At 44.9% G+C, this 260,125-nt stretch overlaps 3 protein-coding genes and 1 long non-coding RNA gene across 7 annotated transcripts; all 4 read right to left on the bottom strand.

The window, feature by feature from the left end:
- Positions 1 to 47,786: 47,786 nt before the first annotated feature.
- Positions 47,787 to 139,555, bottom strand: LOC138665351 (zinc finger protein 585A-like). 3 transcript variants are annotated; one of them, XM_069752750.1, is made up of 4 exons: positions 139,511 to 139,555; positions 139,380 to 139,419; positions 139,256 to 139,299; positions 47,787 to 51,975 (listed from the first exon to the last, which is right to left on the bottom strand). In XM_069752750.1, the coding sequence occupies exon 4, from the start codon at positions 51,825 to 51,827 to the stop codon at positions 48,306 to 48,308; it is 3,522 nt and encodes a 1,173-aa protein (XP_069608851.1). In that variant the 5' UTR covers positions 51,828 to 51,975; positions 139,256 to 139,299; positions 139,380 to 139,419; positions 139,511 to 139,555; the 3' UTR covers positions 47,787 to 48,305. The 3 variants fall into 3 exon arrangements, 2 of the variants coding, with proteins under 2 accessions (XP_069608851.1, XP_069608850.1); XM_069752749.1 differs by lacking the exons at positions 139,256 to 139,299; positions 139,380 to 139,419; positions 139,511 to 139,555 and adding an exon at positions 104,194 to 104,326; XR_011318452.1 differs by lacking the exons at positions 47,787 to 51,975; positions 139,256 to 139,299; positions 139,380 to 139,419; positions 139,511 to 139,555 and adding exons at positions 74,589 to 76,669; positions 104,194 to 104,327.
- A 9,375-nt stretch (positions 139,556 to 148,930) lies between these two features.
- Positions 148,931 to 170,525, bottom strand: LOC138665381 (uncharacterized). Its single transcript, XR_011318454.1, has 4 exons — positions 170,361 to 170,525; positions 163,422 to 163,478; positions 155,018 to 155,098; positions 148,931 to 151,318 (listed from the first exon to the last, which is right to left on the bottom strand). It is a non-coding gene; the product is annotated as an uncharacterized lncRNA (long non-coding RNA).
- Positions 170,526 to 188,752: 18,227 nt separating this feature from the next.
- Positions 188,753 to 224,732, bottom strand: LOC138665357 (zinc finger protein 773-like). 2 transcript variants are annotated; one of them, XM_069752761.1, is made up of 5 exons: positions 224,668 to 224,732; positions 195,328 to 195,421; positions 195,039 to 195,227; positions 192,024 to 192,147; positions 188,753 to 191,945 (listed from the first exon to the last, which is right to left on the bottom strand). In XM_069752761.1, the coding sequence occupies exons 2-5, from the start codon at positions 195,397 to 195,399 to the stop codon at positions 189,997 to 189,999; spliced, it is 2,334 nt and encodes a 777-aa protein (XP_069608862.1). In that variant the 5' UTR covers positions 195,400 to 195,421; positions 224,668 to 224,732; the 3' UTR covers positions 188,753 to 189,996. The 2 variants fall into 2 exon arrangements, with proteins under 2 accessions (XP_069608862.1, XP_069608863.1); XM_069752762.1 differs by having other exon boundaries at positions 195,039 to 195,246; positions 224,668 to 224,719.
- A 17,556-nt stretch (positions 224,733 to 242,288) lies between these two features.
- On the bottom strand, positions 242,289 to 249,468 carry LOC138665375 (uncharacterized). The gene is made up of 2 exons (XM_069752804.1): positions 248,889 to 249,468; positions 242,289 to 242,940 (listed from the first exon to the last, which is right to left on the bottom strand). Exons 1-2 carry the CDS (start codon positions 249,327 to 249,329, stop codon positions 242,359 to 242,361), a joined length of 1,023 nt encoding a protein of 340 aa, XP_069608905.1. The 5' UTR covers positions 249,330 to 249,468; the 3' UTR covers positions 242,289 to 242,358.
- Positions 249,469 to 260,125: the final 10,657 nt, after the last annotated feature.

The following is a 260,125-nucleotide window of genomic DNA, read 5'->3' as shown; positions in this document are numbered from 1 at the left end:
GATTCTGGCCAGCAAGCTGACAGGCCGGGCAGCGGACGCCTATCGCACGGTACCTGATGAGGACTGTATGGACTATGAGCGGATCAAAGAAGTGATCTTGGCCCGGTATGCGCTTACACCAGAGGCATACCGCCAAAAGTTCCGCGGACTTATAAAACGAGTAACCAATACCCACGCTGAATGGGCCTGTAAATTACGACGGTCACTGCTACAGTGGGTACAAGGGAGCCAAGCAACCACTAAGGAGGATGTCCTCCAGCTCTTCTTGTTAGAACGATTCTTTAATGGACTAAACCCCTAGACACAGGAATGGCTTCGGGACAGGCGGCCAATGACTCTTGAGGAAGACGCTCGTCTGGCCGATGAACATCGTGACACCAGGAGCCTCAGTTGTCAGGATCAAAGATGGTCACTAGGGGTCCGCCCATGGACCTGGAGGGCCCCAAACCACCGAAGATTGTAGGGGGACCAGCTAGAAACCCGGCCTACCACAGTTCCCCTGGGGCGCGATGCCACACCTGCCGTCAGCTGGGCCACCTGCAAAGACAATGTCCCAACCGGACTCAGCATACCCAGTGGAAAAGGCGGGAACAGCTACCTTCCGCCGGGCCGCTGTACACTGCTACCAAGGTGAAGCTGACCCGGCATTGGGGGCTACAACTAACCAAGGGGTGGAAGACATGGAGGAAGTGCTGCATGAAGTAGACCCCGTGCAGGCAGCCCGGGCAGATAATCGACAACAGCATCGACAGGTCGTGTGGATTAATGGAAAACGCATGCAGGGACTAAGAGATTCCGGAGCAACGTTGACCCTTGTGAAGCCTCATATCGTCCGGGACCAAGAGAAGACGGACCGGACAGTGGCAGTCCGTGTAGCAGGGGGAGCCATACATCGACTGCCCACTGCCAGGATTCACCTGAACTGGGGAGTTGGGGATGGCCTTGTTGAGGTCGGCTTGATGGAGGATTTGCCTGCAGACGTTTTGCTGGGAAATGACTTGGGGCCCATGTTGTCTGCCTTCTTGGTTGCCCCTCTGGCTGAGACATATCCTGTGACCACCCGGAGACAAGGTCGAGCTGCGGAGGCGGAATCACACTCAGACGAGGCCCAGGTAAGACATCCCAGCCCTACACGTATTCCCATAGCCAGACACATTTCTTGGGCCACCCCAGATGAATTTAAGAGGAAGTTACTTGAGGATCCTTCATTGGAGGGATATCGTGGGAAGGCACAGGAGGGGAGAGGGGTACTGCAAGGGGAACAGTTTATATGGAAGCAGGGACTCCTCTACCGGATCACAGAGCAGCACCACACAGGGACGAGCCCCACTATAAAACGACAGCTGGCAGTTCCCAAGAAGTATAGGCAGGAGTTACTGCGAGTCTCTCATGACATACCCTTGGCCGGGCACTTCGGCGTCAGTCACACCAGGCATCATCTGACACAAAACTTCTTTTGGCCGGGGGTAACCTATGATGTTCGTCAATACTGCCAGACCTGTGACAGTTGCCATCGCATTGGCAAGAAGGGAGATCGATGCAAGGCCAAATTACGCCCCCTCCCCATTGTGGAGGAACCATTTAGCTGAGTAGCGGTCGATCTGATAGGGCCGTTAGCCAAACCCAGTCCATCAGGGAAAAGGTATATATTGACAGTGGTAGATTATGCCACACGGTATCCAGAGGCGGTTGCGTTACCCAACATACTGGCAGAGACGGTGGCGGCTGCCCTGCTCCAGGTTTTCTCACGGGTTGGCTTTCCCCGGGAGATTATCTCGGACCAGGGTACCCAGTTTACAGCAGAGGTGACCAACCAACTGTGGAAGCTGTGCGGCGTAAAGTCCATTAGAAGCGCCCCGCACCACCTGCAAACCAATGGGTTGTGTGAACGCTTTAACGGGACGTTAAAACAACTCATTGGGACTTTTACCAGGACCTACAGGGACTGGGAGAAATTATTGCCTCACCTCCTGTTTGCCTATCGGGAGGTGCCCCAAGAATCCACGGGGTTCTCCCCATTGAAACTGCTATACGGGAGACGGGTAAGGGGACCCCTAGACTTAGTGCTAGAACACTGGGAAGGGGAGGGCCTCATAGAAGGGGTACCTATTGTACCCTATGTGCTGGAATTCTGGCACCGCCTACAGGAGCTGACCCAGGCTGTACGTGGGAACATGCAGGTGGCCCAGCGGCGCCAGCGCATATGGTACGATCAGAGGGCCAGATAGCGCACATTGGAAATAGGACAGAAGGTCCTGGGGTTAGAGCCCACCAGGCAGAACAAGTTCCAAGCTGCATGGCAGGGGCCCTACCAGGTAGTGGGGAAAATAGCCGACACAACCTATAATGTCGCCGATTGTGACGACCCCAGGGTTATCCGCATGTTGCACGTGAATATGCTGAAGCCCTTCCGGGAGCGCCCTGAAAAGGTAGTGGCCATCTGTGCACCTGAAGCAGAGGATTTAGCCGGACTTCCCTTGCCTGATGTTTTAGGGGAAAGGACTCAGTCTAAAACATGGGACCAGGTACACTTGGGTGAAGACCTATGCCCCCAGGAGAGACAGCAGGCAGAGTTGTTGAGGCAGCGACAGAGGATGTTTTCAGGGAGACCAGGGTACACTCGCCTGGCACAACACAAGGTTGAGACCCAGGATCAGACCCCCCTGGGACAACCCCCCTTCCGCGTCCCTGAGTCTGTACGAGAAGGGATGTGACAAGAGATACAAGAGATGTTGCGTTTAGGGGTCATTGAAGAGTCAGTCCCTGGGCATCTCCCGTAGTGTTAGTGCCCAAGAAGGATGGGACTACACGGTTTTGTGTAGACTATTGTAAGCTCAATGAGAAAACAGTGACTGATGCGTATCCCATGCCGCGTGTGGATGAGTTGTTAGACCGGCTGGCGGGGGCAAAGTATTTGACCACCATCGATCTATCCAAAGGCTACTGGCAGATTCGCCTTAGTCCTGACGCTATTCCCAAGTCGGCATTTGCCACCCCGTTTGGCTGATTCCAGTTTTGAGTTATGCCGTTTGGGATGAAGAATGCCCCGGCGACCTTCCAGAGGCTGGCTGACCGGCTTCTGGATGGTCTCCAGGACTATTCTTGTGCCTACCTGGACGACATCACCATCTACAGCGCGACATGGGAAGAGCATCTAAGTCACATAGAGACAGTATTGGACGGGATCCACAAGGCCGGAATCACCCTGAACCCAAACAAGTGTCACGTGGGCAAAGCAGAGGTTCAGTATTTAGGGCATTGGGTGGGAAGTGAGAAACATAGACCAGAACCAGCCAAGATTGAGGCCATAGCCAAATGGCCCACCCCACGCACTAAAACCCAGGTCATGGTGTTTCTGGGGACAGCGGGGTATTACAGGAAATTCGTTCCCAATTTCAGCAGCGTAGCCAAGCCCCTCACTGATCTGACCTGTAAGAACCAACCCCGCTAGGTAACCTGGACCCCAGAGTGTGAGGAAGCCTTCCGCCAACTAAAGGACGCCCTCACCAATACCCCTGTATTGGCCGCATCCGATCCAGCTAAACGTTTCCTGGTTCACACAGACGCTTCTATGTTTGGATTGGGGGCAGTACTAAGCCAAGTCGGGCCGGACGGCCAAGAACACCCGGTAGCTTATCTGTATCGGAAACTACTGCCCCGTGAAGTAAGCTATGCGGCCATTGAGAAGGAGTGCCTGGCGGTAGTATGGGCACTCAAAAAGTTGCAACCATATTTGTATGGACGACCGTTTTCTCTCCTAAGGACCATAATCCCCTAGTCTGGCTTAATCGGGTCTCCGGAGACAACGCCAGATTACTGCGGTGGAGTTTAGCCCTACAACCTCTGGACTTCTCCATCCACTACTGACCCGGCAAACAAAATGGTAACGCCGATGGACTAAGTTGACAAGCGGAACGTGTACCAACCCCATAAACTTCGGTCATCCCCAAACTGATCCGTTAAGGATCAGACTGTATGCCGATCATGTCGGTGAAAAGGGGAGCCGTGTTACTGAACCACTCAGCACTCAGAATATGTTGTGCAGTTATATGCATGTATAATAGGTTCCACGTGAGATGCATCAGCCCACAGGCTGCACCCCTTGGCAGAGGGGACAAGATATCCCCCTTCTGTCCTCCCCCCACCTTTGTAATTCCCACAGTAAATATCGGCAGGCTCCGGCCCCCTGCGGCTATTGTAATGTATGCCTGGCCTGCCCTCTTTATCTGTGTGATATATTCTGAGTCCTGTGAATAAAGTGTTGTCAGACTGGAAATACGTGGAGAAGCAGTGATATTTTATATGCTCCCAGGTAACCAAGGAAGTCCAGCCAGCATCCTTCATTCAGACTCCAGCCAAAGCAGAGTGGACCTCCTGAAACACGGGGTGGTACTGAAAGAGATATTCCAGCTTGGTAGATCCCGTTACATATGCTGATACCCATATGTGGGGGTGAACCACTGTTTGGGCTCATGGCAGAGCTCGGAAGGGAAGAAGCGCCATTTGACTTTTCAATGCAAAATTGACTGGAATTGAGATAGGACGTCATGTCGCGTTTGGAGAGCCCCTGATGTGCCTAAACATTGAAACCTCCCACAAGTGACACCGTTTTGGAAAGTAGACCCCCTAAAGAACTTATCTAGATGTATGGTGAGCACTTTGACCCACCAAGTGCTTCACAGAAGTTTATAATGTAGAGCCGTAAAAATAAAAAATCATTTTTTCACAATAATGATCTTTTCGCCCCCAATTTTTATTTTCCCACGGGTAACAGAAGAAACTAAACACCAAAAGTTGTGCAATTTGTCTTTAGTACACTGATACCCCATATGTGGGGGTAAACCACTGTTTGAGCGCATGGCAGAGCTCGGAAGGGAAGGAGCGCCATTTGACTTTTCAATGCAAAATTGACTGGAATTGAGATGGGACGCCATGTCGCGTTTGGAGAGCCCCTGATGTGCCTAAACATTGAAACCCCCCACAAGTGACACTATTTTGGAAAGTAGACCCCCTAAGGAACTTATCTAGATTTGTTGTGAAAACTTTGAACCTCCAAGTGTTTCACTACAGTTTATAACGCAGAGCCGTGAAAATAAAAATTATTTTTTTTCCACAAAAATTATTTTTTAGCCCCCAGTTTTGTATTTTCCCAAGGATAACAGGAGAAATTGAACCACAAAAGTTGTTGTCCAATTTGTCCTGAGTACACTGATACCCCATATGTATGGGGGAACCACCGTTTGGGCACATGGCAGAGCTCGGAAAGGAAGGAGCTCCGTTTGGAATGCACTTACATGGAATGGTCTGCAGGCATCACATTGCATTTGTAGAGCCCCTGATGTATCTAAACAGTAGAAACCCCCCACAAGTAACCCCATATTGGAAACTAGACCCCCCAAGGAACTTATTTAGATGTGTTGTGAGAACATTGAACCTCCAAGTGATTCACTACAGTTTATAACGCAGAGCCGTGAAAATAAAAAAACATTTTTTTCCAAATAAATATTTTAGCCCCCAGTTTTGTGTTTTCCCAAGGGTAAGAGGAGAAATTGGTCCCCAAAATTTGTTGTCCAATTTGTCCCAAGTACGCTGATACCCCATATGTGGGGGGGAACCTTCGTTTGGGCGCATGGCAGAGCTTGGAAGGGAAGGAGCGCCGTTTGGAATGCAGACTTAGATAGATTGGTCTGCAGGCATCACATTGCATTTGCAGAGCCCCTGATGTTCCTAAACAGTAGAAACCCCCCAAAAATGACCCCATATTGGAAACTAGACGCCCCCAAGGAACTTATCTAGATGTGTTGTGAGAACTTTGAACCGCCTAGTGTTTCACTAACAGTAACACAGAGCTCTGAAAATAAGAAATCATTTTTTCCACAAAAATTATTTTTTAGCCCTGGTTCCGTATTTTCCCAAGGGTAACAGGAGAAATTGGACCCCAAAAGTTGTTATCCAATTTGTCCTGAGTACGCTGATACCCCATATGTTGGGGTAAACCCCTGTTTGGGCGCACGGGAGAGCTCGGAAGGGAAGATGCACTGTTTTACTTTTTCAACGCAGAATTGGCTGGAATTGAGATCGGACGCCATGTCGCATTTGGAGAGCACCTGATGTGCCTATACAGTGGAAACCCCCCAATTCTAACTGAAATCCTAACCCAAACACACCCCTAATCCCAACCATAACCCTAACCACACCCCTAATTCCAACCGTAAATGTAATCCAAACCCTAACTTTAGCCCCAACCCTAACTTTAAACCCAACCCTGACTTTAGCCCCAACCCTAATTTTAGCCCCAACCCTAACCCTAACTTTAGCCTCAACCCTAACCCTAATGGAAAAATGGAAATAAATACATTTGTTAAACTTTTATTATTCTCCCTAACTAAGGGGGCGATAAAGGAGGTTAAATTTATTTTTATAGTGGGTTTTTAGCGGATTTTTATGACTGGCAGCAACCACAAACTAACAGACGCTTTTTATTGCAAAAAATAGTTTTTGCATCTCCACATTTTGAGAGCTATATTTTTTCCATATTTTGGTCCACAGAGTCATGTGAGGTCTTGTTTTTTGCGGGACGAGTTGACTTTTGTACTGGTACCATTTTTGTGCGCGTGACATTTTTTGATCGCTCTTTATTCCGATTTTTGTGAGGTAGAATGAACAAAAACTAGCTATTCATGAATGTCTTTTGGGGGAGGCGTTTATACCGTTGGACGTTTGGTAAAATTGATAAAGCAGTTTTATTTTTTGGGTCAGAACGATTACAGCAATGCCTCATTTATATAATTTTTTAATGTTTTGACGCTTTTATTCGATAAAAACTATTTGTTATAAAAAAAAAAATTTTTTGCATCGCTTTATTCTGAGGACTATAACTTTTTATTTTTTCGTTGACGCTGTGTGGCGGCTTGTTTTTTGCGGGACAAGATGACATTTTCAGCGGTACCATGGTTATTTATATCCGTCTTTTTGATCGCGTGTTATTTCACTTTTTGTTTGGCGGTATGATAATAAACCGTAGTTTTTTGCCTCGTTTTTTTTTTTACGGTGTTTACTGAAGGGGTTAACTAGTGGGGCACTTTTATAGGTCGGGTCGTTACTGATGCGGCGATACTAAATATGTGTACTTTTTTATAACAGAAACCAACACTGAGGACGTACTCATGAGTAAAGAAATCCCTTCTATAGGACGTGCCCATTGCACTCCAACGGGGAAGAAGGGGAGCAAAACTCCCCTATAATATAAACCTATAAATTTCAGAGAGCATAATGCCCCATATCAAAAATATGTGAAATAACTAATTTTAAGTATAAAACCAATAAATTTTATTCACAAAGATACAGAAAAGTAAGACAACACGTATTGAGGATAAGGTGTATGACAATAAAGGACAACCACACCGGAGTGCGCACATAAAACAGAGTACAGGCGCAAAAATAACACCGTATAGGGTATATAATGAGTAACATAAGGCTGGTAAAAGTGCATAAAGTGTGTACACATATGCAGGGTGGAGGCAGAAGACAAAGGGTTAAGTAAAGCAAGTAACCCTATAATAGGGATAAACCCTGTCAATACTAGCACCCACCCATATTGCAACCTGCCCAAACAAAGTTCCACAGTAAAGTTACAGCCCTAGACCATGCATAATGCTTACCCATGTGCGCAAACTCCTATGTGGAATGTCCTAACGCTAGCCCCGACGCGCGTTTCGCGTTTTAGTGCTTCCTCGGGGGGCTGTGTGGATATTGATAAATGCCCGGTTTTTATATCATTAGTGCAGCTGTAGCTGATGAGCCGCAGTAATGTTGCGGCGCATGTGGGCGGATCGAACCGCCGGCATCACACCACTTCCGGCTTTCCCAGCGGCGCCCAGAGAGGAGGAAAATCCCCCGTGACGTCACTGTATCTGGGCGTCGCTGTTACGGAAGCCTTAGGGAGGCGCGGCACGGCTGAAGATCCATGGTGTATGGCACCACTGCGGCGGCCATTTTGGAAAAGGGAAAACATGCTGGCACCGCGAAAAATGCAGGTAACATATAGGAAACAGTACAATAATAGAAAGCGATGTACAACACGGCACTACGCCCCAGGGACATGTAAACATCACTAATACATAGTGGCAAGTCAATCGAGGCTTGGCAAGATGTTCCAGGTTCCATCTTTACAGCATCCACATTTCATCATATAGGAGATGCCGTGTCAATAAAGTAGTACTGCATATCTTCCAGATGTTATATTCCAAAAGTTATTGTATCAGCAACAGAGCCGCCTGTTCCAAACCATTTTGAATGCGAATAGGAGCGCTATAAAGTGAATATGAATAAAAAAACGACAAACTAAAGAAAGAAAAAGGAAGAACAGAACAATAATTAAAAACACAATGACAATAAAAATAATAATGAGAGAACAGCAAAACAAAAATTAGAAACAACAGCCCAGCGTCTATAGAAAAGGAACAAAGGACACCTGCTCATTTAGGCCATTTGGGACCATAGTACCCAATGAAACGATCCATCGGCACTCCATTTGTGCCAAGGTCACCTGTTATGGCTGGCAATCAGGCAACACAGCGTGCAGTAATCAGCGCACATACAGAGATCTGGCAATAACCAAAAACAATAGGACGAGCTCTGAGACGTGGAATCTCTGTAGACTGCAGTACCTGATCTATCCTCACACAACTATAAGCAGCAGTGGATTGCGCCTAACAACTACCTATGCAACTCGGCACTGCCTGAGGAGCTGACTAGCCTGAAGATAGAAATACAAGCCTGACTTACCTCAGAGAAATACCCCAAAGGAATAGGCAGCCCCCCACATATAATGACTGTTAGCAAGATGAAAAGACAAACATAGGAATGAAATAGATTCAGCAAAGTGAGGCCCGATATTCTAGACAGAGCGAGGATAGCAAAGAGAACTATGCAGTCTACAAAAAACCCTAAAACGAAAACCACGCAAAGGGGCAAAAAGACCCACCGTGCCGAACTAACAGCACGGCGGTGCACCCCTCTGCTTCTCAGAGCTTCCAGCAAAAGACAATAGCAAGCTGGACAGAAAAAAACAGAAAACAAACTAGAAGCACTTATCTAGCAGAGCAGCAGGCCCAAGAAAAGATGCAGTAGCTCAGATCCAACACTGGAACATTGACAAGGAGCAAGGAAGACAGACTCAGGTGGAGCTAAATAGCAAGGCAGCCAACGAGCTCACCAAAACACCTGAGGGAGGAAGCCCAGAGACTGCAATACCACTTGTGACCACAGAAGTGAACTCAGCCACAGAATTCACAACAGTACCCCCCCCTTGAGGAGGGGTCACCGAACCCTCACCAGAACCCCCAGGCCGACCAGGATGAGCCACATGAAAGGCACGAACAAGATCTGGGGCATGGACATCAGAGGCAAAAACCCAGGAATTATCTTCCTGAGCATAACCCTTCCATTTGACCAGATACTGGAGTTTCCGTCTAGAGACACGAGAATCCAAAATCTTCTCCACAATATACTCCAATTCCCCCTCCACCAAAACAGGGGCAGGAGGCTCCACAGATGGAACCATAGGTGCCACGTATCTCCTCAACAACGACCTATGGAATACATTATGTATGGAAAAGGAGTCTGGGAGGGTCAGACGAAAAGACACCGGATTGAGAATCTCAGAAATCCTATACGGACCAATAAAACGAGGTTTAAATTTAGGAGAGGAAACCTTCATAGGAATATGACGAGAAGATAACCAAACCAAATCCCCAACACGAAGTCGGGGTCCCACACGGCGTCTGCGATTAGCGAAAAGCTGAGCCTTCTCCTGGGACAAGGTCAAATTGTCCACTACCTGAGTCCAGATCTGCTGCAACCTGTCCACCACAGAATCCACACCAGGACAGTCCGAAGACTCAACCTGTCCTGAAGAGAAACGAGGATGGAACCCAGAATTGCAGAAAAATGGAGAGACCAAGGTAGCCGAGCTGGCCCGATTATTAAGGGCGAACTCAGCCAACGGCAAAAATGACACCCAATCATCCTGGTCAGCGGAAACAAAACATCTCAGATATGTTTCCAAGGTCTGATTGGTTCGTTCGGTCTGGCCATTAGTCTGAGGATGGAAGGCCGAGGAGAAAGATAGGTCAATGCCCATCCTACCACAAAAGGCTCGCCAGAACCTCGAGACAAACTGGGAACCTCTGTCAGAAACAATATTCTCAGGAATGCCATGTAAACGAACCACATGCTGGAAGAACAAAGGCACCAAATCAGAGGAGGAAGGCAATTTAACCAAAGGCACCAGATGGACCATTTTAGAAAAGCGATCACAGACCACCCAAATGACCGACATTTTTTGAGAAACGGGAAGGTCAGAAATGAAATCCATCGAAATATGTGTCCAAGGCCTCTTCGGGACCGGCAAGGGCAAAAGCAACCCACTGGCACGTGAACAGCAGGGCTTAGCCCTAGCACAAATTCCACAGGACTGCACAAAAGCACGCACATCCCGTGACAGAGATGGCCACCAGAAGGATCTAGCAACCAACTCCCTGGTACCAAAGATTCCTGGATGACCGGCCAGCACCGAACAATGAAGTTCAGAGATAACTTTACTAGTCCACCTATCAGGGACGAACAGTTTCTCGGCCGGACAACGATCAGGTTTATTAGCCTGAAATTTCTGCAACACTCTCCGCAAATCAGGGGAGATGGCAGACACAATGACTCCTTCCTTGAGGATACTCGCCGGCTCAGATAACCCCGGAGAGTCGGGCACAAAACTCCTAGACAGAGCATCCGCCTTCACATTTTTAGAGCCCGGAAGGTATGAAATCACAAAATCAAAACGAGCAAAAAATAACGACCAACGGGCCTGTCTAGGATTCAAGCGCTTGGCAGACTCGAGATAAGTCAAGTTCTTATGATCAGTCAATACCACCACGCGATGCTTAGCACCCTCAAGCCAATGACGCCACTCCTCGAATGCCCACTTCATGGCCAGCAACTCTCGGTTGCCCACATCATAATTACGCTCAGCAGCAGAAAATTTCCTGGAAAAGAAAGCACATGGTTTGAACACTGAGCAACCAGAACCTCTCTGTGACAAAACCGCCCCTGCACCAATCTCAGAAGCATCAACCTCGACCTGGAACGGAAGAGAAACATCAGGTTGACACAACACAGGGGCACAGCAAAAACGACGCTTCAACTCCTGAAAAGCTTCCACGGCAGCAGAAGACCAATTAACCAAATCAGCACCCTTCTTGGTCAAATCGGTCAATGGTCTGGCAATGCTAGAAAAATTACAGATGAAGCGACGATAAAAATTAGCAAAGCCCAGGAATTTCTGCAGACTTTTTAGAGATGTCGGCTGAGTCCAATCCTGGATGGCCTGAACCTTAACCGGATCCATCTCGATAGTAGAAGGGGAAAAGATGAACCCCAAAAATGAAACTTTCTGCACACCGAAGAGACACTTTGATCCCTTCACGAACAAGGAATTAGCACGCAGTACCTGGAAAACCATTCTGACTTGCTTCACATGAGACTCCCAATCATCTGAGAAGATCAAAATGTCATCCAAGTAAACAATCAAGAATTTATCCAGATACTCACGGAAAATGTCATGCATAAAAGACTGAAAAACAGATGGAGCATTGGCAAGTCCGAACGGCATCACCAGATACTCAAAATGACCCTCGGGCGTATTAAATGCCGTTTTCCATTCATCTCCCTGCCTGATTCTCACCAGATTATACGCACCACGAAGATCAATCTTAGTAAACCAACTAGCCCCCTTAATCCGAGCAAACAAGTCAGAAATCAATGGCAAGGGATACTGAAACTTAACAGTGATCTTATTAAGAAGGCGGTAATCAATACACGGTCTTAGCGAACCATCCTTCTTGGCTACAAAAAAGAACCCTGCTCCCAATGGTGACAACGATGGGCGAATATGTCCCTTCTCCAGGGACTCCTTCACATAACTGCGCATAGCGGTGTGTTCAGGTACGGACAAATTAAATAAACGACCCTTAGGGAATTTACTACCAGGAATCAAATCGATAGCACAATCACAATTCCTATGCGGAGGTAGGGCATCAGACTTGGACTCTTCAAATACATCCTGAAAGTCCGACAAGAACTCTGGGATGTCAGAAGGAATGGATGACGAAATAGACAAAAATGGAACATCACCATGTACTCCCTGACAACCCCAGCTGGTTACCGACATAGAGTTCCAATCCAATACTGGATTATGGGTTTGTAGCCATGGCAACCCCAACACGACCACATCATGCAAATTATGCAGTACCAGAAAGCGAATAACTTCCTGATGTGCAGGAGCCATGCACATGGTCAGCTGGGCCCAGTACTGAGGCTTATTCTTGGCCAAAGGTGTAGCATCAATTCCTCTCAACGGAATAGGACACCGCAAAGGCTCCAAGAAAAATCCACAACGTTTAGCATAATCCAAATCCATCAGATTCAGGGCAGCGCCTGAATCCACAAACGCCATGACAGAATACGATGACAAAGAGCACATTAAGGTAATGGACAAAAGGAATTTGGACTGTACAGTACCAATAACGGCAGAGCTATCGAACCGCCTAGTGCGTTTAGGACAATTAGAAATAGCATGAGTAGAATCACCACAATAGAAACACAGTCTGTTCAGACGTCTGTGTTCTTGCCGTTCTACTTTAGTCATAGTCCTGTCGCACTGCATAGGCTCAGGTTTACTCTCAGGCAGTACCGCCAGATGGTGCACAGATTTACGCTCGCGCAAGCGACGACCGATCTGAATGGCCAAGGACATAGACTCATTCAAACCAGCAGGCATAGGAAATCCCACCATTACATCCTTAAGAGCTTCAGAGAGACCCTTTCTGAACAAAGCCGCTAGTGCAGATTCATTCCACAGAGTGAGTACTGACCATTTCCTAAATTTCTGACAATATACTTCTACATCATCCTGACCCTGGCATAAAGCCAGCAGATTTTTCTCAGCCTGATCGACTGAATTAGGCTCATCGTAAAGCAATCCGAGCGCCAGGAAAAATGCATCAACATTACTCAATGCAGAATCTCCTGGTGCAAGAGAAAACGCCCAGTCCTGTGGGTCGCCGCGCAAAAAAGAAATAATAATCAAAACCTGTTGAATAGGATTACCAGAAGAATGAGGTTTCAAGGCCAAAAATAGCTTACAATTATTTCTGAAGCTCAGGAACTTAGTTCTGTCACCAAAAAACAAATCAGGAATCGGAATTCTTGGTTCTAGCATCGATTTCTGATCAATAGTATCTTGAATCTTTTGTACATTTACAACGAGATTATCCATTGAGGAGCACAGAGCCTGAATATCCATGTCCACAGCTGTGTCCTGAAGCACTCTAATGTCTAGGGGAAAAAAAAGACTGAAGACAGAGCTAAGAAAAAAAAATGATGTCAGGATTTCTTTTTTCCCTCTATTGGGAATCATTGGTGTGGCTCCTTGTACTGTTGTGGCTGGCAATCAGGCAACACAGCGTGCAGTAATCAGCGCACATACAGAGATCTGGCAATAACCAAAAACAATAGGACGAGCTCTGAGACGTGGAATCTCTGTAGACTGCAGTACCTGATCTATCCTCACACAACTATAAGCAGCAGTGGATTGCGCCTAACAACTACCTATGCAACTCGGCACTGCCTGAGGAGCTGACTAGCCTGAAGATAGAAATACAAGCCTGACTTACCTCAGAGAAATACCCCAAAGGAATAGGCAGCCCCCCACATATAATGACTGTTAGCAAGATGAAAAGACAAACGTAGGAATGAAATAGATTCAGCAAAGTGAGGCCCGATATGCTAGACAGAGTGAGGATAGCAAAGAGAACTATGCAGTCTACAAAAAACCCTAAAACGAAAACCACGCAAAGGGGCAAAAAGACCCACCGTGCCGAACTAACAGCACGGCGGTGCACCCCTCTGTTTCTCAGAGCTTCCAGCAAAAGACAATAGCAAGCTGGACAGAAAAAAACAGAAAACAAACTAGAAGCACTTATCTAGCAGAGCAGCAGGCCCAAGGAAAGATGCAGTAGCTCAGATCCAACACTGGAACATTGACAAGGAGCAAGGAAGACAGACTCAGGTGGAGCTAAATAGCAAGGCAGCCAACGAGCTCACCAAAACACCTGAGGGAGGAAGCCCAGAGACTGCAATACCACTTGTGACCACAGAAGTGAACTCAGCCACAGAATTCACAACAGAGAACATCAAGGAACGGCAGACACCGTTAGTAGGGCCAACAAAACAAGTAGGCCAAATGCAGTGTTATATTATAAACAATTTAACAAGAGCCTGAAGATAGAAGCTAGGGAAAGGCAACCTGGAGAACACCTTGGAGCGGCAGACACCGTCTGTACAACCCAGACCCAACTTGTAGGCCTAAAGCAGTGTTGTTTCAACAACTACTTAACGAGAGCCTGGAAATGGAATTTCAGGACAGTAAACCAGGAGAACAGCACGGAGCGGCATACACCGTTAGTAGGCCCCAACCCAACTAGTAGGCCAAATGCAGTTTTTCCATTTAACAACTATTTAACAAGAGCCTGAAGATTGAAGCTCAGGAAAGGCAACCAGGAGAACACCTTGGAGCGGCAGACATTGCTAGTAGGCCCCAACCCAAGTAATAGCCCCACTGCAGTTCCATTAAAAAACTATTTAACGAGAGCCTGAAGATTGAAGCTCAGGAAAGGCAACCAGGAGAACACCTTGGAGCGGCAGACACTGGTAGTAGGCCCCAACCCAAGTACTAGCCCCACTGCAGTTTTTCCATTAAAAAACTATTTAACAAGAGCCTGAAGATTGAAGCTCAGGAAAGGCAACCAGGACAACACCTTGGAGCGGCAGACATTGGTAGTAGGCCCCAACCCAAGTACTAGCCCCACTGCAATTGTTCCATTAAAAAACTATTTAACAGGACCCTGAAGATTGAAGCTCAGGAAAGGCAACCAGGAGAACACCTTGGAGCGGCAGACACTGGTAGTAGGCCCCAAACCAAGTACTAGCCCCACTGCAGTTGTTCCATTAAAAAACAATTTAACAAGAGCCTGAAGATTGAAGCTCAGGAAAGGCAACCAGTAGAACACCTTGGAGCGGCAGACACTGTTAGTAGGCCCCAACCCAAGTACTAGCCCCACTGCAGTTGTTCCATTAAAAAACTATTTAACAAGAGCCTGAAGACTGAAGCTCAGGAAAGGCAACCAGGAGAACACCTTGGAGCGGCAGACACTGTTAGTAGGCCCCAACCCAAGTAGTAGCCCCACTGCAGTTGTTCCATTAAAAAACAATTTAACAAGAGCCTGAAGATTGAAGCTCAGGAAAGGCAACCAGGAGAACACCTTGGAGCGGCAGACACTGGTAGTAGGCCCCAACCCAAGTAGTAGCCCCACTGCAGTTGTTCCATTAAAAAACTATTTAACGAGAGCCTGAAGATTGAAGCTCAGGAAAGGCAACCAGGAGAACACCTTGGAGCGGCAGACACTGTTAGTAGGCCCCAACCCAAGTACTAGCCCCACTGCAGTTGTTCCATTAAAAAACTGTTTAACAAGAGCCTGAAGATTGAAGCTCAGGAAAGGCAACCAGGAGAACAAATTGGAGCGGCAGACACTGGTAGTAGGCCCCAACCCAACTAGTAGCCCCACTGCAGTTGTTCCATTAAAAAACTATTTAACAAGAGATTGAAGATTGAAGCTCAGGAAAGGCAACCAGGAGAACACCTTGGAGCAGCAAACACTGTTAGTAGGCCCCAATCCAACTAGTAGCCCCACTGCAGTTGTTCGATTAAAAAACAATTTAACAAGAGCCTGAAGATTGAAGCTCAGGAAAGGCAACCAGGAGAACACCTTGGAGTGGCAGACACTGTTAGTAGGCCCCAACCCAAGTAATAGCCCCACTGCAGTTGTTCCATTAAAAACCTATTTAACGAGAGCCTGAAGATTGAAGCTCAGGAAAGGCAACCAGGAGAACACCTTGGAGCGGCAGACACTGGTAGTAGGCCCCAACCCAAGTACTAGCCCCACTGCAGTTGTTCCATTAAAAAACTATTTAACAAGAGCTTGAAGATTGAAGCTCAGGAAAGGCAACCAGGAGAACACCTTGGAGCGGCAGACACTGGTAGTAGGCCCCAAACCAAGTACTAGCCCCACTGCAATTGTTCCATTAAAAAACTATTTAACGAGAGCCTGAAGATTGAAGCTCAGGAAAGGCAACCAGGAGAACACCTTGGAGCGGCAGACACTGGTAGTAGGCCCCAAACCAAGTACTAGCCCCACTGCAGTTGTTCCATTAAAAAACAATTTAACAAGAGCCTGAAGATTGAAGCTCAGGAAAGGCAACCAGGAGAACACCTTGGAGCGGCAGACACTGTTAGTAGGCCCCAACCCAAGTAATAGCCCCACTGCAGTTGTTCCATTAAAAACCTATTTAACGAGAGCCTGAAGATTGAAGCTCAGCAAAGGCAACCAGGAGAACACCTTGGAGCGGCAGACACTGGTAGTAGGCCCCAAACCAAGTACTAGCCCCACTGCAGTTGTTCCATTAAAAAACAATTTAACAAGAGCCTGAAGATTGAAGCTCAGGAAAGGCAACCAGGAGAACACCTTGGAGCGGCAGACACTGGTAGTAGGCCCCAAACCAAGTACTAGCCCCACTGCAGTTGTTCCATTAAAAAACAATTTAACAAGAGCCTGAAGATTGAAGCTCAGGAAAGGCAACCAGGAGAACACCTTGGAGCGGCAGACACTGTTAGTAGGCCCCAACCCAAGTAATAGCCCCACTGCAGTTGTTCCATTAAAAACCTATTTAACAAGAGCCTGAAGATTGAAGCTCAGGAAAGGCAACCAGGAGAACACCTTGGAGCGGCAGACACTGTTAGTAGGCCCCAACCCAACTAGTAGCCCCACTGCAGTTGTTCGATTAAAAAACTATTTAACAAGAGCCTGAAGATTGAAGCTCAGGAAAGGCAACCACGAGAACACCTTGGAGCGGAAGACACTGTTAGTAGGCCCCAACCCAACTAGTAGCCCCACTACAGTTGTTCGATTAAAAAACTATTTAACAAGAGCCTGAAGATTGAAGCTCAGGAAAGGCAACCAGGAGAACACCTTGGAACGCCAGACACTGGTAGTAGGCCCCAACCCAAGTAATAGCCCCACTGCAGTTGTTCCATTAAAAAACTATTTAACAAGAGATTGAAGATTGAAGCTCAGGAAAGGCAACAAGGACAACACTTTGGAGTGGCAGACATTGGTAGTAGGCCCCAACCCAAGTACTAGCCCCACTGCAATTGTTCCATTAAAAAACTATTTAACGAGAGCCTAAAGATTGAAGCTCAGGAAAGGCAACCAGGAGAAGACCTTGGAACGGCAGACACTGGTAGTAAGCCCCAACCCAAGTACTAGCCCCACTGCAGTTGTTCCATTAAAAAACTATTTAACAAGAGCTTGAAGATTGAAGCTCAGAAAAGGCAACAAGGACAACACTTTGGAGTGGCAGACATTGGTAGTAGGCCCCAACCCAAGTACTAGCCCCACTGCAATTGTTCCATTAAAAAACTATTTAACGAGAGCCTGAAGATTGAAGCTCAGGAAAGGCAACCAGGAGAACACCTTGGAGCAGCAAACACTGTTAGTAGGCCCCAATCCAACTAGTAGCCCCACTGCAGTTGTTCCATTAAAAACCTATTTAACGAGAACCTGAAGATTGAAGCTCAGGAAAGGCAACCAGGAGAACACCTTGGAGCAGCAGACACTGGTAGTAGGCCCCAACCCAACTAGTAGCCCCACTGCAGTTGTTCCATTAAAAAACTATTTAACAAGAGATTGAAGATTGAAGCTCAGGAAAGGCAACCAGGAGAACACCTTGGAGCAGCAAACACTGTTAGTAGGCCCCAACCCAACTAGTAGCCCCACTGCAGTTGTTCCATTAAAAAACTATTTAACAAGAGATTGAAGATTGAAGCTCAGGAAAGGCAACCAGGAGAACACCTTGGAGCAGCAAACACTGTTAGTAGGCCCCAATCCAACTAGTAGCCCCACTGCAGTTGTTCCATTAAAAACCTATTTAACGAGAACCTGAAGATTGAAGCTCAGGAAAGGCAACCAGGAGAACACCTTGGAGCGGCAGACACTGGTAGTAGGCCCCAACCCAAGTACTAGCCCCACTGCAGTTGTTCCATTAAAAAACTATTTAACAAGAGCTTGAAGATTGAAGCTCAGGAAAGGCAACCAGGAGAACACCTTGGAGCGGCAGACACTGGTAGTAGGCCCCAAACCAAGTACTAGCCCCACTGCAATTGTTCCATTAAAAAACTATTTAATGAGAGCCTGAAGATTGAAGCTCAGGAAAGGCAACCAGGAGAACACCTTGGAGAGGCAGACACTGGTAGTAGGCCCCAAACCAAGTACTAGCCCCACTGCAGTTGTTCCATTAAAAAAAACAATTTAACAAGAGCCTGAAGATTGAAGCTCAGGAAAGGCAACCAGGAGAACACCTTGGAGCGGCAGACACTGTTAGTAGGCCCCAACCCAAGTAATAGCCCCACTGCAGTTGTTCCATTAAAAACCTATTTAACAAGAGCCTGAAGATTGAAGCTCAGGAAAGGCAACCAGGAGAACACCTTGGAGCGGCAGACACTGTTAGTAGGCCCCAACCCAACTAGTAGCCCCACTGCAGTTGTTCGATTAAACAACTATTTAACAAGAGCCTGAAGATTGAAGCTCAGGAAAGGCAACCACGAGAACACCTTGGAGCGGCAGACACTGTTAGTAGGCCCCAACCCAACTAGTAGCCCCACTACAGTTGTTCAATTAAAAAACTACTTAACAAGAGCCTGAAGATTGAAGCTCAGGAAAGGCAACCAGGAGAACACCTTGGAACGCCAGACACTGGTAGTAGGCCCCAACCCAAGTACTAGCCCCACTGCAGTTGTTCCATTAAAAAACTATTTAACAAGAGCTTGAAGATTGAAGCTCAGAAAAGGCAACAAGGACAACACTTTGGAGTGGCAGACATTGGTAGTAGGCCCCAACCCAAGTACTAGCCCCACTGCAATTGTTCCATTAAAAAACTATTTAACGAGAGCCTGAAGATTGAAGCTCAGGAAAGGCAACCAGGAGAACACCTTGGAGCGGCAGACACTGGTTGTAGGCCCCAAACCAAGTACTAGCCCCACTGCAGTTGTCCATTAAAAAACAATTTAACAAGAGCCTGAAGATTGAAGCTCAGGAAAGGCAACCAGGAGAACACCTTGGAGCGGCAGACACTGTTAGTAGGCCCCAACCCAAGTACTAGCCCCACTGCAGTTGTTCCATTAAAAAACAATTTAACAAGAGCCTGAAGACTGAAGCTCAGGAAAGGCAACCAGGAGAACACCTTGGAGCGGCAGACACTGTTAGTAGGCCCCAACCCAAGTAGTAGCCCCACTGCAGTTGTTCCATTAAAAAAACAATTTAACAAGAGCCTGAAGATTGAAGCTCAGGAAAGGCAACCAGGAGAACACCTTGGAGCGGCAAACACTGTTAGTAGGCCCCAACCCAAGTACTAGCCCCACTGCAGTTGTTCCATTAAAAAACTGTTTAACAAGAGCCTGAAGATTGAAGCTCAGGAAAGGCAACCAGGAGAACAAATTGGAGCGGCAGACACTGGTAGTAGGCCCCAACCCAACTAGTAGCCCCACTGCAGTTGTTCCATTAAAAAACTATTTAACAAGAGATTGAAGATTGAAGCTCAGGAAAGGCAACCAGGAGAACACCTTGGAGCAGCAAACACTGTTAGTAGGCCCCAACTGTTGTGAATTCTGTGGCTGAATTCACTCCTGTGGTCACAAGTGGTACTGCAGCTTCTGAGCTTCCTCCCTCAGGTGTTCTGGTGAGCTCGTTAACTGCTTCATTACTTAACTCCGCCTGATGCTGCTATCCTTGCTCCTTGTCAATGTTTCAGTGTTGGATCTGAGCTTCTCCTGATTGTTCCTGTGACCTGCTGCTCTGTATTGCTAAGTGCTTTTTGCTTTTTTGTTGCTTTTTTTCTGTCCAGCTTGTCTTTTGTTTTGCTGGAAGCTCTGAGACGCAAAGGGTGTACCGCCGTGCCGTTAGTTCGGCACGGTGGGTTTTTTTATGCCCCCTTTGCGTGGTTTTGCTTTAGGGTTTTTTGTAGACTGCAAAGTTCGCTTTACTGTCCTCGCTCTGTCCTAGAATATCGGGCCCCACTTTGCTGAATCTATTTCATCCCTACGTTTTGTCTTTTCATCTTACTCACAGTCATTATATGTGGGGGGCTGCCTTTTCCTTTGGGGAATTTCTCTGGGGCAAGTCAGGCCTATTTTTCTATCTTCAGGCTAGCTAGTTTCTTAGGCTGTGCCGAGTTGCCTAGGTAGTTGTTAGGCGCAATCCACAGCCGCTTTTAGTTGTGTTTAGGATAGGATCAGGTTTGCAGTCTACAGAGTTTCCACGTCTCAGAGCTCGTTCTTGTATTTTTGGGTATTTGTCAGATCACTGTGTGCGCTCTGATCGCTAAGCACACTGTGTTTCTGGATTGCCTTCATAACACCTGTCATTAGCAAACATAACACCCAACCCAACTAGTAGCCCCATTGCAGTTGTTCGATTAAAAAACAATTTAACAAGAGCCTGAAGATTGAAGCTCAGGAAAGGCAACCAGGAGAACACCTTGGAGCAGCAGACACTGTTAGTAGGCCCCAACCCAAGTAATAGCCCCACTGCAGTTGTTCCATTAAAAATTTAACAAGAGCTTGAAGATTGAAGCTCAGGAAAGGCAACAAGGACAACACTTTGGAGTGGCAGACATTGGTAGTAGGCCCCAACCCAAGTACTAGCCCCACTGCAATTGTTCCATTAAAAAACTATTTAACGAGAGCCTGAAGATTGAAGCCCAGGAAAGACAACCAGGAGAACACCTTGGAGCGGCAGACACTGGTAGTAGGCCCCAAACCAAGTACTAGCCCCACTGCAGTTGTTCCATTAATAAACAATTTAACAAGAGCCTGAAGATTGAAGCTCAGGAAAGGCAACCAGGAGAACACCTTGGAGCGGCAGACACTGTTAGTAGGCCCCAAACCAAGTACTAGCCCCACTGCAGTTGTCCATTAAAAAACAATTTAACAAGAGCCTGAAGATTGAAGCTCAGGAAAGGCAACCAGGAGAACACCTTGGAGCGGCAGACACTGTTAGTAGGCCCCAACCCAAGTACTAGCCCCACTGCAGTTGTTCCATTAAAAAACAATTTAACAAGAGCCTGAAGACTGAAGCTCAGGAAAGGCAACCAGGAGAACACCTTGGAGCGGCAGACACTGTTAGTAGGCCCCAACCCAAGTAGTAGCCCCACTGCAGTTGTTCCATTAAAAAAACAATTTAACAAGAGCCTGAAGATTGAAGCTCAGGAAAGGCAACCAGGAGAACACCTTGGAGCGGCAAACACTGTTAGTAGGCCCCAACCCAAGTACTAGCCCCACTGCAGTTGTTCCATTAAAAAACTGTTTAACAAGAGCCTGAAGATTGAAGCTCAGGAAAGGCAACCAGGAGAACAAATTGGAGCGGCAGACACTGGTAGTAGGCCCCAACCCAACTAGTAGCCCCACTGCAGTTGTTCCATTAAAAAACTATTTAACAAGAGATTGAAGATTGAAGCTCAGGAAAGGCAACCAGGAGAACACCTTGGAGCAGCAAACACTGTTAGTAGGCCCCAACTGTTGTGAATTCTGTGGCTGAATTCACTCCTGTGGTCACAAGTGGTACTGCAGCTTCTGAGCTTCCTCCCTCAGGTGTTCTGGTGAGCTCGTTAACTGCTTCATTACTTAACTCCGCCTGATGCTGCTATCCTTGCTCCTTGTCAATGTTTCAGTGTTGGATCTGAGCTTCTCCTGATTGTTCCTGTGACCTGCTGCTCTGTATTGCTAAGTGCTTTTTGCTTTTTTGTTGCTTTTTTTCTGTCCAGCTTGTCTTTTGTTTTGCTGGAAGCTCTGAGACGCAAAGGGTGTACCGCCGTGCCGTTAGTTCGGCACGGTGGGTTTTTTTATGCCCCCTTTGCGTGGTTTTGCTTTAGGGTTTTTTGTAGACTGCAAAGTTCGCTTTACTGTCCTCGCTCTGTCCTAGAATATCGGGCCCCACTTTGCTGAATCTATTTCATCCCTACGTTTTGTCTTTTCATCTTACTCACAGTCATTATATGTGGGGGGCTGCCTTTTCCTTTGGGGAATTTCTCTGGGGCAAGTCAGGCCTATTTTTCTATCTTCAGGCTAGCTAGTTTCTTAGGCTGTGCCGAGTTGCCTAGGTAGTTGTTAGGCGCAATCCACAGCCGCTTTTAGTTGTGTTTAGGATAGGATCAGGTTTGCAGTCTACAGAGTTTCCACGTCTCAGAGCTCGTTCTTGTATTTTTGGGTATTTGTCAGATCACTGTGTGCGCTCTGATCGCTAAGCACACTGTGTTTCTGGATTGCCTTCATAACACCTGTCATTAGCAAACATAACACCCAACCCAACTAGTAGCCCCATTGCAGTTGTTCGATTAAAAAACAATTTAACAAGAGCCTGAAGATTGAAGCTCAGGAAAGGCAACCAGGAGAACACCTTGGAGCAGCAGACACTGTTAGTAGGCCCCAACCCAAGTAATAGCCCCACTGCAGTTGTTCCATTAAAAATTTAACAAGAGCTTGAAGATTGAAGCTCAGGAAAGGCAACAAGGACAACACTTTGGAGTGGCAGACATTGGTAGTAGGCCCCAACCCAAGTACTAGCCCCACTGCAATTGTTCCATTAAAAAACTATTTAACGAGAGCCTGAAGATTGAAGCCCAGGAAAGACAACCAGGAGAACACCTTGGAGCGGCAGACACTGGTAGTAGGCCCCAAACCAAGTACTAGCCCCACTGCAGTTGTTCCATTAATAAACAATTTAACAAGAGCCTGAAGATTGAAGCTCAGGAAAGGCAACCAGGAGAACACCTTGGAGCGGCAGACACTGTTAGTAGGCCCCAACCCAAGTACTAGCCCCACTGCAGTTGTTCCATTAAAAAAACAATTTAACAAGAGCCTGAAGATTGAAGCTCAGGAAAGGCAACCAGGAGAACACCTTGGAGCAGCAGACACTGTTAGTAGGCCCCAACCCAAGTAGTAGCCCCACTTCAGTTGTTCCATTAAAAAACAATTTAACAAGAGCCTGAAGATTGAAGCTCAGGAAAGGCAACCAGGAGAACACCTTGGAGCGGCAGACACTGGTAGTAGGCCCCAACCCAAGTAGTAGCCCCACTGCAGTTGTTCCATTAAAAAACTATTTATCGAGAGCCTGAAGATTGAAGCTCAGGAAAGGCAACCAGGAGAACACCTTGGAGCGGCAGACACTGTTAGTAGGCCCCAACCCAAGTACTAGCCCCACTGCAGTTGTTCCATTAAAAAACTGTTTAACAAGAGCCTGAAGATTGAAGCTCAGGAAAGGCAACCAGGAGAACAAATTGGAGCGGCAGACACTGGTAGTAGGCCCCAACCCAACTAGTAGCCCCACTGCAGTTGTTCCATTAAAAAACTATTTAACAAGAGATTGAAGATTGAAGCTCAGGAAAGGCAACCAGGAGAACACCTTGGAGCAGCAAACACTGTTAGTAGGCCCCAACCCAACTAGTAGCCCCACTGCAGTTGTTCGATTAAAAAACAATTTAACAAGAGCCTGAAGATTGAAGCTCAGGAAAGGCAACCAGGAGAACACCTTGGAGCGGCAGACACTGTTAGTAGGCCCCAACTGTCATGATCCGGTGACCTTGGAGCGGCATGAAAACTTTCACTGGAGTAGGTGGTAACTATACTGACCGCAAATCCTGATCTTAACACCGCAACTAGAAGTAGCCGTGGGGTGTACTAGTAGCCCCACTGCAGTTGTTCCATTAAAAAACTATTTAACAAGAGCCTGAAGATTGAAGCTTTTTTTTTTAGAGGAGAACAGCTGTATTAAGTGGCGCAGACAGACACTGCTAGTAGGCCTTACACCACAAAGTTGGCTCACTGCAGGTTGAAAAAAAGTTACATGGGTACACGGTCGGCATTGGTGTGCTCAGCGGAGGACAAATGGAAGGATGGACCACAGACAGACTTAGTAGGCCTACAATAAAAAAAGTAGGCTCTATGCACTTTTAAATAGGTTCCAGGGGTACACAGGCAGCATTGGTGTGGTCAGCGGAGGACAATTGGAAGGAGGAGCCGCAGACAGACTTAGTAGGCCTAAAATAAAAAAAAATTAGGCTCAATGCAGTTCGAATTATCTTGCAGGGGTACACAGGCAGCATTGGTGTGGTCAGCGGAGGACGATTGGAAGGAGTGTCTGACACAGTACTCCCAAAAAATAAATAGATGTTAATGTCTCGCAAAACAACAAAACCAAAAAACAAAAGGGTGGCATACTTAGGTACAGGGGTGGGTTCTTCTGCTGAGTTTCAGACATAGTAATTTGGCGCCGCTAAGCATTTACTGGTGACAATATAGGACACTGACCCTGACTATCTTAACTAGCATCATACATGTCAACAAATTGGTATTGTCAGTGCCAGGCATTGAAGGATGTCAGCGCATAGACTAAACATTGGTGGAGCTGTGAGAGATAATTTTGCAAGTGGTAGAGCACTGTTTGAGCTGGGGGGGGAACTCTCTTGTGGCCGGCGGTACAGGCCCAGGGCCCTTCATGTTACAACGGTGTGTCTGACGTTGGGTGCGCGCTACCACCGCCAGAGACACTTTATTATACTATGAGGGACCCAGTGGCAGTGCCGTCGACCAAAAGCCGGCACACCCACCTCTTCAGACAAACGGCACTCTCACGGGTGCTTGCACCAAGTGGCGAGACCACGGCCCCGTGGGGGGAGTTAGCCCATTTAGGGAGGTGTAAACATGTATGCTGGAAAAACAGCTGCTGCAGATTAAGAGATTGGAACAGTCAGTAAGACCAGTCCACAAGCAAGACCTTTTTATAGGAAAGCTAGGTGTCAGCCGGGAAAGGTGGGGCAAAATAATTCGAAATCCATGAGTGGTTCATTTTAATGAAGGTTAGATCATCAACATTTTGGGTAGCCAGACGAGTCCTTTTTTCGGTCAATATTGAACCAGCAGCACTGAATACTCTTTCTGATAGCACACTAACTGCTGGGCAAGCAAGCTCCTGCAATGCATATTCTGCCAATTCAGGCCAGGTGTCTATTTTGGATGCCCAGTAATCAAATGGGAATGACGGTTGAGGGAGAACATCGATAAGGGATGAAAAATAGTTAGTAACCATACTGGACAAATGTTGTCTCCTGTCACTTTGAATTGATGCTGCAGTACCTGTCCTGTCTGCGGTCATTGCGAAATCACTCCACAGCCTGGTCAGAAAACCCCTCTGTCCAATGCCACTTCTGATTTGTGCACCTCTAACACCTCTGCCCTGTTGCCCCCTGCACCTCGTGTGAGAACCATCACCGGCGCTGTGTGCTGGGAATGCCTGAATCAAACAGTCTACAAGACTTGCTTGTTTGGTTGCTAATATTTGTTCGAGGTTCTCATGTGGCATGATATTTTGCAATTTGCCTTTATAGCGAGGATCAAGGAGGCAGGCCAACCAGTAATCGTCATCGGTCATCATTTTAATAATGTGTGGGTCCCTTTTGAGGATATGCAAGGCATAATCTGCCACGTGGGCCAAAGTTCCAGTTGTCAAATCTGCGGTTGTGCTGGGTTGAGGGGCAGTTTCAGGCAAATCTACGTCAATTGTCTCCCTCAAAAAACCTGAACCCGGCCTTGCAACGCCAACAGTTTCTATTGGCCCCAGAGAAGCTTCCTCATTCAAAAAATACTCATCCCCATCATCCTCCTCATCCTCCTCCTCTTCGCCCGCTATCTCGTCCTGTAGACTGCCCTGACCAGACAATGGCTGACTGTCATCAAGGCTTTCCTATTCCTCGGCTGCAGATGCCTGCTCCTTTATGTGCGTCAAACTTTGCATCAGCAGATGCATTAGGGGGATGCTCATGCTTATTATGGTGTTGTCTGCACTAACCAGCCGTGTGCATTCCTCAAAACACTGGAGGACTTGACACAGGTCTTGTACCTTCGACCACTGCACACCTGACAACTCCATGTCTGCCATCCAACTGCCTGCCCGTGTATTTGTATCCTCCCACAAATACATAACAGCACGCCTCTGTTCGCACAGTCTCTGAAGCATGGACTTAACCCCTTAAGCCCCGAGGGTGGTTTGCACGTTAATGACCGGGCCAATTTTTACAATTCTGACCACTGTCCCTTTATGAGGTTATAACTCTGGAACGCTTCAACGGATCCCGGTGATTCTGACATTGTTTTCTCGTGACATATTGTACTTCATTTTAGTGGTAACATTTATTCGATATAACTTGCGTTTATTTGTGAAAAAAACGGAAATTTGGCGAAAATTTTGAAAATTTTGCAATTTTCCAACTTTAAATTTTTATGCCCTTAAATCACAGAGATATGTCACGCAAAATACTTAATAAGTAACATTTCCCACATGTCTACTTTACATCAGCACAATTTTGGAACCAAAATTTTTTTTTGTTAGGGAGTTATAAGGGTTAAAAGTTGACCAGCAATTTCTCATTTTTACAACACCATTTTTTTTTAGGGACCACATCTCATTTGAAGTCATTTTGAGGGGTCTATATGATAGAAAATACCCAAGTGTGACACCATTCTAAAAACTGCACCCCTCAAGATGCTCAAAACCACATTCAAGAAGTTTATTAACCCTTCAGGGGTTTCACAGGAATTTTTGGAATGTTTAAATAAAAATGAATATTTAACTTTTTTTCACACAAAATTTATTTCAGCTCCAATTTGTTTTATTTTACCAAGGGTAACAGGATAAAATGGATGCCAAACGTTGTTGTACAATCTGTACTGAGTACGCTGATACCCCATATGTGGGGGTAAACCACTGTTTGGGCGCATGGCAGAGCTCGGAAGGAAAGGAGCGCCATTTGACTTTTCAATGCAAAATTGACAGGAATTGAGATGGGACGCCATGTTGCGTTTGGAGAGCCCCTCATGTGCCTAAACATTGAAACCCCCCACAAGTGACACCATTTTGGAAAGTAGACACCCTAAGGAACTTATCTAGATGTGTGGTGACCACTTTGACCCACCAATTGCTTCACAGAAGTTTATAATGCAGAGCCGTAAAAATAAAAAATCATATTTTTTCACAAAAATGATATTTTCGCCCCCAATTTTTTATTTTCCCAAGAGTAAGAGAAGAAATTGGACCTCAAAAATTGTTGTCCAATTTGTCCTGAGTACGCTGATACCCCATATATGGGTGTAAAACATTGTTTGGGCGTATGGCAGAGCTCGGAAGGGAAGGAGCGCCATTTGACTTTTCAATGCAAAATTGACTGGAATTGAGATGGGATGCCATGTTGCGTTTGGAGAGCCCCTGATGTGCCTAAACATTGAAATCCCCACAAGTGACACCATTTTGGAAAGTAGACCCCTTAAGGAACTTATCTAGAGGTGTGGTGAGCACTTTGACCCAACAAGTGCTTCACAGAAGTTTATAATGCAGAGCCGTAAAAATAAAAAATCATATTTTTTCACAAAAATGATCTTTTCGCCACCAATTTTTTATTTTCCCAAGGGTAAGAGAAGAAATTAGACCACAAAAGTTGTTGTGCAATTTGTCCTGAGTGCGACGATACCCCATATGTGGGGGTAAACCACTGTTTGGGCGCATGGCAGAGCTCGGAAGGAAAGGAGCGCCATTTGACTTTTCAATGCAAAATTGACTGGAATTGAGATGGGACGCCATGTTGTGTTTGGAGAGCCCCTGATGTGCCTAAACATTGGAACCCCTCACAAGTGACACCATTTTGAAAAGTAGACCCCTTAAGGAACTTATCTAGATGTGTGGTGAGCACTTTGACCCAACAAGTGCTTCACAGAAGTTTATAATGCAGAGCCGTAAAAATAAAAAATCTTATTTTTTCACAAAATGATCTTTTCGCCCCCAATATTTTATTTTCCCAAGGGTAAGAGAAGAAATTAGACCACAAAAGTTGTGCAATTTGTCCTGAGTGCGACGATACCCCATATGTGGGGGTAAACCACTTTTTGGGCGCATAGCAGAGCTCGGAAGGGAAGGAGCGCCATTTGACTTTTCAATGCAAAATTGACTGGAATTAAGATGGGACGCCATGTTGGTTTGAAGAGCCCCTGATGTGCTTAAACATTAAAACCCCCCACAAGTGACACCATTTTGGAAACTAGACCCCCTAAGGAACTTATCTAGATGTGTTTTGAGAGCTTTGAACCCCCAAGTGTTTCACTACAGTTTATAATGCAGAGCCGTTAAAATAATTTTTTTTTTTTCGCAAAAATTATTTTTTAGCCCCCAGTTTTGTATTTTCACAAGGGTAACAGAATAAATTGGACCCCAAAAGTTGTTGTCCAATTTGTCCTGAGTACGCTGATACCCAATATGTGGGGGGAACCACTGTTTGGGCGCATGGCAGAGCTCGGAAGGGAAGGAGCGCCATTTGGAATGCAGACTTAGATGGATTTGTCTGCAGGAGTCACGTTGCATTTGCAGAGCCCCTGATGTACCCAAACAGTACAAACCCCCCACAAGTGACCCCATATTAGAAACTAGACCTCCCAAGGAACTTATCTAGATGTGTTGTGAGAACTTTGAACCCCTAAGTGTTTCACTACAGTTTATAACGCAGAGCCATGAAAATAAAAATTCTTTTTTTTTTTCACAAAAATGATTTTTTAGCCCCCAGCTTTGTATTTTTACAAGGGTAACAGAATAAATTGGACCCTAAACGTTGTTGTCCAATTTGTCCTGAGTACGCTGATACCCCATATGTGGGGGGGAACCACTGTTTGGGCGCATGGCAGAGCTCGGAAGGGAAGGAGCGCCATTTGGAATGCAGACTTAGATGGATTGGTCTGCAGGCGTCACGTTGCATTTGCAGAGCCCCTGATGTACCCAAACAGTACAAACCCCCCACAAGTGACCTCATATTGGAAACTAGACCTCCCACGGAACTTATCTAGATGTGTTGTGAGAACTTTGAACCCCCAAGTGTTTCACTACAGTTTACAACGCAGAGCCGTGAAAATAAAAAATCCTTTTTTTTTCCCACAAAAATGATTTTTAGCCCCCCAAATTTTTATTTTCCCAAGGATAACAAGAGAACTTGGACCCAAAAAGTTGTTGTCCAATTTGTCTCGAGTACGATGATACCCCATATGTTGGGGTAAACCCCTGTTTGGGCGCACGGGAGAGCTCGGAAGTGAAGGAGTGCCGTTTTACTTTTTCAATGCAGAATTGGCTGGAATTGAGATCGGATGCCATGTCGCGTTTGGAGAGCCCCTGATGTGCCTAAACAGTGGAGACCCCCCAATTATAAATGAAACCCTAATCCAAACGCACCCCTAACCCTAATCCCAACTGTAACCCTAACCACACACCTAACCCTGACACACCCCTAATTCTAATCCCAACCCTAATCCCAACCGTAAATGTAATCCAAACCCTAACCCTAGCCCTAACCCTAGCCCTAACCCTAGCCCTAACCCTAATGGGAAAATGGAAATAAATAAATTTTTTTTAATTTTATTATTTTTCCCTAAGGCTAGGTTCACATTGCGTTAGGGAAATCCGTTTAGCGCTAGCGGATTGCGCTAACGCAATGTCTTTTTAGGTGTCGTGTTTAGTGGTCGCGTTAACGTCCCCGCTCTGGAAGATCGGGGATCGGACCTCGGGCATGCCGCGGACACTGCAAGCAGCATCCGAGGCGCGCCACAAAAGAACGGCACCTTGCTAGCGCGAGCCGAAAATGGCACGCTCTAGCGATGCGCTACACCCGAAAATCACATTACTGTCAATGGTTGTGCTAACGGACCCGTTGCACGGCGTTGTGACATTTTCGCCGTGCAACGCTGTCCGTTAGCGTTAACCCATTAACGCAATGTGAACCTAGCCTAACTAAAGGGGTGATGAAGGGGGGTTTGATTTACTTTTATAGCGTTTTTTATATCGGATTTTTATGATTGGCAGCTGTCACACACTAAAAGACGCTTTTTATAGCAAAAAAGTTTTTGCGTCTCCACATTTTGAGACCTATAACTTTTCCATATTTTGGTCCACAGAGTCATGCGAGGTCTTGTTTTTTGCGGGACGAGTTGACGTTTTTATCGGTAACATTTTCGGACACGTGACAGTTTTTGATCGCTTTTTATTCCGATTTTTTGTGAGGCAGAATGACCAAAAACCAGCTATTCATGAATTTCTTTTGGGGGAGGCGTTTATACCGTTCCGCGTTTGGTAAAATTGATGATGCAGTTTTATTCTTCGGGTCAGTACGATTACAGCGATACCTCATTTATATCTTTTTTTTATGTTTTGGCGCTTTTATACGATAAAAGCTATTTTATAGAAAAAATAATTATTTTGGCATCGCTTTATTCTGAGGACTATAACTTTTTTATTTTTTTGGTTATGATGCTATATGGCGGCTTGTTTTTTGCAGGACAAGATGAAGTTTTCAGAGGTACCATGGTTATTTATATCCATCTTTTTGATTGCGTGTTATTCCACTTTTTGTTCAGCGTTATGATAATAAAGCGTTGTTTTTTGGCTCGTTTTTTTTTTTTTTTCTTACGGTGTTCACTGAAGGGGTTAACTAGTGGGCCAGTTTTATAGGTCGGGTCGTTACGGACGCGGCGATACTAAATATGTGTACTTTTATTGTTTTTTTTTTTTTTTTTTAGATAAAGAAATGTATTTATGGGAATAATATTTTTTTTTTTCTTCTTTATTTAGGATTTTTTTTTTTTTTTTTTTTTTACACGTGTGGAAATTTTTTTTTTTACTTTTTTCACTTTGTCCCAGGGGGGGACATCACAGATCACCGATCTGACAGTGTGCACAGCACTCTATCAGATCGGTGATCTGACGTACAGCCGGGCAGGATTAGAGCTGCAGCTGCAGCCTGATCCTGACCCGGAAGTGCTCCCTGCAGGACCCGGATGCAGCCCCGCGGCCATTTTGGATCCGGGGACTGCAGGGAGAAGACGCTCGGTACACGGTGAGTACATCACCGTGTACCGATCGTCTCAGGGAAGCCCGCAGGGAGCCCCCTCCCTACGCGATGCTTCCCTGCACCGCCGGCACACCGCGATCATCTTTGATCGCGGTGTGCCGGGGGTTAATGTGCCGGGAGCGGTCCGTGACCGCTCCTGGCACACCGCTCCTGGCACATAGTGCCGGATGTCAGCTGCGATAGGCAGCTGACACCCGGCCGCGATCAGCCGCGCTCCCCCCGTCAGCGCGGCCGATCGCATATGACGTACTATCCCGTCACTGGGAATTAAGTCCCAGGTCACCTGGACGGGATAGTACGTCATATGGGATTAAGGGGTTAAAGGGAACCTGTCACCTGAATTTGGCAGGGAATGGTTTTGGGTCATATGGGCGGAGTTTTCAGGTGTTTGATTCACCCTTTCCTTACCCGCTGGCTGCATGCTGGCCGCATTATTGGATTGAAGTTAATTCTCTGTCCTCCATAGTACACGCCTGCGCAAAGCAAGATTGCATTGCAGCTGTGTACATGGAGGCCATGACATTGACCTTATGTGTCTTTTTTTCAAGGAATGTTTTCACAATTTTTGCTCTATGGCAGGATGCATTATCATCTTGAAAACTGATTTCATCATCCCCAAATATCCTTTCAATTGATGGGATAAGAAAAGTGTCCAAAATATCAAGATAACCTTGAGCATTGATTGAAGATGTAATAACAGCCATCTCCCCAGTGCCTTTACCTGACATGCAGCCCTATATCATCAATGACTGTGGAAATTTGCATGTTCTCTTCAGGCAGTCATTTTTATAAATCTCATTGAAACGGCACCAAACAAAAGTTCCAGCATCATCACCTTGCCCAATGCAGATTCGCGATTCATCACTGAATATGACTTTCATCCAGTCATCCACACTCCACGATTGCTTTTCCTTAGCCCATTGTAACCTTGTTTTTTTCTGTTTAGGTGTTAATGATGGCTTTCGTTTAGCTTTTCTGTATGTAAATCCCATTTCCTTTAGGCGGTTTCATACAGTTTGGTCACAGATGTTGACTCCAGTTTCCTCCCCTTTCATTCTTCATTTGTTTTGTTGTGCATTTTCTGTTTTGGAGACATATTGCTTTACGTTTCTGTTCTTGACGCTTTGATGTCTTCCTTGGTTTACCAGTATGTTTGCCTTTAATAACCTTCCTGTGTTGTTTGCATTTGGTCCAGATTTTAGACACAGCTGACTGTGAACAACCAACAACTTTTGCAACATTGAGTGATGATTTACCCTCTTTTAAGAGTTTGATAATCCTCTCCTTTGTTACAATTGACATCTCTCGTGTTGGAGCCATGATTCATGTCAGTCCACTTGGTGCAACAGCTCTCCAAGGTGTGATCACTCCTTTTCAGATGCAGACTTAAGGTACCTTCACACATAACGATATCGTTAACGATATCGTTGCTTTTTGTGACGTAACAACGATATCGTTAAGGAAATCGTTATGTGTGACAGCGACCAACGATCAGGCCCCTGCTGGGAGATCGTTGGTCGCTGAACAAAGTCCAGAACTTTATTTCGTCGCTGGATCTCCCGTGGACATCGCTGGATCGGCGTGTGTGACACCGATCCAGCGATGTCTTCACTGGTAACCAGGGTAAACATCGGGTAACTAAGCGCAGGGCCGCGCTTAGTAACCCGATGTTTACCCTGGTTACCAGCGTAAAAGTTAAAAAAAACAAACACTACATACTTACCTACCGCTGTCTGTCCCCCGGCGCTCAGCTTCTCTGCACTCCTCCTGTACTGGCTGTGAGCGTCGGTCAGCCGGAAAGCAGAGCGGTGACGTCACCGCTCTGCTTTCCGGCCGCTGTGCTCACAGCCAGTACAGGAGGAGTGCAGAGAAGCTGAGCGCCGGGGACAGACAGCGGTAGGTAAGTATGTAGTGGTTGTTTTTTTACTTTAACGATGGTAACGAGGGTAAACATCGGGTTACTAAGCGCGGCCCTGCGCTTAGTAACCCGATGTTTACCCTGGTTACCGGCATCGTTGGTCGCTGGAGAGCTGTCTGTGTGACAGCTCTCCAGCGACCAAACAGCGACGCTGCAGCGATCCGGATCGTTGTCGGTATCGCTGCAGCGTCGCTTAATGTGAAGGGGCCTTAACGAGCAGATCTAATTTGATGCAGGTGTTACTTTTGGGAATGAAAATTTACAGGGTGATTCCATAATTTTTTCCTCGGTATTGAATGATTCCATAATATTTACCATGTGTTTGGTTAAAAAAAGTAACTATTACTGACTACCACATTTTTTTTGTTCTTGATTTTTGTGTGTGTGTGTGTGTGTTTTTTAAAGCCAGAAAGTTGCCATTTGAAATGACTTTAGTTTTGTGCCATGTCTGTGATCTGCTTTTTTTTTTCTACAAAATTACACAACTGAATGAACATCCTCCAAGGTCGGTGATTCCATAATTTTTGCCAGGGGTTGTATAAGCCCACATTGCTGACTTAGGCTATGTGCAGATGTTGCGGATTCGTGTGTGGATTTTTCTGCAAAATCCACAGGTAAAAGACGCTGAGGATTTACCGTGGATGTCCTGCAGTCTGTGTGCAGATTCCACCTGCGGTGTTACACCTGCGGATTCCTATTGAGGAACAGGTGTAAACCGCTGCAGAATCCGCACAAAGAATTGACATGCTGCTGAAAATACAACGCAGCATTTCCGCTCTGTATTTTCCGCACCATGGGCGCAGTGGATTTCGTTTTCCATACGATTACTTGGTTCTGTACAACGCATGGAAAACTGCTGCGAATCCGCAACGTGTGCACATAGCCTTAGGCTATGTGCACACGCTGCGGATTTTGCTGCGGATCTGCAGCGGTTCCACAGCTGCGGGTCCACAGCAGTTTCCCATGCGTTTACAGTACAATGTAAACCTATGGGAAACGCAATCTGCAGTGCCCATGCTGTGGAACAAACCACACGGAAACGCAGCGGTTTATATTCCGCAGCATGTCAATTCTTTGTGCGGATTCCGCTGCGGTTTACACCTGCTTCTCAATAGGATTCTGCAGGTGTAAAACAGCAGTGGTATCCGCATTCTGCAATAAATCCGCAGGTAAAACGCAGTGCCTTTTTCCTGCGGATTTCACAAATCCGCTGCGGAAAAATCCGCAGAGCTCCAAAATACGTGTGCTCATACCCTTACAGATTCTTTCTACACTGTGACTTGTCAGCAAGCTGCCAATCGGTAGAGGTGGTGGAGTTACAGAGACTAATTGAACTGGCTGCACATGAGCCCTAGTCAGGCAGTGATAATCTGCTAATAAAACACTGATTGCATTGAAACTAAAGCACACATCCTAGTAAGTAATATACCCCTGCAATTAGGCTTGGCGCCTCTACATTATAAAATACCAGTACATAGCCTAGGAAACGACATATTGCTGGAATCAGGCTCTCTATCCCTACATCAGATTGGACAGAAAAAACAGCTGCCAGATTCCCTATAATTAGCTTCAAGGTTTTCACAAATGCCAAACCGCTAAAAAGAACTGACCTGACCATTCTTCAGGCTCCAGAGAGTCAATGAGCATGCAATAACTAAAGCTGGTGCTGATTCTGTCATGATTATAGAGAAAGCCCAGATCTTTCCACTTTATCTATGACAGCGACTTCACCAAGGCGCAACTCAAGAACTGCTGCGACCAAGACAAAGAAAAATGCTGTTGGGATGTGTTTCCACCGACTTATTTATTTTTTCAGGAGCTATTAGAATAGAAATGCTCCCAAAAACCTCCCCAAACGTTCTACTCCAAGCACTCCGCACAAATCCTCAGTGTGAACACACCTTTGGGGATTTCACATGAAGAACGGTCAAGTCGTTTCTTTTATCTTTATACGTCTTCTAACGCTTGAAGCTGTTAAAGGAAGCTGAAGAGACTGAACATGTGGCATATGTTTATTTAGAATGGGTCTGCTCCAAAGCTATCCTGAAAGACATCTTGTTCACATAGCCTTATTGTCCAGTAGTGAAGGCATACAACATGGGGGGAGAGACTGGGCACCCCGGATTCTTGCCTTCTGCCATCACAGACTGACCTGTAATTTCCCTATTAACCATTATGTAGGCACTGTATATACTATTCTAATTGGCTTAATAAAATCGGGTACAACCTAAAAAAAAATCTTGCTGCACAGCCAGACGTATCACCGCTCCACGGAAGCTTCCAAATAAAGGATTTTTCTGTTCCCATTTTCCCCTTTCATCTAAGTAGTATCAAACAATCTTCTAGGGCTCTTCATGCTATCATTAAAGCCTTCATGTATCAGAATCCATTCTTGGTGGTCTAGTATACTGTATGCCCTAGGGCAGTGAGGGTGAACCGATTAGAGACCGACTGCCCAAACTGCAGCCCAAAACCCACTTCTTTATCTCAAAGTGCCAACACTGCATTTTAACCTGAGTACTGAGGTTTTAGTTTAGAAAAACAAGTCATACATAAACCTCTTTTTATCTTAAATGAGAAATTCAATAATAGGACTTTCAATGTTCTGTCACTCTGGTGGTCTCCAGCTAGAATGGGAGCAATATTGTCTCATTCTTTGGCCACTTGACTACTGAGACGTGTAACATGGCATCAGCAGAAGCATATCTGATGATGTTTTGTTCCAGTCACCTGAGGTCTTTAGTGGTTAGGTGACCAAGGAACGGATCTCATTATTTCCTGTCCTGGTAGAGACCTCGAAAGCAGCTGGTGTGAGACCAGGAGTAGGGAAGCTTTTTTTCTGCCAAGGGGTATTTGGATATTTATAATTTCGTTCTCTCAATAGTCTCCTCACACACATTTCCCCTTCCTTTATGCTGTTTCCTCTGGCATCCACTCTGCTAACCATACTGTCTCTTCACAGATTTACCCCCACTCTCCATGCTGTATCTTCACACATCCCTCCCGTGCCTCATACTGTGGCTTCATCCATCCCCCTCCCTCCCCATACTGTGTCCACATACATTCACCCCTCCTACTTTGCATACATTCCGCCCCTTGCTCTTCATACTGTCAGCAACCATCCTCTCCCTCGCTCGCTCCTCATACTGTTTATGCAAAAATCCTGTCCCTCGCTTCACATGCTATCATCACATTTCTTGCTGTTAATAATATGTCTGCACACATCCCCGCCCTCGCTCCCCATACTGTGTCCGCACCCATCTCCTCCCTCGCTTTCCATACTGTGTCCTCAAATTTCTCCACCCTCGCTGTCTGCACCCACCCCCTCTCATACTTTTTCCTTATACATGCCTCCCACCCCTGCTCCATATACTGTCTGCACCCAACCCTTCCTTGCTCCCAAAACTGTGTTCTCAAATTTCTCCACCCCTTAGCTCCCCAGATTTTGAAGTGCAATCCACCAGAAAGACTTTTTGTCCACATACCCTTAGAACACGTTCCCACATTCAGTATTTGGTCCGTATTTTACCTCAGTATTTAGAAGCCAAAACCAGGAGTGGGTGAAAAATGCAGAAGTGACGTGTTTCTGCTATACTTATCCTCTGATTGTTCCACTCGTGATTTTGGCTTAGAAATACTGAACGTGTGAATGTCGCTTTAGACTGGTTTCGGTCATCTGTCTGTGATGTCCGAACCAGCTATGGATCTCCCGCCCTGATTCAGCACCCTTATGCATGTGTATGTGGTGGTTGAGTTTGGGTCAGGAGCTCTAAGGCCATTCCAGACATCACAATCTGTACTCGCACCTTGAAAGTCGATATCTGAAACCGGTCATAGACAACATTAGTTAATGTGTGTCATTGCTTTTGTTGCCTATAGCAACCAATCACAGCTCAGCTTCCATTTTTCAAACTGCGCTAGTAATATGAAAGCTGTACTGTGATTGGTTGCTATGGGCAATGGTTTCCCACTGATTATGGACTGACTTGTAGTCAGATACTAGAATCCCATTCATTGAATGGTGTTATTCCTCATATTGTGAGCTGCGCATTATAGACACAGAGTAGCTAAATTGTATAAGTCTGCAGCTAGGGAAGGTCAGTGATGAGACGTTTGTAGGTCATGAGCCCATGCTCAGGTAAAGAGGACACAGCAGCTCTACGACAAAGCTCCAGTAGGACAGGCACATGACTCAGCACGGCCTCTCTGCAATTACATTTCTGCCATGCCTCATAAATTGGCACACCCAGAAGACTACAAGACCCAGCGAGTGACGGCAGCAGCGTGATCACATGACCTGATCATGCAGCTGGCGTTGCCCAGACCCGACGATCAGGGCTTCAGTTGAACTCACGCCTGAAAGGTGCTAGTGCAATTGATTGCTAGGGGCTGGCTGCTGACGGCGCATGTGCCGACAGAGGGCTCCGAGTGCCACCTCTGGTACTCGGGCTATAGGTTCCACCATCACGGCCCTTGGTTGTTTTGATTGTGATCATTTTTGATTTTCTGTTCTGCTACATTTAAATAAAATTAAAAAAAAGATTTCTTCGTAAAATAAACCAATCTTCTGGCTTTCTGATAAGTGCTTTATACATTTGCTGTGTCCCAAAGTCCAGTCCTAGGTACAGCATAGTGTTCATCCTGTATACATGGCCACCTATGCTTACTGCGTCTCTGTATGTGTCTTCTTGTCTGATTGGCTTCATGTTATATGTATATTTCCTTGTGGGAATTCTTAAAGGGAATGTATCACCACATTAGTCCCCTAAGCTGAGAGGAGAATAATGTAGAGGCATAGATCCTGATCCAACAATGTGTCACTTACTGGGCAGCGTGTTGTAGTTTTGATAAAATCACTGTTTCACCAGCATAGCGTTATCACTAGAGGACTGGTAAATCCGCTGCCATGTAGTCCTCTATATTCATGAGTGCCGTCTAACTCCACCCCATCAGTGAATAGCCACTTTCTGTGTAACATGGGGAGATAGCTGCCAGTGGGATATGTGCTCAGTAAGTGACCGCCGGAATCGGAGTCTCGGTCTCTACATCATAATGCACGCAGATGGAGTAGCAAAAACATGGTGACAGATTCCCATTACAAAACATTGGAGGATTTATTAACACTATTGGTTTTTATACGTTCATTGAGGTTTGATACTTTAACCCCATTGAGATGAAGCCTGTTTTCACCTAAATGACCGGGCCAATTTTAACAATTCTGACCACTGTCAATGAGGTTATAACTCTGGAACGCTTCAAAGGATCCCGGTGATTCTGACATTTTCTCATGACATATTGTACTTTATGATAGTGATAAAATTTCTTCGATATGACTTGCGTTTATTTGTCGAAAATTTTGAAATTTTCAAACTTTAGTCTTTATGCCCTTAAATTAGTCATATCACACAAAAAATTTGCAAAACAATTTTTTTTAGGGACCACCTCACACTTGAAGTTACTTTGAGGGGCCTATATGACAGAAAATGCCCAAAAGGGACACCTTTCTAAAAACTGCACCCCTCAAGGTGCTCAAAACCACATTCAAGAAGTTAATTAACCGTTTAGATGCTTCACAGGAATTTTTGTAATGTTTAAAAAAAAAATGTATCTTGATACCGTGTTAGCCAGTTTTTTCCATGGTTTTTCCCTTTTTTTTCTGTGCTATGTTGTGCATAAATATGAGATTCTTCAGAATTTGTTTTAGTCTTTGCCTGATGAAGAGACCTGTGTAGTCTCGAAAGCTTGCAATTTGTTACCATCTTTTCAGTTAGCCATTAAAAGGTATCAACCACTGAGGACTCTCAATTCTAAATATTTTTCTATCTACTGGCTAACACGGTACCAAGATATATTTTTTTCCTTTATTAATTAAATACATGTACAGTAAACTGCACTCACACTGTACTAATTATATTTGTCACAGACATCTGTATATCTACCTATTCTATGTGTATTTACTGTATGTAATCCATCTATTCTATCCTGTCGGCTCCTGCTGCGATTTTACACTACGCAGTTGCTGAATTGCCAGCTTTTCATCTATGTAATATATATACATATATTGCATATATATATGTTTGTGTGTGTCAGACATCTATATATCTATGCATTCTATGTGTATAGATCTATTCTATTCTAACATGTCACTATGTGATTTTACTGTACGCAGCACATGAATTGCCAACTTTTCAAAGGACACCGGCGCGTAAAAATCGGACAGCACCCGCATGGTCCGAGTGCTGTACGATTTTTCTTGCACCCATAAGCTTGCAATTGGCAAGTCTCGTCTGAGATAGGAGGAAAATCGCAGAGGAGATGTAACCAATTGAATAACATTGGTGAGTACAATCTGATTTTTTATCGGATTGCACTCATCCATTTTTCTTGCAAATGAGTATGAGCCCTCAATAAATCATTTTTAAAAAATGACGTGGGATCCAGTTTTTTTGACAATCAGCCAATTTTTAACACTCACAGCTGTTATTAAAAACTTTATACTTGCTGTGTTTATTTACCATTCAGCTATAGGATTAGTAATGCATAGGTGTCTTATTGTCAACTGACAATACAAAGGTGATTCCACAAATATGAACCCCACTTGTCACAGCTACAGGGCAAGTGGGAAGAGCCAGGCAAAGTGCCAGCGTGGCTGGTTTAAATAATTAAAAAAAAACATCATGGGGATCCCTCTATTCTTGAAGTTTACTAAAAAAAAGGTTCAGATTGACCCTTAGCTTGAAGATTCTGTGTGCCAGGTTTGCAATTCCCAGCTAGGTCCCTTCTTCTGCAGAGACCAGGTAGCTTCAAAATTCAGAACTGCAGTGTTTGTGTAGTATACAATAGGTAGAAATTATATTTTATATTGGACAGGTAATGTTTGATTATGAGCCTTACAGGAATCCGCGATTAGAGAAAGCTTTGGCCCGCAGCCACCAATGCACCTCTTAGCTCAACCCTGTTCCTCCGAAACCAGCCTCTCCACCATGACAGATCAGCTCTCTACCCTCCTGTCGAGATCACATCTCACCACTTGCACGCTTGACCCGTTCCCGTCCTACCTCATCCCTAACCTCGCCACGGTCTTCATCCCAAATCTAACACACCTCTTCAACCTCTCACTCACAACTAGTGTCTTCCCCTCATCCTTCAAGCATGCCTCGATCACACTCATCCTCAACAAGCCCTCCCTCGACCCATCCTCTGTGTCTAGCTATCGCCCGATATATTTTCTCCCTCACGTCTCAAAACTACTGGAACAGCATGTTCATCTTGAACTGTCCTTCCACCTCTCCTCCTACTCCCTCTTTGACCGGTTACAATCTGGCTTCCAACGCCATCACTCAACTGAAACTGCCCTAACTAAAGTCACCAATGACCTACTATCTGCCAAGAGCAAGGGACACTACTCTGTCCTCCTTCTCCTGGACCTGTATTCTGCCTTTGACACTGTGGACCACTCCCTCCTGCTACAGATTCTCTCATCTCATCAAAGACTTGGTCCTATCATGGATCTCGTCATATCTAACAGACCAAACATTCAGTGTCTCCCTCTCCCACACCACCTCCTCACCTCGCCCCTTGTCTGTTGGCGTTCCTTAAGGCTCAGTTCTAGGACCCTAACTCTTCTCCATCTACACCTTCTGCCTGGGACAGCTCAAAGAATCTCACAGCAGTATCATCTCTACGCCATGACACGCAGATCTACCTATCCGGACCTGACCTCACCTCCTTACTCATCAAAATCCCACAGTCTGCTATCTCAGCCTTCTTTTCTGCTCGCTTTTTAAAACTGAACATGAACAAAATAGAATTCATCATCTTTCCCCATCTCACTCTACCCCTCCACCAGACCTGTCCATCAATGTCAATGGCTGCTCACTTTCCCCAGTCCCACACAACCGGTGCCTCGGGGTGATCCTCGACTCTGCCCTCTTTCAAGCCACATATACAAGCCCTTGCCTCCTCCTGCCATCTCAACCTCAAAAATATTCCCCTGATCCGCACATTCCTTGACCACGAAACCACAAAAACACTAGTACTTGCCCTTATCTCCCGCCTTGACTACTGCAACCTCCTACTCTCTAGCACCACTGCAATCCATCCTGCACACTGCTGCCTGACTAATCTACCTGTCTCCCCACTATTTCCCAGCCTCTCCCCTATGCCAAGCCCTTCACTGGCTTCCTATTGTCCAGAGACTCCAGTTGAAAACCCTTACTATGACATACAAAGCCATCCACAACCTGTCTCCTCCATACATCTGTGACATGGTCTCCCGGTACTTACCTACATGCAACCTTCGATCCTCACAAGATCTCCTTCTCTACTCCCCTCTTATATCTCCTTCCCACAACCACATCCAAGACTTCTCCCGTGCTTCCCCCATACTCTGGAACCCTCTACCCCAACACATCAGACTCTCGCCTACCATGAAAACCTTCAAAAAGAACCTGAAGACTCATCTCTTCCGACAAACCTACAGCCGGCAGTGATCCTCAACTTACTGAACCGTCGCACAACCAGCTCTACCTTGTGCTCTCTCCTTGTGTATCCTCACCCATCCCCTGTAGACTGAGCCCTCGCGGGCACGGTCCTCTCTCTCCTTCTGTACCTGTTAGAGCACGGTTATCGCTCATGTTTATTGTATTTATCTATATTTGCCCACTTTTCACATGTAAAGCTCCATGGAGTAAATGGCACTAGAAAAAAAGTATAATAACCAACCTTGCTAACGATGACAGGTGAGGGTTGCAGACCCAATCTGTGAGTTTTGCCTGGCTGGATATCAAAACTACAGGTGAACCCACGCCGTTTTTTTTTAAATAAATTATTTATTTAGTGCTGTTATTTGCAGCAGCAGGCGTAGGCTGATGGGAGCAGTAGTCTTATTAGCTGATGCAATGACTGGATGGAGGTAAACGTTTTACCTTCTATCACAGCTGCGATCAAATGGCAGCGTGGGAACTGTGGCTGTCTGACCGGCAGTAATTATGCCGCCACTCAGAAGCAGTGTTTGCCACGCTGTCATGCCCACGACAGTCTGGCAAACACTGGATGTTTGGGGCCCCCCATACAAGTGAATGGGGGTCTGGGTTCGGATCCGGGTACTGTTCTGGCACCCGAACCCAAACATTTTTCTTAACTGTTTGGCCGAACCCGCCAGACCTGAACATCCAGGGGTCTGTCCAGCTCTATCCAGGAAGAGTGAGTATAGATTTATCTACCCTTAAAAGATTAGCAACACATAGTAAATTTAACTTAGTAACGTCCACCATACCCAAATCTGCAGAATTGCAGTGGTCTGCCCTATTGGGACAAGCATGTGGTCATGATAGCATGTGTATAGACACATGGTCGGTTTTGAATAAATCAATAATGTGGGATCCATTATGGCCAGGGATCAGCTGCAGCCCGGACTTCCTCTTCATGTTCCTCTTCATGTCGAGTCCATATGGGTCCAAATTCATGGAGGGAAAAATGGTAACAAAATTCTCATTGGGGTCTGTTACAAACCCCCAAATATAACAGAAACCATGGAAAGTCTACTTCTAAAGCAGATAGATGAAGCTGCAACCCATAATGAGGTCCTGGTTATGGGGGACTTTAACTACCCGGATATTAACTGGGAAACAGAAACCTGTGAAACCCATAAAGGCAACAGGTTTCTGCTAATAACCAAGAAAAATTATCTTTCACAATTGGTGCAGAATCCAACCAGAAGAGCAGCACTTTTAGACCTAATACTATCTAATAGACCTGACAGAATAACAAATCTGCAGGTGGTCGGGCATCTAGGAAATAGCGACCACAATATTGTACAGTTTCACCTGTCTTTCACTAGGGGGACTTGTCAGGGAGTCACAAAAACACTGAACTTTAGGAAGGCAAAGTTTGACCAGCTTAGAGATGCCCTTAATCTGGTAGACTGGGACAATATCCTCAGAAATAAGAATACAGATAATAAATGGGAAATGTTTAAGAACATCCTAAATAGGCAGTGTAAGCGGTTTATACCTTGTGGGAATAAAAGGACTAGAAATAGGAAAAACCCAATGTGGCTAAACAAAGAAGTAAGACAGGCAATTAACAGTAAAAAGAAAGCATTTGCACTACTAAAGCAGGATGGCACCATTGAAGCTCTAAAAAACTATAGGGAGAAAAATACTTTATCTAAAAAACTAATTAAAGCTGCCAAAAAGGAAACAGAGAAGCACATTGCTAAGGAGAGTAAAACTAATCCCAAACTGTTCTTCAACTATATCAATAGTAAAAGAATAAAAACTGAAAATGTAGGCCCCTTAAAAAATAGTGAGGAAAGAATGGTTGTAGATGACGAGGAAAAAGCTAACATATTAAACACCTTCTTCTCCACGGTATTCACGGTGGAAAATGAAATGCTAGGTGAAATCCCAAGAAACAATGAAAACCCTATATTAAGGGTCACCAATCTAACCCAAGAAGAGGTGCGAAACTGGCTAAATAAGATTAAAATAGATAAATCTCCGGGTCCGGATGGCATACACCCACGAGTACTAAGAGAACTAAGTAATGTAATAGATAAACCATTATTTCTTATTTTTAGGGACTCTATAGCGACAGGGTCTGTTCCGCAGGATTGGCGCATAGCAAATGTGGTGCCAATATTCAAAAAGGGCTCTAAAAGTGAACCTGGAAATTATAGGCCAGTAAGTCTAACCTCTATTGTTGGTAAAATATTTGAAGGGTTTCTGAGGGATGTTATTCTGGATTATCTCAATGAGAATAACTGTTTAACTCCATATCAGCATGGGTTTATGAGAAATCGCTCCTGTCAAACCAATCTAATCAGTTTTTATGAAGAGGTAAGCTATAGGCTGGACCACGGTGAGTCATTGGACGTGGTATATCTCGATTTTTCCAAAGCGTTTGATACCGTGCCGCACAAGAGGTTGGTACACAAAATGAGAATGCTTGGTCTGGGGGAAATTGTGTGTAAATGGGTTAGTAACTGGCTTAGTGATAGAAAGCAGAGGGTGGTTATAAATGGTATAGTCTCTAACTGGGTCGCTGTGACCAGTGGGGTACCGCAGGGGTCAGTATTGGGACCTGTTCTCTTCAACATATTCATTAATGATCTGGTAGAAGGTTTACACAGTAAAATATCGATATTTGCAGATGATACAAAACTATGTAAAGCAGTTAACACAAGAGAAGATAGTATTCTGCTACAGATGGATCTGGATAAGTTGGAAACTTGGGCTGAAAGGTGGCAGATGAGGTTTAACAATGATAAATGTAAGGTTATACACATGGGAAGAAGGAATCAATGTCACCATTACACACTGAATGGGAAACCACTGGGTAAATCTGACAGGGAGAAGGACTTGGGGATCCTAGTTAATGATAAACTTACCTGGAGCAGCCAGTGCCAGGCAGCAGCTGCCAAGGCAAACAGGATCATGGGGTGCATTAAAAGAGGTCTGGATACACATGATGAGAGCATTATACTGCCTCTGTACAAATCCCTAGTTAGACCGCACATGTGTCCAGTTTTGGGCACCGGTGCTCAGGAAGGATATAATGGAACTAGAGAGAGTACAAAGGAGGGCAACAAAATTAATAAAGGGGATGGGAGAACTACAATACCCAGATAGATTAGCGAAATTAGGATTATTTAGTCTAGAAAAAAGACGACTGAGGGGCGATCTAATAACCATGTATAAGTATATAAGGGGACAATACAAATATCTCGCTGAGGATCTGTTTATACCAAGGAAGGTGACGGGCACAAGGGGGCATTCTTTGCGTCTGGAGGAGAGAAGGTTTTTCCACCAACATAGAAGAGGATTCTTTACTGTTAGGGCAGTGAGAATCTGGAATTGCTTGCCTGAGGAGGTGGTGATGGCGAACTCAGTCGAGGGGTTCAAGAGAGGCCTGGATGTCTTCCTGGAGCAGAACAATATTGTATCATACAATTAGGTTCTGTAGAAGGACGTAGATCTGGGGATTTATTATGATGGAATATAGGCTGAACTGGATGGACAAATGTCTTTTTTCGGCCTTACTAACTATGTTACTATGTTACTATGTTCAGTTTGTCCGAAGGCGAAAGTGACGACCGAGTGCCATTCCAATCACAGCCCCGGGATTGCAAGTGCCAACACGGCTGGAACAGCGCCTGCACAGGAGGTGAGTATAAGGTTTATTATGTTATCAGGGTTGAAAATTTAGTTTAAGAAGGGGTTGTCCTAGTAGTGGACACTTTAATGTCTTTTCCTTGGACAGGCTGCCGCCTTGTGACAGAGTTTTGGAACTCCATTCTAAATCTCTGCTGTATCCTTTTTTCATGATTGATTGTTAGAAATTGCTGATCTTATTTTAGATATTTAAATAGAATACAGAAAAATACTATTTAAAAAGAAACGATAGACTCGTCATAAGAACAGATGGATTCGCTGTATCCCATACTATGAAAACTATTTATGTTGACATATTTTTCTATGATATGTATATACAGTGGTGTGAAAAAGTGTTTGCCCCCTTCCTGATTTCCCATTCTTTCGCATGTTTGTCAGACTTAAATGTTTCAGTTCACCAAACAAATTTAAATATTAGACAAAGATAACACAAGTAAATAAAAAATGCAGTTTTTAAATAAAGGTCTTTATTATTAAGGGGAAAAGAAATCCAAACCTACAGGGGTCCTGTTTAATAAAGAGATTGTCCTCCCCCCTTAAAGCATAAATTAATTGTGGTTTATCACATCTTTGGGAAGCGGAGTTAAAATTCCCTAGCCACAACCATGCTTAATTACTGCGCCACACATTTTCCCAATCAAGAAATCACTTAAATAAGACCTGCCTGACAAAGTGAAGTAGACTAAAAGCTCCTTAAAAGCTAGACATCATGCAGTGATCCAAGGACATTCTGGAACAAATCAGAAGCAGTCATTGAGATATATCAGTCTGGAAAAGGTTATAATGCCATTTATCAAGCTTTGGGGCTCTAGGAAACCACAGTGAGAGCCATTATTCACAAATGGCAAAAACATGGAACAGTGGTTAAACTTCCCAAGAGTGGGTGGCCGACCAAAATTACCACAAGAGCACAACGACAACTCATCCAAGGGAACACAAAAGACCCTGCAACAACATCCACAGAACTGCAGGCTTCTAGTGTTCATGACTCCATCATAAGAAAGACTGGGCACAAATGGACTGCCTGGCAAAGTTCCAAGATGAAAACAACTACTGAGCAATAACGACATAAAGGCTCGTCTCAGTTTTGCCAGAATACATCTTGATAATCCCCAAGACTTTTGGGAGAATACTCTGTGGACTTACGAAACAAAAGATGAACTTTTTATAAGGTGAATGTCCCGTTACATCTCTCATATAATTAATATCACATTTTAGAATAGGAACATCATATTAACAGTAAAATATGGTGGTGTTAGTGTGATGGTCTGGGGCTGTTTTGCTGCTTCAGAACCTGGAAGACTTGCTATGATAAATGGAACCATGAATTCTTCTGTCTACCAAAAAATCCTGAAGGAGAATGTCCGGCCATCTGTTCGTGACCTCAAATTGAAGCGCACTTGAATTATGCAGCAGTACAATGATCCAAAATACACCAGAAAGTCCACCTCTGAGCTGCTTAAGAAAAACAAAATTAACACTTTGGAATGGCCTAGTCAAAGTTCTGATCTTAATAAGATTGAGATGTTGTGGCATGACCTTAAAAAGGCGGTTCATGCTCAGAAACCCTTCGATGTGGCTAAATTATAATTCTGCAAAGATGAATGGGCCAAAATTCCTCCAAAGAGTTGTAAAATACTTATTGCCACTTATCGCAAATACTTCATTGCAATTGTTGCTGCTAAGGGTGGCCCAACTAGTTATTAGGTTTAGGGGGCAATCACTTTTTCACACAGGGCCCTGTATGTTTGGATTTCTTTTTCCTATAATAATAAAGGCCTTCATTTAAAAACGACAGTTTGTGATTATTTCTGTTGTCTTTGTCTAATATATAAATTTGTTTGGTGATCTGAAACAAATTGTGACAAACATGTAAAAGAATAGGAATTCAGGAAGGGGCAAACACTTTTTCACACCATTGTATGTTTTGTTATCACTTGTTACTGCTATCTTTCATACATTTTTCTACAGTTTTGATGAAGGTTCAACATTAGGACCGAAATGTTTTGAGTACCAAGTTCCTCACTTGCTTGATAACAGTTTGGAACCATAGTTGAGCACCTCATCTCCTAACCAGGGAATGCCACATTATCTCTGCAAGTAATTTTTTAAGGTGATCCCTATGTATTTGCATACATCTGTTCTCTCCCCCTGCTTTTGACACTTTTCTAGGTATGGGTTAGGTTGATCCCAAATCATTTGTTGGTGCCATCATTTCTAGTATTTTGTATACAAGTCAGTCCAAGGCATCAGGAAGAGAGAAGCCTCTGGGGACCTGACTAGACTTCCGTGCAGCTTGGTCCCCAGGAACTTTTAAAGTAGGTTTTTCTCTGAAACGCTACAGCGCTGCAGAATCAAACATATCTGGCTGAGATCACACAGAAAGTGCCCGATTCTTGCTGTGCCTGGATTGTTCAGCAGGTATCAGGTGTCATGTTCTTTAAAAAAAAATGCAAACGATGAATTAGAGCCTAAAGATTTGGTGCATATTATGACTTCTTTTTTTTTTATAGATGTAGGCCAAAACAATTTGTGCTGGGAAAAAGAGAAAATTTAATTTTCTTTATTATGCTGCAGTAAATTACATATACAATATTTAGTTCACCCATGTTAGCAATAAGACAAAGAAAAAGTATTTTATAGAAAAAAAAAAGATGAATTGTCATCCCAGAAGACAGTGCTAAATGTCATACCAATGCATTACCGTGCAGAGCTCATTAAGACTTGTTGGCTTGGATAGTTTCTGTCCAGCTAACATTCTAATATGAGCTAAGACAGCAATATTATAGACTGATAAGCACAGTACACTGATAGACATAGTATGAAATAATAAGTCTGGTAAAGACCTCAGCTAAATATCAGCTGAAACGGACATTATACTAGAGCATACATGTGACACCTGGAGGTAAAATACTTCTGTTGGGTGGTTTTCGTCAGCGGTATGTGGACAAGCATCAGGCAGACCGCACTGGTAACATTGAATGCTGGAACACCGTTGTAGGTATTTATCTAATGTCTATAACCATACTATGCACAGTACAGCATCTAAGGTTGTAAGTCTAAGGATCATAGCTCTTCTCATGACTTTCCAGATGTTCCTTTAGTTTGCTTTTATATGGGAAATGCTTGCCACATTCAGGGCAGGAGAGCTGTCTTCTCACAGTGTGAATCCTTTGATGTATGTTGAAGTTGGACTTGGTAGTAAATCCTTTTCCACAGTCATTACATGTGTAAGGTTTCAGAACAGTGTGGACTCTCTGGTGTCTAACAAGGTTGTTCTTCTGCTTGAATTTATTCCCACATTCAGGACAGGCAAATGGTTTTTCACTAGTATGTATTTTTTTGTGGTTTATAAGACCTGACCCTGTGCTAAAACACTTTCCACATTCGACACAAATGAATGGTTTCTTCCCAGTATGAGATCTTTGATGCTTCATCAGGTTGGTGTGTTTTAGGAAACACTTTCCACACTCTGAACACATGAACTGTTTCATATCTATATGCATCCGCTCGTGCCGAAGTAGCAGCGCCTTATGAGTAAAACGTTTCCCACAAAGTCTGCAAGGGAAGGGTCTGACCAATGTGTGGAATTTCTGATGTCGGATAAACTTGTATTCATCCACAAAGCTGCGTCCGCATTTAGAACACGTGAATGTCTCCTCCACTTCATGAATTCGTTGATGGCTGACAAGATTGTCTTTCCGTGCATACGATTTTCCACAAACTGTGCAACAGAATTGTTTTGATCCCCTGTGGACCCTCATGTGTTCCGCAAGATTGGACTTGTTAGAAAAACGTTTCCCACATTCTGAACAAGCAAATGGCTTCTCACCTGTGTGAATTCTCTCATGGATGATAAGATGAGAGTTGCTAGCAAATATCTTATCACATTCAGTGCAGTATAAACTTCTGCTGGTTTTGTGTGTCCGTACATGTGCAGAGAGATCAGTTTTATTACAAAAGTCAGCCCCACACTCTCTACAAGTCATTTTCTTTCCTTTGTGTGTCTCCCGATGTCTCACAAGGTTGCCATGGTTATTAAAACCTCTCTTACATACAGGGCAGGTATATGTGAACTTTGATGTATCAGGAGATAAAGAAGCAGATTTAATTTCTTTAGCCTTCTTTTTCTCTTCAGTTTGATCAATCCCTTCGATATACTCCCCTGTAATTGTAAAAGAATTAATACTTTTGCCTGCAAATTTCCCTTCATCATCGAAGTTCATTTGTTCTTTTATATGATCTACACGTTTATGAACAGGAGCATCCATAAGGTTTTCATCTTCAAAAGAAGATGGTTCCTCCTTGATTTGAACAGATGGGCACTGTCCTGCACGAAATATTGGTGTATTACCGATTGTATCTTTTAGATTTTCTTCATTATATGACACTTTTTCCTGCTTTATTTCAGTAGATGGATCTTGTGTGTGATCTGTGGGAGCACACATTTTTGGATCTAATATATTTGATCCACACAGTGATGGTTCTTCTTTAATAAAAGTAACTGGATATTGTTGTGTTGTATCTGTGGTTATACACATGCTTGGATCTGTTAGGCTTCGTCCATCATGTAAGGTAGATTCCCCCTTAATAAAAGCAGAGGAATATTGTGTATTATCTGTAGTTATCTGAATGTTTGGATTTGTGAGGTTTACTCCTTCATCCAAGACTGGCTCTTCTTTAATATTAGAAGATGGATGTTGTTTTATATCATGTAAAGGTGTAGAAGTGTTCAGGTCTATAATGTTTTTTCTGTTCTGAAAAACTGGTTCCTCCTTAATATGGGCAGCTGACAAGTGGATACACTTTGGGAATGTATAAATTTGGCGTTCTTTAAGGCTTTGTACATCATCTGAGACTAGTTCTTCTGTAACATGAGATAGATGTTGTTGGGTATGATGCTTCATCAGCTCGGTTTGTTTTAGGAAACACTTTCCACATTCTGAACACGTAAACTGCTTCATATCTATATGCGTCCGCTCGTGCCGAAGTAGCAGCGCCTTGTGAGTAAAACGCTTCTCGCAATGGCTGCAAGAGAAGGGTCTGTCCAATGTGTGGAATTTCTGATGTCGGATAAACTTGTATTCATCAAGAAAGCTGCGTCCACATTTAGAACACGTGAATATCTCCTCCATTTCATGAATTCGTTGATGGCTGACAAGATTGTCTTTCCGTGCATACGATTTTTCACAAACTGTGCAACAGAATTGTTTTGATCCCCCATGGATCTTCATGTGTGAGGCAAGATTGGACTTGTTAGAAAAACGTTTCCCACATTCTGAACAAGCAAATGGCTTCTCTCCTGTGTGAATTCTCTCATGGATGATAAGATGAGAGTTGCTAGTAAATATCTTATCACATTCAGAGCAGTATAAACTTCTGCTGATTTTGTGTGTCCGTACATGTACAGAGAGATCAGTTTTATTACAAAAGTCAGCCCCACACTCTTTACAAGTCATTTTCTTTCCTTTGTGTGTCTCCTGATGTCTCACAAGGTTGCTATGGTTATTAAAACCTCTCTTACATACAGGGCAGGTATAGGTGTTCTTTGATGTATTGGGGGTTAAAGAAGCAGATTTAATTTCTTGTGCCTTCTTTTTCTCTTCATTTTGATCAATCCCTTCGATATACTCCCCTGTAATTGTAAAAGAATTAATAGTGTCGCCTGCAAATTTCCCTTCATCATCGAAGTTCATTTGTTCTTTAATATAGTCTAGATGTTTATGAACAGGAGCATCCATAAGGCTTTTATCTTTAAAAGAAGATTGTTCCTCCTTGATTTGAACAGATGTGCACAGTTCTGTAAGAAATATTGATGTATTACCGATTGTATCTTTTAGATTTTCTTCATTATATGACACTTTTTCCTGCTTTATTTCAGTAGATGGATCTTGTGTGTGATCTGTGAGAGTACACATTTTCGAATCAAATATATTTGATCTACACAATGATGGTTCTTCTTTAATAAAAGTAACTGGATACTGTTGTGTTGTATCTGTGGTTATACACATGCTTGGATCTGTTAGGCTTCGTCCATCATGTAAGGTAGATTCCCCCTTAATACAAGCAGAGGAATATTGTGTATTATCTGTAGTTATCTGAATGTTTGGATTTGTGAGGTTTCCTACTTTATACAAGACTGGCTCTTCTTTAGCATTAGAAGATAGATGTTGTTTTATATCATGTAAAGGTGCAGAAGTGTTAAGGTCTATAATGTTTTTTCTGTTCTGAAAAACTGGTTCCTCCTTAATATGAGTAGCTGACCAGTGGATACACTTTGGGAATGTATAAATTCTGAGTTGTTTAAGGCTTTGTAAATCATGTGAGACTAGTTCTTCTTTAACATGAGATGGATGTTGTTGTGTATGGTGTGGGGCTGAATTTATTTTAGCATCTGCAAGATTTTCTTCATCTAGTAAGACCTTATTACCATCCTGACATGAAATGTTATTTTTATAATTTAAGTTTTCATGATGGCCAACATCTAATTGGCTTTTTTCTTCACACAACATCACTGTAATATGTTCATTTTGGTTTAACTCCATCTGTGTAGTAGATATATTAATATTCTGATGTTTCATTTCATGCTAACTCTGCTATTAGAAATAGGCGGTTGTTCATTTTTGTCCTCTTTTATGTTTATCTTCTTGACATATCAACCATCCTTCAGTTCAGCTGACTTTAGAAAGTTACGGTGTCTTCCAAACCCATGAAGACCTTTTCAAAGACCTGTTGGAAAGAAATATAATGTAAGTACTCATGATAGTACTACATACTGCCTTCACCTAAATTATGAATCCAAGCAAATATCTAAATCTAATATCTATCTACCTATCTATATATATAATACAGACCAAAAGTTTGGACACACCTTCTCATTTAAAGATTTTTCTGTATTTTCAGGACTATGAAAATTGTACATTCACACTGAAGGCATCAAAACTATGAATTAACACATGTGGAATTATATACTTAACAAAAATGTGTGAAACAACTGAAAATATGTCTTATAGTCTAGGTACTTCAAACTAGCCACCTTTTGCTTTGATGACTGCTTTGCACACTCTTGGCATTCTCTTGATGAGCTTCAAGAGGTAGTCACCAGGAATGGTCTTCCAACAATCTTGAAGGAGTTCCCAGAGATGCTTAGCACTTGTTGGCCCTTTTGCCTTCACTCTGCGGTCCAGCTCACCCCAAACCATCTCGATTGGGTTCAGGTCTGGTGACTGTGGAGGCCAGGTCATCTGGCGTAGCACCCCATCACTCTCCTTCTTGGTCAAATAGCCCTTACACAGCCTGGAGGTGTGTTTTGAGTCATTGTCCTGTTGAAAAATAAATGATGGTCCAACTAAACGCAAACCGGATGGAATAGCATGCCGCTGCAAGATGCTGTGGTAGCCATGCTGGTTCAGTATGCCTTTAATTTTGAATAAATCCCCAACAGTGTCACCAGCAAAGCACCCCCACACCATCACACCTCCTCCTCCATGCTTCTCAGTGGGAACCAGGCATGTAGAGTCCATCCGTTCACCTTTTCTGCATCGCACAAAGACACGTTTGGTTGAAATAAAAAATCTCAAATTTGGACTCATCAGACCAAAGCACAGATTTCCACTGGTCTAATGTCCATTCCTTGTGTTCTTTAGCCCAAACAAGTCTCTTATGCATGTTGCCTGTCATTAGCAGTGGTTTCCTAGCTCCTATTTTACCATGAAGGCCTGCTGCACAAAATCTCCTCTTAACAGTTGTTGTAGAGAAGTGTCTGCTGCTAGAACGCTGTGTGGCATTGACCCTGTCTCTAATCTGAGCTGCTGTTAATCTGCAATTTCTGAGGCTGGTGACTCAGATAAACTTATCCTCAGAAGCAGAGGTGACTCTTGGTCTTCCTTTCCTGGGGCGGTCCTCTGTGAGCCAGTTTCTTTGAAAGTGTCCCCAAGTGCAGTGGCAAAAACCATCAAAGTTTTCTCAATTTTTCGGACTGACTGACTTTCATTTCTTAAAGTGATGATAGCTACTCGTTTTTTTTTACTTAGCTGCTTTTTTCTTGCCACAATACAAACTCTAACAGTCTATTCAGTAGGACTATCAGCTGTGTATCCACCAGACTTCTGCACAACACAACTGATGATCCCAACCCCATTTAAAAGGCAAGAAATGCCATTTATTAAACCTGACAGGGCATGCCTGTGAAGTGAAAACCGTTCCTGGCGACTAACTCTTGAAGCTCATCAAGAGAATGCCAAGAGTGTGCAAAGAAGTCATCAAAGCAAAAGGTGGCTACTTTGAACAACCTAGAATATAAGACATAATTTCAGTTGTTTCACACTTTTTTGTTAAGTATATAATTTCACATGTGTTAATTCATAGTTTTGATGCCTTCAGTGTGAATGTACAATTTTCATAGTCATGAAAATACAGAAAAATCTTTAAATGAGAAGGTGCGTCCAAACTTTTGGCCTGTACTATATTAATAAATATATATTTATATATATAGATATATATATATATATATATAGATATATATATATATATATCTATCTATATATATATATATAGAGAGAGAGAGAGAGAGAGAGAGAGAGATATAATGGAAGCAGTTGCATTACTTGAATAAGTAAATGAATACAAATTCTCATTTATTAATATATTTTGTACTAAGCAGTCTGAATAAGCTAAATGCAGAGAATAGAGTCAACATGGTATCACCTTTTTAAGAATGTGATGCATTGGAGGATTAAAAATAAATACTGTTTTATGATCCTTTGCTTGTTACAGCCATCCTTCTCTTTCATTTTGCCAGGTCTTGCCCAATAATGACAAAAGTATTCTCGTAGTGATACCTTTATTGGCTAACTAGAAAATAATATGTTTGCAAGCTTTCAGAGCACATAGATTACAAATTTGGCCTGGAGAAGGAGCCTCTGTGCTCTGAAAGCTTGCAAACATATATCATTTTCTGGTTAGCCAATAAAGGTATAACTCCGAGAATTGGTTTGTCATCACTGAGCAGAAAAGTATTCACATCGATTTTTCTGGCTAACACAGTACCACAATATCATTTGTTATTGTACATCATTGTGACAGGTCTGAATTTATGCTTTTTCACTTTCTCCATGAGATATAAGGACGCTGGTGCTTCTTTTGTAATGTTGACCTTACTCGGAATATTCTCCTGTGACTTCTCTAATGGTTGGTAAAATTGTTATACTAATTTTAGACACTTATTGGTCACTTAATTAACTAAACTTTGAGATCTGACAATGAGACTGAATTTTTCATTATCATCTAGAATTCATCTTACAATGAATTTAAAAGTTTATTGAAACTAATTACAGATCCACATTTGAGGAGACAGAACAGATAAACACGTTGCTTTGATGGGATTCGTGGAGGAAAAGAGCTTTGGATTTCGTTCCTTAAATTTTTTGGTTCTTCAGTTTCACCCCATGTCTAAGTGAAATCCAAAAAGTTAGTATCTCAAAAGAAGCTGTCATCAGATCTGGTTTCCTGGTTCTGCATTATTAACCATTCACATCGATAGCTAACTGGACATAGATAAGTAATCTTTAAAAAGAAAAATGGTTGGAATGGATAACTTTTTCATTACCATTGAGTACATTCTGACAGAATTCAACTTTTCCTTAGCCCAAACTCAAATTGTATTTAGTATTCCTGCTTCCACGATTCTTAGCACATCTTCACTCTTCTGCTCCTGGACTTCTTCCCTGTCTCATCTGCAAGAATTTTTTTTTTTTTTTTTGCCAAAGCCATTCTCTTTTTAAACTTTTAGAAATTACTTTTTTTTAGATTTATCTCTCTGTAGATAAACATATTACCAGTTATGACTTTCAGTTCAATCACCGGATACATTGATACTACACTCCCTGACAGAAGTTATGTCGCTTATCCATGATATGTAAATAAAAGCTTATAACACGTTAAATTCATCCATTGGTTGTATAAATTCTTTTGAACGCTGAAACCCTCCTAAATATGGTTTAGGTTAAGAAAAATAAATGCAGAAATATTGATCAGTTAACGGATACAGAATGGTCAGATTTTGGCAAGACAAAAGTTTTGTCGCCTGGTCGTATAATGCACCCAATCCTAGTTTACATCCTCACCTGTGGTCAATAAATGATCCGTTACTTAGTGTGTGTGTATAAAAAGGAACCCAGCCTTCACTTGCACTGCAACTTGAGCTCTGACAACATGCCAAAAATCCACCCTGCGACCAAAGCCTGGAACACATGAACGGGGAACACATGAACGGGACCTAGGTAAACGGGCAAAGGATAAATCAGGGTATAACGGGGTCAGCTGCTCAAGCCAGAGACAGGAACTATAACTGACACTGCTTGCAGGTAACAGCGGACTGAAATAGCCATAACGAGGCAAGGAAGATTAACCACCCATGGGCGGACATACTGTCTGTTCAACCTGTGCGGCTGCACCGGGGCCCGGAGGCTCCAGGGGGCCCCTGCAGGCAGGATCGGCGTTAGGGGCAGGCAGCTGTCTAAGGCCCCCCGATCCCCCAGCTAGCTGCACAACACACAGCCGCTATGGGGCCCCTGTGAGGCAGGGTGGACCGCCTGCCGCCAGCGCCAACTCCCCCACCGCATTGAACTATACCGGTGTCTGCCGGCATAGTTCAAAGCAATGATGGAGGAGAGAGCGTCACCTGACACTCCCTCTCTCATCATTCCCCGCTCTGCATCTGACAGACACTGCCGCGCACTCACTGTGTGCCGACAGGAGCAGGAACTGGAAGCAGAGCGGGCACGAGGAGAGGTGAGGAGTGTTTTTTTATTTAAACTATAACTGAGTACTGGACTGTGGGGCCATTCTGGGGGGGAGCTGCACTGTATACCATGAGGCAGTGCTGTATACCGCGAGGCTGTGTGCTGTGTACCATGAGGCTGTGTGCTGTACACCATGAGGCTGTGTGCTATATACCATGAGGCTGTGTGCTGTAAACCATGACGCTGTGCTGTATACCATGAGGCTGCGCTGTATACCATGAGGCTGCGCTGTATACTGTGAGGCTGCGCTGTATACTGTGAGGCTGCGCTGTATACTATGAGGCTGTGTGCTGTATACTATGAGGCTGAGTGCTGTATACCATGAGGCTGTGTGCTTTATACCATGAGGCTGTGTGCTGTATACCATGAGGCTGGGTGCTGTATACCACGAAGCTGTGCGCTGTATACTATAAAGCTGCGCTGTATACTATAAGGCTGCGCTGTATACTATGAGGCAGTGCTGTATACCATGATGCTGTGTGCTGTATACCATGAGGCTGTGTGCTGTATACCATGAGGCTGTGTGCTGTATACCATGAGGCTGTGTGCTGTATACCATGAGGCTGTGTGCTGTATACCATGAGGCTGCGCTGTATACTATGAGACTGTGTGGTGTATACCATGAGGCTGTGTGCTGTATACCATGAGGCTGCACTGTACACCATGAGTCTGCGCTGTATACCATGAGTCTGCGCTGTATACCATGAGGCTGTGTGCTGTATACTATGAGGCTGTGTGCTGTATACCATGAGGCTGTGTACTTTAAACCATGAGGCTGTGTGCTTTAAACCATGAGGCTGTGTGCTGCATAACATGAGGCTGTGTGCTGTATACCATGAGGCTGTGTGCTGTATACCATGAGGCTGTGTGCTGTATACCATGAGGCTGTGTGCTGTATACCATGAGGCTGCGCTGTATACTATGAGACTGTGTGGTGTATACCATGAGGCTGTGTGCTGTATACCATGAGGCTGCACTGTACACCATGAGTCTGCGCTGTATACCATGAGTCTGCGCTGTATACCATGAGGCTGTGTGCTGTATACTATGAAGCTGTGTGCTGTATACCATGAGGCTGTGTACTTTAAACCATGAGGCTGTGTGCTTTAAACCATGAGGCTGGGTACTGTATACCATGAGGCTGGGTGCTGTATGCTATGAGGCTGTGGGCGGTATACTATGAGGCAGTGCTGTATACCATGAGGCTGTGTGCTGTATACCATGAGGCTGTGCTGTATACCATGAGGCTGTGTGCTGTATTCCATGAGGCTGTGTGCTGTATACCATGAGGCTGCGCTGTATACCAAGAGGCTGTGTACTGTATACCATGAGGCTGTGTGCTGTATAAAATGAGGCTGTGTGCTGTATACCATGAGGCTGCGCTGTACACCATGAGTCAGCGCTGTATACCATGAGTCTGCACTGTATACTATGAGGCTGTGTGCTGTATACTATGAGGCTGTGTGCTGTATACCAGGAGGCTGTGTGCTTTAAACCATGAGGCTGTGTGCTGTATACCATGAGGCTGGGTACTGTATACCATGAGGCTGGGTGCTGTATACCATGAGGCTGGGTGCTGTATACCATGAGGCAGTGCGCTGTATACTATAAGGCTGTGCTGTATACTATGAGGCAGTGCTGTATACCATGAGGCTGTGTGCTGTATACCATGAGGCTGCGCTGTATACTATGAGGCTGCGCTGTATACCATGAGGCTGTGTGCTGTATACCATGAGGTTGTGTGCTGTATATACCATGAGGCCGTGTGCATACCATGAGGCTGCCCTGTACACCATGAGTTTGCCCTGTATACCATGAGTCTGCGCTGTATACTATGCGGGCAGTGCTGTATACTATGAGGCTGCGCTGTATACTATGCGGGCAGTGCAGTATACTATGGGGGGTACATTATATGTTATATTCTATGGGGGAGGCTATGTAATATACTATGGGGGGTGCATTATATTCTATGGGGAAGGCTGTGTTATATACTATGGGGGGCTGCATTATATTCTATGGTGGCTACATTATATACTATGGGGAGGTGGGCTGTATTATATTCTATGGGGGGCTACATTATATTCTATGGGGGGCTGTATTAGATATTATGAGGGAGGATTGCATCATACTCTTTGATGGGGCTACATTATATTCTATGGGGAGGTGGGCTGTATTATATTCTATGGGGGGCTGTATTATATTTATACTCTATGAGGGGTGATTGCATCATACTCTATGAGGGGGCTACATTATACTATATGAGGGGGGCTGCATTTTATTCTATGGGGGTTACATCATACTCTGTGGGGTGGCTGCATTATACTGTATCAAGGACTATGGGGAATACATTATACTATATGAAGAACTATGGGGTGCATTATACTATGGGAAGTGAATTGTACTACATGGATGACTATGGCAGTGCATTATACTATATGGAGCACTAGGAGTGTATTATATTATGTGGAGGACTGAGCAGTGTATTTTAATATATGGAGGACTATGGGGAGTGTATTATACTATACGGTGGACTATAGGGCACATTATATTATATGGAGGACTATGCGGTGTGCACATTATAATATATTGAGGACTATGAGGTGTATTATACTAAACAAGTAAAATACTGCCTATGCATCGAGTGATTGGATTGTTTATGCCAGAACAGAAATCATTGTTCTCAGCAGAACATCGCTGCTGTAAACTGTAGATGTGCTGCTGGTAACATGATACTGTATGGTGATGTGTTAGTGATCTATCAGTGATCATTCTGTTCCCATCATTCTTTCTCAAACGGTGGAAAGAGGCTGGGAAACAAGCGTTGAACGATTTCAATATTGTCGATTACACTCACTTTAGCGGCCTGAACTCAGGGAATGTAAATACAACCAAAATGCTTCTGTGTGATGTGCAATATGTTAGCATTTGAGGCCCCATTTTAAACTTTGCCTAGGGCCCCACTTTGCCTAAAACCGGCCCTAGTAATGGCTAATAATGAGGGCAAACTGGCCAGTTTATCCTGCTCCGGGGGGGCCCTGGCCAGATTGCAATTATGGGATTGCAGGGAATGGATCCATCCTGCTTCCTGCCCGCACTTCCTGTCACACAGCAGCGGCTGAATGACACCATCATTCAGCGCCGCGGCTGTGCGAGACAGGAAGCTGCCGGCGATAGTGCGGCTTCAGGATACCGTGCGAGCAAAGGTGAGGTATGTGTGTGTGCAGAGAGGTGAATGGTGCTGTGTGTGTAGGTGGAGGAGAGGGCTATGATGGAGGTGATGGGGCCGAAGGCAATGATTGGGTTGATGGAGAGGGCAATTATAGGGGTAATGCGGCAGGAGGAAATGATGGTGGCTGTTATGAACAGGTAATTCAGAACCACAATGGACATTGAAGTTCAGAGCACACAAAGTGACCTGACAATTACCAAAAACAAAGGACGAACTCTGAGACTTGGGAACTCTGCTGACCGCAATCCCTAATCCTAACACACCACACTAGAGGTAGCCGTGGATTGCGCCTAACGCTCCCTATGCAACTCGGCACAGCCTGAGAAACTAACTAGCCCTGAAGATAGAAAAATAAGCCTACCTTGCCTCAGAGAAATTCCCCAAAGGAAAAGGCAGCCCCCCACATATAATGACTGTAAGATGAAAATACAAACACAGAGATGAAATAGATTTAGCAAAGTGAGGCCCGACTTACTGAATAGACCGAGGATAGGAAAGATAGCTTTGCGGTCAACACAAAAACCTACAAACAACCACGCAGAGGGGCAAAAAGACCCTCCGCACGGACTAACGGTACGGAGGTGCTCCCTCTGCGTCTCAGAGCTTCCAGCAAGCAAGAAAAACCATTATAGCAAGCTGGACAGAAAAAATAGCAAACAAAAATAACACAAGCAAAACTTAGCTTATGCAGGATAGACAGGCCACAGGAACGATCCAGGAGGAAGCAAGACCAATACTAGAACATTGACTGGAGGCCAAAGCACCAGGTGGAGTTAAATAGAGCAGCACCTAACGACTTAACCTCATCACCTGAGGAAGGAAACTCAGAAGCCGCAGTACCACTCTCATCCACCAAAGGAAGCTCATAGACAGAACCAGCCGAAGTACCACTCTCGACCACAGGAGGGAGCTTAGCCACAGAATTCACAACAGTACCCCCCCCCCCTTGAGGAGGGGTCACCGAACCCTCACCAGAGCCCCCAGGCTGACCAGGATGAGCCACATGAAAGGCACGAACCAGATCGGCAGCATGGACATCAGAGGCAAAGACCCAGGAATTATCTTCCTGACCATAACCTTTCCACTTAACCAGATACTGGAGTTTCCGTCTCGAAACACGAGAATCCAAAATCTTCTCCACTATATACTCCAATTCCCCTTCAACCAAAACCGGAGCAGGAGGATCAACAGATGGAACCACAGGTGCCACGTATCTCCGCAACAATGACCTATGGAACACATTATGGATGGAAAAAGAAGCTGGAAGAGTCAAACGAAAAGACACAGGTTTAAGAACCTCAGAAATCCTATATGGACCAATGAAACGAGGCTTAAATTTAGGAGAGGAAACCTTTATAGGAATATAACGAGATGACAACCAAACCAAATCCCCAACACGAAGTCGGGGACCCACACAGCGCCTGCGGTTAGCGAAACATTGAGCCTTCTCCTGGGACAAAGTCAGATTGTCCACTACATGAGTCCAAATCTGCTGCAACCTACCCACCACAGTATCCACACCAGGACAGTCCGAAGACTCAACCTGCCCTGAAGAGAAACGAGGGTGGAACCCAGAATTGCAGAAAAACGGCGAAACCAAAGTAGCCGAGCTGGCCCGATTATTAAGGGCGAACTCAGCCAAAGGCAAAAAGGACACCCAATCATCCTGATCAGCAGAAACAAAACATCTCAGATATGTTTCCAAGGTCTGATTGGTTCGTTCAGTCTGGCCATTTGTCTGAGGATGGAAAGCTGAGGAAAAAGACAAATCAATGCCCATCCTAGCACAAAAGGCTCGCCAAAACCTCGAAACAAACTGGGAACCTCTGTCAGAAACGATGTTCTCTGGAATGCCATGTAAACGAACCACATGCTGGAAAAACAACGGCACCAAATCAGAGGAGGAAGGCAATTTAGACAAGGGCACCAAATGGACCATCTTAGAGAAGCGATCACAAACCACCCAAATGACCGACATTCTTTGAGAGACGGGGAGATCCGAAATAAAATCCATAGAGATATGTGTCCAAGGCCTCTTCGGGACTGGCAAGGGCAAAAGCAACCCACTGGCACGAGAACAGCAGGGCTTAGCCCGAGCACAAATCCCACAGGACTGCACAAAAGAACGCACATCCCGCGACAGAGACGGCCACCAAAAGGATCTAGCCACCAAATCTCTGGTACCAAAGATTCCAGGATGACCAGCCAACACCGAACAATGAACCTCAGAGATAACTTTATTCGTCCACCTATCAGGGACAAACAGTTTCTCCGCTGGGCAACGGTCAGGTCTATTAGCCTGAAATTTTTGCAGCACCCGCCGCAAATCAGGGGAGATGGCAGACAAAATTACCCCCTCTTTGAGAATACCCGCCGGCTCAGGCAAACCCGGAGAATCGGGCACAAAACTCCTAGACAGGGCATCCGCCTTCACATTTTTAGAGCCCGGAAGGTACGAAACCACAAAGTCAAAACGGGAGAAAAACAGCGACCAACAAGCCTGTCTAGGATTCAACCGTTTGGCAGACTCGAGATAAGTCAAGTTTTTGTGATCAGTCAAGACCACCACGCGATGCTTAGCTCCTTCAAGCCAATGACGCCACTCCTCGAATGCCCACTTCATGGCTAGCAACTCTCGATTGCCAACATCATAATTTCGCTCAGCAGGCGAAAATTTCCTGGAAAAGAAGGCACATGGTTTCATCACCGAGCAATCAGAACTTCTCTGTGACAAAACAGCCCCTGCTCCAATCTCAGAAGCATCAACCTCGACCTGGAACGGAAGCGAAACATCTGGTTGGCACAACACAGGGGCAGAAGAAAAACGACGCTTCAACTCCTGAAAAGCTTCCACAGCAGCAGAAGACCAATTGACCACATCAGCACCCTTCTTGGTTAAATCAGTCAACGGTTTAGCAATGCTAGAAAAATTAGCGATGAAGCGACGATAAAAATTAGCAAAGCCCAGGAACTTCTGCAGACTCTTCAGAGATGTTGGCTGAGTCCAATCATAAATGGCCTGAACTTTAACAGGGTCCATCTCGATAGTAGAAGGAGAAAAAAATGAACCCCAAAAATGAAATCTTCTGAACACCAAAGAGACACTTTGACCCCTTCACAAACAAAGAATTAGCACGCAGGACCTGGAACACCATTCTGACCTGCTTCACATGAGACTCCCAATCATCCGAGAAGACCAAAATATCATCCAAGTATACAATCAGGAATTTATCCAGGTACTCTCGGAAGATGTCATGCATAAAGGACTGAAACACCGATGGAGCATTAGAAAGTCCGAATGGCATAACCAGGTACTCAAAATGGCCTTCGGGCGTATTAAATGCGGTTTTCCATTCATCGCCCCGTTTAATACGCACAAGATTATACGCACCACGAAGATCTATCTTGGTGAACCAACTAGCCCCCTGTTGTGAATTCTGTGGCAGAGCTCCCTCCTGTGGTCACAAGTGGTACTTCGGCTGATTCTCTCTGGGAGCTTCCGTTTGTGGAGGAAACTGGTACTGCTGCTTCTGAGTTTCCTCCCTCAGGTGATCTGGTGAGGTCGTTAGGTGCTTCTCTACTTAACCCCACCTAATGCTTTGATTCATGCTTCCTGTCAATGTTCCAGTGTTGGACTTGTGCTTCTCTGGATCATTCCTGTGGCCTGCTGCTCTGCATAGCTAAGTGCTTCTTTGCTATTTGTTGCTATTTTTTCTGTCCAGCTTGTCTATTTGTTTTGCTGGAAGCTCTGGGACGCAAAGGGTGTACCTCTTTCCTATCCTCGTTCTGTCTAGAATATCGGGCCTCACTTTGCTGAATCTATTTCATCCCTACGTTTGTCTTTTCATCTTACTCACAGTCATTATATGTGGGGGGCTGCCTTTTCCTTTGGAATATTTCTCTGAGGCAAGGTAGGCTTATTTTTTCTATCTTCAGGCTAGTTAGTTTCTCAGGCTGTGCCGAGTTGCATAGGTAGCGTTAGGCGCAATCCACGGCTGCCTCTAGTTGTGTTTGGAGAGGATCAGGGATTGCGGTCTGCAGAGTTCCCACGTCTCAGAGCTCGTTCTATTATTTTGGGTTATTGTCAGATCACTGTATGTGCTCTGACCTCCATGTCCATTGTGATACTGAATTGCCTTTCATAACAGCCCCCTTAATCCGAGCAAACAAATCAGACAGCAGTGGCAAGGGGTACTGAAATTTGACCGTAATTTTATTTAGAAGGCGGTAATCAATACAAGGTCTCAGCAAACCATCCTTCTTGGCCACAAAAAAGAACCCCGCTCCCAATGGCGACGATGACGGGCGAATATGACCCTTCTCCAAAGACTCCTTCACGTAACTCCGCATAGCGGCGTGCTCAGGTACAGATAAATTAAACAGTCGACCCTTAGGAAACTTACTACCAGGAATCAAATCGATAGCACAATCACAATCCCTATGCGGAGGTAGGGCATTGGACTTGGGGTCATCGAATACATCCCGGTAATCAGACAAGAACTCTGGGACCTCAGAAGGGGTGGCTGATGAGATAGACAGAAATGGAACATCACCATGTACCCCCTGACAACCCCAGCTGGACACAGACATTGATTTCCAATCTAATACTGGGTTATGGACTTGTAGCCATGGCAACCCCAACACGACCACATCATGCAGATTATGCAACACCAGAAAGCGAATATCCTCCTGGTGCGCAGGAGCCATGCACATGGTCAGCTGGGTCCAATACTGAGGCTTATTCTTGGCCAAAGGCGTAGCATCAATTCCTCTCAATGGAATAGGACACTGCAAGGGCTCCAAGACAAACCCACAGCGCCTAGCAAACTCCAAGTCCATCAAATTCAGGGCAGCGCCTGAATCCACAAATGCCATGACAGAATAGGAAGACAAAGAGCAGATCAAAGTAACGGACAAAAGAAATTTCGACTGTACCGTACCAATGGTGGCAGACCTAGCGAACCGCTTAGTGCGCTTAGGACAATCGGAGATAGCATGAGTGGAATTACCACAGTAGAAACACAGCCCATTCTGACGTCTGTGTTCTTGCCTTTCAGCTCTGGTCAAAGTCCTATCGCACTGCATAGGCTCAGGTTCATACTCAGATAATACCGCCAAATGGTGCACAGATTTACGCTCGCGCAAGCGTCGACCGATCTGAATGGCCAAAGACATAGACTCATTCAGACCAGCAGGCATAGGAAATCCCACCATGACATCCTTAAGGGCTTCAGAGAGACCCTTTCTGAAAATAGCTGCCAGCGCACATTCATTCCATTGAGTGAGCACGGACCACTTTCTAAACTTCTGACAATAAATCTCTATCTCATCCTGACCCTGACACAGAGCCAGCAAATTTTTCTCTGCCTGATCCACTGAATTTGGTTCGTCGTACAGCAATCCGAGCGCCAGAAAAAACGCATCAATATTACACAATGCAGGATCTTCTGGCGCAAGGGAAAATGCCCAGTCTTGAGGGTCGCCATGTAATAAAGAAACAATGATCTTAACCTGTTGAACTGGGTCACCAGAGGAGCGGGGTTTCAAAGCCAGAAATAGTTTACAATTATTTTTAAAATTCAAAAACTTAGCTCTATCTCCAGAAAATAACTCAGGAATAGGAATTTTAGGTTCTAACATAGGATTCTGAACCACTAAATCTTGAATATTCTGTACATTTATAGCGAGATTATCCATCAAAGAGAACAGACCTTGAATGTCCATGTCCACACCTGTGTTCTGAACCACCCTGATGTAAAGGGGAAAAGAAAGACAGAACACAGTGCAAAGAAAAAAAAAATGGTCTCAGAACTTCTCTTTTCCCTCTATTGAGAAGCATTAGTACTTTGGGCCTCCAGTACTGTTATGAACAGGTAATTCAGAACCACAATGGACATTGAAGTTCAGAGCACACAAAGTGACCTGACAATTACCAAAAACAAAGGACGAGCTCTGAGACGTGGGAACTCTGCTGACCGCAATCCCTAATCCTAACACACCACACTAGAGGTAGCCGTGGATTGCGCCTAACGCTCCTTATGCAACTCGGCACAGCCTGAGAAACTAACTAGCCCTGAAGATAGAAAAATAAGCCTACCTTGCCTCAGAGAAATTCCCCAAAGGAAAAGGCAGCCCCCCACATATAATGACTGTGAGTAAGATGAAAATACAAACACAGAGATGAAATAGATTTAGCAAAGTGAGGCCCGACTTACTGAATAGACCGAGGATAGGAAAGATAGCTTTGCGGTCAACACAAAAACCTACAAACAACCACGCAGAGGGGCAAAAAGACCCTCCGCACCGACTAACGGTACGGAGGTGCTCCCTCTGCGTCTCAGAGCTTCCAGCAAGCAAGAAAAACCAATATAGCAAGCTGGACAGAAAAAATAGCAAACAAAAATAACACAAGCAAAACTTAGCTTATGCAGGATAGACAGGCCACAGGAACGATCCAGGAGGAAGCAAGACCAATACTAGAACATTGACTGGAGGCCAGGATCAAAGCAACAGGTGGAGTTAAATAGAGCAGCACCTAACGACTTAACCTCATCACCTGAGGAAGGAAACTCAGAAGCCGCAGTACCACTCTCATCCACCAAAGGAAGCTCATAGACAGAACAAGCCGAAGTACCACTCTCGACCACAGGAGGGAGCTTAGCCACAGAATTCACAACAGGTGGCAGTGGAAAGGACAATGATGGGAGTGGTGGGGGAGAAAGCAATAATGGAGGTGGTGAAGAGGGCAATCATGGGGGTCGGGGAGATGGCAATAATGGGATGCAGAGGATTTATAATGGGTTTAAGAACAGGGGGAGGTGGAAGAAGACATTATTATCGATTATGTCTAACACAGTCCCTTAGTATAAAGTGTACTCACTTATGTATAGCACAGTCCCTTAGCTTTGCCACCTTAAAAGGAGGGGGGCCCAGACACATTTCCTGCACAGGGGCCCCAAACTGTCTGTGTCCGCCCCTGTAACCACCGCATGACATCCCGGGGGAGAGAATAATCAGAAACAAACCCCGGACTGGATCATGACAGTTGGGAACTCTGGGAGTCTGGGCTTCCAGCTGAGTACGGTTAGCCATTCCTATCCACTATATAATCTGTGTCCTGACTGACACACATTGTCAGAACTAGCTTATGGTGCATGGCTGGGAGGATAGTTGATTAGTGGGTATATATCAGTGACTGTTGATTGGGTTTGCAAGTGTGATAATTCCCGTTCCTTCTCCTACTTTGGGTTTCCCCCATCCTCCACTGCCCGATGCATTCCTGTTATATGTGAGTGAATATTTGTATGCCTGATATTTCCGGTTGCCCTTGTTCAAGTTGTCTTGTTCGTCTGGTACTGTGGTGCACGGCTGCTCCCCTCTTTCCTGGGTGGGGGAAGGGTACATACGGAGGGCAGATACAGGAGATAAGGCAGGGCACGTGGACCCGGCATCTTTCCGGGGAAATATGGGAGAGCTAGGGCATTGCATTATCCCTATTCAAACACCAACTCCAAAACTATATTGCAATACAACACACTATTTAACGAGGTGCATTCTACTGCTGATTCTACATACAGCTTGGACAATACCCACTACGTCTTAATCTCCGGAGCCCCTAAAACTGTAAACTCCTACGAAACGCACAATATATTACTAAATTGCAACTGTGATAAGCAGCAGGGCTAATACAGACTATATTACAGCACATAAATAGGACAAGTGCCTTCTCTATTTGTTATTTTATGTATTGTTGAGCTTTTTGGAATCCAAGTAGAAAACCTCTTTAATAATTGTATTAGTATTGTTGTTATTGTCTAATTATTATATCAGTTTGTTTTGGACTTTAGAGTAGTTTTATTTCTTTATTAAGTTACTATTTATGCATTGGTACAAGTGCAGTATGGCAATTAGCGTTATCCACGTTACCACTGTGAGACATGTAGATCAAGAGAGAAGACTGTCAGTCGTTAAATATTTCACACTGGTAATGACCCCTTTCATTTATAATAAGTTCTGGAGGCAGAGATCTATCTCAGACAAATCAGTGTCCAACCCATAGATTTTAACAGCTCATTAAGGGTAGTTTCACACCAGCGTTTACCTGATCTGCGTCGGGCTGCGGACTTCCTCCGTGAAGCCCCGCCCTCGGCCGCACCTCCGCCGCTAGCTCCGCCTACTTCTGCATGCGGCCTGCATACCTATCTTTAACATTAGGTACGCAGGTCGTGCGGCTGTATGCGGATGCTTACGCATGCGTCGTTTTGACCATGCGGAGGAAAAAAAAATGCTACATGCTGCGTCCTACACTGGTTGCCGCATCGTCAAAACGACGCATGCGGAAGCATCCGCATACAGCCGCACGACCTGCGTACCTAATGTTAAAGATAGGTACGCAGGCCGCATGCAGAAGTAGGCGGAGCTAGCGGCGGAGGTGCGGCCAAGGGCGGGGCTTCACGGAGGAAGTCCGCAGCCTGCCGCAGATCAGGTAAACGCTAATGTGAAACCGGCCTTACATATTAAGAAAAACATGGAATTCTGTGGAATAAGGCATTAGTATCATTTTATTCAACTTTCTATTACCGGCATGCCCATATACACAGCTTAGTGTCAGGACTCTGAATATTTTTTGACTACCTTTTAGGAATTCATGCGCTCTTTCAAGATGGCGTCTTTTGTCTCATGTGCTCTTTGTCTTCCTGCTTTATAACTCCACCCCAGCCTCTAGTCAGTGCTAGAGTAATATGCCTGTGTCCTGTTCCTGATGGCTGTTATGACTCTGGACAGGATGGTTCCGCCTCCATCCTGGTCAGGACAAGGTTAAATTAAGTTCACCTTCCTTTGGTTCTGGGGCAGCTATTTAATGTTGGCAGTTCCTGAATTTGGTGTCGCGATACTTCCGTATTCTCGGTTTGTGGTTGATGACCCAGGTTACTTGTCCGTAAACGTTGTTCCTCTGTGCTTTGCTGTGTATGACTCGATTTGTCCCGACTCCTGCCTCTGTATCCTGCTTTGTACTGCTCTGTCCTTTCCGGTTATCTGACCCCTTGGCTTGTCTCCGTTTACTCTTTGTCTTATCCCTAGGTACTACGCTCTCGTCTGGCTTTTGACCCTCCCCTTTCCTTGACCACGTTTTACTCTCTGTGCCTTGCACTTCATGCACTCAGTTATCTTCCCTGCACTCATGTACAGTGACTCCGCTCCCTGGTCACATGACTGCTCAGAGCCAGGTCCTGTGCTCACTGCTTAGTGTCAGGTCCTTGCACAGTGTGCCTGGTTCCTGCACTCCCTGCGCTCGTTCCCTTGCCCCCTGATAGCGCCCCCTAGGCAGCAGCAGTGACACCATTGGTGTCATCACAGTGGCTTCCTGGTTTCCTATCTACTCCTGCAAACCTGTGTAGGTATCCAGTTTTCTCGCCCTCATAGATTCTGCTGTATACACCGGTTACCAGTATTTCTTATGCTTCTGGCTGCTCCCTCTGTGCCTCTGACCCAACCTGCATTTGCTAAACACATAAGCTGCTTCTGCTCTATCTCTTCCATTGACTAAGTACAGGGGGGGGGGGGGGGGAAGTACCGAGTCATCCACCAATTGTGCAAGTTCTCCCACGTAAAAAATGAGAGAGGCCTGTAATTGACATCATAGGTAGACCACAAACTATGAGAGTCAAAATGAGAAAACAAAACCAGAAAGTCACCTTGTCTGATTTGGCAAGAAGTATTTGGTCATTATCAAAAGTTCATCTCAATATTTTGTTATATATCATTTGTTGGCAATGACAGAGGTCAAAAGTTTTCTGTAAGTCTTCACAAGGTTGGCGCACACTGTTAGTGGTATGTTGGCCCATTCCTCCATGCAGATCTCCTCTAGAGCAGTGATGTTTTGGGCCAGTAGCTAAGCAACACGGACTTTTTAAACTCCCTCCAAAGGTTTTTTTATGGGGTTGAGATCTGGAGACTGACTAGGCCACTCCAGGACCTTGATATGCTTCTTACGAACCCACTCCTTCATTGCCCTGGCAGTGTGCTTGGAATCATTATCATACTGAAAGACCCATCCACGTTTCATCTTCAATGCCCTTGCTGATGGAAGGAGGTTTGCACTCTAATCTCACGATACATGGCCCCATTCATTCTTTCATGTACACAGATCAATCGTCCTGGTACCTTTGCAGAGAAACAGCCCCAAAGAATGATGTTACCACCCCCATGCTTCACAGTAGGTATGGTGTTCTTTGGATGCAACTTAGCATAATGTCTCCTCCAAACAGGACAAGTTGTGTTTCTACCAAACAGCTCTACTTTGGTTTCATCAGACCATATGACATTCTCCCAATACTCTTCTGGATAATCCAAATGCTCTCTAGCAAACTTCAGATGGGCCCGGACATGTACTGCTTTAAGCAGGGGGACATGTCTGGCACTGCAGGACCTGAGTCCCTGGCGGCGTAGTGTGTTACTGATGGTAGCCTTTGTTACGGTGTTCCCAGCTCTATGCAGGTCATTCACTAGGTCCCACGTGTGGTTCTGGGATTTTTGTTCACCGTTCTTGTGATCATTTTGACCCAAAGGGGTGAGATCTTGCATGGAGCCCCAGATCGAGGGAGATTATCAGTGGTCTTGTATGTCTTGATTTCATCACACTGGTGCAGGGCTACAATTGTTTCTGGTGTCCTTGAACAGCTGTTTATTCTTCACCATAATGGAGTTTGGAGTGGGACTGTTTGAGGTTGTGGATGGGTGTCTTTTATACTGATAAGTTCAAACAGGTGCCATTACTACAGGTAATGAGTGGAGGACAGAGGAGCCTCTTAAAGAAGCTACAGGTCTATGAGAGTCAGAAATCTTGCATATTTTTAGGTGACCAAATATTTATTTTCTACCAAATCAAACAAGGTGATTTTCTGGATTTCTTTTCTCATTTTGACTCTCACTGTTGTGATCTACCTATGATGTCAATTACAGGCCTCTCTCATCCTTTTAAGTTGGAGAACTTACACAATTGGTGGATGACTAAATACTTTTTCCCCCCACGGTATATATATTATTGTAAGAAGGCAGGCGATAAGATGCTGGATGGCAGTTAAGTGTCTGAGAAGTGCCTGTGACAGCAAGTTGGGAACTTTTTTTTTGGCCTTACCCCAAAGAAAGGACTGTTTTGTTATTCATTTGTGCTAAAGAAAGCTGTTTTCCTTTTGGAGCTACAAAGTTTATGAAGGGCAATAGACGTTATTTTGTTGTGATATGAAACCATGTGCCTCTGTGCGTGCAAGCGGCTGTCAAAGAGCTGAAAACCCCACAATTGTTTTTTTAAAGCGGGCAAATGTCCCAAAGAGCAAAGGTGATTATAGTCACTCCACGACATGGACAGTGCCACCGCTTTCTATAACTCCACCCTCACATTAGCCATAGACTCAGTCGCCCCTCTCATGCATGGCAAAGTGCGACAAATCAATAGGCAACCCTGACATAACAATCTCACCAAAAAACTTTGACAAGCATCCAGGGTCGCGGAGCGGAGTTGGAAGAAAACACGCCTGCCAGACAACTTCACTGCTTTCAAACAAGCTACACTTGCCTTCAAATCAGCCCTCACCTCTGCTAACCAGACCTATTTCACAAACCTTGTATCTTCATTATCCTACAACCCAAAAAACTGTTCAGCACATTTAACTCTCTCCTCCGCCCACCACTGCCACCTCCAACTCCCCTCATCTCTTCCCAGGACTTTGCCACCTACTTCAAAAACAAGTTCGACCAAACAAGGCAAACCTTTACTTTTCCACCACCCTAACCATGCCATATACCAGACCTCTGCCCTTCCCTAATAACCTCCCTCTCCAACATCACTGAAGGAGAGCTCACTCACCTCCTTTCCAAATCACACTTCACCACTTGTGCACTTGACCCCATCCCTTCCCACCTGCTCCCCAACCTCACTAACATGCTCATTCCAGCCCTAACCCATCTCTTCAACTTATCCCTATCTTCTGGTACCTTCCCCTCTGCCTTCAAACATGCCCTCATCACACCCATCCTCAAAAAAACTAATCTTGACCCAACTGCTATGCCCAGCTTTCGCCCCATATCACTGCTCCCGTTTGCTTCAAAACTCCTTGACCAGCATGTTTATGCTTAACTTTCCTCCCACCTCTCATCTCTCTCCTTGACAACCTCCAATCTGGCTTCCGCCCTCACCACTCCACTGAAACTGCCCTGACCAAAATTACTAATGACTTACTCACAGCCAAAGCTAACGGAGTTCTCCATCCTCCTCCTTCTCGACCTTTCCTCTGCCTTCGACACAGTCGACCACTGCCTACTGCTACAGATTCTTTCTTCCCTTGGCATCAAAGACCTTGCCCTGTCCTGGATCTCCTCTTATCTTTCCGACCGCACATTTAGCATTTCCCACTCCCACACTACCTCCTCATCCCGCCCTCTCTCTGTTGGAGTCCCTCAAGGCTCTGTTCTAGAGCCCCTATTTTTTTCCATCTATACGCTTTGCCTAGGACAACTCAAAGTCCAATTGTTTACAGTACGGCCTGTATGCGGATGACAATCAGATCTACCTCTCTCACCCAGACGTCACCTCTCTGCTGTCCAGAATCCCGGAGTGTCTATCAGTGTAGACAAAACTGGTCTCATCATCTTTCCCCCATCTCGCGTATCTTCCCTACCGATCTGTCTATTATGGTAAACGGCATCACGCTCTCTCCCGCACCTGAAATCCGCTGCCTCAGGGTAACTCTAAGCTCTGCCCTGTCCTTCAAACCGCACGTCCAAACTCTTGCCATCTCCTGTCGCCTACAACTCTAAAATATTGCCAGAATCTGTCCCTTCCTCAGCCCACAATCTACTAAAACTCTTGTGCATGCCCTCATCATCTCCCGCCTCGATTACTGCAACACCCTCCTCTGTGGCCTCCCCGCTAACTCTCTTGCACCACTCCAGTCTGTCCTCAACTCTGCTGCCCGGCTAATCCACCTCTCTCCTCCTCTGTTTCTCTCCTCTGCAAATCCCTACACTGGCTCCCAATTCCCCAACGAATCCAGATCAAACTACTAACACTGATCTAGAAAGTTATCCACAACCTGTCCCCTCCCTATATCTCTGAACTAATCTCCCAATATCTTCCCTCACATAATCTTCGATCCTCCAAAGACCTCCTAATCTCCTCCACACTTATTCGTTCCTCACACAACCGCCTCCAAGATTTCTCCCGAATATCCCCCTTCCTCTGGAATTCCACGCCTCAAAACGTCCGATTATCCACCACCATCGGATCCTTCAGATGGAACCTGAAAACCCATCTCTTCAGGAAAGCCTACAGCCTGCAATAACCATTCTGCCGCCTCACCACCACCCGAGCTGCCTCCTCCCCACCACCAGAGCTGCCGCCTCACCACTATCCGAGTTGCCGCACCCCGAAATTCTGCCTCTTCCCCATTACCCCGTATTAAGTAAGTCCGCAAGGACAGGGTCCTCTCCCCTCTGTACCAGTCTGTCATTGTAAATTTGTTTACAGTAAACGATATCTATAACTCTGTACGTAACCCCTTTCTCATGTACAGCACCATGGAACTAATGGTGCTATATAAATAAATAATAATAATGTGCAGTATCACACTATTATGTGGGGAGATGTAATAAAACGTGCAGTATTAAACTATTATACGGGGAGATGAAATAAAACATGCAGTATTACACTATTATACGGGGAGATGTAATAAAATGTGCAATATTACACTATTATAAGAGGAGATGTAATATAACGTGCAGTATTACACTACTATATAGGGAGATGTAATATAATGTGCAGTATTACACTATTATACAGGGAGATTTAATATAATGTGCGGTAGCAAACTATTATACGGGAAGATGTAATAGAATGTGCAGTATTACACTATTATATAGGAAGATGTAATATAATGTGCAGTATTACACTATTATATGGGGAGATGTAATATAACGTGCAGTATTACACTATTATATAGGGAGATGTAATATAACGTGCAGTATCACACAATTATACGGGGAGATGTAATATAACGTGAGGGATCACACTATTATACAAGGAGATGTAATATAGCGTGTAGTTTCACGCTATTATGCAGGGAGAAGTAATATAATGTGCAGTATTACACTATTATACAGGGAGATGTAATATAACGTGCAGTATTACACTATTATACGGGGAGATGTAATATAATGTGCAGTATTACACTATTATATTATAGGTAGATGTAATATAACGTGCAGTATTACACTATTATTTAAGGGAGATGTAATATAACGTGCAGTATTACACGAGATGTAATATAAAGTGCAGTATTACACGATTATAGGGGCAGATGTAATATAATGTGCAGTATAACACTATTATACGAGATGTAATATATTATGTGCAGTATTACACTTCAAAAAACTGACCGTCACATCCAAACATAGACTAAGTGTGAACAGGTGCTGAACCTAGAGTCGCCAACGGTCAGTTTTTTGAAATGTATTCTTTAGCCTTCTGATCGAGCACTCCGCCTCCTAGCCACAGGTGTTTTAATTACAGCAGGTCCAATACCCCTCCACAGAGAGAGAGAATTTTAGTCTAAGAAGAGGTTTCACAGGTACCCATTCAGATGGAGACATTTATTCTCAGCGAGGAAAGGCAAGTGTAGGACCTGGTATAAGAGAGATGCCGTAAAGTGGCTACCAGGTACACATAAAATTGGCCATTTTTATGCCCTAAACGCTCTCATTTTTCATAGTTCTAGTGCAGTAATGCAGTTCAATTTTCGTGTTTCATGTTTGCATGTTTTAGTGCTGCAGTGTGCTGCCTTATTTACTTGACTATATATGAGTTGGCGACTCTAGGTTCAGCACCTGTTCACACTTAGTCTATGTTTGGATGTGACGGTCAGTTTTTTGAAATGTATTCTTTAGCCTTCTGATCGAGCACTCCGCCTCCTAGCCACAGGTGTTTTAATTACAGCAGGTCCAATACCCCTCCACAGAGAGAGAGAATTTTAGTATAAGAAGAGGTTTCACAGGTAACCATTCAGATGGAGACGTTTATTCTCAGCGAGGAAAGGCAAGTGTAGGACCTGGTATAAGAGAGATGCCGTAAAGTGGCTACCAGGTGCAGTATTACACTATTATACACTCCCTGACAGAAGTTATGTCACTTATCCATGTTATGTAAATAAAAGCTTATAACCGGACATTAAATTCATCCATTGGTTGTATAAATTATTCTTTTGAAAGCTGAAATCCTCCGCAATGTGGCTTAGATTAAGAAAATAAATTGGCATCAATGCAGAAATATTGATCATTTAATGGACACAGAATGGTCAGATTTTGGCAAGACAAAAGTTTTGTCACCCACAGAAAGTAACGTGAAATTCAAACAAATAATTAACTTAAAATACAAAGATATGTTGCATAACATTGGTGAATGAAGTTGTGGTGCTATTAGAGTCATGTTCAATATTTTGTGTAACTTCCATGAGCTTGAAGGACTGCATCCATGCGGTTCAACAATGATTCATACAATTTATTCATGACGTCATCAGGAATAGCAAAGAATGCAGTCTTACATGCCTCCCAGAGTTCATCTAGATTCTTTGGTTTTGTCTTCCAAGCTTCCTCTTTCATCCTACCGCAAACATGCTCAATGATGTTCATGTCTGGTGACTGGGCTGGCCAGTCCTTGAGCACCTTGATATTTTTTGCCTGGAGGAACTTTGTTTTAGAGATGGATGTATGAGATGGAGCACCATCCTGCTGCAGAATTTGACCCCTTTTAGGATTTGGAATATAAGAGGTTGCTAGTACTTCTTGATATTTTAAACTATTGATATTGCCTTCCAACTTGTAAATGTTTTGCACACCCCCATAATGAATGTAACCATGATCTTTCCACCACCAAATTTAACTGTTTTCTGGGTGTATTTTGGATCCATACGGGCTCCAGTATGTCTCCTGCAGTGTTTGCGGCGGCTGTGGTGTAATTCTACTAAAGTACAAAAAGAAAAAAAAAAAAAAAAGAGCATGAACCGCACATCCAAAAATGATACGTTGATCTAAAGCCGCTAGGCAAAAATTTATATACTGAACATGAGGTTTTCAGTTTAACATTCTGATCAGACTGTATGAAGCCCACTGCCACTTCACGGCAAACCTCGTAGTGGGTCCTATCGCCCTAACGGAGCAGAGCCGTGCAGCGACCACCACCAGAGCGGCCACGCACCAGCAGGGCGGACGGCCTGTTGCCCCACAGCACCCATGCTGCAAGACTGAGCCCCCATGACTCCAGACCGCGCCGCCCCACCAGCACAAAGCCACAGCAACAATGGCCGCCACACAGCACCAGCACCAAAATGAAAGGAGCATTGCAACTCACCTTCCTCCAGCTCTTCAGTGAGAGCCAAAATGGGCTAGACCCCTTACTTTGCAGTCTCCTGCTAATTAAAATCACCTGTGCCAAATGAGAGGAGTGCTGGTCCAAGAAGAAGACTAGAACATGCTTTGTACAAAAAGAAAAAAAAAAAAAAGAGCATGAACCGCACATCCCAAAATCATACATTGATCTAAAGCCGCTAGGCAAAAATTTATATACTGAACATAAGGTTTTCAGTTTAACATTTTGATCAGACTGTTTGAAGCCCACTGCCACTTCACGGCAAACCTCGTAGTGGGCCCTATCGCCCTAACGGAGCGGAGCCGTGCGGCGACCACCGCCACAGCGGCCACGCACCAGCAGGGCGGACGACCTGTTGCCCCACAGCACCCATGCTGCGAGACTGAGCCCCCATGACTCCAGACCGCACCGCCCCACCAGCACAAAGCCACAGCAACAATGGCCGCCACACAGCACCAGCACCAAAATGAAAGGAGCTAAAGATTCATCAGAGAAATCCACATTCTGCAACTTTTCCAGCATCCATCTGTTTAGCAGGCTGTGGGACTTTGCAAATGCCACACGTTTTTTTATTTGCCTTTTGTTGAGTGCTGGGCTTCTGGGCACTGATTCGACCATGGAGGCCATTTCGAGACAGAATCCTACAAACTGTTCTAGTTGACACAGGGACTTGAGGTGACCAGGCCTGTTGGAGCTCTGCTGCAGTGGAAGAGGGGCTTGCTTTGGATTTTCTAACCAACAAACGTTCATCCTGAGCAGTTGTCTTGCGGGGTCTGCCGGACCTGGGCTTGTCAAACACATCTCCAGTCTCTTCAAATCTTTTTTTAATTCTTTGTACTTGACGCTGAGACACATTAAAGGTGCCAGCCACCTCTGCAGTGGATCTGGTCTTCAGCCTCTTGATAATACAGGCTTTGGTCACAGGGTGGATTTTTGGCATGTTGTCAGAGCTCAAGTTGCAGTTCAAGTGAAGGTCTGGGGAGGAGATGTAATATAATGTGCAGTATTACACTATTATACAGGGAGATGTAATATAATGTGCAGCATCACACTATTATATAAGATGTAATATAATGTGCAGTATCACACCATTATATGGGGAGATGTAATATAATGTGCAATATTACACTATTATATTATAGAGAGATGTAATATAACGTGCAGTATTACACTATTATATGAGATGTAATATAACGTGCAGTATTACACTATTATATGGGGGAGATGTAATATAACGTGCAGTATCACACTATCAGCAGATTTGGATTCCAGTACCATATCTATGCTGATGACACCCAATTATACACTTATGCTCCTGATATCTCACCTGCCTTTTTAGAAAATACTAACGATTGTCTTATCGCTGTCTCTAACATCATGTCCTCCCTCTATCTGAAACTGAACCTGTCAAAAACTGAACTCCTCGTCTTCTCTCCCTCTACTAACCTACCTTTGCATGACATTGCCATCTCCGTGTGTAGTTCCACCATTTCTCCCAAGCAACATGCCCGCTGTCTTGGGGTCATACTTGATTCAGAGCTTTCATTCTACCCCCACATCTGATCACTGGCTCGCTCTTGTTATCTGCACCTCAAAAACATTTCTAGAATTTGACCTTTTATTACTTACGACTCTGCAAAAACTCTTACTGTTGCTCTTATTCTTTCTCGTCTGGACAATTGTAACTCTCTACTAATCGACCTCACTCTTACCAAACTCTCCCCGCTCCAATCTGCCCTGAATTCTGCTGCCAGGATCATATTCCTCACCAACCGTTACACCGATGCCTCTACCTTGTGTCACTGGTTACCCATCCACTCAAGAATCCAGTACAAAACTATTACCCTCATCCACAAAGCACTCAATGGCTCAGCACCACCCTACATCTCCTCTCTGGTCTCAGTCTACCACCCTACCCGTGCCCTCCGCTCCGCTAATGACCTCAGGTTAGCATCCTCAATAATCAGAACCTCCCACTCCCGTCTCCAAGACTTTTCACGTGCTGCGCCAATTCTTTGGAATGCAGTACCCAGGCTAATATGATTAATCCCCAGTCCCCACAGCTTTAAGCGTGCCCTAAAAACGCATTTCTTCAAACTGGCCTACCGCCTCAATGCATTAACCTAACTATCCCTGTGTGGCCCATTCAAAAAACAAACCATAACCTGGTTCCTCGCATCATGTTCTCATACGCTTTATGCAGTTAATAGCCCTCTGTGTCTGTACTGTTACATAAGTAGGCTCTTAACTGGTTCATGCAGCTTTACATGAACGTCCGAACGACAAAAGCAATTGTTACCATCCACCCTCGTGTCTCCCCTTTTTTCCTCATAGTTTGTAAGCTTGCGAGCAGGGCCCTCATCCCTCTTGGTATCTGTTTTGATCTGTGTTTATTGTTAGGCTGCAATGTCTATTGTCTGTACAAATTCCCTCTGTAGTGTAAAGTGCTGCGGAATATGTTGGTGCTATATAAATAAAAATTATTACCATATTATTATTAGATGTCGAGATGTAATGTAACGTGCAGTGTCGCACTATTATACGGGGAGATGTAATATGACATGCAATATCACACTATTATACGAGATGTAATATAACGTGCAGTATCACATTATTATACGAGGAGATGCAATATAATGTGCAGTATTACACTATTATACGGGGAGATATAATATTACGTGCAGTATTACACTATTATATGGGGAGATGTAATATTAAGTGCAGTATTACACTATTATACAGGGAGATGTAATATAACGTGCAGTATTACACTATTATACGGGGAGATGTAATATAATGTGCAGTATTACACCACTATACGGGGAGATGTAATATAATGTGCAGTATTACACTATTATTTGGGGAGATGTAATATAATGTGCAGTATTACACTATTATTTGGGGAGATGTAATATAACGTGCAGTATTAAACTATTATATGTGGAGATGTAATATAATGTGCAGTATTACACTATTATATGGGGAGATGTAATATAATGTGCAGTATTACACCACTATACGGGGAGATGTAATATAACGTGTAGTTTCACACTATTATACGGAGAGATGTAAAATATCGTGCAGTATTACACTATTATACGGGATGTAATATAACGTGCAGTATTACACTATTATACGGGGAGATGTAATTTAACGTGCAGTATTAAACTATTATATGGGGAGATGTAATATAATTTGCAGTATTACACTATTATATGGGGAGATGTAATATAATGTGCAGTATTACACTATTATATGGGGAGATGTAATATAACATGCAGTATTACACTATTATATGGGGAGATGCAATATAATGTACAGTATTACCCCATTATACGGGGAGATGTAATATAACGTGTAGTTTCACACTATTGTACGGGGAGATGTAATATAACGTGTAGTTTCACATTATTATACGGGGAAATGTAAAATATCGTGCAGTATTACACTATTATACGGGATGCAATATAAGCAGCAGTATTACACTATTATATGGGGAGATGTAATATAACGTGCAGTATTACACAATTATCTGTTGAGATGTAATATAACGTGCAGTATTATTATTATTTATTTATATAGCACCATTGATTCCATGGTGCTGTACATGAGAAGGGGTTACATACAAGTTACAGATATCACTTACAGTAAGGAAACTAACAATGACGGACTGATACAGAGGGGCGAGGACCCTGCCCTTGCGGGCTTACATTCTACAGTATTACACTATTATACGAGGAGATGTAATATAATGTGCAGTATTAAACTATTATATGGGGAGATGTAATATAACGTGCAGTATTACACTATTATATGGGGAGATGTAATACAATGTGCAGTATTACACTATTATACAGGGAGATGTAATATAATGTGCAGTATTACAGGGAGATGTAATATAATGTGCAGTATCACTATTATATGGGGAGATGTAATATAATGTGCAGTATTACAGGGAGATGTAATATAATGTGCAGTATCACACTATTATATGAGGAGATGTAATATAACGTGCAGTATTACACTATTATATGGGGAGATGTAATATAATGTGCAGTATTACACTATTATATGGGGAGATGTAATATAATGTGCAGTATTACACTATTATATGGGGAGATGTAATGTAATGTGCAGTGTGATGCAGTGACCCCTGTGACAGCTAGGGGGCGCTGCATGGTCTCCCCAGTGTGCACACAGAGGTGTATTGAGGCCATGAGAGTGCATGGCAGTTGCATGCATGGCTGTGGTCATAAGACAAAGTCCGGCGTTGTGATGAATGGACGATATGTGTGTCGCAGAGGAGAAGACTCTGTGCTGCCAGCCTGAAGTGATGTGGTGTTCTGGAACCTGTAGTCCCTCAAGAGTTGGTATATTTATAATAGTCATAGGAGGTTTGGCAGGGCTAGTTATGTGAGATGGGCGGGACAAACTAGCCACACACCCACACTCCCATCCAGAGGAGTGGTTCAAGGTATATAATGTGACCAGGGTGTGGGTCACATGGAGTGCCTGTGTATGGTCGCTGTGAGTGACCTGTGTGAGCCTGTGTTGGAAGACCTGGGAGGAGGCTTCCTGAATAGCACATGGTAGGGCTTCAGACCTGGTGGCCTGGGTATTGGACGGTCCCAGCTGGGGATGGACGTCCTGAATAGTACCCGGACTGGCCACTTGTGTGATCCTGTGTAACCTGGGTGTTGGGAGGTCCTGGGAGTAGGACCGGATCCCTGAATAGCACGAAGTGAAGACCAAGATCTGCAGAGCCAGTGCCAGCTACTGTGTGGGGAAGCTACAGTCCTTCGGTGGGTCTGGACTGACTATGTGTGCCGACCAGGCAAGTTGGTGATCCCCGTTTGGCAGCTTTCCCGAAGAGTGAGGACTGACAAGGAGTCGGCAGGTGGAGCAGGAGCTCCCAGAAGGTACCATAGTCTGTTGGTGCTAATTGCTTGCTATGGTATATGAACTGTGTGGTAACCCACGGCAACTGGTCAGGAGGACCAGCGTGTTTAGTTGCTGCAACCTGTGTGATATGAACTGTGTGGTAACCCACGGCAACTGGTCAGAGGAGGACCAGCGTGATTAGTTGCTGCAACATGTTAATGTGAAGATAACGGGTTTAACCATATCTTGCTATGTTAGAGAATGGACTACATGTAAGTCAGTGAAATGCAACTTGGCTTACGACACGGTTTATGCTGTATAAAATAAACCGTATGGACTGTTTTGTTTGAAAAAATCGTGCCTGACGTGAATCCCGTGCTAAGCGACTGTCCCCCAATACACTCAGTAAGAGCAATCTTACATATGGCGTTCGAATGCGGGCAACGTTCCAGGTGGCGCGTTCAGAGTTAATTGCTGTGGCTCGGCGGGGCCACGAAGATTGCGTCTGGCTGTAACTCGGCGGGGTTACGAAGCTGACAAGCATCTTGCTGTGGATCGGCGGGTCCACGAAGGTGACAAGCGGCTTGCTGTGGATCGGTGGGTCCACGAAGTTTGCGGTGGAGCCGTGCAGAGCCTTGTGGAGCGTAGCTGCAGTTGCAGCAAGAGGTTCCGCAGCAGCCGGAGCTGCAGGGGCAGTGGCTTGTCGTTGGCAGCCGGAGGTGCCGGTTGTGTGTGACTGCAGCGAGGAGCTGTGGCAGTACCAGCAAGAGCTGGTGAAGTGACATATAAAAAAAGAAAAACATTTTTTTTTCTCCCTCAGATCGTGCAGACTCTTAAAGGGCCAATACAAGCCCAGAGACATAGTGGTGTACTGTGCGAACTGGGGCCTGAGTGCCGTGGGGGAGTCCACAGGGGTGTACCCCAGGGAAGGGGGTGTCACTAGAAGTGGGCGGGGACCCAAACGGGGATGGTTGCCCAAAAGGGGGTGGAGTCCCAAAAAAGAGGCGGTAACCCAGACAGGGGTAGTAGCCCAAAAAGGGGTGGAATCCCAAAAGGGGGCTGTAACCCGAACAGGGGTGGTGTCAAAAAACAGAGCACTTACCCAAAAGGGGGCGGAACCAAAAAAAAGGGGTAGCGATCAATGACGAGTCACGACTGTGTCCTTTTTAGCTGGATGGAAAGCGTGTGCAGGGGTTGTTAGACCCGGAGAAGGAAGCGTCTTTTCTGAGGACCCTTCCTGAAAGTTCTGTGTCACCTGGGACAAAGGCGAAAGTGGGTGGCTTAGTTCGGGACTCTAAAGGTCTTCAGGTAGCCACTCTCTATATTGTCGCAGCTGATGTTTCCACATACCATGAGGTGGCTGTAGTCCCGAACTTGCCGTGTCCTATGGTAATAGGACAAGATTTAGAAGCACAGTGGGACTGGTGGAAAAAGGGTGAAGTGTTTGTGGAAATTATGTGTATGGGAGGTAGTAATCTTGAGAATGCGCCCCCTAGTGTTGACAGACCTAAGCTGGACATGACCAAAGAAAATGGTGAACGGGCCCAACTTAGTGACACGTCGTTGTCGTTGGCAGAAACACCTCCCAAGACTGATGGGTCAGGTAAAAGGGTGACCAGAGTAAAAGGTGCGTCTGCTGAACTTACTGGCCTGATGTCACCTGAAGTGTGCGACAATGTGACTGGTAAGGATGTGGTGGTAAAACAGAGAGGAGCTGACACCCGGTTAGAAAGCAACTCGAAGGTTCACCATGTTGGGGGGTGTGACACAGACTCCAAGGGTGACTGTGACATGACATGGCCAGTAACAAACGCTACAGCTGAGTACGGTGTAATGTTATCAGAAATACTGACACAGGGGAACGACAGGGCTCCACAGGGTAAAGACAGGATGGCGGTGACAGCCATGCCAGAAATTGTGACCTATTTAAGTGGGGACTGTCGGTTCCAGGAAGACCGAATGGGTGGTGGTGACTCCCATTCAGATGATGACACCAGTGGAAAGGAGTACAGTAAGGCTGACTCAGGTACAGCTGGCAAGTCTTCCTCCGTCGCCGGAGACGTAAAAAAGGCAAAGGGGCTGAACCAGTTGCACCTTGTGAAGAGGTGACGGAAGAGGGTGAAGGCTCCAGAAAATCTGGTGCTGAGGACTTGGAGTATCTGAAGTACTTTAAAGTCCCAGGGAAAAGGGACGAAACTAAAGATTTCACTGCTGAGACCCAAGAGAGGGCTGACGCTGACAGTGCAAAGTCTGAGGGTGCAGAAGTGGAGGAGGCCACCAAAAAAGTGGTGCCTGAAGTAGATACCTCCTCAAGTGATGCATGCTCTACCAATCCGGAGGATGGGAGAAGCGAGATAGAGCTGCTCAAAGAGTCTCTCAAACAAGAAAGAGTTCTGAGACAAGCGGTTGTGCACAGAGTGGACGAGCTGGAGAGGGAGGTCTTTGAGCGCAGACATCACCTGTCGGCATGTCAAACCATGAATAGGACCATATTGGAAAATATGGAGGTGCTCAAAATGGCCCAAGAACAGCATCAGCAGGAACTGCTCCAGAGAGAGGAGGAGCATCGCTGCCTGACAGAGGAGTTGCCAATGCCCATCTTGGCAAAAGCTCAAGCAGAAAAAAAGACTGAGGAAGAGTTCGTGCTAAAAGCCGAACAAGACAGTCACCCGGTCTTGGCAGATGTCCGTGAAGAAGATGAGACCCCACTTTTCAAGAGTATAATGGAGGTACCCGAAGACATGCGAGAAGTGTGTGCCAGGAAGGGTGTGCATGAATCCTTTAGAAAGGCAATAGAGGCGTGTAGTGTGCACTGGGCGCCAGAGACTCAGCAATTGGTCATACTGTCGACTAGGGAAGTCACAGTGAAGCGGGTGGCTGTTCTGAGGGATATGCACCTACACTGCCTCCGTGCAAAACAGAGGATCATTTTGAAGAATGATGAAGCCGTTCGACGTTTTGAGCGTGAAAGGAAAGCTCTTAGTCGGCTGGGCTTAGTGGAAGACACAGTCCAAGTACCCAAAGTTCTGGTGGCAAAAGTCATTGGGAAACTTGAGAGAGTGATGCAGGAGATGGTGGATAAATCCGGTCTTAAGAGACTGAGGATACCAGCTGATGACGAGGTCCAGGTCATGGGTGGAGATGGGATGGTTCAGTTCCTGGTTGTCGGATCCAAAGAGAGTGTTAGGAATATCCGCATGCTCCTGGAATATCGCATGGCATACCTAAGGGAGGTAGAGCAGCTGAGACTTGACAGACTGCAAGTCAATAAGCAGCTGCCAGAAAGGCGAAAAAGATGGCGGCCACTTTCAACCCGAAATGTGAACATACAAAGGGGTGGAAGTACCCAGACTGAAGTAAAAGTTAGAGGCAGTATCTCCTCAGATAGCTCAGGGCTGAGTGGCCTAGGTGGGAGACCCGGTAGCGTACGTGTTGACAAAGAGTCAGTCCAGACAGGTTATATGGGTGCAAGGGGATTGCGACGCCAGATTGACCGTGATGCCCAAACCCGACTGAGAGGGCCCTCTCGACTAGTAGGCCAAGGTGACTTGGGTACCCGGTCTCGAGGCCCCTGGGTTAAGACAAATGTTCAACCCCACAAGTTTGAACAGAGGGGGGGGATGTGATGCAGTGACCCCTGTGACAGCTAGGGGGCGCTGCATGGTCTCCCCAGTGTGCACACAGAGGTGTATTGAGGCCATGAGAGTTCATGGAAGTTGCATGCATGGCTGTGGTCATAAGACAAAGTCCGGCGTTGTGATGAATGGACGATATGTGTGTCGCAGAGGAGAAGACTCTGTGCTGCCAGCCTGAAGCGATGTGGTGTTCTGGGACCTGTAATCGCTCAAGAGTTGGTATGTTTATAATAGTCATGGGAGGTTTGGCAGGGCTAGTTATGTGAGATGGGCGGGACAAACTAGCCACACACCCACACTCCCATCCAGGGGAGTGGTTCAAAGTATATAATGTGACCAGGGTGTGGGTCACATGGAGTGCCTGTGTATGGTCGCTGTGAGTGACCGGTGTGAGCCTGTGTTGGAAGACCTGGGAGGAGGCTTCCTGAATAGCACATGGTGGGGCTTCAGACCTGGTGGCCTGGGTATTGGACGGTCCCAGCTGGGGATGGACGTCCTGAATAGTACCAGGACTGGCCACCTGTGTGATCCTGTGTAACCTGGGTGTTGGGAGGTCCTGGGAGTAGGACCGGATCCCTGAATAGCACGAGGTGAAGACCGGGATCTGCAGAGCCAGTGTCAGCTACTGTGTGGGGAAGCTACAGTCCTTCAGTGGGTCTGGACTGACTATGTGTGCCGACCTGGCATGTTGGTGATCCCCGTTTGGCAGCTTTCCCGAAGAGTGAGGACTGACAAGGAGTCGGCAGGTGGAGCAGGAGCTCCCAGAAGGTACCATAGTCTGTTGGTGCCAATTGCTTGCTATGGTATATGAACTGTGTGGTAACCCACGGCAACTGGTCAGGAGGACCAGCGTGTTTAGTTGCTGCAACCTGTGTGATATGAACTGTGTGGTAACCCACGGCAACTGGTCAGAGGAGGACCAGCGTGATTAATTGCTGCAACGTGTTAATGTGAAGATAACGGGTTTAACCATATCTTGCTATGTTAGAGAATGGACTACATGTAAGTCAGTGAAATGCAACTTGGCTTACGACACGGTTTATGCTGTATAAAATAAACCGTATGGACTGTTTTGTTTGAAAAAATCGTGCCTGACGTGAATCCCGTGCTAAGCGAGTGTCCCCCAATACCCTCAGTAAGAGCAATCTTACAGCAGTATTACACTATTACATGGGGAGATGTAATATAACGTGTAGTATTACACTGTTATATGGGGAGATGTAATATAACGTGCAGTATTACACTATTATATGGGGAGATGTAATATAACGTGCTGTATTACACTATTATACGAGATGTAATATAATGTGCACTATTATACGGGGAGATGTAATATAACGCGCAGTATTACACTATTATATGGGGAGATGTAATATAACGTGCAGTATTACACTATTATACGGGGAGATGTAATATAACGTGCAGTATTACACTTTTATATGGGGAGATGTAATATAACGTGCAGTATTACACTATTATACGGGGAGATGTAATATAACGTGCAGTATTACACTATTATATGGCATACCTCCCAACCGTCCCGGATCCAGCGGGACTGTCCCGATTTTGACAGTCAGCCCCGCGATCCCGGGCGGGACAATACTGTCCCGCACTGGTTGGGAAGTGTGTAATATCACCCGGTCAGCTCCCTGAGTCCCTGCACCCGCAGAGCAGCACACCACATATTGGCTGCTCTGTGCGCACAGGACCTGTGATTAAGTCACAGGATGGAAGGAGTCAGGGGGTCACACGATCGGGAGGACCTCCGTGTACAGGACTCTGCTGGTTGTCATGGCGCGGGAGGAGGGTAAGCGTATGTGTGAGGTCAGGAGGTGTTTACAGTGTGGATGTAGCAGAGCCGTGTGTGTACCAGGTGTATGGATCGGAGCAGCATGTGAAAGGTGTATGGAGCGGAGTCGTGTGTGTAAGAAGTGTACGGAGCCGTGTGCATAAGGTGTACGGAGCGCAGCCGCGTGTGTACGAGGTCTACGGATTGGAGCAGCGTGAGAAAGGTGTACGAAGCGGAGTCGTGAGTGTAAGAGGTGTACGGAGCCGTGTGTACGAGGTGTACGGAGCACAGCTGCGTGTGTATGAGGTGTACGGAGCGGAGCAGCCTGTGAAAGGTGTATAGAGCAGAATCGTGAGTGTAAGATGTGTACGGAGCGGAGCCATGTGTGTACGAGGTGTACGGAGCGGAGCAGCATATGAAAGGTGTATGGAGAAGAGTTGTATGTGTACAAGGTGTACGGAGCGGAGCCATGTGGGTAAGAGGTGTGCGGATCGGAGCAGAGTGTGAAAGGTGTATGGAGCAGAGTCGTGTGTGTACCAGGTGTACGGAGCGGAGCCACCACGTGTGTACGAGGTGTACAGAGTAGGGCCACGTGCGTACGAGGTATGCGGAGCAGAGCTGTGTGCGTACAAGGTATACGGAACGGAGCAGCGTGTGCAATGTGTATGGAGCGAAGCCATGTGTGTATGGAGCGAAGCCACGTGTGTACGGAGTGGTGCCGTGTGTGTACGAGATGTATGGAGAGAAGCCGTGTGTGTATGAGGTGTACGGAGCGGAGCCGCAAGTGCAAGGTGTATGGAGCGGAGTCGTGTGTGTACGAAGTGTATGGAGCAAAGTCGCGTGTGGACAAGGTGTACGGAGCGGACGCTGGCTGTGTCGGATCGGAGCAGATATTGCTCCTCGCTCTGACACTGACTGGCACAGGAGACACGGAGAGGTCTTTATCAGTGGCGTATCACAGCTGCAGCGAGGTGAGCAGTCAGCGGCGCAGCTGGATGACACCATTCAGTGCCATGGGAGTGGAAGCTGCCGACTGCTGCGAGGGTGCGCGGTGAAAGGTGTGTGTAGTGATGGAGAAGGCAATGATGGGGGTGGGGTAACTATGTGTGGCCATTATACTGTACCCAGCATTGTGTGGGGCCATTATACTGTATGGAGCATCATGTGGGGCCATTATACTGTACCTAGCATTATGTGTGGCCATTATACTGTAGCCAGCATCGTGTGGGGCCCTTATACTGTACAAAGCATCATGTGGTACCATTATACTGTATGGACCATCACGTGGGGCAAGTATACTGTACGCAGCATCATGTGGGGCCATTATACAGTATGGAGCATAATGTGGACATTATACAGTATGGAGCATTATGTGTGGCCATTATACAGTATGGGGCACTGTGTGGCCATTATACAGTATGGAGCATCATGTGGAGCCATTATACAGTAAGGAGCATCATGTGTGGCAATTATACAGTATGGAGCATGTGTGGCCATTATACAGTACGCAGCACCATGTGTGGCCATTATACAGTATGGAGCATCGTGTGTAGCCATTATACAGTATGGAGCACTGTGTGGCCATTATACAGTATGGAGCACTGTGTGGCCAATATACAGTATGGAGCATCATGTGTGGCCATTATACAGTATGCAGCATCATGTGGGCCCATTATACTGTATGGAGCATCACGTGGGGCCAGTACACTGTACGCAGCATCATTTGGGGCCATTATACAATATGGAGAACCATGTGTGGCCATTATACAGTATGGAGCATCACGTGGGGCCAGTACACTGTGCGCAGCATCAATTGGGGCCATTATACAGTATGGAGCATCATGTGGGCCCATTATACTGTATGGGGCATCACGTGGGGCCAGTACACTGTACGCAGCGTCATTTGGGGCCATTATACAGTATGGAGCATTATGTGTGGCCATTATACAGTATGGAGCATCACGTGGGCCCAGTACACTGTACACAGCATCATTTGGGGCCATTATACAGTATGGAGCATCATGTGTGGCCATTATACAGTATGCAGCATCATGTGGGCCCATTATACAGTATGGAGCACATTGTGGCCATTATACAGTATGGAGCACTGTGTAGCCAATATACAGTATGGAGCATCATGTGGAGCCATTATACAGTATGGAGCATCATGTGTGGCCAGCTGATGTTTCCACATACCATGAGGTGGCTGTAGTCCCGAACTTGCCGTGTCCTATGGTAATAGGACAAGATTTAGAAGCACCGTGGGACTGGTGGAAAAAGGGTGAAGTGTTTGTGGAAATTATGTGTATGGGAGGTAGTAATCTTGAGAATGCGCCCCCTAGTGTTGACAGACCTAAGCTGGACATGACCAAAGAAAATGGTGAACGGGCCCAACTTAGTGACACGTCGTTGTCGTTGGCAGGAACACCTCCCAAGACTGATGGGTCAGGTAAAAGGGTGACCAGAGTAAAAGGTGCGTCTGCTGAACTTACTGGCCTGATGTCACATGAAGTGTGCGACAATGTGACTGGTAAGGATGTGGTGGTAAAACAGAGAGGCGCTGACACCCAGTTAGAAAGCAACTCGAAGGTTCACCATGTTGGGGGGTGTGACACAGACTCCAAGGGTGACTGTGACATGACATGGCCAGTAACCAACGCTACAGCTGAGTACGGTGTAATGTTATCAGAAATACTGACACAGGGGAACGACAGGGCTCCACAGGGTAAAGACAGGATGGCGGTGACAGCCATGCCAGAAATTGTGACCTATTTAGGTGGGGACTGTCGGTTCCAAGAAGACCGAATGGGTGGTGGTGACTCCCATTCAGATGAGGACACCAGTGGAAAGGAGTACAGTAAGGCTGACTCAGGTACAGCTGGCAAGTCTTCCTCCCGTCGCCTGAGACGTAAAAAAGGCAAAGGGGCTGAACCAGTTGCACCTTTTGAAGAGGTGACGGAAGAGGGTGAAGGCTCCAGAAAATCTGGTGCTGAGGACTTGGAGTGTCTGAAGTACTTTAAAGTCCCAGGGAAAAGGGATGAAACTAAAGATTTCACTGCTGAGACCCAAGAGAGGGCTGACGCTGACAGTGCAAAGTCTGAGGGTGCAGAAGTGGAGGAGGCCACCAAAAAAGTGGTGCCTGAAGTAGATACCTCCTCAAGTGATGCATGCTCCACCAATCCGGAGGATGGGAGAAGCGAGATAGAGCTGCTCAAAGAGTCTCTCGAACAAGAAAGAGTTCTGAGACAAGCGGTTGTGCACAGAGTGGACGAGCTGGAGAGGGAGCTCTTTGAGCGCAGACATCACCTGTCGGCATGTCAAACCATGAATAGGACCATATTGGAAAATATGGAGGTGCTCAAAATGGCCCAAGAAAAGCATCAGCAGGAACTGCTCCAGAGAGAGGAGGAGCGTCGCTGCCTGGCAGAGGAGTTGCCAATGCCCTTCTTGGCAAAAGCTCAAGCAGAAAAAAAGACTGAGGAAGAGTTCGTGCTAAAAGCGGAACGACACAGTCACCCGGACTTGGCAGATGTCCGTGAAGAAGATGAGACCCCACTTTTCAAGAGTATAATGGAGGTACCCGAAGACATGCGAGAAGTGTGTGCCAAGAAGGGTGTGCGTGAATCCTTTAGAAAGGCAATAGAGGCGTGTAGTGTGCACTGGGCGCCAGAGACTCAGCAATTGGTCATACTGTCGACTAGGGAAGTCACAGTGAAGCGGGTGGCTGTTCTGAGGGATATGCACCTACACTGCCTCCGTGCAAAACAGAGGATCATTTTGAAGAATGATGAAGCCGTTCGACGTTTTGAGCGTGAAAGGAAAGCTCTTAGTTGGCTGGGCTTAGTGGAAGACACAGTCCAAGTACCCAAAGTTCTGGTGGCAAAAGTCATTGGGAAACTAGGGAGAGTGATGCAGGAGATGGTGGATAAATCCGGTCTGAAGAGACTGAGGATACCAGCTGATGACGAGGTCCAGGTCATGGGTGAAGATGGGATGGTTCCGTTCCTGGTTGTCAGATCCAAAGAGAGTGTTAGGAATATCCGCATGCTCCTGGAATATCGCATGGCATACCTAAGGGAGGTAGAGCAGCTGAGACTTGACAGACTGCAAGTCAATAAGCAGCTGCCAGAAAGGCGAAAAAGATGGCGGCCACTTTCAACCCGAAATGTGGACATACAAAGGGGTGGAAGTACCCAGACTGAAGTAAAAGTTAGAGGCAGTGTCTCCTCAGATAGCTCAGGGCTGAGTGGCCTAGGTGGGAGACCCGGTAGCGGTCGTGTTGACAAAGAGTCAGTCCAGACAGGTTATATGGGTGCAAGGGGATTGCGACGCCAGATTGACCGTGATGCCCAAACCCGACTGAGAGGGCCCTCTCGACTAGTAGGCCAAGGTGACTTGGGTACCCGGTCTCGAGGTCCCTGGGTTAAGACAAATGTTCAACCCCACAAGTTTGAACAGAGGGGGGGGGGGATGTGATGCAGTGACCCCTGTGACAGCTAGGGGGCGCTGCATGGTCTCCCCAGTGTGCACACAGAGGTGTATTGAGGCCATGAGAGTGCATGGCAGTTGCATGCATGGCTGTGGTCATAAGCCAAAGTCCGGCGTTGTGATGAATGGACGATATGTGTGTCGCAGAAGAGAAGACTCTGTGCTGCCAGCCTGAAGCGAAGTGGTGTTCTGGGACCTGTAGTCCCTCAAGAGTTGGTATGTTTATAATAGTCATGGGAGGTTTGGCAGGGCTAGTTATGTGAGATGGGCGGGACAAACAAGCCACACACCCACACTCCCATCCAGGGGAGTGGTTCAAAGTATATAATGTGACCAGGGTGTGGGTCACATGGAGTGCCTGTGTATGGTCGCTGTGAGTGACCGGTGTGAGCCTGTGTTGGAAGACCTGGGAGGAGGCTTCCTGAATAGCACATGGTAGGGCTTCAGACCTGGTGGCCTGGGTATTGGACGGTCCCAGCTGGGGATGGACGTCCTGAATAGTACCCGGACTGGCCACCTGTGTGATCCTGTGTAACCTGGGTGTTGGGAGGTCCTGGGAGTAGGACCGGATCCCTGAATAGCACGAGGTGAAGACCGGGATCTGCAGAGCCAGTGTCAGCTACTGTGTGGGGAAGCTACAGTCCTTCGGTGGGTCTGGACTATGTGTGCCGACCAGGCAAGTTGGTGATCCCAGTTTGGCAGCTTTCCCGAAGAGTGAGGACTGACAAGGAGTCGGCAGGTGGAGCAGGAGCTCCCAGAAGGTACCATAGTCTGTTGGTGCTAATTGCTTGCTATGGTATATGAACTGTGTGGTAACCCACGGCAACTGGTCAGGAGGACCAACGTGTTTAGTTGCTGCAACCTGTGTGATATGAACTGTGTGGTAACCCACGGCAACTGGTCAGAGGAGGACCAGCGTGATTAGTTGCTGCAACGTGTTAATGTGAAGATAACGGGTTTAACCATATCTTGCTATGTTAGAGAATGGACTACATGTAAGTCAGTGAAATGCAACTTGGCTTACGACACGGTTTATGCTGTATAAAATAAACCGTATGGACTGTTTTGTTTGAAAAAATCGTGCCTGACGTGAATCCCGTGCTAAGCGAGTGTCCCCCAATACACTCAGTAAGAGCAATCTTACAGCAGTATTACACTATTATATGGGGAGATGTAATATAACGTGTAGTATTACACTGTTATATGGGGAGATGTAATATAACGTGCAGTATTACACTATTATATGGGGAGATGTAATATAACGTGCTGTATTACACTATTATACGAGATGTAATATAATGTGCACTATTATACGGGGAGATGTAATATAACGCGCAGTATTACACTATTATATGGGGAGATGTAATATAACGTGCAGTATTACACTATTATACGGGGAGATGTAATATAACGTGCAGTATTACACTTTTATATGGGGAGATGTAATATAACGTGCAGTATTACACTATTATATGGGAAGATGTAATATAATGTGCAGTATTACACTATTATATGGCATACCTCCCAACTGTCCCGGATCCAGCGGGACTGTCCCGATTTTGACAGTCAGCCCCGCGATCCCGGGCGGGACAATACTGTCCCGCACTGGTTGGGAAGTGTGTAATATCACCCGGTCAGCTCGCTGAGTCCCTGCACCCGCAGAGCAGCACACCACATATTGGCTGCTCTGTGCACACAGGACCTGTGATTAAGTCACAGGATGGGAGGAGTCAGGGGGTCACACGATCGGGAAGACCTCCGTGTACAGGACTCTGCTGGTTGTCATGGCGCTGGAGGAGGGTAATCGTATGTGTGAGGTCAGGAGGTGTTTACAGTGTGGATGTAGCAGAGCCGTGTGTGTACCAGGTGTATGGATCGGAGCAGCATGTGAAAGGTGTATGGAGCGGAGTCGTGTGTGTAAGAAGTGTACGGAGCCGTGTGCATAAGGTGTACGGAGCGCAGCCGCGTGTGTACGAGGTCTACGGATTGGAGCAGCGTGTGAAAGGTGTACAAAGCGGAGTCGTGAGTGTGAGAGGTGTACGGAGCCGTGTGTACGAGGTGTACGGAGCACAGCCGCGTGTGTATGAGGTGTACGGAGCGGAGCAGCCTATGAAAGGTGTATAGAGCAGAGTCGTGAGTGTAAGATGTGTACGGAGCGGAGCCATGTGTGTACGAGGTGTACGGAGCGGAGCAGCATATGAAAGGTGTATGGAGAAGAGTTGTATGTGTACAAGGTGTATGGAGCGGAGCCATGTGTGTAAGAGGTGTGCGGATCGGAACAGAGTGTGAAAGGTGTATGGAGCAGAGTCGTGTGTGTACCAGGTGTACGGAGCGGAGCCACGTGTACGAGGTGTACAGAGTAGGGCCACGTGCGTACGAGGTGTGCGGAGCAGAGCTGTGTGCGTACAAGGTATACGGAGCGGAGCAGCGTGTGCAATGTGTATGGAGCGAAGCCACGTGTGTACTGTGACATAACACTCTGGGATCGCCTTTGCTGGGGTCAAAGGACACGTGGTTTGTGCATTGAATCTGAGGCGTACAGCAGGTTTCTGAGCAGGCTGACCTCAGGTCAGATTTATTAACGTTAAAGCAACACAAAAAACAAAACATAAAAATAAATCCTAGCCTGTCCGGCACTAACTAAACAAATACGTTGCTATCTCAACAACTGGGGGGGCTTCTCCCTCCCAGCTAACATCACACAATTCTTAAGCAGAGCTCTCACTCACGTTTGTCCCACACAGGCAGGCAATCTGTATGCCCCAGGCAGACACTGGAAACACCCAGCTGGTCATCTTTTATTCCTGCAATCATTAACCCATTAGCACCCTGAAGATACTGAGTGGCCTAATTCACATAGGACAAACACCTGGGGCGAGATATACCTGCCTCCAACTACCACACCAGCATGAGTCTTACATATTCCCCCCCTTGCTCAGACCACTCCGGTCGAGCAAGAACACTTTTGAAACAGTGCACTCGGGATAGGGCATCGGCGTTCCCCATCTGCACCCCAGGTCGGTGCTCCACCGTAAAAGAGTAAGCCTGCAGGGCAAGGAACCACCGGGTTACCCGACTATTACGGTCCTTGTGGAGGTGCAACCACTTGAGAGGGGCATGGTCTGTGACCAGCCTAAACTTCCTACCAGCCAGGTAATACTTGAGGGAGTCGAGAGCCCATCTAATGGCTAGGCACTCTTTTTCAACCACCGCATACCTCTACTCATGTACATTCAGTTTCCGACTGAGATAGAGGACCGGGTGTTCGACTCCGTCCCTCACCTGGGAAAGTACAGCTCCGACACCAGTATCAGAGGCATCAGTTTGTACCACAAACTCGCTGCTGAAATCAGGAGTCACTAGTACGGGCTGAGAGCACAAAGCCCGTTTCAGGCTGTGGAAGGCCTCTTCAGCAGCTGAGGTCCATTTTACCATGATGGAACCCTTCCCCTTGGTAAGATTCGTCAAGGGAGTAGCCATGGCTGCAAAATTGGGTATGAACCGGCGATAATAGCCGGCAATCCCCAGGAAAGCCTGCACTTGTTTCTTGTTCACTGGTTGTGGCCAGCCCTGAATTGCCTATATTTTGTTGATCTGGGGTGTAACCACTCCTCGGCCAATCACGTAGCCCAAGTATCGGGCTTCTTCAAGCCCGATGTGGCATTTCTTGGGGTTTGCCGTTAAACCTGCATCTCGCAGGTCATCAATCACGGCTTGTACCTTCTGGAGATGAGTTTCCCAGTCCATGCTGTAAATTACGATGTCATCCAGGTAGGCAGAAGCATACTGTCTGTGAGGCCTCAAGACTCGATCCATCAATCTCTGGAACGTTGCGGGAGCTCCGTGAAGTCCAAACGGCATATAGACATACTGGAACAGACCTTCCGGTGTAGCAAATGCCGTCTTCTCTCTGGTCGCCTCGGCCAGAGGAATCTGCCAGTACCCCTTTGTTAAATCCAGGGTCGTAATGTATCGGGCTTTACCAAGCCGGTCGATCAACTCATCGACCCGGGGCATAGGGTACGCATCAAATTTAGAAACTGCATTCAGTTTCCTAAAGTCATTACAAAACCGGATGGAGCCATCCGGTTTAGGTATCAACACAATTGGACTGGACCAGGCGCTGTGTGACTCCTCAATGACTCCTAAGTCCAACATTGCCATCACTTCCCGGGAGACGGCTTCACGGCGGGCTTCCGGAATCCGGTAGGGCTTCACATGAACAGTGACGCCAGGCTCTGTGACAATCTCATGTTTCACCAACTTAGTCCGGCCAGGTTTTTCGGAGAAAAACTGTCGGTTCTGTAACAAAAATTGCTTAACCTCAGATTTTTGTCGTTCTGAGAGAGTCTCAGCAACCTGCACCTCTGGTACAGTAGGTGAACAAACCGGACGGGGCAGATCCGCCGTTAGGGCAGAGCGGTCTTTCCAGGATTTTATCAGATTCACATGATAAATCTGTTCCGGTTTTCTCTTACCCGGCTGGTACACTTTATAGTTCACTTCACCAACTCTTTCTCGGACCTCAAATGGGCCCTGCCATTTCGCCAGGAATTTACTATCCACCGTAGGGATTAGGACCAACACCCTATCGCCGGGTGCAAATGTACGGACCTTAGCGCCTCTATCATAACTTTGCCTCTGGGCTCCCTGGGCCTGTAACATATGGTCCCTAACAATGGGCATGACAGCGGCAATACGATCCTGCATTTGTGTTACATGGTCGATCACCGTTTTAAAGGGAGTGACTTGACCTTCCCAGGTTTCTTTTGCGACGTCCAGCAGTCCCCGGGGACGACGGGCGTACAACAGTTCGAAAGGCGAAAACCCTGTGGAAGACTGGGGAACTTCCCTAATGGCAAACAGCAAATAGGGTAACAAGTAATCCCAGTTCTTCCCATCTTTGTCTATCGCCTTCCGGAGCATCTGTTTTAAGGTTTTGTTGAAGCGCTCAACCAGGCCATCTGTTTGAGGGTGATAGACAGACGTACGCAACGGGTCTATTTGTAAGAGCCTGCAGAGCTCCTTCATTACCCTCGACATAAAGGAAGTCCCCTGGTCGGTGAGTATCTGTTTTGGAATTCCCACCCGACTAAACACTTGTACCAATTCCTTGGCGATCGTCTTGGTAGCTGTGTTACGCAAAGGAATGGCTTCCGGGTAACGAGTGGCATAGTCCATGATGACGAGGATATGTTGGTGCCCACGTGCGGATCGGGGAAGGGGCCCAACCAAATCCATCCCAATTCTCTCAAAAGGGACCCCGATGATAGGAAGGGGTACCAAAGGGCTACGGAACTGAGATTTAGGGGCCGCGATTTGGCACTCTGGACAGGACTCACAATAGTTACGCACATCACAATGTATTCCAGGCCACACAAAACAATGCAATATCCTTTCTGTGGTTTTCTGTACCCCCAGATGTCCCCCCATTATATGTCCGTGGGCCAAATCCAGTACCTTCCGCCGATAAGGTTTGGGTACCACTAACCGTTGCACTGTGTCTTCCCCTTTTTTTTCTACCTGGTAGAGCAAATCATTTTCAAGAACCATATACGGGTACGCTAGCCTAGTGTCAGGTTCTACGGGTACCCCATCTATCATTTTTACATTTTTCCTAGCCGGAGTCAGGATAGGATCTTTCATTTGCTCGCTGTGGAAGTCATCCACCTGGACTCCCAAATCTGGCAGGCAGGGTGCCGGATGGCTGTCTGCCTCCGCCTCTCGCTGAGGTTCCTCAGTTTCCTCTGTTTCCCCCGCCATGACGGAGAAGGGGTACTGAAGGTTAGATTCACTAACCTCCCCAGCAACATCTTCCTGTGGGGTCTCCTCTAGGGACTCGGGACCTCCAGATGGCATGGGAGAAGATTCACGGGTACAGCTACCGTGAAGGAGCAACTGATTCTCCCACAACTGCCAGAAATAGGGAAAATCCCTGCCCAGGATTACATCCTGTAACAATGCGGGAACGAGTCCCACTTTGTGCTGCACTGACCCATAGGGAGTAGAAATCCATATGACCGCTGTTAAGTACGAGCGGGTGTCACCATGCACACACGTCACAGAAAACTTGTCAGACGGACCAGACGGAAGTGCCACCAGACTAGCTTTCACCAGAGTCACCACACTTCCAGAGTCTAGTAATGCCACATTTTTCCCATCAACAGATGATTCACACAGGTGTTTCACTGTATCATTTTGACCCGCATTCACACTCACTAGCTGTGTAACCAAAGACATGCGTTTTCTAGAGTCTATAACGTCGCACTGCATGGGTTCAGCGGTAACAGGACAGTTCGCAGAAACATGACCCTTCTCATGGCAGCGGAAACACCTAACAGGTCCCCTACTGAGACCACCGTCCAATACTCTTGGTCTCGGAGTGCGAGCAGTCCCGGACTCCTCCCCCACAGTTTTAAGCGATTTTCCTTCACCCGTGGTCCCTGGAACAGTCTTACCGGTTCCACGAGGAGGAGGCACAGACCGGGGGTTGGCGGTGTCGTTGGGAAGTCCTTCTGCCACGGAATAACGCTCGACCAACTCCACAAGTTGATCTGCTGTCGTGGGATTTCCTTGGCTTACCCACCTTTTCAGCGCTGGGGGTAGTACTCTCAGGTACTTGTCCAGGACAACCCGCTGGATTATTTCGGGTATTGTCAGTACCTCGGGTTGCAGCCATTTCTTTGTCAAGTAGATCAGGTCGAACATCTGAGACCGCGCCGGTTTATCTTGCTGGTATGTCCACTGATGTACCCTCTGTGCACGGACAACCGTCGTCACACCCAGCCGGGCCAGGATCTCAGCTTTCAGCTTCTCAAAGTCCTGAGCGACCTCCGGGTCCAAATCATGGTAAGCTTTTTGGGCTTCGCCGGAGAGAAACGGGGCAATCAAATCGGCCCATAGTGCCTTCGGCCACTTCTCTCTCAATGCCGTCCGCTCAAACGTTGTCAGGTATGCCTCGACGTCATCTTCTGCAGTCAGCTTTTGCCAGTATCGACTCACATGGATCCTTCTGGACTCTGCTTCCGGGTCAGCGTCAGGCATGCTCACCAGGCGCTGCGCCACCTGTTGGAGAAGTTGGCGGTCTGCAACCGTCATGTCCAGTAACTCCTTCAGCTGTGCGGCCATCAAGCGATTAGCTTCGTGCTGTGCGGCAGTGGCCTGCTGCTGTACGGCAGTGGACTGTACTAAGGCTTTCACCACGTCTTCCATGCTGTCGCCTGTGCCACGGTATGCCCGCATTCTCCACCACAATGTGACAAAACACTCTGGGATCGCCTTTGCTGGGGTCAAAGGACACGTGGTTTGTGCATTGAATCTGAGGCGTACAGCAGGTTTCTGAGCAGGCTGACCTCAGGTCAGATTTATTAACGTGAAAGCAACACAAAAAAACAAAACATAAAAATAAATCCTAGCCTGTCCGGCACTAACTAAACAAATCAGTTGCTATCTCAACAACTGGGGGGCTTCTCCCTCCCAGCTAACATCACACAATTCTTAAGCAGAGCTCTCACTCACGTTTGTCCCACACAGGCAGGCAATCTGTGTGCCCCAGGCAGACACTGGAAACACCCAGCTGGTCATCTTTTATTCCTGCAATCATTAACCCATTAGCACAAAACACAAAACAGCAAAGCCAGCCACTAAATTTTAAAACTTAACATTTAATATGTATACTTCTAAAACAATATCTTATGTTTAAAATTATAATTAGGTGCTCATGCGTACCAGTGCACTAGACAAAAAATAGTTTGATCTCACCAAACGCCGTTTCTCTCCTTCTTATAGATTTCTGTGCTTTTTCAGAGCACGGCGTAGGGGAGAGACAAGTAAACCTTTTCCCCTCAAGGGGGAGACGAAGGGGAGGGGGTTGAAACCTATCTCCCCTGTCGTGCCCCGTGTATAAGTCTCCCGCCCTGACAAGGGCAGTTCCCAAGTTTGAGCCTGTTTAAATGAAGCCCATTGGAAAATATAGCCACCCTGGATAATGTATCGTCTTATACTTCCTTTTTTCTTCCCGACAAAATAACTGCTTGACCCTCACATGGAGGATACTACTAGATGAGGTTTTGTCTGCCACTGCAGAATACCTTCATGAACCTGGACATTCTTTCAATCCCCTGATGAACCCCCATAACGGGGAGGGAAACGCGTCGGGAAGAAAAAAGGAAGTATAAGACGATACATTATCCAGGGTGGCTATATTTTCCAATGGGCTTCATTTAAACAGGCTCAAACTTGGGAACTGCCCTTGTCAGGGCGGGAGACTTATACACGGGGCACGACAGGGGAGATAGGTTTCAACCCCCTCCCCTTCGTCTCCCCCTTGAGGGGAAAAGGTTTACTTGTCTCTCCCCTACGCCGTGCTCTGAAAAAGCACAGAAATCTATAAGAAGGAGAGAAACGGCGTTTGGTGAGATCAAACTATTTTTTGTCTAGTGCACTGGTACGCATGAGCACCTAATTATAATTTTAAACATAAGATATTGTTTTAGCAGTATACATATTAAATGTTAAGTTTTAAAATTTAGTGGCTGGCTTTGCTGTTTTGTGTATTAATATTGGTCAGAGGCGTCTAGAACGTTACGTTTGGACTTTTGTTTTGCTAAAGTAATATATTAACCCATTAGCACCCTGAAGATACTGAGTGGCCTAATTCACATAAGACAAACACCTGGGCGAGATATACCTGCCTCCAACTACCACACCAGCATGAGTCTTACAGTACGGAGTGGTGCCGTGTGTGTACGAGATGTATGGAGAGAAGCCGTGTGTGTATGAGGTGTACGGAGCAGAGCCGCAAGTGCAAGGTGTATGGAGCGGAGTCGTGTGTGTACGAAGTGTATGGAGCAAAGTCGCGTGTGTACAAGGTGTACGGAGCGGACGCTGGCTGTATCGGATCGGAGCAGATATTGCTCCTCGCTCTGACACGGACTGGCACAGGAGACACGGAGAGGTCTTTATCAGTGGCGTATCACAGCTGCAGCGAGGTGAGCAGTCAGCGGCGCAGCTGGATGACACCATTCAGCGCCGTGGGAGTGGAAGTTGCCGGCTGCTGCGAGGGTGCGCGGTGAAAGGTGTGTAGTGATGGAGAAGGCAATGATGGGGGTGGGGTAACTATGTGTGGCCATTATACTGTACCCAGCATTGTGTGGGGCCATTATACTCTATGGAGCATCGTGTGGGGCCATTATACTGTACCTAGCATTATGTGTGGCCATTATACTGTACCCAGCATCGTGTTGGGCCATTATACTGTACAAAGCATCATGTGGTACCATTATACTGTATGGAGCGTCACGTGGGGCAAGTATACTGTACGCAACATCATGTGGGGCCATTATACAGTATGGAGCATAATGTGGCCATTATACAGTATGGAGCATTATGTGTGGCCATTATACAGTATGGGGCACTGTGTGGCCATTATACAGTATGGAGCATCATGTGGAGCCATTATACAGTAAGGAGCATCATGTGTGGCCATTATACAGTATGGAGCATTGTGTGTAGCCATTATACAGTATGGAGCACTGTGTGGCCATTATACAGTATGGAGCATGTGTGGCCATTATACAGTACGCAGCACCATGTGTGGCCATTATACAGTATGGAGCATCGTGTGTAGCCATTATACAGTATGGAGCACTGTGTGGCCATTATAAAGTATGGAGCACTGTGTGACCAATATACAGTATGGAGCATCATGTGTGGCCATTATACAGTATGCAGCATCTTGTGGGCCCATTATACTGTATGGAGCATCACGTGGGGCCAGTACACTCTACGCAGCATCATTTGGGGCCATTATACAGTATGGAGCATTATGTGTGGCCATTATACAGTATGCAGCATCATGTGGGTCCATTATACTGTATGGAGCATCACGTGGGGCCAGTACACTGTACGCAGCATCATTTGGGTCATTATACAGTATGGAGCATCATGTGTGGCCATTATACAGTATGGAGCATCACGTGGGGCCAGTACACTGTACGCAGCATCATTTGGGACCATTATACAGTATGGAGCATCATGTGTGGCCATTATACAGTATGCAGCATCATGTGTGGCCATTATACAGTATGGAGCATCATGTGGGGCCAGTACACTGTACGCAGCATCATTTGGGGCCATTATACAGTATGGAGCATCATGTGTGGCCATTATACAGTATGCAGCATCATGTGGGCCCATTATACTGTATGGAGCATCACGTGGGGCCAGTACACTGTACGCAGCATCATTTGGGGCCATTATACAGTATGGAGTATCATGTGTGGCCATTATACAGTATGCAGCATCATGTGGGCCCTTTATACTGTATGGAGCATCACGTGGGGCCAGTACACTGTACGCAGCATCATTTGGGTTCATTATACAGTATGGAGTATCATGTGTGGCCATTATACAGTATGGAGCATCATGTGGGGCCAGTACACTGTACGCAGCATCATTTGGGGCCATTATACAGTATGGAGCATCATGTGTGGCCATTATACAGTATGCAGCATCATGTGGGCCCATTATACTGTATGGAGCATCACGTGGGGCCAGTACACTGTACGCAGCATCATTTGGGGCCATTATACAGTATGGAGCATTATGTGTGGCCATTATACAGTATGTAGCATCATGTGGGCCCATTATACTGTATGGAGCATCACGTGGGCCCAGTACACTGTACGCAGCAACATTTGGGCCATTATACAGTATGGAGCATCATGTGTGGCCATTATACAGTATGCAGCATCATGTGGGTCCATTATACTGTATGGAGCATCACGTGGGGCCAGTACACTGTACGCAGCATCATTTGGGTCATTATACAGTATGGAGCATCATGTGTGGCCATTATACAGTATGGAGCATCACGTGGGGCCAGTACACTGTACGCAGCATCATTTGGGGCCATTATACAGCATGGAGCATCATGTGTGGCCATTATACAGTATGCAGCATCATGTGGGTCCATTATACTGTATGGAGCATCACGTGGGGCCAGTACACTGTACGCAGCATCATTTGGGTCATTATACAGTATGGAGCATCATGTGTGGCCATTATACAGTATGGAGCATCATGTGGGGTCAGTACACTGTACGCAGCATCATTTGGGGCCATTATACAGTATGGATCATCATGTGTGGCCAGTATACAGTATGCAGCATCATGTGTGGCCATTATACAGTATGGAGCATCATGTGGGGCCAGTACACTGTACGCAGCATCATTTGGGGCCATTATATAGTATGGAGCATCATGTGTGCCCATTATACAGTATGCAGCATCATGTGGGCCCATTATACTGCATGGAGCATTTTGTGGGGCCAGTACACTGTACGCAGCATCATTTGGGGCCATTATACAGTATGGAGTATCATGTGTGGCCATTATACAGTATGGAGCATCATGTGAGGCCAGTACACTGTACGCAGCATCATTTGGGGCCATTATACAGTATGGAGCATCATGTGTGGCCATTATACAGTATGCAGCATCTTGTGGGCACATTAAACTGTATGGAGCATCACGTGGGGCCAGTACACTGTACGCAGCATCATTTGGGGCCATTATACAGTATGGAGTATCATGTGTGGCCATTATACAGTATGGAGCATCATGTGGGGCCAGTACACTGTACGCAGCATCATTTGGGGCCATTAGACAGTATGGAGCATCATGTGTGACCATTATACAGTATGCAGCATCTTGTGGGCCCATTATACTGTATGGAGCATCACGTGGGGCCAGTACACTGTACGCAGCATCATTTGGGGCCATTATACAGTATGGAGCATCATGTGTGGCCATTATACAATATGGAGCATCACGTGGAGCCAGTACACTGTACGCAGCATCATTTGGGTCATTATACAGTATGGATCATCATGTGTGGCCATTATACAATATGGAGCATCACGTGGGGCCAGTACACTGTACGCAGCATCATTTGGGGCCATTATACAGTATGGAGCATCATGTGTGGCCATTATACAATATGGAGCATCACGTGGGGCCAGTACACTGTACGCAGCATCATTTGGGTCATTATACAGTATGGATCATCATGTGTGGCCATTATACAATATGGAGCATCACGTGGAGCCAGTACACTGTACGCAGCATCATTTGGGGCCATTATACAGTATGGAGCATCATGTGTGGCCATTATATAGTATGGAGCATCATGCGTGGCCATTATACAGTATGCAGCATCATGTGGGCCCGTTATACTGTATGGAGCACTGTGTGGCCATATTTTTTTTTGTTTATAATTATTGTTTACGAAACATTGTGATCAGAAGTGCTTAATGGGTGTGGCTGGGGCGTGACTAGTTGTGAAATGAGTGTGGTCAGAGGTGTGGCCTAAAATTTGTCCCTCTTTCCCTTCCTCGAAAGTTGGGAGGTATGTATGGGGAGATGTAATATAACGTGCTGTATTACACTACTATACGGGGAGATGTAATATAATGTGCAGTATAACACTATTATATGTCGAGATGTAATATAACGTGCTGTATTACACTATAATACGAGATTTAATATAACGTGCTGTATTACACTATTATACGAGATGTAATATAACGTGCTGTATTACACTATTATACGAGATGTAATATAACGTGCTGTATTACACTATTATACGAGATGTAATATAACGTGCTGTATTACACTATTATACGAGATGTAATATAACGTGCTGTATTACACTATTATACGAGATGTAATATAACGTGCTGTATTACACTATTATACGAGATGTAATATAACGTGCGGTATTACACTATTATACGAGATGTAATATAATGTGCAGTATTACACTATTATATGGGGAGATGTAATATAACGTGCAGTATTACACTATTATACGAGATGTAATATAACGTGCGGTATTACACTATTATACGAGATGTAATATAATGTGCAGTATTACACTATTATATGGGGAGATGTAATATAACGTGCAGTATTACACTATTATACGAGATGTAATATAACGTGCGGTATTACACTATTATACGAGATGTAATATAATGTGCAGTATTACACTATTATATGGGGAGATGTAATATAATGTGCAGTATTACACTATTATATGGGGAGATGTAATATAATGTGCAGTATTACACTATTATATGGGGAGATGTAATATAATGTGCAGTATTACACTATTATATGTTGAGATGTAATATAACGTGCAGTATTACACTATTATATGGGGAGATGTAATATAATGTGCAGTATTACACTATTATACGAGTAGATGTAATATAATGTGCAGTATTACACTATTATATGTCGAGATGTAATATAACGTGCAGTATTACACTATTATATGGGGAGATGTAATATAACGTGCAGTATTACACTATTATATGGGGAGATGTAATATAACGTGCAGTATTACACTATTATATGAGGAGATGTAATATAACGTGCAGTATTACACTATTATATGGGGAGATGTAATATAACGTGCAGTATTACACTATTATACGAGGAGATGTAATATAATGTGCAGTATTATACTATTATATGGGGAGATATAATATAACGTACACACTATTGTGTGGGTGGCTGCAGGCCAATAAGCATATACTGTACAATGTTATACCACGCAGAGCTGTAGTGTAATAATAATATAATGTCCACTATAGCAGAATATTCTCCCGTGCAGTAGTGACGCCTGACCCCGCCCTTACCCTGATATTCCGGCTGCCCTGTCCTTTCTCCTGTGGAGCGGATATTACACGGTCCCGTCCACTTCCCATCTGCGGTGCTGAACTCTTCCGGGTGTGCGTTTCCGCGGAGAAGTGATGGTGAGGCAGCCCTATCCCGTCATGCATCGCGGGGAGGGCGTGGTCTCTGATGCCGCCGGCTCGCAGTGTGTGTGCACTCCGTGGTGGGTGCCGGCAGCCACAGTGTCCCTCTGTTATCCCACTGTGTGGAGAGGAGGAAGACCCCGGGGCTTAATAATGGGGGACCCAGGTCCTGTGCAGGGCTATGGCTACCGTTACTGCCTATATCTGTACAGTTCACTTCCTAAAGCAATAAATGCCCTAGCACAGGTAGCATGGCGCCGCTAGATGTGTTCCTGTGAATGTGGCAGCCACTTAGGACAAGTACACACAGGTTTCTGCAGCGGGTGTTGACATGATGGCAGCCAGGGGGATGATCCAAAATGGAGGCACATTAACAGCCTCGTGATGCAAAAGTTGGGAAACGCCTGCGCCCACTTGGGAACTACCATCTTCTATATGGACTCGCGCTACAAGGCACATGCTGCCGTCTATAGACATCGTGCCGATTGCCACAGCTCTTACATCAGCATTCGCCTGGAAAACGCGTTGAAAAATCACAATTTTGGCGTTGTTATGGCATTTTCACCCAGTTCCTAAAACACGGGTGGATCTGGGATGGGGCACCCACTGCTCGCCAAGTTCATGACTAGCGGCAGCGTTCAATCTTACTGTAACGGACTGGAGTAAGATTTCTGGCGAGGTGCGCACCATTCGTGTGGAGACCGATTCATGTATAAGCGTGTGCCTCCATGCATCGAAAGCGTCTGACACCACCAATGTGGACGAAGCCGGCCCATGGTGGGCACATACCCTAGAGACAACTGGCGGGGCATGTTCTGGATTTTGAGCTTCCTAAAAATCTCTTCAGGTTTCCATTCCAAGTCACAAGGTGGTTTCAAAAAGTGACTAGTCCATTCTTCAGGTGGAGTACACTCACTGGCTAGTACAAGTTCTAAAAAGAAAACGTGGTGGCTAAAAACGCTCAAGAAGAAGGCTAAGGACTGAAAATGGTGATTGCTCAAGAGTCTTCCTTGTAAAACCTTTAGTAGGTATGGGAGCGTCTAAAAGACGTCCTGTGCCCATGCCCTGAGGTGGGCTGCATGGTCTGAGGGCAGACTGCCCTGCATGGTGTGGCCATACAAGACTATGAAAAGTGCAGGGAGTGGACGTTTCACAACAGGCTAGATGTTCATGATCATTGTCTTGCCCTTAATTGATGGCATCTTGTCCACGTTGAATTAATAAGGACCATCTTGTTATTTTTAAATTGACCATTAGCTCCTAAAAATGAATTCTACAAAATCTATTATTACAAAAATTAAGGACCCAATTAATCCTGCAGGTGTTGATGTGCTGTGCTGTAGTCAGAGGCCTCTTCAAGTATCAAGAGCGCCAGACAAGTGGCATGCATCTCGCTCTAAGGGCTCCTTTTCACTTGCGCGAAATACGTCCGAGTCTCGCAGGTTAAGACCCAGCTCTGCCGCCGGCACTCCAGAGCGGAGCATGCCGCCGCACAGCAATACATGGAGCTGCACGCTCCGCTCTGGAGTGGCGGCGGCAGAGCCGGGCTTTAACCTGCGAGACTCAGACGTATTTCACGCAAGTGAAAAGGAGCCCTAACTCCTACTCCAGTCCTAACTGGAGTAAGATTTGAAGCACGCCGCAGACTTTACAGCGCATGTCAGGTGGAGGTGTAAGGAATAGGCATAAAAGCTGAGCTTGCACATGATAGCTGCCCACATCTGCCCATAATAACAGCGATCGGAGCTAAGCTCTGATCATTGCTCTTAATTCCTTAACCCCTCTGTGACCTTAGACGTACTATCCCGTCGAGGTGCCCTGGGCTTATCTGACCCTGGACGGGATAGTACGTCATAGCGATCGGCAGCGCTCACGGGGGAGCGCCGCCGATCGCAGCTGACATTCGGCACTATGTGCCAGGAGCGGTCACGGATCGCCCCCGGCACATTAACCCCTGGCACACCGCGATCAAAGATGATCGCAATGTGCCGGCGGTGCAGGGAAGCACACCGCGATGAAAGATCATCGCGATGTGCCGGCGGTGCAGGGAAGCACCGCGCAGGGAGGGGGCTCCCTGCGGGCTTCCCTGTGACCTTAGACGTACTATCCCGTCGAGGTGCCCATGGCTTATCTGACCCTGGACGGGATAGTACGTCATAGCGATCGGCAGCGCTCACGGGGGGAGCGCCGCCGATCGCGGCCTGGTGTCAGCTGCTTATCGCAGCTGACATCCGGCATTATGTGCCAGGAGCGGTCACGGGCACATTACCCCCTGGCACACCGCGATCAAAGATGATCGCGATGTGCCGGCGGTGCAGGGAAGCACCGCGCAGGGAGGGGGCTCCCTGCGGGCTTCCCTGAGCCCCCCGCAGCAACACGATGTGATCGCGTTGCTGCGGGGGTCTTACCTCCCTGCTCTAGCCCCGGATCCAAGATGGCCGCAGATCCAGGCCCTGCAGGGAGGGAGGTGGCTTCACAGAGCCTGCTCAGAGCAGGCACTGTGAAGGCTGCAGCGCTGCTAGTCAGATCAGTGATCTGACAGAGTGCTGTGCAAACTGTCAGATCACTGATCTGTGATGTCCCCCCCTGGGACAAAGTAAAAAAAAAATTTTCCAAATGTGTAAAAAAAAAAAAAAAAAAAAAAAATTCCAAAATAATGAAAAAAATATATATTATTCCCATAAATACATTTCTTCATCTAAATAAAAAAAAAAACAATAAAAGTACACATATTTAGTATCGCCGCGTCCGTAACGACCCGACCTATAAAACTGGCCCACTAGTTAACCCCTTCAGTAAACACCGTAAGAAAAAAACGAGGCAAAAAACAACGCTTTATTATCATACCGCCGAACAAAAAGTGGAATAACACGCGATCAAAAAGACAGATATAAATAACCATGGTACCGCTGAAAATGTCATCTTGTCCCACAAAAAACGAGCCGCCACACAGCATCATCAGCAAAAAAATAAAAAAGTTATAGTCCTGAGAATAAAGCGATGCCAAAATAATTATTTTTTCTGTAAAATAGTTTTTATCGTATAAAAGCGCCAAAACATAAAAAAATGATATAAATGAGGTATCGCTGTAATCGTACTGACCCGAAGAATAAAACTGCTTTATCAATTTTACCAAACGCGGAACGGTATAAACGTCTCCCCCAATAGAAATTCATGAATAGCTGGTTTTTGGTCATTCTTCCTCACAAAAATCAGAATAAAAAGCGATCAAAAAATGTCACGTGCCAGAAAATGTTTTCAATAAAAACGTCAACTCGTCCCGCAAAAAACAAGACCTCACATGACTCTGTGGACCAAAATATGGAAAAATTATAGCTCTCAAAATGTGGTATTGCAAAAAATATTTTTTGCAATAAAAAGCGTCTTTCAGTGTGTGTATTTATTTCCATTTTCCCATTAGGGTTAGGATTAGGGCTAGGGCTAGAGCTAGGGTTAGGGCTAGGATTAGGGCTAGGGTTGGGGCTACAGTTAGGGTTCGGGTTGGGGCTAAAGTTAGGGTTAGGGTTTAGATTACATTTACGGTTGGGAATAGGGTTGGGATTAGAGTTAGGGGTGTGTCAGGGTTAGAGGTGTGGTTAGGGTTACCGTTGGAATTAGGGTTAGGGGTGTGTTTAGATTAGGGTTTCAGTTATAATTGGGGGGTTTCCACTGTTTAGGCACATCAGGGGCTCTCCAAACACGACATGGCGTCCGATCTCAATTCCAGCCAATTCTGCGTTGAAAAAGTAAAACAGTGCTCCTTCCCTTCCGAGCTCTCCTGTGTGCCCAAACAGGGGTGTACCCCAACATATGGGGTATCAGCGTACTCAGGACAAATAGGACAACAACTTTTGTGGTCCAATTTCTCCGGTTACCCTTGGAAAAATACAAAACTGGGGGCTAAAAAATAATTTTTGTGGGAAAACAAAAAGATTTTTTATTTTCACGGCTCTGCGTTATAAACTGTAGTGAAACACTTGGGGGTTCAAAGTTCTCACAACAAATCTAGATAAGTTCATTGAGGGGTCTAGTTTCCAATATGGGGTCACTTGTGGGGGGTTTCTACTGTTTAGGTACATTAGGGGCTCTGCAAACGCAATGTGACGCCTGCAGACCAATCCATCTAAGTCTGCATTCCAAATGATGCTCCTTCCCTTCCGAGCCCTCCCATGCGCCCAGACGGTGGTTCCCCCCACATATCGGGTATCAGCGTACTCAGGACAAATTGGACAACAACATTTAGGGTCCAATTTCTCCTGCTAACCTTGGAAAAATACAAAACTGGGGGCTAAAATATAATTTTTGTGGAAAAAAAATATTTTTTATTTGCACGGCTCTGCGTTATAAACTGAAGTGAAATACTTGGGGGTTCAAAGCTCTCACAACACATCAAGATGAGTTCCTTAGGGGGTCTACTTTCCAAAATGGTGTCACTTGTGGGGGGTTTCTACTGTTTAGGTACATTAGGGGCTCTGCAAACGCAATGTGACGCCTGCAGACCATTCCATCTAAGTCTGCATTCCAAATGGCGCTCCTTCCCTTCCGAGCCCTCCCATGCTCCAAACGGTGGTTCCCCCCCCACATATGGGGTATCAGCGTACTCAGGACAAATTGGACAACAACTTTTGGGGTCCAATTTCTCCTGTTACCCTAGGGAAAATACAAAACTGGGGGCTAAAAAATAATTTTTGTGGGAAAAAAATTTTGTTTTATTTTTATGGCTCTGCATTATAAACTTCTGTGAAGCACTTGGTGGGTCAAAGAGCTCACCACACATCTAGATAAGTTCCTTAGGGGGTCTACTTTCCAAAATGGTGTCACTTGTGGGGGGTTTCAATGTTTAGGCACATCAGTGGCTCTCCAAACGCAATATGGCGTCCCATCTCAATTTCTGTCAATTTTGCATTGAAAAGTCAAACGGCGCTCCTTCCCTTCCGAGCTCTCCCATGCGCCCAAACAGTGGTTTACTGCCACATATGGGGTATCAGCGTACTCAGGACAAATTGGACAACAACTTTTGGGGTCCATTTTCTCCTGTTACCCTTGGTAAAATAAAACAAATTGGAGCTGAAGTAAATTTTTTGTGTAAAAAAGTTAAATGTTCATTTTTATTTAAACATTCCAAAAATTCCTATTAAACACCTGAAGGGTTAATAAACTTCTTGAATGTGGTTTTGAGCACCTTGAGGGGTGTAGTTTTTAGAATGGTGTCACACTTGGGTATTTTCTATCATATAGACCCCTCAAAATGACTTCAAATGAGATGTGGTCCCTAAAAAAAAAATGGTGTTGTAAAAATGAGAAATTGCTGGTCAACTTTTAACCCTTATAACTCCCTAACAAAAAAAAAATTTGGTTCCAAAATTATGCTGATGTAAAGGAGACATGTGGGAAATGTTACTTATTAAGTATTTTGTGTGACATATCTCTGTGATTTAATTGCATAAAAATTCAAAGTTTGAAAATTGCGAAATTTTCGCCAAATTTCCGTTTTTTTCACAAATAAATGCAGGTACTATCAAAGAAATTTTACCACTATCATGAAGTACAATATGTCACGAGAAAACAATGTCAGAATCACCAGGATCCGTTGAAGCGTTCCAGAGTTATAACCTCATAAAGGGACAGTGGTCAGAATTGTAAAAATTGGCCTGGTCATTGACGTGCAAACCACCCTTGGGGGTAAAGGGGTTAAAGTGAACCAGTCACCAGGTTTGACCGATATGAGATAAAACCACCACCGTTCAGGCCGGACATACAGCATTGTATAATGCTTTATAAGCCCCAAACCCGACCTGAAAGATAACCACTAGTGATCAGCGAGTATACTCGTTGCTCGGGTTTCCTTAGCACGCTCGGGTGGTCTCTGAGTATTTGTTAGTGTTCAGAGATTAAGTTTTCATCACCTCAGCTGGATGATTTACAGGTACTAGCCAGGCTGAGTACATGTGGGGGTTGCCTGGATACTAGGGAATCCCCACATGTACTCAGCCTGGCTAATAGCTGTAAATCATCCAGCTGCGGTGATGAAAACTAAATCTCCGACCACTAACATACTTGGAGACAACCCAAGCGTGCTTGGGAAAACCCGAGCAACGAGTATATTCGCTCATCACTAATAACCACCTCTTAGGGTACGTGTCCACGTTCAGGATGGCTGGAGTGGAAAAGTCGTTCCGCCCAAAGCCCCGCCCCCTTCTGGAGACGCGATGATGACGATGTGTTCATTGCACACATCCGGAATCTCCGCACCCCACACATAGGGCCCTGTGTTTTACTTTGCGGCGGCGCAGCGTCGCCGCAAGGTAAACAGACATGCTGCGATCTAAAAAGACACGCCGCATGTCCGGAATCGCAGGGCCGCCGGATGCGTGTTCCCACGCATAGTGGAGACGGGATTTCATAAAATCCCCTCCGCTATGCTGTAACATCTGGACGCTGCAGATTGAACGCTGCGGCTCCACGCAGCGTTCAATCCGCAGCTAGTCCGGATGTAAAACGGACCGTGGACACATACCCCATCTATACTCACCTGCAAGGCGGTCTGGTCCAAGGGCTGTCGCTCTTCTTGGTCCAGTGACTCACTTCTTCTTGCAATGCTGTCCCCCTCCTTCGTGTGGATGACGCGCCCCTATGTCATCCACACAAACTCCCCGGCATCGAGGTCCTGTGCAGGCATGCTTATTGGCCCTGACCAGGGCAGAGCAAAGTGCTGCAGTGCGCAGGCGCCTGGAAAGGTCCACGAGCCCCGATGCCTGCGCACTACAGTACTTTGCTCTGCCCTCAACAGGACCGACAAGTACGCCGGCGCAGGAGCGCGATGCCAAGGAGACTGAAGCAAGAAGGACGGCATCGCAAGAAGATCGGAGGTGTCAGACCAAGACCAGGTATGCCCCTTGGATCGGACCACCCCACGAGTGAGTATAATAAAAGCTGTTTTTCTTGTCTTGCAGGTCGGGTTGGGGGCTTATACAGCATTGGTCATAGTCTTATGTCATATCGTTCAAACCTGGTGACAGGTTACCTTTAAGGCCATGTTCACACGTTCAGTATTTTACCTCAGTATTTGTAAGCCAAAACCAGGAGTGGAACAATCGGAGGAAAAGTATAATAGAAACATATGCACCACTTCTGTATTATCACCCACTACTGGATTTGGCTTACACATACTAAGGTAAAATACTGACAGAATACTGAATGGCGTAAATGTGGCCTAAGGCATCTTTCACACTTCCGTAGGTAGGCGGCCGTCAGAATGCGACGTATCGACGGAGGTCTTAAAAATAGTGAAAAACTGATGTAACGCATCCAGTTTCTTGAAGGATGCGTCGATTTAGGTGCTGCCTGACTTTCAATGTATAAAATTGTGGAGAGAGATTCCCCTGACTAGAAAATTCTTCCAGGCATGCTCGTAATAAAAAAAACGGGATACGTTGCTGGATTCCAGTTTTTGACGGTCAGCGACGGATCCTGCGTCCATAGGATTCCATTATAGGCAACGACGGGCAGCGCAGGACCTGTCGCTGACCGATTTTCCAAGGTGCAGAAAAAACGTTCCTCTGAATGTTTTCTCCGCCCGACGGATCCAGTGCATGGATGGCCATCCGTCGCTAATACAAGTCTATGGGAAAAAACAGGATCCTGCAGAAAAATAAAAAACGACAGATTTCGACGGGTGCTAAATGACGGAAGTGTGAAAGAGGCCTAACACATATGGGTCCCCAAGGGCTGCTGAAGACCCTATGACTGCCATATTGGTATTCCTGAGAAGTACATCCACAATCTGGGCTTCCTAAGAAACCTTTATTTTAGCTACATTCTGCAATACATTAGTTTTGCAGTACATAGAACAAGCAAGCAAACGATTACATGTTATAAAAAAATAAAAGAAAAATCTAACAATTCAAATAACACCCTTTTTCCCCATTAGGAGAGACAAAAATATACAATGTTACCACATCCGTAAACATCTGATATATGAAATCTAAAATTATTAGACCCATCCTGTAAACTTTGTGTGACTATAATGGAATAACGAAGTAAAAATAGATCAAAACCTCATTGAGGAAACCTCTGCAATGGAGTGACACAGCGCTAATAGGAAAAAGAATCAAGGCAGCGCAAAGATTTGATGGGTTCTTTTTCATGTTATATTTTATGCACATGGGAATACTACATATGTTCAATATTTTTTATTTAATTTTGTTAGTGGAAAAGATGGACAATTCAATTTTTTTACATTATTGTTTAGTTATTTATTTTTAGAGAACCCTTAATTCCAGGGTGCTGTACATGTGAAAAGGGTTACATACATATTACATATAAAACTTAAAGTGATAGACTGGTCCAGAGGAGCAGAGAACCCTCATGGGCTTAGAAATTATGGTTCCTTTCGTCATCTGATCGATTATGCTCCTTACTGAAACACTACAGTATTGCAATATATAGTAGCAATCTTAGTTTCCTATGAAGCCCGGTCATAGGATCATAATCACAGCAGGAATGGTAACCCCCCATCAAGCACTTGTGTGCCATGGCAACCCACAAATGCATTTCGGGAGCCCAGTGGGTGGATAGAACAGCCTGCCCTGTCCCAGGTTTGTGTCCTTTAAATGCCAGTGTCAGAGATCCACTCACAGCTGTTGGGCAGATGTTGGCTGTATAAAACAGCCATCATCTGCCGGGAATGATGTATGTTCAGTTTCTGAGGTCTTGTAGATGTACGTGACAACATCACTGCAGTCAAGCAAAAGAACCACGAGAGTAGCAGAGAATTTTACAGGCGAGTTTTTTTTTTCTTTTGTATGCCCCCAGGGTTTATGTGTAAAGTAATAGGTAAGACAAGATCAGCTGTAGGGGACTAAACATAGTTGCCCGATTGGCACACTGCATATAAGGCCGGGATCACGCATGCGAGGAATACGGCTGAGTCTCGCATGTTAATACCCGGCACTACCGCCGGCACTCGGAAGCGGAGAGTGTTGCCACATAGCAATACATGGAGCTGCACGCTCTGCTCCCGAGTGCCAGATATTAATATGCGAGACTCGGCCGTATTCCTCGCATGTGTGATCCCGGCCTAAAGGATTTTTGCTAATAACTTTAAAGTTATTTTTTTGAGGTGTTGTGTTGGGGATAGATGTAGCGGGCATTTACAAATTTTAAAAAAATCAAGTCGGTGATGGGTTCATATATTAACCCCTCAAGACCTTGCTCTTTCTAGTTTTTGCGTTTCTGTTTTTCGCTCCCCTTTCCAGAGCCATAACTTTTTTTATTTTTCCATCAATATGGCCATGTGGGAGCTTGTTTTTTGCGGGACAAGTTGTACTTTTGAATGAAACCATTGGTTTTACCATATCGTGTACTCAAAAATGGGAAAAAAATTCCAAGTGCGATGAAATTGCAAATGCTAAAACTGACCTGCCATTATGATTCTCCAGGCCATTACGAGTTCATATACACCAAACATGTCTAGGTTCTTTTTTAAGTGGTGAAAAAAAATCTAGTTTGTTAAAAAAAAAAATTAAAAAAAATTGCACCATTTTCCGAGACCTCTAGCGTCTCCATTTTTCGTGATCTTGAGTTGGGTGAGGGCTTATTTTTTGCGTGCAGAGCTGACATTTTTAATGATACCATTTTAGTGAAGATACAATCTTTTGATCGCCCGTTATTGCATTTTAATAAAATGTCAGTGACCAAAAAAACTTAATTCTGGCATTTCGACTTTTTTTGTAGCGATCAGGTTAATCCTTTTTTTTTTTACTGATAGGTTGGGAGATTCTGAACGCGGCGATACCAAATATGTGTGTTTGATTTTTTTTTGTTGTATTTTGATTGGAGCGAAAAGGGGGTGATTTAAACTTTTATATTTTTTTAAATATTTTTAAACTTTTTTTTTTTTTTACCTTTGGCATGCTTTAATAGTCTCCATGGGAGACTAGAAGCTGCTATAATCTGATCGGCTCTGCTACACACAGGGGATGATCAGATCACCTGTATGTAGCAGAATACCTCACTTGCTATGAGCGCCGACCACCAGACGGCGCTCACAGCAAGCCGGCAGTGACAACCATAGAGGTCTCCAGGAGACCTCTGGTTGTCATGCCAACCCATCAGTAACCCGCGATCACGTGATGGGGGTCACCGATGGGAGGATTTCCAGCCCAATGGTCAGAAGCGCGGGTTAAATGCCGCTGTCAGAGTTTAACAGTGGCATTTAACGGGTTAAAAGCTGCCGGCAGATCGCGATTTCACCCGCGGCTGTTCCAGGCACATGTCAGTTCCAGGCACATGTCAGCTGTTCAAAACAGCTGACATGTGCCAGGAAAGATGTGGGCTCACCGCCGGAGCCCACATCAATGGGAGAGAAGTGACATGTGCAATACTAGTACAGCGTAGGTCATGAAGGGGTAATGAAAGAAAAAAATAGCCAATTTCAACAGCTTCCGATTTAGAATTCAGATATCCAGACTGCCCCCACCACTCCATTAGACAATCTTCTAAAGAACTGTAAAACTGAAACACAATTAGCCCAGAAAAATGCACCATCACCACCACCTATACACATCATAGGTAATGTCTTCGGCTTCTTAATGAGAACGACAAGGAGACACATCTCGGGAGAATTTGGTTCTCTCCGCTGACTTATCTTCCATAACTGAACATCTGGAGATTGTGCTAATATTAAAGGAGAGGCTGGGGGTTCATTGGTTTTTCTGGGCTTGCCAGCTTATCCCAACTGTTCATGAAGATGATGACTAGGCAGCCAATGTCTGATATGGTCATCAAATCATTAGTATTATGACTGCTAGTCTTTGAGCCAGCAGACTCCTCTGCTATAATGCATGTGTTTTGCAGAACCTGATTCTCCTGACTTATCTGAAAATGGGCGGAAATGCTTACATGCGGGGCTACCAGTTCTAGCTCTTACATTTAACCCAACAAGAATTTTAAGCATCTTGGTCCTTCAACATTCTTTCACTGGTGATAAAAACTGGTGGTAATTTTGGGTGGGTCTCCTCATGCCGTAGAAGCTTTGGATATTGGGTAAAGTCTTTGCCACAAACGGAACAGAGGAACAGGTCTTCTACAGGGTGAATTTTCCTATGGGCTACTAGCTCTGCCTCAACCTTGAAGCATTTGCCACAGTCACTGCAGGTGTATTTTCTCTCGCGATAGTGCATTAGCTGATGGTTGAAGAGGTCGTCAGTTTTAGCAAAACTTTTCCCGCACTCTGAGCAGGAGTAGAGCTTTTTTCCAGAGTGAACCTTCCCATGGGTGACCAGGCTTGACCTGGCATTAAAGCGTCTCCCGCACTCACTGCAGCAGTATGGCTTCTCCCCGGTGTGTGTCCTCCGATGTACCACAAGAGCGGTGTTATGACGATAATACTTTCCACACTCTGTGCAGGGAAATACTTTAATGTTTAGCAGGTGCATTGGCTCATGGCAGCCATATGCTTCACTAGTGGCAAACATTTTTGTGCACTTGGAGCAGAACGTGGGGCTAGGGACAGAAGGAGGACCTGTGTCTGGCTGTCCCAACCTTCTGCCGCTGGAGTGTTTCTTATGTTCCATCATATAACTGCTGCTTTTATTTATGCCCGCCACAGAGGAATACTGCATCTGGAGGTGTTGTCTTGGGGGCTGAAAGGTCTGGATAAGGAAGGATCCATCTTCATTTGGAGTAGTCTCCATGTTACTGAGGGTCTCTGTGTAATTATAACTGAGTGCAGCATGTTCATCTAGCTCATTTCTATTGCTTAGCTGCACTGTGTCTGTGGACACACTGTAATTCGCAATATTTCCTTGGTCACACCAGACTGTTTCTCCTTTGTCCTTGCCTATACAACAAAAACATCCAGATTATTCATGAAAAGTGATGATAATACATCCTCCTACACCATGTCTTTCTTACAGAAATGTCCTACATTCACTATTCTTGAAAGGTTCAAAATGAAACATTTAGGTCTAGGTCAGACAAAGGAATCGAAAAATGAGTCTCATATGGATTCTTCTGGATAAGTTCTCCCACATGGCGGGTTCGTGATAAAACTAGTCTGTACTGGCCATTTGTTTTTAGAAAGTTAAGTCTAATGCAGAATGTTCTCGGTCAGTTTATGACATTTATGATCCATTCTTGATAATGGAAAGTCAATGTCCTACATGAACTGTCCTACATGAATCATGTAATGTCCTTCATGTATTGTCTAAAAGTGTGTTATACAGGGACTATTTTTGAGAAGGTGAATTGAGCCACTAGTATCAAAATGGAAAGAGATTAGGACTACTTTGAACATGTAAAACAAAGCGTTCACAGGTGTGGGGGTGGAAGGGGTAGGTGACGGTAGGTACACCCTTAAAGCGTTGCCTTATTAATTAAAAATGTTAAAAAAAAGGGAAAATGAATTTCCTGTGGCGATGTCCTCTGAGCGATGGAAGCAGTCATCAAACAATTAGAGCTTTGAATTTGAGTGAGGAGAGAAACACTCATCAGAACAGGAGGACTGGAGAGCAAGGTGAGAGGCTGACATAACTCACTGCTCTGGATGAGTGGGCTCGTGGAAGTTCAAGTTCTGGTACCCGACCTGAACTTTAGTCCACACTTCGGGTACCAGAACTGTACCCGATCAGCATTGAAAACAATAGAGACCTGAACTTTGGAACTGGAATATTCTCTCTCTAATGTCCCGGACTTCCCCGAAACGCCGAACATTAAAATGGACTTCCGGTAAAAATGTGTGTTTGGAGTTTAGCACTGGACACTAAGTGTCCGCTGCAAACTTTGATCTTTTAAGTTCGAGTTTGCTCATCTCTGCTCACTGCTGCTCTATAGTGGACCCTAAGCACACATTCCCTCCTAAACAGTTGCCCTTCTCTTTGGTCCTCCTCATACAGCTCTCATTATACTCTTTTACAATGCCTGACACCCTGCCCCTCCAAACCCAACATTCCTGGTGAGGGTGTGATCACTGACCTCACCAACAAAAACATCTTGAAAACTTTATATGCAACACAGATGAATTTGTCAAACTCAACTCTGCTACATCAAACAAACTTTCATCTACTGCCTGACATACCCAGGTCTACTACCTGACATACCCAGGTCTACTACATTTGGGAAGTCTTCTTTGCTGTATCTGAAATTTTCAAGAAGTTGACAAGCTCTGGTACATTTGAGTAACTTAGCTACAGAAACAACCGAAAGAAAAACGTGGCAACCTCAGCTCTGCTCCATCTTTAGCACATAGCATCCATTATCTGATGCTATAACCTCCAGTATGCAGGGTACAAACACGTTCCAATCTCACCAATGATGCCTGGGTTAGGAGAGGAGTAAGTATGCCTGATAGAGATTAGGCCTCATCCCCAGAAAACACTATAAAGCTTTTTTTTTTGTAAGAATCACAGCATATTTTGTATTTTAGTGCTGTTGCTCGTCCTAGTCAAGCAGATGGTCTGTGTTGAGCTTGCTTTACAAAATAACAAAAGGTCGAGCCAGCACTGAATCTTCTGTGCATGCACCACCTCACTGGATCTTGGTCAGTGAAAGTATGACTGTAAATCACTGACTGGAGACAAGCAGTGGGCAGGGATTAGGGAAAGAGGTGTAAGACATAAACCCACATTTCTAAAATAAATGGGATGGATATAATCAGCATTACAGCGCTCTTAGTCTAGTTTCACATTTGCGGTTGAGTCCACAGCGTATCGTCCGCAACCGCTGGCAAAAACGCATGCTAACGCAGCGGTTTTTATCTGCATCAGTTTACGCATGGCGGAAAAAAAGATGCATTTGCAAGCATTTTTGCCTGCGATTTTTATGCACATGCGTTCGATGCGCTTGCATACATCGGACTGCGCATGTCAAGGAACTGTTTTGAGACACGCCGTCCTGGAAATATCGAACGCATGTGCATAAAAAACGCAGGCAAAAACGCTTGCAAATGCATCTTTTTTTTCCGCCATGCGTAAGCTGATGCAGATAAAAACCGCTGCGTTAGCATGCGTTTTTGCCAGCGGTTGCGGACGATACGCTGTGGACTCAACCGCAAATGTGAAACTAGACTAAGAGCGCTGTAATGCGCATGCGTTCCAATGGACTGTAATGTGTTGTTTTGATGCACTCCTTTCGTAAGTGTCCGCATGCGGATGGCTGTAGCAATTTGACGCCTCAAAAATTGCAACATGGTGCATTAGCCGCGCCCCACCGCACACCGCGAAACGACGCATGTGTAAGCTAACACAGGCGAACGCATGTACCTGCGTCAACAATGTAAAAGATGAAATCAAGATGCATGGGGATGTATGCGTCAGAAATACTGCGGACACAACCGTAAATGTGAAACTGGCCTTACATAGATGCTATTAGTTTGGGGTATAAAAGCATGGAGACTGACACTAAAGGTCTGACTGCAGGGACCCTCACTAATCTTGAGAACTGGGGCTATGAATGGAACGATAGTTGATAAGAAGCACCATTCATTCTTATGGCAGTCCCATTAAGAATGAATGAAGTAGCGGGGAAACGTGATCGAGCACCATTCCATTCACACACGGTAATCCCATTAAAGGGAACCTGTCACCTGAATTTGGCGGGTCCATTTTTGGGTCAAATGGGCGGTGTTTTCGGGTCTTTTATTAACCTTTTTTCCCGCTGGCCGCACGCTGGTCGCGAAATTGACTTGCCGTTGATTCGCTTTCCTCCCTAGTTAAAGTGTGCGCAAAGCAATCTTGCCTTGCCCAACTGCGGGCAAAGCCGAAAACCATTTGTGCGCATGCGCCGGCGCACTATGTCCCGGAAGTATTTTGCTGTGTTCCGGGACATAGTGCGCCGGCGCATGCGCACTAATGGTTTTCGGGCAAAGCAGATTGCTTTGCGCACACGTTAACTAGGGAGGAAAGCGAATCAACGGCAAGTTAATTTCACGACCAGCGTGTGGCCAGCGGGGAAAAAAAGGGGTTAATAAAAGACCCGAAAACACCGCCCATATGACCCCAAAAAAACCCCGCCAAATTCAGGTGACAGGTTCCCTTTAAGAATGAATGAAGTAGCGGGGTAACATGATTGAGCACCATTGCATTCACACACGGCAGTCCCATTAAGAATGAATGAAGTAGCGGGGAACATGACTAAGTGCCATTCCATTCACACACGGCAGTCCTATTAAGAATGAAGTAGCGGGGAACATGATCAAGCACCATTCTATTCATACATGGGATCGGTGGAGTTGGGACATTATCCCCCATCACATGAATAGAGGATAACTTCCAAACATAAGAATACTGCTTTTTACTTTTTAATTAATTCGTACCCATTCATCCAGCCCCCACTCCCCTTACCTGGAGCTCTATGGAAAACACACACTGTCTGCAATAAACTGCCATTTATCCATGACCTCTTTATCAGCAACAAACTCTCCATCCTTGACATCACTGAAACCTGGATCAATCCTTCTGACTCAGCCTATCCAGCTGAACTTTCCTACGGTGAATTCCACCTCTCGCCCCAGTTACAAACGTGGTGGAGGAGTTGGCTTGCTCCTGTCTGACACCTGCTCCTTTTCTGCAATGCCGCTACCACCCTCCACTACTCTTCCCTCCTTTGAGGTGCACTCCATCCGCATCTTCTCCCCCTCCAACTGGCTGTCAACTACTGCTCCCCAGAACTAGCCATCTCCACCTTTCTTGACGACTTCACCACCTGGCTACTTCACTTCCTCTCTGCTGACATCCCCACTATCATTATTGACGACTTCAATATCCCCATTGACACTTCCACCTCAGCTGCCTCTAAACTTTTATCATTCAATGCCTCCTTCAGCCTCACTCAATGGTCCTCTGCGGCCACTCACAAAGATGGCCACAAGCTGGACCTTATCTTCACCCGACTTTGTACCCTTACTAATCTCACTAACTCACCCCTCCTTCTGTCTGACCACAACCTACTGACATTTTCTTCTCTCTCCTCGCCTAGTGCGCAACCCCCACTTCACAAACTCACTCACCCTCGCAGAAATCTCAAACACCTCAATTTACAATCACTCTCTGAGACCCTTATCCATCTTACAGACATAGCTTCCCTTCATGACACAGATGTTGCTGCCACTTTTTATAACACCACAATAACAGCAGCACAAAACTCGTACAATCAACAAGTGGCCCTGGCTGACCAGCCTGACCAAAAAACAGACGGGCTTCTAGGGTCGCTGAGTGGAGATGGAAGCGATCTCGCTCTGCCAAGCACTTCATCGCATACAAGCAGTCCCTCCCCAGCTTCAAGTCCACACTCACTGCCGCAAAACAAACCTACTTCTCATCCCTCATATCCTCCCTATCTCACAACCCTAAACAGCTTTACAACACTTTCAATTCTCTAATCCGTCCCCCAGCACCTCCCCCCTCTCCTCTCATTTCTGCTGAAGACTTTGCCTCTTTCTTTAAGCAGAAGATTGATACGATCAGAGAAAGCTTTGGCCCGCAGCCCCCAATGTCCCTCTTAGCTGCTCAACCCTGTTCCTCTAAAACCAGCTTCTCCACCAAGATCACACATCACCACTTGACCCACTCCCGTCCCACCTCATCCCTAACCTTGCCCCAGTCTTCATCCCAACCCTAACACACCTCTTCACCCTCTCACTCACAACTGGTGTCTTCCTCTCATCCTTCAAGCATGCCAAGATCACACCCATCCTCAAAAAGCCCTCCCTCGACCCATCCTATGTTTCTAGCTATCGTCCGATATCTCTTCTCCCTTATGCCAAAACTACTGGAACAGCATGTCCATCTTGAACTGTCCTCTCACCTCTCCTCCTGCTCCCTCTTTGACCAGTTACAATCTGGCTTCCGACCGCATCACTCAACTGAAACTGCCTTAAAGTCACCAATGACCTACTAACCACCAAGAGCAAGCGACACTACTCTGTCCTCCTTCTGGACCTGTCTTCTGCCTTCTACACTGTCGACCATTCCCTCCTGCTACAGACTCTCATCTCTTGGCATCACAGATTTGGCCCTATCCTTGATCTCGTCATATCTAACTGACCGGACATTCAGTGTCTCCCACACCACCTCCTCACCTTGCCCCCTGTCTGTCGGTGTTCCCCAAGGCTCAGTCCTAGGACCCCTACTCTTCTCCATCTACACCTTCGGCCTGGGACAGCTCACAGAATCCCATGGTTTGCAGTATCATCTCTACGCCGATGACATGCAGATCTACCTATCCGGACCTGACCTCACCTCTTTACTGACCGAAATCCCACAATGTCTGTCTGCTATATCAGCTTTCTTTTCTGCTCGCTTTCTAAAACTGAACATGGTCAAAACAGGATTGATCATCTTTCCCCCTTCTCACTCTACCCCTCCACCAAACCTATTCATCAAGGTCAATGGCTGCTCACTTTCCCCAGTCCCGCATGCTCGGTGCCTCGGGGTGATCCTCGACTCTGCCCTCTCTTTCAAGCCTCATATCCAAGCCCTTGCCTCCTCCTGCTGACTCAAACTCAAAAATATATTTCCCGGATCCGTGCATTCCTTGACCATGAAACCACTAGTGCACCCCCTTATCTCCCGCCTCGATTACTGCAACCTCCTACTCTCTGGCCTCCCCTCTAGCACTGCTCCAATCCATCCTACAATCTGCTGCCTGACTAATCCACCTGTCTCCCCATCAGGTACGGACTGGGGCTGAAATTCGGTCTTGGCATTTGAAATCACACAGGCCCATGTTGCCCCGTCCCCATGAACCAGATGGGATATATTACTAATATTACCCTGGATGGAGGAAAGGAAGAAGTGATGGGAGTCAGCGATTTTGTGCTCCATCACAACTCTTAACAGTGTGGGTATCTTGAGAACACTGATTCTGTTAACAACGTAGCAGACAAGGCAGCCCATGATCAAACAGGCCCTTCTGGCTGGCATTTGCCAGAATTGCCAGATGGCCACTCCGCCCTGCTCCCCAATCTCTCCTCTCTGCCAAGCCCTTCACTGGCTTCCTATTGTCCAGAGGCTCCAGTTCAAAACACTAACTATGAACTACAAAGCCATCCACAACCTGTCTCCTCCATACATCTGTAACATGGTCTCCTGGTACTAACCCACATGCAACCTTCGATCCTCTCAAGATCTCCTTCTCTACTCCCCTCTTATTTCTTCTTCCCGCAACCGCATACAAGACTTCTCCCGTGCTTCCCCTATACTCTGGAAATCTACCCCAACACATCAGACTCTCGCCTACCACGGAAACCTTCAAAAAGAACCTTTGCAGTGATACTTTGGGTATGTTTCCACATTCAGGAAACGCTGCGTGTTTGACGCTGCATAGAGACGCAGCGTCAAACACGCAGCGTCCAGATGTTACAGCATTTAACCCCTTCCCGACCTTTGACGCAGCGTATGCGTCATGAAAACCTGTGCCAGTCGACCTGTGACGCAGCATATGCGTCATGGTCGGATCGCGCTCCTGCAGATCGGGTGAAAAGGTTAACTCTAATTTCACCCGACCTGCAGGGACAGGGGGAGTTGTACTTGAGCCCAGGGGGGGGGGGAGGCTTCACCCCCCCCCCCACGTGGCTACAATCGCTGATTGGCTGTTGAAAGTGACGTTTCACTTTCAAACAGAGCGATAGTAATATTTCACCAATGAAAACTGGTGAAATATTACAATCCAGCCATGGCCGATGCTGCAATAGCATCAGCCATGGCTGGAGATCGCGATCTGCCCTCCGCCACGATCTCCTCCCCTCCATCCTGTCATTTGCTGTCCTCCGATCCCCTAAGTCCTCCTTTCCGCTCCCTCCGCAGTCCGATCTCCCTCCCGCTGTCCGCTCCCCTCCCCCCATGTCCGATTCCCCCCCCCCATACTTACCGACCTCTGGTGTCCCTCCCGGTGTCTGGCCGTCTGTTCCATGGGCGCCGCCATCTTCCAAAATGGCGGGCGCATGCATAGTGCGCCCGTCGAATCTGCCGGCTGATTTGTTACAAGCACATTTTGATCGCTGTGATAGAACATATCACAGCGATCAAAATAAAAAAAAAATAATAGTAATAATAAATAACCCCCTTCCCTTTATCACCCCCATAGGTAGGGACAATAATAAAATAAAGAAATTTTTTTTTTTTTGCCCCACTAGGGTTACGGTTAGGGCTAGAATTAGGGTTAGAACTAGGGTTAGGGTTAGAATTAGGCTATGTGCACACGGTGCGGATTGGCCGCGGATCCACAGCGGATTGGCCGCTGCGGATTCGTAGCAGTTTTCCATCAGGTTTACAGTACCTTGTAAACCTATGGAAAACCAAATCCGCTGTGCCCATGGTGCGGAAAATACCGCGCGGAAACGCTGTGTTGTATTTTCCGCAGCATGTCAATTCTTTGTGCGGATTCCGCAGTGTTTTACACCTGTTCCTCAATAGGAATCCGCCGGTGAAATCCGCAGGTAAAACGCAGTGCCTTTTACCTGCAGATTTTTCAAAAATGATGCGGAAAAATCTCACACGAATCCGCAACGTGGGCACATAGCCTTAGGGTTGGAATTATAGTTAGGGTTGGAATTAGGGCTAGGGTTGGAAATAGGGTTAAGATTAGGCTGTGGTTGGGGTTATGGTTAGGGGTGTGTTGGGGTTAGGGTTGTGGTTAGGGTTATGGCTAGAGTTGGAATTAGGGTTAGGGGTGTGTTGGGGTTAGTGTTGGAGTTAGAATTGAGGGGTTTCCACTGTTTGGAGCTAATTTTTCATTCAAAAGTCAAATGGTGCTCCCTCCCTTCCGAGCCCCGACGTGCACCCAAACAGTGGTTTAACCCCACATATGGGGTGCCAGCATACTCAAGACAAACTGGGCAACAATTATTGGGTCCAATTTCTCCTGTTACTCTTGTGAAAATAAAAAATTGCTTGCTAAAACATCATTTTTGAGGAAAGAAAAATGATTTTTTATTTTCACGGCTCTGCATTGTAAACTTCTGTGAAGCACTTAGTGCTCACCACATATCTAGATAAGTTCTTTGGGGGTCTAGTTTCCAAAATGGGGTCACCTGTGGGGGGTTTCTACTGTTTAGGCACATCAGGGGCTCTGCAAAAGCAACGTGACGCCCGCAGACCATTCCATCAAAGTCTGCATTTCAAAAGTCACTACTTCCCTTCCGAGCCCCGACGTGTGCCCAAGCAGTGGTTCCCCCCCACATATGGGGTATCAGCGTACTCAGGACAAACTGGACAACAACTTTTCAGGTCCAATTTCTCCTGTTACTCTTGTGAAAATAAAAAAAATTGCGTGCTAAAAAATAATTTTTGAGGATAAAAAAATTATTTTTTATTTTCACAGCTCTGCGTTATAAACTTCTGTGAAGCACTTGAGGGTTTAAAGTGGTCACCGCACATCTAGATAAGTTCCATGGAAATTCTAGTTTCCAAAATGGGGTCACAAGTGGGGGAGTTCCAATGTTTAGGCACCCAGGGTCTCTCCAAACGCGACATGGTGTCCGCTAATGATTGGAGCTAATTTTTCATTCAAAAAGTCAAATGGCGTTCCTTCCCTTCCGAGCCCTGCCGTGTAGCCAAACAGTGGTTTACCCCCACATGTGAAGTATCAGTGTACTCAGGAGAAATTGCCCAATAAATTTTAGGATCCATTTAATCCTGTTGCCCATGTGGAAATGAACAAATTGAGGCTAAAAAAGTTTTTTGTGAAAAAAAAGTACTTTTTCATTTTTACTAATCAATTTGTGAAGCACCTGGGGGTTCAAAGTGCTCACTATGCATCTAGATAAGCTCCTTGGGGGGGGTCTAGTTTCCAAAATGGGGTCACTTGTGGGGGAGCTCCAATGTTTAGGCACACAGGGGCTCTCCAAACGCGACATGGTGTCCGCTAAAGATTAGTGCCAATTTTTCATTGAAAAAGTCAAATGGTGCTCCTTCCCTTCCAAGCCCTGTCGTGCGCCCAAACAGTGGTTCCCCCCCACATATGGGGTATCGGTGTACTCAGGACAAATTGTACAATAACTTTTGGGGTCCAGTTTCTCTTTTTACCCTTGGGAAAATAAAAAAAAAAGTTGCTAAAACATCATTTTTGTGACTAAAAAGTTAAATGTTCATTTTTTCCTTCCATGTTGCTTCTGCTGCTGTGAAGCACCTGAAGGGTTAATAAACTTCTTGAATGTGGCTTTGAGTACCTTGAGGGGTGCAGTTTTTAGAATTTGTGTCACTTTAGGGTATTTTCAGCCATATAGACCCCTCAAACTGACTTCAAATGTGAGGTGGTCCCTAAAAAATGGTTTTGTAAATTTCGTTGTAAAAATGAGAAATCGCTGGTCAAATTTTAACCCTTATAACTTCCTAGCAAAAAAAGAAAAAATTTGGTTCCAAAATTGTGCTGATGTAAAGTAGACATGTGGGACATGTTATTTATTAACTATTTTGTGTCACATAACTCTCTCATTTAACAGGATACAAATTCAAAATTTGAAAATTGCGAAATTTTCAAAATTTTAGCCAAATTTCAATATTTTTCACAAATAAACGCAAAAATTATTGACCTAAATTTACCACTAACATGAACCCCAATATGTCATGAAAAAACAATCTCAGAACCGCTAGGATTCGTTGAAGCGTTCCCGAGTTATTACCTCATAAAGGGACACTGGTCAGAATTGCAAAAAACGGCCAGGTCATTAACCCCTCTGTGACCTTAGACGTACTATCCCGTCGAGGTGCCCTGGGCTTATCTGACCCTGTACGGGATAGTACGTCATAGCCGATCGGCCGCGCTCACGGGGGGAGCGCGGCCGAATGTCAGCTGCTTATCGCAGCTGACATCCGGCACTATGTGCCAGGAGGGGTCACGGACCGCCCCCGTCACATTAACCCCTGGCACACCGCGATCAAAGATGCTCCCTGCGGGCTTCCCTGAGACCCCCGGAGCAACGCGATGTGATCGCGTTGCTGCGAGGGTCTCACCTCCCTCCCTGCTTCCTCCAGCCCCGGATCCAAGATGGCCGCGGATCCGGGTCCTGCAGGGAGGGAGGTGGCTTCACAGAGCCTGCTCAGAGCAGGCACTGTGAAGGCTGCAGCGCTGCATGTCAGATCAGTGATCTGACAGAGTGCTGTGCAAACTGTCAGATCACTGATCTGTGATGTCCCCCCCTGGGACAAAGTAAAAAAGTAAAAAAAAATTTTTCCAAATGTGTAAAAAAAAATAAAAAAAAAATATTCCAAAATAATGAAAAAAAAAAAATATATATTATTCCCATAAATACATTTCTTCATCTAAATAAAAAAAAAAAAAAACAATAAAAGTACACATATTTAGTATCGCCGCGTCCGTAACGACCCGACCTATAAAACTGTCCCACTAGTTAACCCCTTCAGTAAACACCGTAAGAAAAAAAAAAAAAAACGAGGCAAAAAACAACGCTATATTATCATACCGCCGAACAAAAAGTGGAATAACACGCGATCAAAAGGACAGATATAAATAACCATGGTACCGCTGAAAGCGTCATATTGTCCCGCAAAAAACGAGCCGCCATACAGCATCATCAGCAAAAAAATAAAAAAGTTATAGTCCTGAGTAGAGTTGAGCGACCTTGACCTTTTTAGAGTCGAGCCGGGTTTCGCGAAACCCGACTATCTCAAAAGTCGGGTCGAGTGAAATCGGCCGATTATGACGTAAAGTCGGGATCGACCGAAACACGAAACCCAATGCAAGTCAATGGGGCAGCATAGTCGGCAGTGAGTGGGGGCCAGGAAAACACCTAGAGTGCCCATTTTAATGTCAAAACCATCCATTCTTCTTAATGAAGCTTATCAAGCGTAATTTACCTTATAATAATTGGAAGGCATTTGAAATTGGGGGTCATTTGGCTAAAGTTGTGGTGGGTAGGGCTGGTTCAACTAATTAGTGGGCCCAGGAAATCTGGACCACGTCACGGCAGTGGAGCAGGGAGAGGTAAGCATTTCAACTTTGCAAGTGCTGTGAACCTGAGCAAGCAGGGGGGGCCCACTCGTTGGCATTGGCACAGGGCCCCTCAAAGTACAGCGGTGTGTTTGCACGGCGGGGGCGCCTCCCACCGGCAGCAACACTTTTGCGTACCATGAGAGGCCCTGTGCCAGTGACGTCGCCAACTAGTATTCCTCCCCCCACCTGATGAAGGAACCTGCACTTTCATCTGCACCTTCCTGTTTGTCCCCGTGTAAGGTGGTATGGTATGCGGGAAGGGGGACCTGACTTTCAGCAGGGTCACAATCTTGCAGTGTAGCGTGCATGGGAAATGTTGCGTTATGGGTCAATGTACCAGCAGACTCATCTATCACTGGCTGGGCAATGGGCAGGATGAGGAGGAAACACAGATATAGGCCCAAAGAATAAAGTGGGCTAAATGCAGTTCAAAATTGGTAACACAGGACTAATCAGGGGGCATTGCAGTGGAGGACAACTGGAATGAGAGGCTGACACAGAGAGTAGGCCCAAATCAGTAAGTAGTCGAAATGCAGTTCAAAATTGGCAACAGTAGTAAACAGGCGGCACAGCTTTGTTCAGTGGAGGAGAACAGCAAGGAGTGGCAGAAACCGATAGTATGCCCCAACCCAACTAGTACGCCAAATGCAGTTGTTCCGTTTAACCACAATTTAATGAGAGCCTGAAGATAGAAGTTCAGGAAAGGCAACCTGGAGAACACCTTGGAGTGGAACACACCATCTCTCTACACCCCATACCCAATTTGTAGGTCTAATGCAGCGTAGTTTCCAACAACTACTAAACGAGAGCATGATGATCGAAGCATTGGCGAGGAAACCTGGGGAACACCTTGGAGTGGAACACACCATCTCTCTACAGTGGAACACACCATCTCTCTACACCCCATACCCAATTTGTAGGCCTAATGCAGCGTAGTTTCCAACAACTACTAAACGAGAGCCGGAAGATCGAAGCTCAGGAAAGGCAACCTGGAGAACACCTTGGAGTGGAACACACCATCTCTCTACACCCCATACCCAATTTGTAGGCCCAATGCAGCGTAGTTTCCAACAACTACTAAACGAGAGCCGGAAGATCGAAGCTCAGGAAAGGCAACCTGGGGAACACCTTGGAGTGTAACAAACCCTCTCTCTACACCACGGAAGGGCTGATTCTTAGGAAGGAAGGCTGTCGGAAAGAAGCAGGGCGCGTCCGAGGGTGATTATATTCTTATTAGGTATATACTCACCCTCGGACGCGCCCTGCTTCTTTATTTGTAATGAATGTTTATTTGCAATGTGGTTTTGACTTACTCTATTTTTTTGGTAAATAATGATTTTATTATTTTCATTGTTTTGCATCTTCTTGGCAATAATATAAAGAAGACGCGACAGGACAACACTCGGTGGATGCCATATCTGTGTTTAAAATTGAAAAAACCTTTCAGTTAACTACTTGCAGGAGAAAGTTATTGTAGCTGGTGGCCATTTTTAGTACTGTACCAGATTTTTGTTGTATGTGTTTGTTTTTAATGTTAAAATGTCTGCATTTGATATCTCTCCAGTATTTTCTTTTTTATAAGCAAAATACTTATTTTTATATTTTCTGATGTTGGTTCCAGGGGTACACGGGCAGCAGTGGTGTGGTCAGTGGAGGCCTAGTGGAAGGAGTGACCGCAGACAGGCATCGAAGGCCTAAAATAATAACACATGGCTGTAGGCAATTTTAAATTGGTTCCAGGGGTACACGGGCAGCAGTGGTGTGGTCAGTGGAGGCCTAGTGGAAGGAGTCACCGCAGACAGGCATCGAAGGCCTAAAATAATAACACATGGCTGTAGGCAATTTTAAATTGGTTACAGGGGTACACGGGCAGCAATGGTGTGGTCAGTGGAGGCCTAGTGGAAGGAGCCACCGCAGACAGGCATCGAAGGCCTAAAATAATAACACATGGCTGTAGGCAATATTAAATTGGTTCCAGGGGTACACGGGCAGCAGTGGTGTGGTCAGTGGAGGCCTAGTGGAAGGAGTCACCGCAGACAGGCATCGAAGGCCTAAAATAATAACACATGGCTGTAGGCAATTTTAAATTGGTTACAGGGGTACACGGGCAGCAGTGGTGTGGTCAGTGGAGGCCTAGTGGAAGGAGTGACCACAGACAGGCATCGAAGGCCTAACATAACAAAAATGTCAATACAATGGTATTGTCAGTGGCAGGCATTGAAGGATGTCAGCGCATAGACTAAACATTGGTGGAGCTGTGAGATAATTTTGCAAGTGGTAGAGCACTGTTTGAGCTGGGGTGGGGGGAAACTGTCTTGTGGCCGGCGGTACAGGCCCAGGGCCCCTCATATTACAACGGTGTGTCTGACGTTGGGTGCGCACCACCACCGCCAGAGACACTTTATTGTACTAGGAGGGACCCAGTGGCAGTGCCGTCGACCAAAAGCGGGCTCACCCACCTCTTCAGACAAACTGCACTCTCACGGGTGCTGTCGCCAAGTGTCGATACCACGGCCCCGTGTGGGGAGTTTGGCCATTTAGTGAGGTGTAAACATGTCGTATGCTGGACAATCAGGTGCAGAAAATTACGAGATTGGAAAAGGCATTCAGAATAGTCCACAGGCAAGACCTTTTCATAGGAAAGCTAGGTGTCAGCCGGGCAAGGTGGGGCAAAAGATTTCGAAATCCAGTTGTGGTTCATTTTAATGAAGGTTAGATCATCTACATTTTGGGTAGCCAGACGAGTCCTTTTTTCTGTTAGTATTGAACCTGCAGCACTGAATACTCTTTCTGATAGGACACTAGCTGCCGGGCAAGCAAGCTCCTGCAATGCATATTCTGCCAATTCTGGCCAGGTGTCTAATTTTGATGCCCAGTAATCAAATGGGAATGACGGTTGAGGGAGAACATCGATAAGGGATGAAAAATAGTTTGTAACCATACTGGACAAATGTTGTCTCCTGTCACTTTGAATTGATGCTGCAGTACCTGTCCTGTCTGCGGTCATAGCAAAATCACTCCACAACCTGGTCAGAAAACCCCTCTGGCCAACGCCACTTCTGATTTCTGCCCCTCTAACTCCTCTGGTGTGCTGGCCCCTGCAGCTCGTGTGAGAACGATCACGGGCGCTGTGTGCAGGGAATGCCAGAAGCAAACGGTCAACAAGAGTTGATTGTTTGGTTGCTAATATTAGTTCCAAGTTCTCATGTGGCATTATATTTTGCAATTTGCCTTTATAGCGAGGATCAAGGAGGCAGGCCAACCAGTAATCGTCATCGTTCATCATTTTAGTTATGCGTGTGTCCCTTTTGAGGATACGTAAGGCATAATCCGCCATGTGGGCCAAAGTTCCAGTTCTCAAATCTGCGGTTGTGCTTGGTTGAGGGGCAGTTTCAGGCAAATCCACGTCACTTGTGTCCCTCAAAAAACCAGAACCCGGCCTTGCCGCGCCACCAATTTCCAGTGGCCCCGGAAAAGCTTCCTCATTAAAAATATAATCATCCCCATCATCCTCCTCGTCCTCCTCTTCGCCCGCTACCTCGTCCTGTACACTGCCCTGGCCAGACAATGGCTGACTGTCATCAAGGCTTTCCTCTTCCTCAGCTGCAGACGCCTGATCCTTTATGTGCGTCAAACTTTGCATCAGCAGACGCATTAGGGGGATGCTCATGCTTATTATGGCGTTGTCTGCACTAACCAGCCGTGTGCATTCCTCAAAACACTGAAGGACTTGGCACATGTCTTGAATCTTCGACCACTGCACACCTGACAACTCCATGTCTGCCATCCTACTGCCTGCCCGTGTATGTGTATCCTCCCACAAAAACATAACAGCCCGCCTCTGTTCACACAGTCTCTGAAGCATGTGCAGTGTTGAGTTCCACCTTGTTGCAACGTCTATGATTAGGCGATGCTGGGGAAGGTTCAAAGAACGCTGATAGGTCTGCATACGGCTGGAATGTACGGGCGAACGGCGGATATGTGAGCAAAGTCCACGCACTTTGAGGAGCAGGTCGGATAACCCCGGATAACTTTTCAGGAAGCACTGCACCACCAGGTTTAAGGTGAGAGCCAGGCAAGGAATGTGTTTCAGTTGGGAAAGGGAGATGGCAGCCATGAAATTCCTTCCGTTATCACTCACTACCTTGCCTGCCTCAAGATCTACAGTGCCCAGCCACGACTGCGTTTCTTTCTGCAAGAACTCGGACAGAACTTCCGCGGTGTGTCTGTTGTCGCCCAAACACTTCATAGCCAATACAGCCTGCTGACGTTTGCCAGTAGCTGCCCCATAATGGGAGACCTGGTGTGCAACAGTGGCAGCTGCGGATGGAGTGGTTGTGCGACTGCGGTCTGTGGACGAGCTCTCGCTTCTGCAGGAGGACGAAGAGGAGGAGGAGGGGGTGCGAACGGCTACAGCCAATTGTTTCCTAGACCGTGGGCTAGGCAGAACTGTCCCAAACTTGCTGTCCCCTGTGGACCCTGCATCCACCACATTTACCCAGTGTGCCGTGATGGACACGTAACGTCCCTGGCCATGCCTACTGGTCCATGCATCTGTTGTCAGGTGCACCTTTGTGCTCACAGATTGCCTGAGTGCATGGACGATGCGCTCTTTAACATGCTGGTGGAGGGCTGGGATGGCTTTTCTGGAAAAAAAGTGTCGACTGGGTAGTTCGTAGCGTGGTACAGCGTAGTCCATCAGGGCTTTGAAAGCTTCGCTTTCAACTAACCGGTAGGGCATCATCTCTAACAAGATTAGTCTAGCTATGTGTGCGTTCAAACCCTGTGTACGCGGATGCGAGGCTAAGTACTTCCTTTTTCTAACCATAGTCTCATGTAGGGTGAGCTGGACTGGAGAGCTGGAGATCGTGGAACTAGCGGGGGTGCCGGTGGACATGGCAGACTGAGAGACGGTGGGAGATGGTATTGTTGCCACCGGTGCCCTAGATGCAGTGTTTCCTACTACGAAACTGGTGATTCCCTGACCCTGACTGCTTTGGCCTGGCAAAGAAACCTGCACAGATACTGCAGGTGGTGCGGAAAATGGTGGCCCTACACTGCCGGAAGGGATGTTGCGTTGCTGACTAGCTTCATTGGCCGAGGGTGCTACAACCTTAAGGGACGTTTGGTAGTTAGTCCAGGCTTGCAAATGCATGGTGGTTAAATGTCTATGCATGCAACTTGTATTGAGACTTTTCAGATTCTGTCCTCTGCTTAAGGTAGTTGAACATTTTTGACAGATGACTTTGCGCTGATCAATTGGATGTTGTTTAAAAAAATGCCAGACTGCACTCTTTCTAGCATCGGATACCTTTTCAGGCATTGCAGACTGAGCTTTAACCGGATGGCCACGCTGTCCTCCAACAGGTTTTGGCTTTGCCACGCGCTTTGGGCAAGATACGGGCCTGGCAGATGGAACCTGTTGCGATGTTGATGCCTGCTGCGGCCCCTCCTCCTCCACTTCAGAACTGCTGCCGCCTGCACCCTGTTCCCCCAATGGCTGCCAATCGGGGTCAAGAACTGGGTCATCTATTACCTCTTCTTGTAGCTCGTGTGCAACTTCGTCTGTGTCACCGTGTCAGTCGGTGGTATAGCGTTCGTGATGGGGCAACATAGTCTCATCAGGGTCTGATTCTTGATCAGCACCCTGCGAGGGCAATGTTGTGGTCTGAGTCAAAGGACCAGCATAGTAGTCTGGCTGTGGCTGTGCATCAGTGCACTCCATGTCAGATTCAACTTGTAATGGGCATGGACTGTTAACTGCTTCACTTTCTAAGCCAGGGACGGTATGTGTAAAGAGCTCCATGGAGTAACCCGTTGTGTCGCCTGCTGCATTCTTCTCTGTTGTTGTTTTTGCTGAAGAGGACAAGGAAGCGACTTGTCCCTGACCGTGAACATCCACTAACGACGCGCTGCTTTGACATTTACCAGTTTCACGAGAGGAGGCAAAAGAGCTAGAGGCTGAGTCAGCAAGATAAGCCAAAACTTGCTCTTGCTGCTCCGGCTTTAAAAGCGGTTTTCCTACTCCCAGAAAAGGGAGCGTTCGAGGCCTTGTGTAGCCAGACGACGAACCTGGCTCCACAGCTCCAGACTTAGGTGCAATATTTTTTTTCCCACGACCAGCTGATGCTCCACCACTACCACTACCCTCATTACCAGCTGACAATGAACGCCCCCGGCCATGACCTCTTCCACCATACTTCCTCATTGTTTTAAAAACGTAAACAAACTAACGGTATTTGTTGCTGTCACACAAATTACACGGTGAGCTATAACTTCAGTATGATTTAGCTACCCCTTTACAGGTGAGTGAGACCACAACGAAAATCAGGCACAATGTTACACACTCTGTTGTTGGTGGCAACAAATGAGAGAGATGCCACACACGCAGGACTGTCACTGAAGCACAAATGTAAATATTAATCTCCCACTGATTTGATTTTTTTTTTTTTTTCAGGGAGACTTTAGGAAAAAAAAATAATAGAATAAAATGATTTTTTCAGGAAGAATTTAGAAACCAAATAAAATAAAATGATTTTTTCAGGGAGAATTTAGAAAACAAATAAAACAAAAAAAGGCTTTCTATGGCCCACTGAGTGAGAGATGACGCACACAGGAGTCAGGAGTGGCACACAAGCCCAGAGGCCAATATTTATCTCCCACTTTTTTTTTTTTGTTCCAGGGAAAATTTATAAACCCAATAAAAAAAATAATAAATAGGCTTTCTATGGCCCACTATCTGAGAGACAGAGAGAGATGGCACGCTTAGGACTGGCACACAAGCCCAAAGGCCAATATTAATCTCCCTTTTTTTTTTAAGGGAGAATTTATAAAACCAAAAAAATAAAAAATAAATAGGCTTTCTATGGCCCACTATTTGTGAGAGAGATGGCACGCTCAGGACTGGCACACAAGCCCAGAGGCCAATATTAATCTCCCACTTTTTTTTTTTTTCCAGGGAAAATTTATAAACCCATTAAAAAAAATAAATAAATAGGCTTTCTATGGCCCACTATCTGAGAGAGAGAGATGGCACGCTTAGGACTGGCACACAAGCCCAAAGGCCAATATTAATCTCCCACTGATTGATTTATTGATTTTTTCAGGTAGAATTTAGAACCCAAATAAAGCAAAAAAAAAAAATGGGCTTTCTATGGCCCACTGAGTGAGTGATGATGCACACAGGAGTCAGGAGTGGCACACAAGCCCTGATGCCAATATTTTTCTCCCACTGATTGATGTAGTGATTTTTTCAGGTAGATTTTAGAACCAAAATCAAGCAAAAAAATAAATAGGCTTTCTATGGCCCACTGAGTGAGTGATGATGCACACAGGAGTCAGGAGTGGCACACAAGCCCTGAGGCCAATATTTTTCTCCCACTGATTGATGTAGTGATTTTTTCAGGTAGATTTTATAACCCAAATCAAGCAAAAAAATAAATAGGCTTTCTATGGCCCACTGAGTGAGAGATGACACAGACAGGGATGGCACTCTAGCAGAAATGTCAATCTTAATCTCCCACAAAAAAAAAAAAAAAAAACAGGGAGTGTCCTTCAATTACCATCTCCCTGCAGTAATCTCAGCCAGGTATGGCAGGCAGCAATAAGGAGTGGACTGATGCACAAATTAAATAAAAAGTGTGTACAAACCAAAAAGATAGCTGTGCAGAAAGGAAGGAACAAGAGGATTTGTGCTTTGAAAAAAGCAGTTGGTTTGCACAGCGGCGTACACACAGCAATGCAGCTATCAGGGAGCCTTCTAGGGCAGCCCAATGAGCTACAGCGCTGAGGGAAAAAAAAAAAAAAAATGTAGCTTCCACTGTCCCTGCACACCGAAGGTGGTGTTGGGCAGTGGAAATCGCTACAGCACAAGCGGTTTGGTGGTTAATGGACCCTGCCTAACGCTATCCCTGCTTCTGACGAAGCGGCAGCAACCTCTCCCTAAGCTCAGATCAGCAGCAGTAACATGGCGGTCGGCGGGAACGCCCCTTTATAGCCCCTGTGACGCCGCAGACAGCAAGCCAATCACTGCAATGCCCTTCTCTAAGATGGTGGGGACCAGAACCTATGTCATCACGCTGCCCACACTCTGCGTTTACCTTCATTGGCTGAGAAATGGCGCTTTTCGCGTCATTGAAACGCGACTTTGGCGCGAAAGTCGCGTACCGCATGGCCGACCCCGCACAGGGGTCGGATCGGGTTTCATGAAACCCGACTTTGCCAAAAGTCGGCGACTTTTGAAAATGAACGACCCGTTTCGCTCAACCCTAGTCCTGAGAATAAAGCGATGCAAAAATAATTATTTTTTCTGTAAAATAGTTTTTATCGTATAAAAGCGTCAAAACATAAAAAAATGATATAAATGAGGTATCGCTGTAATCGTACTGACCCGAAGAATAAAACTGATTTATCAATTTTACCAAACGCGGAACGGTATAAACGCCTCCCCCAATAGAAATTCATGAATAGCTGGTTTTTGGTCATTCTTCCTCACAAAAATCGGAATAAAAAGCGATCAAAAAATGTCACGTGCCCGAAAATGTTTTCAATAAAAACGTCAACTCGTCCCACAAAAAACAAGACCTCACATGACTCTGTGGACCAAAATATGGAAAAAATTATAGCTCTCAAAATGTGGTATTGCAAAAAATATTTTTTGCAATAAAAAGGGTCTTTCAGTGTGTGACGGCTGCCAATCATAAAAATCCGCTATAAAAGTAAATCAAACCCCCCTTCATCACCCCCTTAGTTAGGGAAAAATAAAAAAAATGTATTTATTTCCATTTTCCCATTAGGGCTAGGGTTAGGGTTAGGGCTAGGGTTAGGGCTAGGGTTAGGATTAGGGCTAGGGTTAGGGTTGGGGCTACAGTTAGGGTTGGGGCTAAAGTTAGGGTTAGGGTTTAGATTACATTTACAGTTGGGAATAGGGTTTGGATTAGGGTTAGGGGTGTGGTTAGGGTTACCGTTGGAATTAGGGTTAGGGGTGTGTTTAGATTAGGGTTTCAGTTATAATTGGGGGGTTTCCACTGTTTCGGCACATCAGGGTCTCTCCAAACACGACATGGCGTCCGATCTCAATTCCAGCCAATTCTGCGTTGAAAAAGTAAAACAGTGCTCCTTCCCTTCCGAGCTCTCCCATGCGCCCAAACAGGGGTTTACCCTCACATATGGGGAATCAGCGTACTCAGGACAAATTGGACAACAACTTTTGGGGTCCATTTTCTCCTGTTACCCTTGGTAAAATAAAACAAATTGGAGCTGAAGTAAATTTTTTGTGTAAAAAAGTTAAATGTTCATTTTTATTTAAACATTCCAAAAATTCCTATTAAAACACCTGAAGGGTTAATAAACTTCTTGAATGTGGTTTTGAGCACCTTGAGGGGTGCAGTTTTTAGAATGGTGTCACACTTGGGAATTTTCTATCATATAGACCCCTCAAAATGACTTCAAATGAGACGTGGTCCCTAAAAAAAAATGGTGTTGTAAAAATGAGAAATTGCTGGTCAACTTTTAACCCTTATAACTCCCTAACAAAAAAAAAATTTGGTACCAAAATTATGCTGATGTAAAGGAGACATGTGGGAAATGTTACTTATTAAGTATTTTGTGTGACATATCTCTGTGATTTAATTGCATAAAAATTCAAAGTTTGAAAATTGCGAAATTTTCAACATTTTCGCCAAATTTCCATTTTTTTTCACAAATAAATGCAGGTACTATCAAAGAAATTTTACCACTGTCATGAAGTACAATATGTCACGAGAAAACAATGTCAGAATCACCAGGATCCGTTGAAGCGTTTCGGAGTTATAACCTCATAAAGGGACAGTGGTCAGAATTGTAAAAATTGGCCTGATCATTGACGTGCAAACCACCCTTGGGGGTAAAGGGGTTAAGTTCAAAATAGGCTGGGTCATGAAGGGGTTAATGAAATCCCGTCTCCACTATGCGTGGTAACACGCATCCGGCGGCCCTGCGATTCTGGACATGCGGCGCGTCTTTTTAGATCGCAGCATGTCCGTTTACCTTGCGGCGATGCTGCGCCGCCGCAAGGTATAACACAGGGCCCTATGTGTGGGGTGCGATGATACCGGATGTGTACAGGCCGAAACGTTGAAATAGTTACCTGTGAATTGATGCATAGCATTGTTTTCTTCATCTCACTACGTATGCGGTGTTATATATTTTTCCTCCAACGGATTTAACATTATTTGAAACGTTGTTATTTGGAAACGTCATTTACCACGTGATGGGAATTTCCTAATAAACTCACAAGTAAATTGCATTGACTTCAATTGTGTGCCGGAGTTTTTCTGTCGATATTACTATTTTTCTCCTGAGCACCTTACCTAAGGGCAGTGAGCACCTCATTTTTATAGATTTATTCAATGAACACATCCGGCATCATCACGTCCCCAAAAGGGGGCGGAGCTTTGGGCGGGGCGATTTTGTCGCTCCGTCCAAACCGCCAGCCATCCTGAACGTGGACACGTACCCTTAGTCTGCTGAACCGCCGCATGACCAGCTCTACCCTCACCTAGTGTATCCTCCCCCATCCCCTGTAGACTGTGAGCCCTCGCGGGCAGGGTCCTCTCTCCTTCTGTACTTGCGTGTGCCTTGTATTGCTCATGTTTATTGTGCTTGTCTATATTTGCCCCTTTGCACATTTAGGCTGTGTGCAAACGTAGCAGATTTTTCGCCTTTTGTTCATGGTTTTTCGCTATAAAACCGTGAAAAAAACGCTCACATTAAGCATCCTATTTAATAGAATGCAATCCGCTTTTTTTGTGCACATGCTGCATTTTTTTCCTGAGCGGATTCGCATTCCAGAAAAAAACGCAGCATGTTCATTCAATTTGCGGAATCGCGGGGATTCTGCACACGTAGGAATGCATTAATCTGCTTACTTCCTGCATGGGGCTATGCCCACCATGCGGGAAGTAAGCAGATCATGTGCGGTTGGTACCCAGGGTGGAGGAGAGGAGACTCTCCTCCACGGACTGGGCACCATATAATTGTTAAAAAAAGAATTAAAATAAAAAAATCGTGATATACTCACCCTCTGATGGCCCCGGTGTCTTCCTGCCCCTCAGCGCTGCACACGGCAGCTTCCGTTCCTGTAGATGGTGTGTGAAGGACATGTGATGACGTCACAGTCTTGTGATTGGTCGCGTGACCGCTCACATGACCGCGACGTCATCGAAGGTCCTGCACACACACCATCTATAGGAACAGAAGCCGCTGAGGAGGAGATCGGCTGTTTGCGGTAGGTGAGTATAACCATTTTTTATTTTTTTTTAATTATTTTTAACATTCTATCTTTTACTATTGATGCGGCATAGGCTGCATCGATAGTAAAAAGTTGGTCAGTTTTCCAAACGATGCTACAGATCGCTTGGAAAACGCTAGCATTCTGCAAGCTAATTATGCTTGTAAAACACTAGTTTTCTGCGGGAATATGCATGCTAATTCTGCATGCGATATACCCGCGGCAGAAGGCACAGAATTGCCGCAGAAATTTCCACAGCAATTCGGCAACGTGTGCACTTAGCCTTAAAGCGCCATGGAATAAATGGCGCTATATAAATGTATAATAATAATATGGTGGGGAGGAGATTTGCCTGATCTGCTCAGGACAATAAGATATGCTACAGAGACTGATTGTGTTAGGCTACGTTCAGATTAGCGTTTCCCGACGCTGCGTCGGGAAACGCAGCGGCGACGCACGCGTCATGCGCCCCTATGTTTAACATGGGGGACGCATGCGTTTTTCTTGTTGCGTTTTCCGACACGTGCGTCGTTTTTGACGCTAGCGTCGGACGCAAGAAAATGCAACAAGTTGCATTTTTCTTGCGTCCGATTTTCGTCAAAAAACGACGCACGCGTCGCAAAACGCGTTTTGTCGTGCGTTGCGTCGCCGACGCAGCGGCGCGCAACGCTAATCTGAACATAGCCTAAAGGACTAATGTGAAGTTGCCCATCGATGTCTCACCTAATGCTCGGCTCCATTCCTGACTTATCCCAGCGTATTCCTTCCTGTGGAGACAAAGAGAAACATGATTGAGTGATACAAGGACATAAGAGCGGCAGAGCTCCGGCCCACCAGGACACATTACCTGCCCTCCAGCTCCAGAGCTTCCCCCCTCTGCACAGAACCTACAGGTAAATAACACAGACATTGGGGGTTAATCGAGGGACCGACCTAGGGGGCTGCAGCCTGCTGCGGGGTGGGTCCATGCACTCCTACCTGGTAGCCAGGGGGTCTCCATCATCGGTGCCCAGCGCTCAGTCTTCTACCTTGATGACAATAATGAAAGCTGTCAGTGAATGAGAGGCCTCCCACCTGCGGCTGCTGTGGCATTAGTGAGCCCCCATCCCTTCATTTATCTATCACCCCTTCATCACTGCATCCTACACACAAATGTGTCCCCCTTCTTCTGTCAGTGCCGGCCGCCCCTCCCCCAGCAGATACATATGAATGGCGCCTTCCTACTGCAGCCCTGAACACTAGCACTTACCGTGCAGCACCTTTCCAGAGAGCCGGAGCAGCAACTTCCGGCTGCACAAAGGCCACGCCCATTCTCCTCTTTCTTCCTGTGAATGCGTTCCACGGCATTACTTCCTGGCCTTTGCGTTCCATGTCCTTTCTTACAAGTGTGATCGTGAAAACTCCTTCCCTGGAAGCAGTGAACGGCAATCATAGGGTCCTATCGATAATGGTTCCCATATGTGCTGTTGTGCACCAATATATTACTGTGGAGCTGACGTCACTAGATTACAGGAGTGTTTCAATGTGAGACCTTTATAGACAATGCATAAGTCATAAATGTGAGATAGCTGCTGGTCTCTAGCTTATGGCTGTCATGGAGACAGTGGATCACACGTAACCCCTTCGTGGCATGGCTATTTACCGTTTTCGGTTTTTCCTTCCCTTCTCCCAGAGCCATAACTTTTTTTTTATTTTCCGTCTACATAGCTGTATAATGAGTTGCACTTTTGAACAACACCATTGATTTTACCATATAGTGTACTGTAAACAAGAAAAAATCCAAGTGGAAAAGCAAAAAAAGGGCAATTCCATAATGGTTTTTTTTTTTGCTAGGTTCACTAAATGCTAAAACTGACCTGCCATTATGATTCTCCAGGTCAGTACGAGTTCATAGACACCAGACATGTCTAGGTTATTTTTTTATCTAAGTGGTGAAAAAAAATTCCAAACTTCGCTAAAAAAAAAAACTGCACAATTTTCCGTTACCCGTAGCGTCTCCATTTATCGTGATCTTGGGTTAGGTAAGGGCCTATTTTTTGCGTGCCGAGGTGACATTTTTATTGATACCATTTTGGTGCAAATCTTTTGATCACCCGCTATTGCATTTTAATGCAATGTCGTGGCGTCCAAAAAACGTAATTCTGGCATCTTTACTTTTTTACGCCGTTTAGCGATCAAGTTAATCCTTTTTTTATTGATCTGGTGATTCTGAATGCGGTGATACCAAATATGTGTAGTTTTTTTTTTATTGTTTTAATTTGAATGGTGCGAAAGGGGGGTGATTTAAACTTTAACCCCTTTACCCCCAAGGGTGGTTTGCACGTTAATGACCAGGCCAATTTTTACAATTCTGACCACTGTCCCTTTATGAGGTTATAACTCCGAAACGCTTCAACGGATCCTGGTGATTCTGACATTGTTTTCTCGTGACATATTGTACTTCATGATAGTGGTAAAATTTCTTTGATAGTACCTGCGTTTATTTGTGAAAAAAACGGAAATTTGGCGAAAATTTTGAAAATTTCGCAATTTTCAAACTTTGAATTTTTATGCAATTAAATCACAGAGATATGTCACACAAAATACTTAATAAGTAACATTTCCCACATGTCTCCTTTACATCAGCATAATTTTGGAACCAATTTTTTTTTTGTTAGGGAGTTATAAGGGTTAAAAGTTGACCAGCAATTTCTCATTTTTACAACACCATTTTTTTTTAGGGACCACGTCTCATTTGAAGTCATTTTGAGGGGTCTATATGATAGAAAATGCCCAAGTGTGACACCATTCTAAAAACTGCACCCCTCAAGGTGCTCAAAACCACATTCAAGAAGTTTATTAACCCTTCAGGTGTTTAATAGGAATTTTTGGAATGTTTAAATAAAAATGAACATTTAACTTTTTTACACAAAAAATTTACTTCAGCTCCAATTTGTTTTATTTTACCAAGGGTAACAGGAGAAATTGGACCCAAAAAGTTGTCCAATTTGTCCTGAGTACGCTGATACCCCATATGTGGCAGTAAACCACTGTTTGGGCGCATGGGAGAGCTCGGAAGGGAAGGAGCGCTATTTGACTTTTCAATGCAAAATTGACAGGAATTGAGATGGGACGCCATGTTGCGTTTGGAGAGCCACTGATGTGCCTAAACATTGAAACCCCCCACAAGTGACACCATTTTGGAAAGTAGACCCCCTAAGGAACTTATCTGGATGTGTGGTGAGCACTTTGACCCACCAAGTGCTTCACAGAAGTTTATAATGCAGAACCGTAAAAATAAAAAATCATATTTTTTCACAAAAATTATATTTTTGCCCCCAATTTTTTATTTTTCCAAGGGTAAGAGAAGAAATTGGACCTCAAAAGTTGTTGTCCAATTTGTCCTGAGTACGCTGATACCCCATATGTGGCAGTAAACCACTGTTTGGGCGCATGGGAGAGCTCGGAAGGGAAGGAGCGCAGTTTGACTTTTCAATGCAAAATTGACAGAAATTGAGATGGGACGCCATGTTGCGTTTGGAGAGCCACTGATGTGCCTAAACATTGAAACCCCCCACAAGTGACACCATTTTGGAAAGTAGACCCCCTAAGGAACTTATCTAGAGGTGTGGTGAGCACTTTGACCCACCAAGTGCTTCACAGAAGTTTATAATGCAGAACCGTAAAAATAAAAAATCATATTTTTTCACAAAAATTATATTTTTGCCCCCAATTTTTTATTTTTCCAAGGGTAAGAGAAGAAATTGGACCTCAACAGTTGTTGTCCAATTTGTCCCGAGTACGCTGATACCCCATATGTGGCAGTAAACCACTGTTTGGGCGCATGGGAGAGCTCGGAAGGGAAGGAGCGCCGTTTGACTTTTCAATGCAAAATTGACAGGAATTGAGATGGGACGCCATGTTGCGTTTGGAGAGCCACTGATGTGCCTAAACATTGAAACCCCCCACAAGTGACACCATTTTGGAAAGTAGACCCCCTAAGGAACTTATCTGGATGTGTGGTGAGCACTTTGACCCACCAAGGGCTTCACAGAAGTTTATAATGCAGAGCCATAAAAATAAAACAAAATTTTTTTCCCACAAAAATTATTTTTTAGCCCCCAGTTTTGTATTTTCCCTAGGGTAACAGGAGAAATTGGACCCCAAAAGTTGTTGTCCAATTTGTCCTGAGTACGCTGATACCCCATATGTGGGGGGGAACCACCGTTTGGGCGCATGGGAGGGTTCGGAAGGGAAGGAGCGCCATTTGGAATGCAGACTTAGATGGAATGGTCTGCAGGCGTCACATTGCGTTTGCAGAGCCCCTAATGTACCTAAACAGTAGAAACCCCCCACAAGTGACACCATTTTGGAAAGTAGACCCCCTAAGGAACTCATCTTGATGTGTTGTGAGAGCTTTGAACCCCCAAGTATTTCACTACAGTTTATAACGCAGAGCCATGCAAATAAAAAATATTTTTTTTTCCACAAAAATTATATTTTAGCCCCCAGTTTTGTATTTTTCCAAGGTTAGCAGGAGAAATTGGACCCTAAATGTTGTTGTCCAATTTGTCCTGAGTACGCTGATACCCGATATGTGGGGGGGAACCACCGTTTGGGCGCATGGGAGGGCTCGGAAGGGAAGGAGCATCATTTGGAATGCAGACTTAGATGGATTGGTCTGCAGGCGTCACATTGCGTTTGCAGAGCCCCTAATGTACCTAAACAGTAGAAACCCCCCACAAGTGACCCCATATTGGAAACTAGACCCCTCAATGAACTTATCTAGATGTGTTGTGAGAACTTTGAACCCCCAAGTGTTTCACTACAGTTTATAACGCAGAGCCGTGAAAATAAAAAATCTTTTTGTTTTCCCACAAAAATTATTTTTTAGCCCCCAGTTTTGTATTTTCCCAAGGGTAACAGGAGAAATTGGTCCACAAAAGTTGTTGTCCAATTTGTCCTGAGTACGCTGATACCCCATATGTTGGGGTAAACCCCTGTTTGGGCACACAGGAGAGCTCGGAAGGGAAGGAGCACTGTTTTACTTTTTCAACGCAGAATTGGCTGGAATTGAGATCGGACGCCATGTCATGTTTGGAGAGCCCCTGATGTGCCGAAACAGTGGAAACCCCCCAATTATAACTGAAACCCTAATCTAAACACACCCCTAACCCTAATTCCAACGGTAACCCTAACCACACCTCTAACCCTGACACACCCCTAACCCTAATCCCAACCCTATTCCCAACTGTAAATGTAATCTAAACCCTAACCCTAACTTTAGCCCCAACCCTAACTGTAGCCCCAACCCTAACCCTAACCCTAGCCCTAACCCTAGCCCTAACCCTAGCCCTAACCCTAGCCCTAACCCTAGCCCTAACCCTAACCCTAGCCCTAACCCTAACCCTAGCCCTAACCCTAGCCCTAACCCTAACCCTAGCCCTAACCCTAACCCTAGCCCTAACCCTAGCCCTAGCCCTAACCCTAGCCCTAACCCTAGCCCTAATGGGAAAATGGAAATAAATACATTTTTTTTTATTTTTCCCTAACTAAGGGGGTGATGAAGGGGGGTTTGATTTACTTTTATAGCGAGTTTTTTAGCGGATTTTTATGATTGGCAGCCGTCACACACTGAAAGACCCTTTTTATTGCAAAAAATATTTTTTGCAATACCACATTTTGAGAGCTATAATTTTTCCATATTTTGGTCCACAGAGTCATGTGAGGTCTTGTTTTTTGCGGGACGAGTTGACGTTTTTATTGAAAACATTTTTGGGCACGTGACATTTTTTTATCGCTTTTTATTCCGATTTTTGTGAGGAAGAATGACCAAAAGCCAGCTATTCATGAATTTCTATTGGGGGAGGCGTTTATACCGTTCCGCGTTTGGTAAAATTGATAAATCAGTTTTATTCTTCGGGTCAGTACGATTACAGCGATACCTCATTTATATCATTTTTTTATGGTTTGGTGCTTTTATACGATAAAAACTATTTTACAGAAAAAATAATTATTTTTGCATCACTTTATTCTCAGGACTATAACTTTTTTATTTTTTTGCTGATGATGCTGTATGGCGGCTCTTTTTTTGCGGGACAATATGACGCTTTCAGCGGTACCATGGTTATTTATATCTGTCCTTTTGATCGCGTGTTATTCCACTTTTTGTTCGGCGGTATGATAATAAAGCGTTGTTTTTTGCCTCGTTTTTTTTTTTTTTTTCTTACGGTGTTTACTGAAGGGGTTAACTAGTGGGACAGTTTTATAGGTCGGGTCGTTACGGACGCAGCGATACTAAATATGTGTACTTTTATTGTTTTTTTTTTTATTTAGATGAAGAAATGTATTTATGGGAATAATATTTTTTTTTTTTTCATTATTTTGGAATATTTTTTTTTATTTTTTTTACACATTTGGAAAATTTTTTTTTTACTTTTTTACTTTGTCCCAGGGGGGGACATCACAGATCAGTGATCTGACAGTTTGCACAGCACTCTGTCAGATCACTGATCTGACATGCAGCGCTGCAGCCTTCACAGTGCCTGCTCTGAGCAGGCTCTGTGAAGCCACCTCCCTCCCTGCAGGACCCGGATCCGCGGCCATCTTGGATCCGGGGCTCGAGCAGGGAGGGAGGTGAGGAGACCCTCGCAGCAACGCGATCACATCGCGTTGCTGCGGGGGGCTCAGGGAAGCCCGCAGGGAGCCCCCTCCCTGCGCGGTGCTTCCCTGCACCGCCGGCACATCGCGATCATCTTTGATCGCGGTGTGCCAGGGGTTAATGTGCCGGGGGCGGTCCGTGACCGCTCCTGGCACATAGTGCCGGATGTCAGCTGCGATAAGCAGCTGACACTCGGCCGCGATCGGCCGCGCTCCCCCCGTGAGCGCGGCCGATCGGCTATGACGTACTATCCCGTCCAGGGTCAGATAAGCCCAGGGCACCTCGACGGGATAGTACGTCTAAGGTCACAGAGGGGTTAATATTTTTTTCATATTTTTAAAACAATTTTTTTTTTAATTTTGGCATGCTTCAATAGGCTTCATGGCAGACTAGAAGCTGCCATATCCCGATCGGCACTGCTACATACAGGCGATGCTCAGATCGCCCATATGTAGCAGAATTACAGACAGGGGTGGAAAGAGATGGTTTGCATAGCTCCGCCTACTGCAAAGGATTCTGGGTAAACCTGCTATTCTTTGTATTATGCTGCTTGCAAGTACTTTCCGTTTCAGGAAAGCATCCACTATGTATTTCCTTTAAGTAGAGGGCTTTTCGGTCTCTTTCGTCCCGCTACATTTAGCCCAACTTGGGTCTCTCCCTAAGGTGGCTAGCATGTATGTATAGCATTGCTATGAGCACCGACCACAGGGTGGTGCTCATAGCAATCCGGCATCAACAACCACAGAGGTCTGCAGGAGACCTCTGGTTGTTATGCCAACGCACCGATAACCCCCGATCATGTGACGGGGTCACCGATGCGCGCATTTCTGGCCAAATGTCCGGAAGCGCTTGTTAAATGCAGCTGTCAGAGTTTGACAGCGGCATTTGACTAGATAATAGGCGTGGGCGGATCGCAATTCCGCCCGCGCCTATTGTGGGCACATGCCAGCTGTTCAAAACAGCTGACATGTCCCGCCTTTGATGCGGGCTCACCGCCGGAGCCTGCTTCAAAGCAGGGGTTCTGTCATCGGACGTACTATCCCGTCCGATGGCAGAAAGAGGCAAATAGTCCCTTTTGGAGACTTGAAGCAGCGATCGCTATGCATAGCAAAAATCATAATCTATGAATGCTGGTCATGAGCCGACGTTCACAGGAGAATCACAATGACAGCCACAGGGGGCTTCTGCAGACCCACAGCTGTCATAACAATCCATCAGTGCCCACGATCACATGACAGGGGCACTGATGGCAGAATTTGTAACACTCTTCCACCCGACGCATGTTAAATGCCGTTGTCCGAGAATGACAGAGGTATATAACTGGTTAACAGCTGGTAGAGGCACATGACAGCTGATTAAATCAGCTGACAAAAATGAGATACACGTCACTTTGTGAAGAAGATGCTCGGAAACGGATACCACTCCCTAATATAGCACATAATCACACCTCGGTCCCCTATCTATAGCTCTTCTAAAAAAAAGAATCTTCCTATTACTTCACGCTGCCATTTGGGTGTTCCACATTTCAATGGCAATCTGGTAAGCACATCACCTCTTTAGTACAGCTCCTATATGTCTCATAGCTGTTTTCTTCTTAATGGCCCAAATATACGTATTTTTATGGCGTTCCACCCCCCCACCCCCCAAAAAAAAAAAAAAAAAAAAAAAAGTTCCCACCTTTTTTTTCACCTTTTATTCATTTTTTTCTAAAAAAAAAATATATATATATATATATATTTCCTTTTTTTTTCTTCATTTTTTCTCTTTTTCCAATTTTTTTCTTTTTCCTCCAAAAACCCACGTGGTGCTTTGTATGAATTAGTTGTGCATATGCGTTACAGTTGTTCGCTGTGACACTGAACTTATTACAATAAATGTAAATGCATATCTATTTTTACTAGTTCCGTATTATCTTATGACACAGTATGCTGTCCAGTAATAGTTTGTTCATTATATATTGCTACTTAATGCGACGTTGTATGGAAACTTATGTATTATGAGTCTGCCATGTGTAAGGCATATATTTGCATATTGATCCTTTTGCTTTTTTGTTTTCAATCCTAGCTTGATGAAGGTCCAATTGTAGGACCGAAACGTTATGAACTCGGGGATTGCTTGATCTAAATAAACCAAATAGCATATTTTTAGTGCCGGACTTTTTGATTTTTTTATAAATCAGCTGTCAAATCGGGGGGAAATATGCGGGCTCAGCGCCGGAGCCCACATCAAAGTCGGGGACACGACATATGACGTTAATATACGTCATATGTCGTGAACGGGTTAAAAAATAGGCGTTATTTACATTTTTATTTCCTAAAGCAATTGTTCAAATGAAAAGAATAAACTTCATAATATATCTGATTCTCTTTCGTACCTGGATTGATCTTTCTCTCTGTAAGCTGTATTTACTGTATATAGATTTTCGCAGGCCGGGTGTGATGGTGTGTGGGGTATTATTCTGTCTCTCTTCATATTTTTACTGATTTTAGGAGTATTGTCTTGTGTCTTTGTATCTTCTGTGTATTCACCTGTCTTGTCGAAAGTCTTAATTACTTTACAAAAGGTCCGATAACTGAATTAGGTCAGTTACCATCTGCAGCCTGAATGTGTCCCGTTACTGGACTGGGTCCATGTTCCTGGACTATTTTATCCTCTGTGTGGCGGATTGTTGTATGGACTTTTCGGTTTCCATGTAATAAAGGTTCTTGGGTCTCTCGCTCCTGGACTATGTTATCCTCTGTGTGGCGGATTGTTGTATGGACTTTTCGGTTTCCATGTAATAAAGGTTCTTGGGTCTCTCGCTCTGTTGATTGTGTGATTCTGGAGTAGGACCCGGTGACACCGGGGGTCACATGAGCATATAAAAAAATAATTCCAAGTCTCATCCAGGAGAGTAAGACGATTTCTTTCACACCTGTCAGCCGCGTGCTGTATGTTTTTTTACTACTAACCATGAGTGGAGAAAGTTTTGGTGTTACCATTCATAGTCTCTGAAAAAAAGGCCAAGAAAGCAAAAATTCTGCCGGGGTATGTAAACTTTTGAGCACAGTTGTACTTACATTGAGATGAAATCCACATCCCATGGTTATACAGTATATCTCATACACGTTCGTGGAAGATGCAGCAGCTGGTATTTTTGGAAAATAGTGATTGTGTCACATAAAACCCTATCAGGTGAGCACATTACTATTGGTCACCCACTGTAAACAGATAAGACCCTATTGCGCTTTGCATTTTTTATCTAGTGTAGCCCAGGAGAGGCATGTTTGATACAGTAAGTATTAGGTTTAGGGTCCCATCAAAGAACGGTCACCTTGCCGTGAATGATCGACGCTAGTAATGAGCGAACGTGCTCGGATAAGGTGTCATCTGAGCATGCTCTAACCAAGTATCTCGGGCACACTAGAAAGCCATGTTGAAGTCCCCACGCCTACATGACACGCAGCTGTTTGACAACCGTAACACATGCAGGAATTGCCTGTTGGTTAGACATTCCATGCATGTGTTGCCGCTGTCAAACAGCAGCGTGTCATGCAGGGGCGGGGACTCAAACATATTTTCGAGCACACCGATGATACTTGGTTAGCACCTCAGCACACTCTCATATCACCTTATCTGAGCATGTTCGCTCATCACTAATGGAAACTGATACAGGTGCATCTCACAAAATTAGAATATCATCAAAAAGTGAATTTATTTCAGTTCTTCAATACAGAAAGTGAAACCCATATTATATATAGTTATTACAAACAGAGTGATATATTTCAAGTGTTTATTTCTGTTGATGATTATGGATTACAGGCAATGAAAACCAAAAGTCATTATCTCAGTAAATTAGAATACTTTATAACACCAGCTTGAAAAAATAATTTTAAAATCCGAAATGTTGGCCTCCTGAAATGTTTGTTCAGTAAATGCACTCAATACTTGGTCGGGGCTCCTTTTGCATCAATTACTGTATCAATGTGGCGTGGCATGGAGGTGATCAGCCTGTGACACTGCTGAGATGCTATGGAAGCCCAGGTTGCTTTGCTAGCAGCCTGAATTCAGCTCGTCTGCATTGTTGGTTCTGGTGTCCCTCATCTTCCTCTTGACTATACCCCATAGATTCTCTATGGGGTTAATGTCAGGCGAGTTTGCTGGCCAATCAAGCACAGTGATACTGTTGTTTTTAAACCACGTATTGGTACTTTTGGCAGTGTGGACAGGTGCCAAGTCCTGCTGGAGAATGAAATTTCCATCTCCATAAAGCTTGTCGGCAGAGAGAAGCATGAAGGGCTCTAAAATTTCCTGGTACACGGCTGCGCTGACTTTGGTATAGATAAGTCCACCAATAGTGTGAAACTCGATTTCAAATTTATTATTTATTAATGTTACATAACATGGAAAAGATAAATAACGATAGGATCTCTCAGCAGGTAAAAAAATTGTGGAAGCCGGGAGGTAACTATTCCCTTCCTACATTTCTTCCCAGAATCTGGTCCCTTGTATCATTTGTTTCCCATGCCCCTCAAGCACTCAGTAGCACTTTGTATCCGGACATCTTCAGATACTGGCACGTGACTGGTTTATGCAGCTTTAGAGGTGTGCCCTTTTTTATTACAAAAGATGGTTGGACCATAAAATACGAGCTTTGCACTTTTTGTGTCCTCCCTAGTTTGTTATAAATTGCAAGCCTGTGAGCAAGGACCTCACTTTTCGTTTGAAGGGTAAAAGTATGGGTTATTCTGTAATAAAATTATTATTAATAGAACCCTAGCTTAAGTTGAGCAAGAATTCTTGAACATTTATTGTAGAACATGACTTTTTGGGCGCAAAATTAAAGTAAGCTACCCAGGAGGTGGCGTAAAATAGAATAAACAGTGGAAAGATGCAGCAGATTTATCATCAGGGAACATTTTTGTGGTTTTAATTGTCTGTTGCTTATTTGTTTTATGGTAATTACATTTTTTGAAGCGCAGTTGGTAATACTTTTTGGCCCCAATTTATCATTTGCGTTTTTTTTTAAGTCACTTTCCTTTTTATGTCTTGTGGTATTAGTTGCCATTTTTGGTTCTAAATTCATGAAAATGGTCCATGCGATTCATGATTTTGGTGCAAAGTTTAAAAAAAATTGACTTTTTGTCCTGTCTTGAACGGCTTTTGTGACTTTTCGGAAGAACTAGAGTGAAATTGCAACAAATTTTATGATTTTAAATAAAAAAAGAATGTGAAAACATGGAATCACTAAACTAAACCCTCAAAGTGCAAGACATAAAAAAAGCCGAGCTTATAAAAGATAGACTAAAAAAAGGCACAAATAAAATAATGAATTGGGTACAAACAAAAAGGCACAAAACTAGACAAAAAAAAACAAAGGAAATGGTGAATCGAGGCTGTTGTCTTTTTCTTTTGATTAGGTGTCCTAACTACAGAATTTAATAACTGCTGATATTAACTCAACAATCTAACGCAATTAATAATACTTAGGGGTAATTAAGTCTTGTATATAGGAGTATGGTGGTGCTTAGTTGTGCTATAAAACCATGTTGAGTACTATTCACTTGAAAGCTCTGAGCTCAGATACAGGACCAGCCAGACTCACATAGAGGTCATTGTGATGGGTACTACAGCATTGGGGGTCTCAGGTTTATTAATATTATGCAATAATAAAGGGGTTTACATAGATTGAGCTCATCAGATCGGCACCCTGATGATCAACCAATAGCATGGGCTGCAGGAGCTGGAGGCGCACAGAGTATGGACTAGACGACCACAGTGTGGACTACCACACCATACTTTTGGGTCCTGCAGGTCTCCGTAAACTGAATGTGATCTGAATTGGAGTACTCAAGAACAGATGAGGATAGGTCAATATCTCTGTCCTGGACAAGCCCTTTAATCTATAGTACATTAATAAGGCACATGATTCATATCATTTAGCTGGTGCTATCTATGGAATTTTTTGATTAATAGGCTAAGTTAAGGAGTTCATGTCCTGTTAGGCAGAGGACAAGATGGACATATGTACATTAAGGCATCTCCTTTTCGCTTCTTGATGAAAAAGAGAATGTAGAACTCAGAATTCTGATCTCCCACAGCAAGCAATATATGAGTAGAATTATAGGCAAATTGTGGATTGGTAACATTTTCAAAATCTTGAGAGCCTGAGAAACGAAAGAGAAAAAGAAAAAATATAGTAAAATTAAATAAAATAATATAAATGACATTAATTATACTAATACACAATAACATCATAAAAAATAATGACACATAGTAATAAAATACACAATAATAAAATCATTAAAAATAGCAATACACAGTAATAAAATACGCGATAATAAAATTATAAAAAACAATGATACACAGTAATAATACACAGTAATAAAATACGCAATAATAGAATCATTAAAAAATAAACTTTTTCAATTAAAATAACTGATAAGTAATCTATAATAATCTAAAGAAAATCTAAAGAAATAACACATACAGTTGTGCTCAAAAGATTAAATACCCAGCAGAATTTTTGCCTTCTTGGACTTTTTTCAGAGAATATGAATGATAACCTCAAAACTTTTTCTCTACTCATGGTTAGTGGTTTGGTGAAACCATTTATTGTTAAACTACGGTGTTTTCTCTTTTTAAATCATAATGACAACCCAAAACATCCAAATGACCCTGATCAAATGCTCACATACCCTGGTGATTTTGGCCTGATAACATGCACAGAAGTTGACACAAATGGGTTTGAATGGCTACTAAAGGTAACATCCTCACCTGTGACCTGTTTGCTCGTAATCATTGTGTGTGAATAAAAACTGAGTGAGTTTCTGGGATCCAGACAGACTCTTGCATCTTTCATCCAGCCACTGATGTTTCTGGATTGTGAGTCATGGGGAAAGCAGAAGAATTGTCAACGGATCTATGGGAAATGGTAGTTGAAATGTATAAAACAGGAAAGGGATACAAAAAGATGTCCAAGGTATTGATAATGCCAGTCAGCAGTGTTCAAACTGTGACTAACAAATGGAAAATCAGGGGCTCTATAAAAACAAAACCGCGGTCAGGTAGACCAACAAAAATGTTGTCCACAACTGCCAGGAAAATTGTTTTGAATGCAAAGCAAAACCCACAAATAACATCAGCTGAAATACAGGACTCTCTTGAAAACTAGCAGTGTGGCTGTTTCAAGATGCACAATAAGGAGGCACTTGAAGAAAAATGGGCTGCATGGTCGAGTCGCCAGAAGAAAGCCATTATTGCGCAAATGCCACAAAGTATCTTGCCTGCAATACGTAAAACAGCACAGAGATAAGCCTCAAAACTTCTGGAACAAGGTAATTTGGAGTGATGAGACCAAAATTTAACTTTTTGGCCAGAACCATAAAGGTTACATTTGGAATGAGGTCAACAAGGCCTATGATGAAAGGAATACCATTCCTACTGTAAAGCACAAAGGTGGATCACTGATGTTTTGGGATGTGTGAGCTACAAAGGCACAGGAATCTTGGTCTAAGTTGAAGGAAAGATGAATGCAGCACGTTATCAGCAAATACTGGAGGCAAATTTGCACTCATCAGCCCGGCAGCTGTGCATGGGACGTACTTGGAAGTCTCAACATGACAACGATCCAAAACACAAGGCCAAGTCGACCTTGGCAACAGCAGATCAAAGTGAAGGTTCTGGAGTGGCCATCTCAGTCTCCTGACTTCAATATCATTGAGCCACTCTGGGGAGAACTCAAGCGTGCAGTTCATACTAGACAGCCCGGGAATTTACAGGAACTGGAGGCGTTTTGCCATGAAGCGTGGGCAGCTTTACCGTCTGAGAAAATAAAGAATCTCATCCACAACTACCACAAAAGACTTCAAGCTGTCATTGATGTTAGAGGGTGGAATACACGGGGTATTAAGAAATGCGGTATGTGAACTTTGGATCAGGGTCATTTGGATGTTTTGGGTTGTCATTATTTTTTAAAAAGAGAAAACACAGTAGTTTGACAATAAATGGCTTCACCCAATCACCAACCATGAGTGGAAAAAAAGTTTTGGAGTTATCATTCATATTCTCTAAAAAATGACCAAGAAAGCAAAAATTCTGCCTGATATGTAAACTTTTGAGCACAACTGTATTTGCCGCACTTAATAATAAAAATAATAGTTAATCTGTATTTATTAACCACACAGTGTTTTTGGCAGACATCAAGAAGGTACTACAGAATAGCAGTTGCCTATATACTGTAATTAAATGTAAGAGACAGTCGGAAGAGAAGGCCAATATGTATTACTTTTATTGCTTTAATTTTTTATATATCACTGTATGCTCATTGAGAACCACTGCCTCTAGCGATCTTGGTGACGATGTGACAGTGCTATAACAGAGTAATAAAAGGTATAGCTATTTACATAGCATGGGTTGGAAAATCTACAGCGTGTCTAGTCATTAAGTATAAAATATTTGCTTAAGAGGTTAATTTTAAGCATGATAAGCAACTTGTTGCATTCCCATGTGGTTGGCGGGCGCGTCAAAATAATGCATCCGCATACATCCGCATGTCCTGCGTACCCAATGTTAAAGATAGGTACACAGGACGCAAGCAGAAGTATGCAGAAGTAGGTGAGGCTTAACAGAGGACGTACGCAGCCCTCTGTAAAGCCCCCGAATGCTAATGTGAACTTAGCCTAAGTAAACCATTTTTAAATTCTAGTCTATTTTACCATTACACTGTAACATAATATGTTAGGACCACATGAAGACACAAACCTGGCCCATTTTTAGCTTTTACAACATAAGAAATGGTTCCAGGGAGACGTCAGGAGAAAATGGGAACAGCTAGCTTGAGACTTTTTGGTGAACAAACTCTGCTCTTTGGCTGATGACAGACAATAAACTTGTAGAGGTCAGTTGAACGTTACAGTAAAGGTTTTTTTTTATGGATGACCTAAATGACACTGCTCTTTTTTCTCCAAGTAAGGGGTGATGAAGACAGCAATGGCAACCCTATTGTGATGTATGTGATGTATGTGTTCCAGCCCCAATGTCTTCTAATGTATATACTCCAGTCCCAGTAGTTCCTATGTGATGTACATACTCCAGCCCCAGTGTCTCATGTAATAAATATGTTGCAACCCCAGTGTTTCCTTATTTATATATATTCTGCTGCCCCAGCGTCTCCTATGTGATGTATATACTCCAGCTCCAGTGTCTCCTATATGTTGTATATACAGCAGCCTCAGTATCTCCTATGTGATGCATACGGCAGTCTCTGTGTCTGATATGTGATGTAAATACAGTAGTCTCAGCATATGCTATGAGATGTAAACAGCAGTCTCAGTGTATCCTTTGTGATGTATGCATCAGTTAGTGTATTCTATGTAATGTATGTAGCAGTCGCAGTGTCTCCTATGTAATGTATATACCGCAGCCTCAGTGTCTCCTTTGTGAAGTATATACAGCAGTCTTAGTGTATACTATGTGATATATATACAGCAAAACTCCATTTGAGTTCTGTAAATGTAACAAGAGCAGTGATGCAGTTCCAACTTTGGGGAGACATGCAGTGTAATATACTTCTGTGTTCAGAACAAGTTACTGCTATGAGCAGTTATTTACAAAACTTGTCACAAAGAGTCGACGGCACTCCAGACTGATACAAACCTGGAAAAGAAGTTTAGAGTAGCAACATCATCAATACAATCCAACATCACAGTCTCATCAAAGAGAAGCAGCTCCAGGGGTGACATTAAAGGTGAATTAATTACATTTTGATCATATGTAGCAGGATAAATTTAAAGTTGATAATTTTGTTGAGGGTATAAATATCCAAAGTTTCCCCACCTCTGCTTCAAGTGAATGTCTCCACCTACCCTACATCCTCCACATGGTGGGCGCTGTTATCTCCTATTCCTTCCTTGTTTTTTCCGGTTCCACATTAGATGGGTGCGAACCTTAAAAAGACGACATAATTACACGTGATAAGGCAAGCTCATATTATTACCTTCCAACAGAATGTCTGGTTATATAAAAATGTACGTCACCCTGGGGATGGGGTAAGAAAAAAAAACATGATAGGCAAAGTAAGGGAGGTTTAAGGAGGGACAGATGTATGACAACTATATACAAAAAAAGGTTGCAATCTATAGTGCTAAAGCATGTCAATGCGAAATATATGAAATATGAATAGCAATACGGCTTCTGAATATTAGGAAAAAAATGAGACGCTTTGCACATAATTTGGCCAAATCATGTCTGCCCATCAACCAACGTCAAGGTGGTTTAAAAAAACTGATGGGTCCCTACATATATGAATACCTCTCTTAGGCTGATGTCTGAATTTCTGGGTGGCCAAATTATGTTCAGTTTTTTTAAACCACCTTGACGTTGGTTGATGGGCAGACATGATTTGGCCAAATTATGTGCAAAGTGTCTCATTTTTTCCTAATATGCAGAAGCCGTATTGCTATTCATATTTCATATATTTCACATTGACATGCTTTAGCACTATAGATTGCAACTTTTTTTGTATATAGTTGTCATACATCACATTGACATGCTTTAGCACGATAGAGTGCAACCATTTTTGTATATTGTATATGGAGGTAGCTGCTCCTGGTATGCACCTATTCACACTATCTTGGATGTGCCAGTCAGTCTTCTGTTATTTAGAGGTATGACAATGAGTCATGGGAGAAAACCTGGATGTTCGGGTCCGGAGTGTTAGGCCAAACAGTTAAAAAAATAATCGGTTTGGGTACTAGAACACTACCCGAACCAAGCCCTCATTGACATGAATGGGGGCCCGAACATCCAGTGATTGCCATGCTGTCATGTGCAAAAAGTAAAAGTGTGTTGTGTTTTTATTTCAAATAAAAGACTTTATACTGGTTGTGTGTTTATTTACAATACAACTATAGGCTTAGTAATGTATAGGTATCTTATAGACGCATTTCCATTACTAAGTCGTGGGCTTGATGTCACCAGACAATACAAAGGTGACATCAACCCCACAAAGATGAACCCCACTTGCCACCACTACAGGGCAAGTGGAAAGAGTCGGGAAAAGCGCCAGAATTCGCTCATCTAATAGATGTGCCTTTTCTGGGCAGCTGTGGGCTGCTATTTTTAGGCTCGAGGGGGCCAATATCCATGGCCCCTTACCAGCCTGAGAATACCAGCTCTCTGTTGGCTGCTGTAGCTTGGCTGATTGTCAAAAATGGTGGGGACCCCACTCCATTTTTTTATTATTATGTACTTAAATAATTTAACAAAACAGCTTGGGAACCCCTCTGTTCTTGGTAATCAGCCCTGCTAAAGCTGACAGCTGAGGTTTGCAGCCTGCAGCTATCTGTTTTGCCTAGCTGGTTATCAAAAAAACAGGGGAGCCTATGCCATTTTTTAAATGTAATTAAATGTATTTATTTATAGTGCAGTCACTGAATGATGAATACTGATGAATACTCCCATCTGCCACCGCCTTGTCTCGCTGTTATTAGTGGCAGCAGGAGTATGCTGATGGGAGTAGTAGAAGTAGTTTTTACCTCCGGTGACAGCGAGCATTTGAGCGATCCGGCAGGTCACAAGCTGTAGAAGACGACCAGAGCAGCTCTGATAAGACGGAGGCTGGTGAGAACTGGCAGGCCAGAAGACCAATATGAGGCCCATGAGTTTGGGGGGCCCAGCGCTGGCACTGGCCCCACCCCAGCAATGACGGCTCCATCATTCCCCTCTGCGTCTGACTTCTCAGCACAGCGAACACGATGAAATTACTACAGCACGCCTGCTGTGCCATGTAGTACAAAGCTGCAGAGGACACGGTGAGGAGACCAGGGCAGCGGAGAACGGGTAGAGGTTGAATGAGACCATTGTTGGGGCCACTATATTATATGGATGGCTATTTGGGGCCCATCATACTATATAGAAGGCTATATGGGGCATATTATCTTATATGTAGGGCTATGTAGGGGCCATTATATTACATGGAAGCCTATGTGGGGCCATCATACTATATGGAAGTTATGTGGGGCTCATTATATTATATGGAGCACTATGTGGGGCCCATTACATTATATAGAAGGCTATATGAGGCACATTACATTATATGGAAGGCTGTGTGGGGCACACTACATTATATGGAAGGCAATGTGGGACTATTAAATTATACGGAAGGCTATGTGGAGCTCATTACATTATATGGAAGGCAATGTGGGCCATTATATTTTACGGAAGGCTATGTGGCGCTCATTACATTATATGGAGGGCAATGTGGGGCCATTATATTATACGGAAGGCTATGTGGAGCTCATTACATTATATGGAGGGCAATGTGGGGCCATAATATTATATGGAAGGCAAAGTGCGGCATATTACATTATATGAACGGTAATGTGGTGCTCATTATATTATACTGTTTGGAGGGTTATGTGGGGGCCATCATACAGTGTGGACGTTTGTGCATGGGCCATCATACTGTGTAGGGGCTATCATATTGGGTGGAGGGCTGTGTTGAGGTCACAATTGGGGCATCACACTGCGTTGTGGTCACTATACTTTGCTGGGTGGGTACAGTAGGGTCATTATACTGTGCATCTGGAGGGTGCTGTGTTGGAATTCACTGTGTGGGTTTGTTACTGTGTTTGGGGTGCACTTTTGTTGGCATCATACTTTATTAGGCTGAAGAGCTGTGAGATGTGTTCTTGTCTTCTATGCCCTACCAAATATGTTTTTTTTGGGGGGAGCCCAATTAGAACTTCTGCTATGGGGCCCTATGATTCCTATGTGTGTCCCTGCTGGTGGGCATGAAACTAGAGGCAGGAAACTTACATTAGCGGCATCACTCCAATAGTTAGTTTAAAAAAATGCTGAAGTGGTGCTTTAAGATAAATATCTGTTTTCATATACACTGCCTGTAATATTTGAATGTGGATCTCAGGCATAGAACGCTGAGGTCTTGGGTGACATCCAGAATTGTTGTGAGCAGCAGTCCGTGCAGTCAGCCCCCACTTGTAGACAAATCTAAAAACCAGTCTGATCTGTGACCTTGAGCTCTACATACTTCCCTTTGATTGCTTTGTGTGGAGGGGTGGGCTGTCTTCTTGGGACAGACAAGCACTGCACTGACAGAACTGAACATGTGGCCTCCCCGCTGTTTATTAACCCTTTGTGTTTGCATAGTCAAATTACTTAACTTTGTTTCTAAGCCTACAAAGTGATGAACCAGACATTGTGTCCATATACCCTAAGGCCTCATTCAGATGTCAGTGATTTTTCTCATAAGCCAAAAACTGACCAATTTTCATCAGTGTTTTGGATCATATTTTCATGAGTTTTATCATCACAGCTTCATTAGTTTTTCTGAATTGAAAAAAATAAAACTAATAGAGGTTTGTCAAGTTTGTCCAGTCAGTAAAAAACAGACAGCACATGGATGGCATCCGAGTGCTGGCCGATTTTTTTTCGTGGATCCATATACTTGCATTTTAAAGTTTGATCCGTGACTTGCATCAAAACGGACATGTCTCTGTGTTTTGATGCAGACCACTCGATCTGCAAAAATAGACAGAACATCAAATCTATTTATATTAACATTTCCATATTCTTATACAATTTAATAAAGTCATTATATAATATTAACCCCTTGGTGATGGCATCTGTACATGTATAGCGGCCATGCATCTTCACTGTATGGAATGGGCAGAAGCTAAGCCCACACAGTAAAATGTGGATGCCGGCATCAATTTAACTATTTATATGCTGCTGTCAAATGTGCAGGGGCATTTAAAAGGCCTCCAAGATGGCAGCTTTCACTATATAAATATTTAAGTATGACAAACATGCAAAAGAATGGGAAATCGGGATGGGGCAAACAATTTGTCACATAACTGTATAATTTATTTATTTTACTTATATAGTGCCATTAATTCCACAGCGCTTTACAGACATTTTAATTTCTGTTCCCATTGGGGCTTACAAACTAAATTTCCTACTAGTATATGTTCAGAGTGGGAGAGGAAACCGAAGATTCCGGTGGAAACCCAAGCAAACAATAACATACAAACTCCTTGCAGATGTTATCCTCGGTGAGACTCGAAACCAGGACCCCAGCCCTGCAAGGCTGCAGTGCTAACTATATATATATATATATATATATATATATATATATATATATATATATATGTATATATATGTATATATGTGTGTATATATATATATATATATATATATGTATATATATATATACATAAAAATGATCAATATAAATCAAAATTAATATCTCATGGAAGATCAAAGTGGAAAATCAAATTACAGGCTGATCCAACTTTAGTGAAAATGCCTCAAGACAAGGAAATGATGCTCAGTACTGTGTGTGGCCTCCACATGCCTGTATGACCTCCCTATAACACCTGGGCATGCTCCTGATGAGGCACTAGATGTTCTCCTGAGGCATCTCCGCTCAGACCTTGATTAAAGCATCAGTCAACTCTTGGACAGTCTGTGGTGCAATGTGGCGTTAGTGGATTGAACAAGACATGATGTCCCTGATGTGCTTGATTGGATTCAGGTCTGAGGAACAGGCAGGCCAATCTACAGCATCAATACCTTCATCATGCAGGAACTGCTGACACACTTGAGCCACATGAGGCCTAGCATTGTTATGCATCAGAAGAAACCCAGGGCCACTGCATCTGCATATGGTCTCACAATGTGTCTAAGGATCTCATCCCGGTACCTAATGGTAGTCAAGGTACCTCTGGCTAGCACATGTAGGGCTGTGTGACCCTCCAAAGAAATGCCTCCCCATACCATTATTGACCCACTGCTAAACCGGTCATGCTGGAGGATGTTGCAGGCAGAAGAATGTTCTCCACGGCATCTCCATGTGCTCAGTGTGAACCTGCTCTCATCTGTAAGGAGCACAGGGCACCAATGTCGAATCTGCCAATCTTGGTGTTCTCTGGCAAATGCCAAGCATCCTGCAAGGTGTTGGGCTGTAAGCACAAGAAGCACTGATCTTCTCTTGGAACATTCTGAAGAGATTCTTCTGCTCTGTCAAGGAAATCCTCATCTTCTTTGATGAGATCCAGTGTAGCTATTCTCTCCTGAAGACTTTGCATCTTTTGCTCTATCAGAGCCTCAAGCTTGCATTTCTGGAACGTAAAGATATTCTTTTCCTCTGGCAAGTCTGTAAACATATAGCACACATTGCAGTACACCATATGGGTAATCTCCTTCTCCATTTCACCCATTAACTGTAGAAATGCATTAAAAATAAATGGAAATCTTTTTAGGTGGAAATGAAATATAAAGTACTAAAATAATGTGGTTATAGACACAGCCTCAAACTAGTACTCTGTTGAAGCACTCTTTGAATTTATGACAGTCTTTTTTGGTTGGAGTCTATCAGCAAGGCACATCAAGAATTGCCAATATTTGCATTCTTTTTCTTGCAGCAGCGCTCCAAATCTTGCAGACTGCAAGTACATGTGTGTACAGCGTCCTCTTCAGGTCACCCACAGATTTTTCGATTGGATTCAGATTTGGGCTCCGGTTGGGCCATTCCAAACCTTTTATCTTGTTCTGGAAAAGCCATTCTTTTGTTGGTTTGGAGGGATGCTTAGGGTTGTAATAATGGTGAAAGGTGAAATTCCTCTTCATCCTTAGCTTTTAGCAAAATACTGAAAGTTTTGTTGCAAAATTGACTGATATTTTGAACTGTTCATAATTCCCTCTTCCTTTACTAAAGCCCCAGTACCAGCTGTTGAAAAATTGAAAAACATCCCCAAAGAACAATGCTGCTTCCACCATGCTTCACTTGTGAGTATGGTGATGGATGTTGCGTCTGCCTGTGCCTCCGTATCGTTTTACTCCTCCCACCATGTGTGGAAGCCGGCTTACTCACTGCCTGTCCGCAGCTGGTTCCTCACGAGCTCTCTCCTCCTTCCCTGTGCACGCTGCACTGTGCTCCAGCTGCATGCCTAGTCCGTATGCTCCGCTCTTCTTAAAGGTACAGCTCGTGTACATGGTAAAATGCGACCAGCTAACAGCTGGGAGGCATTTAGTTAATGTGTTCGCCTGCAAGGTGTCTCCCAGCCAATAGCTGGGATACATCTTGTATAAAAGGCACCTTTCACAATTGGTAGGGGCCTGAGCAACCATTATAGATTCTGTTAATTGGTTTACTGTGTGCAACTGGTTTTTTTGCCAGGTTCCCCGTTCCTAGTTAATGTTTCCCATGTCCTGTATCTTGTGTCCCATTAGTCCAGTATAGTAGTCCTTGTTCCCGTTTCCCCTTCGACAGTGTCCATACCCTGAAACCACATCGGCACCACCTGAACTGTTTCCTGAGACCAGTGTGTCTAACCTGTCCCTGTGGCCGCCCTGTATGCTATCCGGTGACTGCACACTCTGAACCTGTCCCAAGCAGCCGTCTTCTCTGCACAGTCTGACCCTGTCCCAAGTGGCCATCCTGTCCTGTCTAGGAATCTGAGTAAACGGCTTTCACCCTTGGAGTCAGCTACTACTGCAGGATGTCGCCCTGGAGTAGCACCTGGCAGCTACCTGCCGCACAAGCCTGACCTCACCACTAGAGGCTCCAGTGAACACCAAGACAGCTGCTTAGTCACGCCCCTCCAGGGTAAGTCCAGTGTGTTTCACAATGGGTCCACGAACCACGTGCGTGACAATGGGCAGTGATGGCACTGCACCAAACATATCTTTAGGAACTACGGCCAAAAAGCTAAACTTTGGTCTCAGCAGACCATAACAAGTTCTCCCACACACTTTTGGCAGACTTTATGAAAGTTTTGGCAAAACATAACAGGGCTTGGGTGTTTGTTTGTTTTTTAAAGAAAATGCTTCTGTATTGCCACCCTACACCACAGGCCAGATGTATTGAGGATACGGGAGATTGTTGTCACATGCAGTATACAACTAGTACATGATCAAATTCCTACAGCTTCTGTTATGTTGTTGTAGACCTATTAGCAGCCTCCCGGACCAATTTTTCTTTTTGTCTTTTCATCAATATTTGAGAGACATCCAGTTCTAATGTCACTGTTGTGCCAAATTTAATCCACTTCTTGATGACCGTCTTCAGTGTTCCATACTATATCTAATGCCTTGGATGTTTTTTTTTTCTCCCTTTGCTGTGTTGTAAGCTTTTTACAGCCCAGCTTTTTCTGTAAAATGTAACTAAGAAAATGTCAGGAAAATCCTACTAGAACAGCTAAACTTTGTATGTGGTTAATCAGAATAACTGTAAATGATGGCAGCTGTGTACTGTACTGACTACTATTTATCACAAGCATAAATGTGGCTAATTCTGAACACAACCGCAGCACCAATTATAGGACAGTGTTTACACTTATGAAACCACATTATTTATGTTTTATTATTTTTATTCCCCCCTTAAAATGATTTCTGTTTGTTTCTCAACTGATTTTTACAGAATATGGGTAGATGTTAAAGGTGAAAAAAGGTTGGGAATGATTTTTCTTGGTGTGATATTTTTGACATGACAAAAACCTGCATTTTAATAGAGGTGTGCAGACTTTTTATGCCACTGTAATCTTCAACAAAACTAGTGAATGGGTGACATACACCACTATATAGCTAAATGCTGTATAGCTTATACCACTAACAGGATGAAAGAGTGACCAGAGCCATGGTTACATCCTGATACAACTGCAGTGGCTCACTTCTCTGGCCCCTGTTCTGCAGCAGTTAGTGGTGGGCAGTCCGGCTCTTTTTGGTGATCCGGCTCTCTTGGCTCCACTCACCAAAAAGAGCCATCTCTTTTGGATCTTAAATGGATCCCTTTTAAATAAGTTTTCGCCCTGGGTAAACACATATTTGACGTTTATATTAATATATGGCCGAAACCACACCCACTCACGGCTGAAACCATGCCCACTTTCAGATGGCCAATTAAATTGAGTGAGTGGGGTTTGGTTTTGGGTGGGCAGGATTTAAAAATCCCACCAAGTGGGAGCCATTAAAAGAATTTAGTGGCTCTCACTGGGGTGACAGCAGGAGGTCGACTTTTTGCCTCTGTTCGTTCGCGAACGACTCATCACTACCAAACATCACTGACTGTGGATGAAGGATCCAGAGAGATCGATATTACATGGATCTGGATCTAATGAGAGCAAATGGACACTTAACTCTCATGTGCCTTGGATGACTGCCCTTATTGTCATCTGCCCCTACTCCATAGTGCTGCCACTTGTGGACCATGATGATCCCTTTGTCATAAAGGTGACATAAATGACTAACCTCCATCTTCTTGTTTCCTCTTGAGGTTGAGGTGACCGGACGGTTACTTTTCATTTTCTAGAAGAACATATAAAAAATAATACTTTTATAATTAATGGTCATGAAATGTTGTATCACCAAGGCCTTCAGTCCTACTAATGCAATGCTTCATTTCCTACAATAGGTTTTGCTTCGTGGGTAATATGAGGCCACATTGTATCTCAGACTTCCTTTCCAGAGCAGGGTGGGGTAACTTTGGTTATTTCAAGCCAAACATAAGAATTACAAGGACACTCTTGATGAAGTATCACCCCTAGTCTGGAACTCTCTACCACAACACATCAGACTCTCGCCTACCATCGAGACCTTCAAAAAGAACCTGAAGACCCACCTCTTCCGACAAGCCTATAACCTGCAGTAACCACTGATCGACCAAACCGCTGCACGGCCAGCTCTACCCTCGCCTACTGTATTCTCACCCATCCCTTGTAGATTGTGAGCCCTCGCGGGCAGGCTCCTCTCTCCTCCTGTACCAGTTGTGACTTGTATTGTTTAAGATTATTGTACTTGTTTTTATTATGTATACCCCTCCTCACATGTAAAGCGCCATGGAATAAATGGCGCTATAATAATAAATAATAATAATAAGTATAACGATCTCCTCTGGTATACCCTCTAGTTCTACCTCTCTGTCGTCCCCTAAATGACTTGTGTCTTGAATCGGTATCAGATTGTTCGGTTTCTGTCGAAGATAAGTCAGTTTCCCTTGCCCCCAAAAATTGATAAATCCTATTATCCTTGAAATCCTGAAGGTCTCTACAAAACTGTTTGTGTGATCTTTCTTTTAGATGGTACTGAAATTTCTCAATAGTATTCTGCAAGAGAATCTCTTTAGTAACTAAATCAGTTTCTGCATTGAATTTCTTAGTAATTTCAATCTGTTCCTTTAGTTTCTCATTCAGGATTTCAAGGTTAGACTTTTCTTCTTTAAGGAGAATTTGCATAAACCGCTAAGAACTTGCCGTGTCCTACATCGTATTGCAGGTAAAAGTGTAATGCGTAATCCCCTTGGTATTATACTATTTTTAATATGATTCTCCAGACTCTGGATCTCCCACCAGGAGGGGATCTGCTCTTTATACACCTTTGTTAGGTCAATAAAGGCTGCTGCATATGTGGGAGTATACTTCTTTTGATTAAATGTCTTCTCTGAAAATATGTCCTTAGCCTCAGTAAGCCACTGCTCTGTATCTGGGCCCGTAGACAAGAAACCAGCCATCACAGATGTACAGTTAGGGCCAGAAATATTTGGACAGTGACACAATTTTCGCGATTTGGGCACTGCATGCCACCACATTGGATTTGAATGCCACCACATTGGATTTGAAATGAAACCTCTACAACAGAATTCAAGTGCAGATTGTAACGTTTAATTTGAAGGGTTGAACAAAAATATCTGATAGAAAATGTAGGAATTGTACACATTTCTTTACAAACACTCCACATTTTAGGAGGTCAAAAGTAATTGGACAAATAAACATAACCCAAACAAAATATTTTTATTTTCAATATTTTGTTGCAAATCCTTTGGAGGCAATCACTGCCTTAAGTCTGGAACCCATGGACATCACCAAACGCTGGGTTTCCTCCTTCTTAATGCTTTGCCAGGCCTTTACAGCTGCAGCCTTCAGGTCTTGCTTGTTTGTGGGTCTTTCCGTCTTAAGTCTGGATTTGAGCAAGTGAAATGCATGCTCAATTGGGTTTAGATCTGGAGATTGACTTGGCCATTGCAGAATGTTCCACTTTTTGGCACTCATGAACTCCTGGGTAGCTTTGGCTGTATGCTTGGGGTCATTGTCCATCTGTACTATGAAGCGCCGTCCAATCAACTTTGCAGCATTTGGCTGAATCTGGGCTGAAAGTATATCCCGGTACACTTCAGAATTCATCCGGCTACTCTTGTCTGCTCTTATGTAATCAATAAACACAAGTGACCCAGTGCCATTGAAAGCCATGCATGCCCATGCCATCACGTTGCCTCCACCATGTTTTACAGAGGATGTGGTGTGCCTTGGATCATGTGCCGTTCCCTTTCTTCTCCAAACTTTTTTCTTCCCATCATTCTGGTACAGGTTGATCTTTGTCTCATCTGTCCATAGAATACTTTTCCAGAACTGAGCTGGCTTCTTGAGGTGTTTTTCTGCAAATTTAACTCTGGCCTGTCTATTTTTGGTATTGATGAATGGTTTGCATCTAGATGTGAACCCTTTGTATTTACTGTCATGGAGTCTTCTCTTTACTGTTGACTTAGAGACAGATACACCTACTTCACTGAGAGTGTTCTGGACTTCAGTTGATGTTGTGAACGGGTTCTTCTTCACCAAATTAAGTATGCGGCGATCATCCACCACTGTTGTCATCCGTGGACGCCCAGGCCTTTTTGAGTTCCCAAGCTCACCAGTCAATTCCTTTTTTCTCAGAATGTACCCAACTGTTGATTTTGCTACTCCAAGCATGTCTGCTATCTCTCTGATGGATTTTTTCTTTTTTTTCAGCCTCAGGATGTTCTGCTTCACCTCAATTGAGAGTTCCTTTGACCGCATGTTGTCTGCTCACGGCAACAGCTTCCAAATGCAAAACCACACACCTGGAATCCACCCCTGACCTTTTAACTACTTCATTGATTACAGGTTAACGAGGGAGACGCCTTCAGAGTTAATTGCAGCCCTTAGAGTCCATTGTCCAATTACTTTTGGTCCCTTGAAAAAGAGGACGCTATGCATTACAGAGCTATGATTCCTAAACCCTTTCTCCGATTTGGATGTGGAAACTATCATATTGCAGCTGGGAGTGTGCACTTTCAGCCCATATTATATATATAATTGTATTTCTGAACATGTTTTTGTAAACAGCTAAAATAACAAAACTTGTGTCACTGTCCAAATATTTCTGGCCCTAACTGTATATAGACCAGAATAATAGCAAACTGTGCTTCAGATGTACTCTGAGCCTCAGCACCTTCCCAAATATATCTCAACAATAGCAGCAAGGAAAGTTATTAGAATAAAACGTAACCTTTAATATATTACATGAATAAAAGGCCAAAGGCAATAATGCATAGACAATCAAACCAACAATTAAAGTGCAAGTGCTCAAAATCAACAGTGCTCAACTTAGAAAACTGATGCGATCTCACCAAATTTGTCCTTCCTTTGTCCCTGTTAGATAACTTCCCATAGGGTCAAAGGATCCATTTCTCCCAAATAGTCAATCGATAGGGAGAGAACAGAATTATATAAGCAGGGGGTACAGTGTATTCTATCTTTACCCTTCATTGTCATGCCCCTGCATGGCTGCCACCCACATTGTATCTCAGGCTTCCTTAACCCAACAGGGTGGAGTAGCTTTGGTTATTTCAAGCCAAACATAAGAATTACAAGGACATTTAAAAGTCACCTGACCACCAAGCCCAGAAAAGCTCACGTTCTGTCTAACACACATATATATATATATCATCAGTGGGAAATTTTAAAGTAGGGCTCCACTCAGACAATTTTCACTTTTATCTGTGCCCCTCTATAGGTTGTGATCAGAGATTACTAAGATCCACATGCCTTATACTACTGTATCCATATATGCTATGATGACTGCCAGCCTCTATATCATGTCACAGCCCCATGTGCTGTTAAGACCCCCATACACTTTAGATAGATGTTGGGCAAACAATATCAGGGCCCCTATAAACATTAGACTATTGCTTGAAGCCGTCTATATAGGTGCATTTGGCCAACATGAATTTAATGTGTTTTGAGGTATTAAGTGTTAATCCACAAATAACATACACAGATGAATGGACCATAACGTGGCTTTTGTGAGTATATTGGCCTCAGACATGCCTTTTGCATTACATTAGTTCTCTCTGTCTGGCCCTTTAATGCGGCATTCTCTGGATGCTACTGGTAATCAGCTGAGCCATTATAAACTCCTTTCTCTGCTACATAAACAAGTTCCAGATGACAGATAATAAATTATGGCCCCACAGTTCAGCTGCTGCTACCAAGCAAAATGGGCACACCTCTGCAAGAGAATCTTGTGAAGATTACTCCCATCTCTTGCCCTAGCTCCATGCACCTCATTTCACATTTCAGAACCCTATTGAATGATACTTTCAGCCGGAAATTTTTTTTGCACGAAGATCTATGTGAAATCTTGAACTGCCTCCTATTATTACTACCCTAACCGTGACACTACCTGTCATGACCTACAAGGGTCGGTCCAGCGGACGGCACAGCAAACACTACCCCTAATTGTCACATACTACTAAGCGAATCCTGAGGCTATTCTAATTGTTGTATTCTATTCTACCAATATAACCCTGAGACTACCACTAATTGTTAACTACTACCAACCTACTCCTGACACTGGTCCTAAAAAGTTATCTAATACTAGTGATGAGCGAAAATTCTCAGAAAAAGTGTTATCCGAGCATGCTCATGTGCTAACCGAGTGTCTTTGGTGTGTTCTCGAAAAATATGTTCAAGTCCCTGTGGATGCATGTCTTGCGCCTCTTCAACAGCCACAACACATGCAGGGATTATCTGTTTGTTAGGCAATCCCTGCATGTGTTGTGGCTAACATACAGGTGCGGGGACTTGAATATATTATTGGAGTGCGCCGAAGACACTCGGTTAGTACAGGAGCACGCTCAGATAACACTTCATCTGAGAATTTTTCGCTCATCACTAATACTTACCTAACCCTGACACATCCCCTAACTGTTACGTACTAATAAGCGAACCCTGACACTATTCTAATTGTTATATACTACTAGCTTAACTCTGAGATTACCTGTAATTGTTACCCACTACTAATCGAACCCTGAGACTACGCTAATTGTTATCTAATACTAACTGTGACACTACCCCTAATTGTTACCTGCTACTAACCGAACCCTGAGACTACTCTGATTGTTATATACTGCTAGCTTAACCCTGAGACTACCTGTAATTGTTAGGGCCCAGTTCAGGCCTCATTTTGGCTTTCATAGACTTATATTTGGAAGCAACCTCGGGATCACCCAGCAAACACTGGAGTGTTCCGGCAGGTCACAACCTGAAGACCGACAGGAGCGGCGCCAATAACACATAAAGGCACCAGCTGGTAAGAGTAATACTAAGACTAGGGAACTTAAATTAGTGACACCACAAAACACTGGAGTGGAGCTTTAAATTGGAACCGTACTTTCAACACACTTTGCATAATTCAATGATGCAGGCCAATATATGATCATATAAATCTATTTCCTTCTAAACTTATGAGACAATTCTTCTCCACCCACCTGCCTCCTGAACTAACCATCCACACTAGAGAAAAACAGCTCAACTCTTTCTTGTTCAAGACAAGACAGTCTCCCAGCACAGTGACATGTCAGGATACACCTGCTAAAATACACTATGGAGATGAGAGGGAGAAGGAGGCGCCAGGAGCAGAGTGAGAAAACAGGCAGAGAGAGACACAGAAAGATCATACTGAGCTTTTTAACACCATAACAGCTAACCTCCTCCCACCAACTCTGAAAAGTTGCTTAAAGTATAGTCACCCTTTAATTGTTTTCTAATACTAACCTAATCCGAAAAAAAAACCATGTTACCAACTAGAACCCTAACCTTAGAATCCCCCAAAGGGTTTTTATTCCAACAGTGGGACTAGCCCTAATTCTTAATTAAAGAGGTTGTTCATGAGCTGGACAACATCTTCTGAAATGCTGTAGCACCTGTGTAAACCCCCCACCCCCACATAATTTATTCCCGAATCCAGCACTGGCATAGTTACAGTGGTTTTGACGTGGAGTCTCCCACCACTTGGGTGACATTGTTATGTGCAGGTAAGGGATTTGAATGTAACGTGTTCTTATTTTTACACTGAGGACTACAACATTTAAGGAGGGGTTGTCTGAATAGTGGACAACCGGATTTTATGGGCATCAGTTAAATTTCCGCACTTGATGTAACTGCAGATTGGCGAATCCATGTTTGAGAGATGTGGATTAGAATCTAGTCATCACGTGAGCGCCAGCATGCTAATGGCATACCGGACAGCTACTTGATCTGACAATAGAGGGGAATCCTGACCATGTTTATAATGCAGGATTTAACAATTTGCAGTCATACTGAGAAGCTTCAGAAATTTAGCTGAAGCTGGGAAAGCCCCTTTAAAGGGAACCTGTCACCCCCACCCCAGGCATTTGTAACTAAAAGAGCCACCTTGTGCCGCACTAATGCTGCATTCTGACAAGGTGGCTCCTTTAGTTCTGGTCCCTGGCACCGCTGAAATAATCGTTTTTGAAATTTGTCCCTCATACCTTAATATCGCCATGGGGCCAGGTCTTTCCCCTCTAACACAGAGGCACCACAGCCATCATTCAGGGCCTCTGCGCGCCGGGCGCCGCCTCCTCTTCTCTCATTAGCATTCCGGGCACCTGCGCTGTTATTTTTTTCGGGCATGAGCAGTTGTGCTGCCCTTCGAACTTACAGCGCAGGCGCCGGGGACGCTAATGAAGAGGCCATGAGTGACGGCTGTGGTGCGTCTGGATTAGGGGGGAAAGACCTGCCCCCTTGGCGATTTTGAGGTATGAGGGACAAATTTAAAAAGCGATTATTTCAGCAGTGCCAGGGACCCGAACTAAAAGAGCCACCTTGTCAAACGCCTTGGGTGACAGATTCCTTTTAACTGTTCCTATAATTGGCTACTTCCACTGCAGTATTCACAAAATGAGTCCAGACTCAACAAGCCCTCCTAATTCTATAGGTACATTATATTTGGTGCCCCCTTCTTCAAGCCCTACTGGTAGTAGATTATTCATGTCACCAAGCTTTCATAGAACAATTCGTCTAGTTACATGGAGAAGTTGGAGAACTTTACATATGACATCAGTATGGCACACACAAGTGGGCTACTCACAGGATGGCGGGCTGCAGGGACCCTCTCAGTCACCGTTCCTCCCTGGTGTTGCAAACACATCCCCATGTTGTCACTTGTTTCTGAAGCAGGATGAGGGTGTGGAGGATAAAGAGTGGCCTGTGCATCGGGAGAGAGCAGAGGGGGCACACGGGGTGGGCGTAGTCTGAGTCATGTGCTGAGAATGCCCACTGTCTGTATATACTGAGTACTGAGCCAGAAGAGGGATGCTGTGTAAATATCCAAGAGGGTGGGACATTGTGCTGTGCAGACAGCCAGATGTGACACTGCCAGATGGAGTAAGTTATACTGTGCAACCCCCAGTTCCAGAATGAGGGACGTTGTTCTTAGCCCCGCTGTTATATACTGGCAGACGGGTGGTATTGTACACATGCTGTCCATATATACAGCCTGAAGGAAGTGGTACTGTGCACTGTCCATATATACAGCCTGAAGGAAGTGGTACTGTGCACTGTCCATATACGGCCTGTAGGAAGTGGTACTGTGCACTGTCCATATATACAGCCTGAAGGAAGTGGTACTGTGCACTGTCCATATACGGCCTGAAGGAAGTGGTACTGTGCACTGTCCATATACGGCCTGAAAGAAATGGTAATGTGCACTGTCCATATACAGCCTGAAGGAAGTGGTACTGTGCACTGTCCATATACGGCCTGAAGGACGTGGTACTGTGCACTGTCCATATACGGCCTGAAGGAAGTGGTACTGTGCACTGTCCATATACGGCCTGAAGGAAGTGGTACTGTGCACTGTCCATATATACAACCTGAAGGAAGTGGCACGGTGCACTGTCCATAAATACAACCTGAATGATGTGGTACTGTGCACTGTCCATATATACAGCCTGAAGGAAGTGGTACTGTGCACTGTCCATATATACAGCCTGAAAGTGGTACTGTGCACTTTCCATATGTACAGAATAAGAGAAGTGGTACTGTGCACTATCCATACATATAGAATGGGAGAAGTGGCACTGTGCACTGTCCATATGTACAGAATGAGAGATGAGGTACCGTGCACTCTCCATACATACAACCTGAAGGAAGTGGTACTGTGTACTGTCCATATATACAGCATGAAGGAAGTGGTACTGTGCACTGTCCATATATATGGCCTGAAGGAAGTGGTACTGTGCACTGTCCATATATACAGCCTGAAGGAAGTGGTACTGTGCACTGTCCATATATATGGCCTGAAGGAAGTGGTACTGTGCACTGTCCATATGTACAGCCTGAAGGAAGTGGTACTGTGCACTGTCCATATGTACAGCCTGAAGGAAGTGGTACTGTGCACTGTCCATATGTACAGAATGGCAGAAGTTGTACTGTGCACTGTTAATACATACAGAATGGGAGAAGTGGCACTGTGCACTGTCCATACATACAGAATGGGAGAAGTGGAACTATGCACTGTCCATACATACAGAATGGGAGAAGTGGTACTGTGCACTGTCCATATGTACAGAATGAGAGATGAGGTACTGTGCACTGTCCATATATACAGCCTGAAGGAAGTGGTACTGTGCACTGCCTGTATATACAGCCTGAAGGAAGTCGTACTGTGCACTGTCCATATATACAGAGATGAGGTACTGTGCACTGTCCATATATACAGTCTGAAGGAAGTGGCACTGTGCACTGTCTATAAATATAGCCTGAAGGAAGTGGTACTGTGCACTGTCCATATACGGCCTGTAGGAAGTGGCACTGTGCACTGTTCATATATACAGCCTGAAGGAAGTGGTACTGTGCACTGCCCATATATATAGCCTGAAGGAAGTGGTACTGTGCACTGTCCATATGTACAGTCTGAAGGAAGTGGCACTGTGCACTGTCTATAAATACAGCCTGAAGAAAATGGTACTGTGCACTGCCCATATATATAGCCTGAAGGACGTGGTACTGTGCATTGTCCATATGTACAGCCTGAAGGAAGTGGCACTGTGCACTGCCCATATATATAGCCTGAAGGAAGTGGTACTGTGCATTGTCCATATGTACAGCCTGAAGGAAGTGGTACTGTGCACTGCCCATATATATAGCCTGAAGGAAGTGGTACTGTGCATTGTCCATATGTACAGCCTGAAGGAAGTGGCACTGTGCACTGTCTATAAATATAGCCTGAAGGAAGTGATACTGTGCACTGTCCATATGTACAGAATGGGAGATGTAATACTGTGCACTGTCCATACGTACAGAATGGCAGAAGTTGTACTGTGCACTGTTAATACATACAGAATGGGAGAAGTGGCACTGTGCACTGTTCATACATACAGAATAAGAAAGTGATACTGTGCACTGTCCATATGTACAGAATGAGAGATGAGGTACTGTGCAGACTCCATACACACAGCCTTAAGGAAGTGGTACTGTGCACTGTCCATATATACAGCCTGAAGGAAGTGGTACTGTGCACTGTCCATATATACAGCCTGAAGGAAGTGGTACTATGCACTGTTCACATATACAGCCTGAAGGAAATTGTACTGTGCACTGTCCATACCTACAGAATAGGAGAAGTGATACTGTGCACTGTCCATACCTACAGAATAGGAGAAGTGATACTGTGCACTGTCCATACCTACAGAATAGGAGAAGTGATACTGTGCACTGTCCATACCTACAGAATAGGAGAAGTGATACTGTGCACTGTCCATACCTACAGAATGGGAGAAGTGATACTGTGCACTGTCCATACCTACAGAATAGGAGAAGTGATACTGTGCACTGTCCATACCTACAGAATGGGAGAAGTGATACTGTGCACTGTCCATACCTACAGAATGGGAGAAGTGATACTGTCTACTGTTCATATGTACAGAATGGGAGAAGTGATACTGTCTACTGTTCATATGTACAGAATGGGAAAAGTGGTACTGTGCACTGTCCATGCATATAGAATAGGAGAAGTGGTACTGTGCACTGTCCATGCATACAGAATGGGAGAAGTGGTACTGTGCACTGTCCATACACACAGAATGGGAGAAGTGGTACTGTGCACTGTCCATACACACAGAATGGGAGAAGTGGTACTGTGCACTGTCCATACATATATGGGCGGTATGTATCACAGAGGTGGGTGGCCCTGTGATGGAAGCCTGGGCTTATTTTGCTCAGCAGATCTACTGCTGAATGTTACTATACATTGGGAAGGCTTCCAAAAGGAAGATAAATGGAACGACTGCTCTCTGGGTAATAAATACAATAGGAGAAATTGTCAACAGAGAGACAACAGAAGGTGGCCTGATGGAAGAGGACAAGGAAGAGTTAGAAGTAGTGACTTTTCTGTGAGCTCAGTGCTGAGTGACCTAGCATGTGGTGGCTCATATTTCATATAGTATGCTACATAGGGGCTTATAATTTATATGGGAAGCTATGTGGGGGCTCATACTGTATCTATGAGGCTATATGGGGGCTCACATTGTATATAGGAGGCTACGTGCAAGCTCATACTGTATATAGGAAGCTACTTGGGGTCTCATACTGTATATAGGAGGCTATGTGTAAGCTGATACTTCATATAGGAGGCTATGTGGGGGCTCATACTGCATATAGTAGGCTATACAGAGGCTAATAATGCATATAGGAGTGTAAGTGGGAGCTCTTATTGTATATAGGAGGCTATGTGGGTGCTCGTACTGTATATAGGAGGCTATATAAGAGCTCATTATGTATATAGGAGGCTATGTGGGGGCTGACACTGTATATAGGCTATATGGGGGGCATAGCGTACAGTCATGGCCAACATTTTTGAGAATGACACCAAAATTATATTTTCACATGATCTGCTGCCCTCTGGTTTTCATTAGTGTTTGTCTGATGTTTATATCACATACAGAAATATAATTGCAATCATATTATGAGTACCAATAGGTTATATTGACAGTTAGAATGAGTTAATGCAGCAAGTCAATATTTGCAGTGTTGACCCTTTTTCTTCAAGACCTCTGCAATTCTCCCTGGCATGCTCTCAATCAACTTCTGGACCAAATCCTGACTGATAGCAGTCCATTCTTGCATAATCAATGCTTGCATTTTGCCAGAATTTGTCGGTTTATGTTTGTCCACCCGTTTCTTGATGATTGACCACAAGTTCTCAATGGGATTAAGATCTGGGGAGTTTCCAGGCCATGGACCCAAAATCTCTATGTTTTGTTCCATGAGCCATTTAGTTATCACCTTTGCTTTATGGCAAGGTGCTCCATCATGCTGGAAAAGGCATTGTTGGGCGCCAAACTGCTCTTGGACGGTTGGGAGAAGTTCCTCTTGGAGGACATTCTGGTACCATTCTTTATTCATGGCTGTGTTTTTAGGCAAGACTGTGAGTGAGCCGATTCCCTTGGCTGAGAAGCAACCCCACACATGAATGGTTTCAGGATGCTTTACAGTTGGCATGAGACAAGACTGGTGGTAGCGTTCACCTCTTCTTCTCCGAATAAGCTGTTTTCCAGATGTCCCAAACAATCGAAAAGGGGATTCATCAGAGAAAATGACTTTGCCCCAGTCCTCAGCAGTCCACTCCCTGTACCTTTTGCAGAATATCAGTCGGTCCCTGATGTTTTTTCTGGGGAGAAGTGGCTTCTTTGCTGCCCTCCTTGAAACCAGGCCTTGCTCAAAGAGTCTCCGCCTCACAGTGCGTGCAGAAGCACGCACACCAGCCTGCTGCCATTCCTGAGCAAGCTCGGCACTGCTGGTAGTCCGATCCCGCAGCTGAAACAGTTTTAAGATACGGTCCTGGCGCTTGCTGGTCTTTCTTGGGCGCCCTGGAGCTTTTTTGACAACAATGGAGGCTCTCTCCTTGAAGTTCTTGATGATGCGATAGACTGTTGACTGAGGTGCAATCTTTGTAGCTGCGATACTCTTCCCTGTTAGGCCATTTTTGTGCAGTGCAATGATGGCTGCACGTGTTTCTTTAGAGATAACCATGGTTAACTGAAGAGAAACAATGATACCAAGCACCAGCCTCCTTTTAAAGTGTCCAGTGATGTCATTCTTACTTAATCATGACTGATTGATCACCAGCCCTGTCCTAATCAACACCCACACCTGTGTTAATGGATCAATCACTAAAACGATGTTAGCTGCTCCTTTTAAGGCAGGACTGCAATGATGTTGAAATGTGTTTTGGGGGTTAAAGTTCATTTTCTGGGCAAATATTGACTTTGCAAGTACAGTAATTGCTGTTAAGCTGATCACTCTGACATTCAGGAGTATATGCAAATTGTCATTAGAAAAAATGAAGCAGTAGACTTTGGAAAAATTAATATTTGTCTCATTCTCAAAATTTTTGTCCATGACTGTATGTAGGGAGCTATGTGGGGCTTGGCTTATACTATATATAGGCAGCAATGTGGGGACTCATATTGTATGTAAGGGGCTGTATGTGGATTCATACTGTATGTACAAGGCTTTGAGGATGCTCATATTGGATGTAGGGGGCTATGTGGGGGCAAATTGCCTAGGCCTGTGAGCTGTTTTCTTAATTACAGCATGGCTTATGGTCTCCTTTTCTTGTCCTGATTGAAGGAATTCCCTGCTAAAACCCTGAATGACCAAAAGAGGGGGGAAATGTGTGAGAAGAAGATGCCATTAAGCTAAGTTCACAAATGTTCAGGCAGTATAGGGTAGGTATATTATTATTATTTATGTAGCACCATTGATTCCATGTATTACATGAGAAGGGGTTACATACAAATTACAGATATCACTTGCAGTAAAAAACTAACAATTACAGACTGATACAGAGGGGTGACGACCCTGCCCTTGCAGGCTTACATTCTTCATGATGGTGGGGATGGAGACAATAGTTTGAGGGTTGTAGGAGCTCCGGTGTTGGTGAGGCGGTAGCTTCAGTAGTGGTGAGGAGGCAGCAGGGTCAGTGCAGGCTGTAGGCTTTCCTGAAGAGGTGGGTTTTCAGGTTCCATCTGAAGGATCCAAATGTGGTTGATAGTCAGATGTGTTGGGGCAAAGTATTCTAGAGGATGGGGGATATTCTGGGAAAGTCTTGAAGGCGGTTGGGTGAGGAGCGGATAAGAGTGGAGGAGAGAAAAAGGTCTTGGGAGGACCGGAGATTACGTGAGAGAAGATATTGGAAGATTAGTTAAGAGATATATGGAGGAGACAGGTTATGGATGGCTTTGTAGGTCAGTATTAGTCATTTGAACTGGATACGCTGAGGGAATGGGGGCCAGTGAAGAGATTTGCAGAGAGGGGAAGCGGAGGAGTAGCGAGGAGAGAGATGAATTAGTCGGGCAGCAGAGTTAAGGATGGACTGGAGAGATGCAAGGGTGTTAGCAGGGAGGCCACAAAAAAGGATGTTGCAGTAGTCAAAGCGGGAGATGATGAGGGCATGCACAAGCATTTTAGAAGATTGACGGTTGAGGAAAGGACGGATTCTGGAGATATTTTTGAGCTGGAGGAGACAGGAGGTGGAAAGAGCTTGGATGTGCGGTTTGAAGGACAGGGCAGAGTCAAGGGTCACTCCGAGGCAGCGGACTTCCTGTACGGAGGAAAGCGTGATGCCATTAACTGTGATAGATAGGTCAGGTATGGAAGATCTATGAGATGGAGGAAAGATTATGAGTTCAGATTTGTCCACATTGAGTTTGAGGAAGCGAGAGGAGAAGAAGGATATGGCTGATAGACACTCCGGGATTCTGGACAGCAGAGAGGTGACGTCTGGGCCAGAAAGGTAGATCTGAGTGTCATCAGCATAAAGGTGGTACTGGAATCCATGGGGCTTTATGAGTTGTCCCAGGCCAAGTATATATCTATATACATGTATATATATATTATAGTCCATGTCCATAGCAACGTGACTATGAGATATATAGATGTTCTGTGGTTTTTAACTGCACTGCCAATTGACTGCCTTTTATGATCTGAAGGTTCGTTCTTTGTTGGACAAGGACATCATATACGTTTCTTCTTGGACTTGGATTTTGTCAGGGATTTTTTGTGTGGACTGATTGTTGAAAAACATTGATTATATATTTATATATATATATATATATATATATATTTATATGTTGCTCAAAAGAATAAAGGGAACACTAAAATCCCACATCCTAGATATTACTGAATGAAATATTCCAGTTGTAAATCTTTATTCATTACATAGTGGAATGTGTTGTGAACAATAAAACCTAAAAATTATCAACGTAAATCACAACTAATATCCCACGGAGGTCTGGAGTTGGAATGATGCTCAAAATCAAAGTGGAAAATGAAGTTACAGGCTGATCCAACTTCAGTGGAAATGCCTCAAGACAAGGAAATGATGCTCAGTAGTGTGTGTGTGGCCTCCATGTGTATGACCTCACTACAATGCCTGGGCATGCTCCTGATGAGGTGGTGGTTGGTCTCCTGAGGAATCTCCACCCAGACCTGGACTAAAGCATCTGCCAACTCCTGGACAGTCTGTGGTGCAACGTGACGGTAGATGGTGCGAGACATGATGTTCCAGATGTGTTCAATCGGATTCAGGTCTGGAGAATGGGCGGGCCTTCATCTTGCAGGAACTGCTGACACACTCCAGCCATATGAGGTCTGGCATTGTCCTGCATTAGGAGGAACCCAGGGCCAACCGCACCAGCATATGGTCTCACAAGGGATCTGAGGATCTCATCTGAGTACCTAATGGAAGTCAGGCTACATCTGGCGAGCACATGGAGGGCTGTGCGGCTCTCCAAAGAAATGCCACCCCACACCATTACTGACTCACTGCCAAACCGGTCATGCTGAAGGATGTTTAAGGCAGCAGATCGCTCTCCATTTCGTCTCCAGACTCTGCCACGTCTGTCACATGTGCTCAGTGTGAACCTGCTTTCATCTGTGAGGAGCACAGGGCGTCAGTGGCGAATTTGCCAATCCTGGTGTTCTGTGGCAAATGCCAAGCGTCCTGCATGGTGTTGGGCTGTGAACACAACCCCCATTTGTGGACCTTTGGCACTCAGACAGTCCTCATGGAGTCGGTTTCTAACCGTTTGTGCAGACACATGCACATTTGTAGCCTGCTGGAGGTCATTTTGGAGGGCTCTGGCAGTGCTCCTCCTTGCACAAAGGCTGAGGTAGCAGTCCTGCTGCTTGGTTGTTGCCCTCCTACAGCCCCCTCCACATCTCCTGGTGTACTGGCCAGTCTCCTGGTAGCAAATCCGGCCTCTGGACACTATGCTGACAGACGCAGCAAACCTTCTTGCCACAGCTCGCATTGATGTGCCATCCTTTATGAGCTGCACTACCCGAGCCACTTGTGTGGGTTGTAGAGTCCGTCTCCTGCTACCACAAGTGTGAAAGCACAACCAGCATTCAAAAGTGACCAAAACATCAGCCAGAAAGCATTGGTACTGAGATGTGGTCTGTGATCCCCACCGGCAGAACCACTCCTTTATTGAGTGTGTCTTGATAATTGCCAATAATTTCCATTTGTTGTCTATTCCATTTGCACAACAGCACGTGAAATTGATTGACAACCAGTGTTGCTTCCTAAGTGGACAGTTTGATTTCACAGAAGTTTGATTTACTCAGAGTTATATTCTGTTAAGTGTTCCCTTTATTTTTTTGAACAGTGTATATATACACATATAGTGGGGAGAATAAGTATTTGATACACTGCCGATTTTGCAAGTTTATCCACCTAAAAAGAATGGAGAGGTCTGTCAATTTTTTATTGTAGGTATACTTCAACTACTATGATAGAATCTTAAAAAAAGACATTGCATGATTTTTACATACCGTATATACTCGACTATAAGCCGAGATTTTCAGCCCAAATTTTTGGGCTGAAAGTGCCCCTCTCGGCTTATACTCGAGTCACGGTCGGCAGTGGGGTCGGCGGGTGAGTGGGAGAGAGGGCTGAGGCATACTCACCTAGTCCCGGCGATCTTGGCGCTGTCCCTACAGTCCCACGGTCTTCGGGTGCCGCAGCTCTTCCCCTGTTCAGCGGTCACGTGGGACCGCTCATTAGAGAAATGAATATGGACTCCACTCACATAGGGGTGGAGCCGCATATTCATTTCTCTAATCAGCGGTAACGGTGACCGCTGATAGAGGAAGAGGCTGCGGCACCCGGAGACCAGCTGTCCGGGAGAAGGAGCGTCAGCCGGGAGCAGGTTAAGTATCGCATATTCACCTATCCCCGTTCCACACGCTGGGCAGGTCAGAGGGCGCGATGACACATATAGTGTGCGCGGCGCCCTCTGCCTGATCAGTCAGAGCGGAGAGACGCCGGTACGAGACGCTGGAAGCTGCAAGCAAGAGAGGTGAGTATGGCATTTTTTTTTTATTGCAGCAGCCACAGGCAGCATTATATATACCGGTAGCAGATTTATAAGGAGCATCTATGGGGCACAAATGAACGGTGCAGAGCACTATATGGCAGAGCTTTATAAGGAGCATCTATGGGGCACAAATGAACGGTGCAGAGCACTATATGGCAGAGCTTTATAAGGAGCATCTATGGCGCACAAATGAACGGTGCAGAGCACTATATGGCAGCTTTATAAGGAGCAACTATGGGGCAATAATGAACGGTTCAGAGCACTATATGGCACAGTTTTATATCGCACATCTATGGGGCAATGATGAACGGTGCAGAGCATATATGTGGCACAGCTTTATATGGAGCTTCTATGGGGCAATAATGAACGGTATGCAGCATTATATGTGGCACAGCTTTATACAGAGCATCTATGGGGCAATAATGAATGGTATGCAGCATTATATATGGCACAGCTTTATATGGAGCATCTTATGGGGCAATAATGAACGGTATGGAGCATCTATTTTTATTTTTGAAATTCACCGGTAGCTGCTGCATTTCCTACCCTAGGCTTATACTCGAGTCAATAAGTTTTCCCAGTTTTTTGTGGCAAAAGTAGAGGGGTCGGCTTATACTCGGGTCGGCTTATACTCGAGTATACACGGTAATTAATTTGCATGTTATTGCATGAAAGAAGTATTTGATACAATAGAAAAACAGAAATTAATATTTGATACAGAAACCTTTGTTTGCAGTTACAGAGGTCAGATGTTTCCTGTAGTTCTTGACCAAGTTTGCACACACTGCAACAGGGATTTTGGCCCACTCTTCCATACAGATCTTCTCCAGATCATTCAGGTTTTGTGCTGTCACTGGGCAATATTGAGCTTTAGCTCCCTCCAAATATTTTCTAATGGGTTTTGGAGAGTGGCTAGGCCACTCCAAGACCTTGCAATGCTTCTTACAGAACCACTCCTTACTTGCCCGGGCTGTGTGTTTCGGGTCATTGTCATGCTGAAAGACCCAGCCATGACCCATCTTTAGTGCTCTTCTTGAGGGAAGGAGGTTGATGGCCAATATCTCGCGATACATGACACCGTCAGCCCTTGCCCTGTCCTTTTTTGCAAAAAAGCAACTCGAAAGTATATTTGCCCCACCATACTTCATGGTTGGGACAGTGTTCATGGGGTTGTGCTTATCTTTCTTCTTCCTCCGAACATGACGAGTGGAGTTGATATCAAAGTTATATTTTTGACTCATCTGACCTTCTCCCATGCCTCCTCTAGATCATCCAGATGGTCATTGTCAAACTTCAAATAGACCTTGCATGACCTGCAGGATTTTAATCCATGATGGCGTAGTGTGTTATTAACAGTAATATTTGAGACTGTGGTCCCAGCTCTATTCAGGTCATTGACTCATTGACTAAGTCCTTCTGTGTAGTTCTGGCCTGATTCCTGACTTTTCTCAGAATCCTTACCCCTCCAAGGCGAGATCTTGATGGAGCCCCAGACCGTGGAAGATTTACAGTCATCTTTTTTTTCCATTTTCTAATAATTGTGCCAAAAGTTGTTGCCTTCTCACCAAGCTGTTCGCATATTGTCTTGTAATACATCCCAGCCTTGTACAGGTCTGCAATTTTGTCCCTGGTGTTCTTAGACAGCTCTTTGGTCTTGGCCATGGTGGAAAGGTTGGAGTTTGATTGTGTGGTAACGTGTCTTTTTACAGGTAACAAGTTCAAACAGGTGCAATTAATACAGGTAATGATTGCAGAATAGGAGGACTTCTTAAAGAAAAACTAACAGGTCTGTGAGAGCCAGAATTCTGGTTGGTAGGTGATCAAATACTTATTTCATGCAATAACATGCAAATTAATTATATAAACATCATACAATGTGATTTTTTTGTTTAATATTTGTCTCTCACAGTTTAAGTGTACCTACAATAAAAATTACCGAGGTAATGGGTGAGAAAACTTGCAAAACTGGCATTGTATCAAATACTTATTTTCCCCATTATATCACCACCAGCTCAGGGGCACAGCTGCTGATGGGAAGAAGTCTTTTTCAGGGTTTTATTTCTTCTTCTTCTGCTACTGTATACAAAGTAATAGACTGAAGAGAAGTGGTTGAGAACTGGAGTCAACTCCTCAGCTTGGAATGTAGTCATTGTGCATTGGTAATCAGCATTAAACAATGTGTCACGGGTGTGCCAGGTGCAAGTCATTTTGGATCAAGCTGTAGAAGGATATTGTGCTTGGCTTTGCAAGATCCTTCTTGATTTTCATATCTGTAGGGAGTGATATCCTTCTCCCTTTAGGACCTACACCTTCTGTTGCTTGACAAATACCCCGAATCCCTTCAGCAAGGTGCTGGTGTTACCTCTATTGACCTCTGTCTGTTGGAAGTGCTAGACGTCAATTAGTTTCTTCTTGGAGCCTCTTGGAGGAGTGCTGGCGTGAGCTCTCATGTAGTCTTAAAGGGACACTGTCACCTGGATTTGGAGGGAACAATCTTCATCCATGGAGGCGGGGTTTTGGGGTTTTTGATTCACCCTTTCCTTACCCACTGGCTGCATGCTGGCTGCAATATTGGATTGAAGTTCATTCTCTGTCCTCCATAGTACACGCCTGCGCAAGGCAAGATTGCACCTTGTGCAGGCATGTACTACGGAGGACAGAGAATGAACTTCAATCCAATATTGCAGCCAGCATGCAGCCAGCGGGTAAGGAAAGGGTAAATCAAAAACCCAAAAACCCCGCCTCCATGGCTGAAGATTGTTCCCTCCAAATCCAGGTGACAGTGTCCCTTTAAGCTAAATGTATTCCCTCGTTTATCCTTAGTGGTAGCGGGGGGGCTGACTAGCGACACCCTGTCCTCTCCCTATCCAGGGCTTATTGCTAGAGGCAGTCAGGAATAAGGTTCCTGCTCGGCGATAGGTGTGGAACCTATTTAGGGTAAACAGGGTTTTGTCAGATCTGCATAGGCGTCTCCACTCACCCTTTCCTAGTGTTTGGGCTCCCCATCCCTCTTCCCATTGTTTTTCACCTAGCTTCTCTGTCACCCGATGCCTCGGCCGATCGTTCAGCGACAGACATTTCAGCCCACTCTCCCATACCCAGCAAGACTCCAACGCTCAAGTGCTCCTGTGTATGAGACAGTTACCTGCTGACATGTCGGCCGGCAGCTTATCTCCAAAAGAACAATGTGATCATCAGTCAGTTATCAGACATGCCCTATCGACATCTTCCCCGACCATATGTCTGCATCCCCATGCACATTAGTGTGCCGGCTGTCATGATTCCAATGGCAGGGAATCACAAAAGGACAAGCACCAACGAGCTCTAGGGTGATGGAACCTGAGCTGACCGCGACCCTAAACCTGAACACACAAATAACAATAGCCGGGGAACGTGCCTACGTTGATCCTAGACGTCTCGCACCAGCCGAAGATCTAACTTCCCCTATTAGAAGAAACACAGACCTCTCTTGCCTCCAGAGAAATCCCCCACAGAAATAGCAGCCCCCCACATATAATGACGGTGAAATGAGAGGAAGGCACATACACAGTATGAAATCAGATTCAGCAAAATGAGGCCCGCTAAAACTAGATAGCAGAGGATACAAAAGTAAACTGCGCGGTCAGCAAAAAAACCCTTCAAAAAACCATCCTGTAATTACTTGAACTCATGTTCCAACTCATGGAACATGAGGAGCAATTACAGCCCGCTAGAGCAACCAGCAGCAAAGAAACAATTATATGCAAGCTGGACAAGACAAAAATAAATCAAAACGTGGAACAAGAAAATCAAAAACTTAGCTTGTCCTGAAGATTACTGAAGCCAGAAGCTGAGGTAACAAAACACTCTGATAACCTTGATAGCCGGCGGGGAAATGACAAGAAAGCCCGGTTAAATAGGAAACTCCCAAATCCTAATAGAACAGGTGGACACCAGAGACAGCAGAACACAAATCACCCAGTACCATCAGTAACCACCAGAGGGAGCCCAAAAACAGAACTCACAACAGTACCCCCCCTTGAGGAGGGGTCACCGAACCCTCACGAGGACCACCAGGGCGACCAGGATGAGCCCTATGAAAAGCGCGGACCAAATCATCAGCATGAACATCAGAGGCAACCACCCAAGAATTATCCTCCTGACCATAACCCTTCCACTTGACCAAATATTGGAGTTTCCGTCTGGAAACACGAGAATCCAAGATCTTCTCCACAACATACTCCAATTCTCCCTCCACCAGCACCGGAGCAGGAGGCTCAGGCGAAGGAACAACAGGTACCTCATACCTCCGCAACAACGACCGATGGAACACATTATGAATAGCAAACGATGCCGGGAGATCCAAACGAAACGACACAGGGTTAAGAATTTCCAAGATCCTATAAGGACCGATGAACCGAGGCTTGAACTTAGGAGAAGAGACCTTCATAGGAACAAAACGAGAAGACAACCACACCAAGTCCCCAACACGAAGTCGAGGACCCACGCGGCGACAGCGATTAGCAAACTGCTGAGCCTTCTCCTGGGACAACTTCAAATTGTCCACCACATGACTCCAAATCTGATGCAACCTATCCACCACCATGTCCACTCCAGGACAATCAGAAGGCTCCACCTGACCAGAGGAAAAACGAGGATGAAACCCCGAATTACAAAAGAAAGGAGAAACCAAGGTAGCAGAACTAGCCCGATTATTAAGGGCAAACTCGGCCAGCGGCAAAAAGGTAACCCAGTCATCCTGATCAGCAGAAACAAAACACCTCAAATAAGTTTCCAAGGTCTGATTAGTTCGCTCCGTCTGGCCATTCGTCTGAGGGTGGAATGCAGACGAAAAGGACAAATCAATGCCCATCTTAGCACAGAACGTCCGCCAAAATCTAGACACAAACTGGGATCCCCTGTCAGAAACGATGTTCTCCGGAATCCCATGCAAACGAACCACGTTCTGGAAAAACAGAGGGACCAACTCAGAGGAGGAAGGCAACTTAGGCAAGGGTACAAGATGAACCATTTTAGAAAAGCGGTCACACACAACCCAGATGACGGACATTTTTTGAGAGACAGGGAGATCCGAAATAAAGTCCATGGAAATGTGCGTCCAAGGCCTCTTCGGGATAGGCAAAGGTGACAACAATCCACTGGCTCGAAAACAGCAAGGCTTAGCCCGAGCACAAACCTCACAAGACTGCACAAAAGAACGCACATCCCTAGACAAGGAAGGCCACCAAAAAGACCTGGCCACCAAGTCTCTAGTACCAAATATTCCAGGATGACCTGCCAACGCAGAAGAATGGACCTCAGAGATGACTCTACTGGTCCAGCTATCCGGAACAAACAGTCTCTCAGACGGACAACGATCAGGTTTACCCGCCTGAAACTCCTGCAAAGCACGTCGCAAGTCTGGGAAGACGGCCGACAAAATCACCCCATCCCTAAGGATACCAGTGGGCTCAGAATTTCCAGGGGAGTCAGGCACAAAACTCCTAGAAAGAGCATCCGCCTTCACATTCTTTGAACCTGGCAGGTATGAAACCACAAAATTGAAACGAGAGAAAAACAGTGACCAACGAGCCTGTCTAGGATTCAGACGCCTGGCAGACTCAAGGTAAATCAGATTTTTGTGATCAGTCAAGACCACCACACGATGTCTAGCACCCTCCAGCCAATGACGCCACTCCTCAAATGCCCACTTCATGGCCAAAAGTTCCCGATTACCCACATCATAATTCCGCTCAGCGGGCGAAAATTTTCTAGAAAAGAACGCACATGGCTTCATCACCGAGCAATCGGAGCTTCTCTGTGACAAAACCGCCCCCGCTCCAATCTCGGAAGCATCAACCTCAACTTGGAAAGGAAGCGAAACATCAGGCTGACGCAACACAGGAGCAGAAGAAAACCGGCGTTTAAGTTCCTGAAAGGCCTCCACAGCCGCAGGAGACCAATCAGCAACATCAGCACCCTTCTTAGTCAAATCCGTCAAAGGCTTAACAACACTAGAAAAATTACTTATAAAACGACGATAGAAATTAGCAAAGCCCAAGAACTTCTGCAAACTCTTAAGAGATGCAGGCTGCGTCCAGTCACAAATAGCCCGAATCTTGACGGGATCCATCTCAATAGTAGAAGGGGAAAAAATATACCCCAAGAAAGAAATCTTCTGGACTCCAAAGAGACACTTTGAGCCCTTTACAAACAAGGAATTAGCCCGCAGGACCTGAAACACCTTCCTGACCTGCTGAACATGAGACTCCCAGTCATCAGAAAAAAACAAAATATCATCCAAATACACAATCATAAATTTATCCAGATATTCACGGAAAATATCGTGCATAAAGGACTGGAAGACTGAAGGAGCATTAGAAAGTCCGAAAGGCATTACCAAATACTCAAAATGGCCCTCAGGCGTATTAAATGCGGTTTTCCACTCATCACCTTGCTTTATTCGTATAAGATTATACGCACCCCGGAGATCAATCTTAGTGAACCATTTAGCCCCCTTAATGCGAGCAAACAAATCAGTCAACAAAGGCAAAGGATACTGATATTTTACGGTAATCTTATTCAAAAGACGATAATCTATACAAGGTCTCAAGGACCCATCTTTCTTGGCCACGAAAAAAAAACCTGCTCCCAAAGGGGACGAAGATGGACGGATATGTCCCTTTTCCAAGGACTCCTTAACATAATCCCGCATAGCAGTATGCTCTGGCACTGACAGATTGAACAAACGACCTTTAAGAAATTTACTACCAGGAATTAAATCTATAGCACAATCGCAATCCCTGTGAGGAGGAAGCGAACTGAGCTTAGGCTCCTCAAAAACATCCCGATAATCCGACAAAAATACAGGAACCTCAGAAGGAGTAGATGAAGCGATAGAAATCGGAGGTGCATCATCATGAACCCCCTGACATCCCCAGCTTAACACAGACATTGTTTTCCAGTCAAGGACTGGATTATGAGTTTGTAACCATGGCAGACCAAGTACTAGAACATCATGTAAATTATACAACACCAGGAACCGAATCACCTCCTGATGAACGGGAGTCATACGCATGGTCACTTGTGTCCAGTACTGAGGTTTATTCATAGCTAAAGGTGTAGAGTCAATTCCCTTCAAAGGAATAGGGACTTCCAGAGGCTCAAGACTAAACCCACATCGCTTGGCAAATGACCAATCCATAAGACTCAGGGCAGAGCCTGAATCTACATAGGCATCGACGGAAATGGATGATAATGAGCAAATCAGAGTCACAGACAGAATGAACTTAGACTGTAACGCACTAATGGCAACAGACTTATCAACCTTTTTTGTGCGTTTAGAGCATGCTGATATAACATGAGCTGAATCACCACAATAAAAGCACAACCCATTTTTCCGCCTATAGTTTTGCCGTTCACTTCTAGACTGAACTCTATCACATTACATTGTCTCAAGTGCCTGTTCAGAAGACACCGCCAAATGGTGCACAGGTTTGCGCTCCCGTAAACGCCGATCAATCTGAATAGCCATAGTCATAGACTCATTCAGACCCGTAGGCGCAGGGAACCCCACCATAACATCTTTAATGGCCTCAGAAAGGCCATCTCTGAACTTTGCAGCCAGGGCGCACTCATTCCACTGAGTAAGCACTGACCATTTCCGAAATTTTTGACAATATATTTCTGCTTCATCTTGCCCCTGAGAGAGAGCTAATAAAGCTTTTTCAGCCTGAATCTCCTGGTTAGGTTCCTCATAGAGCAAACCCAATGCCAGAAAAAACGCATCCACATTAAGCAACGCAGGATCCCCTGGTGCCAATGCAAATGCCCAATTTTGAGGGTCACCCCGCAGGAAAGATATAATAATCTTAACCTGCTGAGCAGGGTCTCCAGAAGAGCGAGATTTCAAAGAAAGGAACAGCTTGCAATTGTTCCTAAAATTCAGAAAACTAGATCTATCTCCAGCAAAGAACTCTGGAATAGGAATTCTAGGTTCAGACATAGGAGCATGTACAACAAAATCTTGTATATTTTGAACCTTAGCAGCAAGATTATTCAAGCTGGAAGCTAAACTCTGGACGTCCATGATAAACAGCTAAGGTCAGAGCCATTCAAGGATTAAGAGGAGGAAAAAAAAAAAAAAAAATCAGCCAGGCTGCAATTAGGGCTAGGCAGCAACCTCAGAGGAGAAAAAAAAAAAAAAAAACTTCCTCAGACTACTTTTCCTCCTACTTCAGCCCAAACATTTTGGGCCGGCTATACTGTCATGATTTCAATGGCAGGGAATCACAAAAGGACAAGCACCAACGAGCTCTAGGGTGATGGAACCTGAGCTGACCGCGACCCTAAACCTGAACACACAAATAACAATAGCCGGGGAACGTGCCTACGTTGATCCTAGACGTCTCGCACCAGCCGAAGATCTCACTTCCCCTATTAGAAGAAACACAGACCTCTCTTGCCTCCAGAGAAATCCCCCACAGAAATAGCAGCCCCCCACATATAATGACGGTGAAATGAGAGGAAGGCACATACACAGTATGAAATCAGATTCAGCAAAATGAGGCCCGCTAAAACTAGATAGCAGAGGATACAAAAGTAAACTGCGCGGTCAGCAAAAAACCCTTCAAAAAACCATCCTGTAATTACTTGAACTCATGTTCCAACTCATGGAACATGAGGAGCAATTACAGCCCGCTAGAGCAACCAGCAGCAAAGAAACAATTATATGCAAGCTGGACAAGACAAAAATAAATCAAAACGTGGAACAAGAAAATCAAAAACTTAGCTTGTCCTGAAGATTACTGAAGCCAGAAGCTGAGGTAACAAAACACTCTGATAACCTTGATAGCCGGCGGGGAAATGACAAGAAAGCCCGGTTAAATAGGAAACTCCCAAATCCTAATAGAACAGGTGGACACCAGAGACAGCAGAACACAAATCACCCAGTACCATCAGTAACCACCAGAGGGAGCCCAAAAACAGAACTCACAACAGCCGGCCAAACCCATCGATCTCGGCCAATATTACCGTAGTCTAATATGTATGGGGGCCTTAACTCACTCTACCTATTTCATAACATAAGAATAAACTTCAGGGTTTCAGAACATGGGAACACAAATCAAATTTTTTTATTAATAAATAAATTAAAAATGGTCAGAACGATACAGACCTATAAAAGAGGTGACAAGTGATTTTTATTGCACAATGAAAGTCACCTAAATGAAAGGAACCTGAACAAAGAAATATAAATATGACACTGCACTAAATGGAAATATACATTAAATGATTCATGAATCATCTAATAACGCTCGGTGCTATCCTGCACAGATACCCTGAGGAAGGAAACTGTGTATTCCCCAGAAACGCATCAGTTAGCTTTTTGGTCTTTTTGACACTCCGTACCCTTGTGATGTCACACGCCATCTCCAGCACTGTCAGCCTTTTATCCAGGCATGCTACTGGCCAGAGCTTCCCTGGCTCTACACGTGTATCCTTCGATCCTCATCAGATGTCCCATTTGTCATGTTAGGTTCGTACTGACAAATCAGCTTCTCCTAAAGGCTGCATGGCATCACACCGGAACATTGCAAATACAGGGTAGGTCATTTACTTCATAGAAAAGACTGATTATCTACCTGTAATGTAGATTTTAGCACCTACTTGTTACCAGCTCAAAGGTTTATAATCAGATTTTTTGATTAATTGAAGCATGAACAGGTACACTATATACCTAATTACTACTAAGTATACAATGTTAGTTCGTATTACACTTTAATTGTAAGTACCTATGCGTTAGTGACAATAAGTGCTTAAAGCATATCCTCTAAAGAGCTTTTCTTTCCTGCCACTCAGCATCTCTATAAGCATACTAGCGCGACAAACAATTTTTATTTTTCACTAAATAATTAAAGTATCATAATACTCAAAATGTTAGAGACATTGCTATCAAAAGTGCCTAGATGCTGACATCTACTGTCTGAATTATCTACACTATAGACTAGTCTAGAAGTAAAAGAATCGTCTTGCTTTAAATGTGAAATCATTAGTTTATTCTAAATAGGTAGGGGGTTGATTGACTGGTCTATTGTACGTCCTGCTGAGACTCAAAAAGGCAATTTTTATGAATTATCATTTTTATCTATAGTGTCCATTCATTCAAATCTTTTATTCATTTCTAAGGCATATACACTTTCTACCTTCGGGTGCCATCACTTCTCGTTACTATATTTTCCTTAAATAATCTTTTGGAATATAATAAGAAATAACAAATAAATAAATAAATAAGATAAAAATAAATGAATTATTCGAACATCCACTTAATCTGTTTTTTCTTTACGTCATATTTTGAAAATAAGGCTACACATTTTCTTCAGTGCTATGTTGGGTGGCATGGTGAAAACGTTTATGGGCCGTTAGCTGTGAACTCTGGCAGAAGCGTTTCCCACATTCTGAACAGATGTATGGTTTCTCCCCAGTGTGGGTCCTCAGGTGTTTCACTAGACTATCATGAAGCGTGAATGACTTTCCACACTCTGAACAAGTAAACGGTTTCTCCCCGGTGTGTATTCTCTGATGCTGGACCAGGCCAATACGTTGGGTAAATCCTTTCCCACACTCTTGACATTTGTAAGGTCTGTCTCCAGAGTGAACCCTCTGATGTACCACAAGGCTGATCCGTTGTGTAAAGTTTCGTCCACACTCAAGACATGTGAATGGCTTTTCCCCAGTATGTAGTCGTTGGTGAGAAATCAGTGATGCATTCTGGCTGAAGCAACGTCCACATTCATGACATGCATATGGTTTTTCCCCAGTGTGCGTCCTTTCATGGACCATGAAACAAGATTGCTTCCGAAAACTTTTCCCACATACTGGGCATAAATATTTTTTATTTTCAGTATGAATTTTTTTGTGATACTCTGAATTGTATCTACTTTTAAACCGCTTCCCACATTCAGAGCAGGAAAATGGCCTCTCACAGGCAGGATTCTTCTGATGAGCCACAAAACGTTCATGATTTTCAAAACTTTGATCACAGGCTGGACAATGAAAAGGGTTCTCTTCAGAGTGGACTCTCTTGTGTATAAGAAAGTAACGTTTATTGGGAAAATGTTTGCCACAATCAAGGCATGCAAATTCCTTTTTCTCTGTCTGCCGTTTAGCAAACGATGAAACCTTTTTAACAGACTTATTCTTAACTTCTTGATCTTTCAGATTTTGTCTTATGAGCTTTAGGGTACTGTTTAGACAATTCTGACATTCAGAGCAGTTAAAGGACCATTCAGTAAGATGGTTCCCACAGATCCTGGCATGTGATACTTTGCAGACATTTTTTTCATGTTCTACACATTTTGATACATTATGCCTCTTTGCCTTAGCTGGAGACCAGTCTGGAGAAGTAATATGATTGGAAACATACTGTAGTTCTGAGAGTCCTGATTCTAATCCATCTATTGAGGCTGAGGACCCAACCACGTTGGGCAAGGAATCCATAAAGTCTTCTAGAAAGCTTTCAGCTCCTAAATTCAATTCATGCCTATTGAGATGGGTATACGTATGTTCTGTAAAGATATATCCATATTTGTTATATAGGTTTTCTTTACTAAATGAGACTAGTTGATTCCTGAATGAATAAATGGCAGGATCTCTGAGATCTCCGGAGTGACATGTGGCTGACAGATTTCTTCTTTCACATGTGAATGGTTCATTTATACTATGCGCAGATGGATACTGATGTGTACAAGCTGAGGGTGTATAATTTCTGATGGCTGTAGAATTTCCACTATCACATGAAAAAGACTCATCCTTGATAAGTATAGGTGAATCATCTGTGAGCATACACATTTTAGGAACTGTCAACTGCATCTTCTGTGAGGCTAGCTCTTCATTATTATCAGAACTATATTGTTGTGTATGATCTGATGATCTATGAACATTATTGACTGTGAAATTTTGTTGATCACATGATGTGGTTTCCTCCATTATATGGACAGAAAGATATTGTTGTGTACGATTTGTGTGTGTATAAATGATGGGGTCTGTGATACCTTTCTCTTGTTGAGAGTTTGATTTGTCTTTCATATTATTAGAATATAGTTGTTTATGACTTATGGGTGTAAGGCTGTTGAGATCTTCCATGTTTCCATTATCAGATGAAGCCTTTTCCTCCTTAATATGAGAATATGGAAAGTTCTGTGTATCTGTTGTTATATAAATGTCAGAACCTGTAAGGTTTTCACCGTCACACAAGAATGGTTCCTCCTTAATCTGATTTGGTGGATATTCATTTGTACTACCCTTAGGTAAACCTGAAAAAAAGTACAGTTATATATTTTAAAAACTTCAGTTTCTCCATTATACTTTGTGGTGATTAGTATAGCTCATACCTTTTGATGTAAAGGACTGGCTGTTTTCCAAGATGACACCATCGTGCAGATCCTTGTGTCCTTCTATGTACTCCCACTCCTCGATGGAGAAATAGACAGCGACATCCTGACATCTTATAGGAACCTGACACACAATGATACAGATGTATTATCCCTAAAGTCACACAAGAAGACAATAGGCCAAAGTAAAGTGCTGTCCTAAGTCTCTTCCCATTGCAGATATCAGGGGAAAAATTAACAGATATATTTGTCTGTTTCCACAGGCTTTAAGGGTCCAAAATTACATTATTTTTCACAAAGTACAGCAACTGCATACTTATTGTTAATATACAGGCCAACATAATGTTTGCGGTTTGCACTTTTGTGTCTTTTATCATCTTTATTTGTCACACTGTGCATCCAACTTCACATAGCTGAATGCGAGGTCCTATTTTTACACTGTTAAAACTACACTGCTTCTCCTCAGTGCTGCAGATGCCCACACTCCCTCTTCTGTGTACGTCTGACTAGCCCCACATTTCTGCGCTATCATCAAGCTAAACTAAGCATAGAAATCACATTATGCTTCTGGGCATTGTCTGCTCCTGTACAGTATCCTCCCGGGCCAATTTTATTTTCTGTCCTATACAACCACATAACTGCAGCATAGTTTTACATCATCAGCTGGTTTTAGCAGAGCTCAACTGTCCTGCAAACCCCCACAACGGTAGTGAGGAGCTGTGTTTGTTGCCTGCTGACAGATCAGTTTTGTGAAACTACAAATGCTGCTTTGTTAATGCACATAGCAGAAGGTAATGCTTTGTGATATGTTTCAATAGAGCAACATTTGCAGCATCACATTATTGGTATCTCAGCAGCAGACAAACATATTTCAATTAATCTCAGCCGATGTACACAGAGCTCCATAGTGCTGTATATTTATCTTTTTTAGCTCCCTCTAACGACCAGGGGTATTTCAGTTTTTGAATTACCGTTTTTTGCTTCCCTTCTTCCCAGAGCCATAACTTTTTTATTTTCAATATGGTCATGTGAGGGCTTGTTGAACAACACCATTGGTTTTAACATACTGTGTACTGGATAATGGGAGAAAAATTCTGAGTGCAGTGATATTGCAAAAAAAAAAAAAAGGTGAAATTCCACAGTTGTTTTAGATTTTTTACCACGTTCACCAAATACTAAAACTGACTTGTTATTATGATTCTCCAGGTCATTACGAGTTTGTAGATTCCAAACATGTCTAGGTTCTTTTTGTATTTAAATGGTGAAAAAAAAATCCAATATCTGTTAAAAAAAAAAATGGCGCCATTTTCCGAGACCTGCAGCGTCTCCATTGTTCGTGATCTGTGGCTGGGTGGGGGCTTCTTTTTTGCACGCCAAGCTGTCGTTTTTATTGATACCATTTTGGTGTAGATACAATCTTATGATCACCCGTTAATGCATTTTATTGCAATTCCTCAATTCCTCATAGTTTGCAAGCTTGCGAGCAGGGCCCTCATTCCTCTTGGTATCTATTTTGAACTGTGATTTCTGTTCTGCTGTAATGTCTATTATCTGTACAAGTCCCCTCTATAATTTGTAAAGCGCTGCGGAATATGTTGGCGCTATATAAATAAAATTATTATTATTATTATGTAGCGACGACGACCAAAAAAACTTAATTCGGACATTTTGAATTTTTCTCTTGTTACTCCGTTTAGCGATCAGGTTATTTTTTATTTTGTATTGATAGATCGGGTGATTCTGAACGCGGCGATACCAAATATGTGTATGTTTTATTTTTTTATTTTATTTTGAATGGGGCGAAAGGGGGGCGATTTGAACTTATACATAAATAAAAAAATTGTTTTTTTTACTTTTTGCATGCTTCAATAGTCTCCATGGGAGACTAGAAGTTGCTGTACTTTGATCGCCTTCTGCTACACACAGGCGATGACAGATCGCCTATTTGCAGCAAAAACGTACACTTGTTATGAGAGCCGACCACTGGGTGGCGCTCATAACAATCTGGCAATGACAACAATAGAGGTCTGCTGCCGACTTGTGGTTGTCATGCCGATCCATTGGTGACCTGCGATTATGTGATGGGGTCACCGATGAGCAGGATTAATGTCATGCTTCCTGTAAGCACAAGTTAAATGACGCTGTCAGAGATTGACAGCGGCATTTAACTAGTTAACAGCAGCAGGTGGATCGCGATTCCGTCTGTGGCTGTTGCAGGCACATGTCAGCTGCATTGATAAGCGATCATGTGCCCAGAAAGGTGTGGGCTCAGTGCCAGAGCTAGCACCAAACAGGGGGAGTCCGACATGAGCATACTATTACGCCACTTGTTGGAAAGGGGTTAAACAGGCCAATCTGCAATACATCTCTCCTTTCTGTCCGAGCTATATACAACCCCATCCTTCAGTATATCAATCTATTCGGCCCCTTAAAGCCTATCTCGCAGTATATCTCTCCTTACAGTCCACTACAAAAGTCCCATGATGCAGTATATCTTTATTTTCTGTAACCTCTAAATACAGCCCATCCTGCATTATATCTCTCCTTTCTGTCCCCTCTATATACAGGCCTTCTTAAAATATATTTGCCTCCCTCGTCCCTGTATACATTCCAGTAGAAGCTCTATTCTAGGCAGAGCCACAGCTATGATGGCAGGATGCCAGCTGAAAGACTGCACTGTGTAGGATTGACAAACACTGGAACTACAAAACGGTTCCAATGGCAGCTAAAGGGTAAATAGAGCCTGGAGGGGATTCGTTGGTGGATAATAAGTGCAGAATGGGGCAGACTTAAAAAAGGGTTATATTGGCACGTATTATGTACATTATTACAAGAACACATTTTGATTTTTTTGAATACTCATTTAAGGCTTAGCTTCCTCTGCTTATTGAAGTGCATATGCTTGGCTCTGAAGAGCCAGGAAAAATAGCTGTCATTTAAAAGACTACTACAGAATGAATATGGGTATCTTTAGTATTACTATATAATTATCCCAGTATTCCCAGCAGCGCTCACCTCACCAGTCAGCAGTTCAATAATCTTGTTGGTGAGGTCCAGGATCTTCTGCTCCTTTTTTCTATTACGTATGAGAAAGTGAGGAGGTGGCTCCATGATGGGACTCTTCGTCCTGCTCCATCCTCTTGATACACGCGGACAGTTGTTGGGAGTCACACACTCACCAGATGTCTTCACTATTGTGCAGTCCTGTGGATAGGAAACAGCACTGATAAATCTATGACTAGAAACATTTCCAGGATGGCATCTCTCCAATCTTAAGAGAGGAATAATTCCTAAAATCCCTCACCTCTCCGATCAGAATACAGATGATATCCAGGGTGAGGTCCAGTATTTTTTCTGTTATTAGACTCTCCTCCATGGTGTGTTGGATTACAGGAAGACTAGAAACCAAGCCAGGAATAGAATTATCTGTATGTGAGCAGGGTACATACAGCTGCAATCAAAATTATTCACCCCTTATTGCAAGCCAGGTTTATTACCAAAATCTTCTACTGTTTGCAAAAAAAACTAACAAGAACCAGTAAGTAGCTGAACACAACAACTATAATGAGGTTTCTCCAAATTCAGCACAAAATGACACTTTTGATGACTACTGTAGTCTCAGAATTATTCATTCCTTTCACAAGAAGGGTTTTTAGTACTTAGTAATGATAGAGTGCACTACTAAGTACTGAAGACCCTTGTCATGAAGGGGCCAATTCTGCTGCTCAGCTACATACTAGTATCAGTCCTACCTGAGGAATCTTAGATTATTCCTGATGGGAAATGGCCTCAATACCCCATCGTTTTGCAAATGGCAGAACCCTTGTACATTTTGCTGATAAACCTAATTAGCAATGGGGGTTGAATACTTCAGTAGAAGCCCAAATCCTGTACTTGTGGATCGTCACACATTTCAAGTTATTATGAATGCATACTACTTAGTGACAAACAGTAGCATGTGCCTTAAAGTATCAAACATAGTGTCTAGGTGTCCGACTTTACATGCTTACCATAGTCACAGTGTATGACCATATATCACACACCATTTATGCTCAATGGTGGGGATTCCTAACCTCTTACAATTGTTAACCACTAAGTTATTGCAATGTTAAAGTTAAAAACAGGTGATCACTGTTCCACAGGATAGGAGATAACTTGTTGATCGTTGGGGTCAGACCGCTGGTATCTGCACTGATCGGAAGAACAAGGAATTTTGATTTCTGGTAGAATGGAGTAGATCTACACATACCTGATCTACGCTCCATTCCTTCTTTATAGGGCTGCCAAGTGCAACACTTGTCTTTTTCCGGGAGCCCCAGGCAGGACACAGCAGTCTGAACCCCACAGAACAGTAAGTTATTACCTATGAGGCAGACGGGTGATAACTTGCCTCACTTTAAATCATTTGTAGGGACTCGCTAGCTTTTAGGCAGCTGGTGGTGTTAATACAGGCACGTATTTCCTTGGTCAGTTTATTGAAGTGCAAGAACTTGCAGCAGAACCTAAAACAAACAGCCCTTTTCCGGCGTAAACACCCCCCAAAATAAAGAATTCATATTTGTGGGCTCATTCGCAGACATACAGTTTTGAGAAAAAGTGTTTGCCCCTTCCTGATTTCCTATTTTTTTGTATGCTTGTCACACTTAAATGTTTCAGATCACCAAACAAATTTAAATATTAGAGAAAGATGACACAAGTAAACACAAAATGCAACTTTTAAATGAAGTTCTTTTATGGGAAAAAGAAATCCAAACCTACAGGGCCCCGTGTGAAAAAGTGACTGCCACCCCCCCCCCAAAAAAAAAAAAAAACAACCCATAAATTAACTGTGCTTTAACCATTATTTGGGAAGATGAGTTCAAATTCCCTAGCCACACCTAGGCCTCATTACTGTCACGCCTGTTCTAGATCAAGAAATCATTTAAATCGGACCTGCCTGAGAAAGTGAAGTAGACCAAAAGATCCTCAAAAGCTACATATCATGTCGGGCTCTAAAGAAATTCTGGTACAAATGAGAAAAAGTAATTGAGATCTATCAATCTGGAAAAGGTTATAAAGCCATTTAAAAAGTTTGGGACTCCTGCGAACCTGTTATGCACGTGGCTGTGGAACCACTGTACCATGATCTGAGAGCCTGGAGGGGCATAACTAAGCAGGCACCTGACTCTTTCCTAGACCCCCTGATGGTGGGGTTAGACTTGGCTCCAGGTGCTACTCCAGGCCAGACCCACGGAGCTGTGGCAGCTGACCCCTATGGAGGACAGGGAAGCAGGACTGGTCAGTAACTGGTTAACAGGCTGGTACGGAACAAGCAAAAAATGAACACATGACAGCCACAATACAGGATCATAGATGCAGATTCTCAAGTGTAAATTCAGACAAGGTAGAAAGCGGCACAGGAACCGGGCAGATGGGTCAGGATCGGGACTAGGCACAAGCAGGGTGAACTCGGGTATGGGAATTGCAAGGTGGCCTGGGACAGGAAAGGAGAGTGGATCAGATGAGAAGCATGGGGACCTTACAACCCACGCTTTATATACCAGACGTATTTCAACTATTGGCTCACAGTGTGTGTGCTGGACCTTTAAGAGTCAGGGAGCGAGCGCCCTAAACCTACTCCCAGGAGACCTGTGTGACACATGCAGGTCCTGAGAGCAGACAGACGCTGATGGAGCGTGGACAGTGTCCTAACAGAACCACAGTGAGAGTCATTATCAACAAATGGCAAAAACATTGAACAGTGGTGAACCTTTCCAGGAGTGGCCGGCCGACCAAAATTACCCTAACAGCAAAATAACAACTCATCCAAGAGGTCACAAAAGACACCATAACATCCAAAAAACTGCAGGCCTCACTTGCCTCACTTAAGTTCTTGACTTCACCAAAGAAAGAAACTGGGCAAAAATGGCCTGAATGGCAGAGTTCCAAGACGAAAAACCACTGCTGAGCCATAAGAACCTAAAGGCTTCTCTCAGTTTTTCTCTAAGAAAACATCTTGATGATCCCCAAGACTTTTGGGAGAATATTTTGTGGACTGATGAGACAAAAGTTGAATTTTTTGGAAGGTGGTGTATGTATAATTACATCTGGCAATGAAGTAACACAGCATTTCAGAAAAGGAACTTCATACCAACAGTAAAAAATAGTGGTGGTAGTGTGATGGTCTGGGACTGTTTTATTGGTTTAGGACCTGGAACACTTGCTGTGGTAAATGGAACCATGAATTCTGCTGTTTAACAAAAAATCCTGAAGGAGAATGTTCAGCCATCTGCTCATGACCTCAAGCTGAAGCGCACTTGGGTTATGCAGCAGGACAATGATCAAAAACACACCAGCAAGTCCACCTGTGAATGGTTAAAAAAAATGAAGACTTTGGAGTGCCCTAGTCAAAATTTTCACCTTAAATCGATGGATAATATGCTGTGGCATGACCTAAAAAAGGCAGTTCATGCTCGGAAACCCTCCAATGAATTACAACAATTCTGCAAAGATGAGTGCAACAAAATTGCTCCAGAGCGTTGTAAAAGACTAATTCCCAGTTATCGCAAATGCTTGATTGTAGTTGTTGCTGCTAAGGGAGGCACAACCAGATTAGGTTTAGGGGGCAACCACTAAATCACACAGAGACCTGTAGGTTTAGATTTTTTTCTCTTAATAATAAAGATCCTTCATTTAAAAATTAAAATCTAATATTTACATTTGTTTGGTGATCTGAACCATTTCAGTGTGACAAACCTGCTAAAGAACAGGAAATCAGGAAAGTGGCAAACATTTTTTCACACAGCTGAAAATGTCCAGCTGTCTCTTAACCCCTTCATGACCCAGCCTATTTTGACCTTAAAGACCTTGCCGTTTTTTGCAATTCTGACCAGTGTCCCTTTATGAGGTAATAACTCAGGAACGCTTCAACGGATCCTAGCGGTTCTGAGATTGTTTTTTCGTGACATATTGGGCTTCATGTTAGTGGTAAATTTAGGTCAATAAATTCTGCGTTTATTTGTGATAAAAACGGAAATTTGGCGAAAATTTTGAAAATTTTGCAATTTTCACATTTTGAATTTTTATTCTGTTAAACCAGAGAGATATGTGACACAAAATAGTTAATAAATAACATTTCCCACATGTTTACTTTACATCAGCACAATTTTGGAAACAAAATTTTTTTTTGTTAGGAAGTTATAAGGGTTAAAATTTGACCAGCGATTTGTCATTTTTACAACGAAATTTACAAAACCATTTTTTTTAGGGACCACCTCACATTTGAAGTCAGTTTGAGGGGTCTATATGGCTGAAAATACCCAAAAGTGACACCATTCTAAAAACTGCACCCCTCAAGGTACTCAAAACCACATTCAAGAAGTTTATTAACCCTTCAGGTGCTTCACAGCAGCAGAAGCAACATGGAAGGAAAAAATGAACATTTAACTTTTTAGTCACAAAAATTATCTTTTAGCAACAATTTTTTTATTTTCCCAATGGTAAAAGGAGAAACTGAACCACGAAAGTTGTTGTCCAATTTGTCCTGAGTACGCTGATACCTCATATGTGGGGGTAAACCACTGTTTGGGCGCACGGCAGGGCTTGGAAGGGAAGGAGCGCCATTTGACTTTTTGAATCAAAAATTGGCTCCACTCTTTAGCGGACACCATGTCACGTTTGGAAAGCCCCCGTGTGCCTAAAAATTGGAGCTCCCCCACAAGTGACCCCATTTTGGAAACTAGACATCCCAAGGAACTTATCTAGATGCATAGTGAGCACTTTGAACCCCCAGGTGCTTCACAAATTGATCCGTAAAAATGAAAAAGTACTTTTTTTTCACAAAAAAATTCTTTTAGCCTCAATTTTTTCATTTTCACATGGGCAACAGGATAAAATGGATCCTAAAATGTGTTGGGCAATTTCTCCTGAGTACACCAATACCTCACATGTGGGGGTAAACCACTGTTTGGGTACATGGTAAGGCTCGGAAGGGAAGGAGCGCCATTTGACTTTTTGAATGAAAAATTATTTCCATCGTTAGCGGACACCATGTCGCGTTTGGATAGCTCCTGTGTGCCTAAACATTGGCGCTCCCCCACAAGTGACCCCATTTTGGAAACTAGACCCCCCAAGGAACTTATTTAGATGTCTAGTGAGCACTTTAAACCCTCAGGTGCTTCACAAATTGATCTGTAAAAATGAAAAAGTACTTTTTTTTCACAAAAAAATTATTTTCGCCTCAATTTTTTCATTTTCACATGGGCAGTAGGATAAAATGGATCATAAAATTTGTTGGGCAATTTCTCCCGAGTACGCCGATACCTCATATGTGGGGGTAAACCACTGTTTGGGCACTCGGCAGGGCTCGGAAGGGAAGGCGCGCCATTTGACTTTTTGAATGGAAAATTAGCTCCAATTGTTAGCGGACACCATGTCGCGTTTGGAGAGCCCCTGTGTGCCTAAACATTGGAGCTCCCCCACAAGTGACCCCATTTTGGAAACTAGACCCCCCAAGGAACTTATCTAGATGCATATTGAGCACTTTAAACCCCCAGGTGCTTCACAGAAGTTTATAACGCAGAGCCATGAAAATAAAAAATAATTTTTCTTTCCTCAAAAATGATTTTTTAGCCTGGAATTTCCTATTTTGCCAAGGATAATAGGAGAAATTGGACCCCAAATATTGTTGTCCAGTTTGTCCTGAGTATGCTGATACCCCATATGTGGGGGTAAACCACTGTTTGGGCGCACGGCAGGGCTCGGAAGGGATGGCACGCCATTTGGCTTTTTAAATGGAAAATTAGCTCCAATCATTAGCGGACACCATGTCACGTTTGGAGAGCCCCTGTGTGCCTAAACATTGGAGATCCCCCAGAAATGACACCATTTTGGAAACTAGACCCCCAAAGGAACTAATCTAGATGTGTGGTGAGGACTTTGAACCCCCAAGTGCTTCACAGAAGTTTATAACGCAGAGCCATGAAAATAAAAAAAAAAATTATTTTCTCAAAAATGATCTTTTAGCCTGCAATTTTTTATTTTCCCAAGGGTAACAGGAGAAATTTGACCCCAAAAGTTGTTGTCCAGTTTCTCCTGAGTACGCTGATACCCCATATGTGGGGGTAAATCACTGTTTGGGCACATGCCGGGGCTCGGAAGTGAAGTAGTGACGTTTTGAAATGCAGACTTTGATGGAATGCTCTGTGGGCGTCACGTTGCGTTTGCAGAGCCCCTGATGTGGCTTAACAGTAGAAACCCCCCACAAGTGACCCCATTTTGGAAACTAGACCCCCAAAGGAACTTATCTAGATGTGTGGTGAGCACTTTGAACCCCCAAGTGCTTCATAGAAGTTTATAATGCAGAGCCGTGAAAATAATAAATACGTTTTCTTTCCTCAAAAATAATTATTTAGCCCAGAATTTTTTATTTTCCCAAGGGTTACAGAAGAAATTGGACCCCAAAAGTTGTTGTCCAGTTTCTCCTGAGTACGCTGATACCCCATATGAGGGGGTAAACCACTGTTTGGGCACATGCCGAGGCTCGGAAGTGAAGTAGTGACGTTTTGAAATGCAGACTTTGATGGAATGCTCTGTGGGCGTCACGTTGCGTTTGCAGAGCCCCTGATGTGGCTTAACAGTAGAAACCCCCCACAAGTGACCCCATTTTGGAAACTAGACCCCGAAAGGAACTTATCTAGATGTGTGGTGAGCACTTTGAACCCCCAAGCGCTTCATAGAAGTTTATAATGCAGAGCCGTGAAAATAATAAATACGTTTTCTTTCCTCAAAAATAATTATTTAGCCCAGAATTTTTTATTTTCCCAAGGGTTACAGGAGAAATTGGACCCCAAAAGTTGTTGTCCAGTTTCTCCTGAATACGCTGATACCCCATGAGTGGGGGTAAACCACTGTTTGGGCACACGTCGGGGCTCAGAAGGGAAGTAGTGACTTTTGAAATGCAGACTTTGATGGAATGGTCTACGGGTGTCACGTTGCGTTTGCAGAGCCCCTGGTGTGCCTAAACAGTAGAAACCCCCCACAAGTGACCCCATTTTAGAAACTAGACCCCCCAAGGAACTTATCTAGATATGTGGTGAGCACTTTGAACCCCCAAGTGCTTCACAGACGTTTACAACGCAGAGCCGTGAAAATAAAAAATCATTTTTCTTTCCTCAAAAATTATGTTTTAGCAAGCATTTTTTTAGATTCACAAGGGTAACAGGAGAAATTGGACCCCAGTAATTGTTGCGCAGTTTGTCGTGAGTATGCTGGTACCCCATATGTGGGGGTAAACCACTGTCTGGGCACACGTCGGGGCTCGGAAGTGAGGGAGCACCATTTGACTTTTTGAATACGAGATTGGCTGGAATCAATGGTGGCGCCATGTTGCGTTTGGAGACCCCTGATGTGCCTAAACAGTGGTAACCCCTCAATTCTACCTCCAACACTAACCCCAACACACCCCTAACCCTAATCCCAACTGTAGCCATAACCCCAACACACCCCTAACCCTAACCACAACCCTAATTCCAACCCTAACCCTAAGGCTATGTGCCCACGTTGCGGATTCGTGTGAGATATTTCCGCACCATTTTTGAAAAATCCGCGGGTAAAAGGCACTGCGTTTTACCTGCGGATTTTCCGCGGATTTCCAGTGTTTTTTGTGCGGATTTCACCTGCGGATTCCTATTGAGGAACAGGTGTAAAACGCTGCGGAATCCGCACAAAGAATTGACATGCTGCGGAAAATACAACGCAGCGTTTCCGCGCGGTATTTTCCGCACCATGGGCACAGCGGATTTGGTTTTTCATATGTTTACATGGTACTGTAAACCTGATGGAACACTGCTGCGAATCCGCAGCCAAATCCGCACCGTGTGCACATAGCCTAATTCTAAAGGTATGTGCACACGCTGCGGAAAACGCTGCGGATCCGCAGCAGTTTCCCATGAGTTTACAGTTCAATGTAAACCTATGGGAAACAAAAATCGCTGTACACATGCTGCGGAAAAACTGCACGGAAACGCAGCGGTTTACATTCCGCAGCATGTCACTTCTTTTGTGCGGATTCCGCAGCGGTTTTACAACTGCTCCAATAGAAAATCGCAGTTGTAAAACCGCAGTGAAATGCGCAGAAAAAAACGCGGTAAATCCGCCATAAATCCGCAGCGGTTTAGCACTGCGGATTTATCAAATCCGCAGCGGAAAAATCCGCAGAGGACCAGAATACGTGTGCACATACCGAAACCCTAACCCTAGCCCTAACCCTACCCCTAGCCCTAACCCTAACCCCGTGCCCTAACCCTACCCCTAACCCTATTCTAACATTAGTGGAAAAAAAAAATTTCTTTATTTTTTTATTGTCCCTACCTATGGGGGTGACAAAGGGGGGGGGTCATTTATTATTTTTTTTATTTTGATCACCGAGATAGATTATATCTCAGTGATCAAAATGCACTTTGGAACGAATCTTGCGGCCGGCAGATTCGGCGGGCGCACTGCACATGCGCCCGCCATTTTGGAAGATGGCAGCGCCCAGGGAGAAGACGGACGGGACCCCGGCTGGATCGGTAAGTATGATGGGGTGGGGGGGGACCACGGGGGGGGGGGGGGGATCGGAGCACGGGGGGGGGTTCGGAGCACGGGGGGGGGAATCGGAGCGCGGGAGGAGTGGAACGGAGCACGGGGGGGCTGGAATGGAGCACGGGGGGGCTGGAATGGAGCACGGGGGGGTGGAACGGAGCACGGGGGGGTGGATCGGAGTGCAGGGGGGGTGATTGGAGCACGGGGGGGGTGATTGGAGCACGGGGGGAGCGGACAAGAGCACGGGGGGGGAGCGGAGCACTGGACGGAGGGGAGCCGGAGCAGTGTACCGGCCAGATCGGGGGGCTGCGGGGGCGATCGGTGGGGTGGGGTGGGGGCACATTAGTATTTCCAGCCATGGCCGATGATATTTCAGCATCGGCCATGGCTGGATTGTAATATTTCACCCGTTATAATAGGTGAAATATTACAAATCGCTCTGATTGGCAGTTTCACTTTCAACAGCCAATCAGAGCGATCGTAGCCACGAGGGGGTGAAGCCACCCCCCCTGGGCTAAACTACCACTCCCCCTGTCCCTGCAGATCAGGTGAAATGGGAGTTAACCCTTTCACCCGGCCTGCAGGGACGCGATCTTTCCATGACGCCGCATAGGCGTAATGGGTCGGATTGGCACCGACTTTCATGACGCCTACGTGGCGTCATGGGTCGGGAAGGGGTTAAGTTCTGTCACAGAGACCATCACCAAGAGGTCTCTTCACCTCTTTCCCCAGACACAGACCACTGTCTCTCACCTGCGGCAATCCTGGCACTTGACCTGGCTCAGTTTAGTCAGCAACAAACAATGCTCTGCAGCACCCAGAAGAATCCCCACAATTCTCTGTTCTCCAGCACAATGAACACCAAGTGAACCTATTTCCTGGTTTAACACAAAACTAGGCATGTGCATCTAATCAAATCCTGCAGAGTTGTGATTTAACTCTGTACTACCTGGCATAGCTACACCTTATATAAACTGATATTGTATCTTATCTCACCAATCTTAAATGGGTTCTCTGGCCTTAGGTTACAAGTCTAGTCACGTTGAAACCTCTCAGCATGCACACTGTGTGGTTTGAGTGTTCTCTGGTGCTGGTAGCAGTGGGCGCCTGACTACAAGTATGTGGTTTGCATACATCGGGTCACATGCTGACTAGACATGAGTAGTCTTCCTCAATACACTTGCATTGAGCAAGGCTGGACACGACTAGTCGGAATGTGACCATAAGTATGCAAATTGCATTCTTGTGGTCATACGATCGCCTGCTCCAGAGAATCCTCACAGTGGGCAAGGCGCGCACTGTGAGGATTCACAAGTATGCAGTCACTAAGTGACTGCAGACTTGTACCCTACAGTTGGACAAACCCTTTAATGTGTGTGATACTGATTTCTGATATTAAATAACTTTTCTGGTTGAACACGAACAGTTGCCATTTGTTAATGCTATTCCTTTGAAAATCTAATAAAAAAAATAGACTCCAACACAACCTACAAGTAAGCTAAAACTTTAAAGGACTGCTCGGATATACAGCAATTACTGGCAAGGAATAGAAGTATTCATTATCCAGCTCAAAATGTCATATATACTGTAGACTGAGGGTATTTTCTAATAGCTTTTAGTCTGCACGAACATTGAGTCCTCAGTGTAATGGCTCCGTACCACAATCAAACCTAATTCCATCATGAGAGACATAACAGCAGAAGACCAGACAATATCTTAATGGTATTTCTCATTATATTGGCCAGAATCACTGGAATATTCTCACTACTATTGGCAAGTGGCCACATAATGTGCATGTTACAGGCAGTGGCAAACTCCAGTCCACTGTTGGGAAGGGTATTGATAACAGCTGGGAATTGATGTGAAACTTAATTTTTCACTGAGCCTGTATCATACGTGGCGACATACAGATGACACCACACTCAATAATTACCGGCTGCACCGCATCGGCCTCTTGCATTGTAATGGAAGTCAGGGGCTTATTAAAGGTCCCCAGGCCAGCCTACCTAGTAATCCTACTGTGGAAAAGCTTAGGAAAAGTATTTCATATAGGTTTCATTAATAGTACAAAAACAAACTGTGCTTTATGTACCCTGCCTGGGTCCAGTGCGAGTCTCCGCCGCCGCTGATACCGATGGCCTGTCCTATCCCTGTGGAAGCCACTAAATCCGGTGATACATTTTGGTCCTCTCTCCCACACTGTGTGGCAATCATGAGCTGTATTACCACAGTGACTATGGCACTTTCATTATTGACACGCAGGGTGAACATACAAGCTCCATAAAGATGTTGTCCATGATGGGATTTGATCCCCAGTGCTGAAAGTGTTAACCACTCCGTTGCTGTGCCGCCATACTTCACCTGTTTCTTTTTTTTAACATAATTGTTAACATTTGGCATTTACATGTTAACGTTTTTCATCATGGGTTTGATCCATTATTTCAGTAGCTCATTCTGATGTTACATGAGAAATGTGGAACGATCCCTAACCCCTTAGTGCACAGGTCCCCAACGTTTCTGGCCTTGAGAGCCACATTCAGCTCTGAGAGAGGGTCGGGAGCCACATCCAGCCTTGAGAGAGAGTCGCAAGCCACATTCAGCTCCTGCCCCCCTCACAATAGTGGCAACCAAAGCCCCCATTACAGGCATAATGGTTAACCAAAGCTTTTCCACAAAAATCACGTCAAAGCAGTATACTAAGATCCAGGGGTTCCCACAATACCCCCATTCAGTATTCTCCTATAAAGCACTCCTAAGACACTGCCCCATCCAGCTTCAAACACCTCATCTGCCAAGTGGTGTCATCTTGTCTCAAGCGTACCATACTTAAATCTTCTCAAAACCCCTAAGACCAGTATATGTGGGTCCAGATCTGCTCTTCTGGCAGGACTGCTCACAAAATTCACCATTTTCAGATGTGCTCTTCATACCTGTTTGCTAGAACTGGAGCTAATTCACCAAGCTGACAGACAGCCGCGAGCCACAATTCTTGGGACCGCGAGCCACATGTGGCTCCCGAGCTACAGGTTGGGGACCCCTGCCTTAGTGGCTGAGCCAATTTTGACCTTAATGATCAAGACAATTTTTTTTAAAAAAATCTGACAAGTGTCACTTTATGTAGCAATAACTCTGGAACACTTCAACGGATCACACTAATGCTGAGACTGTTTTTTCGTGACATATTGTACTTTATTTTAGTGGTAAATTTAAGTCGATAGGTTTTGCGTTTATTTGTGAAAACATTGGAATTTTGGTGAAATTTTTTTTTTTAAATTGCAATTTTCAAACTTTCATTTTTTATATCCTTAAACCAGTTAGTTATGCTGTACAAAATTTTTAATAAATACAATTTCTCATACATGTCTACTTTACATCTGCATCATTTTTAAAACGTCATTTTATTTTGTTAGGAAGTTAGATGGGTTGAAAGTCTAGCAGCAATTTCTCAAGTCATTTACAATACCTGTTTTAGGGACCTATTCATATTTAAATGGACTCTGAGGGGCCTATATATTGGAAACTCTCCAAATGTGATACCATTTTAAAAACCAAACCTCTGAATTACTTCCAAAACTGATGTCAGAATCTTTTTTGAACCTTCAGGTGCTACACAGGAATTAATGCAAAAATCTACTGTAATTTAAAAAAAATTGTAATTTATACTTTTGCTTTAACTCTAATTTTATTATTATAAAAATGTGTTCACTTTTACAATGGATAGCACAATTTTTTACTTTCTCAAGAGGCAACTTGAAAAAGCGGACCACGGTTTGTTACCCACTTTCTTCTAAGCGTGGCGATACTCCACATGTAGTCAAAGTTCTGTTTGGCAATACGGAGGGTTCAGAAGGTAAGATGTGACATTTGGTATTTGGATTGTAAATTTGTCTGAAGTAGACTGCAGATTCCATGTATCATTTGCAGAGTCTTTGAGGTACCAAAACAGCAGAAACCCCTACAAGTGACCTCCTTTTGGAAACTAGACCCATCAAGGAATTCACCTAGGGGGGATGTTAAGCTTGCTGAACCCATAAGAGCTTCAAAGAACTTTTTAAATACCGTATGTATTTGAAAATTAAATTTTTTTTCTGCTAAAATGTTGTTTTAGCCCCAAATTTTTAATTTTCACAATGGATAATGGGAAAAAACAGACCCATAATTTATTAAATTTCTTCCTAACACAAAAATACCCCATGTGTGGTCAAAAACTTCAGTTTAAGCACATGGCAGGGCTCGGAAAGGAAAGAGAGCTAATTGACTTTTGCAGAGTATATTTGATTGGAATAGATTGTGAATGCCATGTCGCAATTGCAGAGCCCCTGACATGCCAAAACAGCATAAACCCCCCACAAGTGACCCCATTTTGGAAACTAGACCCCACAAGAAATTTTGTCTAGGAGTGTATTGAGCATTTTTACCCTGCATGTTATTCACAAAACTTTATAACATTTAGATGTAAAAACAAAAAAATTACATTTTCCCCCTAAAATCCTGTTTCAACACCAAAGTTATAATTTACATGAGGGGGTAATAGGAAAACACTACTATTTGAGCAAACGGTGGGGATTGGATAAGAAGGAGTGACACTTGGCTCTTAAAACCCAGATTCAATTTTAGATTGTGGGCTCCATAAGCCGAGCCCCTGAGGTGCCAGAACAGCAGAACCCCCCTTCCCAAGTGACCCCATATTGGAAATGTCACTGCTTAAGGATCTCATCTAGGGTTGTAGTGAGTATTGTGAACCCACGAGTGCATTACGCAATTTTGTAACATTGGGATGTGGAAATGTTGTGGTAAAAATGTAATTTATGTATTTGTTGAAAATTTGTCAGTTACACAAGGGTTAATAGGTGAAACTGGACACCACAATTTATGGCACAATTTTTATCAGTGTGGTGATACCCCATATGTCATCAGAAACTACTTCAAGGCCACACATCAGTGCCGAGAAGGAAGGAGCGCTATTTGGAGCCAGAATTTGCTAGAATAGTTTGCGGGCGACATTTACGGAGCCCAAAAGGTGCCAGAACATAAGAAACCCCCCAAAAGTGACTCGATTGTAGAAATTGCACCTCTCAATGAATTCATTTACAGCTGCAGTGATTATTTTGTAACATCCACACCAGGCTTTATTCTGGAGTATGGCAAATCTGCCAAGTTTAATACCCAAACATTGTGCCCACAAACAGTGCAGTGCCCCTGTATATTCTGCCCAGCTTTGTGCTTCTGGAAACATGCACTCTGTAAATTGTTAATTGGGTTCTCTCCACTACTATAATGCCAAACACGCTTACTGTGGTTTAGGCACAGTGGGGGTCAGAAGGATGGGGGCATTTGGATTTGGTAGAGCAGATTCCACAGGATTTTATTTGAGTGGGGGTGGGAGCCATGAGAATTTGTTCTACCAGATACGTGGGAACCCCCTAAAGTTCCAGTGACAGATGACGGACCTGAGTGGGGAATGGTTTTGTGAGGGATAAATTAGGGTTTTTATTGGTAAAATTTTGGGATACATAATATTTTTTGATCGCTTTCAGTATAAGGCTTGGATCACATTCTTGTGTTTTACGCTGAGTATTTAAGACGGGGTTTCTGTATAAATCCCCAAAAATTTGATTCTGACTAAACACCTGACGGAACCACCCACTAAAGTGAGGCAGATGGAGACTCTTCGTACTCTGTTTGGCGTCTGCTCCGGTGGTATCCATCTTTTCAGGCGTTCACAGGACTGTGGTTGCCCACACTTGTGCGCTAAAAAGACACCTAAAATGATGGGACACCGCGGAATAGAGATCAGTCCAAAGTGGCTCCATCTGCCTCATAGGGGAGTGGTTCCGTCCGGGGTTTTGGGGAACTTACACGGGAAACCCAGTGTAAGCGCTCAGCGGAGAGCACAGGATAAGTGTAATTTTTGGGAAGTAGAATGAACAAATAGACAGCAGTACAACACTATATGCTAATTTTTTGAGAAGGACCTGTAAGTGATAAGGCGTATTTCTTCGAGTTGGTGCAATTACAGCAATACCAGATTTATATGGATTTGTTATGTTTTGCTACTATCACATAGTAAAAATGCTTCTTTATTTAAATAAAATGTTTTTTTGTTGCCACATTCTGAGAGCTGTAACTTTTTTATTTTTTGGTAAACAGGGTTGCATGAGGGCTTATTTTCTGCATAACGAGTTGGGAGATATTTTGGCTCATGCAACGCATTGTGATTGGAATGAACAAAAACCTGTAATTGAGATGTTATTTTTCATCGGGTCCGTGCGATTACAGAAATACCATATTTATAGTTTTTTATTTTATCCTTTGCAATTTTTATAAACAAAAAACAGTATTTTACAAAAATTAATGTGTTTTTACATTACCTCATTCCCGAATGAGCCACATTAGGGCCTGATTTTTGCAGAATGATTTGGTGTTTTTATTTATACCATTTTTTTTTTACATATCACTTTTTGTTTTTTTATTCTTTTTATTCGTGTACAAGTATGATTTTGTTGTGTGTTTTTTATGGTATCCACTTTACAGAATAAATAACGTGCCAGTCTTATAGATCAGGTGGCGTTACCAATCATGTGTACTTTTTTTTGTCTATCTTTGTTTTATAACAAACGCTGCGTTTTTAGTGGCGAAACGGCTGTTTGTCATTTTTGAGATTTGTTTTTTTTTTCTCTTTTACATATTTTATTTTACCTTTTTACACTTTTGCACTAAGTCCAACTGTGGGACACGTATAATTTTTACTCTAATCGATGGTCTCATACATTGCAGTACTCATGTACTGCAGTGCCGCACACCTGTCGAGGACTCAATGACAGAGCCTGTGAGACCCAGCTAATAGCTGGATCTTACAGATCACCATACCCTGGGATCTACAGATGACATTAGGGTACCATGGCAACAATCGACACCCTACCAAAGGGGTCTTTTAAGCCCATTTTAACCACTATTTAAGGGGTGAATTGGCTCTGATCGGCTTCAAAACGGACTGGGCCAATACTGCAGAGTGTAAGCTGTCAATCGTGGGAATTTTGGTAGCAGGGCGGAAATATTTACTTATTCCGGATCGCCGTTTTAAAATGGTGATGAGGGAATAACGCACCTTAAAGTCTGCTGTTTTAATGTGTATCAGCGGTCATTAAGGGGTTACCCATTTTTTGATAAAAGTTTACAGTCACTCTTGTGGTCACATGACATTGAGCAAGGCTTCAATAGTCTAGTCGCAATGTGGGCGGATGTATCCAAATCGTATACTTGCAGTTTCATAACCTCCCGTTCTCACCACCGACACAGGAGAATCCTGTCCATGTGTAGTGTGTGCGTTGTGAGGATTCAGGAGTCTGCAGTCACAGACTGACTGCGGACATTTAGCGAAACACCAGACAACCCCTTTAACAACATAGTCCATTAAGGTTTCTGGCACACTTTGCCCATTTTAAGGGTATGTGCACACATTGCAGATTTCCTGCGGATCCGCAGCGTTTTTTCCGAGCAAAAATATGCAAGTGTATTACAGTACAATGTAAATCAATGGCAAAAAAAATGCTGTGCTAATGGTGCGGAAAAATCTGCACGGAAAACGCAGCAGATTAAAAAAAGGACCATGTCAATTCTTTTTGCGGATCTGCTACATTTCTGCACCCATTCCATAATAGAAATCCGCAGGGGTAAAAAAAAGGAAGAAATACGCACAAAATCCGCAGCAAATCCGCAAAAAACGCACAGTTTCTGATCTGCGTTTTCTGCCAAGAAATTCAGGATCTGCACAGAAAATTCTACAGTCAAATCCGCAACGTGTGCATATAACCTAAGGGTTTTGAATTGTGTTCTCTTTGCTTATGTTATAAAAAAAAAGATTTACGTTGGATGTGTGACCTACTTTTTGTATGTGCATTTTTCTGTGTATATACAGTGAGGAAAAGAAGTATTTGATACAGAGATGATTTTGCAAGTTTTCCCACCTACATAGAATGGAGAGGTCTGTCATTTTTATCATAGGTACACTTCAACTGCGATAGACAGAATCTAAAAATAGAAAACAGAATATCACATCTTCAATGCTCTTACTCAGGTAAGGAGGTTGTTGGCCAAAATATTGCGAAACATGACCCCATCCATCCTCCCTTCAATATGGTGCAGTTGTCCTGTACCCTTTGCACAAAGAACCCAAAAAAGTATGATGTTTCCTCACCCATGCATGCTTCACGGTTGGGACGATGTTCTTGGGTTGTACTCATCCTTCTTCTTCCTCCAAACATGGCAAGTGGAGTTGATACCAAAAAGTTCTATTTTGGTCTCAACTGACCACATGATCTTCTCCCATGCCTCCTCTGGATCATCCAGATGGTCAAATGGGCCTGGACATGTGCTGGTGTAAACAGGAGGACCTTGTGTGACCTGCAGGAATTCAATCCATGACAGCGTAGTGTGTTACGAACAGTAATGTTTCAGACACGAGGCTGAAGTTGGTTTCTTATTCGTTCAGTTTCTTATTCGGAGCTGAAGTTGGTTTCTTATTCGTCAGTTTCTTATTCGGCAATTTTTTCTTTTCTGTTTTTTATAGGTTTAACAACTAAAAATCAGCATCACAATAATACCATACAATGCACTGAGGAGCCCTAATGTGAATACGCTTAAAAACGGCTACAAAAATAATAAAACTGGCACAAGAATGGGCATCAAAGTGGGCACCAAAGAGCGCTGAAGAAAGGGTTAAATGCCTTTGGGCCACTGATCTCACACTGCAGACATATAGAACAGGGTCCCCCGCATCCAAACCAGTTATTTCCAGCCTGGCCCAAATGGGTTCTGGGTACCAGAACTGGCATCAAAGTGGGCAGACAGTCAATTCTTGCCATTTTAATAAGTAACTGATGATTTTAAGGGGTTAAATGCCTTTGAGCCACTGATCTGACACTTAAAATTCACAGACAGTGATGCCCTGCATCAAACCCAGGTCCCTCCAGCCTGGACCAAATGGGTTCTGGGCACCAAAACTGGCATCAAAGTGGGCAAACAGCCCATTTTCTCAGATTTGAATAAGTAACTGATATTTTTAAGGGGTTAAATGCCTTTGGGCCACTGATACGACACTTAAAATACACAGAAAGTGATGCCCTGCATCAAACCCAGGTCCATTCTGCCTTGCCCAAATGGGTTTTGGGCACCAGAACTGACATCAAATTGGGCAAACAGCCCATTTTCTCAGATTTGAGTAAGTAACTGATGTTTTTAAGGGGTTAAATGCCTTTGGGCCACTGATCTGACACTTAAAATACACAGAAAGTGATGCCCTGCATCAAACTCAGGTCCCTTCAGCCTGGCCCAAATGGGTTCTGGGCACCAGAACTGGCATCAAAGTGGGCAAACAGCCCATTTTCTCAGATTTGAATAAGTAACTGATGTTTTTAAGGGGTTAAATGCCTTTTGGCCACTGATACGACAATTAAAATACACAGAAAGTGATGCTCTGCATCAAACCCAGGTCCCTTCAGCCTGGCCCAAATGGGTTCTGGGCACCAAAACTGGCATCAAAGTGGGCAAACAGCCCATTCCCACAGATTAAATAACTGATGTTTTAAGGGGTTAAATGCCTTTGGGCCACTGATCTGACACTTAAAATACACAGACAGTGATGCCCTGCATCAAAGCCAGGTCCCTACAGCCTGGCCCAAATGGGTTCTGGGCATCAGAACTGGCATCAAAGTGGGCAAACAGCCCATTTTCTCAGATTTGAATAAGTAACTGATGTTTTTTAAGGGGTTAAATGCCTTTGGGCCACTGATCTGACACTTAAAATACACAGACAGTGATGCCCTGCATCAAAGCCAGGTCCCTACAGCCTGGCCCAAATGGGTTCTGGGCATCAGAACGGGCATCAAAGTGGGCAAACAGCTCATTTTCACAGATTTGAATAAGTAACTGATGTTTTTAAGGGGTTAAGTGCCTTTGGGCCAATGATCTGACACTTAAAATAAACAGACAGTGATGCCCTGCATCAAACCCAGGTCCCTACATCCTGGCCCAAATGGGTTCCGGGCATCAGAACTGGCATCAAAGTAGGCAAACAGCCCATTTTCACAGATTTGAATAAGTAACTGATGTTTTTAAGGGGTTAAATGCCTTTGAGCCACTGATCTGACACTTAAAATACACAGATAGTGATGCCATGCATCAAACCAAAGTCCCTCCAGCCTGGCCCAAATCGGTTCTGGGCACCAGAACTGGCATCGAAGTGGGCAAACAACCCATTTTCACAGATTTGAATAAGTAACTGATGTTTTTAAGGGGTTAAATGCCTTTGGGCCACTGATCTGACACTTAAAATACACAGATAGTGATGCCATGCATCAAACCAAAGTCCCTTCAGCCTGGCCCAAATAGGTTCTGGGCACCAGAACTGGCATCAAAGTGGGCAAACAGCCCATTTTCTCAGATTTGAATAAGTAACTGATGTTTTTAAGGGGTTAAATGCCTTTGGGCCACTATTATGACACTTAAAATTCACAGACAGTAATGCCCCGCACCAAACCCAGGTCCCTTCAGCCTGGCCCAAATTGGTTCTGGGCACCAAAACTGGCATCAAAGTGGGCAAACAGCCCATTTTCTCAGATTTGACTAAGTAACTGATGTTTTTAAGGGGTTAAATGCCTTTGGGCCACTGATCTGACACTTAAAATACACAGATAGTGATGCCATGCATCAAACCAAAGTCCCTTCAGCCTGGCCCAAATGGGTTCTGGGCACCAGAACTGGCATCAAATTGGGCAAACAGCCCATTTTCACAGATTTGAATAAGTAACTGATATTTTTAAGGGGCTAAATGCCTTTGGGCCACTGATACGACACTTAAAATTCACAGACAGTGATGCCCTGAATCAAACTCAGGTCCCTTCAGCCTGGCCCAAATGGGTTCTGGGCACCAGAACTGGCATCAAAGTGGGCAAACAGCTCATTTTCATAGATTTGAATAAGTAACTGATGTTTTTAAGGGGTCAAATGCCCTTGGGCCACTGATCTGACACTTAAAATTCACAGACAGTGATGCCCTGAATCAAACCCAGGTCCCTTCAGCCTGGCCCAAATGGGTTCTGGGCACCAAAACTGGCATCAAAGTGGGCAAACAGCCCATTTTCTCAGATTTGAATAAGTAACTGATGTTTTTAAGGGGTTAAATGCCTTTGGGCCACTGATCTGACACTTAAAATACACAGATAGTGATGCCATGCATCAAACCAAAGTCCCTTCAGCCTGGCCCAAATAGGTTCCGGGCATCAGAACTGGCATCAAAGTAGGCAAACAGCCCATTTTCTCAGATTTGAATAAGTAACTGATGTTTCTGGCAGTATAATTCTGCCGCTTCCTGACCTTAACACAAGGCCAACAGGGTTTTTTCTGCATGATCCACAGAGTTAGGTTCATCATACAATAATCCGAGCGCTTGAAAAAATGCGTCTACATTCAGCAATGCCGGATCCCCTGATTCAAGGGAGAATGCCCAGTCCTGAGGGTCACCACGCAGCAAGGATATGATGATTTTTACTTACTGAATGGGATCGCCAGAAGAACGGGGTTTCAAAGCAAAAAACAATTTGCAGTTATTTTTAAAGTTCAAAAACTTGGATCTGTCTCCAAAAAACAAATCAGGAGTAGGAATTTTAGGCTCCAAAGCCGGAGTCTGGACAACATAATCTTGGATACTCTGTACTCTTGCAGCAAGTTGATCCACACGAGAAAACAAACCCTGAACATCCATGCCAGAGCACAAATCCTGCACCACCCAAAGGTCAAGAGGAAAAAAAAAAAGACAAAAAGAGAGCACAGAAAAAAAAATGTCTCAGAATTTTTTCCTTCTTTTTGAGATGCATTTAATTCATTTATGGCCACTTGTACTGTTATGATCTGGTGGTTTAGGAGCAACATGGAACGAGCTCTGAAGGAAGTGGTATCTGTACTGACCGCAGTCCCTAAACTCAACACAACACTAGAAGTAGCCGTGGGATGCTCCTAACTCTCCCTAAGCACCTCGTCACAGCCTAAGAGCTAACTACCCCTAAAGATAGAAGCAGGAAAACTATCTTGCCTCAGAGAAAATCCCCAAAGGATAGATTAGCCCCCCACAAATAATGACTGTGAGTGGAGAGGGAAAAGACATACACAGAATGAAACCAGGATGAGCACAGGAGGCCAGTCTAGCTAGATAGATAGGACAGGATGGAATACTGTGCGGTCAGTATAAAACACTACAAAAATCCACGCAAAGATTACAAAAATCTCCACACCTGTCTAAAGCTGTGGAGGGTAAATCTGCTTCCCAGAGCTTCCAGCAACTCAGAGATAATTCATACTGATAAGCTAGACAAACATAGAAAGCACAGAACGGATAAGTCCACAATCTGGGGACAGAAAAGCGCAAGCAAGAACTTAGCTTTGCTGAACTGGTCAGGATAACAGGGAAATCCAAAGAGATGTGAATCCAACCAGGAACCATTTACAAGTGGCACTGGCTGAAGGAAAGAGCCAGGCATAAATAGCCGAGCAGAAAAGACAATCAGCAGAAGCAGCTGCCGACAGCTAAATCCAAGGAGCAGCCATACCACCTGAAACCACAAGAGGGAGCCCAAGAGCAGAACCCACAAAAGTGCCACTTACAACCACTGGAGGGAGCCCAAGAGCGGAATTCACAACAGATTTCTCCTTAAGCGGATTATATATCTACGCCGTGTTTATACTTAAAAGAACCCCCCATGACATGGTGATCATCATGATCATTGTGTCCTTCATCTCCGAGGTTCATACAGCGAGTTATGTATAGAAATGTCTTGTCATAACTCGAAGAAAGGGGAGTATTCAGCCTCTGAGTGAGATCACCACAGGGGCAGTGCCTTGGTTTTGGGCACGGAGATCAGTGAGTTAGACATCAATCTTCACTAGTCTTTTGTCTAGGGTCCAACTGCGAGACCCATCTGTAATGCATCTTGATGTATGCCCATCACCCACAGCACATGGTCTGCTATGAGATGAAATTACATAACAAACTGTAAGTGTTTTTTCAAATTTAATCCCATTTTAGTTGTAATTGTACTGTACATACGATACTTGTCTATTTTTCGAATATCTTTTTATAATTCTGTTAACGCAGCCTACCTTTTTGTAGTAAAATATATAAAATTACTAGATTTGTTCCTCCTTGCTCTACAACGTACTGTCCTGTCCTCTGAAGAGAATTACTCTACTAATTTGGGTTGCCTCCTGACACATTATGAATTAAAAAAATCGGAGCTCGTGGCAGCGGATATGTCCTCTGCATTTGGGAGACCTTGTTGCAATGGACGGCGTTGATAGTTATTTTTCCCGCCTGAGTGGGAGTAGTTATATCGCCCTTGCTGCAGCGTGCCAATTAGCCAGTACAAAGAAGGCAGACTTTCTGGCTACTAATTATCCTAGGTACAGTACCCTTTCTGACCTGAGGGTAAGGGGGGGTGCCATAGAGCTGCAAGTTCAAAACCGGAACTTTGAAGTGGGACAGAAATAATTCCCCTTCAGAAAGAAGTGAGCAACCTAACAACCCCGGTTCATGTCCTATTGGTGTTAGTGGCGGGGATCATAAAGTTATCCTCCCTGTCAGGAACATGAGGTATTTGATTGTGTATTATCGCACACACTGAGCTCTGCTACAACCAAGAGCAGAGAACAGACGCTGTGGGTCATTCCGACCCCCCTCTTCTGCTTGCTGCTATGAGTGTAATTCAAAACCCTCACTAGAAGTTATGGCTGTAGCTGCCGTTAGCAGTCTCTGTGAAGGCTGCTCATTTCCCCCCCTCTGTTGTGAATTCTGTTGTCGAACTCCCTCCTGTGGTCGTGAATGGTACTTCGGCGAGTTCTGTCTATGGGCTCCCTCTGGTGGCTGTGAGTGAAGCTGCTGCTTCTGAGGTTCCTTACACAGGTGACGTGGTTTATCCTTTGGTTGACTGCTCTATTTAACTCCTCTCAGATCGTTACTCCATGCCAGCTGTCAATGTTTTTGCATTGGTTCAGTTCGCTCCTGGATCTCTCTGGTGACCTGCCTTCTCCTGCAGAAGCTAAGTTCCTGATAGTCATTATTTGTTCTTTGTTTTCTTGTCCAGCTGGTTTTCATGATTTTGTCTTGCTAGCTGGAAGCTCTGGGATGCAGAGTGGCCCCTCCGCACCGTGAGTCGGTGCGGAGGTCTTTTTGCACACTCTGTGTGGTCTTTTGTAGGTTTTTGTGCTGATTGCAAAGTTACCTTTCCTATCCTCTGTCTATTTAGTAAGTCTGGCCTCCCTTTGCTGAAACCTGTTTCATTTCTGCGTTTGTGACTTTCATCTTTACTCACAGTCAATATATGTGGGGGGCTTCCTTTACCTTTGGGGAATTTCTCTGAGGCAAGGTAGGCTTTTTTTCTATCTCTAGGGCTAGATAGTTCTTAGGCTATGACGAGGCGCCTAGGTCTGGTCAGGAGCGCTCCACGGCTATTTCTAGTGTGTGTGATAGGATTAGGGCTTGCGGTCAGCAAAGCTCCCACATCCCAGAGCTTGTCCTGTATCGGTTTAACTATCAGGTCATTTCAGGTGCTCCTAACCTCCAGGTCATAACACCCCTCCCACCAAAGACTAGTTTGAACTGGTGTAAAGCCCTGAGTTTCTTTGTACTATTAAAGTTATAGCGCCACTGATTTCAGCTACAAAGATAAGAATTATATATTCCGGACATCCATCGATAGATCTATCACACACTGAAAGCGCTAGCAGCTAAACCCAACGAGGGCAAAGTGCAGATTTTTCCGTAAGCGGTTCAGGGAATCAATCCGTATTTACAATTAAAAGAATCGCCCCAACGTAGTGCACCGCTTGATCCTGGCGTATTTCATATACGAGGTTCATACAGTGAGATATGCATAAAAATGGTTTTAATATTTTCAGTAAAGGGGAGGTTTCAGCCCCAGAGTGATGTCACTACAGGGGGAGTGCCTGGGTTTTTGGGCTAAGAATATTTTTGTGTTTCAGCATTCCAGCAGTCTTGGTGCAGGAAGCAAACTAACAACAGCTCGGAAAAGCTGTGCTCATGCATCTGGATATATGGAAGCCCTTTCTCCTCCTGAGCACAAGGCCGCCATGCTGATATGAAATGACCTGAATGACCTGTAATTGTTCTCTATTCAATGTTAATCCTTTTTTTTTTTAATCTTCGATGTACATATGAGTTTGTCTTCTTTAGAACATCTTTTATACTTTGTAAACACTGCCTTCCTTTTTTATGGAGTAAAATATCTAATTTACTAGCTTGTCTCCTATGCTCTATAAACGAACTGTCGCTTCCTCTTAAAGGGCCACTGTCACCCCCTTCCAGCCGTTATAAACTAAAAGAGCCACCTTGTGCAGCAGCAATGCTGCATTCTAACAAGGTGGCTCTTTTAGTTTTTGGTTCATGTATTCCGAAAATAAAGCGTTTTGAAAGTTATGCAAAATACCTATCTTTGTCCATGGAGGCGGGTCCTCACTCCCCAGCTTGAACCGCTACTCTGCCGTCTCTCAAATCTTCAGGGGCTTTCGGCGTCGCCCCCTCTGCGCTGTTTTTGTTTCAAAACTGGAGCCTGCGCTGTCTACTACTGTGTTTGCAGGCGCAGTAAGCTCTGGCCCTCTGACGTCCCAGCCAGGCTTGCAGACTGCGCCTGTGCGGACATTGCGGCCACCCACCTTGGGAATACCTGCCCCGCACTGTGTTATGCATTATGCACAGTGCGGGGCAGGGATTCATAGGCAGGGCGGCCGCACACGCGCAGTCTGCAAGCCTGGCTGGGACGTCAGACGGCCAGAGCTTACTGCGCCTGCCCCACACAGTAGTAGACAGCACAGGCGCCGGTTTTGAAGCGAAAACAGCGCGGAGGGCGCGGCACCGAAAATGGGTTGTTTGCCCACTTTGATGCCAGTTCTGGTGCCCAGAACCCATTTGGGCCAGGCTGAAGGGACCTGGGTTTGATGCAGGGCATCACTGTCTGTGAATTTTATGTGTCGTATTAGTGGCCCAAAGGCATTTAACCCCTTAAAAACATCAGTTACTTATTCAAATCTGTGAAAATTGGCTGTTTGCCCAATTTGATGCCAGCTCTGGTGCCCAAAACCCATTTGGGCCAGGCTGAATGGACCTGGGTTTGATGCAGTGCATCACTTTCTGTGTATTTTAAGTGTCAGATCAGTGGCCCAAAGGCAATTAACCCCTTAAAAACATCAGTTACTTATTCAAATCTGTGAAAATGGGCTGTTTGCCCAATTTGATGACAGTTCTGGTGCCCGAAACCCATTTGGGCCAGGCTGGAGAGACGTGGGTTTGATGCAGGGCATCGCTATCTGTGTATTTTAAGTGTCAGATCAGTGGCTCAAAGGCATTTAACCCCTTAAAAACATCAGTAACTTATTCAAACCTGAGAAAATGGGCTGTTTGCCCACTTTGATGCCAGTTTTGGTGCCCAGAACCCATTTGGGCCAGGCTGAAGGGACCTGGGTTTGATGCAGGGCATCACTGTCTGTGAATTTTATGTGTCGTATTAGTGGCCCAAAGGCATTTAACCCCTTAAAAACATCAGTTACTTATTCAAATCTGTGAAAATTGGCTGTTTGCCCAATTTGATGCCAGCTCTGGTGCCCAAAACCCATTTGGGCCAGGCTGAATGGACCTGGGTTTGATGCAGTGCATCACTTTCTGTGTATTTTAAGTGTCAGATCAGTGGCCCAAAGGCATTTAACCCCTTAAAAACATCAGTTACTTATTAAAATCTGAGAAAATGGGCTGTTTGCCCAATTTGATGCCAGTTCTGGTGCCCAAAACCCATTTGGGCCAGGCTGAATGGACCTAGGTTTGATGCAGGGCATCACTTTCTGTGTATTTTAAGTGTCAGATCAGTGGCCCAAAGGCATTTAACCCTTTAAAAACATCAGTTACTTATTCAAATCTGAGAAAATGGGCTGTTTGCCCACTTTGATGCCAGTTTTGGTGCCCAGAACCCATTTGGGCCAGGCTGAAGGGACCTGGGTTTGATGCAGGGCATCACTATCTGTGTATTTTAAGTGTCAGATCAGTGGCCCAAAGGCATTTAACCCCTTAAAAACATCAGTTACTTATTCAAATCTGTGAAAATGGGCTGTTTGCCCAATTCGATGACAGTTCTGGTGCTCGAAACCCATTTGGGCCAGGCTGGAGGGACGTGGGTTTGATGCAGGGCATCACTTTCTGTGTATTTTAAGTGCTGAATCAGTGGCCCAAAGGCATTTAACCCCTTAAAAATATCAGTTACTTATTCAAATCTGTGAAAATGGGCTATTTGCACACTTTGATGCCAGTTCTGGTGCCCAGAACCCATTTGGGCCAGGCTGAAGGGACCTGGGTTTGATGCAGGGCATCACTGTCTGTGTATTTTAAGTGTCAGATCAGTGGCCCAAAGGCATTTAACCCCTTAAAAGCATCAGTTACTTATTAAAATGACAAGAATTGACTGTCTGCCCACTTTGATGCCAGTTCTGGTACCCAGAACCCATTTGGGCCAGGCTGGAAATAACTGGTTTGGATGCGGGGCGCCCTGTTCTATATGTCTGCAGTGTGAGATCAGTGGCCCAAAGGCATTTAACCCTTTCTTCAGCGCTCTTTGGTGCCCACTTTGATGCCCATTTTTGTGCCAGTTTTATTGTTTTTGTAGCCGTTTTTAAGCGTATTCACATCAGGGCTCCTCACTGCATTTGTATGGTATTATTGTGATGCTGATTTTTAGTTGTTAAACCTATAAAAAACAGAAAAGAAAAAATTGCCGAATAAGAAACTGACGAATAAGAAACCAACTTCAGCTCCGAATAAGAAACTGAACGAATAAGAAACCAACTTCAGCCTCGTGTTTGAGACTGTGGTCCCAGCTCTCTTCAGATCATTGACCAGGTCCTCCTGTGTAGTTCTGGGCTGATTACTGACCTTTCTCAGAATCACCTTAACCCCACGAGGCGACTTCTTGCATGAAGCCTCAGACCGAGGAAAACTGACAGTCATCTTGTGTTTCTTCCATTTTCCAATAATTGTGCCAACAGTAGTTGCCTTCTCACCAAGCTGCTTGCCTATTGTCCTTTAGCCCATCCCAGCCTTGTGCAGGTCTACAATTTTGTCCCTGGCAAAGACAGCTCTTTGGTCTTGGCCATGGTGGAAAGGTTGGAGTATGATTGAGTGCGTGGACAGGAGTATTTTATACAGGTAACAAGTTCAAACAGATGCAATTAATACAGGCAATGAGTGCAGAGTAGGAGGGCTTCTTAAAGAAAAACTATCAAGTATCAAATACTTATTTTCCCCACTGTATTTTATGTACATTGGTAAGCATTTCATAATTATATATGGTGCTCACTTGTCTGCAATGGTTGCTCTCCTAAGGATATATAATCAATAGTCCTGAACCCCTGTAATAGGTTTAATATGAAATTATGTGTGTTGTACCAGATGGTGAAGTGCTTTAGTTGTACAAGAAAACAACAACCCTTTTTCTGAAAATACTAAAGAGAACCTGACTGCTTCCTCAGCCCCCCCAACGGCCATTGCTATCTCTACACCCTTCCTAACAAGATCTTTTATTGTCTTATTGAAAATAGTTTATAACTGCAGTGGCGATATGTCACTAGAATAGTCATCCAACGTATCATGTTATCACCCCATTGGCGTGAGTAACAGGCGATATGCAATATGGATGCACTTGTTTTCTTCAGATTAGTCATCCCACTGATCATGTTATTAGGCCCCTCTGAGCGTGAGTAGCATGATCTGTAAGAGTGGTGGCACCGCCGGCTTTATACAAGTCTCTACCTCCCTGAGAAAGCGCAGTGAGCCGGGTGAACGCAACCTGACTCCATCAGGGCACTACACATGAACAGGGAGGCAGTGGTGACGTTGAAGGGGTGATGAGTCAGTTACACACTGAGGTGGGATCGGTGACTTGTAGTTTCAAATAACAGAAAAATAGTAGTAGAATCCAGATCTGTAGATACCAGGAGTTGTGGTGGCATATGCCAGGGGAGCAAGTGACTATCACATGGATAGAACTGAGGGGATGATCCGACTCGGGGGATGATGGGACTTGCAGCAGCAGGAGATAATGGGACTTGCAGTAGCAGGGGATGATGGGACTTGCAGTAGCAGGGGATGATGGGACTTGTAGTAGCAGGGGATGATGGGACTTGCAGCAGCAGGGGATGATGGGACTTGCAGTAGCAGGAGATGATGGGACTTGCAGCAGCAGGAGATAATGGGACTTGCAGTAGCAGGAGATGATGGGACTTGCAGTAGCAGATGATGGGACTTGCAGTAGCAGATGATGGGACTTGCCGCAGCAGGGGATGATGGGACTTCCAGTATCACGGGATGATGGGACTTGCAGCAGCAGGGGATGATGGGACTTGCAGTAGCAGATGATGGGACTTGCCGCAGCAGGGGATGATGGGACTTCCAGTATCACGGGATGATGGGACTTGCAGCAGGGGATGTTGGGACTTGCAGTAGCAGGGGATGATGGGACTTGCAGTAGCAGGGGATGATGGGACTTGCAGCAGCAGGGGATGATGGGACTTGCAGCAGCAGGGGATGATGGGACTTGCAGTAGCAGGGGATGATGGGACTTGCAGCAGCAGGGGATGATGGGACTTGCAGCAGCAGGGGATGATGGGACTTGCAGTAGCAGGGGATGATGGGACTTGCAGCAGCAGGAGATGATGGGACTTGCAGCAGCAGGGGATGATGGGACTTGCAGTAGCAGGAGATGATGGGACTTGCAGTAGCAGGGGATGATGGGACTTGCAGTAGCAGGAGATGATGGGACTTGCAGTAGCAGGAGATGATGGGACTTGCAGTAGCAGGGGATGATGGGACTTGCAGTAGCAGGAGATGATGGGACTTGCAGTAGCAGGGGATGATGGGACTTGCAGTAGCAGGAGATGATGGGACTTGCAGTAGCAGGAGATGATGGGACTTGCAGTAGCAGGAGATGATGGGACTTGCAGTAGCAGGGGATGATGGGACTTGCAGTAGCAGGGGATGATGGGACTTGCAGTAGCAGGGGATGATGGGACTTGCAGTAGCAGGAGATGATGGGACTTGCAGTAGCAGGGGATGATGGGACTTGCAGTAGCAGGAGATGATGGGACTTGCAGTAGCAGGAGATGATGGGACTTGCAGTAGCAGGAGATGATGGGACTTGCAGTAGCAGGAGATGATGGGACTTGCAGTAGCAGGGGATGATGGGACTTGCAGTAGCAGGAGATGATGGGACTTGCAGTAGCAGGGGATGATGGGACTTGCAGTAGCAGGGGATGATGGGACTTGCAGTAGCAGGAGATGATGGGACTTGCAGTAGCAGGAGATGATGGGACTTGCAGTAGCAGGGGATGATGGGACTTGCAGCAGCAGGGGATGATGGGACTTGCAGTAGCAGGAGATGATGGGACTTGCAGCAGCAGGAGATGATGGGACTTGCAGTAGCAGGAGATGATGGGACTTGCAGTAGCAGGAGATGATGGGACTTGCAGTAGCAGGAGATGATGGGACTTGCAGTAGCAGGAGATGATGGGACTTGCAGCAGCAGGGGATGATGGGACTTGCAGCAGCAGGGGATGATGGGACTTGCAGTAGCAGGAGATGATGGGACTTGCAGCAGCAGGGGATGATGGGACTTGCCGCAGCAGGGGATGATGGGACTTGCAGCAGCAGGGGATGATGGGACTTGCAGCAGCAGGGGATGATGGGACTTGCAGCAGCAGGGGATGATGGGACTTGCCGCAGCAGGGGATGATGGGATTTGCAGTAGTAGGGGATGATGGGACTTGCAGATGATGGGAATTGTAGCTATGGATACATGTAGAAGATGAGACTTGTAGTGCCAGAAGCTGATTGGAACTTGTCATTATCACAATATGATGGGTCTAGTAACTGTACATGGCTGGGAATGATGGGAATGTAGCAGAGTACACAGGCGTGTGCCAGCCTAGAGTGACCGTGAACAATGATGGGGATGAGGCGTTACCACCAGGACACACTCACCTGCATCTCCTCTGAATTCCTCCCGGTACGTTGTAGCCACCAGAAACACGTCACCTGTGAACTTCCGCCTCATGCGTTCCATTCCACTCATCGCGTCTGCTAAGCGTCACTCCTCATGTGTCAGCAGGGGGCGCCAGAGCGCAGCAGTCAGTGCGAGGCGGGGCTCTGAGGTATTGTGGAAGGCGAGCACCTCACGAAAATCCACTAGAAGAGCTCCAGTGCAGAAGCGGCCGGGAAGGAAGAAGAGGATGCGTATTCGGCTGCTGTGGGGAGCAGACACTGGGGGATTAGCAGCGTGCGAAAGGAGAGCCACGGGGAGCAGTGTGTGACGGAAGGGTCCACGCCACGGGGAGCAGTGTGTGACGGGAGGGTCCACGCCACGGAGAGAAGTGTGTGACGGAAGGGTCCACGCCACGGGGAGCAGTGTGTGACGGAAGGGTCCACGCCACGGGGAGCAGTGTGTGACGGAAGGGTCCACGCCACGAGGAGCAGTGTGTGACGTGAGGGTCCACGCCACGGGGAGCAGTGTGTGACGGGAGGGTCCACGCCACGGAGAGGAGTGTGTGACGGAAGGGTCCACGCCACGGGTAGCAGTGTGTGACGGAAGGGTCCACGCCACGGGGAGCAGTGTGTGACGGAAGGGTCCACGCCACTGGGAGCAGTGTGTGACGGAAGAGTCCACGCCACGGGGAGCAGTGTGCGACGGAAGGGTCCACGCCACGGGGAGCAGTGTGCGACGGAAGGGTCCCCGCCACGGGGAGAAGTGTGTGACGGAAGGGTCCCCGCCACGGGGAGCAGTGTGCGACGGAAGGGTCCACGCCACGGGGAGCAGTGTGCGACGGAAGGGTCCACGCCACGGGGAGCAGTGTGTGACGGAAGGGTCCCCGCCACGGGGAGCAGTGTGCGACGGAAGGGTCCACGCCACAGGGAGCAGTGTGTGACGGAAGGGTCCACGCCACGGGGAGCAGTGTGACGGAAGGGTCCACGCCACAGGGAGCAGTGTGTGACGGAAGGGTCCACGCCACGGGGAGCAGTGTGTGACGGAAGGGTCCACGCCACGGGGAGCAGCGTGTGACGGGAGGGTCCCTGGGAGAACAGCGTGTGACGGGAGGACCCCGGGGGAGCAGGGTGTGACTGGAGGGTCCCCGGCGGAGCAGCGTGTGACGTGAGGGTGCCCCAGGGAGCAGCGTGTGACGGGAGGGTCCCCGGGGGAGCAGGGTGTGACTGGAGGGTCCCCGGCGGAGCAGCGTGTGACGGGAGGGTACATGGGGGAGCAGCGAACCGGGGAGGATACCTTTATCATCTCCACCACTCACACCAATTTGTCACTCACTATCTGAAGGGGATTTATCTATATCCCAGTTCCGGTTTGGAACTTGCAGCTCTCTGGCGCCCCCTTCCTCTCAGGTCAGACAGGGTACTGCATCTAGGGTAATTAGTCCCCAGAAAGGCTGCCTGCTATGTACTGGCTATTGGGCACACTGCAGCGAGGGAGATATAACTACTCCCACTCAGGCGGGAACAATAATTATCAATGCCGTCCGTCATTGCCAAGCCTCCCAAAGGCACAGGACAAGTCCGCAGCCACCAGCTCCGATTTCTTAATAACTGGTCTAGAGCCCACCCAGATTAATAGCGTAATTCACTTCAGAGGACGTGACAGAAAGTTATAGAGCAAGGAGAAACCAAACTAGTAATTTTATATATTTTACTCCAAAAGGTAGGCAGTGTTTACAGAAGTATAAAAAGATATTATAAAAGCAGACAAGTATCGTATGTACAGACAGTTACAAATAAAATGGGATTAACCCCTTCATGACCAGGGGATTTTTCGTTTTTCCGTGTTCGTTTTTCGCTCCCCTCCTTCCCAGAGCCATAACTTTTTTATTTTTCCGTCAATTTGGCCATGTGAGGGCTTATTTTTTGCGGGACGAGTTGTACTTTTGAACGACATCATTGGTTTTAGCATGTCGTGTACTAGAAAACGGGAAAAAAATTCCAAGTGCGGTGAAATTGCAAAAAAAGTGCAATCCCACATTGGTTTTTTGTTTGGCTTTTTTGCTAGGTTCACTAAATGCTAAAAATGACCTGCCATTATGATTCTCCAGGTCATTACGAGTTCATAGACACCAAACATGACTAGGTTATTTTTTATCTAAGTGGTGAAAAAAAATTCCAAACTTTGCTAAAAAAAAAAAAAAAATTGCGCCATTTTCCGATACTCGTAGCGTCTCCATTTTTCGTGATCTGGGGTCGGTTGAGGGCTTATTTTTTGCGTGCCGAGATGACGTTTTTAATGATAGCATTTCGGTGCAGATACGTTCTTTTGATCGCCCGTTATTGCATTTTAATGCAATGTCGCGGCGACCAAAAAAACGTAATTCTGGCGTTTCGAGTTTTTTTCCCGCTACGCTGTTTAGCGATCAGGTTAATACTTTTTTTTATTTGATAGATCGGGCAATTCTGAGCGCGGCGATACCAAATATGCGTAGATTTGATATTTTTTTTATTGATTTATTTTGATTGGGGCGAAAGGGGGGTGATTTAAACTTTTATGTTTTTTTTATTTTTTTCACATTTTTTTAAACTTTTTTTTTTAACTTTTGCCATGCTTCAATAGCCTCCATGGGAGGCTAGAAGCAGGGACAGCACGATCGGCTCTGCTACATAGCAGCGATCTGCTGATCGCTGCCATGTAGCAGAATTGCACGTGTGCTGTGAGCGCCGACCACAGGGTGGCGCTCACAGCGACGGGCAATCAGTAACCATAGAGGTCTCAAGGACCTCTATGGCTACAATGGAGACGCATCGCCGACCCCCGGACATGTGACGGGGGTCGGCGATGACGTCATTTCCGGCCGCCCGGCCGGAAGCGGTAGTTAAATGCCGCTGTCTGCGTCTGACAGCGGCATTTAACTAGTTAATAGGTGCGGGCAGATCGCGATTCTGCCCGCGCCTATTACGGGCACATGTCAGCTGTTCAAAACAGCTGACATGTCCCGGCTTTGGTGCGGGCTCACCGCGGAGCCCTGCATCAAAGCAGGGGAGCCGGCATCGGACGGTATAGTACGTCCGATGCCGGTAAGGGGTTAAAGTTGAAAAAACACATTTCGTTCATATCATTTCATCTCATGGCGGACAGTGTGCTGTGGGGAATGGGCACATCTAGATGCATCACACATCTGTCTCGCAGCTAGACCCGGGATAAAGATTAGTGAAGACTGATGTCCCACTCGGTTATCTCCGTGCCCAAAACGAAGACACGCCCCCTGTGGTGACCTCACTCGGGCTGAATACTCCCCTTTCTTAAGAGTTGTGACAAGCCATTTCTATGCATAACTCACTGTATGAACCTCGTATAAGAACGACACAATTATCAGGATGTTCACGTCGGGGGTTCTTTGAAGTGTAAACACGGCGTATATACATGACCCACTTACGGAGAAATCCGCTCCTTGCAACTCGTTAGGTTTAGCTCCTAGCGATTTCAGTGAGCTATAGATCTCTCGGTGGACAGTCGGAATATATAATCCTTATATCTCTAGCCCTGATCGGTGCCAGTATGCATAACGTTAAAAGAACACTAGAGTCCCATGCAGTTTGGAAAGGGGCTGGATCAGTTTTGGCTGGTATTAGGTGGGAGGGGGATGAGGGGTTTAGGGAAACACTGGCTTTCCCAGCACAGAGCCATAAACATTCCTCTGTGGAGCTGGTAGGCTGGTCTCACAACTTATATAGCAGGGGGAGGGAGTTGCCTGCAGGCTAAGAGAGAAGCAGAGTGAAGGGGGGGGGGGGTCGGAAAAGCCCACAGCGTGTGTCTGAAAAGCATGGACCTTTTAGATATACACAAAACATGGCATATTCATATTATCGTGACAAGAGGCTCACGGGGAGCAGCGTGTGACGGGAGGTTCCCCGGGGGGAGCAGCGTGTGACGGGAGGTTCCCCGTGGGGGGCAGGGTGTGACGGGAGGGCCACGGGGGAGCGGCGTGTGACGGGAGGGTCCCCGGGGAGTTGCTAATGAGGAAGAATAGTGATGAGAGGCACTTTATGTGGGACAGTAAACCACGGCAGTTTGTGAGGAAGAATGGCCATAGTACAAAAACCAAGACAAGCTATATAAAGTGGGATCACCAGATATAATAAGATAAAATAGTCCTTTATAGATGAACACTACACACAAAGAATGAATAACAACAATTAAAATGTCAATAACATGATTCCAACCATGATCAACCAAAACAGGGTGACCAACCCTGTCAGACAGTGAATAAAGAGTAAATCACTATATATAATGGATATGGCCCATACACAAAATGAATAATACATTGACTTTTCACAAGTGACAAACTGTAAAAGCAACCGCAGCAAGATGATATATCCAGCATGGGTGTTAGCAAGGCTCTGCTCCTAGAAACAACTGGTTGAGAACCAAGATGACATAAAAAGGATGTAATAACCAGCCGAAAAATGTCTATTACAGGTTAAATGCCAAAGTAGCAGCGATTTAGAAACAATAAATGGAAGATGAACTGATAAGTAGATAGATACATCATGTACAACCCATGCTGTGTTAGAAGAAAAGCGCTGCTGGAGACAGCCAAAGACGAAGGATAGAGAGTACCTACATGAAGCACATTGTGATGCTAATGGTGTGTGTCAATATGATAGCATAGTGACCTGGGTCAGGAAAAAGTCCGTGCACCTGACGGGGCAAAGAGTGCCCAACGTGTGTCGCCACTAGCATGTGGCTTCCTCGAGCATGTATGAAAAGGGTGCGCAGCAAGCATGTTATATACATGATTACATAATTGCAAACTAAAGACAGCTGTTGGAGGACTTACTGGGAACACCGTTGCGGTGACTACGAGTACTGGGAGAGCTGGAAGTAAACTAAGCTCTGTGATCCACCCACCGGTGGTGATGTAAAGAGTCATCGCGCAGGCGCGCGCGTCACCTGGATAGCATCATCCGAAACGCAGATAAAGGATGTTAGAGGATCTTTTACAAAATGCCTTTGAACGAAATCTACTCAATCGAACAGAATGTGATTTCCTGACTAAGGCCGGTGTCACACTTGCAAGTGCAATGCGAGTCTCTCGCCTCAATACCTGGCACTGCCGCCGGCACTCAGGACCGGAGTGTGCGTCTGCATGTATTTCTATGCAGCTGAACGCTCTGGTCCCGAGTGTCAGGTATTGAGGCGAGTTTCTCGCATTGCAGTTGCAAGTGTGACACCGGCCTAACCGTCATCCCAGGGTTCCTACATTTTACATGTTGCCAAAGGTGCACAAAACACTAGTGGATCCTCCAGGTTCCTATATCCACGACTCGGCACGTCTTATACAATTACTGGACGAGGTAGAGGTGCCACTAAACACACTTCTGATTACACTTGATGTTGAGTCCCTTTATTCTAATATCAGTCATAATCTGGGCATCCAAGCAGTCACATATTTCTTGAACCTGTAGCCAACTGGCAAGAGGGGACACAACTCTTTCCTCCATAACCTTCTGTTTTTCATTCTGGACAAGATCTCCACTTTGCACTGACGAGGGGCAGTACCCCAAAACACAGTGTCTGCAAATTGAGATTCTGGTTTGGCTATTATTCTAAGTCATGTGACAAGGCTCGGTAAAGGGTCGACATCGACTGTTAGGATTGCTACTTCCAATAGGTGGCACTAGAGTTCTAGTTCTCGTCCTCTCTGAAGAGACAATTTGCAAATTTCCCAGAGGAGCATTGTGGCTTTGTCTCCTCACCTCGACATGCTTATGTCACTCTCCGCAAGGAGAAACGATACTTCTTGGACCTCATTCTGGACAAAAATTATTTTGTTTTTGACAGAAAATTTTACAGGTTCCTTGATGACGTTCTGCTACTTTGGACTGGATCCATTGATGAATACCACGCCTTTATTGGAGAGTTAAATAATAATCCTTGGAATATCACTAATAATGATCCAAAACACATCAAAAGGCGCAAGCTGAAAGTTTTACAATGGCCCTTACATGTCCCCAGATCTAAAAGAAAATCTGGCTAGAACTCAAAATGGCATGCAAGATGACCCAGGAATCTCACAGAACTGGAGGAATTTTCCAAGTAAAAATAGATGAAAATCCCTCATACAAGAATTGAAAGACTTGGCTGGCTACAAAAAGCGTTTACAAGCTGTGATACTTTCAAAAAGGGTGCAACTAGGTACTAACCATGTATAAAATCAGTAAGGTTTGAGTAAGTAAGGTTTGATTAGACATTCATTATAAAAAAACAACATACAAACACAGAATATGAGGTCTGTAACAAAGAGGATAGTTGTGGGGTTGATATCACCTTTGTATTATACGGTCACATCAAGCTGGCTTAGTAATGGAGAGGTGTCAATAAGACACTATCCATTACTAATCCTATAGTTGTTACAGGTTTAAAGGGAACCTGTCACCTGAATTTGGCGGGACCGATTTTCGGTCATATGGGCGAAGTTTTTGGGTGTTTGATTCACCCTTTCCTTACCCTCTGGCTGCATGCTGGCCGCAATATTGGATTAAAGTTCATTCTCTGTCCTCCGTAGTACACGCCTGCGCAAGGCAAGATTGCCTTGCGCAGGCGTGTACTACGGAGGACAGAGAATGAACTTCAATCCAATATTGCGGCCAGCATGCAGCCAGCGGGTAAGGAAAGGGTGAATCAAACACCTGAAAACTCCGCCCATATAACCGAAAACCGATCCCGCCAAATTCAGGTGACAGGTTCCCTTTAAATAAATACACAGCTAGAATAAATTATTTTAATGAAATAAAACACTAAACAGTTTCCCATCTTTATTATTCAGCTAATCCATGCAACGCCCTCATTCTCCTGTAATAAACATAAAATAATAAAGCAACAATATACCATACCTGTCGTCCCATGCAGTAATCCATATCTGGGGAAAATACAGTTTGCTACTGGGACGGTGCTAAGATGCGACCTCCCCGGCTGCAAACTACTGGTGAATGAATGAGATGCTGCTGACCCAGCATCAATGACTAGCAGTGATGTCACTGATGCAGCCCTCCCTTCCGGCCTGACCCGCGCTGAATTCTGAACCCATTAGCTAAATATCACAACCCCAGGGCTCCCGTGGAAGCCCACACGAAACACGCATCGGTGCTGCTATGGGCACACGCTGACAGGTTACAGGATGTTGTCTGAATATGATCTCTGTCCCTGGGGTAGTGATATTTGGCTAATGGTTTTATTTTGAGCAGTGTATGCTCTCTCACGCTAAGCCCTCTACCTTGTGACATTTGCTCTATTGTTTGCACCTTTTTTGCCATTGCATCAAAGTTGAATGGGGTGGTAATTTTATGATGTCTGTTAGTCCTGCCCAGCCTGATTTTTTTTCAGTGTTTATTCTGTTTCTTGTGTCCTTACACAGAAGCCCTCTATGTGCCCTGTCAATGATGAGCTGTTTTTATCATAATTTGTTTGCGTGACTTTTGTATATTTGTTTAATAAACTATATTTTTATGATATAATTCTTTGGACATGTACTCCGTGTGTGTAAGGAGGACATTAATGAGAGAAACAGCACAGAGACCAAAGGTAACCCTGAGGGAGCTGCAGAGTTCCCAAGCAGAGACTGGGAGTAACTATCCATACGACCACAATAAGCCGTACACACAAAAATTGTAAGGCTTGTTTTGAGTTTGCTGAAAAACATGAGGGAGACTCACCAAATGTATGAAGAAAGGTGCTGTGGTCAGATAAGACCAAAATTGAACTTTTTGGCCACCAAGGTAAACGCTATGTCTGGCGCCAAACCAACACAGCTCATCAGCTCAAGAACACCATCCCCACAGTGAAACATGGTGCTGGCTGAATCGTGCAGTAGGGTTTTTCGGCAGCAGGGACAGGGAAAATAATCGACGGGGGGTTAGGGGAGGGACGATGGACTATGTGAAATACAGGGATACTCTTGAGCAAAACTGGTTTCAGGCTGTCAGTGAATTGAGACTGGCACGGAGGTTCACCTTCTAACAAAATAACCCAAAACATACTGCTAAAGCAACACCTGAGTGGTTCAAGGGGAAACATGTTTTGGAGTGGCCTACTGATAGGTTACCTTAATCCAATTGAGAATCTGTGGTCAGACTTGAGGATTGCAGTACACCAGAGGAAACCATTTAAAGGGACACTGTCACCTGGATTTGGAGGGAACAATCTTCAGCCATGGAGGCGGGGTTTTGGGGTTTTTGATTCACCCTTTCCTTACCCGCTGGCTGCAATATGGGATTGAAGTTCATTCTCTGTACTCTGTAGTATATGCCTGCACAAGGCAAGATTACCTTGCGCAGGGGTGTACTATGGAGGACAGAGAATAAACTTCAATCCAATATTGCAGCCAGCGGGAAAGGAAAGGGTGAATCAAAAACCCCAAAACCCCGCCTCCATGGCTGAAGATTGTTCCCTCCAAATTCAGGTGACAGTGTCCCTTTAACTTGAAGGAGCTGGAGCAGTTTTGCCTTGAGGAACGGGCAAAAATCCTAATGGTAAGATGTGAAAAGCTCATAGACTTCTCCGAAGTGACCTACAGCTGTAACTGACGCAAAGGGAGGCTCTACAAAATGCTGACTTTAGGGGGGGTGAATAGTTATGCACACTGAAAGTTGTCAGTTATTTTGTCCTACAACCCCTGGCAAAAATTATGGAATCACCGGCCTTGGAAGATGCTCATTCAGTTGTTTAATTTTGTAGAAAAAAAAAGAAGATCACAGACCTGGCACAAAACTAAAGTAATTTCAAATGGCAACTTTCTGGCTTTAAGAAACACTAAAAGAAATCAAGAACAAAAAATGTGGTAGTCAGTAATGGTTACTTTTTTTAACCAAGCATAGGGGAAAAATTATGGAATCACCCTGTAAATTCTCATACCCAAAAATAACACCTGCATCAAATTAGATCTGCTCGTTAGTCTGCATCTAAAAAGGAGTGATCACACCTTGGAGAGCTGTTGCACTAAGTGGACTGACCTGAATCATGGCTCCAACACAAGAGATGTCAATTGAAACAAAGGAGAGGATTATCAAACTCTTAAGAGGGTAAATCATAAAGCGATGTTGGTTGTTCAGTCAGCTGTGTCTAAAATCTGGACCAAATACAAACAACATGAGAAGGTTGTTAAAGGCAAACATTCTGGTAGACCAAGGAAGACATCATTCGTCAAGACCGGAAACTTAAAGCAATATGTCTCCAAAACAGGAAATGCACAACAAAATAAACGAACAAATGGGTGGAAACTGGAGTCAACGTCTGTGACCGATCTGTAAGAAATCGCCTAAAGGAAATGGGATTTACATACAGAAAAGCTAAACTAAAGCAATCATTAACACCTAAACAGAAAAAAAACAAGGTTACAATGGGCTAAGGAAAAGCAATCGTGGACTATGGATGACTGGATGAAAGTCATATTCAGTGATGAATCACGAATCTGTATTGGGCAAGGTGATGATGCTGGAACTTTTGTTTGGTGCCGTTCCAATGAGATTTATAAAGATGTCTGCCCAAAGAGAACATGCCAATTTCCACAGTCATTGATGATATGGGCCTGCATGTCAGGTAAAGGCACTGGGGAGATAGCTGTCATTACATCTTCAATAAATGCACACGGTTATGTTGATATTTTGGACGCTGTTCTTATCCCATCAATTGAAAGGATGCTTGGAGATGATGAAATCAGTTTTCAAGATGATAATGCATCCTGCCATAGAGCAAAAACTGTGAAAACATTCCTTGAAAAAAAGACACATAAGGTCAATGTCACGGCCTGCAAGTAGTCCGGATCTCAATCCAATTGAAAATCTTTGGTGGAAGTTGAAGTCCATGACAAGGCTCCAACCTGCAAAGCTGATCTGCCAACAGCAATCAGAGAAAGTTGGAGCCAGATTGATGAAGAGTCCTGTTTGACACTCATTAAGTCCATGCTTCAGCGACTGCAAGCTGTTATAAAAGTCAGAGGTGGTGATACAAAATACTTGCGATGTTTTGGAGTGTGTTTTTTTTTTTTTTGCTTTTCATGATTCTATAATTTTTTCCTCAGAATTGAGTGACTCCATAATTTTTCCCTATGCTAGGTTAAAAAAGTAACCATTACTGACTACCACATTTTTTGTTCTTGATTTCTTTTAGTGCTTCTTAAAGCCAGAAAGTTGCCATTTGAAATGACTGTAGTTTTGTGCCAGGTCTGTGATCTGCTTTTTTTCTACAAAATTAAACACCTGAATGAACATCCTCCAAGGCCGGTGATTCCATAATTTTTGCAAGGGGTTGTATTTGTTGTTTGCTTTAAGGTACCGTCACACTAGACGATATCGCTAGCGATCCGTGACGTTGCAGCGTCCTCGCTAGCGATATCGTCCAGTGTGACAGGCAGCAGCGATCAGGCCCCTGCTGTGCTGTCGCTGGTCGGGGAAGAAAGTCCAGAACTTTATTTGGTCGCTGGACTCCCCGCAGACATCGCTGAATCGGCGTGTGTGACACCGATTCAGCGATGTCTTCACTGGTAACCAGGGTAAACATCGGGTAACTAAGCGCAGGGCCGCGCTTAGTAACCCGATGTTTACCCTGGTTACCATCCTAAAAGTAAAAAAAAACAAACACTACATACTTACCTACCGCTGTCTGTCCTCCAGCGCTGTGCTCTGCACTCCTCCTGTACTGACTGTGAGCGTCGGTCAGCCGGAAAACAGAGCGGTGACGTCACCGCTCTGCTTTCCGGCCACTGTGCTCACAGCCAGTACAGAGAAGCACAGCGCCGAGGACAGACAGCTGTAGGTAAGTATGTAGTGTTTGTTTTTTTTTACTTTTAGGATGGTAACCAGGGTAAACATCGGGTTACTAAGCGCGGCCCTGCGCTTAGTTACCCGATGTTTACCCTGGTTACCGGCATCGTTGGTCGCTGGAGAGCGGTCTGTGTGACAGCTCTCCAGCGACCAAACAGCGACGCTGCAGCGATCCGGATCGTTGTCGGTATCGCTGCAGCGTCGCTAAGTGTGACGGTACCTTTACAATACAACGAAAAGCAAATGTTCACAGCTGTAGGCATGTCCTTTTCATGAACTGATGCAAACCCTAAAAAAAAGGAAAATTTCAGGTTGTGAGGTAGCAAAACACAAAAAAATGCCAAGTGGATGAATAATCTCGCAAGCCACTGTATTTACCACTGCATATTTTCCTGTGGCTTTTCCAAGGTGGGGACTTACCCTTAGGCTTCATACACAGAACCTGCAGCACATGTTGCTCCATACCACAAAACTGTAGGCAGTCCATGTGAACCTGTACAATGCCTCTATATTGTGGTGTTATATAGTATGATTATTCTCCATTCTATAGAGTACTTTAACCTCTAAAGGACCGAGCCACTTTGTGCGTTTGACAGAGCCTCATTTTTAAAATCTGACAAGTGTCACTTTGGAGGTAACAACTCTGGAACACTTCAACGTATACCAGTGATGTAGAAGTTGTTTTTTCGTGACACACTCTGCTTTATTTTAGTGGTAAATTTTGGTGGATATGATTTATTATTTATGAAAATATCCGAAGTTTGACGCACTTTTCAAATTTAGAATTTTTATGCTCTTAAATCTGAGTTATCGATGCATTTGTATCGTATTTGACAATTGCTTTTTGTTTGGAAGTTAACCCCTTACCGGCATCGGACGTACTATACCGTCCGATGCCGGCTCCCCTGCTTTGATGCAGGGCTCCGCGGTGAGCCCGCACCAAAGCCGGGACAAGTCAGCTGTTTTGAACAGCTGACATGTGCCCGTAATAGGCGCGGGCAGAATCGCGATCTGCCCGCACCTATTAACTAGTTAAATGCCGCTGTCAAACGCAGACAGCGGCATTTAACTACCGCTTCCAGCCGGGCGGCCGGAAATGACGTCATCGCCGACCCCCGTCACATGATCGGGGGTCGGCGATGCTTGTGAATGGTAACCATAGAGGTCCTTGAGACCTCTATGGTTACTGATTGCCCGTCGCTGTGAGCGCCACCCTGTGGTCGGCGCTCACAGCACACGTGCAATTCTGCTACATAGCAGCGATCAGCAGATCGCTGCTATGTAGCAGAGCCGATCGTGCTGTGCCTGCTTCTAGCCTCTCATGGAGGCTATTGAAGCATGGCAAAAGTTAAAAAAAAAAGTGTAAAAAAATGTGAAAAAAATAAAAAAAACATAAAAGTTTAAATCACCCCCCTTTCGCCCCAATCAAAATAAATCAATAAAAAAAATATCAAATCTACGCATATTTGGTATCGCCGCGCTCAGAATCGCCTGATCTATCAAATAAAAAAAAGTATTAACCTGATCGCTAAACAGCGTAGCGGGAAAAAAACTCGAAACGCCAGAATTACGTTTTTTTGGTCGCCGCGACATTGCATTAAAATGCAATAACGGGCGAGCAAAAGAACGTATCTGCACCGAAATGCTATCATTAAAAACGTCATCTCGGCACGCAAAAAATAAGCCCTCAACTGACCCCAGATGATGAAAAATGGAGACGCTACGAGTATCGGAAAATGGCGCAATTTTTTTTTTTTTTTTAGCAAAGTTTGGAATTTTTTTTCACCACTTAGATAAAAAATAACCTAGTCATGTTTGGTGTCTATGAACTCGTAATGACCTGGAGAATCATAATGGCAGGTCATTTTTAGCATTTAGTGAACCTAGCAAAAAAAGCCAAACAAAAAACCAATGTGGGATTGCACTTTTTTTGCAATTTCACCGCACTTGGAATTTTTTTCCCGTTTTCTAGTACACGACATGCTAAAACCAATGATGTCGTTCAAAAGTACAACTCGTCCCGCAAAAAATAAGCCCTCACATGGCCAAATTGACGGAAAAATAAAAAAGTTATGGCTCTGGGAAGGAGGGGAGCGAAAAACTAACACGGAAAAACGAAAAATCCCCCGGTCATGAAGGGGTTAAAGGGAACCTGTCAGCAGATTTACCGCTATAAGATGCGGCCACTGCCTTTCAGGGTTTATCTACAACATCCTATAATGCTGTAGATAAGCCCCCGGTCCGACCTGCAATTGAAGAAAAATAAGTTATGTTATACTCACCCGGGGAGGGGGCGGTCCAATGGGTTTTGCAGGTCCGGGTCCGCCCATCTTCTTGTGACACCACCCTTCTGCTTCATCGTTCCCCAGCATTGGCGCTCCTGCGCCGGTGTACTTCTCTGCCCTGTGGATGCCGGGGATCGATGAAGAAGCAGGAGGGTGGCGTCGCAAGACCCATCGGACCGGACCGCCACCCCCCCGGTGTGTATAATAAAACTTATTTTGCTTATCTACAGCATTATAGAATGCTGTAGATTAGCCACGAAAGGCGGTGGCTGCATCTTATAGCGGCAAAATCTGCCGACAGGTTCCCTTTAAAAGGATTAAAAGTTTATCAGCTTTTTTCCCAACACAATTTACAAAGCCTATTTTTATTTAGGGACCACAGCACATCTGGAGTGACTTAAGGCCCCGTCACACATAGCGAGATCGCTAGCGAGATCGCTACTGAGTCACAAGTTTTGTGACGCAACAGCGATCCTGCTAGCGATCTCGCTATGTGTGACACGTAGCAGCGATCAGGCCCCTGCTGTGAGATCGCTGGTCGTGTCGGAATGGCCTGGGCCATTTTTTGATCGTTGAGGTCCCGCTGGGGAACACACATCGCTTTGTTTGACACCTAACCAACGACCTCATTGACGACTCAGGCACCGACATATAGGCGTGCATTTGCGTTGCCTTTTCCACGCCCATTCTGTTCCGATTGGTGGTCGCTACTGCGTTCTGATTGGTTTGCGGCCATGCTATGAGGCGACACATAATAGCCCTTCCGTCCTTTGTTCCTGAGCGCGTGGTGGATTGCAGAACGTTGTAGAGTTCTCCGGCCTGCGACTCCTCTTCCATTTCGATAATCTGTTCTGCAAGGATTCTTCTGACAACTATACATTGTGTATGGTAGGTATTGTTTGGGGTCGCAAGTGCGTTTTCATTTTCCCCTAAATTTTTATATAGGGCAACTAAAAATAATTTCCTGCTATCATTGCTGTGGAGGGATGGAGTGAGGGCTTGTCTGCTATCTGTGTACATATACTTTTACACGGGCTGATATTTTAGGGGGTCTTGTACTTGCACACCCATACAGCACGTTTTCTGTCATGCATGGTAACGGTTTTTTTTTTTTTATTTATTAACTTTATCTTCTTTTTCTTTTATGTGTTTCAGTGTGCAGCATCATGAACAATGCGCAGTGTGCTGTTGTGTTTGCTGCATTGCTGGTTGAGGAAGCTCGGCGGCAAGATGAGGCCCGGATGCAAGAGAGGCGTTCTAAACGAAAGCGTCACATGTGGACCAGAGAATGGCTGCAGAAGAGGTCTGATTTGTCCCACATGCAACTTGTAAGAGAGCTTCAGGAGAAGAATCCTCATGATTTCCGCAACTATCTGTGGATGTCTGAGGAATCCTTCAAACATTTACTGGAAATAATTACTCCAATGATTCAACGGAAGGATACAGCGATGCGTGCTGCCATTCCTGCCGATGAAAGATTGGCAGTCACGCTGCGATTCCTGGCCACCGGGAGCTCGCTGCAAGACTTGCATTTTTCTTCAGCCATTTGAAGGACCCTGCTCAGCGTTCTAATTCCAGAGACATGTGATGCGATTTTCCACAGTCTACGTAGCTACATGCAGTTTCCCAACACGGAGGAGGAATGGAAAAAGATTGCCTCCGATTTTGAGCAGCTTTGGCAGTTCCCAAACTGTGGTGGGGCTTTGGACGGGAAACATGTCCGGATCACTCAACCACCGAACAGCGGATCCTACTTCTTTAATTATAAGGGCTATTTCAGCATCATCCTGATGGCCCTTGTTAACGCGAATTATGAATTTATAAATGTAGATGTTGGCATGAATGGAAGGGTTTCCGATGGTGGCGTTTTAGAGCACACACTCTTTGGAGAGCGTTTGAACAACTGTGAACTTCACTTGCCTCCCAACTCTGAGACTAGAGGCAACCTTAATTTTGTGTTTGTCGGTGATGAGGCCTTCCCGCTTCATCCCAATCTTATCAAACCATTCCCCCAAAAAAGTCTAACAGAGGAAAGAAGAATTTTCAATTACCGTTTGTCAAGGGCACGTCGGGTTGTAGAAAATGCATTCGGTATCATGGCCAATCGCTTCAGAGTTTTCCACACGCCTATTAACATGAAGCTTGAATCGATTGACTGTTGTTTTGGCTTGTGTGCTTCACAACTTCCTTCGCCGTCGAGATGCTTTGGCGTACAGTCCACCTGGCTTCATGGACTCTGTGGGCCTAGTAAATGGGGAAGTGCAGCTCGGTGAATGGCGCGCAAATGATCCCGCAATTGCAGGCCTTCAACCATTGTTACCTGGCAGAAACACCCACGATGCGAAGACCTGCCGAGACAACTACTGCCAATATTTTAACGGTCCTGGTGCTGTTACTTGGCAGCATCAGAACTTATAGTGGGCTACTACTGACATGTATACACTGTTTTAGTTATTGCACTGATTTGTCTAATAAACTGTTTGTTTTACTTTGAAAAAGCTTTGTTTCTCATTCTTTCTGCAGTAAGGGCCCATATATACATACGTGTATTCCTATGTATACTGATACATCCATATACATCAACATTGAAATCTACAGAGATACCTACATATACACATACATACTCACAGACATACAAATATAAATACCTATCTAAACATTAATACATATCCATACATGAAACCACCAACACTCCAGTCTTCCAGTGCAACCGAAGACGCTGTATTGAGAATGCGTCACATTCAGAACGCAGTAGCGTCTTCGGTGCGACCTGGAGATTACAATACAGGCCGCTGAACGCAGTAGCGTCGTCTAATAACTGCGGTGACGTTGATGCGTCGTGGGCGTGGTTTACGGCGCTGATGCGTTGTGGGCGGGTTAAAGGACAGTGCTGCGGCCTTGCTTTTCACTAGTGGCGGCAAAATGGCGGCCAGGCGTCGTGCAACGCCTTGGGGTGATGCAGAAGTGCGTTACCTAATTACTGAATTAGATGCCCGTGATTATGGGTGTCATAATCACCGAGAGCATCCCGTCCTCCATAAGCAGGCTGTGCTGCGGAGGATCAGTCGGGGCCTAGCCCAGAGGTTTGGAGTACAGCGCTCCAGTACCCAAATCCGTAAGAAGCTGGCGGATCTGCAGTACAGGTCCAGTGAGCGCCTAGCCAGCATCCGGTCACAGAGCCTTCCACATCGTGGTGAGTGTTGTTAACATAGGTTAGCATAGTATATGGCCACGACCGTTTTTAGTGTTTCTGCTGCCCTCGTACACACACCAGGCTCGGCTCCGCACGCCTCGTACACACACCAGGGTCTGGTCCGCACGCCTCGTACACACCCGGCTCGGCTCCGCACGCCTTGTGCACAAACCCGGCTCTGCTCCGCACGCCTCGTACACACACCAGGCTCGGCTCCGCACGCCTCGTGCACACACCCGGCTCTGCTCCGCACGCCTCGTACACACACCAGGCTCGGCTCCGCACGCCTCGTGCACACACCCGGCTCTGCTCCGCACGCCTCGTACACACACAAGGCTCGGCTCCGCACGCCTCGTACACACACCCGGCTCTGCTCCGCACGCCTCGTACACACACCAGGCTCGGCTCCGCACGCCTCGTGCACAGTCCTGCATACAAATGAGGCCTTTGATCATATGACCAAAAATCCGGCCTAGTATATTGCGGCACATTTGTTACAACAGTAATTACAGTGCAGCACCTCAGGTATGTAATAATGTAATATTTTTATTTTTCTCCAGCACCAGCAGACCCGGAGCCCCAGCAGGAGTCAACTACAGGCTCGTCACCAACAACAGGCTCGCCAGCATTACTCCGTGACATGGGTGAAGTCATGCCCCCCGGTAATTATTGCACTAAAAAAAAGGTCCATACAACTCGTAAAAGGATAGGACTGTCATGTACTATGAAGTGTTGTATCCCCAGACGGTGATGCCAGAGGATCCGGGTGGTCCCTTAGTTCCTCATCACCCGATTTACCCGGAAACCGTAAGTGTTAAATAGCAAACACGTACATGATAGTTAGATGCATGTACAAACTAAGTTTTACCATCCCCTCCATAGAAATCCCAACATTAGAGGACCTCCAGGCATCACACAGGAGGATGATGGTGACACAGGGGACACTGGCTGAGCAAGTCAAACAGCACGGAGTGATGCTGGATCGTTTTGCGGCTGCACAACAGCAGAGCGGCAGCCATTAATTTTTTTTTTGTTGATGGTTTTGTATTTTGTTATTAGGTTGTTGGTATGTTAATATTGTTTATAAAACAAAATAACAGTTTATCTCCCCTGATGTGTACGCTTTGTTAAAAACAACAAACATGTTTCATCACGCACACTCATTATATGTATGCATCTGTATACATGCACCCAGCCCATTACCCCGCCTACTAGACCTGCAAATAAGTATATGCTGAATTCAGTAAAGCAGGCTGCAAGTTTAGAATTATCAAAACAATTTTATTTATAACAATTTTTAACATAAAGTAACATTTAAATTTAACTCTTTAATATAAAATAACTTAACTATACTACAATTATACTTATAACCTGAAATATTTAATGGAACTATAATTCTTCATAATGGTTTTCACCATTCAAAAATCCTTGGCTGGGCGGAGATGATAACTGCCCAAGAAAAGAATGAGAAAACCTGGGATATTGTGGTGGAGGGGCAAGCGGCATGTTCAGGTGTGATCTAAATTGACGGTGTGCTGGTGTGCCACGCATTTCCTGAGGCGTTTCATTCATTGGCTGCCATGAACGGTCCATAAAACTTTGCACACTTGAACTTTCATCTAGCTGTCCAGCTGCCGCTTTGCTCAAAGTTTCAAAAATCACCCTCTCGGCGTGTATCCTTTGTTGGTCTTGCAGCTTTCCTAGCCGATCAGCAGCAAAGTTGGCAAAGCTGTCCACGGTACTGTGGCTCTGCTGGCTTAACATTTGCTTCGCCAAAGTGACCAACTCGGTTGATGGCGACACGGTTTCTTTTCTTTTACGACCATTGTTTATCCGCCGTGGTACATAAGGTGTGTTGGGGGTTGAGGGTGCAGGGTCTTCACTTGACCCCTCAGTAGCCTCCGCCCGGCTTGGTTCATCTCCCAGCAGGTCCTCACTGGTCGGGGTGGACAGATCATCATGCCGATCTTGCTGCAGGAACAGAAAATTTAGAATTAAGGGGAGAAACTAGTAGTACAGGATAGGATTTTTTTCATTCAACGGTATGAGCACTGTTATGGCTGGCAATCAGGCAACACAGCGTGCAGTAATCAGCGCACATACAGAGATCTGGCAATAACCCAAAACAATAGGACGAGCTCTGAGACGTGGAATCTCTGTAGACTGCAGTACCTGATCTATCCTCACACAACTGGAAGCAGCAGTGGATTGCGCCTATCAACTACCTATGCAACTCGGCACTGCCTGAGGAGCTGACTAGCCTGAAGATAGAAATACAAGCCTGACTTACCTCAGAGAAATACCCCAAAGGAATAGGCAGCCCCCACATATAATGACTGTTAGCAAGATGAAAAGACAAACGTAGGAATGAAATAGATTCAGCAAAGTGAGGCCCGATATTCTAGACAGAGCGAGGATAGCAAAGAGAACTATGCAGTCTACAAAAAACCCTAAAACGAAAACCACGCAAAGGGACAAAAAGACCCACCGTGCCGAACTAACAGCACGGCGGTGCACCCCTTTGCTTCTCAGAGCTTCCAGCAAAAGATAATAACAAGCTGGACAGAAAAAACAGAAAACAACTAGAAGCACTTATCTAGCAGAGCAGCAGGCCCAAGGAAAGATGCAGTAGCTCAGATCCAACACTGGAACATTGACAAGGAGCAAGGAAGACAGACTCAGGTGGAGCTAAATAGCAAGGCAGCCAACGAGCTCACCAAAACACCTGAGGGAGGAAGCCCAGAGACTGCAATACCACTTGTGACCACAGAAGTGAACTCAGCCACAGAATTCACAACAGTACCCCCCCCTTGAGGAGGGGTCACCGAACCCTCACCAGAACCCCCAGGCCGACCAGGATGAGCCACATGAAAGGCACGAACAAGATCTGGGGCATGGACATCAGAGGCAAAAACCCAGGAATTATCTTCCTGAGCATAACCCTTCCATTTGACCAGATACTGGAGTTTCCGTCTAGAGACACGAGAATCCAAAATCTTCTCCACAATATACTCCAACTCCCCCTCCACCAAAACAGGGGCAGGAGGCTCCACAGATGGAACCATAGGTGCCACGTATCTCCTCAACAACGACCTATGGAATACATTATGTATGGAAAAGGAGTCTGGGAGGGTCAGACGAAAAGACACCGGATTGAGAGTCTCAGAAATCCTATACGGACCAATAAAACGAGGTTTAAATTTAGGAGAGGAAACCTTCATAGGTATATGACGAGAAGATAACCAAACCAGATCCCCAACACGAAGTCGGGGTCCCACACGGCGTCTGCGATTAGCGAAAAGCTGAGCCTTCTCCTGGGACAAGGTCAAATTGTCCACTACCTGAGTCCAGATCTGCTGCAACCTGTCCACCACATAATCCACACCAGGACAGTCCGAAGACTCAACCTGTCCTGAAGAGAAACGAGGATGGAACCCAGAATTGCAGAAAAATGGAGAGACCAAGGTAGCCGAGCTGGCCCGATTATTAAGGGCGAACTCAGCCAACGGCAAAAATGACACCCAATCATCCTGGTCAGCGGAAACAAAACATCTCAGATATGTTTCCAAGGTCTGATTGGTTCGTTCGGTCTGGCCATTAGTCTGAGGATGGAAAGCCGAGGAAAAAGATAGGTCAATGCCCATCCTACCACAAAAGGCTCGCCAGAACCTCGAGACAAACTGGGAACCTCTGTCAGAAACAATATTCTCAGGAATGCCATGTAAACGAACCACATGCTGGAAGAACAAAGGCACCAAATCAGAGGAGGAAGGCAATTTAACCAAGGGCACCAGATGGACCATTTTAGAAAAGCGATCACAGACCACCCAAATGACAGACATCTTTTGAGAAACGGGAAGGTCAGAAATGAAATCCATCGAAATATGTGTCCAAGGCCTCTTCGGGACCGGCAAGGGCAAAAGCAACCCACTGGCACGTGAACAGCAGGGCTTAGCCCTAGCACAAATTCCACAGGACTGCACAAAAGCACGCACATCCCGTGACAGAGATGGCCACCAGAAGGATCTAGCAACCAACTCCCTGGTACCAAAGATTCCTGGATGACCGGCCAGCACCGAACAATGAAGTTCAGAGATAACTTTACTAGTCCACCTATCAGGGACGAACAGTTTCTCGGCCGGACAACGATCAGGTTTATTAGCCTGAAATTTCTGCAACACTCTCCGCAAATCAGGGGAGATGGCAGACACAATGACTCCTTCCTTGAGGATACTCGCCGGCTCAGATAACCCCGGAGAGTCGGGCACAAAACTCCTAGACAGAGCATCCGCCTTCACATTTTTAGAGCCCGGAAGGTATGAAATCACAAAATCAAAACGAGCAAAAAATAACGACCAACGGGCCTGTCTAGGATTCAAGCGCTTGGCAGACTCAAGATAAGTAAGGTTCTTATGATCAGTCAAAACCACCACGCGATGCTTAGCACCCTCAAGCCAATAACGCCACTCCTCGAATGCCCACTTCATGGCCAGCAACTCTCGGTTGCCCACATCATAATTACGCTCAGCAGCAGAAAATTTCCTGGAAAAGAAAGCACATGGTTTGAACACTGAGCAACCAGAACCTCTCTGTGACAAAACCGCCCCTGCACCAATCTCAGAAGCATCAACCTCGACCTGGAACGGAAGAGAAACATCAGGTTGACACAACACAGGGGCACAGCAAAAACGACGCTTCAACTCCTGAAAAGCTTCCACGGCAGCAGAAGACCAATTAACCAAATCAGCACCCTTCTTGGTCAAATCGGTCAATGGTCTGGCAATGCTAGAAAAATTACAGATGAAGCGACGATAAAAATTAGCAAAGCCCAGGAATTTCTGCAAACTTTTTAGAGATGTCGGCTGAGTCCAATCCTGGATGGCCTGAACCTTAACCGGATCCATCTCGATAGTAGAAGGGGAAAAGATGAACCCCAAAAATGAAACTTTCTGCACACCGAAGAGACACTTTGATCCCTTCACGAACAAGGAATTAGCACGCAGTACCTGGAAAACCATTCTGACTTGCTTCACATGAGACTCCCAATCATCTGAGAAGATCAAAATGTCATCCAAGTAAACAATCAAGAATTTATCCAGATACTCACGGAAAATGTCATGCATAAAAGACTGAAAAACAGATGGAGCATTGGCAAGTCCGAACGGCATCACCAGATACTCAAAATGACCCTCGGGCGTATTAAATGCCGTTTTCCATTCATCTCCCTGCCTGATTCTCACCAGATTATACGCACCACGAAGATCAATCTTAGTAAACCAACTAGCCCCCTTAATCCGAGCAAACAAGTCAGAAATCAATGGCAAGGGATACTGAAACTTAACAGTGATCTTATTAAGAAGGCGGTAATCAATACACGGTCTTAGCGAACCATCCTTCTTGGCTACAAAAAAGAACCCTGCTCCCAATGGTGACGACGATGGGCGAATATGTCCCTTCTCCAGGGACTCCTTCACATAACTGCGCATAGCGGTGTGTTCAGGTACGGACAAATTAAATAAACGACCCTTAGGGAATTTATTACCAGGAATCAAATCGATAGCACAATCACAATTCCTATGCGGAGGAAGGTCATCAGACTTGGACTCTTCAAATACATCCTGAAAGTCCGACAAGAACTCTGGGATGTCAGAAGGAATGGATGACGAAATAGACAAAAATGGAACATCACCATGTACTCCCTGACAACCCCAGCTGGTTACCGACATAGAGTTCCAATCCAATACTGGATTATGGGTTTGTAGCCATGGCAACCCCAACACGACCACATCATGCAAATTATGCAGTACCAAAAAGCGAATAACTTCCTGATGTGCAGGAGCCATGCACATGGTCAGCTGGGCCCAGTACTGAGGCTTATTCTTGGCCAGAGGTGTAGCATCAATTCCTCTCAACGGAATAGGACACCGCAAAGGCTCCAAGAAAAATCCACAACGTTTAGCATAATCCAAATCCATCAGATTCAGGGCAGCGCCTGAATCCACAAACGCCATGACAGAATATGATGACAAAGAGCACATTAAGGTAATGGACAAAAGGAATTTGGACTGTACAGTACCAATAACGGCAGAGCTATCGAACCGCCTAGTGCGTTTAGGACAATTAGAAATAGCATGAGTAGAATCACCACAATAGAAACACAGTCTGTTCAGACGTCTGTGTTCGTGCCGTTCTACTTTAGTCATAGTCCTGTCGCACTGCATAGGCTCAGGCTTACTCTCAGACAATACCGCCAGATGGTGCACAGATTTACGCTCGCGCAAGCGACGACCGATCTGAATGGCCAAGGACATAGACTCATTCAAACCAGCAGGCATAGGAAATCCCACCATTACATCCTTAAGAGCTTCAGAGAGACCCTTTCTGAACAAAGCCGCTAGTGCAGATTCATTCCACAGAGTGAGTACTGACCATTTTCTAAATTTCTGACAATATACTTCTACATCATCCTGACCCTGGCATAAAGCCAGCAGATTTTTCTCAGCTTGATCCACTGAATTAGGCTCATCGTAAAGCAATCCCAGCGCCTGGAAAAATGCATCAACATTACTCAATGCAGAATCTCCTGGTGCAAGAGAAAACGCCCAGTCCTGTGGGTCGCCGCGCAAAAAAGAAATAATAATCAAAACCTGTTGAATAGGATTACCAGAAGAATGAGGTTTCAAGGCCAAAAATAGCTTACAATTATTTCTGAAGCTCAGGAACTTAGTTCTGTCACCAAAAAACAAATCAGGAATCGGAATTCTTGGTTCTAGCATCGATTTCTGATCAATAGTATCTTGAATCTTTTGTACATTTACAACGAGATTATCCATTGAGGAGCACAGAGCCTGAATATCCATGTCCACAGCTGTGTCCTGAAGCACTCTAATGTCTAGGGGAAAAAAAAGACTGAAGACAGAGCTAAGAAAAAAAAATGATGTCAGGATTTCTTTTTTCCCTCTATTGGAAATCATTGGCCGGGCTCCTTGTACTGTTATGGCTGGCAATCAGGCAACACAGCGTGCAGTAATCAGCGCACATACAGAGATCTGGCAATAACCCAAAACAATAGGACGAGCTCTGAGACGTGGAATCTCTGTAGACTGCAGTACCTGATCTATCCTCACACAACTGGAAGCAGCAGTGGATTGCGCCTATCAACTACCTATGCAACTCGGCACTGCCTGAGGAGCTGACTAGCCTGAAGATAGAAATACAAGCCTGACTTACCTCAGAGAAATACCCCAAAGGAATAGGCAGCCCCCACATATAATGACTGTTAGCAAGATGAAAAGACAAACGTAGGAATGAAATAGATTCAGCAAAGTGAGGCCCGATATTCTAGACAGAGCGAGGATAGCAAAGAGAACTATGCAGTCTACAAAAAACCCTAAAACGAAAACCACGCAAAGGGACAAAAAGACCCACCGTGCCGAACTAACAGCACGGCGGTGCACCCCTTTGCTTCTCAGAGCTTCCAGCAAAAGATAATAACAAGCTGGACAGAAAAAACAGAAAACAACTAGAAGCACTTATCTAGCAGAGCAGCAGGCCCAAGGAAAGATGCAGTAGCTCAGATCCAACACTGGAACATTGACAAGGAGCAAGGAAGACAGACTCAGGTGGAGCTAAATAGCAAGGCAGCCAACGAGCTCACCAAAACACCTGAGGGAGGAAGCCCAGAGACTGCAATACCACTTGTGACCACAGAAGTGAACTCAGCCACAGAATTCACAACAGAGCACTGAGTGGGGCCAAAAAGTTAAGGATTGTACTTATCTGAAGTGGAAGGGATAACTTGGATAAAATGCAGCATAATAAAAGAGGGAAAAACTTAGTTACTATTTTCTACTCGACTATGGCATGAGAGACCAAGTTTTAAAGCTTTTTACAGGGAAGCAAGCAAAGAAGGTACTTACATCTCCAACAGGGGTGTCAGTCGGAATCACAGGGTCTTCATCCAGGGTCTGCCGCATTGAAGATGCCATTGTACGCGGGAGCTCCTGGTCACGGGTGAAGCCAAGCAAGTCAAAGTACCATAACGATGGCACATAAACCTCGTCTGTGGCGGCACCAGACTTCTTTGACCTCACCACCTTGTTGAGCTCCTTTTTATAAACTGTGCGTAGACCCTGGATCTTTCTCCGGACAACACTCTCATCCACCTTCTCGCTGGGGTTATGCTGCTGAAACAGAGCAACAAGTTTGGCAAAAGCCTCCCTCTTCTTGTTTCTGTTGCTGTAGTCAGCGGATTTAATCTGCCAAAGGCAGGGCAGGGATCGATACATCTCAATCAATTCCCGTACAAACTCCTCGGTATTGAAAGACATCTGAAAGAAAGAATAGCATACAGTGAGCATATATGGAAAATTTTAAATAACATTTTGAAAAGAGTTATGTATGAGCCACACTACTGTGAATGTAAAATAAAGAACAATGCGCCTGGCCTGCTAATAATCTCTGCCAGTCTGCAGTCCCTCCTTCCAATAGTCCTCCACCGACCACACCAATGCTGCCTGTGTACCCCTGCCATGCAAATGGAACCGGCATAGAGCCAAATTTATTATTTAAAAAATAAGGCCTAGTAACCCTGTCTGCGGTCACTCTGTGCCCACGAGACTGCCTAAAATGGCTCCATGTGCTAAAGTATATATACTCAGATACCAACAAAGCACTCCCTCCCTCCTTCCAGAGCAAAGATAGCAGATTAATAGGTGCCAAGGGAATGGAAACGCATTTGAGACCCCAAATGATACCTACCGTGCACAAAGTATAGATTTACGAATAGAACCGTCGAAGAATAGCAACGAATAGAAGTCGCAGGCCGGAGAACTCTACAACGATCTGCAATCCACCACCACGCGCTAGAAGTCGCAGGCCGGAGAACTCTACAACGATCTGCAATCCACCACCACGCGCTCAGGAACAAAGGACGGAAGAGCTATCGTGTCGCCTCATATGGCTAGGCCGCTGACCAATCAGAACGCAGTAGTGACCACCAATTAACTGAATGGGGGCGGACAAGGCAACACAAAGGCACGCCTGTGTGACTACAACGTCACACAAGACGTCCCTCATCGAGGTCTGTATCGTTATCATAGCAGCCATGTGAAAGGGTCACAACGACAAACGACAGCGTTGTACAGGTCGCTACAGGTCGCCGCATCGCTGCTGCGTCGTTGGGAAGATCGCTCTGTTTGACATCTCACCAGCGATATCATAGCGACGCAGCAACGATCCAGGACAGGTCGTATCGTTGTCGGAATCGCTTAAGCGTCGCTGTGTGTGACGGGGCCTTAAGGGACTATATGACAGAAAATATCCATAAGTGACACCATTTTAAAAACTGCACCCCCTCAAGGTGCTCAAAACCACATTCAAGAAGTATACTAACACTTTAGCTGCATCACAGGAATTAAAACATTGTTGAAAGGAAATAAAATCATATTTTCCCACAAAAATGTTGATTTAGCAACAAATTTTCCATTTTCACAAGATTAACAGGAGAAAATGGACCATACAATTTGTTTTCCAATTTCTCCTGAGTACATCGATAACCCATATGTGGTGAAAACTACGGTCTCGGAATGGAAGGAGTGCTACTTGACTTTTGGAGTGAAAATTGGCTGGAATTGTTAGCGGGTGCCATGCAGCGTTTGGAAAGCCGCTGATGTGTCTAAGTAGTGGAAACCCACAAGAGACCCTGTTTTAGAAACAAAACCTCTCATGAAATGTATTTGGACCCGTGGTGAGCACCTTGCACCCCCAAGGTGCTTAGTAGAATTTTAGAACTTTGAGACATGAAAATGGAAAAATAAACGTTTCCCTTTAAATTTGCAGCAAATAGCTGCACATTTTTAAATTTCCACAAGGGAAACGGGAGAAAATGTACCATACCATTTCTTGTGCAGTTTCTCCCGAGTACACCGATACTCCATATATGATGGAAAACTGTTTGGGGGCACGGCAGGGCTCAGAAGGAAAGGAGCGCCATTTGACCTTTGGAGTTTTATAATTATTTGGAATAGATAGCTGACACCGTTTGCAGAGCCCCCGATTTTCCAAAACAGTGGAAACCCTCAACAAATGACCCCATTTTGGAAACTGCACACCACAAGGAATTTCTCTAGAGGTGTGATGAGCATCTTGAACCCATGGGTGTTTTTTGGAATCTTTAAACATTGGACTGGGAAAATTAAAAATGATGCTTATTCTCCAGAAATGTTGTTTAGCCTCTAATTTTTCATTTTCACAAAGGTAACTGGAGAAAATGGACCACAAAATTTGTTGAGTATCGGGATACCCTATATGTGGCCAGAAACTCTTGTTTTTGGCATATGGCAGGGCTTGGAAGGGAAGTAGTGCCATTTAATTTTAGAAGTGCAAAATTGCCAGGAATAGATTGTGGATGCCATGTCGTATCAGGAGAGAAGATAAGGTCCAGAACAGCAGAAATGCCAAGTGACCCCATTTTGGAAACTACCCCCCTTGAAGAATTCTTCTAGCGGTGTAGTGAGCATTTTAAACCCCCAGTTATTTCACAGAATTGTATAACAATGGGCTGTGAAAATGAAAAGTTATTTTTTTTCTACTAAAATGTTTTACCCCCAAGATTTTAATTTTTAAAAGGGATAATAGGAAAAAAATGAACTACTAAAGTAGTTACACAATGTCTCCCAAGTACGGCAGCGCCCCATATGTGATCAAAATAACTTATTAGGCACAGTGCAAAGCTCAAAAGAGAAAGAGCGCCATATCGGAGTGCAGATTTTACTGGAGTAGCTTGAGGATGGCAGAGCCTCTAAGGTATAAGGACAGCAATAACCCTCATAAGTGACCCTATTTTACAAACTACACCTCTTAATGAAATCTAGGTACAAAGAGCATATTGACACCACATGTTTCTCAAATTTTATACCATTGAGTGAAGAAAAACAAAATTACATTTTTAATCACCATAATGTTATTTTAGTCCCAGATTTTACATTTTCACCAGGGTAAATTGGTAAAAATGACCACATAATTTGTTACACAATTTCTTGTGAACGTGGCAATACCCCATGTGTGTCTGTACAGTATTGTTTGGCCACACAGCAAGACTCAGGAGGGACTCTTGGAGAACGCATTTTCGTACAATATTTTCTGGACTCCATACACAGAGCCCCTAAGTGCCAGAAAGCAGAATCCCCCCCCCCCCCCCCCTCAAGTGACCCCAATTTGGAAATTACACCCCTCTGGGGATTAATCTACATGTGTAGTGATGATTTTGCTAGCAATGGATGTTGCTAAGTGATAATGCAAATATGCCATTGTGGTGCTCGTAAAATTGTACCCAGCTTGTACTTCTGGAGTCACGCACTCCGTAAATTAAGTGGGCTCTCCTTGCTACAGTAATGCCAAACATGTGGATGCCAACTGTGGTTTAGGCACACTGTGGGGCTCAGAAGGAGGGGGAATTTTGATTTGGGAGAGCAGATGTCACTGGATTTCTTTTGGTGGGAGCGACGTCACTTTTGTGGAGCCTTTGTGCTACCAGTAATGTGGACTCCTCCTTTCTGCTAACAGATGACAAACCTGATTGAGGATTTGTTTTTTTGTGGGTTGAGTAGAAGCTTTTATTTGTGGCATTTTGGATCACATTTATCCTGTGCTCTACACTGAGCGCATACATCGCGGTTTCTAACTAAATCTAAAAAATACATGATTCAGATGAAACCCCGAGGGATCCATTCACTAATGAGGCAGCAGTGGTACTTCAGACTCTGTGTAGCTTTTATTCAGCGGTATATGACTTTTAAGAGGTACACAAAATTGTGGCGGACTGTGCTTTTATGCACACCTAAAGACTGCCACCGCCAGATTATAGGCCAGATGGCATCCGCAATGTCACCAACTGCCTCATCTTCCGCTGGGGGTTCCGTCTGGATCACATTTCAGAGATTTAAGCAGAAACCCCAGTGTAAGCGAGCAGCGTAGAGTGCAAGACAAATGAGCCCTAAGCTTTACTGCAATTTTTAGGAGGCAGGATGAACACCAACATCAGGTGAAACATTGGTTGTATTGATTTTTTACGCTGTTCCTCATGCGGCATAAGTGATTAGATGACTTTAATCTTCGGGTTGGTGTGATTACAGCAAGACCAGATCTATATATTTTTTGTATTTGGCTGCTATCTCACACTAAAACAAGTTTTTGCATTGCTATATTTGTTGTTGTTCCTTGTTATTTGCAGGACAAGTTGACATTTTATTGATAGTAATTTTCGGGCACATAACGTTGTTTAATCTCTTTCTATTCCAATTTTTGGGTGGCAGAATGAGCAAAAACCAGCAACTCTGAGACTGATTTTTTTTAGCCGATCACCATGTGGGAATAGTGATAAGAAAGGTTTAGATCAGTATGATTACAGTGATACCACATTTATATAATTTAGGTTTTGCTGCTTGTACACAAAAACTATTGTATTGAAAAAATATTGTTTTAGCATTGCTTTATTCTGAGAGCTGTAACTATTTTAGGAGGAGGAGGTAGCGACCAAGCTATTTTAGAATTTGGGATAACTAGAGGAGGAAGACCTGTGAAGATTCAAACTTCAAGGTTAGATTTCAGAAAGGCAGATTTTAAGGGACTCACAAAGAATATCAGAGGGATCCAATGGCTGGATGTCCTTAAAGGGACTCTGTCACCTGAATTTGGAGGGAACAATCTTCAGCCATAGGGGCGGGGTTTTCGGGTGTTTGATTTACCCTTTTCATACCCGCTGGCTGCAATATTGGATTGAAGTTCTCTGTCCTCCATAGTACACGCCTGTGCAAGGCAAGATTGCCTTGTGCAGGCATGTACTACGGAGGACAGAGAATGAACTTCAATCCAATATTGCAGCCAGCATGCAGCCAGCGGGTAAGGAAAGGGTGAATCAAACACCCGAAAACCCCGCCCCTATGGCTGAAGATTGTTCCCTCCAAATTCAGGTGACAGAGTCCCTTTAAGGACAAAAATGTTTAGGAAGGATGGGAAATTTTGAAAAATGAGATTCACAAAGCACAATCGTTAACAATTCCGAAAAGACAATGAATTAAGGTTTGCAAGAGACGTCAAAAGCAATGAGCCTTCGTCAGCCTCATTTAGGTAGCTACTTCCCCTGACGAAGCCTCATTTAGAAGGCGATACGCGTGGGGCCATGCCCTGCTGATCCTCCTGGGTCCCCCAGCCTGATCTTTCTTAGCGGCGGTTGGATTAGGTAACAGTTCCTCTTCTAACTATTGCATGGTTCTCATGCTGGTACTTAGGGACCCTTGGTTACCATATTTATGGGTGATCTTGTGGTTACTGGTTTTCCAGTGCCCTACTCACTAACCATGTCCTACATGTGGTCCTAGATACCCCATGTGCCGTTAGGAAGGGTGGTACAATCTTATATACTGTGCATATTTTTGCTTTTATATACCAGGCAGTATACAGAGATTTATTGGGGTCCATGTTATGTACCCAGGATGACTATAGTAGTGTGGTGATTTTAATTATATTTTAATATGTGTGCCAATAAAGTGGATTTTTTTCTGTTATACGATTATTTGGTGGTGTGCATATTATAGTAGTGTCTTTTTTTTGCCATTTTTCATTGTTGTTGTTTTTCTACTAAATGCACCCCCTAAATGTATTTCCTCTATGGTGGTGCGCTGGGTCTTCCTATTCATACAGTCTGCGACCCATGTCCTATGACGAATGGTTACAGGATTTGGGAATGTTTAGCCTGCAAAAAGAAGACTGAGAGGAGACTTAATAGCCGTCTACAAATATCTCAAGGGCTGTCACATTGTAGAAGGATCATCTTTATTCTCATTTGCACAAGGAAAGACTAGAAACAATGGGATGAAACTGAATGGGAGGAGACACCGATATTAGAAAAATCTTTTTGACAGTTAGGGTGATCAATGAGTGGAACAGGCTGCCATGAGAGGAGGCGAGTTCTCCTTCAATGGAAGTCTTCAAACAGAGGCTGGACAGACATCTGTCTGGGATGATTTAGTGAATCCTTCTTTGAACAGGGGGTTGGAAAAGATGACCCAGGAGGTCCCTTCCAACTTACCATTCTATGATTTTATGATTCTCTGATATTTTTCCTCTGATGGAACTGTATGGCGGCTTGTTTTTTTGCGGGACAAGATGATGTTTCCAGCAATACCATTATTTACATTGGTCGTGTTTTATTCCACTTTTTTCCCAGCGGTATGATGAAAAACCATATTTTGCCATGTTTTGAATTTTTGTTAGGATGCTCACTGTAGGAGTTAACTAATGCGATTGCTTTATAGATTATTATTATCATTATTTATTTATATAGCACCATTGATTCCATGGTGCTGTACATGAGAAGGGGTTACATACAAGTTACAAATATCACATACAGTAAACAAACTAACAATGACGGACTGATACAGAGGGGCGAGGACCCTGCCCTTGCGGGCTTACATTCTACAGGATTATGGGGAAGGAGACAGTAGGTTGAGGGTTGCAGGAGCTCCGGTGTTGGTGAGGCGGTAGCTCCGGTGTTGGTGAGGCGGTAGCTTCGTTGGTGATGAGGCAGCAGCGGTGTCAGTGCAGGCTGTAGGCTTTCCTGAAGAGGTGAGTTTTCAGGTTCCGTCTGAAGGATCCGACTGTGGTTGATAGTCGGACGTGTTGGGGCAGAGAGTTCCAGAGGATGGGGGATATTCGGGAGAAGTCTTGGAGGCGATTGGATGAGGAGCGAATAAGTGTGGAGGAGAGAAGGAGGTCTTGGGAGGACCGGAGGTCACGTGAGGGAAGATATCGAGAGATTAGTTCAGAGATATATGGAGGAGACAGGTTGTGGATGGCTTTGTAGGTCAGTATTAGCAATTTGAACTGGATACGCTGAGGGAATGGGAGCCAGTGAAGGGATTTGCAGAGGGGGGAAGCGGAGGAGTAGCGAGGAGAGAGATGGATTAGTCGGGCAGCAGAGTTAAGGATGGACTGGAGAGGTGCAAGGGTGTTAGCAGGGAGGCCACAGAAAAGGATGTTGCAGTAGTCAAGGCAGGAAATGATGAGGGCGTGCACAAGCATTTTAGTAGGTTGAGGAAAGGACGGATCTTGGAGATATTTTTGAGCTGGAGGCGACAGGAGGTGGAAAGAGCTTGGACGTGTGGTTTGAAGGACAGGGCAGAGTCGAAGGTTACTCCGAGGCAGCGGACTTCGGGTACAGGGGAAAGCATGATGTCATTGACTGCGATAGATAGGTCAAGTAAGGAAGATTTGTGGGATGGAGGAAAGATGATGAGTTCAGATTTGTCCACATTGAGTTTGAGGAAGCGAGAGGAGAAGAAGGAGGATATGGCTGATAGGCACTCTGGGATTCTGGACAGCAGAGCGGTGACGTCTGGGCCAGAGAGGTAGATCTGAGTGTCGTCAGCATAGAGGTGGTACTGGAATCCATGGGACCTTATGAGTTGTCCCAAGCCAAGTGTATAGATTGAGAAGAGTAGGGGTCCTAGAACAGAGCCTTGGGGGACTCCAACAGAGAGAGGGTGGGATGAGGAGGTAGTATGGGAGTGGGAAACGCTGAATGTGCGGTTGGAAAGGTACGAGGCGATCCAGGATAGGGCGAGGTCTTTGATGCCAAAGGAGGAGAGGATCTGTAGTAGGAGGCAGTGGTCAACTGTGTCGAAAGCAGAGGACAGGTCTAGAAGGAGGAGTACAAAGTATTGTCCAGTAGCTTTGGCGGTAAGTAGGTCGTTAGTGATTTTGGTCAGGGCAGACTCAGTTGAGTGATGGGGGCGGAAACCAGATTGTAGATTGTCGTACAACAAGTTAGATGAGAGGTGGGAGGAGAGTTCAGCATGGACGTGCTGCTCCAGGAGTTTGGAAGCAAATGGGAGCAGCGATATTGGGCGATAGCTGGACATAGCAGTTGGATCGAGGGTTGGCTTTAAGGATAGGCGTGATTGTGGCATGTTTGAACGCAGAGGGGAAGGTGCCAGAAGTTAGTGATAGGTTGAAGAGGTGGGTTAGGGATGGGATAAGTGTGGTGGTGAGGTTGGGGAGGAGGTGGGATGGGATGGGGTCGAGCGCACAGGTGGTGAGGTGGGATTTGGAGAGGAGACAATTAAGTCCCCCTTCAGTGATGTTGAATAGGGAGGTTATGGGGTTTGGGCATTGGTCTGGTATACAAAGGGGTTGTGGTGGTTGAACAATAAAGTCTTGCCTTGTCTGGTCGATCTTATTTTTAAAGTGTGTGGCAAAGTCCTCAGCGGAGATGAGGGAGGTTGGAGGGGGCAGTGGGGGGCGGAGGAGGGAGTTAAATGTTTTGAATAACTGTTTGGGGTTGTGGGATAGGGAAGATACGAGGGTTGTGAAGTAGGCCTGTTTAGCAGAGGTGAGTGCAGATTTAAAAGCGAGTGTTGCTTGTTTGAATACAGTGAAGTCGTCTTGCGAGTGTGTTCTCTTCCAACGCCGCTCCGCAACCCTGGACACTTGCCTTAGCTTTTTGGTGGTGTTATTATGCCAAGGTTGTCTATTGATACGTCGCGCTCTGCCATGGACGAGAGGGGCAACCGTGTCAATAGCTGATGCGAGAGTGGCATTGTAGAAAGCAGCAGCACTGTCTGTGTCGTGGAGTGAGGATATGGATGCCAGTGGTAGGATGGAGTCAGAGAGTGTGTGGGTGTCTAGGTGTGCAAGGTTTCTGCGTGGGTGCGCATGTTGCTGGATATGGATGATTGGTGAGGAGGACAGGGATGAGAAGGTGAGCAGGTGGTGGTCGGATAGAGGGAGAGGGGAGGTGGTGAAGTTAGATAGAGAGCAGAGACGGGTGAATACCAGGTCTAGTGTATGCCCATCTGTGTGGGTGGCTGCGGAGGACCACTGAGTAAGTCCAAAGGATGAGGTAAGGGACAGAAGTTTGGAGGCTGTTGACTGAAGGGTATCAATGGGGATGTTGAAGTCACCCATGATGATGGTGGGAGTGTCAGCAGAGAGAAAGTGAAGAAGCCAGGTGGAGAATTGGTCAATAAAGGCAGTGGCCGGGCCCGGAGGTCGGTATATGACGGCCACTTGGAGGTTGGAGGGAGAGTAGATGCGGACAGAATGGACTTCAAAAGAGGGGAGGATAAGGGAGGGAAGAGGTAGGATTGGGTTAGAGGTGCAGTTTGAAGAAAGGAGAAGACCCACTCCTCCACCATGTTTGTTGCCGGGTCGAGGGGTGTGGGTGAAGTGGAGGCCTCCGTAACACAGCGCAGCAGGGGAGGCGGTGTCAGGGGGTGTTAGCCATGTTTCTGTGAGGCCAAGGAAGGCAAGATTGCGGGAGAGAAAAAGGTCGTGAATCACATGAAGCTTATTGCATTGAGCGGGCATTCCAGAGTGCTCCAGAGAGAGGGAGCAGGGGGGTGGGCGTCAGGGGCACGGGTTTTATGTTGGAAAGAGTGCGGAAGTTCATGTTGGATAGTGAATGATAGGAGGGAGTAGTAATGGGAGGTATGAGATGTGGGGGTCCAGGGATGGGAGATATGTCTCCAGCAGTGAGGAGAAGGAGAGAGAGAGAGCAGGTGGGAGAAAGAGAGTGTCCGACTTGTTTTATGTGTTTGTTGGACAGATTTGAGGTTGAGGAGCAGGTCAGCAGAGGAGGACAGGTGGGGAGGTAAGAGGGAAGGGGAGATGATTATTAGGTTAGGGAGTGCTGGGATTTGTGATAGCGAAGGAGAGAGAGGACTAGTGGAGCAAACAATGTAGGGGCATAGGTAAACATGGCAAAGAAGTAAGATGGGTTAATAGAATGCTAGATTCAAGTAATAAGAAGTGCTTACTCGGAAGACACACCCAGAAGAAACAGAGCATAGAGTGGGGTCCTGACTCCTGCCGTGACTAACTGCCGTTGAAATAACTGCGGCGTCTGTATGCTTAGCTGCCGTGATGCGCGTGCCTGACCCCACACGCGTGCACCCCTTAAGATGCTACTAAATTTATAGGACTGACTAAAGGATCAGGTGAGAGGGATTGTGGGTCCTTATTTGGGATAAATTAGCAATTGGCCAACACCCCGGGGGAGGTTACAAGATCAAAGGCACTAGACCTGGCTGCAAACATTTGCTCTAACACCATGAACACAATAATGTCTCCTGTGACCCCAGCATGGATGGACAGCAGTAAGTAATACAATGCAACAAATGCATTTAGCATACAGTCAACAGGCACATTAAAGGGAAGGGTGCAGGATTAGGGGCGGCAGATAACAGCGAGTAGCAGAGATGTTCGTACCATTAAAGGGAAGGGTGCAGGATTAGGGGCGGCAGATAACAGCGAGTAGCAGAGATGTTCGTACCATTAAAGGGAAGGGTAGGGTCTTGCCGGATGCGGCAATACCAAATGTGTACTTTATTGAGTTTTGTTTTTACATAAATGTTTATTTATTGGTGCAATATTTTTTTCTTCATTTTGTTTTTTTAAATAATTTTTTCAATCATAACTTTTTTTTTTACTTATTCCCTCTATAGGACATTAACTATTAGTAGTCTGATTATTCAGATGTACTGCAATGCATGAGACCTATGTTACTACACAGGCAGTTCTTCTGTTGCACCCTGCCTATGGATGGGTCTAACAGGCCACCATAACTAGCAACAGGAGCTCATTGTTTGACCTCTAGGTGTGATGACAACCATTGGCTCCCCATGATTTCATCACGGGGGTGCTGATGGGGGTGAGTGAGGGAGCCTGCTTACTCTCACAACCCTCCAAATGTTGTGATCGCCATCAATCACTGCATCTGGAGGGTGAATCAGCCAGGGGCGGTGCAGGCACTGGCCCAGGCTGTTACCGCAGAAGCTCGGTTGTCAGCTGCACCAAGTTCAAGCACCGATCTTGCAGGGAAGGGCTAATACTTCAGCACCTCCCGCACAATCATGTTGTGATCGGTCAGACTGACTGACTGATTACAGCGATCAGAGAGTGAGGACTGATGAAATGGGTCCCTTCATCTCTGCCCGTGCAGCTCAGCTGTCGACACGGAGCTGTCGCTGTGTGTTTTCACACAGTGACAGTTTAAATGCACGATGGCTATAACACGTCATGATGTGGGAACTGACACCGGCTCACGACGTGCTATGTCAGTCATTGGTCGTTAAGAGGTAAAAGCGGCACAGATGTT

Source organism: Ranitomeya imitator, chromosome 2 (genome assembly GCF_032444005.1).
Source record: "Ranitomeya imitator isolate aRanImi1 chromosome 2, aRanImi1.pri, whole genome shotgun sequence".
Taxonomy (NCBI): domain Eukaryota; kingdom Metazoa; phylum Chordata; class Amphibia; order Anura; family Dendrobatidae; genus Ranitomeya; species Ranitomeya imitator.
This window is presented reverse-complemented; position numbering and strand designations above follow the sequence as displayed.

Excerpts from the sequence above, each read along its gene's own strand:
- LOC138665351 (XM_069752750.1), bottom strand. The coding sequence starts at position 51,827 with ATGAAACATCAGAATATTAATATATCTACTACACAGATGGAGTTAAAC.
- LOC138665357 (XM_069752761.1), bottom strand. The coding sequence starts at position 195,399 with ATGGAGGAGAGTCTAATAACAGAAAAAATACTGGACCTCACCCTGGAT. Across the intron at positions 195,228-195,327 it reads TCTGTATTCTGATCGGAGAG|GACTGCACAATAGTGAAGAC; the intron begins GTGAGGGATTTT and ends TCCTATCCACAG. Across the intron at positions 192,148-195,038 it reads TTGAACTGCTGACTGGTGAG|GTTCCTATAAGATGTCAGGA; the intron begins GTGAGCGCTGCT and ends ATTGTGTGTCAG.
- LOC138665375 (XM_069752804.1), bottom strand. The coding sequence starts at position 249,329 with ATGCTCACTGTATGCTATTCTTTCTTTCAGATGTCTTTCAATACCGAG. Across the intron at positions 242,941-248,888 it reads CTGACACCCCTGTTGGAGAT|CAAGATCGGCATGATGATCT; the intron begins GTAAGTACCTTC and ends CTGTTCCTGCAG.